This window comes from Geotrypetes seraphini, chromosome 17 (genome assembly GCF_902459505.1).
Source record: "Geotrypetes seraphini chromosome 17, aGeoSer1.1, whole genome shotgun sequence".
NCBI lineage: Eukaryota > Metazoa > Chordata > Amphibia > Gymnophiona > Dermophiidae > Geotrypetes > Geotrypetes seraphini.
The window spans coordinates 45,332,733-45,576,525 of record NC_047100.1 but is presented as its reverse complement, the minus strand read 5'-3'; the positions used below and the strand labels follow the sequence as shown (position 1 = coordinate 45,576,525).

Genomic DNA, 243,793 nt, shown 5'->3' with positions numbered 1-243,793 from the left:
TCAGGGGTGTCAAAGTCCCTCCTCAAGGGCCATAATCCAGTCGAGTTTTTAGGATTTCCCCAATGAATATGCATGAGATCTATTAGCATACAATGAAAGCAGTGCATGCAAATAGATCTCATGCATATTCATTATGGATATCCTGAAAACCTGACCTGGCTCCTGCTCTCGAGGACCAGAATTGCCTAGCCCTGCACTAGACCATATTTACTATACTATGTTTGCCATACCATTTTTGCTAAGTCATGTTTCACTTTGCTAGCCATGCTTGTAATACTATGACTGCTGTGCTATGCTCTGCTATTCTATACTCACCATGTTATGTCATTTTATGTTTTACCATGCTTTAACTATGTTTATCATCTCTATCAGACAATGGTTGCCTTGCTACTTTCTACTATGCGATGTCTGAGAGTGTGGTGCAGGGTTTATAAGTACAATCATGGCACCCTATGGTTGTGGGTTCAAGTCCCCATTGCCCCAGGTTCATTAGATAGATTGTGAGCCCACTGGGACAGATGGTTGAGTACCTGAATAAATTAACGTAAACCGTTCTGAGATCCCCCTAGGAGAACGGTATAGAAATTTTAATAAATAAATGCATTTTGTTGATGGTTGTTCTCAGTTCATATCTTAATTGTTGGAGCTGAACAGATCTGTTGCTGGCGTTGAACAGCTCTTGTTTGCTTGGGGACTAACTGTAGATGGCAGTTGAACTCTGTGAAGTAGAAGGGTTAGAGAAAAAAATCCAGCGTGGATTCCTTCTGCGGAGGCTCACGGCCTGGGGGAGAGAACCCGCTTGTCCACAATGATACATGTAAGTACTGGAAAAGATATTAGCAAGGTATAAACCTAATCTCATTTTTGTTGATGATTACCTCAACCCGACAAGTGTCGGAACTATAGGCTTTGTCATGCACAGTTCCCTTCCTCAGAATTTCAGATTCTGGTGTCTTACGCACAGTCCCATCTTTCTTATCAAAAGTGGTTTCCAGCTTCCACATCAACCAAAAAGTATGCCTACCTGCCTTCACTCCTTCTGGATCGAGAAAAAGTGATCAGGTGTTGAAATTGTTAGATGTGTGCAGACTTGGGCCATGTTAAATGTGGTAAATGCAAGACGTGTGAATCTGCCCTGGAGCGCAATGGCAGCTTTGTACATCCACAGACTAAAAAATCATATAGGCTTCGATACAAAACCTCTTGTGATACCCCCTTTGTGATGTTATACATTGGGCAAACGTCAAGACCCTTTCGGGGACGGATAAGTGAACATCAGAGCAGTTTGACCTGTAATAGGATTGAAAAACCACTGGTCGAACATTTTAACACAGCAGGCCATAGCACCAGGGAATTCCGATGTTTTATTTTGGATCATGTGCCACCGATGCCAAGAGGAGGAGACAGAAGATTGGTTTTACATAAGAAAGAGCAGAAATGGATTTTCCACTTGCATTCTGAAGAACCAGATGGGTTAAATTAAAAGATTGAGTGGCACTTTTTTTAATATATTGCCATGGGCCTGGAGTACTTCTATTTTGACAATCTATATATGTAAAATAATGACTGTGTACCACGAGTCTGTGTTCAGCATGAGAGTGAGGCTCCTGACTCGCTGCTCAGCTGTAAGTGTGAGTGATGTCAGATATCATTAAATAGGAGGCAGTTCAAACTGCTGCTATCTCTACCACGGTGAGCGTGAAAGGTTAAACGCCACAGTAAGTTGCAGTGTTATTTGGAGAATGTTTTTCTGCTGCATGAAACACTTCAACACTTTTCCTTACTTTTTCTAGATAATCGGTCCATAGCCTGACGCAGCTTGAAGGCGAAACGACAGCTAGCTTAACGTCGGCGAAGGGACTGGCAGAGATGCAGAAAAATTCAACATTTACTTTCTAACATTCAACCCTGCCCTGAAGTCAAAGCTAAGTTTTATGATTTTCTAAAGATTGCTAAGTGGTTAACATCTGATTCTGACGGGTAGGAGGGGAAGTATGAGCCAGTGAGCTTAATAATAATAAATTTATTCTTGTATACCGCACATCCGTGAGGTTCCTTTCTAGTGCGGTTGTTAATGTTGCACAACGCACGGGGATCTGAGGCTCTCCCCTTTCAACAGAGATTTAGACAATTAATGAAGTCTAAAAGCTTTGTTGCTGCAGAACAACATTCCTAGGTGATTCTGTTCAAGCATTATTGAAAGTTTTTGAGAAAGGTATTTTTGTGAGAGTAAATTGTTCTTTCTCATTCTTGTATATATTTTTGGTGTCTATAAAATCTCCCACACTCTTAGTGCAGGTTGCCCTTCTCGAGTCCATCTTGGAAAAAAGCCAAGACTACTGACACCAGGGTGTTAGCACACCAGCAGTGAAACATCCTCCAAGTCTTAGCATAGACTACGACATTCGCCAGTTTCTTAGACCTGAGGAGGGGAGTAATGATCACCTTCAAATAGCACTTCCACACTAGTGTCACGTACTCAAGAACTATGCCATAAACCCAAAGCATTCCAGATCCTCCAGGGCAACTGGACCCTGCAAGAGAAGAGTTGTATGAAGAGGTAGTCTGAGTCTCTTGTCCCTCTTCAGATGTACCAGAGCCACGTATCACAGCTGACGTGGCCAATCAGAAAACTACCAGGATTATGAATCCTGGGTGAGTTGCTATTCTTCGAATGGCCCAGCCTATTATGGGCCAAGGAGGGAACACGTACAGTAGCCCTGTCTCTGGCCACTGCTGTACCCGATTGTTTATGCCAGTATTTCTGGGCTCACATCTTCAGCTGAAAAAATTAGGCTTTCTTGTTGGCTGCTTTCGCCATCAGATTGAATGACGGATGCCACCAGTGATGCACGATGCTGTTGAATGCTGTCCGGGATAGAGACCACTCCCCAGGGTTCAGGGTCTGCCTGCTCAGATAATTAGCTTGAACGGCCACTCCCGCTACATGCTTGCAGGTGAATTTCTGCCCACCAAAACAACAAGTGAGCTTCCAGTCTCAAGGAGCACTCTTGGTGCCTCCCCTGCCTGTTGACATAGACGTCTGCATATGGCATACTCTGAAAAGACCCTGACTGCTTTGCCTTCCAGTGCATTCCCTAGTGCTGGGGTGTCAAACTCTGGCCCACAGGCCAAATTTGGCCCACAGGGTAATTGAATTTGGCCCATGATTTAGCCCGCTGTTCCTTTCCTCCCTCCATCCCGGCTTCCTGGTCTTATCTTCTAAGCAGCCTGCCGAGGATCGCCGGTCGGCTGTAGTGATCATAGCAGGCTGCCATAGCCTCAGCAGCACGTTCCCTCTGCCGCGGTCCTGCCCCTCCTCTGATGTATGGGACCGTGGCAGAGGGAATGTGCTGCTGAGGCTACAGCAGCCTGCTAGGATAGCTACAGCTGACCGGCGATCCTTGGCAGGCTGCTTAGAAGATGAGACCGGGAAGCCGGGATGGAGGGAAGGAAGGAACGTAGGGCCAAATCTTGAAGGTGAGATTGGGAAGAAGGGGGAAAACATGCAGGCCTTTGGGGTGGGGGTGAGGACGGCAGGCCCTGGTGTTTTGGACTTGGACAAATTTTTTGACAAGAATGCGGTATAAAGATAGATGACTTGGCAGTCTCGACAGTCAAACGGCTGGACGTATAATTAGATGATTCTCAAAAAAAAATATTTTGGATGTATTTTTTGAGAATGGACTTTAGATGCTGCCAACTTTGGGCGACTAGCACTCTAGGCACAAATTGGACTTAGAGAGGCATAATAAAAAAATAACACGTCTAAGTCCCCTTTTGGCCTAAGTCACTAGACGCTGAAAGTAGGCAGCAGGGAAAAGTCCATTCTCAAAAGAAATGTCCAAAATGAGGTGTTTTTTTTTTTTTTTTTTAGAATGGCCTACCTCTACGTTCAGCAATCTACTCGCCCAGACTGCCACTACGTCTATCCCTACAACACATTCCCGACCAAAAAATCGCCCAAGTCCCAAACACCTAATATCAGACCTTTTAGGCAAAGGAGGGGCCAGTCCTTTGCCTAAAAGCAGGATTCTGTAACCGGTGTCTGTTATAAACAATACCGGTTGCAGAATCCTGCAACTGTCGTCTGTGTTCCCCCCCCCCCCGCACGAAACTCCATGGGATGAGAGATGCCCAATCTCTCCTGCCGACACCCCCACCCCCCCAAAGCTGTGAATACCAGCAGAAGAGTTTCCAAGCCCTTCTGCTGAAGATGGACGCCCCCCTGAAGCTGGGGGTAGGAGGGATCCCAAGCCCTCTTGCCAGCAAACCTACACCCCCTGAACCCCCTCCTCCCCGAACGTGTCAACAGAAGGAGGGATCCCAATTTCTCCTGCCAGCAAACCTGCCCCTGACCGCCCCCCCCCCCCCTCGTCCACTAACCTCAGACATTGGTCAGCTGGCCGGGTCCTCTTTTCATCCGTCTGGCAGGCCTGCCATCCTTGGAATGGGGTGGGGGGGGGGGTGTGACAGGGTGAGGTCCCCGTCACCAGCCAGCAGAGGGAGCCTGAGTAGTGATGTGTGGCATTGATTTGCATATAGATCTTGCAAAGGCACCTGGGAGATGTCCACTCGCCCCGAGTGAGGAAAGGTGCTGAAAAGGGCAGTTCCAGAACAAGCTGCTAACAAGCTCTTTCAGGACCCAGGTGACTCTTAAGGGAAGGCATGCTGGCTTTGGCTTAACCTTTGGTAAGCCGCCTGGCCTGCCTGTTAGAGCTTGATGACCATCAGAGGACCTGGTGTAGTGGATTTGATTGGCTGTCCTTAGAAGCTCCTTATCATCATCTCTTTTTTTGTTTCCTGAGCAGAGTTTAAAGTTTTTAAACTTGTTTCTTAGTTGAACACCATTGAAGCTTGGTAGTTTAAATTCTGTTAGGCACTGCAAGCCACAAAATGGTGGTGTTTTTTTTTTTTTTTTTTTTGGGGGGGGGGGGGTTTCCCCCCCAAAAATAGATCTAAACACAAAACCTGAATTTGATGTCTTCGCACTGTGATGTATCTTTCAACTAGCCAGACTTGTTTGCTTAGCTTCCTAGCGTCAATAAAATAAAAGGGAAGAAAATATTTCCAACCGGGATTTGAGCGTCCCATAAAGTACAGAATATTCCATTCTTTATTGAACTGATGTGAAAAAAACAAAAAAGAAGAGTCCCATTTCCGACGGGTAGGAACAAAAAGCAACGCTGCGCGAGCCGGAACCCAGTTGTCGGAGCCGCGTGTTGTCCGGGGGGCGGGCGAGCTCGGTGACACACTGGCTGCGCCGGGACGGTTACGGCGACGGACCCCGGACGAGAGAGAGAGAGAGAGGGGGGGAAGGTTCTGGCGGGGGCCGGAGCGCGAGGGCGGCGTCGAGAGGGCCCAGCCGGAGAGGTGAGAGCGGGGCGAACAATGAAAGGCCCGAGGCGCCGAGACGGGGCTCCCTGGAGAATCTCCCTCGTCCCCCCCACCCCCCCTTCCAGGAGCTCTTTGTGGTGGGAGATTGAACGCGCCAAAGTTCACGGGCGCCGGGTTTTAGTCCGTCGCTCTCCTAAGATGTCTCGTTACCGCCCGGCGCTTTTCCAGGGCCCAAAGTCCCTCCTGGAGGGCCGCAATCCAGTCGGGATTTCCCCAATGAATATGCATTGAAAGCAGTGCATGCACAGAGATCTCATTAGGGAAACCCCGACTGGATTGCGGCCCCCCGAAAGGATAACACTGTTCTTTGGGGGGGTCTGAGTCGTTGACTAGCCATTTGCTAGGAAATCATAATGTGGGTAGAAGCCAAGATTAGATAGGAACCTTGAAATCCGTATCCAGTATGTCGAGGGATGTTAATTTCACATCTACAAATGTGGGGTGGGCGAGCAGATGTGATTTTCTACTGTGGAACTAAGGAACCCTTTCAGGACCAAGGGACATATTTGTCCCATAACTTTAAAATCCTATAAATTTTGATTGGGATAGTCTACAGTTCTAAATTTGATATGTACGGAGTCCATAGGATACTGCCTTTATGTAAACAAACTGGTTCCGACATTCATTCATTAGCGTCGTTGCCAGATTGACGAGAAGATTCACTTGCCACACTGTCCATAAGCCAGAAGTGTGATTTTTTTAAATAAAAATAATGATATTTCACAAAAAAAAATCAATTTTTTGGCATCTGCAAGCCCTTTTTACCATAAAAATGTCGTCAAAACCACAAAAATTGGCCTACGATCCTTATGGTCCTGAAAGGGTTAATCGAGCAGAGTTAGCCTTTAATAGTGCTATATTGCCATATTAGTCTCTTCATCACCTCGCTTTTGGCCTTGAAAAAACAAATCTGAAGGAAGAGGATGATGGCTTTGGCTAGATCCCTTCCTCTGCTACTACTCAAATAATGATTAGGATTTAGCTTGCATCTTTTCCCAGTATGTTTTGGTAAAGAAGGTAAAATGTAGGTTAGTGCAAACCACTGGAATGAAGCCTACAGTAAAGCGTTTCATAGTAAGCATCTTGCTTCCTTAAAGGTGTGTTTTTGTTTGACTTTTAGATTAATTTAGTTTGTTTTAATGAGGTAACTGTATTTTTTCTTATTAGTATCTCAGTTTATTTGTATACATGCTTTGGAGCTGGAGTTAGGTGACGAATCCCTTGAGTGCTTCTGTTCTTCATAATGGATGCAAACCAGGCTGGAGAAGGAGAGAGATTAACTGGAAGTAAGCAAGGGGCCCTAAAGATGGAGCACAGGGCAGATATACTTGCATGGAGATTGGTCTGTAGGGATACCTTTTTGGCTTTCACCAAACTGGGTTGATTTCCATGTGTCCTTCATTACATTAGGAATTTCTATTCCGCCATTACCTTGCGGTTCAAGGCGGATTACAAAAGAGTTATAGAAGGTGGATTACAAAAAGATATCTGGTCATTTTCAGGGAAGATGAAGAGTAGAGCAGGTTGTTTCGGGGAGTTAGTGGGAGGAAAGAAGGAAACTTGTGGTGTTAAGTCTTTTTTCAGGGATTTCTTGAAAAGTATAGTCTTTATTTCTTTTCTGAATGTTTTGTAGTCTGGGGTCATTATCAGTCGATTGGAGATTTGGTTGTCTAGTTTTGCTGCTTGAGTGGCTAGGAGGCCATGATATAGTTTTTTTCCATTTAACTTCTTTGATTGTAGGGTGTATGAATGGGGTGTGAGTTTTCCTATGTCTGGTTGAGGTGGTTTGGATGAGGCGGTTGTTAGGTTGGGCTTTCTCCGTTTAAAGTTTTAAATAGTAGACAATAGAATTAAAATAGTATTCTTGCTGGAATTGGAAGCCAGTGTGAGTTGAGGTATGCTCTGTAATGTGGTCGTGTTTATATTGAAAATACTTGTGCTTATTTAAAAAAAAAAAAATCACAATAAGGGCCTTGAACATATTTCACTCACAAGTTGCAAATGTTCTGAATAACTTAAAACTGTGATTTTTTAAAATTTATTTATGGAATACTAATGTGTCGATAGTCTCATGATGCTAATAAGAATAGTAGGAAAAGTGTAAAGACATATATTTTGGGATGTGATTTTCCAAACATTGTATTCCTTTATCCCCCTCTTTACGAAACCGTGAAAGTGGTTTTTAACACTGGCCGGCACACTGAATGCTGTGCACTGCTCCAACACTCATAGGCACTCTGGGGGCTCCTTTTACGAAGGTGCGCTTGTGTTTTTAGCGCACGCACCGGATTAGCGTGCGCTATAGCCTGCGCTAGCCGAAAATCTATCATCTGCTCGAGTTAAGGCCCTAGCGCACCTCGTAAAAGGAGTCCTGAGTGTTGGAGCAGCACAAGGCGTTCAGTGCGTCAGCTGGCGCTAAAAACTGCTTTATTGGTTTTGTATAAGGTTTCTGTTTTCTCAAACTTGTCAGATTCTAAATTTATTTCTATTTGTTGACCTTTAGAATTCATCAGTAACCCCGACCAAATAAATAATTAGGTCTGAGTAAGTGTTGCAATTACTAGTATTTACTTATAATTTGTCATCATGCTATCTAATGTACAGTAGTGTATACGTCTGGGAGCACTATAGAAATAATTAATAGTAGTACTGTAGTAATTTCTTTTCAGCAGTTGTGCTTTTTGACCACTTAAAGTAGTTAACGCAATGTTTTTCTTTTCTGTTATAGAATATGCATATAAAAGTGAGTACAGTATAGGTATGCTGCTTTTTTTTTTTCTTTGTTGCGGTTTAGGTTTTTTTGATGTTATCCCAGCTCCAGAGCACGTATACAAATAAAAATAATTATTTTAAAACTGAGATACTAATAAAAATACAGTTAAAAATTAAAACAATTGCTTTAGAACATAAGAATTGCCATCTCCGGATCAGACCTTGATGATCTTAAGGTGGCCAAACAGGTTGAAAAGGTGACAGCAAAGGCTGGAAGGATGCTAGGTTGAATAGGGAGAGGTACAGCCAGTAGGAAAAAGGAGGTATTGATGCCTCTGTATAAGACTATGGTGAGACCTCCTTTAGAATATTGTATACAATTCTGGAGGCCGCATCTTTAAATGATATAAAAGGATGGAGTCGGTCCAGAGAAAGGTTACTGAAGTGGTATGTGGTCTTCATCAGAAGGAATATAGGAACAGACTTAAAGATCTCAATCTGTATACTTTGGAGGAAAGGCGGGAGAGGGGAGATATGATAGAGATGTTTAAATACCTACGTAATGTAAAGGCACATGAGTGGAGTCTCTTTCATTTGAAAGGTAACTCTGTAGTGAGAGGGCATAGGATGAAGTTAAAAGGTGATAAGCTCTGGAGTAATCTAAGGAAATAGTTTTTTACAGAAAGGGTGGTAGATGCGTGGAACAGTCTCCCCGGTAGAGGTGGTGGAGACAGAGACTGTGTCTGATTTCAAGGAAGCCTGGGATAGACATATTGGGTCTCTTAGAGAGAGGAAGAGCTAATGGTTACTGCGGATGGGCAGATTGGATGGACCATTTGGCCTTTATCTGCCATCATGTTTCTATTTTTGTATTCTGGCTAACGTTCTTGATAACTTGATGGCCATATTTGCTAGATTTATGTTCGAAGGAGTTGATAAAAAGACAGTTGTCTGTCTGATAGATAGGATGAACCATGCAAATACTGTTCAGTGTTTTGCCAGTTGTACAAGCATAATATTGTGATCCACAGTGTCAAAAGGTATTGAGAATGCTTGCATTAGTAACACTGAGGCAAATCCCCTATCTCAGTTTCTGTGAAGATCATCTAGTAGGGATACAAGGACAGTGTTGCTGGAAAAACTAGAGCTAAATTTTCACTTAAAAGACAAATTTTTTTTTTTAGTAATTTGGGAACCCTACATACAATCCCTATCCTATAAAACACATAGTTTGAAACGCAATTCCTTTCACTTACATTTCTACAAAGATACCATCCTCTATTTAATACTGGGTTATAGAAATATGGGAAAAATGTCAGAAACAAGTCTCTCCATTTGGAAGGGGGCTCTGATGTAACTTAAGATTTTTCTTTTGTTGTTTTGGGATGGGTGGTACAGGAAATGCAATATTTGTTATATGGGTTATATGGGTCGATTTCATTGATATTGGTGTGTGTGTGTTCTTTGCTTTGTCTACTTGCTCTTAACTTCCTCCTCTCCTCCACTCCTTGAATCATCACATGACCAGGTGATTTAAAAACTGCATAGAGTGATCCTTTTCAGTCTGGTGTGAGCAGAAACATTTTTTATCCCTCATCTCATCCTCACTGCCTCTTTACAACACTTATACTCTACCTTTGCGCATGTCCCTCTGCTCTCCAGAAACCAAGCTTTCTAGTTTCCCTTCCTCTTCCACTGTTATGACTCCCTTACTTCCCTTCCTGCTGATTTTAACCATCCCCAATCTTTCCCTTCTCCCCAAGCCACTGAGCACCTTAACAGTTCACCCTTCACTCTTTAAACCCACTGCCTCTCCCTTCTTCTTATCCTCTACCCTCGTCTCCGCTATAAAGATCCTATACTTTCTTCCCCTCATTTTGTTATCCCCTCTCTTCCTGCATGCACCTCACCCATGTTGCAGCAGCAGGTGCTCCCTTGCCTCCCCTCCCCTCACCTGTACCTTCCTCCTCTTGCTTTCCGCCGGGGACATCAATCCCAATCCAGGTCTTCCCAACCACCGTCCACCTTATTCCTACAGACTAACCCGCAATACCACCAACCTTATTTCTATTCTTCTCCTCCCCTCTACTCCCTGCCCTTCTCTTGTACCTTATGGAATGCCTGCTCAGTTCCCAACAAGTTTGCCTACATACATGGCCTCTTCATCTCTCAATCTATCCTCTTGCTTGCACTAACAGAGACCTGGGTCTGCCCTGATGACTGTACCTCAGCTGCTGCCCTGTGTCACGGAAGCTACCTTTTCTCCCACATGCCTCGCCTGGTTGGTCAAGGAGGAGGCATTGGGCTGCTACTACTCACCCTCTTGCAGATTTCAACCCCTTTTTCCCACCACCATCTCAATGTTCTTCATCCTTTGAAGTCCATTTCATCCGTCTTTTTGCTCCCCTACCTCTGAGTAGAAGTCATCTACCGACCCCCTGGTACATCCTGCTCTTCCTTGTTTTGACTCCTGGCTCTCCTCCTTCCTCAAGCCCTCATCCCCTTCTCTCATCCTCGGTGACCTCAATATCCATGTCGATGACCCCTCCAACTCCTTCGCCTCTAAGTTCCTTTCCCTAACATCCTCCTACAATCTCCTGCTGTGCTCCACCACCCGTACACACCAGAAAGGACACTACCTAGACCTAATTCTTTCCTCCAACTGCTCAACCCCAAATTCTGCAATACCACCCTTCCCCCTCTCTGACCATCACCTGTTAACGGTCATAATTTATCACCCTAGCCCCCCAGATCTGGCCAATCACCACCAACATATTCAGGAACTTTCAGGGCTATTGATCCCAGAACTCTCATCCCTCTGCTCAACTACTATATCAAACAAGACTGTTTTGAAGCTGTCCTCTCTTATAATACCATTCTCTCCTCTGATCTTGATACCCATGCTCTTCCAATCTCACATCCTGTTAGACGTGCCAAACCCCAACCCTGACTCACTGCTCGCATCCGCTACCTGCACTCATGTGTCCGTTACGCTGAACGTCTCTAGCTTAAATCCTGTACGCTCGCTGACTTCATATACTTCATATTCATGCTGACATCATTCCAGTCTGCCCTCTCGCTGGCCAAACAAGAATATTATGTCCTCTTAACCACTTCTCTTAGCTCCAATCCTCGTCATCTCTTTACCACACTAAATTCCCTATTCAAAGCACCATCACTGCCTATCCCCCCTTCAATTTCTCCCCAGACAATGGCAGAGTTTTTCTACAATAAGATTCAGAATATGCACCTTGGAACTCTCAGCCAGACTACTCCCTCTCCCCTCCTTCCATCTGCCCCTTCTATTAACCTCCCTTCAACACCTGCCACCCTCTCCTATTTCTCTGAGATCACTGAGGAGGAAACCACACATCTTCTCTCATCCTCCAAACCCACTACTTGCTCCTCCAATCCGACTCCCGCTCATCTACTCTGTGCTATCTCTCCCTCTGTCATCTCTCCTATCTGTCACATCCTCAACCTATCGCCCTCCACTACAACTGTCCCTGATGCCTTCAAACATGCTGTTATCATACCCCCTCCTCAAAAAACCCTCACTGGACCCCATGTTTCTCTCTAACTCCCTCATCTCCCTCCTCCCCTTCTTATCCAAGTTACTTGAACATGCTGTTCACCACTGTTGCCTCAACTTCCTCTCATCCCATGCTATTCTGGATCTGCTTCAGTCGGGCTTTCACCTACTGCATTCCATGGAAACTGCCCTTACTAAAGTTTCCAATGACCTGTTCTTGGCCAGATCCAAAGGCCTTTCTACTCTATTCTCATCCTTCTCAATCTGTCTACTGCCTTTGATGCTGTCATTGCTGGAATTCCAGGGTTCTGCCCTCTCCTGGTTTTCTTCCTGTCTCTCCCATTGCACCTTCAGTGTATTCAATGGTGGTTCTTCCTCCACAGCTTTCCTGCTATTGATTGGCTCTGTCATGGAACCACTCCTTTTCTCAATTTACACTTGCTCCTTGTGACCCTGGGTAAGTCACTCAGTCCTCCATAGCCTCAGGTACGTTAGATAGAGTGTGAGCCCACTGGGACAGATAGGGAAAATGCTTGAATACCTGATTGTAAAACCACTTAGATAATCTTGATAGGCGGTATATAAAAGCCTAATAAACTTGAAACTCACGTGGAGCGCTGATCTCCTCCATGTCTTCCAGTATCGCCTCTATGCTGATGGTTCCCTGATCTATCTCTCTGCACCAAATATCTCTACTGAAACCCATACCAACCTGTCTGTACGACATTGCCACCTGGATGTCTCACAGCCATCTAAAATTGTATATGGCTGAAAAAGAGCTGCTCGTCTTCCTGCCTAAACCCACTTCTCCGCTTCCCTCGTTCTCCGTCTCTGTGGACAACACTCTCATCCTTCCTGTTTTGTCTGCTCTTAATCTTGGGGTTATCTTGGACTCCTCTCTCTCCTTCACTACCCAGATACAACAAATCGCTAAAACCTGCTGCTTTTTCCTCTATAATATTACCAAAATCTGACCCTTCCTTTCTGAGCACTCTACCAGAACACTTATCCACGCCCTCTTCACCTCGCGTTTAGATTGTTTTTTGTTTGTTTTAAAAATTGTTTTATATTGTAAACCGCTTTGACATTAAAGTGGTATATCAAACCATAATAAACTTGAAACTACTGCAACTCAGGCCTTCCAATTAGCCATCTTGCTCTTCTTCAAGCTGTCCAGAATTCAGCTGTACGAATTATATTCCAGGAGAGCCGCTATACCCATGCTACCCCTCTCCTAAAGTCACTTCATTGGCTTCCCATCTGTTTCAGACTACAGTTCAAACTCTTCTTACTGACCTACAAATTCAGTCAGCTGCCCCTCACTATCTCTCTTCACTTATCTCTCCCTATGATCCCCCCCCCCTGCTATGCTCCGCTCAGCTGGTAAGTCCCTCTTATCAGTGCCAACTCCAGACTCCGTCCCTTATGCCTTGCTGTGCCCTATGCTTGGAACAAGATGCCCGAATCCCTATGGCAGACTCTGTCTCTGACAGTGTTCAAGGCCCAGTTAAAAGTCCACCTCTTTCAGAGTGCTTTCAACTCCTAACTCCTTTCACCTTGGGTTCTGTATCCCCAACCCTATATGTCATGTCTGTTTGTCCAAGTTAGATTGCAAGCTCTTCCGAGCAGGGACTTTCTATAAATGCCAGAATGTACAGCGCTGCATACGGCTTTCAGCGTTATATAAGTGATAAGTAGTATCTGAGGAATGGAGTTCTCTGGGAGGTGTATAAGGAGAGAGAAGAGAGATATTGAGGAGCAGCAGAATGAACACACTTGTAGGTCAGCAATAGGAGCTTGAACTGTATGCGAAGGAGGCTAGGGAGTCAGTAAAGTGATTTAAGGAGAGGGGTGACATGAGTATAGCGAGATTGGTAGAGGATGAGTCATGCAGCAGAGTTTTGCACAGATTGCAGGGGGAGAGGCGGCACTGTGGAAAAATAGTTAGAAGTAGATTGCAATAATATAAGTGTGAGGTTATGAGAGTGTGGACAAGAGTCCAAGCAGTGTGCTCAGAGAGGAAGAGGTGAATTTTGGTGGTGATGTAGAGATAGAAGCGACAGCAGTTTGTTGGATGTGCGTAGAAAATGAGACGCCGGAATCGAAGATGACTCCAAGGTTGCAAGAAGAGGAGACTGGAATGATGATAGTATTTACTGAGATGGAGCATGGATGAGGAAGAGCAGATAGAGGAGCAGCTCAGTCTTGGGCCAAACAGGCAGAGACTTTTTCTTGGACTTTAGATTAAATTTTGGGTATAGAGAGAAAGATCTGGGAGTCATCAGCATATAGGTGATATTGAAAGCCATGGGAGGAGATCAAGGCACCGAGGGAAGAGGTGTAGAGAGAGAAGAGGTCCTAAGAACCCTGGAGTATGCCAACTGCTAGCAGGGTAGCAGCAGAAGGGGACCCACCAATACATACACTAAAGGTGCGATGGGAGAGACAGGAGGCAAACCAGGAGAGGACAGATTCAAGCAAGGAAAGTAAGCTGTGATTAACAGTATCAAAGGCAGCAGACAAGATGGATGAGGATTGAATAAAGGCCCTTAGATCTGGCCATGAATAAGTCACTGCAGACTTTGGTGGATTGAAAGCCAGAATTTAGAGGATCAAGAATCTGTTGAGTTGAAAGGAATACCAGGTAGCGATGGAGAACAGCATGCTTGGCTATGAACGGAAGAAAGGAGACAGGGCGTTAGTTGGACGGGCAGGTGGGGTCCAGCGAGGGTTTTTTGAAAAGCGGCTTAACCACCGCATGTTTGAAAGCAGCGGGGACAGTTGTAGTGGAAATGGATAGGTTGAGAATATGGCAGATGGGAGAAATAACAGTATGTGAGATGGGATCAAGTAGAGGGGTGGAGGAGGGGAGTCAGGAAGGAGCCTGCTCCAAGGCACACCAATCCAAAATGGTAGGCCTTCCCTTCCTTGGTGCCTCATGTGATGCACGGGGAGGGGCCTGAGACCCTGATTGACTCATATGCCTAAGGCCTTCCTATGGGGTCTGTATACTGGGCCTAAGGCCCTGATTGGCTCATATGCCTAAGGGGAGGGGCCTTAGACATCTGAGCAAATCAGGGCCTTAGACCCCCCTCCCCATGCATCACATGATGCACCAAGGAGGGGAAGGTCCGCCATTTTGGATCGGCGTGCCTTGGAGCTGACTCCCTTCTGCTGTCTTCAGACAAAGGTCCTGGGGGAGTTGAGGAGGGAGGTTCAGAGGAGCATCTAGTGGCTGTAGGGAGTGGGCATCCCTCTTGCCTATATTTTTTTTTGGGGGAAGGGTAGGGGATGGTTTGGGGGGCTTCGTCTGGCGCGAGGGAGATCTTCGTTGGCAGGAGGGAGTGGGCATCCCTCCTGCCAATTTTTTTTTTCCTCGGGGTGGGGGGTCGACATGGTCGGAGGGAGTGGGCATCCCTCTAGCAAATTTTTTCTCACGTTGGGAGGGGTGGGGATTGGCATGGACTTAGGCAGTGGGCTGGCTTGGTGGGGGTCGGTCCCTTGTGCTAGTTCATCGGGAGATGTTGGGGAGGGCCATTATTTGGGGGGGGGACTTTCTTTTTTTGTTTTTTTATGGGATAGGTATTTTGCTATGTGTAACTCACATATAGCATCTGTGCCCATTAAAAAAAAAAAAAAAGGTTTGGCATGTTATAAAGATTTTTGTATTGGTGGGACAGGTAAGCATCAGGAAGCCATGTTGAGCATCAGTCGCTCTGCTAGTTTGCATGGCATTTCAATATTAATGAGCTTATTTGCATGGCCAGATCGGAGAATGAACAATCCTGCAGAAAAACCACATGGTGAGCTGTTTTCTGCATCGGGTCAGCAAATCCGATCATCACTAAACCATTCAAAACCGTTTTAGTGACAATCATTTGCGGATCGCCGACTTTATTGCATCTAGGCCTCAGGCGGTGGTTAAGAAATCGCTGAATACCACTCGGGTAGTGACTGTCGTCTGCTAAAAACGTCATGGTTCAGCTTTTCAGAGCATGACCCCTAGGAGGGTAGTTAGGGGGAGGGTTAATGGAGTGGGCAGACTCGATGGGCTATGGCCCTTTTCTGCCGTCATTTTCTATGTTTCTATGTCCTTTTTTTGCATTAAATAAGTTTGTAAGAAAAGGTCACTAAATGGATATACGGTACACCTCATTAACCCTTTATTTGGCATTATTGCTCAGAAGCAAGATGTGTTTCTATGGCTCTTATGGGAGATCTGCATCTCCAAATACCTGTTACTTGCCCTGTTGCTCTCGTTCAACATCAAGTTATGTAAAGTAGCTCTTTTCACCATCTGCCGATTAAAGGGTAAAAAAAAAAAAAAGAAAGAATACAGACAGAGATCAAAAGCAGGCACTATAAGGCTTGCAGTCATCTGTTTTGGTATTATCACAATTATTAATCATCAGCCAGATTTCCTAGGATTTTCTTTAAGATTGTTTTTGTTGTGGAACCTTTGAAATGTCTCCACACACAGCCACCCCTCCCTCAGATCATCTCATTAGGGAGAATGTCCTATTAGATAAAAGGTTTTCTTAGATTACTTATAACTAATTTACTCTAGTCAAGGAATACGCTGTAGTTTTGTAACTGCTTTGATAGGTCAATGTGATTATGCTACAAGAACCTATTTCAGTATCTGAAAACCTGCTTACAGAAATGGAAGAGTACATGGGGCTAACTGAAAAGATATAAAACGGTGTCCAGAAATGGAGAACATGATTATTTTTAAAGCTGTTCATGAACTTTTGTGGTTTTCCTCTGTCCAGTGAGATCTCTCAGGAGACCATGAGCAGGTAATGCCCTGTGTGCACTGCCGAGGAAAGCCATGTCAGACGAGTCCATCTCAGGGAGTGATCCAGATCTTGATCCAGACTTGGGGCCAGAAGACATGGAAGAGGAAGAGGAGGAGGAGGAGGAAGATGATGAGGATGAGATGGAGGAAGATAATGATGGAGATGATGAAGATGATGGTGAGCTTTTGGAGGGGAAAAATAAATTTGAATTAGTTCAAGCTTTGAAAGTAGTAGTTCAAGGCACGTTATGTTCAGGTACAGTTGATATTTGGGCAAGAGAACATTGTATATTGCCATTCTGTTAGGACAAAACAAAGGAATCCAACTGCAGTATCACCAACCAAAGCAAAAACAAACTGCAGATTCCTATGTACCAGACGCAGGCAATGTTTATTATACCAAATATTTTATGCAGTTGAAAATATAACAAAACATAGGGACCTGACACGGTCTGTGTTTCGGAAAACACTCCTTCCTCAGAGGTCCATGGTTACTAAGGTATAAGGTAAACCGCAAGAAAAGGTATAAAACAGCCGTCTGTATGGTATCCTTCTCCACTTGTGCGACACAAAAGCTGTTTTATACCTTTTCTTGCGGTTTACCTTATACCTTAGTAACCATGGGCCTCTGAGGAAGGAGTGTTTTCCGAAACACAGACCGTGTCAGGTCCCTATGTTTTGTTATATTTTCAACTGCATAAAATATTTGGTATAATAAACATTGCCTGCGTCTGGTACATAGGAGTCTGCAGTTTGTTTTTTGGGTTTGCCATTCTGTTCCCAGTTATCTCGTATTCTCCCTTGCCATTTTTGAACTGAACAGCAAAATGTTACATTACCTAGAAATTATGAGCTGCATACAGTATGCTAAAGCCTAAATGCATTGTTGACTTTTCTCATCAGAGCAATCCCAGGAAGCTTTACTTGATGCTGAGGGTGCTCAGCACGAGGAAGGTGGAGAGTCAAAATGCTCCAGTTCAACTACCTCAAACAAAAGTGAGCGGAAGGAGCATCCCTCACAAAACCAGCGCAAGAATTCTTCACACTCTGAAGATGCCAAAAAGAAGCGAGCACAGAAACCTTCACACATGAGAAGAAATATCAGGTGAGGGATGAATCAAATGCTTTTATGTGTCGCGAGCATACACCCACTGGACCACAGTGGTGTGACATATGCCTGGAAAGGTGTGCCCTTGCACTCTTTTTTTGTTCTTCTTTCTCTCCCATCTCCCTTGCACTCTTTTTTTGTTCTTCTTTCTCTCCCATCTCCCTTGCACTCTTTTTTTGTTCTTCTTTCTCTCCCATCTCCCTTGCACTCTTTTTTTGTTCTTCTTTCTCTCCCATCTCCCTTGCACTCTTTTTTTGTTCTTCTTTCTCTCCCATCTCCCTTGCACTCTTTTTTTGTTCTTCTTTCTCTCCCATCTCCCTTGAACTCTCTGCACTTGCTCGCTCTTTCTCTCCCCGCCCTTGAACTCCTTTATCCCCCTTGTACTAGGAGAGGCCTAGTGGTAGAGCTGCTGTCTTAGCACCCTGAGGTTGTGAGATCAGTCCCAGTGCTGCTCCTTGTGACCCTGGGCAAGTCACTTAATCCTCCATTACCCCAAGTACAAAATAAATACCTCTATATATGTAAACCACTTTGAAAGACGACAGTCTTTATAATAATCTTTATAATATGTCCTACAAAAATGATCAAAAAACTACAGACCATTCAGAACACGGCTCTCAGACTAATCTATTCCCTCGGAAAATATGACCACATAACTAACGCCTACCTAGACTCACATTGGCTACCGATCAGAGCCAGAATCCAATTCAAACTATACTGTCTAATCTTCAAAGTACTCAAAGGTACAGCACCTGCCTATCTAATCGATCGCCTACACCGCAACCTTCCACCCAGAATAAGAAGAACACTGACACCATTCTCATACCCACCACTCAACGGCACTCATCGTAAAAAGCTTTACGATAACCTCATAGCAACGCATGCAGCAAAACTCGAACCCTCCATAACCAGATTGTTAACCTCAACATCTGACTTCAAAGCATTCCGCAAAGAACTCAAAACGCTACTTTTCAAAAAGCATATTCAAAACACCTAATCTCCTCTTCCACATACACCGACCAGGTTACCCACTCCCTGACACCATATCCTCAACCGACCAAAAAAATAAAAAAAATAAAAAAAATAAAAAATAAAACCTAATTCTTCCTACAGATTTATTACCTACCAACGCCTGGAAAAAGATTTGATATGTAATGTAATATAACTGCTCTCACCCAATGTTACCAAGTCTATACTCATTCTGTAACTATGTCCTACCCTAAATGTCACGTACCCTCCTGGAAATGTCCAGCTTCTTCTTATGTAATCCGCTTTGAACCGCAAGGTACAAGCGGAATAGAAATCACTAATGTAATGTAATGTAATGTAATAACATGCCAAACCTTTTTTTTTTTTTAATGGGCACAGATGCTATATGTGAGTTACACATAGCAAAATACCTATCCCATAAAAAAACAAAAAAAGAAAGAAAAAAGTAACCACAAAAACGCGGTATAAAAGTCCCATCCCCATTCCTGTTCTCCCTTGTCCCTCCCCACATTTCCTGAGCGTGCTCTCTCCCCCCCAATACTCTGGCTGATGAGAACCCTCAAGCTTTGTCAGCTGAGGACTTCCTTTGTAAGTGGCTGGGGGTCCCTTTTGCCAAGCTTGGTAGGCAGGAGCAGCGTCCCTGAGTCACAGATGCTGACAGGGCAGGATTAACCAATAGGCCAAGTAGACACGTGCCTAGGGCCCAAAATGGTAAGGGGGGCCCGATGAAGGAGGGCATCAACATTGTTTTTTCCAAACGGCGATGGGCCCTTCCAGCATCGATCAGCAAAGCGGGCCCCCCCGATCGACAATGCAGGCCCCACCCCAATCGGCAACACAGCCCTCCCCCATTGACGGAAAGTAAGACAAGCAACGTGGGTAAGAAAAGCAATGGGAACTATAATTGTGCAAGCGGTGCTGCTTGCTCAAAGCTTCCCTCTGACACAGCTTCCTGTTTCTGCCTGGGCGCATGGTAGGGTGGGGCGGGGTGGGGCAGGGGAGCCTAGGGGCCCTTGACAAATTAATCCTGCTCTGGATGCTGGTACCTCAGAGGCTTAAGGATGCTGCCTGTGACTGCTACGCTTGGTGGCGGGACGTTCTGGACGCCTTTGGAGGAGGTCCTCTATTGGCGGTGCTAAGTACTTCAACACTGGAGAAATAAAACTAGAAATGCATTTCCTTTTCTGTTGAACACACTACAAATTCACAAAACCATATATATCCCCTATTGACCTTTTATCGATCCTCAGCTGGCTTTCAAAATTTTTTTCATGTGTTCACCACAGCCATTATTGTCATCGGATCAAGATGGTATCCTTCTGTTATGTGTTTATTTTTCTTGTTTTTATACTTTTTTTTCTTATTATACTTATGAGAATGTCTTTATTTCTTTAACAAAATCACTTATCTACTTTGAAGCGTTGTAAGGATTGCCTCTCCCGACATGTCCATGTTTCAGTATACGAGGGTCATTTCATAAATAATGCACACTTATTTTTTTTTTTTTTTAATTAAATGTTTTATTTTTTTTCAAGTATTTCTTTACAGTCCAATATAGTCCCCCTGCTTTGCAATGACCGAGTCCCAACGTCCAGGAAGCGTCATTATTCCTTCCAAGACACCGTTTTTGATCAGTTGCCGAATGGTTCGGGTACCGGCTGAAGAAAGCTCTTATGTTCATGCATAAGTTGTTTCAATTTTGGAAAAAGGTCGAAGTCTGGTGGACTCATGTCTGGACTGTAGGGAGCATGAGGTAACACCTTCCAGCCATATTTGCGCAGTTTTTCAATGACGAGTAGAGAGCTCCATCTTCCCAACGACCAAAAAAATTTTGATGAGCTCAATCAAAAGTCAAACAAATGATAATTTTTGCTTATGATCATGAAGGCATCATCGACACAGACAAAGTTCCATGTGGAAGAAGTGGCACGCAGCGAGTGGTGGACACTGGGAATGCTCTCCCAGAAGAAGTAATTGCAGAATCCACCGTTCTAGGATTTAAGGGTGGCGTAGAGTGATACGGGTAAGGGTAAATTAGATGCACATCTCCCTTGAGAAGCATACAGTGATATGGGGACTAAAACTATGCCAGGGTACACCTGGCGGGGCCTTCGCATGTGCGGATCACTGGACTTGATGGACCCAGGGTCTGATCTGGAGATGGCAATTCTTATGTTCTTAACAGTGTATTATGATTTTTTGCAAAAAATGCACAAAACCCGACCACTCATTCTTCACGACAACGCTCACCCGGACATAGGGAATGTTGTCTTTGAAAAACTATGTGAATACGGCTGGGAGGTGTTACCTCATGCTCCCTACAATCCAGACATGAGACCACCAGACTTTGACCTTTTTCCAAAGTTGAAAAAACCTGTGCATGGACATCGTTTTGCATCTCTGGAAGAGCTTTCTTCCGATGTTAGCCAAGCCATTCGGCCACTGAACAAAAATGGTGTCTTGGATGGAATAATGAATCTTCCCGGACGTTGAGACTCTGTCATTGCAAAGCAGGGAGACTATATTGAAGGACTGTAAAGAAATACTTGGAAAAAAACCAAACAAACATGTAAATTTAGAAAAATAGTACATCTTCCTCCGGGTCAAGGCTTCTCCAACAGTCTTTGCTGAAAAATACAATACTTAATATTAAAAACATATCAGCTTCGCAGGTTATTTCATTTTAATTTTCATTTCTTTTTAACTCAAGAGAAACAATTATACATCTTACTTATTACTTTATCTCACGGAGTCCTCTTTCTTTCACGGGATTCTTCACCTCTCTCAACGGTACACTTTAGCATTCTTAAAAATGACCGCATCTGATGTCAGTTTCCCCTATTTAAATCCGTGAGACATGATGTACTCAATCCTGATAAGGAGGAACTGCCGTAACTTTGAAAAGCCATTCTTCATTCAACATATCCAAATCCTTACTCATACAATGGACATCCAATCAAGATCCTCATTCAAACCTTTAGGCGCTAAGGTATTGAGACAAAATAACCATTTTTGTTCTTTTAAATTAAAAGTTTTCTTATAATTTCCTCCCTCCCTACTTGCACCATATCAATTATCCTCCATCTAATGTCATGTAAAGTGTGGCCCATCTTTTTCCAATGCTCAACTATAGGAGCTATGTCACTCTGTATTCATGCTCTGTAAGCCGCACTTTAATAGATCGAAAATTGCGGCCAACAGATATTTTCTTACAAGGACATTGTACATCTGCTATATATTATGTATGTAAACTTGTAACCCATTCTGAGCTCTTCTGGGAGGATGGGATTTTAATACAAATAAATAAAATAAAATACCCCTAGCTTGTGTTCAAGGTTTTAGGTCAAAATACTTAAGAAAAAGTACAAATAAAAGTATTTCTGGAAGATGTACTAAGCCAAATCGGATGGTATACATCTCAGGGTACTAAAAGATCTTAAACATGAAATTGCTGACCTGCTGTTAGTGATCTGTAACCTGTCACTAAAATCATCTGTAGTACCTGAAGATTGGAGGGCGATCTGGGAAATTACAGACTGGTAAGCTTCACTTCAGTGCCGGGCAAAATGGTAGAAACAATTATAAAAAAATAAAATTGTGAAACGCGTACACAAACATGATTTAATGAGATGGAGTCAGTATGGGCTCAGCCAAGGGGAAGATTTTAACCGCATAAATCTTATGAATATTGACGTCTGTTTGTGTGATTAGTGTTGACATTTCTTTTTATTTTAAAATAAAACTGTTCTTCCTTTCTACTAAGACAACTCCTGAGAGAAGATCAATTGGAAGCGGGAACAAAGGCAGCACAGCAGGAAGAACTAGAGAGACGAAAGCGATTGGAGCAACAAAGAAAGGACTATCCAGCCCTTCTTCCTACTGTACCCTTTGAGTTCTTGCCAGGTAAGCTCCTATATCGGCACAAGAATAAAGATTTCAAAAGAGCCAAAACTTTAGTTATTATCTCTGCTGAAGAAATTGTTCAAAAACCTTCATTATCAAAGTAGTGGAAGAAGGATCTAATTACACGGGGGGTCCTGTATTCACAGGTAATAGGTTCCAAGACCTACCGCAGACATGTGAAACCACAGGTAATAGCAAACGCTAGGTATTGAGCACTCCCCACCATTTTTACAACCTCCCCCCTCCCAAGTATACCTCCTGAAATCTTCACCAACAACGAGCAGCTAAATCCCCCCAGAAGACGTATGAGGATAGACTGCAAGCCCTAGAAGAAAGGAGGGACAGGGGAGATATGATTCAGACGTTCAAATAGCTGAAAGGTATTAACGTAGAACAAAATCTTTTCCAGAGAAAGGAAAACGATAAAACCAGAGGACATAATTTGAGATTGAGGGGTGGTAGATTCAGGAGCAATGTAAGGAAATTCTACTTTATGGAGAGGGTGGTAGATGCCTGGAATGCGCTCCCAAGAGAGGTGGTGGAGAGGAAAACGGTGACGGAGTTCAAAGAAGCATGGGATGAACACAGAGGATCTAGAATCAGAAAATAATAGTAAATATTGAACTAAGGTCAGAACTGGGCAGACTTGCACAATCTGGGTCTGTATATGGCCTTTTGGTTGAGGATGGGCTGGGGAGGGCTTCAACGGCTGGGAAGGTGTACATGGACTGGAGTGAGCTTTGACAGAGACTTCAGCAGTTGGAACCCAAGCACAGTATCGGGTAGAGCTTTGGATTCTTGCACAGAAATAGCGAAGAAGAAAAAAATTAAAAAAAAAATTAAATTGAATTAGGTTGGGCAGACTGGACGGACCATTCGGGTCTTTATCTGCCATCATCTACTATGTTACTATGTAGATGCATAGCGGTTTGGTTACTGCCAGTAATCATGCATTCACGCTATGCAGCTTAAACCAGGATCCAACTAGAGCACCTACATTCATATACAACATACTCCCCCTAAGACTATGAAGTCTGCCCAACTCTTATGAATAGATTGAGATCCAGCAGCCCCGGGTCATACCTGTAGGTTGGGGCATTTAGCCATTGAGAAAACCATGTAAGAAACCCATCTAATAGCCAAATGTAGCAAAACAAAAAGTATAGCTTAAACAGAAAAACATCAGGTATAATAACATCAGAGATTCATGAAAAACTAGAGCTGCCAGGTATGATATAATGAGAAGTCCATAGAAATATATAATGGTGGGCAAAACCACCCACATCTCTGTAACTGGTCAGGAAAATATAGCAAGAGTTAGAAGAAACAAAAGAAATGACGGTGTTTTGATTTTCATCCATGAGATAAGGTTCCCTATGCATCCAGTTAAAGAAGGATAGGACTCATAAGCAGTCTGTGGAATGAAGTGAACAAGCAGCACTTTAAACATGGAGCAGGTGGGAGCAAGTTGTAGCGTTAAAGCTGCAGTCCAACGATCAAACTGATTCATTAGCAAATAAAGACAAAAAGAAGACGGTATCAAGTGGCTCCCTATCTTTATTTGTATCCGAAACTGGAGGAAGGTTCTTTATGAAGAGCTCTAAGTCATTCGGCGTATCCATAAAGGAGACTTTGTTATTATAGAGAACTCTAGTATGAGCCGGGTATAGCACACAGATGCGTATGTTGCACTTCAGCTCATTACAGTAGGGAGCCATAGCCGGCCGCCGAGAGGATACTTGGGGAGAAAAATATTGAAAGATGAGAATTTTGTGTCCATCGAAAGTCAGATCCTTCCCCCTGCAATTTTGGAAATAGTACCTTTTTCCTTGATAGCGAAGTTTAGAATCTGGCTATAACCAGGTGCGACCTTTACTCATCTTCCCTTGGCCCAAGCGATGTGCGCCACAGTCTCTTGTAAATCCAGAGCCTTGGAGATCCAGCCTTCTAGCCAAGAAAAGAGATCCACATCATGGATGGAATTAGGGATGTCAATAAATAAGTTGTTACATCTCCTCCTGTTTTCTTGATCATCAGTTCAGTCAGTGAGCAACTTATTCGATGATTCTAGAGTTCAAATGCATTCCTCAAAATTGCCTGTTTGCTCTTCCTGTTGAGCTATGCGATCCTCCTCTCTCTGCAGGCAATTCACCTGAGAATCAAGCCTCTCTTATTTCTTCCATGAATGTATGAATTTTCGCCAACTTGCCTTCTGTTACTAAAGTAAGAGATCAATTGAGTTCTTGAACTGCAGGCTCTTGGAGTGTGAACATAGGCACCTTGTGGCCCTCCGCCATCTTGAAATCCTGGGCTTTCTGTTTGTCCTTTATTCCTCTTTCTGATTTAGTACACATTTCGAGGAGTGGCGCCCTGGCGAAGCCACCAGAGGGTACCCGGTATGGAAGATGCCTTTTCGTTATGATTCGATATACCTAGAAGGCAGATTTAGGATTTTTGTAAGCTAAATCAGAGTGGCATGGCCTGGAGCTGCAGAGAAGCATATCTACTCAGTGATCTGGCATCATGTGACTCCAGGAAATATTTCAATGCTACTTTCTCATTTTTATTTACAGCTGGATATGCATAATAATCTGGTAATCGTGATTTTTTTTTAACATGTTCTCACAAGGGTCCTGTCTCAGAGGAATAACTACATCTGCATTGTCTTGATAAGTATTTGTTAAAATTGCTGTCCCAGTTGTTGACATCTGCTTGCAGTTTCTGGGAAAAATCTCCATGAATTTAGCAGAGGGCTGCCAACAGCAAATTATGACAGTCCCCAGTGGGTCTCGTTGGTTTGCACTCACACAACCTATCCATAGTTTTCAGTTTTACCCAAAACCAGGCGATAAGCTTCTGCTGCAGTTTGGGGAATAGACTTAGTAGATAAAGACAGGTTGTTTACCCTCTCCAAGGTAGGGAGAACGAGAGGGCACTCTCTAAAGTTGAAAGGGGATAGATTCCGTACAAACGTAAGGAAGTTCTTCTTCACCCAGAGAGTGGTAGAAACCTGGAATGCTCTTCTGGAGGCTGTTATAGGGGAAAACACCCTCCAGGGATTCAAGACAAAGTTAGACAAGTTCCTACTGAACCAGAATGTACGCAGGCAAGGCTAGTCTCAGGGCACTGGTCTTTGACCTAAGGGCCGCCGCGCGAGCAGACTGCTAGGCACGGTGGACCACTGGTCTGATCCAGCAGCAGCAATTCTTATGTTCTTATATTAAATAGTGTCGGTGCCAGTTTTAGTTTTGGCCGAAACTGAGAAAATAATTTTGGTTGTCCTCTACTCTGCCTCCATCTGCTGGTAGAGGAGCACAGCTCTTAAATCTTGACTGGTCTGGATGGACTCAAGGAAAGACAATTTACCAGAGAAGTAGCTGGCACCTTTTTACCACACACTAATGAAAGAGCCCCTAATACAGCATCTAAACTAAACTAAACCAAACCTTAGGTTTGTATACCGCATCATCTCCACATTCGTAGAGCTCTGCACGGTTTACAGGAGATGGGATAGAAAGGAACTAACAATGGAGGGTTAGAGGTCCAAGTATGAAGAGTTTTTAGAGGGCTTATAATGCCAGGAATGGGGTAGCATCTTTTTGGGATTAACAGTCTGGGTTTACTAGCACAATTGCCGTGTTTTGTTAAGCGTTGTGGTTGATTCCTACCCAAGTAATAATCTTTTTAAAATCTTTTAACAGGTGCTTATTACCTGTTGGGTCTTCCTATAATTTTTGCTCTTTCCTAGTATCTGTTGGGTTATTGTTATTTCATATGTTTGTTACTGTGTTTCTTGTTTTTCTTTCTGGTTACTGTGCAAATGTTTTTGAAAAACAATGAAATAAATAAAGTGACATCCTTGTACTTTGAGCAAGAATTCCTTGTATCAAAAATGTTTTATTCACAAATAGGATTGATTGTGGCAATGATGTTTCATTTGTCTGAATATGCTGAGATTTTAAGATGGAAAATAAGTTGAAGGTACAATTCAAATACTGAACTGAGTTACTGTTAGTCCAACCAAAATGTATCATAACTTGTTTGTTTCTTATTTCTGCATAAGTTGACTAACAGAATCGCTGCAATAGTAGCTTGAGATTTGGAGTGTAAAAAAACCAGTCATATATGTAAAGTCTTAAACGATCACAGTATAAAAGAGAGGTCCTGGAAACCGTAACAATTTTTAAATGGTTGAAGATGAGAAACTAGAAAAGAAGACAGTTACATTGACCAGTGGTATAAGAAGGAAACTATCCTACTCACTTTTTCAGTATGGAATCTTATAGCTGAGCCATGCTCTTCATGCATTTGGTAACACCAAAATACTCAAAATAAATTTTGCGCGTCTTTTACCCATGTTTTTTTTTCCTTCCTCTAGAGCAAATAGTCTTACGGACTGGGGAAGCATCCCAACTGACCTCTGGCGTCTCCAAAGAGGAGGTGATCTGTTTGGACAGCAGTAGTGGCAGCAGTGACAGTGAGGATGACACAAAGGGAAAATTGCACAGCATTAAAAATGGTATGATATTAGGCCTCTAATCTTCTCCTTTGCTTATCTTTCCATCTGCCTCTGCAGCTATATGGGTCCATTTGAAAGGACAGGTTGCCTCAGACCAGTCTAAATTTATTTCACTTTTTTTTCTCTCCGCTTGTGGTCTTGGTTTTGATTTTTTGCCATTATTTTCATTTCTTTCTGTATATTTAATTTCACCCCAGATGTCATGTTCAAATTGTCCTGTATTTGTTATAAATCAGTTTCTGGTTTGTTATCGGGTTATCTTGTGTCTCATTTTTCTTTGACAATTGGTCATCAAAACAGTGGTAAACTTGTCCACTATTTTGTCTTACAACCCTTGTTAATGCTTATTTTTAATCACTTCTTCAGGATCCTCAGCGGCACCACTTAGAACTCAATTCATCTCATTGCTCTAAGATTTATGTGTCAACTCATCTTCGGGTCCCACTTTTTAATCTTGTTTGTCTATTTAATTTTGACTTTAACTTTTATGGGTATTAAACTTATTTAAAAATACTTGAAGCATATACTTAGCTTAGATCATGTGGTCTCTGGCTAGGGATTTAAATGCCAACATGTTTCGCTTTCTCAGCTTTATCAAGGCTCAACCCCTAACTATTATACCGCCAGGAACTGTGACCACTGAGTCTTCAGAAGTCTTTGTAAGATATTCATATTTATAGTGCAGATTAATTCATTTTTCTTTGAGTCATGCCAAAAAGACCACAGGTAGAGTGCACTTGTTTTCATATCCCTCCATAAAATCCTGTCGTTATAAGAAGTTCCTTGAGAGAACCCTCTCATCTCAAGCTGCTAAATTGAATGTATGGCTTGGAAAAATGATGTTCGAGGTCTCTTCCTATCTTGATTTTAGAAAATTGTTAAAGACTGGTATCTTCATGCATTCTGCTTCATTTTTTCAATCAAGTTCCTTATATTCAACTTGATGTATTTGATCTGTTCTATGTATTACGTCTTTCCCTGCCATGGCGGTATTTTCTGCATTATATTGTAAATGCTTTCTGTCTTTATCTGTTTTTAAGTCCATTATTCTAATTTGTATTTTATCTGTATCCCATGTATTAGCTCACCTTGTTGTGAACCGCCTAGAACTTTTTCGGGATGGCGGTATATAAGAATAAAATTATTATTATTATTAATGGAAAGAGAAGGAAATTGGTGAACTAGTAACTGGTACAAAAATGTTCTCAATAAGAGTAAAAGGCAAATACTGAATCCAGTAAAGCTATCACTGATTGAGGTTGTTAAATGTAACCCGCCCTCATAGTAGTAGCCGAATGTGAACATAGGAGAGCGAGATATTATGAAGACCCAGGTAGAATGTCTAGTTGGGTTTTGGAATATGGGATGTTTAACCCTTTAATTGGCAGATGATGAAACGGCTGCTTTATGTAATTTGATGTTGAACGAGAGAATGGTGCCAAGTAACAGGCATTTGGAGATGCAGATTTCCTGTAAGAGCCATAGAAAACACGTTACTTCGGAGCAACAATGCCAAATAAAAGGTTAAGCATGATAAGGAAACAACAGATTATGTGAAGCCCTGCGTGGCTTCAGTCGTCGTATGATAGAGAATGGGCTGACTGGGTGTTAGGAAGTCACCAGTAGTGTTTCCCCTAGGGATTAACCTGAGAGCTCCGGTAGGATTTCCATAAGGTGAAGAGAGATCAGTGCTCTAAGTTCACTGACTCAGATAGGAAAAGTAATGGAGAGCTGAAGTGGTACTTTCCAAGACAGGTAAGGAAAAGCAAAAAGAGCAGAGATGTAATTTGGAAAAGAAGATAAGACTAGTCAGAGAGCACAAGCTCCTGTCAAATATATATATCTCCCTTTATCCCTCTTTCTTGGAATTCCTCAAATCCTAATACCACCAGATCCTCCCACAAATTAAAACTATCCTTCCCCTCGCTAAAAGGCATTTCCCACACAGGAAAGCTAGGGACCTCCGTCCACTTCAAAATCACTGAGCTCTGGAACAACCTTACCTCCCCTCTTCGGAACTTGAGCTCTCTCCAAGTTTTCCGCAAACATCTGAAAACCTGGCTTTTCTCAAAAATCGTAAGCCTCTCTCCAACTTAGGTACCAAAAACTCTCATATCTGGCATCCCAAGTCCTCTAAATATTCGTCACACTTCTACCTCTAACCCTTTGTTGTAGTTCCTTCCTATTTCATCAAATAAAGTGCAACAAGTGATTAAAGCCTCCATTGATCCTATTATCATTTCGGATCATGCGGGAATATGGATAGAATTACAATTAGATCAATTAGAAAATAATAGACCTCTTTGGAGATTTGATAATGCATTGCTTGTGGATGACAAATTTTTGGAAAATTTTAAAACACAAATTAATGAATTTTTTCAAATAAATTTAGTGGAAGATACATCTATAGAGAATGTATGGGATGCATTTAAAGCAACTATGAGGGGTAATATCATATCATATTCAGCTTTTATTAGGAAACAAATTAAAAAACAATATATGGAATTAGAAAAAGAAATAAAAATATTAGAAGCTAAATTGATAAGTAAATGGGAATATGAAGTTTTGCAAGCTCTTTTGAAAGTAAAAGGTAAATATAATGAATTAACTTCAAAAATGATAAGAAAAGATTTGTTTTCCAAGCAAACAGTGTATTATGGAAATTCTAATAAGGCGGGAAAATTATTAGCAAATTATCTTAAGGCAAAAAAAAGGAGAACTAATATTAATGGAATAAAAGATGATAATGGTATAATAACAAATCAAACAAATATAATATTAAAACAATTTTTAAATTTTTATAAGGATCTATATTCTTCCGAACCTTATTTGGAGAAACAAAAAGATGGAAAAAAATTTTTAGATTTAATAAATGGACCTAAGATTCCTGATCATATAAAACGAAGTTTAGAAGAACCTATATCATTAAAAGAATTAGAAACAGCATTGAGATCTCTTAGAGTTGGATCCGCTCCAGGTGGTGATGGTTACACAGTAGAATTTTATAAAACATTTCAAAATATCCTCTCCCCACATTTATTAAAATTATATCAGACACAACTTATAAAAGGTAATATAAAAGGTACTATGGCTGAATCAATAATAATTGTTTTGCCTAAGCCAAATAAAGATCCTACTTTGGTTTCAAACTACAGGCCTATATCTTTGATAAACGTTGATAATAAACTTTTGGCGAAAATTTTGGCTTTGAGATTAGCCAAAGCTCTCCCACATATTATAGATATGCATCAAACGGGTTTCGTTGCTAAAAGACATTCCTCCAATAACTCTAGACTATTATTTCACATGCTAAACTTGTCAAAAAAAATGGATGAACCGGCTTTTACAGTTTCATTAGATGCTGAGAAAGCATTTGATAGGGTAGAATGGAATTTTATGTATCAGGCTTTAGAATGGTTTGGTATAGGTTCTGGATTTATACAAATGGTAAAAACATTGTATAGCTTCCCGATTGCAAGATTAAATATTAATAATAAGATATCTGATGGTTTTCAATTGCAGAGGGGAGTTAGACAAGGATGTCCGTTATCTCCTTTGTTATTTGATGTTGTATTAGAACCCTTATTGTTAGCAATACAGCAAACGAGGGAGATACAAGGAATTCCATATTCAGATATGGAATATAAAATTTCAGCTTATGCTGATGATATTTTGCTTTATTTGAAAAATCCAGAGTCTACCTTATCTTCTTTATTGGAATTAATTGATAAGTTTGGCAAATTTTCAGGTTATAAAATTAATTGGAATAAATCTGAAATTATACCCTTGAATGTTTACTGTGTAAAAGGATTATTTGATATTTTTCCATTCATATGGAAAGAAGAAGGATTTAAATATCTAGGCATTCAAGTTAAAAAAACAATTGAAGATACTGTAAAAGAAAATGAAAAATATATATTAAAAAAAGTAATGGAGTTATGTGAACAATGGAACCCATTACATATATCTTGGTGGGGCAGAGTTCAAACTATTAAAATGATGATGTTGCCTGTGGTTTGCTACCAAATGAGTATGATACCTATTTATTTTCAGGGGTCCTTTTATAAAAAGCTTAATAGAATTTTAACAAAATTTCTTTGGCTTGGTAAAACACCTAGAATAGCTTTAGTAACCTTACAAAAATCAATTAAGGAGGGAGGGGTAAATTTTCCAAATTTCTATAGGTACCATCAAGCCTATATTCTACGTCAGGGTATGTATTGGATCCTCCCAGAACTTATAGATAATGCACCAGATTGGTTATATTTGGAATGGCGCCTTATGTTTCCCCTAAATTTAGTTCATTTACCAAGTATTAATATACCTAAAAGATACAGAGAAAATAAAATAATAATGGATACTTGGAAAACATTGAGATTTATTGATAAATTAACACCCATCCCAATATATAAATCAACTAATCAATCCATATGGATAAACTCCAAGATCAAAATTGGCGGAGCTCAAATCCTTTGGAAGAACTGGATTATTGCAGGAATTAGATCTCTAGATGATATTATTTCAGAAGGTAAACTGCTGGATTTTTCACAATTGCAACATAGATTTGGTCTTAATAAAACACAAAGTTTTAAATGGTTGCAATTGAAGCAGGCCATTCAGGTTGGGTTCCCTGAATGGAAATCATTAAACAATCAATATAGTTTAAAGTTCTTATGCTTTAAAGCAGACTTCCTAGGACATCAAGCCGCATTGTGGTATAAATTAATATCTGGATATTTGAATAAAAAACCAAAAAATGGTCTAAGAGACATTTGGAGCATTGAGATTGGACATCAAATTAATGCATCTCAATGGCCACTAATTTGGTCTTGGAGAATGAGATGTACAATGTCAGCGTCTATGAGACAAACATGGTTCTTTTTATTACATAGAGCTTTTTGGACCCCTACTCGTTTACAAAAACTAGACAGTTCTAAGTCTAATAGATGCTGGCACTGTAATCTAGAACCAGGGACATTAGATCATTTATTATATCATTGTCCTTATATTAAAATTTTTTGGAATTCAATTTGGCCACAAATTAATAAATTAATGGAAAATCATATTGCAATATCATATGATACAATTTTATTTGGAACAATGATGAGAAAAAAAAGTCAAATTTCACCAGAAAATAATAAGCTTTTATTAATTATGACAGGGGTTGCCATTCAACATATAACTAACAATTGGAAAAATTACAACAACCTAAATTACACATTTTGGTGGAATACAATATGCCATATTTTTAAAATGGAAAGAACAATAACAATACAAAAGGGGACATATAACAAATTTATAAAAATATGGGGGCCATTGATAAAATACTGTAATGATTAAATAATAGAATACTTTTTCTTCTTTTCTTCTTTTAGAGATTTTTTTTTTTTTTATGACACACATATAGGGGGGATAAGGAAAACAAATTATATATAATAATAAATTATAATATATGATACAAAATGTAACATATGATTAAAAAATAATAGAAGGATGGGGGGAGGGAAAATGAATAAAATTTATCCAGAATATATTGTATTAGATATAAATATGTTATTGAATAATTATCAATTGTATTCTAATACGTTGTATACTTTTATAAAATTTGAAAATATTATATTAAAGCAATAAAAGGGTGGGGGGAGGGTGAAGGGGAAAATCAAATCCAGACATACATTGTGTTAGATATAAAAGTGATACCATGCATTTATCAAATGTATTTTATTATTATGTACACTTTTTGTAAAATTTGAAAAATAAAAATATAATGGAAAAAAAAAAAAAAAAAATGAAAACCTGGCTTTTCTCAAAAAATGTAAGTCATAGTAACATAGTAGATGACGGCAGATAAAGACCCAATGGTCCATCCAGTCTGCCCAACCTGATTCAATTTAAATTTTTATTTTTTATTTTTTTTCTTCTTAGCTATTTCTGGGCAAGAATCCAAAGCTTTACCCGGTACTATGCTTGGGTTCCAACTGCCGAAATCTCTGTTAAGACTTACTCCAGCCCATCTACACCCTCCCAGCCATTGAAGCCCTCCCCTGCCCATCCTCCACCAAACGGCCATACACAGACACAGACCGTGCAAGTCTGCCCAGTAACTGGCCTAGTTCAATCTTTAATATTATTTTCTGATTCTAAATCTTCTGTGTTCATCCCACGCTTCTTTGAACTCAGTCACAGTTTTACTCTCCACCACCTCTCTCGGGAGCACATTCCAGGCATCCACCACCCTCTTCGTAAAATAGAATTTCCTAACATTGCCCCTGAATCTACCACCACTCAACCTCAAATTATGTCCTCTGGTTTTACCATTTTCCTTTCTCTGGAAAAGATTTTGTTCTACGTTAATACCCTTTAAGTATTTGAACGTCTGAATCATATCTCCCCTGTATACATATTCAGGGCTTCCAGTCTCTCCTCATACGTCTTCTGGCGCAAGCCTCCTATCATTTTCGTTGCCCTCCTCTGGACCGCCTCAAGTCTTCTTACGTCTTTCGCCAGATACGGTCTCCAAAACTGAACACAATACTCCAAGTGGGGCCTCACCAATGATCTGTACAGGGGCATCAACACCTTCTTCCTTCTACTGACTACGCCTCTCTTTATACAGCCCAGAATCCTTCTGGCAGCAGCCACTGCCTTGTCACACTGTTTTTTCGCCTTTAGATCTTCGGACACTATCACCCCAAGGTCCCTCTCCCCGTCCGTGCATATCAGCTTCTCTCCTCCCAGCATATACGGTTCCTTCCTATTATTAATCCCCAAATGCATTACTCTGCATTTCTTTGCATTGAATTTTAGTTGCCAGGCATTAGACCATTCCTCTAACTTTTGCAGATCCTTTTTCATATTCTCCACTCCCTCTTCGGTGTCTACTCTGTTACAAATCTTGGTATCATCTGCAAAAAGGCACACTTTTCCTTCTAACCCTTCAGCAATGTCACTTACATACATATTGAACAGGATTGGCCCCAGCACCGAACCCTGAGGGACTCCACTGGTCACCTTTCCTTCCTTCGAGCGACTTCCATTAACCACCACCCTCTGGCGTCTGTCCGACAGCCAGTTTCTGACCCAGTTCACCACTTTGGGTCCTAACTTCAGCCTTTCAAGTTTGTTCAACAGCCTCCTATGAGGAACTGTATCAAAGGCTTTGCTGAAGTCTCCCTCCAACTTAGGAATCAAGGAAACTCTTATTTCTTTAGCACTCTCCAGACCAGTAGAGGTTAACTTTACGATTGGGTATATATCTAATCATGACCAGCAGGTGGAGACTGAAAACAAAACTTTGGGACAGTATATCCTAGCCCCTCCTCTCTATTTCCCTCAGTCTTCTTTCAGTCTCCAGCAGGTGTTGAGTGTTATCCCAGGACAAGCAGGCATGATATTCTCACATGTGGGTGACGTCATCTACGGAGCCCCGGCGCGGACAGCTTTTCAAGCAAACTTGATTAAAGTTTCAAGTTTGCACACTGCACCACGCATGTGCGTGCCTTCTCGCCCACTAGAGGGCGCATCCCACCTCGTGGTCCTCAGTTCAAATTTTTCCGCGGAGCAAGAAAGCCCTGTGGATCTGAGCTCCAGTGTTTTTGCCTTATCCCAGGACAAGCAGGCATGATATTCTCACATGTGGGTGACGTCATCTACGGAGCCCCGGCGCGGACAGCTTTTCAAGCAAACTTGATTAAAGTTTCAAGTTTGCACACTGCACCACGCATGTGCGTGCCTTCTCGCCCACTAGAGGGCGCATCCCACCTCGTGGTCCTCAGTTCAAATTTTTCCGCGGAGCAAGAAAGCCCTGTGGATCTGAGCTCCAGTGTTTTTGCCTTCTAGCTGCCGCGTTTAGTTTGTTTTTCCCTTCGAATTAGTTCGCGGTACTCTTTTCCTTTCGTTTCTTTTCAAAAAAAAAAAAAGTAACTTTCGTTTTTCGTCGGGTTCCGGGGGCTCCCGGAAGCCGTGGCCGCGGGACGTCGGTACGTTCCCGGCCTTCTTCTTTTTATTCGTGGATGTCCCGTCCTGTTACGGGATTCAAAAAGTGCAGCCGGTGTGAGAGGTTGCTTTCCATCACTGACCCTCACCGGCGGTGCATTGTCTGTCTTGGGCCCGAACATCCGACAGACTCGTGTGATCGCTGTGCTACCTTCCAAAACAGGGCCCTCCGTCGCCGTAAGGCAAGAATGGCCGAATTGTTCGCCGTCGACGCGCCGCCTAAGGCCTCGACGTCGGCCTCGGCTTCGGCCCCGGCCTTGACCTCGGCCTCGGCGTCCTCGGGGGCCTCGGCCTCGCCGCGGCCCTCCTCCTCGAAGGCGTCGTCAGTGAAGCAAGCTTCGGGTAAGTCCTCTGTTCCATCCCCTTCAGCAAAGAAGCCATCCTCGAGTCAGGCCAAGACGGGTGGGTCGACCCCGGCCCCGCATCGGACCTCGACTCCGCACACCCCGAGGGAATACTCGAGACCGAGGTCGCCCTCCAGGGAGTGTGCCCCGGACTCGGAACTCCCCACCTTCGTGGGGATTCCGGCCTTCCAGGATCTCCTCCGAGCTCTGATCTCATCGGAGCTGTCGGGAGCCCTGGAAGTGTTGCAGCGTGCTGCGGTTCCGGCGGCCTCGACCTCGGCCTGGACGCCTTCGGTCTCGGAGGCCCCGCCCTCGGCTCCCTCGGGAGCCCCGGCCTCGGCGACCTCGGTCTCGGGTACTGGGACCCCGTTCACCTCGGTCTCGGCCCCGCCCCGGACCTCGACCTCGGGGGAACCCCCTGAGCGGAGTGTAAGGCCCAAAGAAAAGTTGCGCAGAGTGCGCCGTCTTTCCTCCTCTTCCTCCGGGTCTTCCAGACACACCTCGCCCTCGACGCGACCTCGGACGGGGCGTCGATCGAGGAAGTCTAAGCGGCCCCGAGGCTCGCCTCGGCGCGACCGTTCCTTGTCCTTCGGGGGCGAGGCGTTGCAGGTGTCGGAGTTGCGCCTCAACAACCCGAGGCTCCTCCGCTCACCCCATGGGAAGTCTTCCCGGGCCGCCTCGCCGAGGAAACGGGAGAGTGTCCCACGAACCCCGGGGTCCTCACCCAAGGGTTCTGCGAGGAGGACAACTTCCCCTTCCCCCTCGAGGGCCCTCGAGAGGGGATCCTGGGATTCGGGATCGGTTAGGGATCCTCATTATTCCCATGAGGCCTCCCCCCTCTCCTCGGTGGGGCGGTCGAGAACCCCCTCTCCCCAGGCTAGGCCGTCCTCATTTTCATCCTTCGTTCAGGACATGGCCCAAGCCCTGGGGATTGATCTGATGGTAGGCTCTCGGTATTCCAAAGAATTTTTGGAGGAACAGGACCTCCCCATTCTTCCTAGGGAGGTGCCTAGACTCCCTCTCAACAGTGTCCTTCTGCAAACCTGGCTGAAGAACTTGTCAAACCCTCTTACAGTCACGTCTGTGCCTTCAAAAATGGAATCGAAGTATAGGACGATTCCCCCTAAAGGGTTCGATAAGGCGCAGCTCTCACACCAGTCTCTTCTGGTGGAGTCTGCTCTTAAAAAATCACAGCCCTCACGGGTTTCTGCGGCGGTTCCACCAGGCAGGGAGGGGCGGACCCTGGACAAGTTTGGCCGCCGCCTCTATTCAAATTCCCTGATGGCCACCAGGGTTCTAAACTACGCCTTCACCTTTTCCTCCTTTTTGCGTGGTATGGTGAAGGACCTTCCTCAATATCGGAACTCGTTACCGGACTCCCAAAGAGCAGGATTCGACAAGTTTATGTCCAACCTGTCTCAATTGCGGTTGTACCTATTCCATGCAGTGTACGACGCCTTTGAGCTGGTTTCGAGGGTGTCGGCCCTCGCGGTGGCCATGCGCCGCTTGGCCTGGCTTCGCACCCTCGACATGGACCCAAACCTGCAGGAACGCCTGGCAGACTTGCCTTGTGTGGGGTCCGAGTTATTCGACGAGTCATTAGATGCGGCGACCAAGCGCTTGTCGGAACAGGAGCGCTCTCTAGCATCCCTGGTCCGCCCCAAACCTAGGCCCCCGCCGCAGAAACCCTTTCGGCCTCCGCCGCGCCGATACCCTCAGAAGTCGACCCCGGCTTTCTCGAGACCGCCTCCGAGACGTCCGTCTCAGCGAGGCAGAGGGGGACAACCCCAAGCCCCGGCGCAGGGCCCTTCTAAGCCAGCGCCTTCCTTTTGACGGGATGAGCGGACGGGGCGGGTTCCCCTCCGCACTTTCTCAGGAACCCCTTCCTATCGGGGGCCGTCTTCGGTTCTTCCGGGAGGCATGGACCGGGATTACCTCAGACGCTTGGGTGCTCCGGATCGTCTCCGAGGGCTACTCGCTCAACTTTGTGGCCTCGCCGCCGGACAGTCCCCCAAGTTTAGTCCCCTGCAAACCGTTCGCAGCTACCGACCCTTATAACCGAAGCCAAAGCCCTCTTGAAGCTTCGGGCGGTCGAGCCGGTCCCCAAGGACCAGTGGGGTACGGGGTTTTACTCCCGCTACTTTTTGGTCCCAAAAAAGACCGGGGACCTGCGCCCCATACTGGACCTCAGGAAGCTCAACAAATTCCTGGCCCGGGAGAAGTTTCGAATGCTATCTCTCCCGGTTCTGTACCCCCTCTTGGGGGAAGGGGACTGGATGTGCTCCCTCGACCTGAAGGAAGCATACACCCATGTTCCGGTGCACCCCGCCTGTCGAAGATTCTTACGATTCCAGGTGGGGGACCTCCACCTCCAGTACAGGGTACTGCCCTTCGGCCTGGCCGCGTCCCCACGAGTATTCACGAAGTGCATGGTGGTGGTTGCAGCAGCCCTCAGGTCACGTGGACTCCATGTGTTCCCTTACCTGGACGATTGGCTCATCAAAGCCCCGACCAGGGAGGGGGTTATCTCAGCGACCCGACAGTCTATTGCCTTCCTGCAAACTCTCGGGTTCGAGATAAACTTTCCAAAGTCTCAGTTGAGACCGTCGCAGTCTCTTCAATTCATAGGTGCTGTGCTGGACACGGTGCGCCTACGCTCCTACCTGCCGACCCAGCGGTTGGAAGCCTTGGTACGGATGAGCCGCCAGGTCTCCCAACCATCGAGGGTGTCGGCCAAGCGCATGATGATGCTGCTGGGCCATATGGCCTCGACGGTACATGTCACGCCGTTTGCGAGGCTACACCTGAGGATCCCTCAGTGGACCCTCGCGTCCCAGTGGCGCCAGGAGTGCGACCCGGTGTCTCGCCTCATTTCGGTAACTCCGCCCTTGCGGAAATCGCTGCGTTGGTGGACAGACTCTTCAAATCTGTCCATGGGACTATTGTTTCGCACTCCGCCTTTTCGCAAGATCCTGACCACGGACTCCTCGGAGTACGCGTGGGGAGCCCATCTCGACGGTCTTCGCACGCAGGGCCTGTGGTCGTCAGAAGACCGTCAGTGTCATATCAACGTGCTAGAGCTGCGAGCCATCTTCCTAGCACTTCGAGCCTTCGTTCACATATTGCAGGACCAGGTGGTCCTCGTCCGCACGGACAATCAAGTGGCAATGTATTACGTGAACAAGCAGGGAGGAACAGGGTCATGGCCCCTCTGCTCCGAAGCTCTTCGCCTCTGGGAGTGGGCGGCCTCCCGGAACATCTTCCTCCGGGCGGTCTACATCCAAGGAGAACGGAATTGCCTGGCGGACAAACTGAGTCGACTTCTGCAACCGCACGAGTGGACTCTACACCCAGCAGTTCTACGCGAGGTCTTCGCACGCTGGGGAACGCCACAGGTGGATCTGTTTGCCTCTCCGGAGACACACAAACTACCACTATATTGTTCTCGGATGTACTCGCAGGACCGTCTGGAAGCGGATGCCTTCCTACTCGACTGGGAAGGGAGGTTCCTGTATGCATTCCCTCCGTTCCCGCTGATCATGCGAACGTTGGTACACCTAAAATCGTCCACGGCCACGATGATTCTCATAGCACCTCGGTGGCCGCGTCAGCACTGGTTCTCCCTGCTGCTCCAGCTCAGTGCCAGAGAGCCTCTCCCCCTGCCTGTCTCTCCTTCTCTGCTGTCTCAGAGTCAAGGATCCATGTTACATCCCAATCTGCAGTCATTGCACCTGACAGCCTGGTTTCTTGTTCCCTGACTCCTCCGGACCTGTCTCAATCGGTGAAGGAGGTGTTGGAAGCCTCCCGCAAGATCTCGACGAGGCTTTGCTATGCGCAGAAATGGACCAGGTTTTCCACCTGGTGCTCGTCTCTTCACCTGGATCCGGTATCAGTTCCGGTATCCTCGGTTTTAGAATATTTGTTTCATTTGTCGCGCTCCGGCTTGAAAACCACTTCGGTGCGGGTTCATCTCAGTGCGATTTCTGCTTTCCACCAACCTCTGGAGGGACGCCCTCTGTCACTCCATCCCTTGGTGACACGCTTCATGAAAGGGTTACTCAGGGTTTGTCCCCCTCTTAAGCCTCCGTCTGTCGTGTGGAATTTGAATGTGGTTCTGGCTCAACTGATGAAACCCCCGTTTGAGCCACTCAACAAGTCCCTCTTGAAATTTCTGACTTGGAAGGCGGTGTTTCTAATTGCCCTCACCTCCGCCAGGCGGATCGGGGAGTTGCAAGCCTTGGTTGCGGACCCCCCTTTCACTGTCTTTCATCACGACAAGGTGGTTCTCCGCACCCATCCTAAGTTTTTACCTAAAGTTGTTTCTGACTTCCACCTCAATCAGTCCATTGTCCTTCCTGTGTTCTTCCCGAAGCCCCACTCCCATCCTGGCGAGACGGCGCTTCACACGCTTGACTGTAAGAGGGCGTTGGCATTCTATCTTCAACGCACCAGGCCTCATCGGAAGGTTCCTCAATTGTTTTTGTCCTTCGATCCCAATCGATTAGGGCATCCAGTTTCCAAGCGCACTCTGTCTAACTGGTTGGCCGCTTGCATTTCCTTTTGCTACACTCAGGCTGGCCTTCCTCCCCCGGGTCGAGTCACGGGGCACAAGGTCCGAGCGATGGCAGCTTCGATAGCTTTCCTCCGATCCACTCCGATGGAGGACATATGTAAGGCTGCCACTTGGTCTTCGGTTCATACATTCACCTCTCATTACTGTCTGGACACTTTATCCAGAAGTGACGGCCGGTTCGGCCAGTCAGTATTGCAAAATCTGTTTTCCTAAATTGCCATCCTCCCACCTGCCCTTTTTTGGTTAGCTTGGAGGTCACCCACATGTGAGAATATCATGCCTGCTTGTCCTGGGATAAAGCACAGTTACTTACCGTAACAGGTGTTATCCAGGGACAGCAGGCATATATTCTCACAACCCGCCCGCCTCCCCGGGGATGGCTTCCTTGCTAGTTATGGAACTGAGGACCACGAGGTGGGATGCGCCCTCTAGTGGGCGAGAAGGCACGCACATGCGTGGTGCAGTGTGCAAACTTGAAACTTTAATCAAGTTTGCTTGAAAAGCTGTCCGCGCCGGGGCTCCGTAGATGACGTCACCCACATGTGAGAATATATGCCTGCTGTCCCTGGATAACACCTGTTACGGTAAGTAACTGTGCTATCTGTACCCATCTCCCTTGGTAGGGCTGTTGGAATTTGTTTAGAGGTTTATTGTCCCTGTTTTTAGCCGGACGGAGCTTGGACGGACTCTGTTTGGGGGTTCGTCCGACCTCGGGGGTGTCAAACCCGGCGGGTCACGAGCGGGGTCCCTCCCCCCACTTCCTCCACCTCCCCATATTTTTTTAGAGGAGCCTCAGCAGTAAGCCTTGCCCCCTAAATCAAGCAAGGCATATTGCTTCGAGAGCCTGTGGAGTCTGTTCTGTAAAAAAAAAAAAAAAAAAAAATCCTGAGGTAGTGCTGGTCTGGAGGGTTGTATCCCTTTAAGAAAACTGTATTTTACTGTATTTTTTCAACTAACCGGCACTTTTTTACAGCTAGGTCGCGTATGGAGCAATGAGCACTTCTAAAGGGAAAAAGTGCTCATTGTGCTCCAGACGCGAGGCACTCGCGGCCGGCCTGTGCAAGCGGTGTTCAGGCCGGTGCGGTGGAGGAGCTCCGTCGGCAGCGGCTGCAGGCGCCCAGAGCTCCCCGCCGATGGTGCCTCGCGAGTCGGCAGGGAACGGTGGAGAAGCCCGGTCTTCTCCGTCCGCCCACGGAGGGATTCCCCGAGCCGCCGACGGTCGGGTTTTAGAGGATTCCCTCTCAGCTGATATTTTGACAGCTGATGCCGGCTTGCCTGTTTTTAGCGGCTGAGACTATTCAGGTCTCTCAGCCGCTGCAGGCTATGGAGGGAGCTGTTTTGGCGGGAAAGACGCCATCTTCTCTGTCTGGCCCCTCCATTTTGTCTTCCACCTCAGGTGACCTTCCCCCTGTTTTGGCTAAGCAGGGGCAGGTTTCTGCTGGGTCCCCTGCTGTGGCAGGGAGTCCCTTGGGACCCTCGGGGGGTTTTTCCCCTGATTTTTTCTTTTCATTATGCAAAGCCTATTTTCAGGCGGCTGGGGGTCCCGGTTGCGCCCAGGGGGTCTCGGGGGGTGGGGTTTCCTCCGCGCTCCCTGCGGCTTTGCCTCTCTCGTCTGACGTGACGTCCCCTCCGCCGCCTCTCTTGTCCAAGCGTCCGCGGGTGTCGTGGGACGAGGATTTGTGGTCGGAGGAACGTGTCGGTCTGGAGGAGGACCTGGACCCTTCTGAGGAATTCCAGGACCCTCTGGAGGGGACGGAAGCTGGCGGCGGGTTGTCGGGTTTCCCGTTCTCCAGTGACGAGGCGTCCGTGGTGCGCCTTTTTCAGAGAGATGAGCTGCCTGACCTTATTCAACAGGTTTCTTCGGCTTTGCGTTTTGAGGACGCGCCGCCGGAGACTCCGCGTGTGGGGGACCCTCTGTTACGAGGGATCCGTTCCGTTTCCCGCTCTTTTCCTATGCATCAGGATATTCGGGATATTATTCTTGAGCAGTGGAAAACGCCGGAGATGCCGTTTCGGCTGGCGCGCAGCATGGCTCGCCTGTATCCCATTCCTGAAGGGGATCGGGCTACGTTAGCTTCGCCAGTCGTGGATGCGGTGGTCTCGGCTATTTCCAAGCGGCATACCGTGCCTGTTGAGGGCGGTTCTGCCTTGCGGGACTCTGAGGAGCGCAAATTGGAGACCATCCTTAAGCAAAATTTCCAAGTCTCTGCCTTTGGGGTCCAGGCGGCTATTTGTGGGGGACTGGTCGCTCGCGCCGTGTTTCGGTGGGCGGAGCGGGTCTTGGATCGAGAGTCTGACGACTGGTCTCTGGTGGATCAGGAGGTAGCGAAGATTGAGATGGCTGCCTCATTCCTCTCGGATGCTCTGTATGACTTGGTGCGGATCTCGGCTAAGTCCATGGCTTTTGGCGTGGCCGCAAGGCGTGTGTTGTGGCTGCGCGCTTGGGCGGCGGATGCTGCGTCCAAAGCTAAGCTTACTAAATTTCCCTTTCGGGGGTCGTTTTTATTTGGAGAGGACTTGGATAATTTGATTCAGACTCTGTCGGACTCGAAAGTTCCCCGTTTGCCGGAGGACCGTGCCCGCCCGGTGTCTCGGGGTGGTGCGGCCCGGGGGCGTTTGCGGGAATTTCGCAAGTATCGCCCTGGGCGTGGGGCTGCTTCTTTCCAGTCTCCGGGGTTTTCCCGGGGTCGGTTCTTCCAGCGCATGCAGCCCTTTCGGGGGGCCCATCGGGGGGCAGGGAATCCCTCCGCCGGTTCCCCCGCTTCCCGTCCTGCACAATGACGCCTTGCCGGCGCCCCCCTTGGTTCCGGTGGGGGCCCGGCTGCGCGACTTTTTTCCCAAATGGGCCGAGATCACGTCCGATCAGTGGGTCCTGGAGGTGGTGCGGGACGGTTATGCCCTGGAGTTCGCCCGCTCTCTGCCGGATTTTTTCCTCGCTTCTCCGTGTCAGACTCCTGGGAAGACGCTGGCGTTTCGCCAGACCCTTCAGCGCTTGCTAGATCTCAGGGCAGTAGTTCCAGTGCCCCCCCCGGAGTGGGGCACGGGCAGGTACTCCATTTACTTTGTGGTGCCCAAGAAGGAGGGGACTTTTCGGCCCATCCTCGATTTGAAAGGGGTCAACAGGGCTCTCAAGGTTCCCTCTTTCCGTATGGAAACGCTGCGGTCGGTCATTCTGGCGGTTCAGCCGGGGGAGTTTCTCACTTCTCTCGATCTGACGGAGGCCTACTTGCATGTTCCTATTCGGACCTCTCATCAGCGTTTCCTGCGCTTTGCGATCTTGGGTCGGCACTATCAGTTCTGTGCGCTTCCCTTTGGGCTGGCCACGGCTCCCCGGACGTTCACCAAGGTGATGGTGGTCGTCGCGGCAGCCTTGCGGTCGGAGGGCATCCTGGTACACCCCTACCTGGACGACTGGTTAATTCGGGCCAAGTCGTTGCAGGAAAGCTCCCGGGTTACGGCTCGGGTGGTGGAGTTTCTCCGGTCGCTGGGCTGGGTGGTCAACCTTTCCAAGAGTCGGTTGGTTCCGGCTCAGCGTCTGGAGTACCTCGGGGTGCTGTTCGACACCTCCTTGGGGAAGGTCTTCCTCCCAGAGGCCCGGGTGAGCAAATTGCAGTCTCAGATTCGCCTGCTTTTGGCGTCCCGGTGTCCTCGGGCGCGAGATTTCCTCCAGGTCCTGGGGTCGATGGCGGCGTCCCTGGACGTGGTGAGGTGGGCGCGGGCCCACATGCGTCCTCTCCAGTATGCTCTGCTCCGGAGGTGGTCTCCCCAGAGGCACGGGATGGATGTTCCGGTTCCCCTGCGAGGCTTGGCGCGCTGCAGTCTGCGTTGGTGGCTCCGGACCCCTCACCTAGTTCAGGGGGTGGGTCTGGATCTTCCGCAGTGGACGGTGCTCCTTACGGATGCGAGTCTCCTGGGTTGGGGGGCCCAGTGTCTGGGTCACTCAGCTCAGGGAACCTGGTCCACGGAGGAGGCCTCCTGGTCGATCAACGTGTTGGAGACCAGGGCGGTCCGGCTAGCGCTGTTGGCTTTCCACTCCCTTTTGTTGGGCAAGTCGGTCAGAGTCCTGTCGGACAATGCCACGGCGGTGGCTTATGTCAATCGTCAGGGGGGCACCAAGAGCACTCTGGTGGCGCAGGAGGCGGCTCGGCTCATGGTTTGGGCGGAGTCGCATCTTCTGGACCTCTCGGCCTCTCACATTGCCGGGGTAGAAAACGTTCAGGCGGACTTCCTCAGTCGTCACTTCTTGGATCCGGGAGAGTGGTGTCTCGGCGCCGAGGCGTTTCAGTTGCTAGTGCGTGCTTGGGGGCAGCCCCTGATGGATCTGATGGCTACAAGTGGCAAACGCCAAAGTACCCCCGCTTCTTCAGTCGTCGCAGGGACGGTCTGGCCGAGGGTCTGGATGCTCTGGTCCAACCGTGGCCAACGGAGGGGCTGTTGTATGTGTTCCCTCCGTGGCCATTAGTAGGCAGAGTACTGCTTCGCATTGTTCGCCATCCGGGGCTGGTGGTCTTGGTGGCTCCGGATTGGCCTCGTCGTCCGTGGTATGCGGATCTGGTGAGGCATCTGGTGGCGGATCCTCTTCCTCTGCCTCTCGAGTGCGATCTTCTGACGCAGGGTCCCATTCCCATGTTCGACCCGTCTCCCTTTTGTCTTACGGCTTGGCTCTTGAAAGGGGCCGCCTGAGTAAGAAGGGATATTCCGACAAGGTGATCTCTACACTTTTGGGGTCCCGGAGGCTTTCTACCTCTCGGGCTTATGTACGGGTTTGGCGTCTTTTTGAGGAATGGTGCCGAGCGCGGGGAGTGGTCTCCTTTCGCGCTTCTCTGCCTAACATTCTAGAGTTTTTGCAGGATGGCCTGGATAGGGGCCTGGCCTGGTCTTCTCTTCGGGTTCATCTGGCGGCCCTGTCGGCTTTTCGGGGGCTGGTGACAGGTCAGCGTTTGTCAGCCATTCCTGATGTGATTCGCTTTCTTAGGGCGGCCAAGTTGATCAGGCCTCCCATAAGGCCCTCGATTCCCTCTTGGGATCTCAATCTGGTTCTCTCTGTTCTAGTGCGCCCTCCTTTCGAGCCGTTGGATGGCTGTTCGTTGAAGGACCTTACGCTGAAGTCGGTCTTTTTGGTGGCCATTACTTCCGCTAGACGGGTGTCTGAGCTACAGGCTTTCTCTTGTAGGGCTCCCTTCATGGAGTTTTCGAAGGAGCGGGTTGTTTTGCGGCCTGTTCCTTCCTTTCTGCCGAAGGTAGTTTCTCCTTTTCATGTCAATCAATCGGTGGTCCTCCTGGTCTTGGGTAGTCGGGAGGGTTCTTCTGAGCAACGACAGCTGCGCAAGTTGGATGTCGGTCGGGTCCTCCATGCTTATGTGCAGCGGACCCGGGATTTTCGGAGCTCCGATCATCTCTTTGTGCTTCTGGCGGGTCCTCGTCGGGGGGCTGGCGCTTCTAAGGCTACTATTGCGCGTTGGATCAAGGAGATGATTGCTTCCGCTTATCTTCTGAGTAAGAAGCCGGTTCCGGAGTTTCTCAAGGCTCATTCCACTAGGGGTCAGGCGGCTTCTTGGGCTGAGTCGTCGCTCGTGCCTCCGGTGGATATTTGTAAGGCTGCGGTTTGGTCCTCCTTGCATTCATTTGTTCGGCATTATCGGGTAGATGTTCAGGCGCGTCGGGACGCGGTGTTCGGTGAGCGTGTTCTGGTATCGGCCCTTCGGGGGTCCCGCCCGTGAGAGGGACTGCTTTGGTACGTCCCAATCGTAAAGTTAACCTCTACTGGTCTGGAGAGTGCTAAAGAAGGAGAAATTAGGTTCTTACCTGCTAATTTACTTTCTTTTAGCTTCTCCAGACCAGTAGAGGTCCCCACCCTGTCTGTTGTTGTTGTTGTTGGGGCTGTTGCGCGGGCAGTTTTTGGTTTTTGCTGCGGGTTCTAGTATTTTTCTAGGGCCGGGGAGAATTGAAGAACAGCGGCTGTGGCTCGGCTGGCTTAGCTGGCGAGCTGTGGGGACCTTCTTCCTTCGGGAATTTCTCCTCTGCATTTTCCAACAGCATTTTTGGGTATGTTATTTGTTACTCCTTTCGGAGTATTGTTTTTTCTCTCTGTTGTTTTCCAGTTCTTGGTTCTGCTTGGCTATTCGGCAGACTGAGGGAAATAGAGAGGAGGGGCTAGGATATACTGTCCCAAAGTTTTGTTTTCAGTCTCCACCTGCTGGTCATGATTAGATATATACCCAATCGTAAAGTTAACCTCTACTGGTCTGGAGAAGCTAAAAGAAAGTAAATTAGCAGGTAAGAACCTAATTTCTCCATCTTGGCATCCCAAGTCCTGTAAATTTTCTTCACACTTCTACCTCTAACCCTCTGTTGTAGTTCCTTCCTATTTCTCCTACTGTAAACCGCGTCGAGCTCTACGAACGTGGAGATGATGCGGTATACAAACCTAAGGATTAGATTAGATTAGATATCTTTGTAAGCTTGTCTTATACGATCTAGCTTGAATGCAGCAGTGGTGAGAAAAGACGAAAATCAATTCTGTTGTGGTAAAGAAGAGTGCAAGATTTTAACCTATTCAATGCCAATTTCATCTTGCAGAAGTGATAGAGCTCAGCTCAGGGGAGGACGAGTCTCTCCATATTGTGGACAGCAATGAGTCTACCAATGAAGTGGAAGACGAAGTCAGTGCCGAGAGCAGTGGTTCACATGTCAATGATGTCCTAAACCAGCCTGATGCCCTTGGGCGGGTACTCGTCAACATCAATCACCCACCAAACGAAGCAGACATTTTCTTAGCGCCTCAGCTTGCCCAAGCAGTGAAGCCTCACCAGGTGAGTCCATTCTCATCTTACAAAAAACGAAGAGCAAAGGCTCGTTCACTGTCTTAGACAAACTTCTGTAACTATAAGTGGAGCAAAGAGCCTCAAATATGTTTGCTGCAGCAAATTGCATAGAGTAAAATAATGCTGTTTAATTCTTATCATAAGCAAAAAACCCTTCACTCCCAGCATCACCGAAGTAGAACAAAATGCCATCAGTGCTTACTAAATTTGCTTTTAAGTCGGATGACAATACTGGCCACGGGGTGCGAAACATTTTGGGTCTACTTCTCCCGGGTCATGTCAGCTGTTAAGATAAGTGGCTGAAAATTTTTTTAAAACATTCTTGTTGAAAGAAACTAATTCATATATTTATAAAGAACAAATAAATATAATTTTTGGGAGGGTGGGGTGGGATATAATCTTTTTCTTGAGAAAAATGCAGAGCTTCAAGTGATGGTTGTATATTAAATGATGATTTTATTGTACACTTGTTGAAAGATTTAAAATGAATAAAGATTTATAAAAATAAAAAAAGAACAAATAAATATTAACTGAGATGATAGAATGAGTTAGAATATTTTTTTTATTTTTTAAAATTCTTTATTCATTTTAAAACTGACAAACAAGTGATTAATATTAAAACATTACATTACTAATAAAATATACAGCACTTGACATTCTTAAACATATAATCCATTAAAGTAGAAATTATAACCCTTTCCCCCCACCCAACAATTCTTCAACAGAAATCCAATCATTAAATAAAAATATTAATCATCCAATTTCCCCCCTCCCCCCAATAAAATACATGTATCCATCAGAAAGGAAAACGATGTTCATTCATTACAATAATTCTCTAATGGCCCCCAGATCTTTATAAAGTTGTTATAATTACCTTTCTGTACAGCAATTGCTCTTTCCATTTTAAAAATGTGACAAAGTGAATTCCACCAATTCTTTTTGTTGCATAGAGCTTTTTGGACCCCAGTTCGTTTGCAAAAGTTAGATAGATCTAAGTCTAATAGATGCTGGCATTGTAATCTGGAAGTAGGGACATTGGATCATTTACTTTTTTACTGTCCCTGTATTAAATTATTTTGGAATTCAATTTGGACGCAGGTTAACCGTTTACTTGAAAATCATGTTGCTTTGTCTTATGATAACTATTCTGTTTGGCCTGGCTATGAGGAAAAAAAGTCAAATTTCATCTTATAATAACAAACGTCTATTAATAATGACAGGGGTGGCAATTCAGCACATTACGGCTAATTGAAAAAATTATACAAATGAGTTAGAATATGAATTTATGGCTGATGATGAGAGGCCACATAATTCTTCACCCTATAAATTTATATTAGTGGTGGGGCTGATGCCGTAAAATATTTAAAGATATACATAATCTGGACTATTTGATTGATTCAACATATATATTGGTGATTGTTTCGGAGTACTAATAGTTAAAATGTTTTACCTCATTTCTTCTGCCATCAGTGCGTGTGTGGCATTCACTTACAGTCTCTGAGCGTATGTCGAAGTTGTAAATGTTTCCAAAAGACCCACTATCCATCAAAGGGCTCCTAAACGTCAATTCATTTTAACAACGCTGAAGAAGATCACACAATAGCTCTCATTTGTAAGAAATTCCTTAAACCATTTAATAATTGATCCACTCAAACCCAAATCACTTAATCTACTTATTGATGATGAATAAATCAAAAGCTGCACTAATATCAAAAGTAGTAACTCAAACTCAACCAATATTTTACTCTTGATGTCAACAATAATTCATTGCTATGTTTAGGTCAAAACCCAAATTGAGTTGGATGTAAACAAGAGAATTGTTCTATGTATTCTGATAAATGCTTATTTACCAGAGTCTCTAGTAATTTAGTCAACGGAGGAATATTGTCTTTCCATGGAGCAGAGCAATCGTGTTTCGACAAGCTTTCTCCTGCGTGTCTCTCTTTCACATTTCCTCTTTCTCTCTTTCTTTGTGGTACGAGAGACCCTTTCTTCATATTTGTTTCTTTTTCTTTGGTCCTTAAGCCTCCTTTTTAATGTACTTAGTTTTTGTTGACTTTTGAAAGTTAATGGTCTTTTTTGTGTGGCTCCTTCATCCCTCTTAATCCTGAGCACCCCCTGGTCAGGTATCCGTTATTTAAAAAAAAAAAAAAATTGAGCTGTTAGATTTTTCTTCAGCTGTTTTTCCTCTAATGTTCCTTAAAACTCCCAGCGATTGTAAGATATGTATTAGGGGCAGTAAGGTCATCTCTGTGACTGAGCTTTGCAGTTGGTGCCCACAAGACCTCTAATTGTTTTCTCTTTTCCAAAAAGCAGAAAAGAGCTCATAACATTAGAGAGACCCAGCAAAAGAAACATTTTTGTGCTTCTAAGTTCGGTTCATTCAATTTGGCATCAGAGGTTTATTGAGATGGCTTGGGGAAATCCACTGCTTATTTCTAGGATAAGCAGCATAAAATCTGTTTTACTACTTGGGATCTAGCTTAGGTACTTGGTACCTGTATTGGCCACTGTTGGAAACAGGATACTGGGCTTGATGGACCTTCGGTTTGTCCCAGTATGGCAGTTCTTATGTCCCCATGGCTGTTAAAGCCACATCGGATACTGGGGGTGTGCCACCATCAAAGAGGTCTTCCCCTGCCTTGACATTGGGCACAACTAGGGCTCCATGGGACCGACCGATCAGATTTGACACCAAGGACGCTTCAGGATTTGACATCATCCTTGTTTGGACCGAGGGAGGGAGGGAGGCTGGGTGGGTACAGAGCCTGACAGGGAAGGAGGGAGGCTGGGTGGGTACAGAGCCTGAGAGGGAGGGAGCATGGATAGGTGCAGAGCTTGATGGGAGGGAGGGAGGCTGGGTAGGTGCAGAGCCTGGCAGGGGTTCGGAGAGAAGGGGGCTGGGTGCAGAGCCTGACAGGGAGGGAGCATGGGTTGGTGAAAAGCCTGACAGGAGGGAGTGGGACTGCGTGCAGAGCCTGACAGGGGTTGGGAGAGAAGGGGGCTGGGTGCAGAGCCTGACAGGAAGGGAGAGAGGGAAGAGGGCTGGATGCAGTGCCTGACAGGAAGGGGGTCAGGCGCAGTGCCTGACAGGGAGGGAGGGAGGGAAGAGGGCTGGGTGCAGTGCCTGACAGGGGATGGGAGAGAAGGGGGCTGGGTGCAGAGCCTGACAGGGAGGGAGGGAGGGAAGAGGGCTGGGTGCAGTGCCTGACAGGGGATGGGAGAGAAGGGGGCTGGGTGCAGAGCCTGACAGGGAGGGAAGGAGGGAAGAGGGCTGGGTGCAGTGCCTGACAGGGGATGGGAGAGAAGGGGGCTGGGTGCAGAGCCTGACAGGGAGGGAGGGAGGGAAGAGGGCTGGGTGCAGTGCCTGACAGGGCAGGGCACTTGAATGTTAAGCCGCCCGACTTATATTTGAGTCAACCATTTTTCCTCCTTTTGGGGGAAGAGTGTGGCGCAGTGGTTAAAGCTACAGCCTCAGCACCCTGGGGTTGTGGGTTCAAACCCACGCTGTTCCTTGTGACCCTGGGCAAGTCACTTAATCCCCCCATTGCCCCAGGTACATTAGATAGATTGTGAGCCTGCCAGGAGAGACAGGGAAAATGTTTGTACCTGAATAAATTCATGTAAACCGTTCTGATCTCCCCTGGGAGAATGGTATAGAAAATTGAATGAATAAATAAATTAAAAAAAAAAAATATTTGAGTACATACGATAATAGTTATATCATTCACATCATTTGTGGAGAAGAGGGAGAAAGTTTTAATGAGAATATTGCACTGGATATAAATGGCTGGGTAGAATGGTGGACCAAGTGGTTCTTATGTAGCAGCAAATGCTGTGTACAACTGCTATATATTATATTTTGTGTAAAACAGCCAAATAGACTCAAATATTTGGCTTCTACGCCTCAGTTTTGCTGTTACATAACATAAAACTCAATTTCTAGACCGCATAACTGTAAAGTAAATAATAACCTACAACCAAATATGGAAATAGGAGACAGGACTAGAATGAAATATGAATTGCCCAAGAACCTAGAGAACAAACACATTTTCAATTGTCTTCTAAAATATAAGTAAGAAGTAGAAGTCAGTAATAAATGCTTAAACTCCTTATCCCAAGTTGCTGCTTGATAGAAAACAAAACTTAAATTAAATCAGAGTGGGCAGACTGGATGGACCATTTGGGTCGTTATCTGCCGTCATCTACTATGTATGTTACACATTCATGATACTTTTTGAATTTGCTACCCCTAATGGGCGGAAAAACAAAAAGGACATGAGATCATTATTGATTTTCATATTATCACGTGGTTATAATCAGTGTTCCCGCTAAGCTGCGCTGGCCTGCGTTCGCGCACAAAATATTACATCGCAGCGCACAAGTTTCTCTTCACAGCGCACACACGCGTCGCAAAGGTAAGGGGAGGTAAGGTAAGGGGACGCATTGGGGGGATTGCACTTCCCCACAATTGCCATGCTTCGGTTCCTCTTCTTCCTTCCTTCCTCCCCCCCCCCCCCCCGCGGGACCCTGCGGCACCATCAACTCTTACTCCCTCTAATGTCGGCCCTGCAGCTCCAGACTTCCTCGCACCTTCTCCCCTCCCCCTTTGGATCGCTATTATTTTAAATGTTATAGCCGCGGAGCTGTATCCATCAGTGGAGATGTCTAACCTCGGCCTGCCCCGGAACTCTTACTGCAACAGTGACTTCCTGTTCCTGCCTAGACGGGCGGCTGCTGCAGTAAGAGTTCCGGGGCAGGCCGAGGTTAGACATCTCCACTGATGGATACAGCTCCGCGGCTATAACATTTAAAATAACAGCGATCCAAAGGGGGAGGGGAGAAGGTGCGAGGAAGTCTGGAGCTGCAGGGCCGACATTAGAGGGAGTAAGAGTTGATGGTGCCGCAGGGTCCCGCGGGGGGGGGGGGGGAGGAAGGAAGGAAGAAGAGGAACCGAAGCATGGCAATTGTGGGGAAGTGCAGAGCTGCAGGGAAGAGTGTTGCGGTACCCAGCTGGAGGGAGAAGGAAGATGAGGGAGGGAATTAAAGGAGATGCCAGGGCTTGGAGCGTAGGAGGAAGGTATGCCAGTCTAAGGGAAAAGGAAGGGGGAGATGTGAGAGCATGGAGGGGGAGCGAAAGATGGAAGAAAAGGAAAGGAGAGAGATGCCAGAGAATCAGGGAAGGGGAGATACCAGACTATGAGGAGAGGTGTGGGAGAGGGAAGGCGAGGAGAGAGATGCCAGACCAATGGGGTGAAATGAGAGATGGAAGGGGGAGGCATACAGTTTCTGGAAGGGGCATAGAAGGAGAGAAGATGCCATATAGGGGAAGAGAGACGGCAGACAGTGGATGGAAGGAAGAGAGTTACAAGAAGATGAGGAAAGGAGAAACCACAGAAGACAAAGGTAGAAAAAAATTTCTATTTATTTATTGCTTTAGGAGACATGTGTCACTGTTTCTGTGAAGCATTGTATGCAGAGTCCAGCTTCTTGCTGGTTCAATTTAACCTTTGTCTATGTATTTTTATTTTATCCCCCCTTTTACAAAACTGTGAAGCGTTTTTAGCACCAGCCTTGGTGGTAGCAGCTCTGATGCTCAGAATTTTATGAGCATCAGAGCTGTTACCTCCGTAGCTAAAATCCACACTACAGTTTTGTAAAAGAGGGAGGGGTTAGTTTGTGATTACATATTCCTTACTAGGCGAAGGTGTTTTCTGTGTTCTGTGTGTTCGAAAGACATGGTTTTCTGTTAGGATTGACGGTGTAGGATTGATCTGTGCTGGTCTGGCTTGTTTAGTTTTACAATGGGTGTATTGATGTACTGTTCACTGCAATATGTAAGATGCTGCCTTTTCCTAGGTACTCATGTGTGACGTGTGGCTTGTTACTAAAAATCACGTTTTTCGTACAGATGGGGGGGGGGGTGCCAAAAAATGATGGGCCCCGGGTGTTACATATGCTAGGTACACCACTGCATTATGTAAAGATACCAGAAAGCTGGCGAAGCAAAAACTTTAAGTAAATTGTTATTCTTCTAAGTTTTGAGTATTTAACCCTCCCACAATCTCATGGGCACTCGTTTCAAGTTTCAAGTTTATTGAGATTTTGATTTAAACGCAATATCAAATATTTTCAATGTGTATAACAAAAATAAATTTTGGGAAATAAATAAAACCATTTGAACAATAAACATACAAACATATCCATAGATGATTAAAATTACATAAGGAGTACAAGGATAAACTACATTTGTTTAAAAATGCGTCCTCTGCGCCTGCTCATAAATTTGTGGAGTATGTAATTTGTCGCTCATGCATATTTTTTTTTGCACACACCTCATCAATCCTTAGAGGGAACACTGGTTATAATGTACTTTTAATCTTTTTACCTATACTTGTTTTAGTTATATTGTGTTTTCCTTATTTATTAGTTTTAATGCTTGTATTAGTTAGAATTTTATTATGTACGATGTTTTTATTATATTGTATGCTGAGTACCTATGAACTGCTGGTTAGGCGATTATATAAAAAAAAAAATTATTTTTATTATCATCTCCGGGAATGCTTTTGAGTTGAAGCAAGAAAAGAGTCAGTAAGTAAGATGGTGCTTGACCTGTAAAAACTTTAAATATTACATGGTTTTTTAAAACATATTTTTGCTTTAATCTCTGGCATCCTCTACTATTATCACTTATATATAGCGCTGAAAGGCATGCACGTACATTGTGCCCGTTATTATTATAAACACGCTCACAGGTAAGCATCATTTTTCTTTTTCATTATAGCCATGCTTTTGTACATTATTTCCATTACAGTATATAGCTACATGTGATCGTCTGTCATACAAGCCTAGCTATCTTCTGTGCATTATACAATGTTGCAGGTGTACATGCAATTAATTCTGGCCATATTTTATTACTATCGGTAATAGCAGTATATTTGCTCCTCTGTTTCTTAAGCTCTGCCTTTTATATCCCCTGCAGATTGGTGGGATCCGTTTTCTATATGATAACTTGGTAGAATCTTTGGAGAGGTTTAAGACCAGCAGTGGCTTTGGTTGCATCCTTGCTCATAGCATGGGGCTGGGCAAGACCCTGCAAGTCATCTCTTTCTTGGATGTCCTCTTCAAGCACACAGAAGCCAAGACCGTCCTGGCCATTGTTCCGGTAAGAGAATGAGAGCTGAGAGAGCCACTTTTTCATTTAGTAGAAAACACGATACTCTAAATCTTGCTTAGTAGTCCTTGTTGAATTGTATCTGGATGACAGAAAATTGATTACTTTTGATGAATTTAGGGAACAATATAAATAACTCATTGGGTATTTTTTTCCATGTGATCAAGTACAACATTGCCTGAGGTCTCGGATGGATGACGGGTAACCTAGATGAAATTGAATAGTTTGAGAGTGGTGGGTGGCCTTAGGGAAGCTGTGCCACGCTATCTATTCTGCATAGGTATTGAGGGGAGGTGTCTTTAATAAACATAAATGTAAGTCTCCCTCCAACTTAGGAATCAAGGAAACTCTTATATCTTGGCATCCCAAGTCCTCTAAATTTTCTTCACACTTCTACCTCTAACCCTCTGTTGTAGTTCTTTCCTATTTCTCCTACTGTAAACCGCATCGAGCTCTACGAACGTGGAGATGATGCGGTATACAAACCTAAGGATTAGATTAGATTAGATAAATACAGTGCTCACCTGGTCATTCGCGGTTCCAGTCATTCGCGGTATTTTCTGACCGCGAATGATCAGGCAGGAGAGGGCAGCCGGAGCGCCGGCGAGTGAAGGAAATCACTCGCGGTATGCTCCGACCGCCTCTTCCTGCACTCAAGTCGGGCCTCACCAATCAGGAGCTGCTTTGACACTCACCTCCTGATTAGTTAGGAAGACTTGAGTTCAGGAAGAGGCAGTCGGAGCATAATCGTGAGTGATTTCCTTCACTCGCCGCTGAAAACCGTATTTGCGGTTTTTCAAGATTCGCAGGGGTTCCTGGAACGGAACCCCCGTGAATATCGGGGGAGTACTGTACACGATATGTTAGGAAAGAGCTGTTCCTACTACTTATCATTTCGTTAGTGCTGATAGATGTACCCAGCACTGTACATTAAACATGTAAGAGATGATCTCTGCTCAGTAGAGCTCACAATCTAATTAAAAGAGAACAAATAGGGGTTAGGGCATTTCTCACAGAGGGAATGATAAAACAGACATGGGTACTTTACAGTGGGACCTGGGTGATGATTGAATGGGAATGAAAGGTAAGCTTGGAAGACATTTTTAGGTCAATTTTATGCATCCCAATTTGGCTAGACTACATTGTTGTTGTGGGGGGGGGAAGGAAGAATTTTTCTTCATATTTGGTGGTCCTGCTCTAAAATTTGAGTGTGCTGGATTGATTTTCGGAAGCAATTATAGGGGCATTTGCAGAGATGCTTAAATACAATAGAGAACAAACTCATATCAAGTAGATTTTATTACCAGACCTCAAATACCCAAGGCGCTACTTATTGGTTTTTCGTGCCCTTACTGGGATGATGTATTCATCATCGGTCTTGGTAAAGTTCGTAGGCAAATTGATTTTTAGATTATTTTTAATAGGCTCTATAAAGTTATAAAAGGAAAGGCACTTATCTTTATGCCTGACGGCTGCCCAGCTGTTTCACTCTTGGTTTCATCAGGGACTATGCCTCCTTAAATGCACGCACCAGTTTTCTGGTGAAAAAGTCTCCCTGACAAAATAACAAGCACAAAAATCTGCCTGTGTAACGCCATTATAGGGGCATTTGGAGAGATGTTTATACAGGAGCACCTAAACTTTGTCTCTTGTGACTGGGTAATAGACAAGGTCAACCATGGGAGCGATGCCTCAAGAGAAAGAGAATTGCAATGGCAAAATGTGTTATTGTGGCCTTCTGGAAGGGCAAGATGGCTCTTCTGTGACTGGATCCTTAAACTTAAAGTAGTGGAAGAATTGGAAAAGCGAATGGACAGATGCCGGGGCAAAATAGAAAACACGAAGAATGGGTTTGTTTGGAGAATGTGATTCTGGAGAGGTTAAGAAATTTGGGGGTGGGGTAGGAATGGGGTAATTCATGGGAATATATAATTTTTTTGGAATGCTGGGTTTTGTTTTTTGCTTTATTAGCTGCTCTTATTTGTTTAAGCTCAATAAAAATTTCTTGCCCCCCCAAAAATAAAAAAAGCATGTAATTGTTTCACTCTCCCCTATGTGCCTCCCAGAAAGCACAAACTTTTTTATTTCTAAAATGCAAGGAATTAATTTCTTCTCTTGAGTCCTTGGGCAAAAAATTCTACAAAGGTTTTATCCTTCCTAAATGTTAGTAACAACAAATGATTAAATATCCAAAGACTGTTGAGAGCAACAAAGCAGATAACCTAGACGTATACATCTTCTGACAATCCCATTTAAATGCATTTGAAGATCAGACATAACACTTTGAAACGCATCCTATATGCCTGTGGTGACCTTTTTTTTTTTTTCAAGCTTAGATTGTATAGAAAAATAGCCTAGTGGTTAATGCAGTGGCCTGTGAACCTGGAGAACTGGGTTTGATTCCCACTGCAGATCTTTGTGATTGGGCAAGTCATTTTCAAACTCTATTGTCCCAGGTATATACCAAAGAAATGATGGGTTGGTATATCAAATCTCCCCACCCTATAGATCTTTCTCAAGCCGGGGCACACTAAAGGTAGTGGCCACGGCTCGAGGCACCCAGAATTGCGCGGACATCACGCACATACATGACATCATCACGTGCAGAGACCCTCCAGATGGGCCCTGAAATTCCAGTAGTGGGTGCCAGCAGGAAAGAGGGCCGGAGAGGAGAGGCACTGGCGCCAGCCGATTGCCTAAAGCAGTGTTTCTCAACTACTTCAAGCTAAGTACCCCCTAACTCTAACAAATATCAACTGAGTACCCCAACCACAGACCTCCCTAGGCCAACCCAAGCTCTGCCCCAGATCTCATCCCTTTTACTAATTGTAATGCAATTTTTTCCATTCATTTTTCATATACACACAATATACACAACAGATATAAATTCTCAAAACTGACACATTTCAATCACTATATTGAAAGTAAAATCGCTTTACCTACCGGCGGTCCTGTGCAGACTGCTGTAATTAGCTTTAAAGGTGAGACCGGGAGGCCAAGGGGGAAGCTGGAGGACGCTAGAGAGAAGGGGGAAACATGCAGGCCTTCGGCGAATCGGGCAGCGCTGGCGCTATACCGCGTGAGGAAAGTCAGCTGGTGTAGGTGCCTCTCTTCCTCCTCAGTGTGCCATGGCACACTTGGATCGGCACACAGTTTGAGATACACTGCTATAGAGTATACACTAGAGCTGCCCGATTCCAATCGATTCACCGATTAACTTTGGGAAAAAACAAACTCACCGATTCATGATCAGCGGCACAAGGCTCCTCACCGCCGATCTATTCTGGGCAGGCCCGCTTGGACCTATCTCTCTGCCAGAGCCCTTCCTTCTAATGTAATTTGAAACTTCCTGTTTCGCAAAACGTGAATTTGCATCAGAGAGAGGGACTTGGCAGGGGGAATGATTGAGTGGGCCTGTGTGTGCAGGAGGAATGCCTGAGTGGGCCTGTGTTTGTTGTGTGCAGTATCAACGTGGGGCATAAAAGTTGAGGCACCTCCCGACCGTACCCACCCCCTTCCGACATAGGCCTCCCAAAGCAGCAGCAGTGGTGATAGGTGGGAAGAGGCAGTAACTCGGAACAGGCTACGCTTGGCTGACACGGCAGAGGGAAGCCTTGGTGGGGCAGGCCAGAAGCAGCTTGTTTCGAGTGTTGCCTCTTCCCGTCAGCTGCTGCTTTGGGGGGAGGGGGGGGTTCAGGATGTCTTAAAGGGGGATAGGAGGGATTGAAAGCTGCTGCACATAGGGGGAGAGAGGAAGAAATCCTGTATATGGTGGAGGAGAGGAAGATGCGTGGAAAAGAGAGAGGGAGAAATGTTGGACATAGAGTGGAGGGCAGGGAGAGATGGTGCATGAGGAGAGAAAGAAACGTTGCACATGATGATGGAGGGGAGAAAAAGAGAGATAGAGGGCAATAGAAAAGTTTGACCCAGGGTACAAGGCAGGGAGAGAAAAATAGATGGTAGACATGTGGGAAAGAAACAGAAATATCAGATATGGCAGTGAAAGGAAAGGTACAGAGATGGAAGATGGATAGTGAGCATGGAGAAAGAAGAAAACGTCAAATGGGCAGGAGACCCTGGTGAGCAAATTAACAGAAGCCTAAGTGAAAATGACCTCTACTCATAGTGTTGCACGCTCTTGGGGAGCGTCTAGAGCAGTCTCACCTGCAGACATTTACAGAGCAACCACTTGGTTCAATCTCTACATGTTCACTAAGTTTTACAGGGAAGATGTAGCAGCTGGGCTGGACACCACTTTTAGGTCCTCAGTACTGACATCAGGCTCATCTGTCCCACCCTAGGAACCGGGGATTGCTCTGCTGGTCAAGTCTACCAGACCTGTTTTACATGAAGGAAAGATTAAGTTCTTACCTGGTTAATCTTCTTCCTTCTAAACAGGAATGGTAGTCTTGATGCCCGCTCTGTCAGATGTATACTTGCCTGCTTTCAGTTTCAGACATGCCTGTTTCTATCACCTGCCAGATAGGGTCAGGAATGAAGAAGAATTCACTCATAAGAGCTACGGAACTATTGGTGCAGATGGCACACAGATTGACGGTTCCTTTTTATTACTACTTTGTTTCGTTAGTTGTGATTAACCCTAGCATTGTTCTTTAGTGTTTGCATTTAGAGTAGAACAGACTTAATGTAGTTTTAAGGAGTTTCCCTGCACCTCTCTTATGTTTGCACTCACTTGAAGCTTTGGACCGATTGAGGGGGTGGAGCTCATCCCAGAGTGATGGGAAGTGGAGCATGAAAAACAGTGCACTAACATCGCTTGGCGATGCACAAAAAGAAAGCCACTTGTCAAGACCAGTCACTTGCCTGTCTTACTGGCACTTTTTTTTAAATGGGGCCAAAGGACGGGGCCGTATGCTCCTCCCCATGCATCACATGTTACACCGAGGATGGGAAGGCACAGATTGGCTCAGCCAAGTCTTGGGAGGGACCTTAGGTGTCTGAGCCAATCGGAGCCTTAGGCCTGTTCATCACATGTTGCACTGTGCAGGGGAAGGCCCGCCATTTTGGATTGGCAAGCCTCAGAGCTGCAGGGACCCAGCCTCCCTTCTGCTCTCTTCACACAATGATGGTGGGGTGGGGTTCAGGGGAACATCTGTGGCAGGAGGGAGTGGGCAGCCCTCCTGCCTTTTTGGAGGGGAGGAGGGGGGAGGGGATGGTTCGGGGCGAGGCACCTGGGGGGCTTCCGTTGTCAGGAGGGAGTGGGCATCCCTCCTGCCAATTTTTTCTCATATTGGGGGGAATCAGCAAGGCAGGAAGGAGTGGGCATATCTCCTACTAATTTTGTGTGTGTGATCAGCGAGGGGGCTTTTGTCTCTCTCTCTCTCTCTTTTTTTTTTTTAATGGGGCAAATATTGTTCATGTGTAACACACAGCATCTGTGTCCGTTATAAAGAAGAAAAAAAAGTTTCCTACCTCTCAGCTGTTCAGGCCTCCCCTGCCAGCTCTGCGCAAGTGTTAGAATTGCTCTTACAGCGTTCAATCAGATGGGAGAGACAGGGATTACGACGAACCTCCATGCTAATCATTTGCATGCAAAGGTTTTAGTGCATCAATAGTTGTTTTAGAATCGGCCAAAAATCGGATCGGAGCGGACCCACGCGATCTTATCGATCCTGTTTAGGGCATCTGGCTCATAATTCTCCCTTGAAGTTGTGTCCCATGTTAAACTAGAAAAACATCTGAGATGGCTCTGAAGAAAAAGGCATCTTGAAGTAGTCAAGCTCAAAATATTTACTGAGTAACAAAGCTAGGGAAAGCTTTTCCTTTGCATACTCCATATTACATCATCCAAGGATGGCTTTTCTGCTTATTCATGAGAATTCCTGCTACTGGTAAATAAGTTTGATAAAATTTACCCTCCCCAATAAAGAGGCAGTCATATTTCCTTTATAGTTTGAGACCAACCCAAAGCTCTCAAATTTTTTCAGTAAGAATTGGAAGGAGAGGTTCTTGACTTCTCATGATAATAGCATCATCTGCATGCAGAGACATGGAGTGGTATTCTCTTCTAACATCACTAGCTCAACTATTCACCATTCTACAATCTATAAATTCCCCCAATAACATTGCTGAAAGTTTTCCCCCTTTACTTCTCAAAAATTTTTTTTCTTTTTTCGGTCCTTATTTAAGGGAAATGATTTCCAAGTCTTTTTCCGATTGCTGTGTCCCTAATGCATGGAAAACAGCTCTAATTTTCCCAAAACTTAAACAATACAACACCGATCCCTCTTTAGCCAACAACTACCATCCTATCGCCAATTTGCCTTTAATTACTAAACTCACTGAAAAAATCATTCATTCTCAACTGTCAGAATTCTTTGACCAAACACATGCCCTACATCCTTATCAAACCGGCTTTCGAACTTCACATTCCACTGAATTATCATTACTCGGGCTTATTACAACTATACATTACTTTCACGATCACCTAAAATCTGTTATACTAATTTCCCTTGATTTATCCGCAGCATTTGTTACCATAGACCATTCTTTACTTTTATCTAGATTAATAGATTGTAATATTACAGGTCATGCTCTCAACTGGTTTACATCCTACTTTCACGATCGTAACTCTAAAGTTCATGTAAAAAACCAAACTTCTTCGGTAACTCAAACTTTCGGAGTGCCTCAAGGCTCTATTTTATCTCCGCTATTATTCAATATCTTTCTTTCCCCTCTTCTTTCTCTTGCTCAATCATTAGGATTCTCAATTTTCGCTTACGCCGACGATATACAGCTGCTTTATCCGATTAACACTTCAAACCCTTCAGATATTAATGACCTAAATACCAAATTAGATATTATAAGCGATTGGCTCTTTTCAAATAAACTTTCACTCAACGTTGATAAATCCTGTGGTCTTCTTCTCCCCATTAAAAAATCTGAAACATTACTAGGAACAATTTACATTAAATCTGCACCATTACTTATGGACACTAAAATAAAATTACTAGGCGTTACTTTAGACAGAGAGCTTAGCTTTCATGACCACATAAGTTCAGTAGTAAAAACCTGTTTCTTCAAATTACGTATCATCCGTTCACTCAGTTCAATTTTAAATACTGACTCGATTACTATCCTAATTCACTCCTTAGTCATTTCCCACTTAGATTACTGTAACTCTCTTTTAAATGGACTACCCCAAAAAGAACTTAGACGTTTACAACTCATACAAAATACAGCAATTAAACTCATCTACAAAATAGGTAAATTTGAACACGTTACCCCTCTTCTTAAAGAAGCTCATTGGCTCCCTGTCACCCACCGTATAATTTATAAAATTATTCTGATTTCTTTTAAAATCAAACACTCCCACTTGCCCTTATTTCTTGATAAATTATTAATACCCCAAAGTTCTCCCCGTTCCTTAAGATCTACTGACCAAAAACTTCTTTTCATTCCATCCTTAAAAGAATCCTACTATACTAGGAAAACTAATTTCGCTATAACTGCCCCCACCTTATGGAATTCTCTCCCTCAATTTCTCCGCGATGAACTTCATTTACCAAAATTCAAGACCAATCTCAAAACCTTCCTATTTCAAGATGCTTTTGACAAATTTTAATCTCCAATTATTAATTTTTTTTTTTCTCTCTCTTTTTCTTTCTTTTATGGTCAGTTTACATGTAATTCATAAATCAAACTTTTCTTCAGCGCATATCACTTTTACCATATACCCTCATCCCTCATGTTCTACCCCTTTCCCTCTATCTCATTTCTTCTAATATTATGTAACTTCTCCTCACCTCCCCACTTATCCTCACTTTCTAGTTTGTCTGTATACGTTATATATGTTTACTCTAAATATTCAATACACCTAACTATTCTCCCTTCTACCTATTTTAAATTTTATTGTTAACTGATCAGATATTCGTTTTATGATCGGGATATTAAAAACTAATAAACTTGAACTTGAAACTTGAAACATGAAAAAGAAAGAGAGGGTAAATAGTCGCATAAAGAGTGATGGACCAACAGATAGGATGTATGAATCGGATTAATAATATTTAATATCATATAAAAATAAGTTTTTCAAAGTACAATAATCAAAGACCCAGCATGTTTCAGCACTTATCTCCATTAAAAGTAAATTCCAGATATATAAAGCTCACCATAAGGAGGACTTCTGGGTGATGTCGAGGGGGGAATGGCTAGCTGATCTCATAGCTCCAGAAGCATATTTTAAAATGGAGTGGCATCCCCTTATCTTTGTATTGTAATTGAATTATGTTGGACAAGAAAGCTGGGGATATTAAAACTTTTTTCCTGATTTCTGGCTTATGATGCTGTAGTGAGGCTACCTGGTGATAACATGACAAATCTTACTGATGCTATGGAGCTGGCAGAGGTCTCTTCGTGTCTGGGTAGGTAGAACAGGCAAGACCCGGATAACTGCAAAAATCACAATACCAGCTGCGGAAGCCTAAGAGAACATAAACTCTACAAAGTCCTATAATGATGAAACACAGTGGAGATTAGCTTAGGTGTAAATATTTATTAAACTGTTGGTTCGAGCCGTAACACAATTGTGTTTCAGCTCTATGGCCTGCATCAAGAGTTTAAAACATAATATACATAGACAAAATATTAACGTAATAAACTTCAAAAAGAAGAAATAATAATATAGCCATCTATAAAAATCCAAATAAAACGATGAAATAATATTATATAATAAAAAAATGCTACATTTGGCTATGTTATGGAATAAAGAACTTGCAACCACAGATCAGATCACAGGATCCACTGCTTTAATCTTGTCTTCTACTCCAGTTGCTTTTTCTCTAACTGCTCTACCTCTCTTCTTTCCATTTCTGATCATCATCTGATGACCTTCATAATTATTCCCCCTCCCCCTCAGCTATGCCTAGTCATCACCAACAGATTTCAAAATCTTCTGCCCACTGTTTCATCTCTCCTCGCCTCTACTATGTTATCCTAGTCTGTCCACGAGGCTGTCTCGTTGTGCAATTCTGTTCTCTCCCCCTTGCTCCCTTTGTTCCCCGCTATGTTAGGTGTACCAGACCTCAACCTTGGCTCACTTATGTTCCTGTACCTTCTATGCCAAGCGCCTTTAGCTCAAGTTTCACACAAATGCTTTCTTCAGTTTAAATTTATGCTGACCTCCTTTAATTCTGCTCTTACACTGGTCAATCAAGGCTATTACATCCAACTAACTTCCTTTCTTCCACCTGCCGCCGTCTTTTTGCCATGCTGAACTCCCTCCTCAGAGCACCTTCCCCTGACCCCTCCGTCTCTCTCACCCCAGACGATGGCTGAATACTTCCATGGCAAGGTTCACAAGGTCGTCCTTGAATTTGCTTCAAAGTCACATCCTTCTCCCCTTTCCACCATCTTCTGACCTTCAAACTCGCACCATCCCTTCTTCCTTTGTCCAAACAACTCAGGAACCACTCGCACATCTTCCCCTTGCCTCCTCTTGACCCTCCTTCAACTACCGCCGACCTTACTTCCTTCTCTGAAATTACACAACTTTTGTCCTCTGCCAAGCCTACTACATTCCTCACTGATCATATTCCCAGCCCTGTACTTGACCCCATCTCACATATTGTTATCCCTCCCATCTGCCATAGCCTCAACCTATCCTGTTCCACTGCAACTATCCCCACTTCACAAAAAAAATCCCTTGCTGGATGTCACCTGCCTGCTCAACTATCACCCTGTCTCCCTTCTCCCGGATCACCTAAGAAGTGGAGAGTATTTCAAGAAACTTGGTCCCCAGTGTGGGAAGGACTGTCTCATAGGGCTCACAGTCTTATTTTGAATTTAAGATAATGGAGGTGGGTGGGAGAGAGGTTGGTGGCGATCAGTGAAGTTTATAATGCTTTTTGTTATAACAAAATCCCCATGAAGGAGCAACATGGGAGGTTTATTGTTTGTCAGTTTGATTTGTTAGGTTTATATTATGGAATTTGTATTTATAATCTATAATGCTGTATTCTGCAAAATAATAAAAAAGTTACATAATATCTTGATGGACAATAATAAATATATAGCCTTTTTTTTCTTATCTTTTGGCTTTATTCTGTTGGTTTATTTCCTTGATTCCAAATCTAGTCTCATTGTTCTTACAGGTATGTTCATTATTGCATTGACTTCAAAGGTGTATTGTTCCAATAGAACAATTCTTGGTATGTAGCCCTTGAATTTTTTTAGACTCCAAGATCATTTTGAGGTTTTCTGTTGTCAATAAATTTGGATTAAGTCCTTATGGGTTACTATTTTTATGAGGTTGATTCTGTTTGTACTTTTGATTTTACGTAATAGACCTATTCATAATGCTGGAAAAGCTATATAGATGTCCATCAAGATTTGTTTTTAATGTAACATTTTTTATTATTGTAAGATACGCTAAACCACACTTCAGTAAATTGGAATATATGTACTAATATGCACAGAGAAAATCTGGGTGAAGGAAAAAAGCCTCAGAAGGCACTCAGAACCATCTCTAATATGCCTAAGGAAGTGAGCTGAGATCCTCTAGCTCTGCTTCATATCATCTATTATAATATTTCACTCATTTGGATTTTATAGATGGCTAAATTATTTCTTCTATTTTGATGATTCTTATTTTAATCATTTGTCTATGTATGTTATGTTTGAGACTTCTCACGCAGGCTGTAGGGCCAAAAACAATTCTGTCGGGTATTGAACCGACGGTTTAATAAATATATATATATATACACCTAAGGTCATCTCCACTGTTTTATCATTGCTGGTAGAGGTTGAGTCATAGAGTTTAGACATACAGAGACTGACAGCTTGCTTTGAGCAGGACCCCCTAACAAAGCAGATCCAGATGAAATGTTTAATTTTATTTATTTATGAATTTAACAAATTAAACAAGCCAAAAAACTTGTATAGAAAAGCTTTGTAATATTGGAAAATAAACTTTGAGAAGGAGGAAGAAAAGCCTAGGCAAAACAATCAAATATTGTCAGAGCTCAAGCCCGCAATAACAAGGAGGGAGGACCATGAGAAAATATGTTTTACATTTGTATTTGATATAATGCCTCTCAGTGAAGCCATTTGAGTGGCTAACCAGGTACTGTTAAATATTTTCCCTATCGGTCCCGGTAGGCTCACAATCTAGCTATGGTATCTGGAGCAATGGGAGGGTTAAATGACGTTGTCAGGGTCATAAGGAGAGGCACAACCTGCTGAGGCAGCAGTTTTAACCACTAGGCTACTTCTCCAGTGGTAGATGAAATTGAATGTGGACAATTGCAAAGTGATGTACATTGGGAGGAATAACCCAAATTACAATTACCAGATGCTAGGGTCCACCTTGGGGGTTAGCGCCTAAGAAAAGGATCTGGGTGTTATCGTAGACAATACAATGAAACCTTCTGCCCAATGTGGGCGGCCAAAAAAGCAAACAGGATCCAGCTCTTCACCCTGCCCCCCTCCCTGCCTTGTACTTTGTACCTCCTGTCTGCCGATATCCTGCATGCTGCCGCGTCTTCTGTATAACATAACAGTACTCTTGTATACCGCTACAACCTCGCAGCTCTGTGCGGTTTACAAATAAAGAAGACTGTGCAAAGGCAGAATATAACAATTCAGTTGCTAAAAGTTGTTTTTTTGTAAAAAAAAAAAGGATAGGTTTTTTAAAACAATTTCCTGAAGTTAAAATCGGAATAAGACCTGAAAATCAACTTACTAAAGCTCTTATCCGAAAGAGCAGCTTGGTAAGCCATAATTCTACTGAAAAATCTCTTATAAAAACAACCTTTACAGAGGGAAAAGCAAAACTCTAATTTCACAAACAAGGCGTCTTCTGTTTGCAAAGAAAAAATGCTCAGAGACTCACGAGAACTCAGGGCAGCCTAAACTCATATCTTGATTCACCCAGCTTCCTGGAAATATCTCAGATTCCAAGTGGCACATCACCATTACCAATACAGATCCTATCATTCGGCCTGGCATCTTCTCCCAGAGTCTTCACGAAGTGCCTGGTTGTGATGGCAGTGGCCTTGAGGTCTCAGGGTCTTCAAGTCTTTCCCTACCTGGACAACTGGCTCATAAAAGATCCTTCCTGTCACAATGTTGTTCTAGCGATGAATCGCACCATCTTGTTCCTTCAGAACTTGGGATTCGATATCAACTTCCCCAAGTCATAGCTTCATCCGTCTCAAAGGCTTCAGTTCATTGGGGCTTTTCTCGACACCACTCAAATGAGGGCGTTCCTTCCACAGGATCTTCAAGACACTTTACTCCAGCTCTGTCGTCAAGTAAACCAGCTCCAGCCAATCTCTGTCAGGCGAATGATGGTTCTGGGCCACATGGCCTCTACTGTTCATGCGATTCTGGCGAGGCTCCATCTCAGGGGAATTGCTAAAACTAGAGGACATAAATTGAGGTTGAAGGGTGGTAGACTTAATAGTAATATTAGGAAATTATTTTTCATAGAGAGGGTGGTGGATGCCTGGAATGCCCTCCCGAGGGAGGTGGTGATGGAATTCAACAAAGCGTGGGATGAACACAGAGAATCGCTAATTAGAATATGAATGAGCAAACTTTCACAGTCTGAATCCAGCAAAGGAGATGGTTTGGATAGGCTGGAGTGAGCTTCAACAGCAGCTCCAATAGTTGGAACTAGAGAATGACACCGGGACATATTTTTCCCCGTCCCCGCGGGAACTCATTTTCCCATCCCCGTGAGTTCTTTTCTTGTTCCTACAATTTCCGTCCTCATCTGCACAAGCCTCAAACACTTTAAAATCATAAGCATCCGATGCTTGTGCGGTTGAGGCAGAGCTTACAGGGACAGCGACAAAACTCACGGGAAAGGGATGGGGAAATTTGTCCCCATGTCATTCTCTAGTAGACCTCTAAGGTCTATGGCCCAGAAACAACAAAGAAAAAAGACATTTAAAGTTAATCATGAAATGATAATGCATGTGATTACAGGACAGACTGGATGGACCATTCAGGTCTTTATCTGCTATCCTTTACTATGTAGAATATAACAAATGCCAAGGGACGCTGCAGAAACAAAGAGGAAATCAAATCATCCTGAAAAATGACAAACCCCTTCCCCCCAACCAATCAAAAATCTCTTCATGATATACCTAGACTAGTGCCTCTGGCAAAGAGAGCAGAGTTGGAGAGGAGTATAGGACATGATCTGTGCTACAGAACTCTCTCCAAACTCATTTTTCCAAATAAAAGATGCATTCTTTTATAAAGATTCTTGTCGTTTAAAGAGTGACAGGGGAAATTTTTCAAACTTACTGGAAAACATATTCTGATTTGAATGTTCAATCTATGTATGTTGTTTTCCATCCCTATCCTAAACATACTGCTGGGAATAATTCTCAAAATACTAATCTGTCTTTTTCTACTTGCTTCAGCCTGTTCTAGTTTCCTGATGCTAAGAATCTTCCACTGTTTACCTTTGCTTTGTGCCTTATTTGTGCCTCAGGTGAACACGCTGCAGAACTGGCTAGCAGAATTTAATATATGGCTTCCACAAGTTGAAGCCCTTCCTGCTGATAATAACCAAGAAGAGATTCAGCCGCGATTCTTCAAGGTCCACATCCTGAATGATGAGCACAAGTAGGTATTCTTAACTTTATCTGCTAACATTCTTCTTGTTTGAGAGTCCCTTTCCATCTTGATTCCTCTCTCCTGTTGTGCAGTAGGAGCCTATAGCCAGACACCCAATTTTGGGCAGGCCTGAGCCCAAAGTGGATGAGTCCGACGACCCAACCCTCCACCTCCCCCCCCCTACAAATGGCATTCTCCCTCCCCACTACAGCAATCAGGGGAATCACTTTAATTTCACTTCCTCTCCCCCTTCCCCCCCACAACTGGTACTTTTAAATCATTTCGGTCTTCGCTAGTAGCAAACAGCAACTCATTCCCTTTGCTTATGCTGGCTCCAAGCCTTCCCTCTGATGCAGTGCTGCCAGCAAAAATCTAAAGGATTTAAAGATGTCGGAGGGTCAGGGGAGTGGCGTTAAATGACCCCCTCAAACTCCTGGAATGAGAGATGCCTGGAGTCTTCAGTTAGCAGGACTTGGGGATCACTGCCAGCTACATCACTGCTGTGCCACTGCTGGATGGACCTGTGCCCACCTGAGTGTGGCGCAGTGGTTAAAGCTACAGCCTCGGCACTCAGAGGTTGTGGGTTTACATCTCGTGCTGCTCTTTGTAACTTCAGGCAAGTCACTTAATCCCCCCACTGCCCCAGGTACATTATGATTATTGAGAGCTTCTATACCGCTTCTAACGACTGGGGAGTCAATTCAGAGCGGTTTACTTGAGCCTCTGCAAAAGCACTACACTACATGATCTTCTATAAAGGTGTTACGATATATTAGCTTCTGTAGAGATGTTACCATAAGGAATTGTGAGGTGTTACAATGCATGGGCTCTACACAGAAATACACAGAGCTCTGTGGTGGTGTTACAGAATTATTAATACGGGCATGGTTATGCCAATAATCCATCATCCTACTTATATGCACATGTTTATACCAAATCAGTTGTCCTATGTATGTACACATGTACTACTAGGTTTACTATTACAGATACACTATGCACTTTTTTTTTTTTACATACCTCTTAAGGAGCTTGGCCATTTCATCTAAATATAATCTATTTACATGCATCCCTGAAAGATCTAGTTTCCTTTCTCTGTCAACTTCATAGTTTCAGTTGAAGTAGTTTGAGAAAAGGATAGTCTTTATTCCTTTCTTGAATTTTCCGGTGTTCTTTTCTAACTTTAATTCCTTTGGTAGGGCATTCCACCACGTCGAGGCCATTACTGAGAACATTCTTGCCCTGGTGCTTTTTTATTTGATGTCTTTGAAGGAAGGTATTTGTAGTAAGGACTCTTGGCTCGAGCACAGAGCATATCGGGGCGTATGGTTATTTAGTCTGGCTTCTAGGTATTGCGGTTCTGAGAGGTGAACAGTTTTGTGCGAGCCTACCGGGACAGATGAGGACAGATGTTTATATTTTTTGAAAGTGTGGTTTCCAGAACTGTATAACTAGAAAAAGTAGCCCTACAGAGTACAGTGGTACCTTGAAATCTGAACGCCCCAGAACTCGAACGTTTTGAAATCCAAACCTTTTTTGTAATAAATTTTGCCCCAGAATCTGAACTCTGCTTTGGAATTCGAACACCCTGCACATTGTGGCTCTGATTCTGCAATTGTAGGCGTCCTACAGCTGTCTAATCAGCCAATCAGGAGGCAGTTTTCAAAAAAAAAAAAAAAATGCTTCCCAGGCATAGCGAACGCGGCTACAGCCACCAGTCTCCCCTCCCCAACCCCCCCTCCGACGATCGCGGCAGGAGGGTGCCCAACCCCTCTTGCTGGACCCCCCAATGGCCCCCCATAAGATGGCCAGCAGGAGGGTACCCAACCCCTTCTGCCAGACCCCCCAACGGCTTCCCCTAAGATCACTGGCAGGAAGGTGCTCAACCCTTCCTGCCGACAGAACCCACCCCCTGAATATCGCTGGCAGGAGGGTGCCTAACCCCTCCTGCCAGACCCCCCCCAACAGCCCCCTCTAAGATCGCCGGCAGGAGGGTACCCAACCCCTCCTGCCGGAACCCCCCCAATGAACGCCCCCCACCTTGGAACCCTTCCTTGGGCTTACCTCTAATTTGGCCGGACGGCAATTCACACCGTCCAGCCAACAGGCCCGCCCCTCTACTGCCCAACCCACAGGATCCTAGGGCCTGATTGGCCCAAGCACCTAAGGCCCCTCCTATAATGGGAGGGGCCTTAGGCACCTGGACCAATCAGGCCTTAGGATCCTGTGGGTTGGGCATTGGAGGGGCGGGCCCGCCTCATTTGGACGGAGGCGGACCTGTTGACTGGACGGTGCGAGTTGCCATCTGGCCAAATTGGAGGTAAGCCCAAGGAGGGGTTCCGGGGTGGGGGCTTTCATTTAGGGGGGGTCCGGCAGGAGGGGTTGAGCACCCTCCTGCTGCGATCGTCGGGGAGGGGAGACTGGCGGCCATAGCCGCGTCTGCTATGCCTGGGGAGCATTTTTTATTTTTTTAGAAAAAGTGCCTCCCGATTGGCTGATTAGACAGCTGTAGAACGCCTACAGCTGCCTACAATCGGGAGCACTTTGCAGAATCAGGGCCACAATGTGCAGGGTGTTCGGATTCCAAAGCAGAGTTCGGATTCTGGGGCAAAATTAACTGCAAAAAAAAGTTTGGATTCCAAAACGTTCGAGTTCTGGGGTGTTCGGATTCCGAGGTATCACTGTACTCTGTAGGGCTACTTTTTCTAGTTATACAGTTCTGGAGACCATACTTTCAAAAAATATAAACAGGATGGAGTTGGTCCAGAGGAAGGCAACTAAAATGGTTGATAGTCTACATCATAAGGTGTAGGGAACAAACTTAAAGATCTCAATATGTATACTTTGGAGGAAAGGCGGGAGAGGAGAGATATTATAAAGATGTTTAAATATCCATATGGCATAAATGTGCATGAGGTGAATCTCTTTCAGTTGAAAGGGAACTCCAGAATGAAGTTAAGAGGTGATAGGCTCAGGAGTAATCTAAAGAAATACTTTTAAAAAAATGTTTATTGAAGTTTTTATGATATACAACACATGTCAAAATGAAGGCAGGACAATATAGAAAACCAAACACCAAACCATCAGCTTCAGTAACATTGCGCAATGAAAACAAACAGCAAGTAATCTGTTCATGAACAATTCAAAGCCCATCGAGGACCAACTCCCACCAAACCTACCCCCCTTTACCACCCCCCTCTATCACCCACTCACATAATATAACATCGTGCTTCTTAACCGCGTAACTGTAAGTTTGACGCGGTTTACAAAAGATTATAAATAAAGAGAACACAATAGAACTATTTGGCCAGGTATTTTGAGAAGAGATAAGCTTTCAACTGGCTGTAAAAAACAACGATCGAAATTCTTTATCATAGGAAGCTGCCTGAAATGCTAGTGTATGATCAAGAAATTTCTTGCTTTTACAACCCTGAAAAGATGGAAAAATGAACAGGGCATGAGATCTTCTACTATATTTATAAGATGCTATAAGAAATCTATTGGCCATATAGATCAGAGCAGTACCATACACAACCTTATAGCAAAGACAACCCAATTTAAACAAAAGTGAGCTTCCATCAGGCGCTAATGCAACTCGCAATAAAACGACGTCACATGGTCATACTTTTTCAGGTCATAGATCAATCTAAGTCTGGCCGTGTCTTTCTTAATACTTGTCAGGTAAACAATGTTGCAATAATCAAGGAGACTCGGCAACAGTGATTGAACTAGGAGTTTGAAAGCAGAAAACTCAAAATACGGTGTTATGGTGCGTAACTTCCATAAAGTGTACCGTATTTTCACGCAAATAACACGCACCCGTATAAAACGCGCACACGAATATACGATGATTTGCACAAAAACTTTGATATACCGCGCTCACGGGTATACCGCGCATGCTGCCCGACGCTCCTTTCGCCCGCCCTGACTTTCCGTGCGCTGTCCCGACTCTCCGTTCACCCCCCCTGACTTCCGTGCACTGTCCCCCCTTGAAGGTCTGTCCCCATCCTCAAAGCCTGATGCCCCCCCCCGACGTCCGATACATCCCTCCCCCCCCCCCCGAAGGACCGCCGACTCCCCAACAATATCGGGCCAGGAGGGAGCCCAAATCCTCCTGGCCACGGCGACCCCCTAACCCCACCCCGCACTACATTACGGGCAGGAGGGATCCCAGGCCCTCCTGCCCTCGACGCAAACCCCCCTCCCCCCCAAGACCCTCCGACCGCCCCCCAGCCGACCCGCGATCCCCCTGGCGACCCCCACGACCCCCCCACCCCCCTTCCCCGTACCTTTGGTAGTTGGGCCAGAAGGGAGCCCAAACCCTCCTGGCCACGGCGACCCCCTAACCCCACCCCGCACTACATTACGGGCAGGAGGGATCCCAGGCCCTCCTGCCCTCGACGCAAACCCCCCTCCCCCCCAAGAACCTCCGACCGCCCCCCAGCCGACCCGCGATCCCCCTGGCGACCCCCACGACCCCCCCACCCCCCTTCCCCGTACCTTTAGTAGTTGGCCGGACAGACGGGAGCCAAACCCGCCTGTCCGGCAGGCAGCCAACGAAGGAATGAGGCCGGATTGGCCCATCCATCCTAAAGCTCCGCCTACTGGTGGGGCCTAAGGCGCGTGGGCCAATCAGAATAGGCCCTGGAGCCTTAGGTCCCACCTGAGGGTTTGGCTCCCGTCTGTCCGGCCAACTACTAAAGGTACGGGGAAGGGGGGTGGGGGGGTCGTGGGGGTCGCCAGGGGGATCGCGGGTCGGCTGGGGGGCGGTCGGAGGTTCTTGGGGGGGAGGGGGGTTTGCGTCGAGGGCAGGAGGGCCTGGGATCCCTCCTGCCCGTAATGTAGTGCGGGGTGGGGTTAGGGGGTCGCCGTGGCCAGGAGGGTGTGGGCTCCCTTCTGGCCCAACTACCAAAGGTACGGGGAAGGGGGGTGGGGGGGTCGTGGGGGTCGCCAGGGGGATCGCGGGTCGGCTGGGGGGCGGTCGGAGGGGCGTGGGGGGGAGGGGGGTTTGCGTCGAGGGCAGGAGGGCCTGGGATCCCTCCTGCCCGTAATGTAGTGCGGGGTGGGGTTAGGGGGTCGCCGTGGCCAGGAGGATTTGGGCTCCCTCCTGGCCCGATATTGTTGGGGAGTCGGCGGTCCTTCGGGGTGGGGGTGCGAGTGGTCCTGCCGGGGGGGGGGATGTATCGGACGTCGGGGAGTCGGCCGGGCAAGAGGGCTTGGGCTCCCTCTTGCTCCGATCGTGGATGCGGGTGTGGGTGGGAGCGCGTGCGAGCGGTCGTTCGGGGTGGGGGTGCGAGTGGTCCTGCCGGGGGGGGGGGGATGTATCGGACGTCGGGGAGTCGGCCGGGCAAGAGGGCTTGAGCTCCCTCTTGCTCCGATCGTGGATGCGGGTGCGGGTGGGAGCGCGTGCGAGCGGTCGTTCGGGGTGGGGGTGCGAGCGGTCCTGCTGGGGGGGTGAATCGGGTGTCGGGCGGGGTGGGAACTATGTTTTAAAACTTTGGTATACCGCGCTCACGCATATAACGCGCGAGGGGTATGCGCGGTAGGTAAAAACGCGTATAACGCGCGCGTTATATGCGTGAAAATACGGTAATAGCCCTTTTGTACCACAGACCTAACCACAGAGGTCTTCCTGTTGATTCTTCAGGAAACCTCCCATAACACCCATTAACCCCCCGCCCCGCCCCCCCCAGACAGATAAACTCATGAAAGAGAAGACACTTTATCCATTATCAAAGTACAGGTCCATTTTTGATGATCATCATAACCATGGTTCCTAGCAAACCGAACGCTCCAGGGAACTCAGTTTGTAATTTTAATGTCCAGTCTGCGTAAGATGGAGGTGCTACCGCACGCCAATGCTGAGCTATCAAACACTTTGCCAAGTATATTGGCTTACATTATACATTCCCAATAAAAAGCCCTGTGGGTTAAATTGTACTTGAAGTTGCACTAATTGAGACAAACAGCTTAACACTTTTTTCCCCAAAAATATGTAAAACCTGGCACTCCCACCAGATATGTAGGAAAGAGCCTGGACTCAGACCACATTTCCAACAAGTACACTTTTTTTCAGACATACCACCGAGTTAACACCTTCTGTGAAGGCCTTACTAACTTCTAAACATACCTGGGACCACTCCCTCTCTGTAAAACTAAGTCCCAAATCTGTTTCCCAAGCTTTTTTTTGTAAGGAAATTGTAATGGCTCAGAGCCCTTCAAATACTGATAAGAGAACAGAAATTGGTTTAGGCAATTTCCTCAAAGTGACCCACAGATTCTCAGATACTCCAATACTAGGAAATACTTTTTTTTTACAGAAAGGGTGGTAGATGTTTGGAATTGTCTCCCATTAGAGGTGATGGAGACAAAGACTATGTCTGAATTCAAGGAAATGTGGGATCTGTTAGGGAGAGGAGGAGATAGTGGATGCTGAAGATGAGCAGACTAGATGGACCATTTGGTCTTTATCTGCTATCATGTTACTATGTTTCTAATCCTTATTGCACGATGAATAACTTTTGGACTATTGTGTATGTTAAATAGAAAAACTAGATAGATTTTTTTTAATAAAATGCTTTTTTGAGGAAAAATCTGACTTCTTATTGCTACCTGTGTATTCACAGGACAACAGCTGCCCGAGCCAAGGTGGTGAATGACTGGGTAACTGATGGTGGTGTGTTGTTGATGGGTTACGAGATGTACCGCCTGCTCTCGCTCAAGAAGTCATTTACAACTGGAAGGAAGAAAAAGACAAAGAAACAGGCGGGTCCAGTGATTATCGACTTGGATGAAGAAGACCGGCAACAGGAACTTTTAAAAGGTACAAAATATATACTGGAGGACAGCTGTCTCATATCATGTGATACTATATACACTCACTCATCTCTTTATTCAGATATTTAAATGACAAAACAAGCAAACAAACTTGTACAGCAAAGCCATGAATATAAACAAAATGTCTCTACTAATAATCGTATCGGCAAATTATATTGACAGTTATCCACAACCTAACCTTATTTACAAACATTTTCTTTGGCATTAGTCCTCAATTAAGAGGGGTTACCAACCTTATTGAGGAGAAAAACAAATGTTACTGCTGTTAGAACCAACCTCCAAATCCATCTAATGAGTCTGACTAGGTTGCCTCTCTGTGCCCTTTCTTACCAGGGATGAGGACAGGTGGATTGGGTTCTTAAACCTGTCCTGGGAGACCCCCCCCCAGCCAGTCGGGGGTTCAAGATATCCCTAATGAATTTCCATTCGGCAGATTTGCATGCCTGTCACCTCTATTATAAACATAGACCTGCTTCTAATCATTTTCTGGCTGTGACTGACCCCCTGGAGGTGTAGAATAATGATGCATCCATTGAGAGTCCACTTAGGTCATGACCCCCCAAGGCAGGGTTTTGTGACCTTATTTGGGGTCCCAACCCACTGTTTGGGAAAATCTGGAGTAGGCCATAAAGATTGATTCTGACCATGGACAAGTGTAAGGCCATGTTGATCTATTGGGTAGAAAGATTTTGGAAGGGAGGGATCAGAAAAATTGTTTCCAAAGAAATAGTTTAGGGTATGTACTACTACTGTATTTATTATTTCTATAGTGCTACCAGCTGCACACAGCGCTGTCCATTAAACATGCAAGAGACAGTCTCTGCTCGAAATAGCTTACAATCTAATTATGACAGACACAGTGGACAAAATAGTGAGTCACTATATAGATAGGCATCTGACTATGGGCCAGATACACAAAATTGTCTGATCGTTTTAATGATCATCACTAAACCAGTTTTGCTGGTTTAGCGACAACCTAATTTTCCGACCCGATGTTCCAAATGTCTCACTGCGTGTTTTTCTGTGCGTTCCTACATTCTCTGACTCTACCGATGCCTACCAGCTGACACCCCGTAACAAAAATAAAGGTAGGAGGGATGCCCACTCCTTCCTGCCACCGCAAACACCCCCATGCTGTGAAACCCCTCCCCCGAACTTTGAAAAAATTGGCAGGCGGGATGCCCACTCCCTCCTGCCATAGGGAAGCTCCTCCCGCGGAGTCAACCACCCCATGCCAGGACCTCTTCCCCTTCCCTACTCCTCATACTTAGAAAAAAAAAATCAGCAGGAGGGATTCTCACTCTCTCCTGCCTCAACCCCCCTCACCTCCACAGCATCCCCCACACCCCCAACTCATCCCCATACCTTTTATTTAAAGAAGACAGCAGGAGGGATACCCAGTCCCTCTGGCCCGCCTCTCCAAAATGGCGAGCCTTCCCCTTCTTGGTACATCCTGGGATGCACAGGGATGGGCCTGAGGCCCTTCCTCTGGTTGGGGCTATAGGCCTCCTGCCCAGTACATTCTGGGATACACTGGGAGTAGCCTAAAACCTTCATTGGCTCAGAAACCTAAGGCCCCTCCCCTGGGAGGGGCCTTAGTAACATAGTAAATGATGGCAGATAAAGACATGAACGGTCCATCCAGTCTGCCCATTAGTTATACCCATTAAAAATTAATGATTAAATTAACTTGCCTATTCTTTGAGATTTCTGGAAAATAGACTGTAAAGTCCATATGGTATTGACCTAGGTTCCAAATGCTGATGTTGCCGTCCAAACTCTCCAGCCTATCCAACCATCCTGTTTGCAAGATATCTACTATAAGTCTGGCAAGTAACATCCTCATGTTCCAAGTTAGTGGACCTCCCATTGATGCCCTCCCCAGCTCATTCTATACCCAATCACTGTGCAAGTCTGTCCAGTACTGGCCTTAGTTCTTTAATTTACATCTTTTGTTTTCTAATTAGAGTTCCATAGCAAAGCAGCAGATGAATCCAGACTAGTGGGTATAGCTCACATCGACCAGCAGGTGGAGATAGAGAACTGATTAACAGTTGGCCTTAAAGCCTGGTGTTCTTTCTGTTGATTCAGTTTTGCTCTATCTCCCAGCAGGGTCTGAGCTAGCCCTCTAGCTCCTAGATTCTGGATACTGCCGGAGATATTGGTGTTCGGTGGACTTCCTCTGTTGAGACTCAGTCTCTTCAGTAGGACAGGGGTGCCTGGCTGAGTGGTGCCGGCTTTAGGAGGTACACCTGGGCCCTCCCAGGTCCCTGCTCCACCCTTCCCTCCGTGTGATTGAGGGGTTTGTGGTCCTGCAGGAGTCGTCTTTCTCTTTCTCCATTCCAGTACAAAAAAAAAAAAAAAGAGTCGACTTCCTGTCTTGTGCTGAGCTTTGCAGTCTTTTGCATTTGATCTCAGTATACTTACCAGCTGGCGTCTGAGGTCGCGGGAGCGAATTGGTGAGTGTTTTCCCTGCCTCGGGGCTTGAGTGTCGCGTTCCGGAGTGTAGGGGTGGTTGGGGCGGAGTCGGCAGTCGGCGGCGTTCGCCGCGTGTAAAAAAAAAAAAAAAAAATTTTTTTTTGAAAACACAAGCCGTGCTGGAACGCAAGCTGGCAATGGAGGCAGGTCGCCGGTGTTCGCGCTGTGGGGCGCGCAGAACACCGTCGGGCCTTTGCTCGGCCGAGTGTGAGGCTCCACCGGCAGAAGATGCCTTTTTGCAGGCTTGTGAGCTGGCTATTGCCCGGGTCAGAGAGGCAAGGGAAATGTCCCCGGAACACGAGGGTGAGTCTGAGCTGCAGGGCTCTTCCGTGGCAGTGGGGAGTTCGGCGGCGGCGGGGGAGTCGGGAGCACCAGCGGAAGTCGCGGCCCCGCTCCCCGTCGCGGCTCAGGGCGGGTCAGTGGCCCTTCCCTTTGGTTCATTTTCGCCGGAATTTGTTATGCTACTGCACCGGGCATTTTTGTTACAGGGTGCGCAGCCCGTCCCGCCGGTGCCGGGGGTCGAGGTATCCCTTCCGGTGCCCTCGACGTCGGCTGTGGGGCCTGGTAAGACTGGCAGGCCGGCTGAGGGCACGGTGGGCTCGCCGGGGCGGTCACTGCTAGCAAAAAAGCGCAGGATCACGACCGCGGAAGCAGAGGACATTCTGCCTAGATCCCCTTTTTCTCTTCCGGAATCCTTGGAGGAGGGGGAGGTCCTAGATTGGGATGCAGGGGATCCCCCGGGTCAAGAGGTGGATGACCCGTCCGCTCTACGTTTATTTCATAGGGAAGAACTTTCTTCCTTAATTTCGAAGGCTTTACAGGGGCTGAATATTTCTCAGGCAGATACGGCGGTATCGGGTAATCCCCTGATGGCAGGTACGCGTAGACCCCCTAAGTCTTTTCCGGTGCATGAAGCCATGCAGGAGCTAATCTCGGCGCAATGGGATACGCCAGACTCCAGTTTGAGAGTGGCAAAAGCCATGCGGCTCTTGTATCCGGTTGACCCGACTGAACTTGATAAGTTTAGATTACCCAGGGTGGATGCTTTGGTGGCAGCGGTAACAAAAAAGACTACCTTGCCGGTGGAGGGGGGAGTGACATTGAAGGATGCGCAGGATAGGAAGATTGAATCTTCCTTAAAAATGTCCTTTGAGGTAGCGGCAGTTACCTTGCAGGCCGCAATCTGCAGCTCTTATGCGGCGCGAGCATGTCTGCAGTGGTCGCAGGGCATGGCTGATACTTTAATGGAGTCTGGGGGTTCTGTCCCTTCGGAGCTGGCAGATTTGGAATCTGGCTTGGCTTATCTGGCGGACTCCTTATATGATATGATTAGAGCGTCGGCGAAGCAGATGTCTCTTTCAGTGGTATCTCGCAGATCCTTATGGCTACGGCATTGGGCGGCCGATGCAGCTTCTAAGCTTCGGCTGGTGAGACTCCCTTTTAAAGGGGGTTTATTGTTTGGAGAGGATTTAGATAAGCTGGTGAAAGATTTTGGGGATACCAAAACTCAACGTTTACCGGAGGATAGGGCTAGGCCCCCGGTGAGGCCCTCATCGTCGAGACCGCGCTTCAGGGATGTTCGAAGATCCCGGTCTGGTAAGCCTTTCTTCAGATCAGCATTGGGTTCGTCCTCTGCTTCGAGACCGAGGTTTCAGCAGAGGGGTTCCTTTCGTACGACGAGACCCTCTTCGGGACCGTCAACACGTACCCCAGCCACTCGCAATCCACAATGACGGGGGCTTGGCTCCCTCCGCCTTTCCCTTAGGGGGCCGGCTTTCGGAGTTCCGGGCGGAGTGGGCCACGATCACGTCGGATCAGTGGGTGTTGGACATTATACAAGAAGGGTACAAGTTAGAGTTCGCCTCTCCCGTCGTAGATTCTTTCTTGGTGTCCCCGTGCAATGGGGCGGCCAAGGGAGACGCGGTCAGAAGGACTCTTCAAGGGCTGCTCGAGCTAGGGGCAGTGATACCGGTGCCCCCGGAGGAGGTCGGCAGCGGTATATATTCCCTTTACTTCATTGTACCAAAGAAGGGAGGGTCCTTCAGGCCGGTGCTGGATCTCAAAAGGGTCAACAGATTTCTCAGTGTTCGCCATTTCCGGATGGAGACGGTGCGCTCGGTTATTGCGGCTGTAAGACCGGGAGAGTTCCTCACGTCCCTCGATCTCAAGGAAGCGTACCTACATATTCCAATCTGGCCTCCGCATCAGCGGTATCTGCGGTTTGCGATTCTAGGCCAGCATTATCAGTTTCGGGCAATGCCCTTTGGCTTGGCAACGGCTCCCCGCACCTTTTCCAAGGTCATGGTGGTAGTAGCCGCCTTTCTCCGCAAGGAAGGGATTCGGGTGCACCCTTACCTAGACGACTGGTTAATCCGCGCCTCGTCCAGACAGGAGAGTGTGGCGGTTACTCAGCGAGTGATCTCTCTCCTCCAGTCGTTGGGGTGGATTGTCAACTTTCCCAAGAGTTGTCTGTCCCCATCGCAGTCTTTGGTGCATCTGGGGGTGCGGTTCGACACGGCTCTGGGGAAGGTGTTTCTACCCCGAGACCGGGGGGAGAAATTGCAGGCTCAGATTCGCCTACTCCTCGGGTCGGCCAGACCTCGAGTTTGGGATTATGTTCAGGTGCTAGGCTCCATGGTGGCGACTCTGGAGGTGGTCCCCTGGGCGCGGAGCCACATGAGGCCCTTACAACAGTCTCTGCTCGCTCGCTGGTCCCCCGCTTCGCTGAACTACAATGTGCGTCTCCAATGGAGTCGTCGAGCAGCTCGCAGCATGCAGTGGTGGCTCCACGAGTTGCATCTTTGGAGGGGCATGCCGTTGGCCACACCGGACTGGGTGGTGGTCACCACGGATGCCAGTCTGCGGGGATGGGGGGCCCAGTGCCTGCAGGCGTCAGTCCAGGGGATGTGGTCCTTCCAGGAGGCCCAGTGGCCCATCAATTTGTTGGAGTTAAGAGCAGTCAGACTGGCGCTGCTGGCTTTTCAGTCACTGATTCAGGACAAGCCGACCAGGATCTTTTCGGACAGTATCACGGCAGTCGCCTATGTCAATCGGCAAGGGGGCACCCGGAGTCCGCAGTTGGCAGAAGAGGCAAGAACTTTGTTTCAATGGGCGGAGAGGCATGTGCCGCTGCTGTCGGCGGCACACATTGCAGGGCACGAAAACGTGCAAGCAGACTTTCTCAGCAGAAATCTTCTGGATCCGGGCGAGTGGGAGTTGTCTGCTCGAGCGTTCGGCCTGCTAGTCCGTCGGTGGGGGTTGCCGGAGATGGATCTCATGGCCTCGTCCCACAATGCGAAGTTGCCTCGGTTCTTCAGCAGACGCAAGGAAAGGGGATCGGAGGGGGTGGACGCATTAGCTCTCCCATGGCCTCCGAATTCCCTTCTGTATGTGTTCCCGCCTTGGCCCATGATAGGTCGAGTGTTGCAGCGCATCTCTCGTTTTCGCGGCAGAGTCATCCTGGTGGCTCCGGATTGGCCGCGTCGGCCGTGGTACGCAGATCTGATGCAGCTTTCAGTCGGCGAGCGGGTAAAGTTCCAGGTCACTCCGGACTTACTGTCTCAGGGTCCGATTTGGATGGAAGATCCGGCCCGCTTTGGTCTTACGGCCTGGCTATTGAGCGGGCACGGCTGAAAAAGAAGGGCTATTCCGAGCGGGTGATTGCCACCCTGCTTAAAGCCAAGAAACTTTCGACGTCGGCCTCCTATGCGAGAGTCTGGAGGATTTTTGAGGCATGGTGCGGTCGCCAGGGAGTGGCGCCCTTCAAGGCTTCCCTGCCGGCGATTCTGGCTTTCCTGCAGGAGGGCGTAGAGAAAGGGTTAGCCTATAACTCTTTAAAGGTTCAAGTGGCGGCCATTGCCTGTTACAGGGGCCGGGTGGATCGCTCGGCTCTCGCATCGCAGCCGGACGTGGTCCGTTTCCTCAAGGGGGTTCACCATATCCGCCCGCCGGTAAAGCGAATTTGTCCACCTTGGAATCTTAAACTCGTCCTTGGAAAGTTGCAGGGGGCACCTTTTGAGCCCCTGTCAGCGGCCACGTTGAAAGATATCACACTGAAAACGGTTTTTTTGGTGGCGATGGCTTCAGCAAGGCGAGTATCGGAACTGCAGGCGCTTTCTTGCAGAGACCCCTTTTTTGCGTTTTTCGGAAACGGGTGTGTCGGTGCGTACGGTGCCGTCCTTCCTGCCGAAGGTTATTTCTTCCTTTCATGTGAACCAGAGTTTGTTCCTTCCATCCTTCCGGAGGGAGGATTGGGGGAAACGGTTTGTATCTTTACGGCTACTAGATGTACGCCGTATGCTGCTCCATTATTTGGGAGTGACGAATGATTTTCGTCGGTCGGACCATCTCTTTGTGGCATTCGCGGGTAAAAACAAAGGGATGGCGGCGTCTAAAGCGTCCATTGCGCGTTGGGTCAAGGACACTATTGCTTCAGCGTATGTGTTGGCAGGGAAGAAGGTGCCGGAGCACCTTCATGCTCATTCCACTCGGGCTTTGGCGGCATCTTGGGCGGAGTCCGGGGGGATGGCTTTAGAGGAGATTTGCCGGGCGGCCACTTGGTCGTCGAGGAATACTTTTTCACAGCATTATCGGTTAGATGTAGCGGCCCGTTCAGAGGCGAGTTTTGGCGCGGCAGTGCTGGCAGAGGCAGGAGTTGCGTCCCACCCAGTTTGAGTTTGCTTTGCTACATCCCACTAGTCTGGATTCATCTGCTGCTTTGCTATGGAAGGTAAAATTATGGTCTTACCTGTTAATTTTCTTTCCTTTAGAAGCAGCAGATGAATCCAGAGCCCCTCCCCAATTGCACTGTAGGTGTGTACGGGGGTTAGTTGATGGGTTTAGTTGAGGCTATGGTTGGTAAGTGTATTATTTCTTTGCGAAAAAAAAAAAAAAAAAAAAAAAAAAAATGTCAACAAATAATAATATTAAGAAGAGAAAGACACATTTTCTACTGGAATGGAGTTTTGTGGTGGCTCATTCTCCTTTCGGGATGCTTGGGCAAAGTGCATAACTGAATCAACAGAAAGAACACCAGGCTTTAAGGCCAACTGTTAATCAGTTCTCTATCTCCACCTGCTGGTCGATGTGAGCTATACCCACTAGTCTGGATTCATCTGCTGCTTCTAAAGGAAAGAAAATTAACAGGTAAGACCATAATTTTACCATCCTTTGTTTATCCCATGTTTTTTTTAATTCCATCACCGTTTTCCTCTCCACCACTTACCTCGGGAGGGCATTCTAGGCATCTACCACCCTCTCCGTGCAAAAGAATTTCCTAACATTGCTCGTGAGTCTTCCTCCCTGCAATCTCAAATTATGCCCTCTAGTTTTACCATTTTCTCTTCTCTGGAAAAGATTTGGTTCTATATTAATACCTTTCAAGTATTTCAACATCTGTATCATATCTCTCCTGTCGCTCTCTCCTCCAGAGTTTACATATTTAGGTCTTCCAGTCTCTTCTCATACTTCTTTTTGTTCAAACCCCTTACCATTTTCATCGCCTTCCTCTGGACCACTTCAGGTGTTTTTATATCCTTCACCAGATACGGCCTCCAAAACTGAACACAATACTCCCAAGTGCGGCCTCACCAATGACCTATACAGGGGCATCAGCACCTCCCTTCTTCTGCTGGTTACTCCTCTTTCTATACAGCCTAGCATCCTTTTGACTACAACCACCACCTTATCACACTGTTTAGATGCCTTTAGATCCTCAGACATAATCACCCCAAGGTCCCTTTCTCCATCAGTGCTTATCGGCCTCTTAGCCTTGGATTTCTATCCCCCAAATGCATCACTCTGCACTTCTTCGCATTGAATTTTAGTTGCCATACGCTGGACCACTCTTCTAACTTTTACAGATCCTTTTTCATGTTTTCCACTTCCTTCGGGGTATCCACTCTGTTAAAAATCTTGGTATCGATCCAAGATGGCCGACGGTCCCGGACGCTGAGCAGCACGCCGGAGATTTTCTGAAAACTTTTCAGAAAGGAAAGAGTTACTTACTCAGAATGCCGAAGAGGAGAGGCCGCAGCGCCGCTGGAGCCTCGCGGCGTTCGGCGGTCCCCTCGTTCGGCAATATTGAAGAGCTCCTGCGTCGGATGCAGGATATCCCGGCAGCGTCGGCACCCCCCCCGCTGGAGACGCCTCAGAGAGGCGGAAACGAGGTGATCTCCTTGGGGCTAGAGACTACGCTCAGCCCCGACGCTAGGGCACCTCCCCCACCTCCTCAGGTTACCAGCTCCCCACGAGTGGAGGAGCTCCCGGAAGGAAGCAAGCACCTACCCTCGGAGGCCAGGAAAAACAGAGAGGGGAGCGTGGAGATGGACTCCCTGAGTTTTCAGGTGAGTCCAAGAAGTACAGAGGATTTGGAAACATCAGGGATCATTTCAGCCCAGCAGAAGGATTGCCAGAATCAACTGATAACCGGTGAGACTATTCAAATTCCCAATCTTTCATATGTTATTGAAAAACCCAGAGAAGTAACACTGGACTCAATCTGGGATTTAGTTGCTGACCTAGCCAAGTCTGTTAAGCCCCAGCTTTTGCAGCTGGAAAATAAAATTACTCTTCAAGAAAATGATATAAAAAATATAAAAGTTGAAGTTGATGAATCCAAGAACTCAATTCTGAATATACAACAGGAGTTAAAAGCATCAAAACAGCTTAATGAAGCAATGGTAAAAGATAACACAAGTTTGCGCAGAAAATTGGAAAATTTGGAGAACTTTTCTCGTAATAATAATCTTCGTTTGATTAATTTTCCTAAGATAGCCTCTGTGACACCTAGAGATATGATGAAACGTTATATGGTAGAGATTTTGGGTATTCCAGAGGATACATTACCACCACTTACTCAAGTATATTACTTACCAATGAAAACTACTAAATTACCACCTAAACAACAGGAGGATAATCAACCACTTAATGTTTCTGCAATCTTGGAACTTTCGGACAGAGAGCTAGCATCTCCGGCAACATTGCTTCTCACGGTGGCCCTTGCACCAGATAAAAACTGGTTGCTTAGAATGTACTTTAGGAATAAAATGAAAGAATTTCTTGGACATAAAATATTAATGTTCCCAGATTTGGCACGGGAAACCCAGAGAAGAAGGCGAGAGTTTCTTTTGATGAAGCCAGGTGTTATATCTCTTGGAGGGACCTTTTTCCTACGACACCCTTGCAAATGTGTAATACAGTACCATATGAAGAAATATGTATTCTTTGAGCCATTCCAGTTGACAGCTTTTCTGGCAGGAACTCGACTGGATGAAGGGAAATCAAGAGAGGTCCAATTGAATAAATGATATCCTTCCTCAGCTAAGGGACTTTGTTTTCCTAATATTTGATTTGATTTTCGTCAGCATCTGTTAATATGTCCGCCTCATCCATCTTGGATCTAATTTTGAGGACTTGAGCTGAATTTAAGCTAAACATTTATTTTATTTAGTTGATTATTATGTATTTTACCTATGAGTATTATTTTTCTGCTTTTCTTCAACTTTCTGTACAAGTGGATACTTGATTTATAAAATGTAAAATTTGATAAATATAAAATAAAAAAATTAAAAAAAAAAAAAAATCTTGGTATCATCCACAGAAAAGGCTAACCTTACCTTCTAACCCTTCAGCAATGTTGCTCACAAACATATTAAACAGAAACGGTCCCAGCACTGATCCCTGAGGCACTCCACTAGTCACCTGTCCCTCCTCTGAGCAAATTCCATTCACCACCACCCTCTGGCGTCTGTCCGTCAACCAGCTTCTAATCCAGTTCACGACTTTGGGCCCTAACTTCAGCCCCTGGAGTTTGTTTAAGAGCCTCCTAAGAGGAACCGTGTCAAAGGCTTTGTTGAAATCTACATAAATTACATCTAGCACACGTCCTCGATCCAATTCTCTGGTCACCCAGTCAAAGAACTCAGTCAGATTTGTTTGGCACGATTTACCTTTAGTAAATCCACGTTGCCTCTGATCTTGTAATCCATTAGATTCTAAGAATTTCACTATCCTTTCCTTCAGCAATGTAGCAAAACTCGAGAAATCATTCCGAATTTGACATCTAAGATGTAATGCTAAAAAATGCAGGGTCATGCATTTGAGTTGCAAAAATCTGAGGGAATGGTATAATTTAGGGAGTGAAGAACTTCTGTGCCCAAAAGAGGAGTGAGATATGGGTGTGATCATATGTGGTGATCTTAAGGTAGCCAAACAGGTAGAAAAAGCTAGAAGGATTCTTGGGTGTATAGGAAGAGGACTGGCCAGTAGGAAAAAAGTGGTGATGATGCCTTTGTATAAGAGGTCTCTATTGAAGCCTCATTTAGAATCATATTGTGTACTATTGTTTTTAACATTGTAAGCTGCCTAGGTCCTTGGATGGTACAGGCAGTCTATCAAATTCTGGGGCCCACACCTTCAAAAATATATAAACATGATGGAGTTAGTCCTGAAAGCAGCTACTAAAATGGTGTACTTGATGTAAGTTTAAAAATGAATAAAGAAATTATTAAAAAATAAATAAATGGTGTATAGTCTTTGTCATAAAGCATTTGGGGACAGCCATAAAGATCTTAATATGTATACTTTGGAAGGAAGGCAGGGGAGAAGAGATATGATAGAGATGTGGAATGAGGAGAAAATACTTCTTTGCTTAAAGGGTAGTGAATTCATGGAACAGCCTTGTAGTGGAGGTGGTAGAGACGAAAACTGTAACTGAGTTAAGAAAGCTTGGTACATAGGTTCTCTAGAAAGAAAGGAAGGAATAGTAAATGGCTTGGATGGGCAAACTGGATGGGCCATATGGTCTTTATCTTCCTTCATTTTTCTCTGTTTCTGTCTAGTCTGCCCACCACTGATATCCTTTGTTTTCCTGAATTCAAATATAATATTCATCTTCTCCATGTATCGATCACCCTTTCCATAAAGAAATATTTCCTTAGATTATTCCTGAGTCTGTCCCCTTTCACTTTCATCCTGTACCCCTTTGTTCCAGAGCATCCTTACCATTGAAAAAGGCCTGCCTCTTGTGCATTTATACTATGAAAGTAATTTGAAATAGAAAATGACAAGGGGAACAAAGTTTGTCTAGTTCCCTTCTCTGTGCTCACAAGCTCAAACTCCAACTCCATACTCACCCTGTCCCCACAATAGTACAAACTTTGTACAAAAAGAGAGCAATTATCTTTTATGAAACATGATGGAACTAGAGCAATGGAGTATGAGTTCGCGGGGCAGGGTGGGATAGAATCAAAGCTTGTAGATATAGGGACAGACATCTTTACATCTATCTCCATATGCTTTATGATGAAGACACTGATCATTTCAGTAGCTGCTCTAATATAATATCTTTGCAAAATTGAATTGTGTAGACCAGTCCACCTCAGTTCAGTCCTCGAGGCACATCAAGTCCCATTGGGTTTTCTGGATATCCACAATGAATATCCATGAGATTGGCATGCATTTCCTCTTTGATATGCAACTCTATCCCATGCATATTCATTATGAATATCCAGGAAACCTGATGGGACTGGGTTGAGAAACTCTGGTGTAGAGAGAATGACACGGGGAAAAAATTTATCGCCATTCCTGCCCCGTCCCCGTGAGCTCAGTCCTCGTACATGCCCTGCAAATTGTTAGATCCCATCCGCACAAGCCTCGAATAGTTATGATTTTATACTGAACTTATTTTGGTGGATTCAAAATAGTATGGAAGCAATGGATAATTGCAGGTATACGATCTCTAAATGATGTTATAGCAAATGGATCACTGCTTAGTTTTTCACAATTGCAACATAAATTTAGATTGGACAAGACACAATATTTTAAATGGATGCAATTGAAGCAGGCTATTCAGGAAGGGTTCCCTGAATGGAAGAATCTTAACAATCAGTATAGTTTGCAAGTCCTTTGCTTTCAGGCGGATTTTTTAGGACACCAAGCCGCTAAATGGTATAAGATTTTATATGGTTTTTTAAACAAAAAAAAGAGAACAGGACTTAGGGACATTTGGAGTATTGAGATAGGACAGATAATTTCTCCATCTCAATGGCAAAAATTTTGGTCCTGGAGAATACATACTACAAGGTCAGCATCTATGAGTCAAACATGGATGTTTTTGTTACACAGAGTTTTATGGACCCCTACGCGGTTACAAAAAGTAGATAGTAATAGTTCTAATAGATGCTGGCATTGTAAGATAGAAGTGGGGACATTAGATCATTTATTATTCTTTTGTCCTTGTATTAATACTTTTTGGAAATCAATTTGGTCCCAAATTAATAATTTATTAGAAAATCATGTTGGACTCTCATATGATACAATATTATTTGGAACAGCAATGAGAACTCAAAGTCCGATATCTGCAAACAATAATAAACTTTTGTTAATATTGACAGGGGTCGCCATTCAGCAAATTACTCAGAATTGGAAAGATTACACTCAATCAAATTACACTTTCTGGTGGAATTCAATTTGTCATATATACAAAATGGAAAAAGTGATGGCAATACAACAGGGGTATATTCATAAGTTTAATAAAATTTGGAAACCATTGACTAATTTCTCTAATGATCAGATATCATAGCACATGTATAGAGCATATAGGGGGGGTGGGGAGGGAAAACTCTTGTAAGTTTATTCTGATATAAAATTCTGATAAAGGGATTTCTTTACTTTACAATATAAGAATATTTATTAGTATTTTCAAGTGTTTGTTACAACTGTTTGTATTACATATATTTCACTTGATGTAAGAAATAAAAAAGAATAAAGATTTATAAAGTATAAAAAGAGACAATATTCTGTACAATTGTCATTTTATAAACACAAATAATACAGAGCAAGGATCAACAAAACTGCTGTCTCCCCTCCTTTTCACAAATATCCCCTCCACTATTGTGAAACCTGAACAAACCAAATTACTACAGAATGCTACATAGAAAAATCAAGCTAACAGAATACTTCAGTCACACATGACAGGAATAGTGTTAGGGGAGAGCAACTGCCCCCTGGTCAAAGAGAGAGCCCTAAGCCAGCTGGAAGCTAAATAAGCACAGCCTGGACTTTGTGGTCATAAGAACATAAGAAGTTGCCTCCACCGGGATCAGACCAGAGGTCCATCGCACCCAGCGGTCCGCACCCGTGGCGGCCCATCAGGTCCATGACCTGTCAAGTGTTCCCTGCCCTAAAAAACCTATCCTTACTTCTATCTGTATCCTTCAATCCCCTTTTCCTTCAGGAATTTATCCAAACCTTCTTTGAATCCCTGTAGTGTCTTCTGCCCCACCACAACCTCCGGGAGTGCGTTCCATGTGTCCACCACTCTCTGGGTGAAGAAGAACTTCCTGGCATTGGTTCTAAACCTATCCCCTTTCAGTTTCTCCGAGTGCCCCCTTGTACTTGTTGTTCCCCACAGTCTGAAGAATCTGTCCCTGTCTACCTTATCTATGCCTTTCAGGATCTTGAAAGTTTGTATCATGTCTCCTCTAAGTCTCCTCTTTTCCAGGGAGAACAGCCCCAGCTGTTCTAACCTGTCGGCATACGAAAGGTTTTCCATACCTCTTACCATTTTCGTCGCTCTTCTCTGGACCCCCTCAAGCAATGCTATGTCCTTCTTGAGGTACGGCGACCAATACTGGACACAGTACTCCAGATGCGGGCGCACCATTGCACGGTACAGTGGCATGATGACTTCCTTTGTCCTGGTCGTGATACCCTTCTTGATGATACCCAGCATTCTGTTTGCTTTCTTTGAGGCTGTCACGCATTGTGCTGATGCTTTCATTGTTGTATCCACCAGCACACCCAGGTCTCTTTCAAGGGTACTTACATCTAGCAATGTTCCCCCCATTGTATAGCTGAACATCGGGTTCTTTTTCCCAACATGCATGACCTTGCATTTCTCTATATTAAAACGCATCTGCCACTTTTTGGCCCACTCTTCCAGCTTCGTTAGGTCCCTTTGCAGGTTTTCACAGTCTTCCGTGGTTCTAATCCTGCTGCAGAGTTTGGTGTCATCTGCAAATTTGATAACCTCACATTTCGTCCCTGTCTCCAGATCGTCTATAAATATATTGAACAGGAGCGGTCCCAACACCAACCCCTGCGGAACTCCGCTCGTGACCCGTTGCCAGTCTGAGTATTTGCCCTTCACTCCAACCCTCTGTTTTCTGCCCGCCAACCAGTGTTTAATCCATCGGTATACATCCCCCTCCACTCCGTGGTTCCACAGCTTCCTAAGCAGCCGTTCGTGGGGTACCTTGTCGAAAGCTTTTTGGAAGTCGAGGTAAATTATGTCTATGGGTTCCCCTTTGTCTATCTGGCTGTTTATTCCCTCAAAGAAATGTAGTAAGTTTGTGAGGCAAGACCTTCACTTGCAGAAGCCATGTTGGCTCTCCCTCAGCTGCCCATTTTTTTCCATGTGCTCGCAGATGCTGTCCTTAATAAGTGCTTCCATCATCTTACCCGGAACCGAAGTCAAGCTCACCGGCCTGTAGTTTCCCGGGTCTCCTCTTGATCCTTTCTTAAAGATAGGCGTGACATTTGCTATTTTCCAGTCCTCCGGGATCTCCCCAGTTTTCAATAATAGATTACATATTTGCTGGAGTGTTTCCGCTATTTCCTTTCTCAGTTCTTTTAGTACCCTTGGGTGGATTCCATCCGGGCCCGGTGATTTGTCGCTTTTTAATCTATCTATCTGTCGTAGGACGTCCTCATGGCTTACTTCTATTCGCTCCAGCTTTTCATCTAGATCCCCACTTATAATCTCCTCAGGTTCTGGTACATTGGATGTGTCCTTGCTCGTGAAGACCGACGAGAAAAACTTGTTTAACCTGTCTGCTACCTCTATTTCCTCTCTTACCACTCCCTTTCTGGTTCCATCATCCAACGGTCCCACTTCCTCCCTTGCCGGTTGCCTCCCCTTCACGTACCTAAAGAACGGTTTGAAGTTTCTCGCCTCCCCAGCCAGCTTCTCTTCGTATTCTCTTTTTGCTTCCCTAACCACTCGGTGGCACTCTTTCTGGTGTTTTTTGTGTTCCTTCCGGTTTTCCTCAGTTTGGTCCTTTTTCCATTTTCTGAATGATGATTTCTTGTCGCTTATCGCCTTCTTCACTTCCTTTGTTATCCACACCTTGTTTTTTGTTTGATTCTGTTTGCGCCCTTTCCTAAACCTGGGGATGTACATGTTTTGTGCTTTTTGCACCGTGTTCTTGAGTAGGGACCAGGCTTTCTCTACGGTCTCCATCTTCCGTGAGCTGTTTCTGAGTTTATGTCTCACCATTTTCCTCATAGCTTCGTAGTTCCCTTTTCTGAAGTTGAGTGCCATCGCTGTGGTTCTCTTCACTTTTGATATTCCCATTTCTAGTTTGTACTGGATCATGTTGTGATCACTGTTTCCTAGTGGCCCTACTACTACCACCTCCTTTGCGGGTCCCCCTAGACCGTTGAGGATTAGGTCAAGAGTGGTATCTCCTCGTGTCGGTTCCTGGACCAGCTGCTCCAAGAAGCAATCCCTCACAGCCTCCAGGAACTTTGTTTCCCTCGCACTGCTGGAGTGTCCAATGCTCCAGTCTATCCCAGGGTGGTTGAAGTCTCCCATAACTGTCACCCTTCCGCTTTTGCATTCCTGCCTCAATTCTGCTTCTAGGTCATTGTCACTTGTTTCTGGCTGTCCAGGTGGGCGATAATAAAGTCCCAATTTTGTGTCGGCTCCCTTTCTTCCTGGTAACTTAACCCATAGCGATTCCAAACCTTCTGCCCTTGTTGCCGTATCCATCCTGGTCGAGTGAATGGAGTCCTTTATGTATAGCGCTATTCCTCCTCCCTTCTTACATGTCCTGTCTTTCCTATAGAGCTTATAACCTGGTAGTACTACGTCCTATTTGTTGTCCTCAGACCACCATGTTTCTGTGATTCCAATTATGTCTAGGTCCTCTTTGTTGGCCATGACTTCCAGCTCTCCCATTTTGGTCCATAGACTCCTTGCATTGGCGTACAAGCAATTTAAGTTTTGTTTTTTTACTTTCCCTGTTGTTCTTCCTTGTGGGTTGATTCTCTTGTCGTCCCCTTCTTGGGGTGCCAGCCCCTGAGTCCCATTTTGTTCTTCCCCTTCCCATGGTGTGATTTCTTTGTCCTCAGCTGTCTTCCTCATTTCTGCATGTCCTTTTAGTTCCTGCTGTTTTTCCTTCTTTTCGCTCTCTAATTTCACTTGTTCCTTGAACTCCTGTAGTTCGTCTTTGAGTCTTTTTTCGCAATTTTCCCGCTTGCCTTGGAGGCCTACTTTGCATTTTTCCCTTTTAGTATCTTCCTTTGATATTCCTTCCCGAAGCGTCGACACCAGATCGACTGTCAGCTTTCCCCCTCTCCTCAGTTTAAAGCCTTGTCTATTGTGCTCTTGACGTTATTTGCCAGCATTCTTGTTCCTGTCGTGCTCAGGTGCAGTCCGTCCCTCCTGTAGAGCTTGTTCTTACCCCAAAAAGTTGACCAGTTCCTTACAAAGTGGAAGCCTTCCTCTTCGCACCATCTCCTCAGCCATGCGTTTATGGCTTGCAGCTCGGTCTGCCTCCTTACATCTGCCCTCGGTACTGGCAGGATCTCTGAGAAAGCTATCTTCCGTGTCCTCAGCTTCAACTTCCTTCCCAGGGTCTGGAACTGCTCGGTTAGTGTAGTCCTGCTGTAATTTCTTCTGCTGACGTCGTTTGTTCCAACGTGGATTATCACCGCTGTCTCCTCTGTCTCCGCTCCTTCCAGGATCCTCTCGATTCTGTCGGTGATGTCCTTCGTTCTTGCCCCTGAGAGACATGTCACTAGCCGGTCTTCTCTCCCTCCTGCTACGTGACTGTCAACTTCTCTCAGGATTGAGTCACCCACTATGACTGCAGATTTCCCCTTCTTCAGTTTCCTTTTTGGTCTTAAGTCTGTATCTTTGGTGTGGTCCTCTACTTCTCCCTCAGAGTTCTGGTGGGTCTTGGCCTCCTCTCTCTGCTCTGGTATTCCACAAAGGCCTTCTCCCCCGGCGTCTGGTGGATTTTGTCCTCCATCTGGTGGATTCTGTCTTTCATCAGTTGGGTCCTGTCCGACTTGCTGGTGATCCTGTACCCCCACCATCCTGCAGGCCTCCTCGATGAATTTCTCGAGCTCCCTAACTTGCTCCTCAATGTGGCTGTCTCTGGTGGGGTCCTCAGTTGCCCAGCACGGTTCTTCTAAAGCACGGAGCCCCTCCAGCTCCTCGACCTTGACCTGCAGTCTCCCGACCTCATTCTTCAGGCTTTCCAGTTCCTGACACCGACTGCATATGTACGCCTGCCTCCCGGAGGGGAGGTAGTCGTACATATGACACTCTGTGCAGTAGACTGGGAAGCTCCGCTGGGTGCCTGCTGCCTCCATTTCTTCTTCTCCTTTCTTTAGTCTCTGTGTGTGTGAGGTGTAAAAGTGGTGCCTGGCGTGCAGCTACCTGAAAAAGAAGAGAAAGAGAATGAGTAAGAGAAGAAAATACCTACAGTTTGTGGTTTAGATGTAGCTGCTGGGCGCCTGGCTTCTTCACAAGGCTCCTTCGCAAAGGCGCTCTCGCTAAGGCGAGCGCCTTTGCTGCTCGCCTTCGCTGTGCGCCGAACGGCTGCGCACCGTTGGCTCTCCCCCTTTTAAGGGGGAGTCCGAGCGCTCCGACGCTACTGGTGACTCGTGGGGGGTGGGCGGAGCTTTCTCTCGCCGCTACCCCACTCTGCCTGCCTTCGCCTGCTGTTCCTCCCTCGTGTCCTCCTCGCTCTCTCCTAAGCCTCCTCCACGCTCTCTCCTAGTGCCTGCTTGTGCCTGCTGCCTCCCCGACTCGGCCCGAAGCAAGTGCCCTGGCGCCGCGGTTCTACTCCTTTTAAGGGGGAGTCCGGATGCTCCGACGCTACTGGTGACTCGTGGGGGGTGGGCGGAGCTTTCTCTCGCCGCTACCCCACTCTGCCTGCCTTCGCCTGCTGTTCCTCCCTCGTGTCCTCCTCGCTCTCTCCTAAGCCTCCTCCACGCTCTCTCCTGGTGCCTGCTTGTGCCTGCTGACTCCCCAACTCGGTCCACAGTTATGTTTAATACCAGCTCTAGCAGGATACATATTACATATCTGAAATATTCTAATCACAAAATATAAAATAAATTTATTTTTTTCTACCTTTTATTGTCTGGTAATTTTATTCTTCAAATCACATTGGTCTCAGGCTTTGGTTTTGGGTTCCTTCTGTCTTCATCGTGGCATGGCTGGCTCCTGAAGGTAAAATAGGCGCAAGAGGAGCTGGGGAGGAGATACTGAGTCTGATACAGGAGCAAGACTTTTCACCGCTCCAACGGGGCGGTAAAAGGTCTGGTCCCCATTCCTGCGGGGTGGTGAAAGGTTTTGTCCCCATTCCTGCAGTAAACCAGTTGCAAATGTCTCCATTACTGCGGTGACCATGGTTTACTGCGGTAAACGGTCCCCATGTCATTCTCTGGTGTAGACAATTAGATAATCTTGATAGGTGGTATATAAAAAACCTAATAACTTGAATAGTAATAATAATAAATAATAAACAATTGATAATGTGTGTGTTTCTCTTCTGTTTCAACCTTTGTCTTTCCTTGCACACGTTCTTTTTCCCCGCAGATATTGAAAAGGCCCTGGCACGCCCTGGACCAGATGTGGTGATCTGTGATGAGGGGCACAGGATAAAGAACTGTCACGCCAGTACTTCACAGGCATTAAAGAATATCCGATCCCGTCGTCGGGTAGTGCTGACTGGCTACCCGCTCCAGAACAATTTGATTGAGTATTGGTGCATGGTCGATTTTGTGCGACCTGACTTTCTGGGTACCCGACAAGAGTTCAGCAACATGTTTGAGCGCCCTATCTTGAACGGGCAGTGTATTGACAGCACCCCACAAGATGTGCGTTTGATGAGATATCGCAGCCACGTGCTGCACAGCCTGCTGGAGGGCTTTGTGCAGAGGTGAGTTTCCTATTGGAAGTACAAACAAAAAAAAAGCTGTGGAAACGGCAACGTCCTTGACTTTCCTTTTATTTCTTGCAAAAATTTTTCCACGTAAGAATTGCCTATGCTGGGTCAGACCAGTGGTCCATCCTGCCCAGCAGTCCGCTCACGCGGCGGCCCTCAGGTCAAAGACCAGTGCTCTAAATGAGTCCAGCCTCACCTGCGTACGTCCCAGTTTAGCAGGAACCTGTCCAGCTTAGTCTTGAAACCCTGGAGGGTGTTTTCCCCTACAACAGACTCCGGAAGAGCGTTCCAGCTCTTCACCACTCTCTAGGTGAAGAAGAACTTCCTTACATTTGTACGGAATCTATCCCCTTTCAACTTTAGAGAGTGCCCTCTCGTTCTCCCTACCTTGGAAAGGGTGTACAGTCTTACAAAAATCTGTCTGCTGGTCTCAGCCTGCCTGTCTGACATTGCCATCTGGATGTCTCACCACTGTCTAAAACTGAATATGGCTAAAACGGAGCTGCTCATCTTCCTACCTAAACCCACCTCTCTGTTTCCCTCGTTTTCTGTCTCTGTGGACGACACTCTCATCCTTCCTGTTTTGTCTGCTTGTAATCTCGGGGTCATCTTTGACTCCTCTCTCTCCTTTACTGCCCAGATACAACATATCGCTAAAACCTTCCACTTCTTCTTTATAATATTACTAAAATCTGACCCGTCCTCTCTGAGCACACTTATCCACTTAAACACTTATCCACGCCCTCATCACCTTGCGCTTAGACTACTGCAACTCGCTACTCTCAGGCCTTCCAGTTAACCATCTCGCTCCCCTCCAAATCAATCCAGAATTCGGCTGCACGACTTATATTCCGGGAGCTATACTCACGTTACCGCTTTCCTAAAGTCACTTCATTGGTTTCCCATCCGTTTCCGAATACAATTCAAACTCCTCTTATTGACCTACAAATGCACTCACTCAGTTGCCCCTCACTATCTCTCTTCACTTATCTCCCCCTATTTATTTATTTTAAAAATTTATGAATTGCTTAAATCTAAGCGATATACAAAACATTTACATTCACAATTTCAAGCACAAACATTATAAATGCAGTAAACAAATAAGTCAATCTTCTTTAGCACTCTCCAGAGGTTAATCTTACAAGTGGGTATATATCTCATCATGACCAGCAGGTGGAGACTGAAGCAAAACTGTGGAATAGTACATAAACAAATTCCAACAGCCCTACCAAGGGAGATGGGTACAGCTCACTCACGCCTGCTGGAGACTGAAAGAAGACTGATAGTAATAGGGGAAGGTATCTCTTATGTACTATTCCACAATTTTATTTGTCTCCACCTGCTGGTCATGATGAGATATATACCCACTTGTAAGATTAACCTCTATTGGTCTGGAGAAGCTAAAAGAAAGTAAATTAGCAGGTAAAAAACCTAATTCTTTAGCACTCTCCAGACCAGTAGAGGTTAACTTTACGAATGGGTATATATCTAATCATGACCAGCAGGTGGAGACTGAAAACAAAACTTTGGGACAGTATATACTATCCTCCCTTCTCTATTTCCCCCAGTCTTCTTTCAGTCTCCAGCAGGTGTTGAGTGATCTGTACCCATCTCTCTTGGTAGGGCTGTTGGAATTTGTTTAGGGGTTTATTGTCCCTGTTTTTGGCCGGACGGAGCTTGGTCGGGCCCTGTTTGGGGGTCCGTCCGACCTCGGGGGTGTCAAACCCGGCGGGTCACGAGCGGGGTCCCTCCCCCCACTTCCTCCACCTCCCCACATTTTTTTAGAGGAGCCTCAGCAGTAAGCCTTGCCCCCTAAGTCAAGCAAGGCATATTGCTTCGAGAGCCTGTGGAGTCTGTTCTGTAAAAAAAAAAAAAATAAAATAAAATAAAAAATCCTGAGGTAGTGCTGGTCTGAAGGGTTGTTTCCCTTTAAGAAAACTGTATTTTACTGTATTTTTTCATGTAACCAGCACTTTTTTATAGCTAGGTCGCGTCTGGAGCAATTGTGCCCTTCTCCGGGGGAGTAGGCCACAATTTTAGTCCAGCCGCGAGGCACTCGCGGCCGGCCTGAACTCGGCGGTTTGGGTCGGTGAGGTGGTGGAGCTCCGTCGGCAGCGGCTGCAGGCGCCCAGAGCTCCCCGCCGATGGTGCCTCGCGAGTCGGCTTGGAGCAGTGGGGAAGCCCGGTCTTCCACAACCGCCCACGGAGGGATTCCCCGAAGGATTCCCTCTCAGCTGATTTTTTGACAGCTGATGCCGACTTGCCTGTCTTAGCGGCTGAGACTGTTCAGTCTTCTCAGCCGCTACAGGCCATGGAGGGAGCATTTTTGGCGGGAACTTCGCCATTTTCTTTGTCTGGCCCCTCCATTTTGTCTGCAACCTCAGGTGACCTTCCCCCTGTATGGCGAACACAGGGGCAGGTTTCAGCATGGACCCCTGCTGGGGCAGGGAGTCCCTGGGGACCCCCAGGGGTTTTTTGCCCCCAATTTATTTTCTTTCTTTGTGCGGACTTTTGGGGGTCCCACGTGCGCCTGGGGGGTTTCGGGGGGGGTTTCCCTCCGCGCCCCCTATGGCTTTACCTCCCTCTTTTCGTTTGGCGTCCCCTCTTCCTCCTCCCTCATCCAAGCGCCCGCGGGGGGGCTTGGATTGCGAATTGGTGGGCGGAGGAGCGTGTTGGCCTGGTTGAGGACCTGGCTGCTTTGGCGGGCTTCCAGGATCCTCTAGAGGGGACGCCTGTTGGCAGCGGGGCGGCGGGTTTCCCGTCTTCCAGAGCAGATGCGTCCGTGGTGCGCTTTTTTATTCAGAGGGATGAGCTTTTAGACCTGTGTAGCAGGTCTCCTTGGTGCTGCATTTTTGCAGTGGCGCCGCCGGAGACCCCGCGTATGGGGGCCCCTCTGCTTCAGGGGGTCTGTCCTGGTTCCCGCTCTTTTCCTGTGCGTCAGGATTTGCGGGATTTTGTGTTGGCGCAGTGGCCTATGGGCGCAGTTTTCGTTTGGTGTGCGCCTTGGCTCTTGGGTATCCCGTCCCGGAGGGAGGTAGGGCTACCTTAATTTCGCCAATGGGGAACGCGGTGGTCTCGGCACTTCCTAAGCGGCATACCGTGCCTGTTATGGACGGTTCTGCTCTTAGGGTCTCGGAGGCGCGTGCGTTAGAGACTCTTCTTAAGTATGATTTTGATGTCTCTGCCTTTGGGGTCCAGGCGGCTGTTTGTGGGGAGCTAGTCGCTCGCGCCGTGTTTCGGTGGGCTGAGCGTGTCCTGGATCGGGAGTCTGATGACTGGTCTCTAGTGGATCAGGAGGTAGCGAAGATTGCGATGGCTGCCTCGTTCCTCTCAGATGCTCTTTATGACTTGGTGCGGATTTCGGCTAAGTCTATGGCATGGCCGCGCGGCGTATTTTGTGGCTGCGCGCTTGGGCGGCGGATTCTGCATCCAAAGCTAAGTTTACTAAAGTTCCCTTTAGGGGGTCTTTTTGTTTGGAGAGGAATTAGATGAGTTGATTCAGACTCTGACGGACTCGAAGGTGCCCCGTCTGCCTGAGGACCGTGCCCGCCCTGCGTCTAGGTGTGGGGCTGCCCGGGGGCATTTGCGGGAATTTCGCAAGTATCGCCCGGGGCGTGGGGCTGCTTCTTTCCCGGCTCAGGGTTTTTCCCGGGGTCGGTTCTTCCAGCGCATGCAGCCCTTTCGGGGGGCCCGTCGGGGGGCAGGGAATCCCTCCGCCGGTTCCCCCGCTTCCCGTCCTGCGCAATGACTCCTTGCCGGCGCCCCCTTTGGTTCCGGTGGGGGCCCGGCTGCGAAAATTTTTCCCCAAATGGGCCGAGATCGCGTCCGATCAGTGGGTCCTTGAGGTGGTGCGGGACGGTTACGCTCTGGAGTTTACCCGCTCTCTGCCGGACCTTTTCCTCGCTTCTCCATGTCAGACTCCATGGAAGACGCAGGCTTTTCGTCAGACCCTTCAGCGTTTGCTAGATCTCGAGGCAGTGGTGCCGGTGTCCCCTACGGAGTGGGGCACCGGCAGGTACTCCATTTACTTTGTGGTGGCCATAAAGGAGGGGACCTTTCGGCCCATCCTGGATTTGAAAGGGGTCAACAGAGCTCTCAAGATTCCGTCTTTCCGCATGGAAACGCTGCGGTCGGTCATTCTGGCGGTTCAGCCGGGGGAGTTTCTTACGTCTCTCGATCTGACGGAGGCCTACTTGCAGGTTCCAATTCGGGCCTCTCATCAGCACTTCCTTCGCTTTGCGATCTTGGGGCGGCACTTTCAGTTCTGTGCGCTTCCCTTTGGTCTGGCCACGGCTCCTCGGACGTTCACCACGGTAATGGTGGTCGTCGCGGCAGCCTTGCGGTCGGTGGGCATCCTGGTTCACCCCTACCTGGACGACTGGTTGATTCGGGCAAAGTCGTTGCAGGAGAGCTCCCGGGTTACGGCTCGGGTGGTGGAGTTTCTCCGGTCGCTGGGCTGGGTGGTCAACCTTTCCAAGAGTCGGTTGGTCCCGGCTCAGCGTCTGGAGTGCCTTGGGGTTATGTTCGACATCTCCTTGGGGAAGGTCTTCCTTCCAGAGGCCCGGGTGAGCAAATTGCAATCTCAGATTCGCCTGCTTTTGGCGTCCCGGGGTCCTCGGGCGCGAGATTTCCTCCAAGTCCTGGGGTCAATGGCGGCGTCCCTGGACGTGGTGAGGTGGGCGCGGGCCCACATGCGTCCTCTTCAGTATGCTCTGCTCCGGAGGTGGTCTCCCCGGAGGCAAGATTTGGATGTTCCGGTTCCCCTGCGAGGCTTGGCGCGCTGCAGTCTGCGCTGGTGGCTCCGGACCCCTCACCTGGTTCAGGGGGTGGGTCTGGATCTCCCGCAGTGGACGGTGCTCCTTACGGATGCGAGTCTCCTCGGTTGGGGGGCTCAGTTTATGGGCCACTCAGCTCGGTGCACCTGGTCCGCGGAGGAGGCCTCCTGGTCGATCAACGAGTTGGAGACCAGAGCGGTCAGGCTGGCGCTGTTAGCTTTCCACTCCCTTTTGCTGGGCAAGTCGGTCAGAGTCCTGTCGGACAATGCCACGGCGGTGGCTTATGTCAATCGTCAGGGGGGCACCAAGAGCACTCCTGTGGCGCAGGAGGCGGCTCGGCTCATGGTTTGGGCGGAGTCCCATCTTCTGGACCTCTCGGCTTCTCATATAGCCGGGGTAGAAAATGTTCAGGCAGACTTCCTCAGTCGTCACTTCCTGGATCCAGGAGAGTGGTTTCTCGGCGCCGGAGCGTTTCGGTTGATAGTGCAAGATTGGGGGCAGCCCCTGATGGACCTGATGGCCACGAGTGGCAACGCCAAAGTGCCCCGCTTCTTCAGTCGTCGCAGGGAAGGGCTGGCCGAGGGTCTGGATGCTTTGGTCCAGCCGTGGCCAACGGAGGGGCTTTTGTATGTGTTCCCTCCTTGGCCGCTGGTGGGCAGAGTGCTTCTTCGCATTGTTCACCATCCGGGTTTGGTGGTGCTGGTGGCTCCGGATTGGCCTCGACGTCCGTGGTATGCGGATCTGGTGAGGCACCTGGTGGCGGTTCCTCTTCCTCTGCCTCTCTCGGACGACCTTCTGATGCAGGGTCCCATTCCCTTGTTCGACCCGTCTCTCTTCTGTCTTACGGCGTGGCTCTTGAAAGGGGTCGCCTTAGCAAGAAGGGATATTCAGACAAGGTGATCGCTACACTGTTGGGGTCCCGGAGGCTTTCTACCTCTCGGGCTTATGTGCGGGTTTGGCGTCTCTTTGAGGAATGGTGTCGGGCGCGGGGAGTGACCTCTTTTCGCGCTTCTCTGCCTAACATTCTAGAGTTCTTGCAGGATGGCCTGGATAGAGGCCTGGCTTGGTCTTCTCTCCGGGTTCATCTTGCGGCCCTGTCGACCTTTCGAGGGTTGGTGTCAGGTCAGCGTTTATCGGCTCTTCCTGATGTGATTCGGTTTCTGCGGGCGGCCAAGTTGCTTAGGCCTCCCCTACGGCCCTCGGTTCCCTCTTGGGATCTTAATCTGGTTCTCTCTGTTTTGGTGCGCCCGCCTTTCGAGCCCTTGGACGACTGTTCTTTGAAGGACCTTACTTTGAAGGCGGTCTTTTTGGTGGCCATTACTTCTGCTAGGCGTATTTCTGAGCTGCAGGCTTTCTCTTGTAGGGCTCCCTTCTTGGAGTTGTCTAGGGAGCGGGTCGTCTTGCGGCCTGTTCCTTCCTTGCTGCCGAAGGTTGTTTCTCCTTTTCATGTCAATCAATCGGTGGTTCTCCCGGTCTTGGGTGGTCGGGAGGGCTCTTCTGAGCAACGGCAGCTGCGCAAGTTGGATGTCGGTCGGGTCCTTCGCTCTGATGTGCAGCGGACCCAGGAATTCCGGAAGTCCGATCATCTCTTTGTCCTCCTGGCTGGTCCTCGTCGGGGAGCTGGCGCTTCTAAGGCTACTATTGCGCGCTGGATCAAGGAGACGATTGCTTCCGCTTATCTTCTGAAACAGCAGCCTGTTCCGGAGTTTCTCAAGGCTCATTCCACTCGGGGTCAGGCGGCTTCTTGGGCTGAGTCGTCGCTCGTGCCTCCGGTGGATATTTGTAAGGCTGCGGTTTGGTCCTCCTTGTATTCTTTTGTTAGACATTATCGGGTAGATGTTCAGGCGCGTCGGGACGCGGTGTTCGGTGAGCGTGTTCTGGTATCGGCCCTTCGGGGGTCCCGCCCGTGAGAGGGACTGCTTTGGTACGTCCCATTCGTAAAGTTAACCTCTACTGGTCTGGAGAGTGCTAAAGAAGGAGAAATTAGGTTCTTACCTGCTAATTTACTTTCTTTTAGCTTCTCCAGACCAGTAGAGGTCCCCACCCTGTCTGTTGTTGTTGTTGTTGTTGGGGCTGTTTTCGCGGGCAGTTTTTGTTTTTTGCTGCGGGTTCTAGTATTTTTCTAGGGCCGGGGAGAATTAAAGAACAGCGGCTGTGGCTCGGCTGGCTTAGCTGGCGAGCTGTGGGGACATTTTCCTTCGGGTATTTTTCCTCTGCATTTTCCAACAGCATTTGGGTATGTTATTTGTTACTCCTGTTCGGAGTATTGTTTTCTTCCTGTTTTCCAGTTCTTGGTTCTGCTTGGCTATTCGGCAGACTGAGGGAAATAGAGAAGGGAGGATAGTATATACTGTCCCAAAGTTTTGTTTTCAGTCTCCACCTGCTGGTCATGATTAGATATATACCCATTCGTAAAGTTAACCTCTACTGGTCTGGAGAAGCTAAAAGAAAGTAAATTAGCAGGTAAGAACCTAATTTCTCCTTTCTCCTTCCCTACAAAATTTCTTTAATACAGAATTCTTTAAATCTAAAACAAATAACCACAAAGAGAAAGGCGTCCACAAACAATTGTGTTTTTAACAATTTCTTGAAAGACTTACGATCTTTGTCATTATACCCTATGACCCCTCTCCCCCATGAGATATGCAGAGCTGGTAAGTCCCTCCTATCTGTGCCCTTTTCTTTAATTGACAACTCCAGACTCCGTCCCTTCTGCATTGCTGCACCATATGCTTGGAACAAGCTGCCTGAATCGCTGCCGTGGGCTCCGTCTCAGGCAGTGTTCAAGGTCATTAAAAGCCCACCACTTTGAAAGTGCTTTTAACTCCTAGCTCCTCTCACCTTGGGTTCTACATCCCCAACCCTATATGTCATGTCTATCTGTTCAAAATAGATTGTAAGTTCTTCCAAACAGGGACTGTCAATAAATGTCAAAATGTACAGCCCTGCATATGCCTTTCAGTGCTATATAAGTGATTAGTAGTAGGAGTGAAATCATCAAGGGCAAAGACCCAAGCCCTAACTTCCTCAATAAGCAAGCTTAATTATATCATTTGAGACTGGGAATTCCAAGCCCTCCCTATCCCCATAAAGATACCTCATCTGCAGTTTAGATTTCTTACCTCCTAATAAAAGTTGTGGTATAATTTCTGCAAGGTCAAATCTTTGCAGAACAGAAAAAGTGGCAAGACATGTAGTACATACAACCAACGAGGAAAAATATACATTTGAAAGAGATCAATTCTGTCCATAAGAGACAGTGACAACAACCGCCATTAGTCCAATTGGCAGGTATCATTGAATAATCTGTCCACAAACTGATCTATCTGCTCAGATATTTAAAAGAGTTTGTTGCCCATTTAAAAAAAAAAAAAAAAATCATATTTATTAAATAGTTTCAAAAAAGATACAAACAAATACAGCAATATGATATTTAAACAAAAACAGCAAATAATTAAATTAGCTAATAAAGAAAATTTCAATATAAAATCCTAATCATATCTCCATGTCCCACTTTCCCCATCCCTCCCTCCCAAGGCTGCGTAAAACAAGAACATAATAAATAAAATCAAGACCTATTAATTAAAACACGACTACGTGCAGTAGGGGTTAGAGTATCTAAAAATGTTTGCCAAAGGGTAAGTAACACTTGTCCCTGTCGAGTATCCCAATCAGATAACTTCATGCTTTCCATAATTAAAAGATGAAGCATACGTGAACGCCAATGGCTATAAGTAGGACGTAAAGATCCTATCCAAAGAGAGAGAATAACTTTCAAGCCAGAAAGTATCACTCTTCTCAAAAAATTCTTAAGACCACTGGGGGATTGGATGTTGAATATCAAATAGCCAAAATAAGCTATAATTATTACAGTGCCATGTAATATTCCACATACAACCAACTTTAGAAAAAATAACAGACCAAAATGAACGTACTAGTGGACATGTCCAAACATATGAGACAATGTAGCCACATTTAGGACAAGATCCTTCAGAAACGAGTGTTGCTCGATAAGCGTGCCAAGGTTCTATATACAATCTTCATATACATTGTATCCCATTTCAAAATAAGAAATGTCTGGAAGTAAACCATGTAAGTTTCAAAAAAATGATGTATATGAGTTCCCTGTAACGTAATCTTCAGCTCCACACTCCAAGCCTGGGCTACTTGTGCATATCTAAAGAAGGGGAAAATTTTAAGAGTATGTCGGAAGTATCTTAAAGGTACTATCAATTATTGAGCATCCAGCCCATATACTTCCGCCAAGAGCTCATAAACAGTAAGCATTAATGCAGAGGTAGACCAAGAGGTGATATGTTTGAGTTTTAAATAAGAAAAAAACATCTAAATGTAGCCAACCAGAAGTAGCACATAATTGAGAGAGACTCAGAAGAGTACCTGAGTCAGTGAAAATCTGATGAAGATAAGAAATGTTACTCCTTCTAGCCATCTGAAAGGTTGTCGCCCATCTTAGAGGAAAGGAATTTCCCCATTCTTGTTGGTGTTCTTTCCTGGACACTAGCACCTCGGATTTATCTAGATTTAATTTAAATGCTGAGAGAAATCACCATATTCATGAAAACTCTCCAACACTGTGGGCACAGAAATATGAGAGTTTGCTACATGTACAAGCAAATCATCTGCAAAGGCTGCTATTTTAAAAGTGTGAGATCCTACAGTAAGATTTCCCAGATGACCGGATCAAGCATCAGAACAAAAAGCAGAAGAGACAGTGGACACCCCTGCCTTGTTCTCAGTTTCAAATGAGGCAGATAACACGCCACTGATCTTAACTCTAGCCTTCGGACAACATTATAAGGTCTTTATAGCTTCCTGAAAAAACCTTTGAGTCCATAGGTATCTAAAAGATGTATACTGCTATACTCTTCAATCCATTGTACGTAAAGTTTCCCTTTACTGTATTGAGATATACACTGCTATACTCTTTAATTCATTGTACGTAAAGTTTCTCTTTATTGTATTTACATCTTCTTTCATTGTATTTACATCTTCTTTCACAGTTTCTTTTATTGTAAACCGCCTAGAAGTCGCAAGATAGCTGGCGGTATATAAAAATAAAGTTATTATTATTATTATTAAAACACCATACAAAAAAAGACCATACCACTCTGTCGAAAGTCTTTTTGGCATCAAAACTGATCAGCTTAGAAGTCTTAGTTGATTCATCACGGAGCCTTATTTTTTCCAAAGACAAAATCTCCCAACTTCTGCATCTGTTAGGTGTGGTCATGAAAGCAAATTTTCAAAGAAAAAAAAATCCCAGTTGAGTTTTGCTTTTTGCATGTTTGGGAACCAGCAACTGTGTTGTTTTTGGTGGAAAATACTTACAGGAATCTCAAAATGAAACCCATGTGCATACTGACTCTCCCTACTGTAGCTCTATGGGGATCAGACACTTTTCAAAAGCAGTTTTTCCATGAATAAATACACGTTTACAAATGTAAAAACTTTATAAGTTTGCTCCCAATGTACTTATCCCCATTCAACCCACTCTAAAACTTCTGGGAATGATGATAGACAGATGCTGTACCATGCAACCACAAATCAACAAAACAATATTATATTACATTACATTAGTGATTTTTATTCTGCCATTACCTTGCTGTTCAAGGCGGATTACAGAAGAGGATTTCAGAATTACAGAAGAGGATTTCTGGACATGTCCAGAGGTGTTACAGAGTAGAGAAATCATTCATGGTCATGAGAAACCTAAGACAAGTTAGGAAATTATTCGACAGAAAACAATTCCAACTCATTGTCCAGTCCCTAGTCCTAGGTTTTCTAGACCACTGTAACATCCTCTATCTCCCCTGCCCCGCAACCATGATAAAGCAACTACAAACAGTACAAAGCACAACACTGAGAATTATCTATTCACTAAGGAAACACGACCACATCACCGCAGCATATCTCGACTCACACTGGCTCCCAATACAAGCAAGAATACTATTCAAATTCTGCTGTCTACTATTTAAAACCATAAATGGAGACAGCCCAGCTTACTTGAACAACCGCCTAATCCAAACTACCAGAACCAGACACAGGAGAACCCAGACACCATTCACCAACTGTACAATAGCCTACTGGTCTCACAGGCGGCAAAACTAGACCACCAACTCTCCAATTTACTGATCACAACCCCAGACTACAAAACTTTCAGAAAAGAAATCAAAACCTGCTATTCAAGAAATCCTTGAAGACAAACTAATCACCACAGGAATCTTCTCAGTACCCGGAAGCAACCTGCTCTACTCTACACTTCCTCTGGAAAAGTCCAGATAACTTCCTATGTAATCCGCCTTGAACCGCAAGGTAATGGCGGAATAGAAATCACTAATTTCATGTAATCTATGTTTGATTTTCTTAATATGTTCTCCCTCCTCTTTGTGCTCACAGGCGAGGCCACACTGTGCTGAAGATCCAACTGCCAGAAAAAGAAGAACATGTCCTTCTGGTGCGGTTGTCCAAGATCCAACGTGCTCTATACACAGAGTTTATGAATCGCTTCCGGGATGCGGGCAACAGCGGTTGGCTGGGGCTGAACCCCCTCAAGGCCTTCTGTGTCTGCTGTAAGGTGGGGATCATGGCAGAGTACCTTAAGAAAGATGGGTGGTGGTTGGGTTATTTGGTATCTCTACAGTAATGCGACTGGATGGTATCACTGTTGTCCCTTTTAATTTTCAGGGTTATTTGCCATTTTATATATCACTAAATGGAAAAACCAACAACTGTATTTGTACACATATAGGCCTGAATTAATGTAAATGGGGCCCAAATTTGAACGCCAAAAAAAAATGAGCACTGAGCACTATTCTATAATAGCACTGAGTTGGGTGCCGTTTATCAAATAGCGCCAGGATCCATGCCCAACTTTGGATGCAAGTTTTTACACCAAATGAAACCGGATGTAAATTCTCAAGCGTAAATTAGGTGTGGATCCCCGACTTCTATAATAGTGCACGAATCTTTAGTGAACAACTCTGACTCTCCCATGACAGCACCCCCTTCTGTATTGCTTGATAGACCGGTATAGTTCCTTACGGATGGGTTATATACCTCACTGCTACCAGCAGGTGGAGATCAAACCTGTATATCAGTACAGCATCCCCTATACCAGGGGTAGGCAATTCCGGTCCTTCAGAGCCAGAGCCAGGTCAGGTTTTCAGGATATCCACAATAAATATGCATGAAATAGATTTGCATCTCAAGGAGGCAGTGCATGCAAATCCATCTCAATCATATTCATTGTGGATATCTTGAAAACCTGACCTGGCTCTGGCTTTCGAGGACCGGAATTGCCTACCCCTGCCTTATAGTAATCCAGTCTTCCTCAATTTCTGGTAGCAGAGTGGTAGGCTAATTTCGGCTCTCCTCTTAGCACTGTTGGATTTTTGTTTTTGTACTCCTGGTTCCCCTTTTTGTGCTGGATAGAGCTTGGACGAGTCCTGTTTGGGGATCCATCCGACCTTGAGGGTGTTAAACCTGGCTGGTCTCATGCTGAGTCCCTCTCCCCCCCACTTCTTCCACCTCCCTATATTTTTCTAGGGGCCTCAGCAGGCGGCCTGGCCCTTTGGTTGGTCAGCCCTCCAGCTTGAGAACCGTGGAGTCTGTTCTGATTGGAAAAAAAAAATCCTGAGGTGTGCCTGTCTACACTTTTTCTTTCAGCTAGGGTGTTTTCCGGCACAATGAGCACTTTTAAAGGGCAAAAGTGCTCATTGTGATCCATACATGAGGTACTCGGGGCCGGCCTCTTCAAGCTTTGTGCAGGCTGGAGCAGTGGGGCAGCCGCGTCGGCAGCGGTTGCCGGCGGCCAGGGCACCCCGCTGATGGTGCCTCATGAGTCAACTTCGGATCGTGGGGAAGCCCGGGCTTCCCCCGATGCCCACACGGAGGGTTCCCCAGCCGCCGACGGTCTGGGAGACAGGATTCCCTTAACACCGGTCTAGCTAGGGATTCCCTTTTCGCGTCGGTCGGTTCTCCGGCCTCAGCGTTGGGAAAGTCCCAGGCTTTTCAGAAGCGATAGGGCAAAGGAACTCCAATTTTGGCGGTTTTGGTCCATTTTCAGCAGGGACCTCATCCTTCTTCTAAAGTTACCTCTGCACCCTGTCCCCCCTCCCTGCCAGGCTCTGTACCCTGTCTCCCCTCTGGCAGTAGTCTAGTGGCAGGCCAGGACAGAGCACAGGGCAGGCAGGCCTAGTAGCCTAGTGACAGGCAGGCCTAGTGAAGGCAGGTCCCATACCCCCCATGTACCCCCCCAGTACCCCTATATCCCCGTACCTTTTAAACATCCCCCATATCTTTTAAATCATACCCCATACCTTTTTAAACACCCCCTGTACCTTTTAAATCATACCCCATACCCTTTTAAACACCCCCTGTACCTTTTTTTTAAACCCCGTACTTTTTAAATCGTACACCCACCCCACCCCGTACCTTTTTAAATCCCTCCCTTCCTCGCTTAGATGGCTCTCGTAGTCAGGTCAGGAGCGCAGATGTCAGGAGCAAGTGTTATGCGCTCCCGCTTGGGACCACCTTTGCATTCTGAATGGCTGGCATCAGTTCTCGCGAGTCCTGCAAGAACTGATGCCACCATTCAGAAAGCAGCGGCCGAATAGAGAGAAGACGCCTGGACTAGCGGCAGTGTAGTGAATAGCATTTGCTACCGCCACTTTTGCTGGAATTAAAAGGTAGATCGGCGGCAAGAGGACGGATGTGATTGGTTGAGTACATTTAAAAAAAAGATTCGATTCAAATTGATTCACGCAATGTGAATCGGTGAATCGATTTGAATTGGCAATTGGGCAGCACTAGTATGGGGTAGATTTTCAGAGGCAAGATCTCCACATGGGTTTGTTTTTCACATTCCATGATAGTAATGAACCTCACGTCTAAGCCAGGATGATCTCAGTCTCTCAAATTTACTGCTAACACTTGCTGAATCATGTGGCTCCCAATACTATGGGAAATATTTCTGGTTTTAGTCTGTATTGCTTAGTATTTGAGAGTCTTCTCTCTCTCCACACATTTCAGAGAGTAATCACTTGGAAATGAAACCTCTATCAACGCCTTTCTGGCATTTCTTTCCTTTAACAAGATGTCCCGATTTTTGCATCAAGATTTTTGATTAGAACGGGAATATTCCAGGTGTTCATAACATCTTCATTTTCTATAAGTCTCTAGGGTTGGGATCCCTGGTACAGTGTTCCCCCGGTCATTCGCGGTCGACGGTTCACAGTCCCAGTCATTCGCGGTATTTCCCGACTGCGACCAGAAGAGGGCAGGAGAGAGCAGACTCTTTCACAGTACCGTATTTTCTCGCATATAACGCGCGCGTTATACGTGGTTTTTACGTACCGCGCATACCCTCGCACGTTATACGCGTGAGCGCGTTGTACAAATTTTTTTTACATAGTTCCCCCCCCGACGTCCGATTCACCCCCCGCAGGACCGCTGGCACCCCCACCCTGAAGGACCGCTCACACGCACCCCCACCCCAAAGGACCGCTCGCACGCACTCCCACCCGCACCCCCACAGCCTCCCGACCCCCCCCCCCCCAATCATGTAGAAGCTCCTACCGGTGTCCTGCTGCTTCCTCTTGGCGGTCCCGACACCCGACACGATCGGGGCAAGAGGGAGCTCAAGCCCTCTTGCCCCAGCCAACCGCGGCACCCCCGACACGATCGGGGCAAGAGGGAGCTCAAACCCTCTTGCCCCCCCCGACTCCCCGACACGATCGGGGCAAAAGGGAGCCCAAGCCCTCTTGCCCCGCCGACTCCCCAACTCACCGACAATATCGGGCCAGGAGGGAGCCCAAGTCCTCCTGGCCCTGGCGACCCCCCCACCCCCCCGCTAGTTGTTCGGGCCAGGAGGGAGCCCAAACCCTCCTGGCCACGGCGACCCCCTACCCCCATCCCGCACTACATTATGGGCAGGAGGGATCCCAGGCCCTCCTGCCCTCGACGCAAACCCCCCTCCCCCCAACGACCGCCCCCCCAAGAACCTCCGACCGCCCCCCCCAGCAGACCCGCGACCCCCCTGGCCGACCCCCACGATACCCCCACCCCCCTTCCCCGTACCTTTGTGTAGTTGGCCGGACAGACGGGAGTCAAACTTGCCTATCCGGCAGGCAGCCAACAACGGAATGAGGCCGGATGGCCCATCCGTCCCAAAGCTCCGCCTACTGGTGGGGCCTAAGGCGCCTGGACCAATCAGAATAGGCCCGGGAGCCTTAGGTCCCACCTGGGGGCGGGGCCTGAGGCACATGGGCCCAACCTGACCATGTGCCCAAGGCCCCGCCCCCAGGAGGGACCTAAGGCTCCCGGGCCTATTCTGATTGGCCCAGGTGCCTTAGGCCCCACCAGTAGGCGGAGCTTTTGGACGGATGGGCCAATCCAGCCTCATTCCGTCGTTGGCTGCCTGCCGGACAGGCGGGTTTGGCTCCCGTTTGTCCGGCCAACTACACAAAGGTACGGGGAAGGGGGTGGGGGTGTCGTGGGGGTCGGCCAGGGGGGTCGCGGGTCGGCTGGAGGGGCGGTCGGAGGTTCTTGGGGGGGCGGTCGTTGGGAGGGGGGTTTGCGTCAAGGGCAGGAGGGCCTGGGATCCCTCCTGCCCGTAATGTAGTGCGGGGTGGGGGTAGGGGGTCGCGTGGCCAGGAGGGTTTGGGCTCCCTCCTGGCCCGAACAACTAGCGGGGGGGGGGGGTCGCCAGGGCCAGGAGGACTTGGGCTCCTTCCTTGCCCGATATTGTCGGGGAGTTGGGGAGTCGGTGGGGCAAGAGGGCTTGGGCTCCTTTTTGCCCCGATCGTGTCGGGGAGTCGGGGGGGCAAGAGGGCTTGAGCTCCCTCTTGCCCCGATCGTGTCGGGGGTGCCGCGGTTGGCTGGGGCAAGAGGGCTTGAGCTCCCTCTTGCCCCGATCGTGTCTGGGAGTCGGGACCGCCAAGAGGAAGCAGCAGGACACCGGTAGGAGCTTCTACATGATGGGGGGGTCGAGAGCCTGTGGGGGTGCGAGCGGTCCTTCAGGGTGGGGGTGCGGGTGGGAGTGCGTGCGAGCGGTCCTTCGGGGTGCGGGTGCGTGCGAGCGGTCCTTCGGGGGGGGGGTGAATCGGACGTCGGGGAGGGGGCATCAGGCTTTCAGGGTGGGGACAGGACTTCAAGGGGGAGAGGAGAGTCGGGGCGGGCGAAAGGAGAGTCGGGGTGGCCAGAGGAGAGTCGGGGCGGGCGAAAGGCGAGTCGGGCAGCATGCGCGGTATACAGGTGTGCGCGGTATATAAAAATTTCTGTACATAGATTTGTGTTTTTCGCGCGCTATACCCGTGTGCGCGTTTTACACGGGTGCGCGTTATCTACGTGAAAATACGGTAATTCCTCTAACCCCTATAACAGGCCTTATGTGGCCACAAAGCCCTTATTCCCCCTCCTAGACACTGTAGTTTGGCATCCCTGGAATAGCTTTTATTTTTCTTTTTATATAATGAGAAAAATAATAAGGTGCGTCAGGCATACCAAACATCATTCTGGGATAGGTGAACTGATATTATTTTGAGCATTTGGATACTGCGCAGCAAGCTTTGAAATTGATAAAAAGACAAATAATGATGGTTGGTCATAGGAATATAAATATTTATTGATTTCCAGAATTTTACAACATTTCTGTCTTGTGAAGGAATATGTTGCAACGGGAAGATTCAAAGAGGAAAGATAATTGTAGGCTCTTAATAGCTTCATCTTGAGCAATTTTCCCGCTAACATCTGAGTTGATCTTTAGCCATTGATCAGTCAAAGTACCTGTATATAATGTATAAAGTGCTTTGATTGTAACTACAGAAAGGCAGTATATCAAATGAGTTTGGGTGTTGGTTCAATCTCTGATCTTAAGCATCTTAGATTACTGTAATATTATGTACTTGGGATCCTTTAAGAAAACCATCAAATGATTGAGAGTCATTTAGAATGCTGCCGTCCGTCTCAAAATATCAGATCATGCAAGCCCATATTACAAGAAACTACACTGGCTGGTAGAAGCAAGGCTCTTTTTCAAGTTTGCCTTCCTCGGCTTCAAAACCATAACAGGTTCATCCCCAATCTACCTGTCGCACCATTTTGAATTTCCAGGCACCACTTGAACACGTAATGCCTACCTGTTTGCTTTTCCATCCTTGTAGGGCTGTATCTACAAGAGATTCCTTGATAGATCATTATCATTCCAAGCAGTCAAATGGAATAAATATTTAACCAACTTCATTTCAAATGCACCCACCTTCCAAACCTTCAGGAAGTCAATTAAAACCAATCTCTTTGATAAATTTCTCTGACTCCTTTCCTGTCTTGTTGTATCTATGAAATGCTTCCGGATAAATCTTGACTAATCTTGACATGCTAATGTAATTGGAAAGTCATTTTGTAACATCGCTGTCTGTGTACAGTCTCTTCCTTGTGGTATTGCGGTATACAAAAATAAAATTATTATTATTATTATTAAGGAATAAAGCTCTTCTTTGTTAATTTATACTGAATGAAATGTTTTCCCTGACTCCTTTTTTCCTCAGATCTGGAATCACCCTGATGTTCTCTATGAAGCACTCCAGAAAGAAAACCTGGCCAATGAGCAGGACCTAGATGTGGATGACTTGGGTACAACAAGTACTAATGCCCGCTGCCAGCCCCAGGGTCCAAAAGTGAAACTGGAGAATAACACAATGTCACTTTCAGTTGGGGACGCTACTAACAGCAAGTTATTGCAGGGCTTGACCTTGAATACTTTCCAGGAGAAGGCCAATCAGGTTGTCACTTATGAATGGGTAAGTATTTTATAGAGACCATGTTGACATCCTTTTGCAATGACAGTAAACCGATGGATAGGAGTCACAATAGGAATCATCTAGGTGTAACCGATTGTTCGCCTACATTCTCACACCAGTCTGTAGACTATTGGTAATTTGCTCCTGCTTATAATACCATTCCTGATTGGTCTTGTTAGCTGTGAGATCGCATGTGTTTCTTCACACTCATTTTCTTCAGCTGTACTGATTGGACTTCACTGAGAGAACAAAGCTAAAATAAATGTTTAGCAACATTTCTTGAAGCAAAGATAGGACAACTATATTTCAGCATGGGAGCCTTCATTTAAAACAGTGGAACTCTGTGAAGCGATTGGGTCTACAATCAGAACCTGGTAAATTGTTCTCCATTAAAAACCAAACAAAAAAAAAGACGGTGTTCTTGAGGATTTGTAGCACATGTACCGTATTTTCACGCAAATAACACGCACCCGTATAAAACGCGCACACGAATATAGCGCGCAGAAATCACGATGATTTGCACAAAACTTTGATATACCGCGCTCACGGGTATACCGCGCATGCTGCCCGACGCTCCTTTCGCCCGCCCTGACTTTCCGTGCGCTGTCCCGACTCTCCGTTCACCCCCCCTGACTTCCGTGCACTGTCCCCCCTTGAAGGTCTGTCCCCATCCTGAAAGCCTGATGCCCCCCCCCCGACGTCCGATACATCCCTCCCCCCCCCCCCCGAAGGACCGCCGACTCCCCAACAATATCGGGCCAGGAGGGAGCCCAAATCCTCCTGGCCACGGCGACCCCCTAACCCCACCCCGCACTACATTACGGGCAGGAGGGATCCCAGGCCCTCCTGCCCTCGACGCAAACCCCCCTCCCCCCCAAGAACCTCCGACCGCCCCCCAGCCGACCCGCGATCCCCCTGGCGACCCCCACGACCCCCCCACCCCCCTTACACCGCCGACTTCCCGACTTCCCGACAACACCGCCGACTTCCCGACAATATCGGGCCAGAAGGGAGCCCAAACCCTCCTGGCCACGGCGACCCCCTAACCCCACACCGCACTACATTACGGGCAGGAGGGATCCCAGGCCCTCCTGCCCTCGACGCAAACCCCCCTCCCCCCCAAGAACCTCCGACCGCCTCCCAGCCGACCCGCGATCCCCCTGGCGACCCCCACGACCCCCCCACCCCCCTTCCCCGTACCTTTGGTAGTTGGGCCAGAAGGGAGCCCAAACCCTCCTGGCCACGGCGACCCCCTAACCCCACCCCGCACTACATTACGGGCAGGAGGGATCCCAGGCCCTCCTGCCCTCGACGCAAACCCCCCTCCCCCCCAAGAACCTCCGACCGCCCCCCAGCAGACCCGCGATCCCCCTGGCGACCCCCACGACCCCCCCACCCCCCTTCCCCGTACCTTTAGTAGTTGGCCGGACAGACGGGAGCCAAACCCGCCTGTCCGGCAGGCAGCCAACGAAGGAATGAGGCCGGATTGGCCCATCCATCCTAAAGCTCCGCCTACTGGTGGGGCCTAAGGCGCGTGGGCCAATCAGAATAGGCCCTGGAGCCTTAGGTCCCACCTGGGGGCGCGGCCTGAGGCACATGGTCGGGTTGGGCCCATGTGCCTCAGGCCGCGCCCCCAGGTGGGACCTAAGGCTCCAGGGCCTATTCTGATTGGCCCACGCGCCTTAGGCCCCACCAGTAGGCGGAGCTTTAGGATGGATGGGCCAATCCGGCCTCATTCCTTCGTTGGCTGCCTGCCGGACAGGCGGGTTTGGCTCCCGTCTGTCCGGCCAACTACTAAAGGTACGGGGAAGGGGGGTGGGGGGGTCGTGGGGGTCGCCAGGGGGATCGCGGGTCGGCTGGGGGGCGGTCGGAGGTTCTTGGGGGGACGGGGGGTTTGCGTCGAGGGCAGGAGGGCCTGGGATCCCTCCTGCCCGTAATGTAGTGCGGGGTGGGGTTAGGGGGTCGCCGTGGCCAGGAGGGTTTGGGCTCCCTTCTGGCCCAACTACCAAAGGTACGGGGAAGGGGGGTGGGGGGGTCGTGGGGGTCGCCAGGGGGATCGCGGGTCGGCTGGGAGGCGGTCGGAGGTTCTTGGGGGGGGGGGGGGTTTGCGTCGAGGGCAGGAGGGCCTGGGATCCCTCCTGCCCGTAATGTAGTGCGGTGTGGGGTTAGGGGGTCGCCGTGGCCAGGAGGGTTTGGGCTCCCTTCTGGCCCGATATTGTCGGGAAGTCGGCGGTCGTTCGGGGTGGGGGTGCGAGTGGTCCTGCGGGGGGGGGGGGGGATGTATCGGACGTCGGGGAGTCGGCCGGGCAAGAGGGCTTGGGCTCCCTCTTGCTCCGATCGTGGATGCGGGTGTGGGTGGGAGCGCGTGCGAGCGGTCGTTCGGGGTGGGGGTGCGAGTGGTCCTGCCGGGGGGGGGGGATGTATCGGACGTCGGGGAGTCGGCCGGGCAAGAGGGCTTGGGCTCCCTCTTGCTCCGATCGTGGATGCGGGTGCGGATGGGAGCGCGTGCGAGCGGTCGTTCGGGGTGGGGGTGCGAGCGGTCCTGCTGGGGGGGTGAATCGGGCGTCGGGCGGGGTGGGAACTATGTTTTAAAACTTTGGTATACCGCGCTCACGCATATAACGCGCGAGGGGTATGCGCGGTAGGTAAAAACGCGTATAACGCGCGCGTTATATGCGTGAAAATACGGTAACTCTCAAGTCCTCAGTTCTACTCTCCCATTTACCGCTTGCCACAGTCAGATTTCTCAGGTTTTCTTTTCACACAGGAAAAATATGAGAGGGACATGATGATGTGAGGGCTGTGAGCATGGCCATCTTATAATTCTGTGGTCAGTAGAACCTAGTACATTAATACCCTGGCTGCTAAGACCCAATAGTATTTCAAGATTACCACTTAATATTTCTCAGCTTATGAGTGGTAGTCTTGAGAGTTAGTTTATAAAGTATGAGAAGAAACAAAGTTGTAGAGGATGCCTATGTTCCAGAGCAGAGCCTCTGTTTTCCAAGGCAATGTCTTTTTGTCTTCAGGTAATCTTCAGAAATGTGCTTCTTGACAAGGTAACACCAATGATTCTAATTCTGTATACAGTAAAACCTTGGTTTGTGGGCATAATTCATTCCAGAAGCATGCTTGTAATCGAAAGCACTTGTATATCAAAGCAAATTTCCCCACAGGAAATAATGGAAACTCAGACGATTCGTTCCACAACCCATAAACTTTAATACAAAATAGTATACGTACTTGTTATGCAAGACCTCGCTCGTATAGAACAGTCACTACACTCCCGCAGCGTCAGAGAGAGAAGAACCATCGGCTCAGTTGTGATGTGTGTATACTGTAAGTACTTGTATTGCAAGACATTGCTTGTATATCAAGTTAAAATTTAATCAAATGTTTTGCTTGTCTGTCAAAACACTTGCAAACCAAGTTACTTGCAATCCAAGGTTTTACTGTACTTATTTATATTCCACTAACTCCCTTACTAATCTGAAGTAGATCACAGAAGAGCTCAAACCAGATAAAACCTAGTATATTCTATCCATTCATATATAAAAATCTAAATAAGATTTACAATTCAGTTTCAACATCTTACCATATTTAAAAATTGTGCAAAAAAGGTAAGTCCTTAAGTTACAACAAAACATGTAATAATCCCACTATGGCTAGATCCAGAAACACAAGTGTGAAAGGACAATAAAATATTAAATACAACTCCCTTCTCAAAAAGCACACACTCCAAAAGGAGAAGAGGATAGAGTGGAAATAAATGCCGAATTCCCCGTCAGTCTTAGCCCAACCGATGTGAAAGAATCTAAAGGAAAAAGCCTCAGAGCCCCCCTCCCACACACAACACCTTCTTAAGTGAAACAGGTGTGAGAAAATTCTCCGGGGGTAAATCTCATCATAGGCATAAAAAACCTTTCACAGGGAAAACACAAATTGAATCCTCAAAGCACTCTCAGCTGCTTATAATCCGCATTCAAATAATCACGAAGAAAAAAAATATATGTATACTTATCCCACACGATGATAGGTACATAGAGCAAGTGTCACATTGGTTGGGCTAAGATGTTTTTGAAGCTCTTGCACTGACAGGGAATTCGGCATTTATTTCCACTCTATCTTCTTCTTTGGAGTGTGTGTTTTTTGAGTAGAAGGGAGTTATATTTAGTAATCACACTGTGGGCCAGATTCTCAAAACTTACCATGCCCTTAATGATGGTCACTAAATCAGTTCCATCCGGTGTAGTGTACCGATTATCAAAATGGCTCATTGTGGTCTTTTCCGAGCTTCCTAGCAGACTCCAACTCTGCTATGCAAATGCAGTACAATGAGGTCATTAATATTAAAATGGCAGTAATGAGCACTCCAGGCAACGACAAGTGACTCTGTAACCTCGTTGTGCTACATTTGTGGGCAAAAGTTTCCAGTAGGTTCTGAGCTGTCATAGCCTTACTTTCCAGTCAGTGCCTGAGTACTGATGGGCTCAAGCACTGACAGGAAAGTAAGGCTTGACACCTCAGAACCCCCCCCAGCAACTTTTTTTTTTTAAAGACCCCTGATTCTTCCCTCCCTCCCACTGATCCCCCCCACCCCAAGGACCGTTCAGTGCCACCGACAACTGCCAGAACCCCCCCCCCCCGCACCCTTAAATTGAATGAGGGCAGGATGGGTACCCACTCCCTCCTGCTACCATGGTCCCCCTCCAATAACCCTCTCGACAGCTCACATCTTTAAAATGAAGGCCAGCAGGAGGGATACCTACTTTCTCCTGCTTCCGGGGACCCCTCTGATATCTGCCCCCGACAGCGTCCTGCCTCTCTATACCTTTAATACAAATGCCAACAGGAGGGATGTCTACTCTCTCCGGCAGGCAGGCTTGCTTGTTCAAAATGGTGGGCCTTCCCCTTCCTATGGGAGAGGCCTTAGGCGCCTGGACCAATCAGAACCTTAGGCCCCACCCCAGTGCATCCCAGGATGCACTGGGGGAGGGGCCTAAGATTTCCATGGTAACTATAAATAGTCCCTCAGCTTATTGTGCACAGCACATGAGGCTGAACTTTGGAAGGGGAGATGGAGTCTTTCAGAACAGTCTTTTAGTTATGTGGGGTAACTTGGTCATACTGTCTGTCCTGCTGTCTGAACATTAACAATCAGGATATGCAGAATGCTTCCGGTTCAGTTACATTTCAAATTAAATGAAAGAGAAAGTAACTTCTTTTGGAATGAGTACCATACAATCTGAAAGTCACGAGTTTAACACTGACTTGTTACATGGATGACCCTTTGTCATGGGATTTTGTTGTCTCTTTCTACAGGCCAAGGATATTTTTTGTGATTACCAGACAGGGGTTTTAGAGAACTCACCTAAAATGGTGTTGCTCTTCCATCTGATTGAAGAAAGTGTGAAAGTTGGGGACAAGATTCTAGTTTTCAGGTAAGAGACCATACAGTATCCTTCATGAACAACAAAGATGGCATTTTTCATCCTTTCTAAAGACGTCTCTTCCCATTTTCCTCTCTAGATAATCTTACTTTATGCCTTGACCCTTGAGACAGAATTTGCAAATATTTGCATAGGCTAGAAACAAATAATTAGAGAATGCTGAGTTTCATATTAAAAATCACCACCCAAGAAAAGAGTGTGTCGCCCCATTTCCAGAAATATATACCAGAACTATGAAAGGTAAAAAGCAGAGCAAGCAAAATAGGTTCAAGGTCTTTAGGTCTATAAAAATCATGACTAGGATGAAACAGGTAAATGCTACTACTACTACTACTAGGAATCATTTCTATAGGGCTACTAAATGTACGCAGCACTACATGTGCAGGCATTTTCCCTTTCCCTAGCGGGCTCACAAGCTAGGTTTTTATACCTGGGGCAAAAGAGAGCTAAGTGGCTTGCCCAGAGTCAAAGGAACAGCAATGATAATTGAACCCAGTTCCCCAGGGTCTCAGTCCATTAGGCTACTACTCCACAGTGGGAATGGTTGGTTGGTTTATTTTTCCAAATAGTTCTAGACCAGGGGTGGGCAACTCCGGTCCTCGAGGGCCGGAGTCCAGTCGGGTTTTCAGGATTTCCCCACTGAATATGCATTGAAAGCACTGCCTGCAAATAGATCTCCTGCATATTCAGTGGGGAAATCCTGAAAACCCGACTGGATTCCGGCCCTCGAGGACCGGAGTTGCCCACCCCTGATCTAGACTATAGGTCACACTATGAAAGTACTACTTTAGATAGCATATTTAAACTAAATTGGAGAAGGTATTTTTCACTTGGGCCCTCTTTTACTAAGTTGTGCTAACCGATTGTTAGTCTATGGACGTGTTAGCGTTTAGCCCGCACTAATCAATTCGCGCACCTTAGTAAAAGAGGGAGGGGTTAGTGTACAACTAAGTTGTGGAGCTACTGCAAAGCATTTAGCACAAACAAATACATGAAGGAAAAGTCCATAAACTATTTAGTCATGTAGCCATCACTTATTTCTGGTTGTTGCTGTGAACAATAAGGAATGGATCTACTCCTTGGATCCTGCCAAATACATTTGACCTTGAGCGGCCACTATCTTAAACAGGATGATTGACTTTTTGATCTAACTTTTTTTTTTTCAAATTCTTTATTCATTTTTCCATCTTACATCAAGTGTACAATAATACATCAATTGAATCGTACAGATCACTCAAAATTATTTTCTATTATCTTCCTAAATACATAAATTAAGCCCCTCCCCCACCCTCCCTTTCCTCAAATATTGTAAATCAAGCATATCATACATGTGTTATATTCAAAAATGTTGATTAAAACCAATAATATAACTATATATCCTCCCTTTCCCAATATTATAATTATACTTTTAGTGTAAAAAGGTGTCTAATCATTACAATATGTTATCAATGGCCCCCAAATCTTTTTAAAATTATTATAATTCCCTTTTTTGTATAGCAATTGTTTTTTCCATTTTGTATATATGGTACAATGAATTCCACCAGAAAGTAAAATGAAGTCTGGTGTAATTTTTCCAGTTTCTGGTGATATGTTGAATGGCAACTCCTGTCATTATTCATAAAAGTTTGTTATTGTTTGATGAAATTTGACTTTTTATTCTCATGGACGTTCCAAATAGAATTTGATCTAACTTAAAATGATACATTTAAAGTTCTTATATTTTTTAAGTGGTTCATGGTTTTCTCTTTTGCAGCCAGAGCCTTTCCACATTGTCTGTCATTGAAGAATTTCTGGCAAAGAGACCAATGCCATCTCCTCCTTGTACAGAGAAACAGGATGGCCAGACATGGGTTCGAAATGTGAGCTATTACAGTAAGTTCAGTATTAGCTCTAATCCTCGAGCATTGTGCCAAAGGACCATCAGCCCATAACACTTAACTTTTATCCCTCAATTAATTCTTCTGTATAAATCAGAATGTCGTCAACTTGTTGTGTAGCTGAGTTCTTCAGCAAACTGAGAGTTACTCAAGCTTTGCTAATATGTTTCGTCGAAGCTTTATCGAGGATCCCCCCCTAGAATCAAATAAAACAGTGTGTCGGTGTTAAATTCCTCACCGCTATTTTTCAAAATCACCCCATTAACTGCTTAAGATCAAAAACCTCACGCTGCACTTACACAGAGACATCGCCTTCATCCCCGTCATCCGACTCCCAAACCTTCACCAGAGTAAGATGGTGGCGGTGTACTGCCGGCTCATTAATATTGAAACAGTAAATCGTATTTGAATATTAATGAGCCGGCAGTACACTGCCACCATCTTACTCTGGTGAAGGTTTGGGAGTTGGATGACGGCGATGTCTCTGTGTAAGTGCAGCGTGAGTTTTTGATCTTAAGCAGTTAATGGGGTGATTTTGAAAAATAGCGGTGAGGAATTTAATACTGACACACTTTTTTATTTGATTCTAGGGGGGATCCTCGATAAAGCTTCGACGAAACATATTGGATCCAGCCCTCCCCGGTCACATCCATTAAGCTAAGTTTAAAGCATTGCGCTAATTTAAACTTAAGGGTAGAAATGAAGAATTGATTAAATTGATGTAATAAGATTGAAGATATTGGATTTAAGTTAAAAAGAAATAATGAGTGATTACCTGGCCGGTGAGGAAAAGAGTTTTGTTTCTGAGGCCATATAAAACTAACTCTAATTTAGGTATGAAGTATTAAACTGTTGATATTGTTCCACCATTAGTGTGGTAATAACAGTTCACTTGGTGATATTGCTGAAGTTTTGAAATTTAAGATTTATCTCCAAGTTATAATACTTTATGAGACGTTACCATCTTGAGCTAGAACAGACATATTCATTGTGCATATCCTAAAACAGTGTTTTTCAACCTTTTTACACCTATGGACCGGCAGAAATAAAAGAATTGTTCTGTGGACTGGCAGTTGAAGAACACTGGGCTAAGTTGTGGGCCAGACCCCGCCCATCTCTACCCAATCTTCACCCCAGACCCCGCCCCCATAATAGTACTAATTGCACCTTGCACATCCCGTGCCTCATCTGGAAGCCTTCCCTCTGACGTTGCAACATCAGAGAGAAGGCTTCCGGTTCAGGCGCAGGATGCCCATAGGAGCCAATGCCTGTGGCTTTGTGCATGAATCAGTGAGGAAGAGGAAGCTGGCTCAAAGATAACACTGCATCGATTGCACCGTGGACCGGCAGTTGAAGAACACTGTTTTGGGCCTGATGCACGTGCTGGCCTTGTGGACCGGCAGGAAATTTCTGTGGACCGGCACTGGTCCATGGACTGGTGGTTGACTGGCTAGCTATATCCCAGGGACTGGGCTGAAGACGCCTGATATAGAGACACGACAGTTTCTAGATTCCTGGCTAAAGATAAGAAGATAGCAGCAACTCGTATAGGTTCCTTCCTTTTGCAGGTACCAACATAATTCTAAGTTTGATTGATTGAAGGTATTCTGTGGTTTCAGGAATAGAGATTCTTGCTTTTATTTCTTTCATAGGGCTTGATGGCAGCACCTCAGCTTCTGAAAGAGAACGGTTAATTAACCAATTTAATGACCCCAGCAACAACCTTGTCTGGCTCTTTGTGCTCTCCACTCGGTGAGTGTCCAAACACCATGACCATGTGACACAGGAGGTGGCTAGAAAGTGAAAAGTAAAGCATATTTGTCAATGCATACGAGTTGTGGGGTACTGAAGAGACTATAAGAAGCTCTTTACAGGAAGGAAAATACGTTCTGGCAATTTTAGGCATGAACTTTATAATTCTTTCAAGAACAATTGGATGACACTTCATATCAACCTGTTCAGATGACATGGAGTCAGTCTTTGATCCTTAACTCAAGACCTCTGATTGAAGTATCATTTGCTTTGAGGTTACTCTTCATATATCATTTTGGATGATTAGGTTTACCTCCTTGCTTTGCTAGGAGGAAATTAAAAGTACCACAGGTAAGGGAGACTTCAAAGATTTTCTCTACGTTCTCTAAAATGGTGCGTGGTCTTCATCTTAAAGCGTATGGGGACAGACTTAAAGATACTTTAGAGCAGTGGTCTCAAACTCAGCCTGTCAGGTACTATTTTGAGGCCCTTGGTATGTTTATCATAACAAAAGTAAAAGAAAACAGTTTCTTGATCATGATGTATAAACTATAAAGAATTTTACCTCATGCAAAATTGTCGTTTTTTTAATAAGACATTAACTATTTTTTCTGAGGCCCTCCAAGTACCTACAAATCCCAAAATGTGACCCTGCAAAGGGTTTGAGTTTGAGACCACTGCATTCGAGGGATTTGGCCCACTGAAGTCTGTTTGGTTTCTACCCATAGTTACACTTAGCATATGCCCTTGATCAAATTCTCCAGTCACCCAATCAAAAAATTCAATCAGATTCTTCTGGCACGATTTATCTTTTGTAAAACCATGTTGCCTCGGATCCTGTAACCCATTTGATTCTAGGAATTTCACTATCCTTTCTTTCAGCAACGCTTCCATTATTTTTCCAATAACCGAAGTAAGGATTACTGGCCTGTAGTTTCCCGCTTCTTCTCTGCAACCACTTTTGTTAATAGGGACCACATTCGCTATTCTCTAATCCCCAGGAACCACTCCTGTCTCCAAAGATTTGTTGAACAAGTCTTTAATAGGACCCGCCAGAACCTCTCTGAGTTCCCTCAGTATCCTGGGATGGATCCCGTCCGGTCCCATCGCTTTGTCCTCCTTCAATTTTTCAAGTTATTTATGAAACTTTCTTCCGTGAATGACACAGTATCTACTCCATTCTCCCCCGTGTCTTTCTCAGTAACAGATTATGGACTTTTCCTCCAGGAACTTGTCCAAACCTTTCTTAAAACCAGCTGTGCTATCTGCTCTTACCACATCCTCTGGCAATGCATTTGAGATCTTAACTATTCTCTGAGTGAAAATTTTTTTCCTCCAATAGGTTTTAAAAGTATTTCCCTGTGACTTTGAGGGTCCCCTAGTCTTTGTAATTTTTGATGTAGTGAAAAATCGTTCCACTTGTACCCGTTCTACTCTACTCAGGATTTTGTAGACTTCAATCATATTTCCCCTCAGCCATCAGTGTGTCTCAAACTTTTTTTTTTTTTTAGCTGTCACACTAAACGGAGCAAATGTTTTTCATGGCACATTATAATTGAAATTATAAAATTGCAAGACCAACAAAAAAATTAAATTTGAGAGTTATTTATTTAAAGTTCTTTAAGCTCTGTATGGGTAATTGTAACAGCGGTGAAACTAAAATAGAGAGAATAGAATTGCTAATCTATGCAATGGATGTGCTTGTTTTTGAGTGTAAATTAACTCAAAATGCGGCTCGATAGTCGACAAGCAAACATGCATTTCATGATCTACCATCTGCAGTTCTCTTTTTTTTTCAATCTAATTTGTCAGAGCTGGAAATCCAAGTTTGCAAAGATAAGAAGATCGAAACAGTAACAAAACCTTGACTGCTTTGCTGCTCAAGTTAGAATTACTACTGCATAAAAAATAAAACTAAAATTACTTGCTGTTAGTTTTCAAGGACCAACCACATCAAAGAATGATGCTTGTTTGCACAATTGTATCCTTACCCACACATGCTCATAACATTGACAGACTCTTGTGTACACAACATACATGTCATTTATTCTAGTATATGCTTATGAAGGGAATTTATAAAAATAAAGTAAAATTTTGGAATCTCTCATAGCACACCCACAATCTCTTAGGGCAGAGATCTCAAAGTCCCTCCTCCAGGGCCGCAATCCAGTCGGGTTTTCAGGATTTCCCCAATGAATATGCATTGAAAGCAGTGCATGCAAATAGATCTCATGCAGATTCATTGGGGAAATCCTGAAAACCCGACTGGATTGCGGCCCTCGAGGAGGGGCTTGCGACCCCTGTCTTAGGGGCACACAGTTTGAAAGAAACGGTATTACATGATCACCACCCCTTTAATTCATTCTCCTATTTAATTAAATCATATGAACTGCTTGCTTGATTAGTTTCTATTTTTACAAATTCAAAGGGTAGAGAAAACCTTTGAAAGTAAATATTCAGAATAAAGTTATCTGGATATTCAACAAACAAATGGATAAGTCTTGCTGCTGAATATACTTGGATAAAGTTAGTATGTGTCTCATACCTAGCTAAGTTTGATAAGAAAGCATTGACTATCAGTGCTGGCCTGTTCATCTGTAACCATGCCTCAAACTCTGCCTCTGCATAATTGGATACATTTTGGGCTCCTTTTAGCAAGCTGCGCGTGACGTTTCATCACGCGCTGGCCAAAAAACTACCGCCTGCTCAAGGGAGGCGGTTAGCAGCTAGTGTGGCTTGATAAAAGGAGCCCTTTGTCTGGCTAGCAAACTGTAAATAGTCAGTGGGGAAGAGAACATTGAAAAGGAAAGATTTGTCCAAATAACTCCTGGACAAATCTACCTAACATCATTCTGGTGATTAATTTTATTTTTTGTTTAAACTAAGAGCCGGGTGCCTAGGCGTTAATCTGATTGGAGCGAATCGTGTGGTGGTATTTGACGCTTCCTGGAACCCATGCCACGATGCGCAAGCTGTTTGCCGCGTGTATCGCTATGGACAAAAGAAGCAGTGCCACATCTATAGGCTGGTGTCTGACTATACTCTCGAGAAGAAAATTTATGACCGTCAGATCTCCAAACAAGGGATGTCAGGTAAGAAGGTGACTCTGTTATAAGCCAAAATACCGCGGTAAGGTTGACTTTTGCAATGAAACGAACAGACCATGTTTCGCAGTGTTATTATAAATTGCATTGATTGACAGTTGAGGAAAGAATGATTTTCAAACTAGGCTGTTTGTTTTAAGGCCTAGCTATCTCTTTGATTCTTTCAAATTCGTCAATAGGAAACATTTACGTATAGTACACCTCATAAGAACATAAGCAGTGCCTCCGCCGGGTCAGACCACAGGTCCATCCCGCCCAGCAGTCCGCTCCCGCGGCGGCCCAAACAGGTCACGACCTGTCTGTATCATCAGAAGGGGCTCCCTTGCCACCTTGGTTTCTCATTTAAGTCCTGTCTTCCTATCGAAGTCCTAACCCTCCGGTCTTGTACCTGCACGACCTGGTTTGGTTTCTATACTCATTACCTGGTTAGCTTTCTATACTTGTGTTACATCCCAGCTCTTCCCTCAGTAACCCACGATCCCTTTATCCCTCAGGAATCCGTCCAAACCCTGTTTGAATCCCTGTACCGTACTCTGCCTGATCACTTCCTCCGGTAGCGCATTCCAAGTGTCCACGGCCCTTTGGGTGAAAAAAAACTTCCTTGCATTTGTTTTGAACCTATCTCCCTTCAGTTTCTCCGAATGCCCCCTCGTACTTGTTGTCCCCTTCAGTCTGAAGAATCTGTCCCTATCCACCCTCTCTATGCCCCTCATGATCTTGAAGGTCTCTATCATATCTCCCCTGAGCCTCCTTTTTTCCAGAGAGAAGAGCCCCAGCCTATCCAACCTCCTTGGTAAAATGTTGGCATTTCAGGCAGCTTTATGGGGAAAAGAAATTGTGGTTTTTTGTTTTTTTAAAAAATCTTTATTCATTTTCAAAAATTACAACAAGCGTACAACAATCATTCATAAATATCTTAATTAATCACTTGACATTCTTATTTATAATATTCCAAATAGATAATTATATAAGAAGTCCACCCCTCCCACCCATTTACTAATAAATAACAATTATCAATTATTATCCTTCATAATCCCCCCCTTATCTTGTCCAACATTTAGGTGTTTAAGATGTCTGATCATCAGAATAAATCGTCAATGGCCCCCAAATCTTTTTAAACTTATTATAATTGCCTTGTTGTAGAGCAAATACCCTTTCCATTTTATAAATATGACACACTGAATTCCACCAAAAAGTATAATTCAATTTAGTATAAGAAATTGGTATTCATATATCATTTCTCACATCTTATTCACCTTTAGAAGAATGTTGAAAACATATCTTTTTGGTAAACATCATGATTAATTCACTGTATTTATTACATTTCATCTTTTAGATAATTGTTGGAAATATAATCTCTGGTAAACTTTGATTGTGATCTAATACATTGTTAGTAATTCTTGACTTGTAAACCGCATTGAACCGTGAGGTCGTTGCTGTATATAAGAATCTATGTAATGTAATGTCTTAAGGCAGGGGTAGGGAACTCCGGTCCTCGAGAGCCGTATTCCAGTTGGGTTTTCAGGATTTCTGCACTGCTTTCAATGCATATTCATTGGGGAAATCCTGAAAACCAACTGGAATACGGCTCTCGGGGACCGGAGTTCCCTACCCTTGTCTTAAGATATTCTTACTGTAGAGCCAAATATGGGTATTCTCATTTTAGATTATTCAGTGATTACACTTAGGCTGGGTTTAGAAGGGGTTGCAGAAAAGAATAGTTCTATGAGTTGGAGAATGAAAGCTTCTATACCACTGCTAATGACTGGAGTCAATTCAGAGCGGTTTGCATGAGCATCTGTAATAATAATAATAACTTTATTCTTCTATACCGCCAATAATCGTGTGACTTCTAGGCGGTTTACATTTGAAGAGAGCTGGACAATCAGCGAGTTACAATAGGGTAATTCCATGTCAACTGGTCTAGTTTCAAGGAGGGTCTCCACTTGACATCTTCTGCAGATACAAAAAAGGGGCCCAAATAAAGGGGCCCCTAACTCTGGACCTAATTGAGACCATGCCCCAAAACTTTGGATATCTTCATTAGACGTCCCAGCATATTCCCTGAAAAAATTTCATCAATTTCTGAAATGGTCAAATGGGGAGCTCTGGGCCACTTGACATGGAATGACCCAATATGCAGATAGTCAGTGAAATTATAGTATGTAGAATCTTGAAATACAGCGAAATACAATATACAGTTTGTTTAGTATTTTCAGAGGAGACATTTTAGAAATAGGAGCTAATTACAAACTACAGTTTGTTAAGAAGTTCAGAGGGGCTTTGGATAGAAATAGAAAAGAAAAGGATTAGCAGAGTTACTGTTTAGGTGATATATCTGTCGAATAAGGCAGTTTTTATGGCTTTTCTAAAAACGTTGTAGGTCAGTCTAGCTCCATTAATGTAGTTGTCAAGCCAGTGTCGTCGTTTGTTTGCTTGGTGCATAAAGGCTCTTTCCAGAAAGGTTTTGTATTTAATGCCGGTAATGCTTGGATATGCAAATAGATTGCAGTTTCTGGTTTGTCTTATGGGCATCATGGTATAGTACATTTACATATCCTTTACTTTTAGTCTTTCTTTTGACCGAGTATACAGTCTGGGTATGCTGTATCGAATCTGTTTGCCCTAAATATACAATTCATCTTACATATTTGTGCCATATGTATATAGGCATAGTATAACGACCTAGGTTGATGCATGGTAACACCAGTACAACAGCTCATGTAAAAATAGTTCTGCATTGTTACACCACTACAGAAGTCAGGCTTTGTGATACCATTGTATAAGCTCAGATTTGACTGTTCAGTCAGTAGTAGCAGTATATAAGCTTTGAATAAACAATAATACAGCTGGGAGAACTCCTGTGGCGTCCCACAGGGCTCCCCCCTGTCTCCCACCCTGTTCAATGTCTACCTCGCCTCCCTAGGAAATCTTCTGCAAAACCTCAAGCTCAAATTTTTTATCTACGCTGATGACATCACTATAGTCATCCCGCTAACCAGTTTCACATCAGAGCTCCTTACCTCCCTTTCAAGCATACTCAATCAGATAGAACACTGGATGTTAACATACAGACTAAAACTAAACCCGGATAAAACAAAATTCTTCCTAGCAACCCCCAAAGATAAAATCAAATACACCACAATTCAAGTAAAAGGATCCGTTTTCCCCCTTGAACAAAACCTAAAAATACTGGGCGTCACACTAGACATACATCTATCCCTTGACAAACACACGGACAATACTGTCAGAAAAAGTATCTCGGTGCTCTGGAAACTCCGCACCATAAAAAAATACTTTGACGACACTTCATTCCGCCTGCTAGTACAATCCTCCATCCTTAGCATATTGGACTACTGCAATATCATTTACTTGAGCTCCACAAAAAAAAACCATCAGGAGACTCAAAATGATCCAGAACACTGCTGTCCGCCTCATATTCGGCCTGAAAAAATGGGAACACATCACCCCTTTCTACCACAAACTCCCATTGGCTGCCATTAGAATCCAGAGTCCTATTCAAATTCGCCTGCTTCTGCTATAAAACAGTATTTGGTTTATCCCCAAGCTACATCATCCCTCACTTCGCCCTGAATCACAACACCAAGGACTCCCGCAGAATCCAACTCTTCGCCTACCCCTCCCTAAAACTTTGCCACTCTAAAAAATTCCTCGACAAAACCCTCGCCTTCCAAGCCACTAAGCTAAACCCATGGTTATCCCAAATGGCCCTCAAGGCCCCCAACTACCTCGGCTTTAGAAAACTACTCAAAACCCGCCTCTTCCAAGACCAGGATCCTAACGCCCCTTCCTAACTAAACATCCCTCTCCCCTCTACATCCTTCCCTCACCCCCCCTGGCAACTTTGATCATTTTGATATTGAACCACTTGTAACCCCGCTCAATTGATGTAAACCACTTGTAACCTTGTTTAATTGATGTGAACCGCCTAGAACTCTTCCGGGTATGGCGGTATACAAAAATAAAGTTGTTATTATTATTATTATTATTATACATTCATTCTATGTATATTATTTGTTTTGTTTATTTATCCCTCACCCTTATCCAGGGCGAGTAACACCTTTACATACAAAATAATGCATACAAATCACATCAACACAGACATTACTATAAAACAAATTACACACTTACATACAGCATATAAAATTACAAAGTAACATATAAGTCGCTTCAACGAGAAACATTATAACCAATAAAACAGACCAGATCATGGAATACATCCGTGACCAGCACTCTGCACTCAACAGTCACCACTCTTCCTCCCTCAGCTCAGACCTTATATTTCATCTGACAGAACAAGTGTCGTTTCAGTACTTTCTTAAAGTTCTGTGAATTCTGCTGCTGCCAAATATATTCTGGAAGGTTCTTCCATTCCCTGGGGCCGATGCAATGGAAAACACTATTCCTGGATGAAGAGAGCCTCAAGTCCTACACAGATGGAACAGACAGATCAAAATGATCAGTTGACCAAAGCAGTCAAGTCGACTCAAGTGGCAAGATACTCTGGACCAGGTGTTTAGGAGCCAACTTCTCTAGGCATATGAAGACATTCACCAGAAGCTTATAACGTATCCTGTCCCTTACCTTCAGCCAATACAACCTTATGAAGTATTCCATCACATGCTCACGTCTTCCTAATTTAAACAGGGTTCGTACTATCGAATTCTGGGCCACCTGTATCGCATACAAAACTGACTGGTACTCCCAAGAACACCAGACTACAATAATCGAAAACAGATAATACCATCGACTGCAACACTATCTTAATGATGAAGCCGCCAGATAAAGCCTGAGTCCATTCACTAACCGAAGATTGAAATATACCTTCTGAACCACTGCTAGCACCTGCCCTCTCAGGGTAAGCCCTGAGTCCACAAGCACACCGAGATACTTCACCTCCCGTCTCACCAACACTTTCTCCCCTAGTAACTCAACTGCCTTCAGGACAATAGTGGCCAGAGTGCTCGCAACATACAACACCTGCATCTTCTGAATACTAAGTTTCAACCTATTGTGGTCCATCCAGTGTTTTATCTGTACATTTACTCTACATCACCGCGTCAACCGAGTGAGGACCAACAGAAACTGCCTTTGTGGGTCTCCAGCCAGGTCGGGCCCTGGAAAAACCCAGGGCTGCCCCAAAGGCTACTCCCCACTTGGAACATGACAGGATGAACTCAGGAATAATAAAAAGAAAGTTGAGTATATGATATGTATATGTAGAGCAGGGTTGCCATCCGAGGGTCATCAAGGAACTGAAAGGGACTATAGCTGAACTGCTTCAACTAATAGTCAATCTGTCGATCAAATCGAGAAAGATTCCGGAAGACTGGAAGGTGGCGAATGTTACGCCGATCTTCAAAAAGGTTTGAGGGGAGATCCGGAAAACTACAGACTGGTGAGGCTGACTTCGGTACCGGGAAAGATGGTAGAGGCGCTGATAAAGGACCGCATCATTGATCACCTTGATGGACACGATCTGATGAAGACCAGCCAGCATGGTTTCAGCAAAGGCAGATCTTGTTTGATGAACTTGCTGCACTTCTTCGAGGGAATAAACAGGCAGATAGACCAGGGCGACCCAGTCAATATTGTATATCTGGATTGTTAGAAGGCGTTCGACAAGGTTCCACATGAACGATTACTTTGGAAAATTGCGAGCCATGGAATCGAGGGTGAAATACTCACGTGGATTAAAAACTGGCTGGAGCATAGGAAACAGAGAGTGGGGGTAAATGGACAATACTCGGACTGGAAGAGCGTCACCAGTAGGGTCCGCAGGGCTCGGTGCTTGGACCCGCGCTCTTCAACATCTTTATAAACGATCTGGACATTGGTACAACGAGTGAGGTGATTAAATTTGCGGATGATACAAAGTAATTCAGAGTAGTGAAGACACAGGGGGATTGCGAAGATCTGCAAAGTGACATAATCAAGCTCAAGGAATGGGCATTGACATGGCAAATGAGGTTCAACGTGGATAAGTGTAAAGTGATATATGTCGGTAACAAAAATCTCATGCACGAATATAGGATGCCCGGGGCAGTACTTGGAGAGACCTCCCAGGAAAGGGACTTGGGAGTTCTGATCGACAAGCCGATGAAGCCGTCCGCACAATATGCGGCGGTGATGAAAAGGGCAAACAGAATGCTAGGAATGATAAAGAAAGGGATCACAAACAGATTGGAGAAGGTTATCATGCCGCTGTACCGGGCCATGGTGCTCCCTCACCTGGAGTACTGCGTCTAGCACTGGTCACCATACATGAAGAAGGACACAGTACTACTCGAAAGGGTCCAGTGAAGAGCGACTAAAATGATTAAAGGGCTGGAGAAGTTGCCGTACAGTGAGAGATTGGAGAAACTGGGCCTCTTCTCCCTTGAAAAGAGGAGACTGAGAGGGGACATGATCGAAACATTCAAAATACTGAAGGGAATAGACTTAGCAGATAAAGACAGACTGTTCACCCTCTCCAAGGTAGAGAGAATGAGAGGGGATAGATTCCGTACAAACGTAAGGAAGTTCTTCTTCACCCAGAGAGGGTAGAAAACTGGAACGCTCTTTCGGAGTCTGTTATAGGGGAAAACACCCTCCAGGGATTCAAGACAAAGTTGGGACAAGTTCCTGCTAAACTGGAACGTACGCAGGTGAGGCTGGACTCATTTAGATCACTTGTCTTTGACCTGGGGGCCGCCGCGTGAGCGGACTGCTGGGCACGATGGACCACTGGTCTGACCCAGGAACGGCAATTCTTATGTTCTTATGACACCACGTGGAATAAATGATTAGATAGGAAAATGCCAGGATCTAGCACAGTACCCAAACTATGAACTTGAACTTTGGCTACCAGAGTAGTACCTTCCCAATTAAGGTATGGACAGGTAAGTCCATACCTTAAAGTATCTCTGTGCACCCATAATAATTGTTTTAGAAGAATTAACTGCAATTTATTGAGTCATCCAATCTTTTATTTCTATCAGACACATCCTTAGTTTTTCCAATTGCCTGTGACAACCCAGACCCAGTAGAACATACAACTGGGTGTCGTTTGCAAAGCAACTTCAATTGATCTAACATCTAGATTAAAGAGCAGTGGTGACAACAACGCCTCTTGAGGAACCCTATATTTCAACTTTTTTAGGTTTTGACAATTTGAAATATGTCTCTAATTCAAAAAACAATTTAAACCACAGCAATGCAATACCACTAATACCAATCCCACTCAGTCTAGATAGCAAAATGGTAAGATCGAGGGTGTCAAAAGTGGCACTCAAATCTAACAATACAAGTATTGATAACAAATATAGATAAGTTAATGTAAATACACATTCTCCCATCTTCTGTCTTTGTATGTGTGTCCACATAAATCACTCTTTTACTCCATTTTCCTCTTGTTTTGCTGTTTTTCTTTCTTGCTATACCATTCAGATCGTGTAGTAGATGACTTAAACCCTGTACTGAACTTTACAAGGCGAGAGGTGGAGAATCTCCTGCATTTTGTGGAAGAGGAGCCAAATGCAGCCCTACAGGTGCCAAATATAAAGAAATCTATGGAGCCTGTCATTCAGGTGGCCTGCTTAAAATACTCTCATCTTATCACCAAGGTAAGAGGCAGGTAGTTGATTGTCCCAGATCTTGACATATTTTCTTTGACTCTAGGAGCCAGGCCAAAGCTTAGCTGAAAACTTTTGACTATCATAGGGGTCCTTAACTCAGTCCTCAGGACTCACCCAGCCAGTCAAATTTTCAGGACACTTACAATTAATAATGCATGAGATACATTTGCATGCTCTGCCTTCATTGTATACAAATCTATCTCATGCATCATAGGCATTTTGAAAAACCAGACTGGCATGATGCATCCCAAGGACTGGAGTGAGAAACCCTGCTCTATGGCTCCTAATGAAACTGAAGTGTGGAGGACAGGAAGTTGAAGTAATCCATACCAAGGTCGGTCATAGCTAGTGTGACCATATGGCTCCAGAAAAAAGGGGACGGATTGAGACATCCGGGTTTTACTTCCATTGAAAGCAACCAAGATGTCTCAATCTGTTCTTCTTACTTCCATTGCTTTCAATGGAAGTAAAACCCGGATGTCTCAATCCGTCCCCTTTTTTCTGGAGCCATATGGTCACACTAGTCATAGCTCCTTTAGGGCCTAACTTATTAATATTATTTTTCTATTCTGAGTTTGTAGAAAATAAAGGTTAGTATATTAGGTCTTTAATATGGCATTGCAAAGTCCTGGCAGAAGCCAGCAGATCCCCTCCTACAATCATGCTGTTAGTGGCATGTCTCAGCCTCCATCCTCCCTTCCCCCCTTTCCACTCTACCCTATAGCTGCATCTAAAAGAATTGCTTCTTTATTTCACCCATCACTGTGGCCAACAATCCCACCAGAATCTTCCACTTTCATTCTCCAGCACTGTCCTCAAGTTTCTCACGCTCATCCCTTCACCCTATCCCCAACCAATCTTTTTCTAACCCTTCCCCCAGTATTACTAGATAGTAGACTACTGTCTTCCACTGTGTGTTTTTATCCACAGGAGCCTTTCCAGCATGAGTCACTTTTGATTGACCGCAAAGAACATAAACTGACCAAGGCAGAAAAGAAAGCAGCCAAGAGGAGCTATGAAGAGGAGAAGCGTGCCTCGGTCCCATATACACGGCCCTCCTATGCACAGTACTACCCTGCAACTGAGCAGGGACTGAATAGCATCCCTGCCTTCAGCCACAGAAACTGGTGAGTGGCCCTGCCTTGCATCAGGAGGTATGAAAAGGACTGACACCAACTGAATAAAATGCACACTTGCATGGCAGAGCTGGCCTTCAGTCCATGTCATTAGAAAGGCAGAAATGGCTAAAACTGTATTTGAACTGGAGATGGGACATTGCAAAAATGAAACTTTCCACTCAAGCAGATGCAAATATGAAGCGGGCAAGAAGGCCATATATTTTTTTGGCTCAGCAGTTTCTTCTTTTTAGGGCTTCCGTTTCATTTTAAGCAGGCTTCTACACATATTAAGCTATAGTTCCACATGTCTTTGTGTCTAGTGATCCTGAATGCTGGAGTTTTGTATCTCAACTTGCAAGTTGCTTGCAGAAAACTGTCAGTCATGTTTTCAACTCCACTTCCTCCTAGGGAGCTACTCCTGCCCCCTCTAGTTTGTTTTCGCAAGCAAGTTGCTTAGAAGTGCTTCTGATATGCTCTGGTTTTATTGTTTTCAGTTTTCATTTGGATACTTGGTGCTCAGAGGTTCCCGCTTGTTGGGACCTCTGCTTGGGAAAAGAGACAGACCCACACGGCAGGGATCTGTTGCTAGCAGGATCAGCCCTTGGGTACACCAAGCTGGCCAGCCTGCTTTTGTATTTTTTGAGCTCAGGGGCCTTCCCTGTGTAGCTGTTCGTATCCCTGATTTACTCAGGAGCTCAGCCAGGACTAACAGTGGGCTGGATGCGTGGTTCCCCCCCCCCCCCTGTTGCTGCGCAGTTTTCCAGGGGTTGAAGCTCTGTCCAACCTCTGGTCTTCTGGTTGGAGCCAGAAGATCAGGTTTATCCAGCGAATCTGTGAAGCAGATATCTTCTCTTTTTATTCCAGCTGAAATCTTATGCTGAAGCAGGCAGGTACCATATGGTACTGAGTAAGGCTATGTAGCCTAAGGAGGAAATTGTGTGTATGTGTGTGGGGTACTCAAAAGTTGAATTTAAAGGTTTTGACCATATAGCCTAGGTCCCCCACCTCTAAAACCCCTTTCCCTGTGATTTTATTTCCTTCTGGGAGGTCACCATGGACTACTTTAGGCACAATTTTTCTGCCAGTGGCCATCTTGGATTTTAAATAATCTTTTTTTTCTGTAGCCTCCGTCTGTCTCAGAACACATTGTTTTTGCTTAAAATCGACAGAGTGGATTCCTCAGGCCTTTTTACCCCTATTTCATGCCACTTTGAACTGGATGGCTGGCCAAGGAGCATCCATGTCCCACATGCGAAAGAGCTTGTGGGGAAGGACGTGAGCCTCAGGCTCAGCCTCCTCTGAGTCCTCCAGAGCTGGGGATCTGTAGTAGGTACATTTCCAGGGGAAGAGACCTTTTCCAGGATTCTCCAACAATGTATTGGTCAAGTGCCAGTCGCATGGATGCCGTGGAGCCCAGGAGTACATAAGAATAGCCTTCCTGGGTCAGATCAGTGGTCCATCTAGCCCAGTAGCTGACCTCACGGTAACCAGTCCAGGCAAAAACTCATAAAGAAGCAACATTCCATGCTACCAATCCAGGGCAAGCAGTGGCGCCCCTCATGTCTATCTCAATAACAGACTATGGACTTTTCCTCCAGGAAATTGTCCAAACATTTCTTAATTTCAAATCATTTTTATTGTAAGTGAAACACAGCAATTAGTAATCACAGCACTCCAAACCTTTCTTAAAGCCAACTACATTAATAATAATAATAATAACTTTATTCACAATCTTGCGACTTCTAGGCGGTTTACAATCAAGAGTGCTGGACATTCAGCGAAATACAATAAGTAGATATTCAGAGGAAATACAGAGATCAGAGACCTCAGGAGGCAATAGTATAGAAATACAATTTGCTGAGCGAAAATGTAATATGTACATTTTAGTAGGTAATGTCCGACAGGACCTGTTGGGGATAAATAGCAACGTAAAGTTACGATAAGATGAAGATAACAGATTATATTTATAACAGTGCTGTAAGTTCAGGTGGAATAGGGAGGGGGGAGGGAGAGGTAGAGCGGGTCAATTGTTTAGATATTTCTGGAACAGGTATGTTTTTAAGCGTTTTCTGAATTCCCCATATGTAGTGGGCGAAAGCAGTTGGTCTAGGTCTTTGCCCCATAGGACTGCTTGGTGAGAGAGAAGGTGTTCGTGGTGTTTTTTCATTTTGTAGCCTCTAACTGGAGGGGAAATGAGTTTTGGGTGTGTGTTTCTCTTGAGTTTGCTATTAGAAAATGCGAAAAGGTCCATTATGTTCTTGGGGGTCAGGCCGTATAGTACTTTGAAGCAGAGGCAGGCAAATTTAAACCTTACTCGGGCTTCCGTTAGTAGCCAGTGCAGCTGCCGATAGTAGGGTGTCACGTGGTCGAATTTCTTCAGCCCGAAGATAAGTCTGACCGCAGCATATTGCATTATTTGGAGACGTCTCATATTCTTTTGTGAGATTGCTAGATAGGCGATGTTGCAGTAGTCAAGCTGACTCAGTATGAGGGATTGCACTAGGATTCTGAATGTTGACGTATCGAAGTATGATTCAATGATTCTGAGTTTCCAGAGAGTAAGGAAACTTTTTCTGAATAGGGAATCCACTTGTTCCTTCATTGTTAGGCATTGGTCTAGAATAACACCTAGTATTTTCATGGTGGGCTGAATAGGGTAGTTGAGTTTATTGATGCATAGTGAGGTTTTATTGTCAAGCGGGTGAGGTGAGGCAACGAAGAATTTCGTTTTTTCTGGGTTGAGCTTGAGCTTGAAATCTGTCATTCATTGTTCCATCTCATTTATTGCATCGGATGCCTTGGGAATGGTTTCCGAGATGGAGTTGGTGAATGGGATGATGATCGTAAAGTCATCTGCGTAGCTGAATAGTTTTATTCCTAGTTGGGTTAGTTTCACACCTAATGAGGACATGTAGATATTGAAAAGCAGTGGGGAAAGCGGTGATCCTTGTGGCACTCCGGATGAGTTGCTCCAGGTGTCGGAGTGTTCGTTGTTAAAGCATACCTGGTAAGAACGGGATGTGAGGAAGCCATGAAACCAGTTTAGTACCTCAGCTCTGATACCAATGGCGTCTAAGCATTGCATCATTTTCTCATGGTCTACCAAGTCGAATGCAGAGCTCATGTCGAATTGCATGATCAGGGCGTTGAGGCCCTTACTAAATAATAGGCGCAGATAGTCTAGGATGGCAGCGATTACTGTCTCCATACTGAATAGGGTTCTAAAGCCGGATTGAGTTTCATGCAGGAGAGAGAATTGATTAAGGTAGTCCATTAGTTGGGTGTGTACTAGTCCTTCCATGATTTTTACAATGAATGGGATAGATGCTATTGGTCTGTAGTTTGTTATTAGCGCTGAGGATTCTTTTCTATTTTTTGGGATGGGGTTATTATTATGTGGCCGTTGTTAGTGAGGAAAGTCCCATTCTTTAGCACTCTCCAGACCAGTAGAGGTTAACTTTACGAATGGGTATATATCTAATCATGACCAGCAGGTGGAGACTGAAAACAAAACTTTGGGACAGTATATACTATCCTCCCTTCTCTATTTCCCTCAGTCTTCTTTCAGTCTCCAGCAGGTGTTGAGTGATCTGTACCCATCTCTCTTGGTAGGGCTGTTGGAATTTGTTTAGGGGTTTATTGTCCCTGTTTTTGGCCGGACGGAGCTTGGTCGGGCCCTGTTTGGGGGTTCGTCCGACCTCGGGGGTGTCAAACCCGGCGGGTCACGAGCGGGGTCCCTCCCCCCACTTCCTCCACCTCCCCACATTTTTTTAGAGGAGCCTCAGCAGTAAGCCTTGCCCCCTAAATCAAGCAAGGCATATTGCTTCGAGAGCCTGTGGAGTCTGTTCTGTAAAAAAAAAAAAAAAAAAAAAATCCTGAGGTAGTGCTGGTCTGGAGGGTTGTTTCCCTTTAAGAAAACTGTATTTTACTGTATTTTTTCATGTAACCAGCACTTTTTTATAGCTAGGTCGCGTATGGAGCAATTGTGCCCTTCTCCGGGGGAGTAGGCCACAATTTTAGTCCAGCCGCGAGGCACTCGCGGCCGGCCTGAACTCGGCGGTTTGGGTCGGTGAGGTGGTGGAGCTCCGTCGGCAGCGGCTGCAGGCGCCCAGAGCTCCCCGCCGATGGTGCCTCGCGAGTCGGCTTGGAGCAGTGGGGAAGCCCGGTCTTCCACAACCGCCCACGGAGGGATTCCCCGAAGGATTCCCTCTCAGCTGATTTTTTGACAGCTGATGCCGACTTGCCTGTCTTAGCGGCTGAGACTGTTCAGTCTTCTCATCCGCTAAAGGCCATGGAGGGAGCATTTTTGGCGGGAACTTCGCCATTTTCTTTGTCTGGCCCCTCCATTTTGTCTGCAACCTCAGGTGACCTTCCCCCTGTATGGCGAACACAGGGGCAGGTTTCAGCATGGACCCCTGCTGGGGCAGGGAGTCCCTGGGGACCCCCAGGGGTTTTTTGCCCCCAATTTAATTTCTTTCTTTGTGCGGACTTTTGGGGGTCCCACGTGCACCTGGGGGGTTTCGGGGGGGGGTTTCCCTCCGCGCCCCCTATGGCTTTGCCTCCCTCTTTTCGTTTGGCGTCCCCTCTTCCTCCTCCCTCATCCAAGCGCCCGCGGGGGGGCTTGGATTGCGAATTGGTGGGCGGAGGAGCGTGTTGGCCTGGTTGAGGACCTGGCTGCTTTGGCGGGCTTCCAGGATCCTCTAGAGGGGACGCCTGTTGGCAGCGGGGCGGCGGGTTTCCCGTCTTCCAGAGCAGATGCGTCCGTGGTGCGCTTTTTTATTCAGAGGGATGAGCTTTTAGACCTGTGTAGCAGGTCTCCTTGGTGCTGCATTTTTGCAGTGGCGCCGCCGGAGACCCCGCGTATGGGGGCCCCTCTGCTTCAGGGGGTCTGTCCTGGTTCCCGCTCTTTTCCTGTGCGTCAGGATTTGCGGGATTTTGTGTTGGCGCAGTGGCCTATGGGCGCAGCTTCGTTTGGTGTGCGCCTTGGCTCTTGGGTATCCCGTCCCGGAGGGAGGTAGGGCTACCTTAATTTCGCCAATGGGGAACGCGGTGGTCTCGGCACTTCCTAAGCGGCATACCGTGCCTGTTATGGACGGTTCTGCTCTTAGGGTCTCGGAGGCGCGTGCGTTAGAGACACTTCTTAAGTATGATTTTGATGTCTCTGCCTTTGGGGTCCAGGCGGCTGTTTGTGGGGAGCTAGTCGCTCGCGCCGTGTTTCGGTGGGCTGAGCGTGTCCTGGATCGGGAGTCTGATGACTGGTCTCTAGTGGATCAGGAGGTAGCGAAGATTGCGATGGCTGCCTCGTTCCTCTCAGATGCTCTTTATGACTTGGTGCGGATTTCGGCTAAGTCTATGGCATGGCCGCGCGGCGTATTTTGTGGCTGCGCGCTTGGGCGGCGGATTCTGCATCCAAAGCTAAGTTTACTAAAGTTCCCTTTAGGGGGTCTTTTTGTTTGGAGAGGAATTAGATGAGTTGATTCAGACTCTGACGGACTCGGAGGTGCCCCGTCTGCCTGAGGACCGTGCCCGCCCTGCGTCTAGGTGTGGGGCTGCCCGGGGGCGTTTGCGGGAATTTCGCAAGTATCGCCCGGGGCGTGGGGCTGCTTCTTTCCCGGCTCAGGGTTTTTCCCGGGGTCGGTTCTTCCAGCGCATGCAGCCCTTTCGGGGGGCCCGTCGGGGGGCAGGGAATCCCTCCGCCGGTTCCCCCGCTTCCCGTCCTGCGCAATGACTCCTTGCCGGCGCCCCCTTTGGTTCCGGTGGGGGCCCGGCTGCGCAAATTTTTCCCCAAATGGGCCGAGATCGCGTCCGATCAGTGGGTCCTTGAGGTGGTGCGGGACGGTTACGCTCTGGAGTTTACCCGCTCTCTGCCGGACCTTTTCCTCGCTTCTCCATGTCAGACTCCATGGAAGACGCAGGCTTTTCGTCAGACCCTTCAGCGTTTGCTAGATCTCGAGGCAGTGGTGCCGGTGTCCCCTACGGAGTGGGGCACCGGCAGGTACTCCATTTACTTTGTGGTGGCCATAAAGGAGGGGACCTTTCGGCCCATCCTGGATTTGAAAGGGGTCAACAGAGCTCTCCAGATTCCGTCTTTCCGCATGGAAACGCTGCGGTCGGTCATTCTGGCGGTTCAGCCGGGGGAGTTTCTTACGTCTCTCGATCTGACGGAGGCCTACTTGCAGGTTCCAATTCGGGCCTCTCATCAGCACTTCCTTCGCTTTGCGATCTTGGGGCGGCACTTTCAGTTCTGTGCGCTTCCCTTTGGTCTGGCCACGGCTCCTCGGACGTTCACCACGGTAATGGTGGTCGTCGCGGCAGCCTTGCGGTCGGTGGGCATCCTGGTTCACCCCTACCTGGACGACTGGTTGATTCGGGCAAAGTCGTTGCAGGAGAGCTCCCGGGTTACGGCTCGGGTGGTGGAATTTCTCCGGTCGCTGGGCTGGGTGGTCAACCTTTCCAAGAGTCGGTTGGTCCCGGCTCAGCGTCTGGAGTGCCTTGGGGTTATGTTCGACACCTCCTTGGGGAAGGTCTTCCTTCCAGAGGCCCGGGTGAGCAAATTGCAATCTCAGATTCGCCTGCTTTTGGCGTCCCGGGGTCCTCGGGCGCGAGATTTCCTCCAAGTCCTGGGGTCAATGGCTGCGTCCCTGGACGTGGTGAGGTGGACGCGGGCCCACATGCGTCCTCTTCAGTATGCTCTGCTCCGGAGGTGGTCTCCCCGGAGGCAAGATTTGGATGTTCCGGTTCCCCTACGAGGCTTGGCGCGCTGCAGTCTGCGCTGGTGGCTCCGGACCCCTCACCTGGTTCAGGGGGTGGGTCTGGATCTCCCGCAGTGGACGGTGCTCCTTACGGATGCGAGTCTCCTCGGTTGGGGGGCTCAGTTTATGGGCCACTCAGCTCGGGGCACCTGGTCCGCGGAGGAGGCCTCCTGGTCGATCAACGTGTTGGAGACCAGAGCGGTCAGGCTGGCGCTGTTAGCTTTCCACTTCCTTTTCCTGGGCAAGTCGGTCAGAGTCCTGTCGGACAATGCCACGGCGGTGGCTTATGTCAATCGTCAGGGGGGCACCAAGAGCACTCCTGTGGCGCAGGAGGCGGCTCGGCTCATGGTTTGGGCGGAGTCCCATCTTCTGGACCTCTCGGCTTCTCATATAGCCGGGGTAGAAAATGTTCAGGCAGACTTCCTCAGTCGTCACTTCCTGGATCCAGGAGAGTGGTTTCTCGGCGCCGGAGCGTTTCGGTTGATAGTGCAAGATTGGGGGCAGCCCCTGATGGACCTGATGGCCACGAGTGGCAACGCCAAAGTGCCCCGCTTCTTCAGTCGTCGCAGGGAAGGGCTGGCCGAGGGTCTGGATGCTCTGGTCCAGCCGTGGCCAACGGAGGGGCTGTTGTATGTGTTCCCTCCTTGGCCGCTGGTGGGCAGAGTGCTTCTTCGCATTGTTCACCATCCGGGTTTGGTGGTGCTGGTGGCACCGGATTGGCCTCGACGTCCGTGGTATGCGGATCTGGTGAGGCACCTGGTGGCGGTTCCTCTTCCTCTGCCTCTCTCGGACGACCTTCTGATGCAGGGTCCCATTCCCATGTTCGACCCGTCTCCCTTCTGTCTTACAGCGTGGCTCTTGAAAGGGGTCGCCTTAGCAAGAAGGGATATTCAGACAAGGTGATCGCTACACTGTTGGGGTCCCGGAGGCTTTCTACCTCTCGGGCTTATGTGCGTCTCTTTGAGGAATGGTGTCGGGCGCGGGGAGTGACCTCTTTTCGCGCTTCTCTGCCTAGAGTTCTTGCAGGATGGCCTGGATAGAGGCCTGGCTTGGTCTTCTCTCCGGGTTCATCTTGCGGCCCTGTCGGCCTTTCGAGGGTTGGTGTCAGGTCAGCGTTTATCGGCTCTTCCTGATGGGATTCGGTTTCTGCGGGCGGCCAAGTTGCTTAGGCCTCCCCTACGGCCCTCGGTTCCCTCTTGGGATCTTAATCTGGTTCTCTCTGTTTTGGTGCGCCCGCCTTTCGAGCCCTTGGACGACTGTTCTTTGAAGGACCTTACTTTGAAGGCGGTCTTTTTGGTGGCCATTACTTCTGCTAGGCGTGTTTCTGAGCTGCAGGCTTTCTCTTGTAGGGCTCCCTTCTTGGAGTTTTCTAGGGAGCGGGTCGTCTTGCGGCCTGTTCCTTCCTTTCTGCCGAAGGTTGTTTCTCCTTTTCATGTCAATCAATCGGTGGTTCTCCCGGTCTTGGGTGGTCGGGAGGGCTCTTCTGAGCAACGGCAGCTGCGCAAGTTGGATGTCGGTCGGGTCCTTCGCTCTTATGTGCAGCGGACCCAGGAATTCCGGAAGTCCGATCATCTCTTTGTCCTCCTGGCTGGTCCTCGTCGGGGAGCTGGCGCTTCTAAGGCTACTATTGCGCGCTGGATCAAGGAGACGATTGCTTCCGCTTATCTTCTGAAACAGCAGCCTGTTCCGGAGTTTCTCAAGGCTCATTCCACTCGGGGTCAGGCGGCTTCTTGGGCTGAGTCGTCGCTCGTGCCTCCGGTGGATATTTGTAAGGCTGCGGTTTGGTCCTCCTTGCATTCATTTGTTAGACATTATCGGGTAGATGTTCAGGCGCGTCGGGACGCGGTGTTCGGTGAGCGTGTTCTGGTATCGGCCCTTCGGGGGTCCCGCCCGTGAGAGGGACTGCTTTGGTACGTCCCATTCGTAAAGTTAACCTCTACTGGTCTGGAGAGTGCTAAAGAAGGAGAAATTAGGTTCTTACCTGCTAATTTACTTTCTTTTAGCTTCTCCAGACCAGTAGAGGTCCCCACCCTGTCTGTTGTTGTTGTTGTTGTTGGGGCTGTTTTCGCGGGCAGTTTTTGTTTTTTGCTGCGGGTTCTAGTATTTTTCTAGGGCCGGGGAGAATTAAAGAACAGCGGCTGTGGCTCGGCTGGCTTAGCTGGCGAGCTGTGGGGACATTTTCCTTCGGGTATTTCTCCTCTGCATTTTCCAACAGCATTTGGGTATGTTATTTGTTACTCCTGTTCGGAGTATTGTTTTCTTCCTGTTTTCCAGTTCTTGGTTCTGCTTGGCTATTCGGCAGACTGAGGGAAATAGAGAAGGGAGGATAGTATATACTGTCCCAAAGTTTTGTTTTCAGTCTCCACCTGCTGGTCATGATTAGATATATACCCATTCGTAAAGTTAACCTCTACTGGTCTGGAGAAGCTAAAAGAAAGTAAATTAGCAGGTAAGAACCTAATTTCTCCTTTTTTTAGGTTGTGGGTTAGGTAGTATAATAAGAGATATTTTGAATTCTGGTGGTGCCGCTTTCATAATCTCCGGAGGGCACGTATCTAGGATGCAGTGAGATTTAGAGTATTTGTTGTAGAGTTTGGTGTAGGTATTCCATTCTGGATCTAGAAAGGAACTCCAGATCATGTCTGTAGGTATTTCATTGTCATGTGAGTTAGCTATTTGGTAATTGCTGGGGATGATTGTTACATCGTTATTGCTTATACAGTTATTTTTTAGGTTTTTAATTTTGGAATCAAAATATAGAGCTAGGTCCTACGCGGTGGGTAACTTCATGTTGTGCTCAGGTGTGGTGTAGCGGGTGGTGTCAAATAGGTTTGTGACTATGTTGAATAACTCTTTTGTATTGATTCCTTGTGAACCTTTGCATGATAAGTTAATTTTGGTGGAGTAGGAAGCTTTGCATTTGTCTTTTATCAGTTGTTTGTAGGTTTTTATGTAGGCTCTCTTCTTTAGCACCTCTCCAGACCTGCACAGTTCACTGATGGTAATAGCTCACCATGGCCAGCAGGTGGTGACTGAGACAAAACTTTTGACTGTAATACAAGCAGCTGTGCTTCCCCATAATATAACCAATGTGTTCTCAGTCTCCAGCAGGTGTGGTAAGCTGTTGCCAGTCTTACCTTGGTTAGTGTAGGGCTGTTGGAAGTTGTTTAGTGGTCTTCTGGTGCTGGACTGAGCTTTGGGGGTGTCACACTCGATGGGTCACAAGTTGAGTCTCCATTTCCTCCACCTTCCCAAAAGCCTTGCTACTGATACCGGCAAAGCATATAGCTTAGAGAGCCAGTGGAGTCTATTCTGATAAAAAAAAAAAATCCTGAGGCAGTGCTGATTCGAAGGGAATCCTCTATTCATTGTACTTGTATTTTTATTCTTAACCGGCACCTTTCTTTTAGCTATGGAAAAAGTGTTCATTGTGCTCCAGACGCTTGGTCGATGACCATTCCCCCAGGTCGAGAGTCTGCCGACTGAGAAAGTCGGACTACACATTTTCAACTCCTGCCATGTGCACAGCTGCGAGAGCCTGCAAGTGAGCTTCCGCCCAACGGAAGAGCTGAGCTTCTAGGCACAATGGGAAGCTTCTGGTGCCTCTTTGCCTGTTAACATATGCTACTGCTGTCATATTGTCTGGGAAAACTCTGACTGCCTTGCCTTCCAGAGACTTCTTAGTTCGGTGGTGGGGGGCCTCCACAAATGGATCTGATGGTCTTGGCGGTGAACGCCAAGATGCCTTGCTTTTACTTCCACATATACGAACTCAGAAGTGAAGGATTGGATGCATTGGACCAACCATGGCCGAAGAACGAGCTCTTGTACATGTTTCCCCTGTAGCTCATGCTCGGTCAGGTCATTCACAGGATCACAATCCATCCTACTAGTGGCACCCAATTGGTCTCGCAGTCCATGGTATGCAGACCTAGAATGTCTCTGGAGGGACAAAGGCCTCAGACTGTAGGTCCAAATAGATCTTCTCACTCAGGAACTGGTTCCTATCAAGAATCCGGAATACTTTGGGCTTACAACATGGCTGTTAAGTGGGCAGCCCTGACAAGCAAGTGTTATTTGGATGTGGTCATCATCAAGTTGATCAAAACTAAGAAGCTGTCCACAGTGGCAGCCTATGCTAAGGCCTGGAAGTCCTTTCAATGCTGGTGTGCACTGAACAACATAGAGCCCTTGTGAGTTTCAATTTCGATAGCCCTGGATTTTTTACAGGAAGGTCTTCAAAAAAGGCTATTGGTAAGATCTCTGAAAGTGCAGTTAGCAGGCCTTTCTTGTTTCCAAACTTTTTTTTTTGGGGGGGGGGGGTGGGGGGGTGGAATGAAGCTCTTTGTCCTCTTGCCCAGATGTCATCCAGTTCATTAAAGGGGCTCTGCGGTTGTACCCTCCAGTGTATTCTCCTTTCCCTTTTGGGAACCTTAACATCGTGTTGCAGGGTCTCAGTTCAACCCTGTGTGAACCCTTATGGGAGGCTTTCCTTTAGGATCTTACAGTTAAGACAGTGTTCCTGGTGGCGATATGTCAGCAAGGCGAGTTTCTGAGATAAGCTCTTTCCTGCAGGGAGCCATTCCTTAGGACAGTGGTAGGCAAACTCATTAGTCAAAAGAGCCAAAGATCAGCAGTACAATGATTAAGATTTCTTTTGAGAGCCATACCTCGCACTCACTTGTGCTACGACGGCTATGTCAACCTGACTGAGACCCCGTTCGCCCGCACGTACTCGAAAACGATTCGTGGCAGAGCCTAGAGAATGACACGGGGAAAAAATTTGTCTCTGTCCCCTCCCCACGAGCTTGGTCCCCGTCCCCGCAAACCATCTGATTCCATCCACACAAGCCTCAAATAGTTTTATACTGAATTTATTATATTAAAGTATAAAAAGAAACAATATTCTGTACAATTGTCAATTTATAAATCAGTGTCTTCTCCCCACTCTCTCTTCCCCATTTCCCTTCAGCGTCCTCAGCTCACTCTCTCTCCACTTCCCTTCAGCGCACGCACATAAAAACAAGCAAGCAATTTTATATCATTTTCATTCTATTCATTCATAGAAATTAAAGTCTAAATAACGCCAGTCACATAACAAAACATGATTTTACAAAAATAATTCCCTGCACAGTCAAGCCTGCAAGGATTACTATATGTCTTTCAGCAGCTCCCCTCCCTCCCCCTTACCTTAGTGGTCAAGTCAAAATGATCTACCAACAATAAAATTTTAAAAACACAAAGCACACTACGCAGAAAAAATGTTAATTATCATTTATATTCCGCGGGTTTTCAAAGAGGTCAAAGCAGATGATTTTATGCAATTTCACCTCAGTAATAACTATACAAAAATAGACAAATATACCCCCTCCCTTTTTACTAAACCACAATAGCAGTTTTTAGTGCAGGAAGCTGCGCTGAATGCCCTGCGTTGCTCTCGATGCTCATAGGCTCCCTGCGCTAAAAACCACTATTGCGGTTTAGTGAAAGGGGATCATAGTGCAAAATATAGACAGCAGATAAAAATTCTCAAAACGGACACTGCCTTAGTATCACAGAAACGGACTCTCCTTACATACGGTTTTGTCCTTCTTACCTAAAGTAGTCTCAGCCTTCCACACCAATCAGGAAGTCTGTTTGCTCGCTTTTCGCCCTAAGGCAGGGGTGTCCAATGTCGGTCCTCGAGGGCCGCAATCTAGTCGGGTTTTCAGGATTTCCCCAATGAATATGCATTGAAAGCAGTGCATGCACATAGATCTCATGCATATTCATGGGGGAAATCCTGAAAACCCGACTGGATTGCGGCCCTCGAGGACCGACATTGGACACCCCTGCCCTAAGGGGTCTAAGAAAAGGATAAAGTGTTGCATTTGCTTGGTGTCAAGCGAGTGCTTCTTCAGTATCTTGAAGTAACCAGTGAGTTTTTCCTTTTGGTTCACCATTTTGTTCTGACCAGTCATCCCAAGAAAGGGAGGCCGGCATCTAAAGCCTTGATTTCTAGATGGTTATTCCCCATCTGTTTAACAGATGCTCCCATTGTTTCTGCAACGTAAACATATCCTTTTGCATAAAGCCTTACTACCTTATTTATGGGGGGGGGGTGCCTGTGCATCCCGATTCGTACCTTGCAGTTGCCTAAAGATTACAGGGGTTTTGGCTTACTTTGCATAGAGAGATTTAACTTGGCGTGTCAACTGCGACACTTAAGACTGGTTTTGCTTTACCACCTACTTTTCCACAACAATAGCTGAATGCTTAGCTTATACACCCTATCATTTTAGTTACCTTATTCATGTTCCTAGACTACCTGCTTGCTCTTATGGGAAATTATTCTTACTACCTGTCAGGATTGCGTGGAAAAGACTCTGAAAATTGTTACAATTACCTTTTCATACAACCCCTTGTTTGCCTCGGTAGGCAATGGGGCTTTCCTTCCTGGCTTGAGCCAGGCTGTGTTTCAGACTTGGGCTTTGAAGGGCTTGTAATATCTCTCACAGGTGGTGCAGGCTGATGGCTCAATGAAACCTTTTGAATCACTGCGCAGGAGTTTTCGCTTACCTTCCAGAGATTGGTACCGTTTTTTGCAAGTGCAGTATTATGTTGCTGCTCTTGGTAAAGCACCACTGACAGAGGAGATACAAGAACATATATCGGAAGCTCTCTGCTTGACTACTCAAGTATCTATACCATTAAGATTTCATCACAGATTTCTTCAAGAACTTGCTGGGGATTTGGACTATGCAAGGTTGGCTGATGCCTGGACTTATGGCATGCCTGGATTTTTGGCATAAAAGAAATGGGACCACATAACCCCCCAATTACCAAAAACTTCATTGGCTGCCCCTGGAGGCAAGAGTCCTGTTCAAATTTGCCTGTCTTTGTTTCAAATCCATTCTTGGTTCGGCCCCTACGTACTTGGTCTCTCATTTCAACTTGGATTGTTCTATTAGGCCTACACGCAGAGTCCAATGTTCACCCATCCAACAATAAAGGCCTGCTGATACAAAAGATACCTGGACAGAACACTTGCTTTCCAAGCAGGCCAAATGAACAATTGGCTGGATAACATAATTATGCACTCCTCATCCTATCTAAGTTTTAGAAACCTAGTAAAAACAAACTTGTACAACTGATTTGTAACCTAAGAACTCTTAAAGCCCTATCTCTTTATACTCTAACCGATTTGTAACCAAGATCTCTCAAACCCTCTCTTTATTCTGCTTACATGTATTGATGACTTTACAGTGTACCTATTCTCGCTGATTGTTCACTGATTGTTCCAGCTCCTCTTATCTCTGTATCCTGCTTATATGTATTCTATCACTTTACATTTTTCCTGTCATCTTAAGAACATAAGCAATGCCTCCACTGGGTGAGACCCGAGGTCCATCGTTCCCAGCAGTCCGCTCATGCGGCGGCCCAACAGGTCCAGTACCTGTGTAGTAATCCTCTATCTATACCCCTCTATCCTCTTTTCCAACAGAAAATTGTCCAATCCCTTCTTGAACCCAATACCGTACTCTGTCCTATCACGTCCTCTGGAAGCGCATTCCAGGTGTCCACCTCATGGGTGAAGAAAATCTTCCTAGCATTTGTTTTGAATTTTTCCCCTTTCAACTTTTCTGAATGCCCTCTCGTTCTTGTAGTTTTCAAAAGTTTGAAGAATCTGTCCCTTTCCACTTTCTCTATGCCCTTCATGATCTTGTAAGTCTCTATCATATCCCCTCTAAGTCTCCTTTTCTCCAGGGAAAAGAACCCCAGTTTCTCTAATCTCTCAGCGTATGAAATGTTTTCCATACCTTTTATCAAACGTGTCGCTCTCCTCTGAACCCTCTCGAGTATCACCATATCCTTCTTAAGGTATGGCGACCAATATTGGATGCAGTACTCCAGATACGGGCGCACCATCGCCCGATACAATGGCAGGATAACTTCTTTCGTTCTGGTTGTAATACCTTTCTTGATTATACCTAGCATTCTATTTGCTTTCTTAGCAGCCGCTGTGCACTGTGCCTTCGGCTTCATTGTCATGTCCACCATTACCCCCAAGTCCCTTTCTTGGGTACTCTCATTCAATAACATCCCTCCCATCGTATAGCTCTACCTCGGGTTTCTGCTTCCCACATGTAATACTTTACATTTCTCTACGTTGATCTTCATCTGCCAACTCGTTGCCTACTCCTCTAGTTTGTTTAAGTCCCTTTGCAATTCTTAACAGTCCTCTTTAGTCCAAGCACCACTAAATAGTTTGGTGTCGTCTGCGAATTTTATTATTTCACACTTCATCCTTGTTTCTAGATCATTTATAAATATATTAAATAACAGCGGTTCGAGCACTGACATCGCTGATTGTCCAGCTCCTCTTATTGTAAACTGCCTCAAACTACTGTGGTTTTGGCGGTATATAAGAATAAAATTATTATTATTATTTTTATTATTATGATCTGCACACACAGATTTCTGCAGTTACTTCAAAGATGCATTAAACTAGGTGATAAATATCTGGTTCAGGCAATGGAGAAGGAAAGACACTACAAATTTCTTACTCGTGCCTACTTTTCCCCAAATAGGGCATTCAAAACATGGTTTACGGCCACAGATTTTTGCCCAAAGTGTACTTTTCCTCACACAACTTTGGGCTACTTTTGGTACCGTCCTCATATTGCTTCATTTTGGCGTCAGCTTTTCAATCATATTTGGTCCTGTTCCTGGTGGCTACAACCTACATTTCTCTTCATACTGAGATTTCCTATGTTCCCGAAGCGCTCTGGGTATGCTGCTTTTGTTCGTAAAGCTATTGTAATGGATAAGTCTGCTATTTTGCAAATGTGGTTGTCTACACAAGTGCCCACGCTGGCTTATTGGAGGACATTGATGATACAGTTTGCAGAATTGGAACGCCAAGCACTTATGAACCTGGACTCTAGACATACCTACTTGAACAACTGGCTAATTAGTGCTCCTTCCAAAACTGACAGTCTCAAGGCAGTGGTACAAGTTGTCCAACTCCTGCAGGACTTGGAATTTTTGGAAGAGCCATTTAGAACTGAACCAATACCCTGTAGTACTTGGAGATCCTCTTCCACACGACAGAAGCCTTGTTTTCCTTCCTGAGTCCCGCAAACTTGAAACTAAGATGCTAGATTTTGGAGATCTTGGTACTACCTGCAGGTACTAAGGTTGATGGTAGCGACCATAGAGGTGGTACCTTGGGGAGAAGCTTATCTACTCCCTATTCAGAATTCATTGCTGTCCCGCTGTTCTCTGCAAACGAACCTCTCCTTGCTATTTCACTTTCTTTAGGGGTTATCCATTGCTTTGTTATGAATTGAAGAGCTGAGTCACTGCCTAGTGACACATGAAGATGAGGTTGAAAAATGTAGATGATGCCTTCTGCAATCCTCACGGGTTGGGAAAGAGACCCACTTGTCAAGACTACTGTACCTTTCAACTAGAAAGAAGATTTGTCAATGTAAGAACCTAATCTTCCCTTTCTGAACACCCTATCTTAAAGAGTAGACTTTTTATTGATGTTTGACAAGATATGGCCAATCACTTGTGTTAAATACCTGCTTTAAACCCCCCGAACAGATCTCTTGAGTCTGAGTAATAAACTCAGGCTCTAGATGGACAGACTGTATTACCAGTAATATTGCTTTTCTATCTTTCCCTGTCATAGGCGCTCTTTCTTGAAGCATGATGATAGGCCAGTGGCAAGTGTCCGCCCTGTTCAATCTACTCCTGTTCCCATGATGCCTAGACATGTTCCAGGAGGTCATATGGGTTTACCCTCTGGATCGGGTCCTGTAAACTTTCCTGTTAACTATCTGCAACGTGCTGGAGTTCTTGTTCAGAAAATTGTTACCACAACAGGTGAGTGCTATTTATTTAGCAAGGAGCAACCGTTTCAATAGCAATAATATACATTTTGTAATTATGTTCAAATCTTTTCATTGCCAAGCAAATCTGAAAACAAACAGCTGGTCCATAATTGTTTCTTTTACATACCAACCAAAACAGTTGACAGCATTTCTTATAATCCCCCAATACCTCCCCAGTGGCAATCATCCCACAAAGCCAAAACCCAGCATACTACTGTCAACTTCACTTGCGCTGGTGCATTCCACTCCACTTATTACCTGTTCAATATAGAACTCCATACACATTGTGGCAGAGATTTTCGAAAGAGTTCCCATATACCATGAAACTTTTTCCATCTTCTAGCTTCATTTCAGCTGCAGCTGAGCGTATCATTGCACACTAGCGCTTCCCAAGATCTTCCAGTTTAGCAAATCATATTTGCAAGGAGAAATGCCTTTTTAAGAAAGTGCCCTTTTCTCAAAGAAAGAAACTGTTGAACTGGCAGTGATACCCTGCAGTGCAAAGTCCCATCAGGCTGTTGTAAATTCCCCCAACTGAATCTGAATCTAAGGGCAGTACCGAAAAAACATTGAGCCAGTATAGCTTGAGCTACCCCATATTTAGGGCAGTTATCAACATCCAGTATTAAAGGTTCAATGTAGGGATTACCCTGATCAAGAATTTATGCTATGGGTAGTCCCCAGGTTAAGAACAAGTTACAGAACTTGTAGATTTTAAGATTCTTTCTGGTTACCTCTGCTCCCCTCTCGTTTCTTGGAGAGGGTGAACAACCTGTCCTTATCTACTAAGTCTATCCCCTTCAGTACCTTGAATGTTTCGATCATGTCCCCTCTCAATCTCCTCTGTTCAAGGGAGAAGAGGCCCAGTTTCTCTAATCTTTCGCTGTACGGCAGCTCCTCCAACCCCTTAACCATCTTAGTCGCTCTTCTCTGGACCCCAAAAGAAGATTAGGTTTTTACCTTTGATAATCTTCTTTAGTGCTTGTTAACGTTAATTATTGGTATTTATCTCCAATTAAGTGACAATTTAGTGCATTACAAAAAAATAGATGAAAGGATAAGCATTGAATTTTCCCAAGTCTACCTGGCTTGTAATTTTTTATGGACATTTTCTGCAGAAACTTGTCCTAGTCATAAGATGCTATTATAAGACCAAGGGACTATGTATACTAATTCAGTTATACTGTCCAACAAATCTAAATTGGGAACTGATCTTGAATTTCTTATGTTAATACTGTGGAATACCATTAACTTGTTTGCCCTGCAGAAGGCTGCTCCTAAGACGCGTCCTTTACAAGAAGTGCCATATTACAAGAACTTTTGAGTCAACATCTTTTTTTTTTTTTTTTTAGTTCAAAACTGTTTATTAAGTTTTCACATTACAGAAATGAAAATAGAGAATGTAATACAATACAATACAATACAATTCAGGATGCAGAACACCGCTATACATAGGTGATATACTGAGAAATATAAGAATGTACTGGATGTATTCCAATAGAATGGAATGAGCACAATCAGAGTACTCATGGCCTGGATGCATAACTGAGAGATATAAGTATTAAGGAATGTAAGCAAGCCGATTTACAGAAGCATGCAAATGCAAAGGTTTAAACATTGCAGTAAAGAAGGAGAGGCTGCCAGATATCTAGGAATCTATGCATATTGTTAGTTCTATCAGCATATACTTTTTCATATTTCCCCGTAAGGCAAAGAGCGTTCCACCATATATGATAGTCAATTCTGGTAGAGTCAACATCTAATCTTTTCCCTTCAGAGAAAAAAAAAAATAGGACCAGGATCTACAAAAAGAGTGGAGTAAAGACCTCAGTGTTGCTCATAAAGTTTCAAGTTTATTAAAAATTTGATATCCCACCTTATTTATTTCAAGGTGGTTATACATTTTAAAATAGGGTAAAAACAGATAATACAATTTAACATCACTTTAACAAAAAATAAACACACACGATTAGACAAAACAGTAACATACACGACAGGACAAACGGGTACGAGTGGAAAAAAGGGGAGAACTACAGTGATTAAAGAAAAGTAAGATATAAAGGTATAAACAAAAGGGTGGGGTTAAAAACAAGTAAGTCCAATACAAGCGGACTCATAAAAGATAAAAATTTTTAAAATTCTTAAAAGGACATTTACACTTGAAAGGCACTTGAGAGGATCCACGAGGCCTCCATTATTCGATAGCATCCCTCTTATAAACTTACAGTTAAAGAGAGAAACACATCAAGGGTCAGAAAACTCCTCTTATACACTGTCCCTATACATCATTTTCTCAAAATCAAAAAAACTTGCACGTCCTTCAGTCTTAATGTCAAAAACCAGAGATGTGGAAGAAACTAATCTCTTCAAGGTTGATGTATGGTTGCTATGTCCAATTTGGAGGAGGAGCAGCAGTGGGAGTGAAAATGCAAGTTTTTTTGACACTTACAAGTACTTATGTATTAGGAAATAAGGTTGGATGAAAGTAGATTTTGAGAGAATGATAGTAACATAGTAAATGACGGCAAATAAAGACCCGAATGGTCCATCCAGTCTGCCCAACCATACATGCTCCATAAATTAATTATTTAGCTTAAATGGTCCTTTTTCGTGGATATTTTTGGGCCAGAAACACAGAGCCCTGTCCGGTAATGTGCTTAGGTTCCATCTACTGGAATCTCCATCGAAGCTCACTCCTTCCCATCTTAACCATCCCAGCCATCAAAGTCCTCCCAAGCTCGTCCTCAACTGAATGTGACACAGGCCATGCAAGCCTGCCAAGTACTGGCCTTAGTTCCTTCAATGTATACCCATTATTTTCTGATTAGAGATCATCCGAGTTCATCCCACGCTTGTTTGAACTCTGTCACCATTTTCTTCTTTACCACCACCATCGGGAGCGCATTCAGCAGCCCAGGGCTTAGAAATATGCACTCATACTAAGCCACTATTTGGGTTGCCTACCTGATACTGCTGCAGTGGCCTAGTAACTTAGTAGATGATGGCAGATAAAGACCCGAATGGTCCATCCAGTCTGCCCAACCTAATTCAATTAAATTTTTTTTTAAATTTTTTCTTCTTAGCTATTTCTGGACAAGAATCCAAAGCTCTACCCAGTACTGTGCTTGGGTTCCAACTGCAGAAGTCTCTGTCGAAGCTCACTCCAGCCCATCTACAACCTCCCACCCATTGAAGCCCTTCCCAGCCTATCCTCAACCAAAAGGCTATATAAAGACACATACTGTGCAAGTCTGCCCAGTAGTGGCCTTAGTTCTTTAATATTTACTATTATTTTCTGATTCTAGGTCCTTTGTGTTCATCCCATGCTTCTTTGAATTCCATTACTGTTTTCCTCTCCACCACCTCTCTCAGCAGCGCATTCCAGGCATCCACCACCCTCTCCATAAAGTAGAATTTCCTAACATTGCTCTTGAATCTACCACTCCTCAACCTCAAATTATGTCCTCTGATGTATATGGACAGTATAAGTGGAAATTTTCTAACCCTTGATGCGTTAACTTTTTAACTGTAAATTTATAAGAGGGTTGCTATTGAGTAGTGGAGGTCTCATGGATCCTCACTGTGTTCATGAGCAATACAGAGGTCTCTTCTCCCCCTTTTTTTTTTTTTAAGATCTTGGTCCTATTTTCTTCTTTTTGTTCTCTGAAGGGAATGGAATAATAGATGGGTTTTGATTCTGCTATTTTTGTATTTGTTGAAGTATACAACTCTCTTCCCTTCACCATTTTGTGCATTTTACTTGAGATCAGAATGGAGTCCTTGCAAAGAAGGGCAAAATGCTCTTGAGTGAAACCATTTTGAAAGCCTTTGTTTTCCCTTTACTTCCATTTTTTTTTTTTTTTAATTTGCATGTGCCATAATTCCTAATATTTCCCTACCAGATATTGTGATTCCTGGAACAAACACTTCAATGGATGTACAGGCAAGAATCAGTGCAGGAGAAAGCATCCATATCATTCGAGGAACTAAGGGTAAGTGAGATGCACCGATATCAAGCTTCAAGTTTTATTGTTATTTGTTGTTCCACATTTCATAAATAATAAAGGCTTTCTGTGGGGTACCAAAAGGCCCCCCATCCTGTTTAACCTTTTCATGAGTTCCCTTCGATGATGAAAGCATAATGTCCTACGCAGATGATATTTTGCTCCTCTTCCCCACAACCAACAACCAGTCAGATGTCACCAACAAAGTCTCATCCAATATTGAAAGAATCCAAAATTGGGCAACAATCAACAAGCTAAAACTAAACCAAAACCAAAATCTTATACTTCCACGCAGCCCAACAGACAGCACCGACAAGCATCACTCTCCGATCGGGTCACACCCTCGCTTTCAATAAAACATCTAAAATCCTAGGCTGCATTCTTGATTCCACACTAACCATGGAAGCTCAAATCTCTAACATCCGGAAAAGGTCCCTCTTCACCATGAGGTAGCTAAGACTCATCAGACCATACTTTCATCAGCATAGAGCCTGTTCTGGGCGCAGACTCGGGCTTAAAATACTTTAATGTGTCCATGAAAGATACAGACGATTGGAGGCCAATCCTGGATCTAAAGGCCATCAATGCAGCTTTGAAGGTGCCCAGATTCTGGATGGAACAAGTAAGGTCAGTGATCACCTTAGTCATGCCAGGTAAGTTTTTAGCCTCGCTGGATCTGACAGAAATCTACTTGCATATTCCCAGAACACAGAAAATTTATCGGGTTCCATGTGCTGGAGAATAATTTTCAGTTCTCAGTGCTGCCCTTCAGTTAGCAGTTGTGCCTTGCACTTTCACCAAGGTCATGATGGTGGTAGCAGCAGCACATCTGCGCAAGGCAGAAATCCAGGTTCATCCTTACTTGGATGATTGACTGATCAGAGCGTTATCCGGGCTGGACGGTAGCCAGGCTTTTGCAGGATTTGGGATGGATTACCAATTTCAAAAAGAGCAACCTGGATCCAACCCAGTGTATGGAGTATTTGAACATTCTATTCAACATAGCAGAGAACCATGTCTTTCTCACAGAGCCATGCAAACTGAAGCTCAGACACCAGATCATGGAGATTTTTATGAGGCTGGCTCCTACAGCCTGCCATTACCTGCAGGTCCTAGGGTCCATTATGGTGACCATAGAGGTAATTCTGTGTGCAAGAGCTCTCTTGCATCCCCTGCAGAGCACACTGCTGGCAAGTTTGGCACTCCCCCCCCCCCCCCAGTTGAACTCTCTCCAGGAGGAATTAGCCTGGACAGCGGAGGTGCCCCAGAGTTTAAAATGATGGATCTGGCTGGAGTCACTATCCAGAGAACTTCCTTTCCATATAGAGACCTGGGTGATCCAACGACCGATGCCAGTCTTTTACATTTGGGGGGTGGGGGAAGGGGTCATTGTGAGGGTCCTCTAGCACAAGGCCGATGGTTACCATCACAGAGTACAAGGTCCATCAGCATGGAGTTCAGAGCCATTCGGTTAGCCTTATGATTCTTTCAGACATGGCTGAAGGGAAAAGCGGTCTGAGTTTTCTCAGACAATGCAACAGCCATGGTGTACTTCAACAGGCAAGAGGGGAAACCAAGAGTACTCCATTGAAGCTTGAGGCCCATTTGTTGTTCCACTGGGCAGAAGCCCACTTACAGGCCATAACAGTGGCTCATGTGGTAGGAGTGAATAATGGCCAGGCTGACTATCTCAGCAGACATATTCTGTATCCAGGAAAATGGCTGTTTCCCAGAAAGCATTCAACTGCATTGTGAGACCCTGGGGGGCGACCAACCTTTGCATTAGCAGCCAACAGGAAAGTCCCTCATTTTTTTTCAGTTGACGATTCGAACCAGGAAGTATTGGAATGGACGCTCTATTGCAGTACCATAACTAAAGCGTGCTGGACATTGGAGCGCCGACAAACCCGCTGCGACATTTGCGCACAGGACTAATGCACTTCTGCCAGTTTCAGGCCTTCAGGTTTGTGCTCTGAAGGGAGGTGTTGGGGGGAAACCCCCCCCCAGTACATGTAGAAGTCCTGGCCACCCCCACTACAGTGAAAACTCCCAAATAAAGAGAATGTAAGTTTTCAGTGTAGTGGGGTGCCCCAACGGGAGCGCCAAGTCTTCTAAGTGTAGTGTGGGGGGGGGGATTCTCCCCCCACATTCCCCATCAGAGTGCAAACCTGAAGGCCTGAAACCGGCAGAAGCGGTGACATGCAAATGTCGCCGCAGGATTATCGGTGCGCCAATGTTCAGCACACGTTTGACGTTTGACCTCTAGGGCATCCTTGGCCGAGAAAAAGAACTCTTGTATGTGTTCCCTCCGTGGCCTATAGGCCGGGTCATTCACAAGATATCAGCCCATTAGGAATTCATGAAACTTGTGGCCCCAGACTGGCTGCGTTGTCCATGGAATGTGGATCTAATCCAGTTGCAGCAGGACAGCTATCTCAGACTGCTGCTACATCACGACCTTCAGTCACACGGACCCATAACCTTAGACAATCTGGAATGCTTACAGCATGGCTGTTGAGCGTGCCACTTTAGCACGACTAATCATGACTTTCCTAAGATCTAAGAAGCCAGCGACAGTGGCAGCCTCTGCTAAGGTATGGAAACTTTTCCAACACTGGTGTAAGGAGAGGCAGTTAGACTTTTCCTGGCTTCCATTTCCCATGCAGAAAGGCTTGGAGAATGGCTTAGTGGTTGGGTCTCTTAAGGTTCAAGTGGCCAGCCTTTTATGCTAGAGCAGACAAAGCATCCTTGGCCTCTCATCAAGATGTCTCCATATTCTTGAAGGGAGTGTTAAGGCTCCGCCCTCCCGTACTCAGCCGTTTCCTACATGGAATCTTAACATTGTGTTAAGGCAGGTGTCCTCCAGCTGCATTGCTACCACTAGGGGGTGGAATATTTTCAGTCGCTAAGGACAGGTATGTTCCCTGGAGTCCTGCAGAACTTGCCTGTCCCTCACAATTGAAAAATGTGACAGTAAAACAGCACCCTCTATTGGTGAGACTGTGGGTGGAGGACTCCTGCTCAGCTTAGAGGGAACAGTGGCTCTCACTGAGGCTCCTTATGAGCCTTTATCAAAAGTATCTCTCTTGGATCTTACCATGAAGACAATCTTCTTAGCAATCACCTCAGCGAGGAGGGTGTTGGAGCTACAGGCTCTATCATTTAGAGAGCCTTTTCGCAAAGTCATGGAAGCAGGGGTGTCTTTGCAAACTGTGCCTTCTTTTCTGCCAAAGGCATTTTTGGCATTCCAAGTCAATCAGGAAGTCCTGCATTTCAGCCCATGGGCAAGAAGAGGACAAAGTTTTGCGGTTGCTGTATGTTTAAAGAGTCCTTCTCCACTACCTTGAGGTGACAAATGACTTTCGTCTTTCAGATCATCTGTTTGTCTTATCCAGCTGTAATTGTAAGGTTAGACCAGTCTTTAAGGCTTCTATATCCCGATGGATGCACATGGCTCCTCAGCTTATATTGGCTGTAGTAAACCGCCAGCAGCCATGAAAGCTCACTCAAAAAGAAGTGTGGTTTCGTCAGGATCATCTGTTGCATATACTGAGCACAGTCAAGTAAATTATTATTCCACTTGTCTTTAAGCCCGTTACATTAACGGGTGCTAGAATAGATGTGTGTGTTTGTCTTTCTTTCTGTCTCTTTCCTCGGCTGTCCACCACCACCACCCCTTGCCTGCTCCCCCTACCCAGCAGTAGCCCTTCTCCCTTCCTTTTACCTCCCCCCTATTCAGCAGCACCCCTTCCCTGCTCCCCTGTCCAGCAGTAGCTCTTCTCCCTTCATTTTACCTCCCCTCTGTTCAGCAGCACCCCTTCCCTGCTTCCCCTGTCCAGCAGTAGCCCTTCTCCCTTCCTTTTACCTCCCTCCTCTCCAGCAGCACCCCTTCCCTGCTCTCCCTGTCCAGCAGTAGCCCTTCTCCCTTCCTTTTACCTCCCTCCTCTCCAGCAGCACCCCTTCCCTGCTCTCCCTGTCCAGCAGTAGCCCTTCTCCCTTTATTTTACCTTTTACCCGGTTTTCGTGGTGGTCTGCAATGGTTTTGGGGTTGCAGCGTCGTGGAAGAAATGCTTAAACTGCTGCAGGCTCCTACTGATGGGGAAACTGTCGCATGCTCTACAGCGCTTGCGGAAACCGCTGAACGAAACAGTCACACTCTTCTTCTTCTGCCCCACGCACCGCAAGCCGCCCCATGCGCCTCAAATCGAATTTGGCACGGAGGCACACATCACGGCGGCAGGGATCACGCCGTTTCAACAGCGCTTGCGCGGGTAAGGATTTTATTAGATTAGATGCAATGTCAATGAGGAAAAAGAGCCAGATATCAAATAACAATAAACTTTTATTGATAATGACAGGAGTCGCCATTCAACATATCACAAGTAATTGGAAAAATTACAGTAGACTCAATTATAATTTCTGGTGGAACTCATTATGTCACATCTATAAAATGGAAAGAACAAGAGCTGTACAACAAGGAAGCTATAAGAAATTTAATAAAATTTGGGAGCCACCAACTTCTTATTGTAAAGAGTAAATACCATTTTCTATTGAACTTTACACCGTCTAATGTTAGGAAGGGGGAGGCTTTATATATTAATATTCATATTGGGAAAATAATAGAGGGAATGATGGGAGGGGAGGGTGGTAATTTTATGTATTATAAGATAAAATAGAAAGATTGTCAAGTGATATGTTTAATTGTATTGTTTTAATGTTTGTACACTTGATGTAAGATTGAAAATGAATAAAGAATTTAAAAAAAAAAAAAAAAAGATTAGATGCAGAGGCAGCATTTTTTTAAAAATGGTAAACCTATTATAACTATCTAACAGTCTATAACTAGAAAGAATTGTATAAGATTTAGCGACCTTATTGCTAATCAGCAAACAAAATACCAATACAGTAAATCAAAGTGACTTATATCCACTCACACTTGCCATCCTGAACGTTACAATCAAGTTGCCAAAAACCTCACAAATATATTTTCCCGACGTGTAGGTTGCTAGGTGCTGGCTCATCTCTGTTCTGAAACATTACAGCAAAATTTTAATTTTTCTTTTGCTCTTTCCAGGTACCTACATCCGAACCAGTGATGGAAGGATATTTGCTATTCGAACATCTGGGAAGCCAAAGGCTGAAGATGGACGTCGAGTGGCAACTTCAGGTGCATGTCTTCAAGTGTTAATTTAGTGCATGACAGCATGCCTAAACTCTTAATCAGAATGCAATGTTGCTCATGCATAGTGTTCATGCCTGTTTTTCATGTTTCCTGTTTATTAGTTGTTCTAAGTTGCAGAACAGATAGTGTTTTGTGCAAAGCAGTTCCTGGTGTTCCCTTCTGTTCCAGTGATGTTAGAATGCTTTTAGGCTCAACTGCAAGTGGCTCTGTGGTCCTCTGCTAAGTAAGAGGAGCAGAAAACAATGTGTGTGACTTTCTGCAAGACCCGGTTCACGGGGACAGATTGAACACCTACTGTATAGACTCCTCTGTGGATTAACAGAAAGATTACCAAAGATAAGAATCTAATCTTTGATAATTGCAATATCTCCAATAATATGTCTTTGGTTAACCTACCCATTTTACAGTAGCCACCACCACAACATTTACAAAGTAAAGCAGAAGGCCTTCCACCATAACTACCCAGTCCCCCTATCTCACCCCTCCCTTCCCCCCCCTCTCCCCCTTACCTAATCCCCCCAAAAACTCAGTAAAACTCCCAACCATTAAGGACATGAGCCCAGCTTTACTGTTGGATATACACTCCACAGTGAATTTGTTTAAAATTAAACTCCTTGCTCTGGAAGATAGAGTGTATAAAGAGAGACCAAACGTTCAGAAAATGTTTCTAACACCTAACAGTAAAATGGGTTTCTTTAGCTTTCCACTTGTGTAACTGATTCCGCCACTGCCAAAATGAAAGATGTTCAGGTTGCAGCCACCGCTGGAAGATATATTTTTCCCCACCATGGTCGCCTTACCAACAAAATAGTTTTCACATCCAAATCCCCTCCACAGTCCTACACCACTGTCCTGAAAGTGACCTGAACATGAGACTCCCAACAATGAATCCAGATAATCAAAAAGCGCTCTGTCCACATTTCCCACATAAAGGGGAATTGAATAAATCATTCATACATTCCAGCTTTTTCAAAACAGTGCAGAGTTAGATTTGATTTTTTAGACCGAACGCTGGAAAAAACCGGACGTATAAACAGGCTGTAAACTTCACTCTTTAGTCATCGCACAGGTTTTTAGTTTTTAAATTGCAAGGGAAAAATCCAAAAGAAACCACTTATCGGAACTTTATACTGTGGTTGAATCACTTTGAAAGAATTCTGGGCTTGACGCATTTTGCCGTAGCTGCTTCATAAAGCCTGTAATGCAAGCTGTCAAAAATGCTCAAAAAAAGGGGAGAGGTCTGTAACACAAAAATTACAAACTGGTTGCTGATGAGTTCACAAAACATAAAAAGCAGATTAAAATACAAAATATCATGGCATCTCAGAAGTACCTGTCTATCTCACCACACCCATACTTTCAACTGCAGACAGCGAACTCAGAGTTAACTTCCTGCACTATTTTGAAAAAGTTGGAATGTATGAATGATTTATGTGAAGTTTTACTAGCCACTTCTTTTGCATATTTTCTAACATTTTAACCAAGACATTTCAAGGCAAAGATCAACACAACAGTTCTGAATGGTTAAGGCACAGTATTCTACAGGCAAGGTGAACCTGAAGGCCCTTCGTCCTCCCACCATTTTTAATTTTCACCTATCTACATTCATACAAGGACATAAGCTCCCTTTAATTACTCTACATCAGTGTTCTCAAACTGACACCCTTTGCAGGACCACATTTTGGATTTGTAGGTACTTGAAGGGTCTTAGAAAAAAATAGTTAATGTCTTATTAAAGAAATGACAATTTTGCATGAGGTAAAACTCTTTATAGTTTATAAATCTTTCCTTTTGGCTAAGTCTTAATAATAACATTGTCATTTATAGCTAAAGAGACATATGATCAAGAAACTGTTTTATTTTACTTTTGTGATTATGATAAAAATACCGAGGGTCTTAAAATAGTACCTGGCAGGCCGCAAGTTTGAGACCACTGCTCTATATCATCTATCACATACTTACACACCTCTCTCTCTCACTTCCTCTTCCCCCCCTGATCCCACGCCAGGCTACCTAAAGTGTCTGTGACTCATCACCCTGAAGTTATGTGTAGTTCCAACAATTTTTCCCACAATGCCACATAATATTTCTTATCAGGATGTGCTGAATTGCGATATGTCTCTGTTTCAAACTAAGCCAATTCTCTCAACCTCACCAGCCTCTATTGTGTGGGTGGGGGATCTTCCGAGATGCAGTAGGACAATATCATAGTCATTGTGCATTGATTACTCCTAATAGCTAGAGTGAGAGCCCTATTACATGGCCCCTAGCCAAGGACTAAGCTAACCCAATAGAGGAATGAGGGCTCATAATGCCATATAGCTGGAAGCAGAAGAAACTATTCCCCCCCCCAAAAAAAAAAAAAAAAAGAGAGAAATTAATTGCATAGGTTTGGCTAATTGCTCTAATATATTGGAATTTGTCTGAACAATCTACTGACTCAGTCATATAGTATTAACATCCAGTTTTTCTCAAGGTTGTGTTCTTGTTGGTGGAGAAGTCGCCTAATGGAATGGTTTGTGAAGTGAATTGTGATCCTGGAAAACTGGGTTCAGTTCTCACAGCTGCTTGTGACCGTGGGCAAGTCACTTAACCCTTCATTTCCCCGGGTACAACAAAACTTAGATTGTAAGCCCACCAGGGACAGAGAAAATACCTGTATATAATATGTACTGCGCTGCGTAAGTCTGTTTGCGCTATAGAAATGATTAGTAGTAGTAAGTTGCTTGTTGACTTTTCAAGCTTTTTAACCTCTTCAGTTCTAGATCCCTTAATAGCAAGAGTTTGTCCATTTTGACCCTTGCCTATCTGGTTGTTTAATACGGGATAAATTTGGTCCCTTTTGTTGTCCATATGCTGCTCTAGGTATGTGTTGTGTTCCCTGAGTGGAAGCAAAATGCCTTGTTTATCCTAACTATTCTTTTCTTATCACTTCCTGCTAGTTATACCTACTAGAACAGATGTCAACAGCCATTCCATTTGGTATAAGAGCAATACTTGATTGTAGTTATGTTCATTCAGTTCCCTGTGTATGGTGATCATCCTCTGTTACCCTGAATTGCCAATCTCAGCAGAAAGGCATGAACTAAGCTCTTGCTATCAGAAGATATGGTGAATAGAGCGTGGTCTTTGTCCATACTTTACCTGTTTGTCAGCTCAAGTTTCCAAGTTTATTAAAACGTTCTATCCCGTACATTATGGTTAGACCACCTAGAACAGTGAGAACAAACAACAGAAATACAATATTTAAGGACAAAAATGGGGCAAGGGAAAAAAAACCATAAGGTGATGTACTAGTTTACCAGTTTCTAAGAGGAGTAGAGTGTCTAAAATGTGTAAATAACATTTCATTTGCACTTCTAGGGTCCCAGGGTTCATCTATGGAATCAACAAGCAATGGCAGACATAGAGCCTCATCGGCTACGGTCCCCAATGCAGAGGAGCTTGCGCGACCACTCTCACCCGACAGCCCCGAGATCCTTAGTGAACTGCAACAATATGCGGAAGCAGCTGCAGCGAGAGAGTCTCGGCACAGTTCCCCATGCACCAATGCTGCCCAGGCCCAGCCTGCCCGAATGGGCAACAACAGTAACAGCAACATTATGACAGCCCGAGCTTCAGAGCAGCGATCGTCAATCCACTGCTCAGCTCAGAGTGTCTCTTCCTCTTTGCCGGCTTCTAGCCAAAACATTGGTGGCCAATCTGTGCTTGATTTGCGGGGAAAGAAGCGCAAGTCATTGTCGCCATCGATGGTCGAGCAAACCAGAAGGCAACTGAGCAAGCGGCAGCCGTATGAACATGGTTATTCTGTGCCCAGTGGATTTATCATGCCGCCTGTCTCACTGAACCACAGCCTGAGTCACCCATTTATGCCTCAGACAGGTAATCCCCTATATATGGGTGCTGGCAGCTCCTCTTTCTATCAGCTACCTAATTTGCTGAGCGAACCACGTCTGGTATTCCCTGTAACTACTGACCCTCTGCTAACAGCGGGAACCACCAGCTCCTCTGCTGCTACCTCAGCTACTGCCAGTGTCCCGCCGTTCTTGCTGAATCCTAGTATGGCAGGCATGCTGCCCAGCTACTCGCTTCCCTTCACACAATCTCTCCTTCCTGAGACCAGGATGTTTGCTCCTTTCCCGAGCTCCATCCTGCCCAGCAGCCTTCCGAGGAGCATGGCATCTGCCTTCCCCAGCTACCTGTCATCTCACACGGGGTTCCCAGCTGCAGGGCTTCACCGATCCCAGGTGCCTCCATCATTTGAAACTAATGAAGTTTCTGAAGTCGGCTGCAGCTCCAGCGATGATGAGGACAAAGATGATGATGTAATAGAGATTACTGGGAAATGAAGGGCATGGTTCTTCAGATTGTTAAGCAGGAGACGACATTCTAGGAGTTTTCTAGAGCTGAGATTTCATCTCCAGCTTCAAGAGGGGAATGGGAGGGCTGGTTCCTAGTTAAGTAGATCCCCTTTGTTTTGGGGGTTGGAAAAAGGAATGAACCTTTAAAGACAAGAAAAATCAACATGTCTTCAGTAGGTGAGCCTCCCCTTCCTTATTATCCCTCTCTATCTCTTTGTGTCAGTTATCTAGAGGGAAGTCCAATGGCAAGAGTCCACGCAGCTTCACCACCTTCTTGGATATGTTGTGTAATGGTGAAATTTTCTCATGTCTGGGGGAGAGAAGGGTTGATGCCAAGATGCAAGACAGTGGAGAGCTTTGCATCTCACAGAGAACATAAAACGGCATTGTAAAGAGGAAGGAAGGGTTTGGCAGAGTAAAGAAAAGGGAGATGTAAATCAATGTTATGTTTCTTTTCCGTGAATGGGACAGTGAACAAGGTCTGACAGAGCAGGTTAAATACAAAGGTGAAAAGAGAAAAGTAAGCCACCTTATCTTAGACCAGGTTTCCCTTCTGCCCATTTCTGTAATAAATAATACAGAGCACATTTAATTGTGAGTTAGGAAAATGGTGAGCTCGGTATCTTGTATACTAATTGTGTTAGAAGAAGGGCAGACTTGCCTCCTGGTTATATAGTCATTGCACTATAATTCTCTAGGCTGAAGACCTTCAATCATAGCATGAGGTGATCTCTAGCCACCAGAGATTTTTATATTTCATTAATAAAGGGACATTGTAAAAGAGTAAATTATGTGAAAAATAGAAAGAAGCGAGAAATCTGGGAATCACCAAGAAGGTTGGGGGAGACAGGGCTAAGCTTTGGTTCATAAATTCAGTGATAAAGAATCTGCTTTCCAGTCCCTGCCTGACCTGAAAAGAGTCAGAGAGATGAGCACCTGAGTGGAGACAGAAAATGTAGAATTCTGACAGCATGCAGCTCATTTGCCGATATCAGCTAGTTTTGAATTCAGTTTTATATGGAAACTCCTGGACTGCTTGAAGCCTCATCTCCAGCTTCATTCTTCCCTGTAATGGTTTCGTAGACCACATTCAACACTTTTGCATTTGTAAATTCTTGATGTGGGTTACCTTTAGAAATTAACGCCCTGAAATTAGTTTTCTCAGCTTGAGTTAGCATGATGGCCTGCATCTCTGGATCCACAATAACATAGGCCTGATTGACGGAAGAGTGCATTTGGGTTCATAGACAACGGCACAAAAGACAAAGGCGCGGCCAGACAATTGAGCGCAGCGCGGAGGCGCGCGCCGCTCAAAAGTACTGTTTTTAGGGGCTCCGACAGGGGGTTTTGTTGGGGAACCCCCCCACTTTACTTAATAGACATCGCACCGGCGTTATGGGGGGTTGAAGTTTTCAGTAAAATGTGGGGGGTTACAACCCCCCACACCCCCCACAACGCGGCGCGATGTCTATTAAGTAAAGTGGGGGGGGGGGTCCCCCCCACACCCCCCGTCAGAGCCCTAAAAACATTAATTTTGAGCGACGCGCACCTCTGCGCTGCGCTCAATTGTCTGGGCGCACCTTTGTCCCGGCGCGCTTTTGACCTGACACCGTGCATTTGATGTGTTCATTTATCTAGAGCAGATTTTTCACCGTCAGGTTTGATTGGACCAGTAATATGGCTCATGTGGGCGGTAAAGAAACAATAAGGTATCAGGGGCTTAGGGTATTAATACCACTATTATCCCGATGTGCCAAAAGTTTTACATGGTATGAAGGTCACTCTTCCAGGTCAGGTGCTTCTCTTTAAAGTAATAGGAATGGCACATACCATCCACATTTGCTTTAGCAGACTGTCAGAAATTTCAGATATTGGGGCTCATAAAAGTGTTGTCCATTCTGCTGCCATCAACTAGCAGTGAAAGGAGCGAGAGTATAATCCTGCAGTTTTAACGCCTTGTAACAAGAAGGTGCAATGAGTGCATCCCTGCTCAAGGAGGTTTTTTTTTCTCTCTCACACTATCATGGGATCATTTCTTTTTTATGAATGTATTTTTTGGTCTTGTATAAATGTGGTCCCCCCTATTGGCTTATAGTGTGTGTACTAGCTACAGGTGTCCTCTAGGATTAAGCCAGGCCATATTGGTAGAATACACCTAGAACACTGTCATTACATCCTGTTGTGTTTATGCTTAGACATAAATCAATTTACTTGTTAAAGATCTATTTTCAAAGTCAAAAGTACTTAAAAATCAGTTGCCAGTTTTTTTTTTAATTATTATTAAATATTGTTATATAAATACAGTTCTTGGAAATTTACTTTCTCCTCCTTCCAGTTTTGAAGTTTTTTTGCACTTTTAAAATGTGATTCGTTAAATTTGTTTATGTAAGATTTTCCAACCATTCTTCAATTTTCCCTAGTGAAATTTGCAGTGATTGGAGGACAGTATGCTTTGTTCTGATCTTCAATGATGTCTGGAGCAGGCCCAGCTGGTTTTAACCACCTGCCAAGTTCTTGCTCTCTCTCACCTTTATTTTCCGTAAGTGTAGCACAATGGCTCTGAACCCAGGTCTTGGGACACACGTAGATAGTCAGAATACCCACAATAAATATGCGTGAAATACATTTGCATATTTATTGTAGATATTCTAACTGGCTGGAAGTGTCCCAAGACACTCTTTCTTTTTACAATTTAAAAAAATGAACCTTGAAATCCCCAAATTTATTTTTTGTGTGGTGCATATCATTATCTAATTCTGTATCGCTTGATAGACCAGTATAGTTCCTTGACAGATGGGTAATATGCCTCACTGCTACCAGCAGGTGGAGACTGGGATCAAAACTTGTATATCAGTAGAGCATCCCCTCTTGCTTCCCCAGTTTTCCTCAGTCTCCGGTAGCAGGTGGTAAGGCTTTTCTGCTCCTCTCTTAGCACTGTTGGAACTTTGCTTGTGGACTCCTGGTTCCCCTTTTTGTGCCGGATAGAGCTTGGGCAGATTCTGTTTGGGGATCTGTCCGACCTCGGGGGTCTTAAACCCGATGGGTCTCGTGCTGGGTCCCTCCCCCTATCTTCCTCCATCTCCCCATATTTTTGTAGTGAGTCTCAGCAGGCCGCCTGGCCCCCTGTTTGGTCAGCCCTCCAGCTTTGAGAGCTGTGGAGTCTGTTCTGACTAAGTAAAAAGAAACAACAAAAAAAATCCTGAGGTGTGCCGGTCTAAAGGGCTCATTTTCCTTTAAAACTGCCTTTTTTCTGTGTTTTTCTCTACTAACTGGCACTTTCTTTTCAGCTAGAGCGGTTTTCAGCACAATGAGCTCTTTTAAAGGGAAAAAGTGCTCCAGGCACGAGGTACTTGTGGCCAGCCTGTGCAAGTGTTGTGCAGGCCAGAACGGTGGGGAAGCCTCATCGGCAGCGGATGCCGGCGGCCAGGGCACCCCGCCGCATGTGCCTAGCGGTTTGGCTTCGGATCGTGGGGAAGCCCGGGCTTCCCCTGATGCCCACCTCCCCTGCCGCTGACGGTCAGGAAGAAAAGGATTCCCTTCCCGCCGGTTTGGCTGGGGATTCCCTATTTGTGTCAATCGGTTCCTCGGCTTCTGCTTCAGGAAAGTCCCAGGCTTTACAGACGCAACAGGCCGTAGGAGCTCCCATTTTGGCGGTCTCGGGGCCAATTTCGGCGGGGACCTCCTTCATTTCAGTTACTTCAGGTGACCTTCCCCCTATTCTGGAAATAAGGTATGTCAGGGTCCTCTGCTGGGGCAGGGAGTCCCTTGGGGCCGCCAGGGGTCTTTCCCCCTGAATTTATGTTAGCATTTGCAAAGCTTATGTGCTGGCGGCAGGAGGTTCTGTGTCCACTCTGGGGGTCTCGGGGGAGGGGGTATTACCCTCAACATCTTCCCCGGTGCGGCCCCACACAGCGGCGGTTTTGCTCCCCTCTACTCCTCTTTCATCCTAACGCCCGAGGGTCTCTTGAGATGAAGATTTTTTTCTCAGAGGAGCACGAGGTGATTGATAAGGACCTGGACCCTTGGGGAGAATTCCAGGATCCTCTTGGGGGGCCGGATTGTGCCGGTGAGGGATTCGAGCACCCCCCAGCTGGCAAAGATGTGTCTGTGGTGCGCATTTTTCAGCGGGAAGAGCTCCATGAGTTAATCCTTCAGACCTCGGTTTTGCACTTTGAGGACCCCGTGTCGGAGCCTCTGCATACAGTGGACCCCTTGCTTAAGGGGATTCACTCTGCTTCCTACTCTTTTCCTATGCATCAAGTTCGCACAGTGGCAGATGCTGGATACCCATTTTCGCTTTGGGCGCTCCATGGCCTGCCTGTATCCCATTCCGGAAGGAGATAGGGATACTCTGAAGTCCCCTGTAGTGGATGCAGTGGTCTCGGCCATCTCTAAGCAGCATACCGTGCCTGTTGAGAGTGGTGCGCCTTGAAGGATCCAGAGGAGTGTAAGTTAGAGTCCCTCCTTAAACAGAATTTTGATGTGACAGCTGTCGGTCCAGGCGGCTATGTGTGGCGGGCTGGTGGCTCGGGTGTGTTTTCATTGGGCCCAGCATGTATTTGATGATAAATCTGAGAATTGGGACTTGCTAAGGCAAGAAGTTACCAAAATTGAATTGGGTGCTTCTTATCTCTTGTATGCCATGTATGACCTTTTGCGAGCTTCTGCCAAGTCTCTGGCCTTAGGAGTGGCAGCACACCGTACCTTGTGGCTTCATGCTTGGTTGATGGATTTGGCGTCCAAAGCTAAGTTAACGAAGTTTCCTTTTAAAGGATCTTTCTTGTTTGGTGAGGACCTGGACAAGTTGATTCAGACTCTCACTGATTCTAAAGTGCCTCGTTTGCCTAAGGTTAGGCTGCTGGCTCAAGGCGGTGCTGCGTGTGGACATGATTTCTGCCATTTCTGCTCTGGTCGAGGGGCTTCTTCTTTTCAGTCTCCTGAGCTCTCAAGAGGCAGGTTCTTCCAGCGCATACAGTCCTTTCATGGGGCCCGCTGGGGTGCAGGTAGCGCCCCTGACGGGTTCCCTGCCGCCCATCCTGCACAATGACTTCTTGCAGGCGCTCGTCTTGAGTTTGCCCACTCCTTGCCATACCGTTTTCTCGCTTCTCCCTCGCAGGTGGCTTGGAAGCAGCAGGCCTTTCGTCAGACCCTTCAAAGATTGTTGGATCTTCACATGGTGGTTCCAGTTCCCCCGCTGGAGTGGGGCACAGGTTGGTACTCGATTTACTTTGTGGTGCCAAAGAAAGAAGTGGGTCAACAGGGCTCTTCACGTGCCTTCCTTCCGCATGGAAACTCTGCGGGGTGTGATTCTGGTGGTTCAGCCGGGGGAGTTTCTGACCTCTGTAGCTCTTACCGAGGCCTACTTACACATTCCTATTTGGTCCTCCCACCATTGCTTCCTGCACTTTGCGAACTTGGGGCAACATTATCAGTTTTGTGCACTTCCCTTTGGTCTGGCCACGGCTCCGCGGACGTTCACCCAGGTGATAGAAACATAGAATATGACGGCAGAAAAGGACCTTCGGCCCAACAAGTCTGCCCACTCAAATAACCTTCCCCTCTAAGTTCTTCTTTGAAGTGAGCCCACGTGTTGATCCCATTTGTTCTTAAAGTCAGTCACGTTACTGGTCTCAACTACCTGAAGTGGAAGATCGTTCCAACGGTCAACCACCCTTTCGGTGAAGAAGTACTTCCTAGTGTCACTATGGAATTTCCCACCCCTGATTTTTAGCGGATGCCCTCTTGTCGCCGTAGGGCCTGTAAGGAAGAAGATGTCTTCTTCCACTTCGGTGTGGTCATTGCAGTGGTGGATTTTGCGCAAAGAGGGCATAATTGTTCATCCTTATCTGGACGACTGGTTGATTCGAGCCAAGTCGTTCCAGGAGAGCATTCGGGTCACAGCTTGGGTGGTGGATTTTCTGCAGTCGCTGGGATGGATAGTCAACCTTGCAAAGAGCCGGTTATCTCCATCTCAGCGCCTGGAATATCTTGCGGTCCTGTTCGACACCTCCTTGGGGGAAGATCTTCCTTCTGGAGGCTTGGGTAAGCAAATTGCAATCTCAAATTTACCTGCTTATGGCTTACGTCCTCGGGCGCAGGATTTTCTCCAAGTCTTAGGGTCGATGTCGACCTCCCTCGATGTTGTGAGGTGATTGCGGGCCCACATGCGTCCTCTTCAGTATTCTCTTCTTCGGAGGTGGCCGCCTCAGAAGCACAGTCTGGATCTCCCTGTTCCGCTTCCGGGCTTAGCTCGGGGCAGTCTTAGCTGGTGGCTTCAGCCCCCCATCTTTTACAAGGGGTGAGTCTGGATCAGCCACAGTGGATGGTGCTCATGGATGCCAGTCTTCTCAGTTGGGAGGCTCAGTGTCTATGTCACTCAGCTCAGGGCACATGGTCCACAGAGGAGGCTTCTTGGTCAAGCAGTGTTTTGGAGACAAGAGCCATCCATCTGGCGTTGCTAGCCTTCCAGTTGTTTCTGACGGGTAAGTCAGTCAGGGTTCTGTTGGACAATGCCACGGCGATGGCCTATGTCAATCATCCTGGGGGAACCAGGAGCACTTTGATGGTGCAGGAAGTGACTCTGCTCATGGTCTGGGCGGAGTCGCATCTTCAAGAGATCTCAGCATCCCACATAGCTGGAGTGGAAAATGTTCAGATGGACTTCCTGAGTCGTCATGTGCTAGATCCTGGAGAGTGGTGTGTAAGCCCTATGGCCTTTCAGTTAATAGTGCAGTCTAGGGGTCAGCCCCTCATGGACCTGATGGCCACAAGTGTCAACACCAAAATGCCCCGCTTCTTCAGTCGTCGCAGAGACGGTCAGACCGAGGGCCTGGATACTTTGGTTCAACCATGGCCAACGGAGGGGTGATTAGTGAGTAGAGTTCTTCTCCGCATAATTCGCCATCCGGGCCTCGTGGTTCTGGTGGCGCCAGATTGGCCTCGACGACTGTGGTACGTGGATCCTCTTCCTCTCTGGGACGACCTTCTAACTCAGGGACCCATTCCAATGTTCGATCCAGGTCCCTTTTGTCTTACGGCTTAGTTCTTGAAAGGGGTCACCTAGGTAAGAAGGGGTATTCAGATAAAGTGATCTCAACACTCTTGGGTCCCGGAGGCTTTTGACCTCTCGAGCTTATGTGAGGGTTTGGCGTCTATTTGAGGAGTGGTGTGATGCACGTGGGGTGGTCTCTTTTCGCGCTTCCCCGCCTAATATCTTAGAGTTCTTGCAGGATGGCCTGGATAGGGGACTGGCTTGGTCTTTTCTCCGGGTTCAGCTTGCAGCCTTGTTAGCCTTTTGGGGGTTCTTGAAAGGTCAGGTTTGACTGCCATTCCGGATATGATTCGTTTTTTTTGCGGGCGGCCAAGTTGCTCAGGCCTCCCATACGACCCTCTGTTCCATCTTGGGATCTGAATCTGGTTCTGTCCGTTCTGGTGCGCCCTCCTTTTGAACCATTGGGCAACTGCTCTTTGAAGGACCTTACTCTAAGGCGGTCTTCTTGATGGCCATTACTTCAGTTAGACGTGTTTATGAGCTTCAGGCTTTCTCATGTAGGGCTCCCTTCTTGGAGTTTTCTAGGGAGCGGCCTGTTCCTGCTTTTCTGCCAAAAGTAGTTTCTCCTTTTCATATTAATCAATCTGTAGTGCTCTCAGTGTTTGGTTGTCAGGAGGGCTCTTCTGAGCAGAGACAGCTGCGCAGGTTGGATGTCAGTAGGGTCCTTCACTCTTATGTGCAGAGGACCCAGGAGATCAGAAAATCAGATCATCTCTTTGTCCTAGCGGGTCCTCATAAGGGTGATGGCACTTCTAAGGCTACTTTTGCATGCTGGTTCAAGTAGACTGTTGCTTCCGCTTATCTTCTGAAGAAGAAGCCTGTTCCAGACTTTCTCAAGGCTCATTCCACTAGGGGTCAGGCAGCTTCTTGGGCTGAGTCTTCTCTAGTGCCTCCAGTGGATATTTGCAAGGCAGCAGTTTGGTCTTTTCTGCATTCTTTTGTCAGACACTACCGTGTGGATGCTCATGTGTGTTGGGACGCGGTATTCGGTGAACGTGTTCTGGTGTCGGTCCTTCAGGTGTCCCACCCTTGTTGGGTACTGCTTTGGTACGTCCCATCTGTAAAGGAACTATACCGATCTATCAAGCGATACAGAAGGAGAAATTAAGTTCTTACCTGCTAATTTTCTTTCTGTTAGCTTTTTGACCGGTATAGTTCCCCACCATATCTGTCTGTGAGAAGTGTTTGCGGGGTTTTTTTTGCTTGCATGCAGAATTTGAATTTTTCTGCGGGTTCTAGTATTTTTCTAGGGCCGGGAAGAATTAAGAACAGCAGCGATGGCTCAGCTAGCTTAGCTGGTGAGCTGTGGGGATGTTTTCTTTCCAGGATCAAGTTCTATACATGTTCCAAAAGTTGTTTAAAGATATTTGTTGTTTTCTTACACTCCTGTTTGGAGTGTTGTTTATTGTTTTTCAGTTAAGAAATTTCCTTGGCTATTCAGCAAACTGGAGTAGCAAGAGGGGATGCTCTACTGATATACAAATTTTGATCTCAGTCTCCACCTGCTGGTAGCAGTGAGGCATATTACGCATCTGTAAAGGAACTATACCGGTCTACAAGCTAACAGAAAGAAAATTAGCAGGTAAGAACCTAATTTCTCCTTTTCAGCTTTCATTTTATTAAACTATATTGGGATTTAACCGAAATCTTAACTTAGGAATGCAACTTAAGAGGATTAGCATTGGCTATAGTAAGCAACGCCTGTTGGCCCAATCCATTATAGCTTCCATTGGCCATATGTGACTGTCTCTGGGAAAAGGTGACTAAACTAGCAGATCCAAAATATTGAGAATGGCAGTCATGGGTCCATAAGAAGTGTGGAAAAGTTAAATGTTTGAACTTCTGTAACGTTTTTTCATTTTTTCTCATAAAAGGATCGGGGTCTGGACTATTGGGTTACAAATTGTTTGCTCTGACAGAATTCATTAAAACCTTATTTTTTTGTTTCTGGTGACTTTAGTCCCTTTTTCCCAGAGATGATCACACATTTGTTTCTGGAGTCCTACTATGTAGGACCAAAGATTTAACCACTCTTTCTTCCTCTCTCTCTCTCATTATGAGTACTACTACTAATATATGAGGGTCATTTCATAAATAATGCACACAATTTTTTAAAATTTACATGTTTTGTATTTCTTTACAGTCCTTCAATATAGTCTCCCTGCTTTGCAATGACTGAGTCCCAACGTCCAGGAAGCTTCATTATTCCATCCAAGACACCATTTTTGTTCAGTTACCGAAAGGCTCGGGTACCGGCAGAAAAAGCTCTTCCAGAGATGCAAAACGATGTCCACGCATAGATTGTTTCAACTCTGGAAAAAGGTCGAAGTCTGATGGACTCATGTCTGGACTGTAGGGAGCATGAGGTAACACCTTCCAGCCGTATTCATGTAGTTTTTAATGACAACATTCCTTATGTGCGGGGAGCATTGTTGTGAAGAATGAATGGCCCAGCCAAGAGCAACTGAGGTCGGGTTTTGTGCATTTTTCAGTGCATTTTTTGATAATACTCTGCTGTGACACTTGTTCCACTTGGAACTTTGTCTGTGATGATGCCTTCATGATCATAAGCAAAAATCATCATTTGTTTGACTTTTGATTGAGCTCGTCAAAATTTTTTTGGTCATGGGGAAGATGGAGCTCTCCACTCGTCATTGAAAAGCTACACGAATATGGCTGGGAAGTGTTACCTCATGCTCCCTACATTCCAGACATGAGCTACCAGACTACGACCTTTTTCCAAATTTGAAACAACCTATGCGTGGACATCGTTTTGCATCTCTGGCAGAGCTTTCTTTCACTGGCATCCATCTGAGGGTCATCAAGGAACTGAAAGGGACCATAGCTGAACTGCTTCAACTAATAGCCAATCTGTCACTCAAAACAGGAAATATTCCGGAGGACTGGAAGGTGGCGAATGTTAACACCGATCTTCAAAAAAGGTTCGAAGGGAGACCTGGGAAACTACAGACCGGTGAGTCTGACCTCGGTACCGGGAAAGATGGTAGAGGTGCTGATAAAGGACCGTATCATTGATCACCTTAACGGACATAGTCTGATGACCAGCCAGCACGGTTTCAGCAAAGGCAGATCTTGTTTGACAAACTTGCTGCACTTCTTCGAGGGAGTAAACAGGCAGATAGACAAGAGCAACCCGATCGACATTTCAGAAGGCGCTCGACAAGGTTCCGCATGAACGACTACTTCAGAAAATTGTGAGCCATGGAATCGAGGGAGAAATACTCACGTGGATTAAAAACTGGCAGGAGCATAGGAAACAGAGTAGGGGTAAATGGGCAATATTCGGACTGGAAGAGCGTCACCAGTGGGGTGCCGCAGGGCTCAGTGCTTGGACCCGTATTCTTCAACATCTTTATAAACGATCTGGACATAGGTACAATGAGCGAGGTGATTAAATTTGCAGACTACATGAAGTTATTCAGAGTAGTGAAGACGCAGAGGAATTGCGAAGATCTGCAATGTGACATAATCAGGCTTGAGGAATGGGCATTGACATGGCAGATGAGGTTCAACGTGGATAAGTGTAAAGTGATGCATGTCGGTAACAAAAATCTCAAGCATGAGTACAGGATGTCCAGGGCGGTACTTGGAGAGACCTCCCAGGAAAGGGACTTGGGAGTTCTAATTGACAAGTCGATGAAGCAGTCCGTACAATGTGCGGCAACGGCGAAAGGGCAAACTGAATTCTAGGAATGATAAAGAAGGGGATCACGAAAAGATCGGAGAAGGTTATCATGCCGCTGTACTGGTCCATGGTGCACCCTCACCTAGAGTACTGAGTACAGCACTGGTCGCCGTACATAAAGAAGTACACGGTACTACTTGAGAGGGTCCAGAGAAGAGTGACTAAAATGGTTAAGGGATTGGAGGAGCTGCCGTACAGCTAAAGATTAGAGAAACTGGGCCTCTTCTCCCTCGAACAGAGGAGATTGAGAGGGGACATGATCAAAACATTCAAGGTACTGAAGGGGATAGACTTAGTAGATAAGGACAGGTTGTTCACCCTCTCCAAGGTAGGGAGAACGAGAGGGCACTCTTTAAAGTTGAAAGGGGATAGATTCCGTACAAACGTAAGGAAGTTATTCTTCACCCAGAGAGTAGTGGGAAACTGGAACACTCTCCTGGAGCCTGTCATAGGGGAAAGCACCCTCCAGGGATTTATGACAAAGTTAGACAAGTTCCTACTGAACAAGGACATACACTGGTAAGGCTAGTCTCAGGGCACTGGTCTTTGACCTAAGGGCCTCCGCGTGATCGACTGCTGGGCACGATGGACCACTGGTCTGACCCAGCAGCGGCACTTCTTATGTTCTTATGATACCCGAGCCATTTGGCAACTGAACGAAAATGGTGTCTTGGATGGAATAATGAAGCTTCCTGGATGTTCGGACTCGGTCATTGCAAAGGAGGGAAACTATATTGAAGGATTGTAAAGAAATACTTGAAAAAAATAAAACATGCAAAAAAAAAAAAATATTGTGTATTATTTATGCAATGAACCTCGTATTTTGTTTCAGTATTAAATGAGTAAAATATCTGCAACATTTGTGGTATCAATTTTAATTCATAATCTCCGAGGAGAAGAATATTTGAAAAAGTAAATATACATAGGGGGCAATTTTCAGATTCTCAGTGATCTTGAAGGTTTGTGAGTACAAAAGCTGATTTTTATGCATATATGTGTGCTTCAGCAGCTGCTCAACAAATTTGAACGTATATACTGTAATTGTTTTTAAATTTCCAAATGGCCCCACACACTCTGTCTATCCACAGCTTTTTTTTCCTCACAAGTGTAAATGTCTGCCTCATTATGTTTCTGTAACAGTTTTTTATATATATTTTATTTAGAACTGGCAGGCTAGCTTTTTAGGGTGTTGTCTGTTATCATCTCAAAGCCTGAAAATGAAAAATGCAGAATTTGGATGTTCTGTTTCCATCAGATTTAGCAAATTTAGTGGACCAGAGATACTTGTTTTTCAGTAAAACACAGATTCTTCAAGCTGAGTCTCAGCCACATTCAGATATTAAGATTTTAATCTTAAAGATTAATAATACGTTTTTTAAAATATCACAAAATTGAAAATGTAGAGAGAAAATGATCTTGAATAACAGGCTGATTTACTGAAACTGTACACTAAGATGAGAACTTCATTATTTATGTAAAAAATTTATATATACTGCAAATTACAAATCTAAGCGGTTTACAACATACATACATACATAGAATAGATATAATATTAAAACACTTCAAGACATACAGTATTCAAAAACCTGAACAATGTCTAAAATTTCTGTTTTAATTCATAAAAATGCTCGAGAAAACAAATGTGCTTTTAAAAGTTTTCTAAAAGAACTCAAGGACTCAATCTTTCTCAAACCCTTTGGAAAGGAATTCCATAACTCTAGAACAGGTTTGTCCAACCTTTTTTCTATCAGGGGCCACATTTTATATTTTGTAACATTCTGTATTTGCCATATGCTTCATCAAATAGTGGCAAAATACTGTATAACAGTGTGTCATCCCTTCCCAGTCAGTCTCTTCTTCCCACATCCTTCATCCTGTCTACTTGCTTTCTCTCTCATGTACCCCCTTCCCAGGCTTTACTCAGTCTTTACTACCCCCCGAATGACCCTTCTCTCTGCAAGGGTGAACCACATGGTGCCAGAAGTTCAGGATGATCTCAACTTGGCTCCCTGAGCTAGATGAATATTCCTTGGCCACTGGAGCAGTATCAGGTAGGCAACCCAAATGGTGGCTTAGTATGAGTGCATACTTCTAAGCCCTGGGCTGCTGAATGCGCTCCCGAGGGTGGTGGTAGAGAAGAAAATGGTGACAGAGTTCAAACAAGCGTGGGATGATCTCTAATCAGAAAATAATGGGTATACATTGAAGGAACTAAGGCCAGTACTGGGCAGGCTTGCATGGCCTGTGTCCCTTATATGGACATTTAGTTGAGGACGAGCTTGGGAGGACTTTGATGGCTGGGATACCAAGATTTGTAACAGAGTAGACACCGAAGAGGGAGTGGAAAATATGAAAAAGGATCTGCAAAAGTTAGAGGAATGGTCTAATGCCTGGCAACTAAAATTCAATGCAAAGAAATGCAGAGTAATGCATTTGGGGATTAATAATAGGAAGGAACCGTATATGCTGGGAGGAGAGAAGTTGATATGCACGGACGGGGAGAGGGACCTTGGGGTGATAGTGTCCGAAGATCTAAAGGCGAAAAAACAGTGTGACAAGGCAGTGGCTGCTGCCAGAAGGATTCTGGGCTGTATAAAGAGAGGCGTAGTTAGTAGAAGGAAGAAGGTGTTGATGCCCCTGTACAGGTCATTGGTGAGGCCCCACTTGGAGTATTGTGTTCAGTTTTGGAGACCGTATCTGGCGAAAGACGTAAGAAGACTTGAGGCGGTCCAGAGGAGGGCGACGAAAATGATAGGAGGCTTGCGCCAGAAGACGTATGAGGAGAGACTGGAAGCCCTGAATATGTATACCCTAGAGGAAAGGAGAGAGGGGAGATATGATTCAGACGTTCAAATACTTAAAGAGTATTAACGTAGAACAAAATCTTTTCCAGAGAAAGGAAAATGGTAAAACCAGAGGACATAATTTGAGGTTGAGGGGTGGTAGATTCAGGGGCAATGTTAGGAAATTCTACTTTACGGAGAGGGTAGTGGATGCCTGGAATGCGCTCCCGAGAGAGGTGATGGAGAGTAAAACTGTGACTGAGTTCAAAGAAGCATGGGATGAACACAGAAGATTTAGAATCAGAAAATAATATTAAAGATTGAACTAGGCCAGTTACTGGGCAGACTTGTACGGTCTGCGTCTGTGTATGGCCGTTTGGAGGAGGATGGGCAGGGGAGGGCTTCAATGGCTGGGAGGGTGTAGATGGGCTGGAGTAAATCTTAACAGAGATTTCGGCAGTTGGAACCCAAGCACAGTACCGGGTAAAGCTTTGGATTCTCGCCCAGAAATAGCTAAGAAGAAAAAAAAAAAAATTTAAATTGAATCAGGTTGGGCAGACTGGATGGACCATTCGGGTCTTTATCTGCCGTCATCTACTATGTTACTATATTAGTTTGATCAGTGGCATTTTATGGGACTCTTTGCTATTCATCAGGTACATTCCCACAATTTAAGACTTAAGCCTCCTTTTATGAAACTGCGTTAGCAATTTCTAGCGCAGGGAGCAGAATTCCTATGAACGTCGGGAGCAGCACGGGCCATTCAGCACAACTCTGCACTAGAATCTGCGATCGCAGTTTTGTAAAAGAGGGGGTTAGTTGTGCAAATTAAGCTATGCAAATGATTTTACTGTTTCAGGTTAGAGCAAGGGTGTCCAACCTTTTGGCTTCCCTGGGCCGCATTGGCCGAAAAAAATGTTTCTGGGGCTGCCCAAACGCTGCAGCAAGACAGAGGAGGGAGCCGGCAAGATGGTAAACACCCGGGGGCAGCAGAAGAAAACACTGCATCGCTCTCGACTGGGGCTGCACAAAATACTTCATGGGGCCGCAGGTTGGACACCCATGGGTTAGAGCTTCAATGTATCACTTGGATGGGAAAACTCAGCTGATCTAGTGAATTGTACAACTAGGTAACATGAAAGTTTTAAAAGAGAAAAGTAAAAGGAACTTTAACAGATTGGCTTAGAATTTTTAAATTTTTCTTCAGTGATCTGAAAACATTTTTCTCTGTAGATCTTAGTGTTTGTGTTCATTGTATCTGATGTGAAGACTGCAGAGCTGATAATAGAAATTCATGAATACAATTCTTTGGCTCTGCTGAAAAGTCAGATAGCTTTGCTGTAGGTTAGAAGTCAGCACTAAACTAAACTAAACCTTAGGTTTGTATACCGCACCATCTCCATAGTCGTGGAGCTCGGCACAGTTTACAGGAATTGTAATGAGAAAGGAACTCCAAGGAAAGGGCTAGATGAAGATCGGAGGAAAGAAGGATGTTAGAGGGCTAGGATGTCAGATGAGGAGGGAGTGTTAGATTTTTGAGAAAAGCCAGATTTTCAGATGTTTACGAAAGGGTTGGAGAGCACTCAGGTTCCGAAGAGGGGAGGTAAGGTTGTTCCAGAGCTCGGTGAATCTGAAGGGGATGGAGATGAAAAAAAGGAAAGATGCCAGACCTCCGGGGGAGGGAAGGGAAAAGGAAGGGGAGGACAGAGATGGAAGATGGGGAAAGCTGGCCCTAACCATTTAGTGACGGAATTTTCACACATGGCCATCCCTTTTCAGTTCCTACTGACTTGTGCAAATGAGGCCCCCACGAAGTTCCTCCGCAAATGGCCACTCATCACCCACAGACCACCCCTTCTAGGAGTCAATTTTTAAAGGGTTTAACGAAATTAAAATGTTTCTCCCATGAATTCACTAAAAACCTTTCTCAATTTACTGAGTGGCCAGATGTAGCCATGTGAAAAAGAAGCTGCCCCAGAGGCGTTCCCATGGTAGACTTGAAAAATGAAGACCATATGGCCTATCCAGTCTGTCCATCCATGCCATCTACTATTCCTTCCTCTTCCTTAGAGATGCAATGTACTTGTCCCAAGCTTTCTTGAATATCAAGAGGCTTAAGACTTGTTAAGATGTGTAGATTTTAAGCAAATTTTAGAACTAAATATTTCATCACTCATTTTATTGAATATGATTTTCTCTTTGATTCCACCCACTTCACACTATCCTCCCTAGATGCCATTCTCAAGTATTTTTGTTGACCCTTACTGGTCTGAGGGTTTATAGAGTTCCAGGAACAACTGATTACCAGCTTTCATATTCCACACACAGCACCTGTATCTCTTATCCCTTTAATGCACCACCTCCAGAGTGTACTCAACCTCACTAATCTTTGGACGAGGAATCTCGACCACAATTCCCTGCGGTGCAATTCTATTTCCTGAACTACAGGGCTAGCCCCAAGTAATGCTGCCCGATTCATGAAAAAAAATTTTGATTTGATTCAATTCAGCCTATTGAATTGATTTTTCAATTCGATTGGGTGTTTTTGGGTTGTTTGGTTGTTTTTTTTCAAGCATCCTGGTGGGTTTATTTTATAGCCTCTTCACTCCTTTTGCCCTCTGCTACCCACACTGGTGTAAACAAAATAAACAAGAAAGACTTTACCTCTCTCTGTTAAATCCTAGCTCACATTCGCAGTCTAATACCAGCTCTGGCAGGATACACATTTCAAATCTGACATATTGTAATCACAAAACAGAAAATAAAATTATTTTTGTACCTTTTGTTGTCTGGTCATTATTCGAATCATGTTGGTCCCAGGCTCTGGTTGTCTTCTGATAACTCGCTTGCCAGGGTCTCTTCTTTCTCGGTGCTAACCATCCATCTTCCATCTCTGTCCTTCCCTTCCCTTCCCCGGAGGTCTGGCATCTTTCCTTTTTTTCATCTCCATCCCCGCAGCTGCAGGGATGGACCCCACCATCCTCAGATCTACCATCTCTCCTTTTCTTAAGTACCTTTACATCTAGCTTCTCTCCCTCCTTCCCCACCACCCCAGGGTCCACGAGCTCTCCCTCTCCTTTGGTTTTAGGCCCATTATTTCTTCACACCCCCTTCCCTCCCCCCCCAGTCCGGTATATGCATGTCTCTTTGAAACCTCTTTCTCTCCCTCCATGTATGTCTACACCAGGGACCCCTTACCCTGAAGGCCAGCATGTTCCTCCCCCCCAAAAAAGCCTGCATGTTCCCCCCCCAAAGGCCTGCATGTTCCCTCCCCCCAAAGGCCTGCATTTTCCCCCCGTTTCCCCCTGGCCTCCTGAAGTTTCAGCTAATTACTGCAGCCTGCAGAGAGTATCGTTGGTGCTGTAGCAATCCTTGCAGGTTGCCATCGTCCTCAGCAGCACGTTCCCTCTGCCGCGGTCCTGCCCCTCCTCTGATGTCAGGGAACGTGCTACTGAGGACGACAGCAAACTGCAAGGATCACTACAGCACTGGCGATCCTCTCTGCAGGCTGCGGTAATTTAGGTAAGAGCGGGAGGCCGAAGGGAGGGGGGGGGAAGCCGGAGGACATTACAGCACTTCCCAACTGACTCTCGCCCCCTAAAGTGGTAGTGGATGGCCAGCAAGAGGCAACGCTGCCTCTCCTGCTTTAGAAGACCTGAAGGCACGGGGAGGAGGATTAGTCATTGAATCTGGAGGCTGATTTAAAAAAAAAAAAAAGAATCGATTCGAATTGATTCACCCGAAGTGAATTGGTGAATCGATTTAAATTGGAAATCGGGAAGCACTAGCCCCAAGTATTACTTTAAAAATAATAAATTTTTAATTCAATTTTCTATACTGCTCTCCCAGGGGAGCTCAGAATTTATGCAGGTACTCAAATCATTTTTCCCTGTCTGTCCCAGTGGGCTCACAATCTATCTAATCTGGGGCAATAGGGGGATTAAGCAAGTTGCCTAGGGTCACAAGGATCAGCGTGGGTTTGAACCCACAACCTCGGGGTGCTGAGGCTGTAGCTTTAATCCATTTAAATGTTATATATACATTTGTAACACATTTGACTGAGAATTTATAAATTAGATTTAACACAAAGTTCATAGATGTTACTTTCTAAAAAAAACAAATAAATAAATAAAAATGGTTACCGTACTTGAGAGGAAAGGATGGCATTGAATTTGCAGGCCTGATTATGTAGGATTTAGTAAATTCATGGTCAGAGCCCTTGGCAAGGAACTTAAGTCTAAGGCAACTGCCCCTATTTCTGTTAGACTTCGTATATTTTCATTTAATAAAAGGTTGCATTCCAAAGAATGGTCAGTACCCATGAGGAAGAAGAGGATGGGGGCACTGTTGGTTCAAGTTGGCGATGTCCACATTTTAAAAAATGTAAACTAAACTAAACCTTAAGCTTATATACCGCATCTTCTCTGTGGAGACAGAGCTCAGCACGGTTTACAAGAGTTTGAAAGAAAGGAAAATATAGTAAGAATTAGTGATTATATAAAGAGCAGCGGAATTTACATTTTTGAAAATAGCCACGTTTTCAGATGTCCTTTAAATCCTTTTTTCTGAGAAATCTAGCTGGATTCAGTGATCCAAGCAATGATCAGTTTTGGTTAGCACCTTATAAACTTCTGTTTAAATGTTAATCAGGTGCTTCATAAGAACATAAGCCGTGCCTCTGCTGGGTCAGACCAGGGGTCCATCGTGCCCAGCAGTCCACTCACGCGGCGGCCCATCAGATCCAGGACCTGTATAGTAACCCTCTATCTATACCCTTCTATCCCCTTTTTCTTCGGGGAAATTGTCCAATCCCTTCTTGAACTCCAATACCATACCCTGTCCTATCACGCCCTCTGGAAGCGCGTTCCAGGTGTCCACCACCCGTTGGATGAAGAAGAACTTCCTAGCATTGGTTCTGAATCTGTCCCCTTTTAATTTTTCCAAATGCCCTCTCGTTCTTGTAGTTGTCGAAAGTTTGAAGAATCTGTCCCTCTCCACTTTCTCGATGCCCTTTGTGATCTCGTAAGTCTCTATCATATCCCCTCTAAGTCTCCGCTTCTCCAGCGAAAAAAGCCCCAGTCTCTCTAATCTTTCGCTCTCTTCTGAACCCTCTCGAGTATCAGGAAACTAATGGAGTATTCCAAGATGAGAAAATAACCACAAGTTGTGTGTTGTGCTTACAATATTTTTTGTCCTGCTTAAGATACTCAGAAAAATTAATATAAAATTACTAGAAAACAAATAAACCTTCTGTGGTGATTCTGTCATACTAGAAGCAAAGGAGACTTTAGGTCCAGAGGAAGTTTCTCATACGTTTATTCCTATTTGCTTTCTTACTACAATCAGTTATTTTATGAAAGGATGTATGTTGTGGAATATGAACTTCCATTGTAGGCGTTCCATGTAATACTTTAGGATCCTGAAAAATGCAGAAGGATTTTCTCTACAAAAAAAAATAAATCTATTGGTTAAAAAGCAAGGCATTTTCCAAGCTTCTTGTTGAATTGGCTTAGGTTCTACTGTGTACCCCTACAATTCAGGAAAGAAAAGTTAAGATTGGGTAATATAGTTCAAAGTACCCTAGAGCACAGTTCTTCAACCGCCGGTCCGCGGACCGGTGCCAGTCCGCAGAAAATTTCTGCCGGTCCGCATAGGGCCGGCGAGATCAAATCGGCAGTTAAATTTCCTGCTGACTGCGGTTCCTCCCGACTAATGTTCTCCCAGCCTCAGGCGATCAAGACAGGCTGCCAACGTCGGGGCCTTCCCTCTCTGAGTCTCGCCTGTTCGGAAACAGGAAGTTGAAACAAAATAGGCGGGACTCAGAGAGTGAAGGTCCCGACGTCGGCAGCGTGTCTTGATCGCCACCCTTGCCGAGTTGCTGAAGAGGGCCGCTGGGAAGTTGCGATTAGACCGGAGAGAGATGCAGATTCAGGTGCAGGTGGAGGGAGATGGTCAGCGTGTGCGAACAAGATCCTGGGGAGCCTTCACAGTGGCTGTCTCCCCTCCCACCAGCTCTCCAATTTGCCAGGGAAGTGATTTACCGGCAACTTCCTGCAGGCAAGTACCGAGAGCTGCTGGAAGGGGAGGAAGCCACTGTAGGAGGCTGGGAAGGTCTGGAAAAGGGAGAGCTGTTACTGGACTTGAAGAGAGTTAGGAGAGATGCTGCTGGGAGGGGAGGAGGGAAAGGTATGGGAAGAGAGTTAATGTTGGATAGAGGGAGGAGGGAAGGGAGAAGAAGGAGAGATGCTGCTGAGAGGGGAGGAGGGAAAGGGATGGGAAGAGAGTTACTGTTGGATAGAGGGAGGAGGGAAGGGAGAAGAAGGAGAGATGCTGCTGGGAGGGGAGGAGGGAAAGGGATGGGAAGAGAGTTAATGTTGGATAGAGGGAGGAGGGAAGGGAGAAGAAGGAGAGATGCTGCTGAGAGGGGAGGAGGGAAAGGGATGGGAAGAGAGTTACTGTTGGATAGAGGGAGGAGGGAAGGGAGAAGAAGGGGAGATGCTGCTGGGAGGGGAGGAGGGAAAGGGATGGGAAGAGAGTTAATGTTGGATAGAGGGAGGAGGGAAGGGAGAAGAAGGAGAGATGCTGCTGGGAGGGGAGGAGGGAAAGGGATGGGAAGAGAGTTAATGTTGGATGGAGGGAAGGGAGAAGAAGGAGAGATGCTGGGAGGGAGGAAGGAAAGGGATGGGAAGAGTTAATGTTGGATAGAGGGAGGAGGGAAGGGAGAAGGAAAAAAAGGAAGGAGGGTAGGGAGAAAGAAAAAAGGAAGGAAACAGCTGGCAGGGAGATTACAGGAGGGGAAGGGGGTCAGGGTGGAATGGAGAGATCAGATGAGAGAAAGGGGAGAGAGAGGAATGAGAAAGTAGAGAGACATTGATGCTGGAAAGGGGGTCAGCAGAGAAATGAGAGAGGGATAAAGATGCTAGATCTGGTGTAGGAGAGATAAAAATGAAGACAGCAGTGAAGCTGGAATGAATGATGTAAAAAGGAGAGAGGAGGATGGACAAAGAAGAGGGGCATAGAAAGGAGTCAGATACATATGGAATGGGGAGAGGGCAGACATTGGATGGAGTGGGCAGATGCTGGAAGGAAAAGAGTGAAAAGAAGATGAAAGCAGAAACCAGAGACAACAAAAGGTAGAAAAAAATAATTTTATTTCTATTTTGTCATTAGAATATATCAGATTTGAATTATATATCCTGCTAGAGACATAACTGGGGACTGCAGTATTCTGTTAGCATGATATTTCTATGTAGCATTCTATAATAACTTGGCTTGTTCAGTTTTCTTGATAGTAGAGGGGATATATGTGAAGGGGAGGGGAGACAGGGGTTTTGTTGGTCCGTGCTCTGTATATTTGTATTTATAAAATCACAATTGTTCAGAATATTGTTTCTTTTTATACTTTAATAAAATACGTTCAATATAAAATCATAATTGTGGCTTGTGCAGATGGGATCAGATGGTTTGCGGGGACCGAGCTCGCGGAGATGGGGCGTAAACGGGATTTTTAAATTTTGGTCCTAGTAGTTTGCCGGTCCACAAAATAATTCTTTTATTTCTGCCGGTCCACGGGTGTAAAAAGGTTGAAGAACACTGCCCTAGAGGACATATGTAGACAATCCTTTTTCTGTAGTGATTACAAACCACGACTCTACTTGTAGTTTGATTAGTGTTAAAACAGCCAGGCAAAACTGGACAAGAGGAACTGAACAGTAAGGTCAAGATAATATTGAGTGCAAAGTTTGTGCACTTGGTCAAATTGAGAAGCAAAGGACTATTTGCTTATAGGAAAAGGTAGTGTTGGCACTCTTACCTCTTTACTACCCTGCCAGAAATATTACCACTACCATCTTCCTGGAGTGTGCTGCTGCTTATTGCCAGGAAGGCTGCCTGATTCAGGCCTGGGCAATGTGAAAAATTTTATTTTCTGCATCTTAAATCCAACTTTGCCCTGTTTGTTGACTAGATGATTGATAAGGGGCATAATCAAAACTTTAAAACATCCAATAAAGCGCCTACGTTGGCACTTGGACGTCCTGATTGCTGGGACGTCCAAGTGCCTATTTTCAAAACCATTTAAGCCGCTGTGCATTTAGAGTTTAAAGGGGTGTGTTAGGCGTGCTATGGGTGGGCTTTTAAGGGCTGCTTAAACTTGGACGTTTTGCGGCAATAATCGAAGCATTCTCAGGATATCCTAAATCTGTCTAAGTTCCACAAAGGTGGCCAAACTGACCAAGTGACCACAGGAGGTAAGCCTGCCCCACCATCATTCCCCGGTACTCACTAACCGCCTTATGTCACCAAAACTTCTGGAAAACCCGCCCAGTACATCTATGGAAAAGCCTAGTAGAGCACTGGCCTAGTGAACCATAGAGAGGAGGACCCAGGCCCATAAGCCCCCCTAAATACAATATTTATGGTCGAAAGCGTGAAGTCACCAAAACCCTACTCTACTGCCATATTGCCATACTCTTCCCCTCCTTCTTTTCCCCTTTCTCTTTGATCTGTCGCCTTGAGGAAGATTAGATTAGATATTGGTGCCACCTGCAGCCATAAAGGCTATTGGTGTGGGAGACAGGTAGGTATAGAAGGTTTTGGAGGAGTTTTAGGGGTCTCGCCATAACTTATAAGGGAGTTATGGTGAGATGTGTGTCTGGCATCCTTTATGTGAAGTTCATAGTAGTGCCCTCTAAGATGCCCCACTGCTCTGTTGGCATGTCTGTGGCCAGTCCATTACAATGCGGCCCTCCTACATCTAAATGGTGTCCATTTTGACATTTATAATATGGACAATTTTTTTGTCAAAAAAGGGGTATAAAATTAGATGTTTTGGCATCCAAGTAGGCAATTTTTTGGGAAAAAATATACATTTGTATTTTCCAGCAGTTCAGATTTTGAAAATGGCCATTTTTTTTTTACTCCGATCTTGGATGTTTTGTGGGAAACGTCCATCTCGGACCTAGACTTTTGATTGTGCCTCTCCACGTCTAGTATAGCAGGGTCAGTTAGCCTTTTTTGCATGTCACAGACCTTTCCTCTTCCTTCTGTTTAACATGGGGTTGGGGACTATGCTTGATGGACTTCCCAGAGCAAAGACATCAAACAGCTCATTGTTTATATGATGTATTTATTTTTACTTCATTGTGTTTCATGTCATTTTTTTAAAAATATATATATTGTAAGTCTGTATAACTACCTATTGGTTCTCTTTCTTTTTATTTGTAAATAAACTTAAAACAAAAACAGTGATTTCTGCCTGGAATATATGAATGAATCTATTTTATTGAAATGCTATAAGAACAAATCATAGAATGTCATTTCAAGATCTAGGTTAAAAGAATACCAAACTTATTTTATTTTGGAATCTTAGGGAGATTTAATGTAAGATTCTTACAAATCTTGTTCCCTTTAAGCTCCGTCTAGGTGTAGACTCCAGAATTTCAAATCGAAGGGCTTATTTTCAAAACCCTCTAAATCAAATGGAACTAATAAAGACTTAGTGGGTTTGGGAAATAAGCCCTTCAGTTAGTTACCTCTTTCCCAGTTCATTCTGCAACCTAGTCATAGATGGTTAAAATATACCCTGTGAGGGCTTTCAAGTAGGCATGCCATGCACTGAGTACCAATTGTCTAACAGCATCTATGTGCCAAGATACCATTATAGAATAGCATGAACCCAAATTAGCAGATGTAAATAGGCACACCTAATTGCACCATGCAAGCCTGTAACTTATAGTTAAAGCTCAGCTTTATTCGATTTGCTGCTAAATAAAGAATACAGTGACATTGAAGCAGTTTTTACATCAAAATAAATAGTTTCTATAGGCTATGTGCTTATGTTGAGGACTCCCACATCCCTGCCTTGCACTGCCCACATGAGCACTCCTTGCAGTTATGCAGTATGGCACCTAAATGCTGACTTATAGAATAGCACTTAGTGCTCATATGTACATATATGTTGCGGTTTTCTATGCACTCGTGTGCACCATTGTATGCTTTTTATGTCTATGCTGAATTGTAATTTATATCTGGCAAGGAGAAACAAAAACAAAAACCAAAATGGAGAAATGATGTTCCTTAGATGGACTTTATTAATATTAAAATAATATTAAAACTTGGCAAATCACATAAAAACCTCTAGGACGCAGTCCGCTGAAAAGCTTTGGACCCTGGACCCAACATGGTCTGTGTTTCAACAGAATGTCTTCTTCAGGGGTCCACATGAAGTCCTATGGTAAAGATATGTGGATAAAATGCCAGTCGGAAATAAACTGTTCCGTAGAATCTGTGTGTGGGGGGGGAAAAAGGATAGTGATAGGGAGTGTACTACTATCCGCCTGAGCAGGATAAGTGGACAGATGCTGAAATATCAGAAATTACGGAGGCTAACAAACTGGGTAATGCAGTAATGGGTGATTTCAACTACCCTGATATTGACTGGGTAAATGTATCATCAAGACCTGGTAGGGAGATAAAATTCTTTGATGAAATCAAGGACTGCTTTATGGAGCAGCTGGTTCAGGAACTGAGAAGAAGTGAAGCAATTCTAGATCTAGTTCTTAGTGGAGCACATGAATTGGTGAAGGAGGTAATGGTATTGGGGTCACTTGATAACGGTGATCATAACATGATATAATCCCTGGGAAATCCAATACAAAAGCACTTTAAAAAAAGGAGACTTAAAGGTGCAGCTGCAAAGGTCAAAAATATACATCAGGCATGGATGTTATTTAAAAATTCCATCCTGGAAGCCCAGACTAGATATTTTCCATGTATTAAAAAAGGAGGAAGACCAAACGGCAGCCGGAGAGAGGTGAAGGAAGCCATTAGAAATAAGAGAATCCTTCAGAAAGTGGAAGAAGGATCTGACTGAAAAGTCAAATACAAGGCACTAATAAGGAAGATTGCGCTGGAAACAAAAACACACAGCAAAAACTTTTTTAGGTATATTAAAAGCAAGAATCCAGGAAGAATCGGTTGGACCACTAGACGACCAAGGGATGAAAGGGTCTCTCGGGGAAGACAAGGACATAGCAGAGAGATTAAATTAATTCTTTGCCTTAGTCTTTACTGAGGAAGATGAAGGGGAAGATACTAGTGCTTCTGGCTTGTATTCAATTCTGATGAATCAGAGAAACTTGTACAAATCTCTGTAACGCTGGATGATGTAATGGGTCAATTTGTTAAACTGAACAGTAGCAAATCAGCTGGACTGGATGGTATACATCTCTGAGTACTGATATAATTGAAAAATGAACTTGCAGAGCTATTAGTAATTAGTAATTTTTCTTTAAAAACCAGCATAGAACCAGAAGACTGGAGGGTAGCTAACATGACACCGATTTTTTAAAAAGGGTTCCAGAGGTGATCAGGGAACTTATATAGATGTCAGTGCCGGGCAAAATGGTAGAGAACATTTTATAAAGAACAAAATGACAGAACATATATACATAAGCATAAATTAATGAGAGAAAGCCAACATGATTTTAGTCAAGAGAAATCTTGCTTTACCAATCTACCGCATTTCTTGAAGGGTTGAATGAATATGTGGATAAAGGTGAATCGGTTGCTATTGTGTATTTGGATTTTCAAAACACATTTGACAAAGTACCTCATGAAAGACTTCTGAAGAAATTAGAAAGTCATGGGATCGGAGGTAATGTCATTTTATGGATTGAGGACTGGTTGAAAGACAGAAAACTGAGAGTGGGTTTAAATGGTCAATATTCTCAATGGAGAAGGGTAAATAGTGGGGTTCCCCAAGGGACTTTGTTGGGACCACTGCTTTTTAACATATTTATCAATGATCTAGAGATGGGAATAACTAGTGAGATAATTAAATTTGCTGATGACACAAAGTTGTTCAAAGTTGTTAAATCACAAGAGGATTGTGAAAAATTGCAAGAGGACCTTGTGAGATTGGAAGACTGGGCATCAAAATGGCAGATGACATTTATAGTGAGCAAGTGCAGATGCATGTGGAAAACGGGAACCAGAACTATAACTATGTGATTCTGGGTTCTGTGTTAAGAGTCACTGCTCAGGAAAAGGATTTAGGTGTCATTGTTGAGGATACGTTTAAATCCTCAGCTCAACGTGTGGCGGCTGCTAAGAAATCAAATAGAAGTTAGGAATGGAAATCAAAGATGAAAATGTTATAATGCTCTTGTATCACTCTATTGTAAGGCTGCACCTCAAATACTATGTGCAACTCTGGTCACCATATCTCAAAAAAGATATAGTGGAATTAGAAAAGGTACAGAGAAGGGTGACAAAAATGATAAAAGGGATGGGACGACTTCCCTATGAGGAAAGGCTAAAGCAGCTAGGGCTCTTCTGCTTGGAGAAGAGATGGTTCAGGGGTGATATGATAGAGGTCCATAAAATAATGAGTGGCATGGAAAGGGTAGATGAATCACTTGTTCACGCTAAACTTAAACATGACTGCTTAAACATGACGACCAAGAGAGGTGTCCAAGTGCCGATAATCAAACCTAGTTTTGGACGTATCCAGGGACTTTTTAGGTCTCTGAATGCCACTGTGCACCCAGAGCTAAAAAGGGCGTATCTGGAGGAGTGGCTAGGGTGGGATATGAGCGGAATGGGGGCCGACCTAGACTTAGTTATCCTGCAGAGATAATCAAAGGTTTTACGAGACTTCCTGGATGGAACTTCTATGTTGCGTCTTAGATGATGTAAAAACAGGTATAAGTGCCCAATAGGTATCCAAAGTGATCAGATAACCACTGAAGAGAAAGTAAAGACTCACACATACTCCCCCAGTGTTCACTGACCTTGTTGCACCCCCACAAAGTTCAGAATAAAAACGTACATACCTACCTCCGAAACATCAGCACCTGGCATAGGAAAGCATAGTAGAACTACACAGAGGTGGCTTAAGTAGTCGGTGGGGGGGGGGGGAGGGGGCTAGTGAACCATAGAGAGGAGGACCCAGGCCCATAAGCCACTCTAACCACAACATTCATGGTGGAAAAATGTGAGCCCCCAAACCCTACTGTACTGCCATATAGGTGCCACCTGCAGTCATAAGGGCTATTGGGGTTGTAGACAGGTATAGTGGATTTTGATGGTGTTTAGGGGGGCTCACCTTAACCTATAAGGGAGTTCTGGTGAGATGTTTATGTGGCACCTTTTTTGTGAAGTTCACAGCAGTGCCCTGTAAGGTGCCTCACTGCTCTGTTGCCATGTCAGTTGCCAGTCCATCAGTATGTTGGCCCCTCCCACGTCCAAAAGGCCTTATTCTGGGCGTTTGAGACTTGGATGAATTTTTGGTTGAGAATGTGATATAAAGATAGATGTAGTAGTGGTTTGGACGATCAAACACCTGGATCTACAGAGAGACGATTTTTGAAAAAAAAAGCAAACAATTTTAGATGTACTTCTCGAGAGTGGACATTTTGCCGCTGCCAACTTTGGGCGACCAAATTGGACTTAGTCGTCTGTTTTGATTATGCCCCTCCATGTAATTAAACTCTGGAATCATTGCCAGAGAATGTGGTTAAATCAGTTAGCTTAGCGGGGTTTAAAAAAGTTTGGATAATTTCCTAAAAGAGCAGTCCATAGGCAATTATTGAGATGGCTTGGGGAAATCCACTGCTTATTCCTAGGATAAGCAGCATAAAATCTGTTTTACTACTTGGGATCTAGCTTAGGTACTTGGTACCTGTATTGGCCACTGTTGGAAACAGGATACTGGGCTTGATGGACCTTCAGTCTGTCCCAGTATAGCAATACTTATGTTCTTATGATAGATGCTGGGCTCACTAAACTTTTGTTCGACTTAGCATGGTACATCTTATGTTCTTATTGTCTCTTAGATGCATTGGTTACTTTTGTTTCCTCAGATTCCTCTTTCTGTTGTATGGTACTTGTAACGTTTTCTACTGGATAGGTGTTAGTTTATAATTGTGTGACTAATTGAATTTCTTATATGTGTGTATCCAATTGGATAAATGATCATATATTACAAAAAAAAAACCCACAAAAACCACAACCCATCCCAAAACAGCCTCTATTGGGATATTGTTACTTCAAATATTTCTGTGTGTGTTTTTATTTTGTAAGAGCAGTGCCTGTTTGAGTATGTCCAGTTATGCAGTGTCAGGGCTTGGAGTGGGAAAAATAGGCCAGTTTGTAATGCTTTAAAAAGGATCTTTTTGTTCCTAGCAGCAGTACAAAGACCAGTTCTTTACCTCTTCTATATTCCCAAACCAGGCCAGCTATGAAGCCTGTCCTGTTTGAAAGGTGCAAGCTGTATCAAATTGTCTGCTGTTCAAGGTTATTGAGCACCTTAGCTGAACCTGAAGTGTAATACAGACATACAATCCCTTCCTCTCTCCCTCCATGAAATCCAGTTCCTTACACCACATTGATCTATATAGGAGCGATGGAGGTTTATGTTTTTTTATAACTTCATAGCTTCATCACTTAAAAGGTCCCAGTTATGCACGTTCACCTATGACCTCACAGTGGTTCTCCTCCATGGTAACCCAGGGCCTGAGACTGAAGCATTGTATGAAACATCCAACAAGAGGCCTGAAGGAGATTTCCACTCTTTATAATGACAGCGCACACAAAACAATGGTAAATGTCCACCAAGAACAAGGTAAGAGTAATGCCATTGTTTATAACAATTCTAAGGCTGCAACACCATGACGAAGGAAGGCTATAGAAATCTTTACCATTTCGATCAATTTCAGTGTAGACTTGAGTTGAAGGAAGAGATTTGATCACTGAACTGTTTATCAGAAGACAGTGTGGGATGTCCATTAATACTGTGTTTTCTCCTCTGACTTGGAAAATTTCCTTTATGCCAAAGTTCTCCAACTATAAGGTGATAAATTGGAGCATTGATTGTCCTCCCAGCTTATGCTGTTCCGATACTGAAGTCTGAAAATATATTTAGAACATCGTCATACAGATTTCTTTATGAGATCATAGTCCCTCAAGAAGTTATAAAGACCTCCACATGTATATGTGGTGGTCTCAGTTAATTTAATACCAAAATTGCTCAGCATTCATTGGCTAATCAAACTTCAAACTGATATGTAAAAAAAAAAAAAATCAAATCATTGCTACATAAAGGTTACCAAGTACATGACCAATGTATCTGCATTTTGCTCTATAACTTCACAAGGATGGATTAAGAAATAAAAAGTCACCCTAGAATTGGGCAAAGAACACATATCTCCAAAAAGAATCTTAGTGTATACTGAGACAATTGTCAGTGCTTTATGCAAGTCAAAAGCATTTTACCTTTTTGCAATGTGACTACATGATCACTCTTTATCCACATTGAGGAGGCATTCCTAGGTGCACCTTTATGTTGATGGGCAGAGAAGTACTGAACTTTGGCTATCCACCAGGTGACCAGGATAAGTCTTGGGTTCCAGATATCATCTGTACCAGTTGTTCCAACGGATTTTGTGACTGGCTCAATCGACGAAAGGCAGTGATGTCATTTGCAATCCCAATTATATGGAGGGAACCACTAGACCATATTAAGATTGCTACTTTTGGGAAATGGGAAACTCAAAAAGGGTGGGTAAGTATGGAACAAGCCATATTGCATAGAGCACCGCTCTGGGTTATCCCTTGGTTGCCTGCTGAGACTATACGTGACCTGGTGTCCACTGCTAATCCTATCTTACGTCATGTTCTGCTCCTGTGGGTTAACCTCTGCACTTGTTTGATGGGTTTCCGGGTATATTTTAATGGAACAGCTATAGCTTATGCTCCCAATTTTGTCCTTGATAAGGTATTTTGCCTTTGGGCGAGACAGGGGTTACAAACTTTGGGTCAGTTGATGCTGGAGGGTGACTTGGTTTCATTCTCTCATTTGGAATTGGAATATAGTCTGGTTGCCAAGGATCTCTTTCATTATAGGCAATTAAGAGCTTATTTTCATAAGAGAGTGATGCTGGAATTGAGTCAGTCCCCCACCTTGCTGGAGCAGACCTTTCTGCAGGTGGCAGGAAGGAGGACAATTACCCGTTTTTATAATGCTGTATTACAATCTGTCCCAATTCCACCTAAATACCAAACAGCTTGGGAGAGTGTTCTTGGCAAAACCTATGACTGTAAAGTCTGGGACCGTCATTTTTTTTTGCTTTGTGTATCTTTCTAGCAATATGGTGGAAAATGGATACAAGATGCTATATCAATGATATTATACTCATGTACGCTTGAAAGCAATGTTTGGCAGGGATAGAGACCTTTGTTGGAGAGCCTGTGGGGCGCAGGGCTCCTTTATACATATTTGGTGGCTTTGTCCTAAGGCTCAAAGCTACTGGACTCGGGTTGTGGGCTTAATTTCAAAGGTCTTGGATTTCCCAGTGCAGAAGTCTATTGAAAGTTGTTTGTTAAATGTTGCGGCCACGGACTTGCGCTTGCGAAATCGCCTTGGTGATGACAGCAGCACACCTGTTGTTAGCTGTAGCTTGGAAGAAGGCGGATCTTCCTACCCTGGTGGTGGTGCAACAAAAAGTGAACTATGTTTATAATATGGCCAAGTTAACTGCCTTGCGCAGAAATCGTATGGTGTCTTTTCAAAAAATGTGGGCTAAATCCATTTCATGGGCCAACACCGTAGCGTTTGATGAAGTCTGAGGATGTTCTTTTGGGAATTTTCATATCTTTTCTTACCTGTTTGAGATTTACTATGGCTACTCTCTCTTAGTTTTAGCTGTGTGTGTGTGGGGGAGAGGGATGGGGTTGTTATGAATCTTTTAGTCATATGCTGAAGAGTGATGGCATATGTTTTGCAAAATGGAGACCCTTTGGCTGTATATTTGCAGAGCACTGTTTTGTTATGGAATTGCTGTTTATCCCTTTTTATTGGAATGTACTTTGCTATGCTTCTAATAAAAATGTATTTAAAAAATAAAGACTGCTACTTTTGCATTGTGAACACAAGTGGATTCTCAGCTAAAACTAAGCACAAAATTATATATCCTACTCTGGATTCAGCTATTAGGCAGGGACAGGCAGTAAGTCAGCTATTCCTCATGATGACTTACTGCCTGTCCCTGTACCTCCACAAAATGGACTTGCTTCTGGGAACATGATGAGGAATGTGATGATAATGCAGCAGCTGGTCATAATTCAGAATTATCTGATCTTGATTATGTGAATAATGAAGATTCAGAACCAGAGACCTTTACACAAGCTGAACTCAATGATCTTATTGGTGATCTAAATCTTTCAAAATAAAAAGCAGAATTTCTTGCTTCAAGGCCTAAGCAAAAGCACTTGCTTGCAAAAGATGCTAATATAACTCACTACAGAAAAAGGAATCATAACTTAACATTCTTCACTGTAAATGGCTCATTGTGCTTTTGTCATGACATCAACGGGCTCTTCAACAGTTTGTCACAAGTGCATTGTCCACAGAGAAGCTTGAAGGCAGTGTTACTGCACAACAGAAATCCAAACCAAGTATACCAATTGCCCATTCTGCTCATCTAAAGGAGTCTTATGGGAATATGAAGAATTTACTAAAAGCAATGAGTTATAAAACACACCAGTGGAACATCTGTGCAAGGGTGCTTGTGATATAGCAGATCTACAGCTGAACCAACGGACGGCTCGGGGGCCCGTTCCAGCGGGGCACCCGACATTGTCTTCGCTCCTCCTCCATTCCAGCAGGGGAGAGCCGACGGAGGAGGGCTGCAGTCCGGCCATCAGTCCAACGGTCGGCTCAGGGGCCCGTTCCAGCGGGGCACCCGACACTGTCTTCGCTCCTCCCCCATTCCAGCAGGGGAGAGCCGACGGAGGAGGGCTGCAGTCCGGCCATCGGACCAACGGTCGGCACGGGGGCCCGTTCCAGCGGGGCACCCGACATTGTCTTCGCTCCTCCTCCATTCCAGCAGGGGAGAGCCGACGGAGGAGGCCTGCAGTCCGGCCATCAGACCAACGGTCGGCTTGGGGGCCCGTTCCAGCGGGGCACCCGACACTGTCTTCGCTCCTCCCCCATTCAGCAGGGGAGAGCCGACGGAGGAGGGCTGCAGTCCGGCCATCGGATCAACGGTTGGCTCGGGGGCCCATTCAAGCTGGACTTCAGTTTTGACTGTTTTGATTTTATTTTCAATTCTTTTTAGTTTATGATATATTTTTTAATCTCACTTATTGTTATACCACTTATTTTGTTTTATTTTATCATTCAAATTTCACTTAAATTTCCCCAGAATTCTATTGCTTCAACGGTTCTCCCTCTGCATCTATTCTTATCTCCCCTCTTTTTTCAACCTTTCAAAGTCCTTTAGATCATTGTAGTCTTATTAGAATGTTTATTTTCTTATTTTTCTCATCTATTCTCTCTTTTCTTTCTTCATTACTCTACTAATTGTCATTTTTCCAGGTACTTTAGTTAGATTGTGAGCCTTCGGGACAGTAAGGGAATTTCTAAGTACCTATTTTACTTATAATTTTAACGCACCCTATTGTCTATTTTTCTGTAAACCGCTTAGAATCCTAACGGAGTTTAGCGGTATATAAGAAATAAATTACATTACATTACATTACATTATGTCAAGCATGTCTGGCAGCTGAGGGATACCTATAACCCAGGGACAAGCAGTGTGAAATTTATGCCATTGGTAGATTCTCATAAAATATTTCTTCCACCTCTTCATAGAAAGCTGGGATTGATGAAGAATCTGGTAAAGGCCATAGGCAAAGCAAACGTGCCAGGTTTTCAATATCTTGTTAAGAAATTTCCAAAAATCAGCACTGCAAAACTGAAGGAAGGGATATGTATAGACTCACAGATCCAAGTCCGTTATGCAGGATGAAGATTTTAAGCAATCACTCTCAGTATCTGAACTTGAAGCTTGGGAGGCATTCAAGTGGTTAGTAGAAAACGTTCTGGGCAACCATAAGTGTCCTTCATACAAGGAAGGAGTTCAGAATCTTCTAGACTCATATCAGAAACTTGGCTGTTGCATGCAATTAAAAATACACTTTTTGTACTTGCATCGTGACGTTTTCCTGGAAAATCTTGGTAGGATGAGTGACGAGCAAGGAGAATGTTTTCACCAGGACATTCAGTTAATGGAGCGTCGCTACCAAGGTTTCTGGAATGAGAGTATGATGGCCGACTACTGCTGGATGTTGTGCCATGGCAATCCAGACACAACTCACAAAAAGAAATCATACTCTAAGCATTTTTGAAGAAATATTGGTTGCTAAGTGAGAGTCCAGTATAATTATGCAATGCTGTGTGCTTATTTGACTTTGGACTTTGGACTGCAACATTTCTTTAGTTGATACTGCAATTCTTAAAACCCTATATGCTAAAACACTATAAACTAACTTTAGTCATAACTTTAAAAATTTATGTGACTGAAAAAAACCAAACTAATAACAGATTTGAAATCAGTGTGAAAAACTGATTTAGAAAAATGTGCAGTGTTGTCAGATGATTTAGAAAATTTTTTTTTGTTACCTTGTGTTATAGCTGAGTATGCAATTTTTATGTTATGTACTTTTGGGAATATGAAAAAATAGGGGGGTGCTGAAAGTTCTCAGCCCATTCAGCAAAGGGCAGTCTCCATTGTGGGTTTTACATAGTCCAGTGAGTTTCCACTTTTTTCATTCTGATGCATGATTCATCTTCTACCAACCTCACTACACTCATGTCACTTCACTGGCTCTCTTATCTGCCATTGCATACAGTTCAAGATCTTATTGGTGACCTACAAGTGTGTTCATTCTGCTGTCCCTCAATATCTCTCCTCGCTTCTCTCTCCTTAAACACTTGCCAGAGAACTCCGTTCCACAGATAGGTCACTCTTAGCGTTACCCTTCTCCTCTACTGCCAATTCTAGACTTCTTTCCTTTCATCTAGCTGCCCCCTATGCCTGGAATAAATTACCCGAGTTTGTCCGTCAAGCCCCTTTCCCTTGTTTAAAAGCAAACTGAAAACCCACCTTTTTGATATAGTTTTCAATCCTTAACCCTACTCCTTGGCCCTCCAACCCAGCCTGCTGATTAACTGTTCTTAACTGTATCCATGACATCATGTTAGCCCTTTTGACCAGGGACTCTTTTCTTCTTTGTGACTATCCCGGAATTCTTCAGGGACCTGACACTACCTGATCCGCCCACATACTCAAACTATCTTTCCCCTCGTTAAAAGGCGTCATGTATGCAGGTAAATTAGGGAAATCCTTTTTCTTCAAATTCACTGAGCTTTGGAACAACCTCCCTGCCCCGCTGCAGAACCTAAGCTCATTCCAATTATTCCGAAAGCATCTGAAAACCTGGCTTTTCTCCAAAACGTAAAGCTAGCTATTGAAAATGTAAAGCTAGCTATCCTCTTCATAACCTCTAATTTCTTATTATGTCCTTCCCTTATTTATTAAATTACCTGTAAACTGTGTTGAGCGCTATCTTTATGGAGATGATGCAGTATACAAACTTAAGGTTTAGTTTAGTTTAGTGACTGCAGCATTGGGTAGTGCTATAGAAATAACTAATAGTAGTAGTAGTGTTGGAAAAGTGCTGAACGAAAAAAGTGTATATTTCTTGATGGAGATTGTCCCAACAGCTTAGTTGGGTTGAGACCTTGCCAGCCCCCTCCCCCCCCCCCCTTTTCCTATATTAGTCTGTTTTGAGGGCTGCTTTTTCAAGGTAATTGGGTGGGATTATAAAAAAAAAAAAAGAAGCATCTGGCAACGCTACAACCGTTTTAACCATTTTTAGCGCAGCTCTACCTGACTGGGAATTGATCACAGTCTGCTGCACTAAAAGTCATGAGCCAGGTCAGTGTTCCCGCTAAGCTGCGCTGGGGTGCGCTGACGCACAAAATATTACCTCGCAGCGCACAAGTTTCTCGTCACAGCGCACACAGTGTAGAGCACAGTTCTTCAACCGCCGGTCCGCAAACAAAATCTTGCCGGTCCGCGAAGGATTCGGTCCCCGCCGCAACGAAAGGCCGGCGTCAGCTGACTTGCAACTTCCTGTTGCAGTCGCTGTGCCGGGACTCCTGCCTTCGCCGGGACTCCTGCCTTCCACCGCGTTTGCCTCCTGCCTTGTCTCCGCACCTCCAGACCAGCAGCGGCAGCTGTGTATGCTTTTAACTTCGGCACAGAGCTGCCCCTAATCAATAGTTTAGCGCGGTTTCATAAGGCAGCCTCGGGGCCTTTGCTAGGCCGGCCCACATCGCATCATCGAAGCGGGCCGGCTATCAAAGGCCCCGAGGCTGCCTCATGAAACCGCGCTAAACTATTGATTAGGGGCAGCTCTGTGCCGAAGTTAAAAGCATACACAGCTGCCGCTGCTGGTCTGAACTCTTGGGCCGCTGAAGGAGGGCAAAAAGCAGCTGTCCTGGAGGTTTCCCTTCCTCTCGCCTTTACAGGTTCCTTTTTTCCACCTTTTTTTTTTTTCCTTCAAACGGCAACGGGCCCCAGCATCGACATCAATCAAGTAAGTTCCACTGTCAATCAAGCGGTTCTGCTCGGCCAAAGCTTCCCCTGTGACATGAGCCACCCTCAGGGGAAAGAAAGTGACCCACAAAGGTGAGGGGAAGGGGGGCAGATGATGGAAGTTGGGGGGGGGGAGAGAGAGAGAGAGAGAGAAGGGGCAGATGATGGAATGGAGGAGATGAGAGAGAGAGAGAGAAGGGGACAGATGATGGAAGTGAGAAGAAGGGAGAGAGAGCAGAAGGCAGATGGATGTCAGTTGAGAAGGGAGAGCAGATGCTGAATGGAAGTGGGGAAAGAACACATACTGGATGGAAGGAGGAGATAAATAAAGGGGGAAGAAAATAGTAAGATAATGGAGGGGTGAGGGAAAGGGGTGACAAGCTGTGTGTAGACACAGTGAAAAGAGGGAAACGGGACTAAATAGTAAGAAAGAATTTAATTTAGATGGAGGCAGAAAATAGAGAAGGAAGACCAGAGAAGAAAAGGGAAGAGAGAGCAGAGAATGATCAGATCTGAGTGGAGGAAATGAGAAGAGAGATATGCTAAAAACCACAGGGGGGAGGGATGGATAGAGATGCCAGACCATGAGGGGAACAGAAGGAAGATGATGGATGCTAGACCAAATTGGGGGGTGGGGGGGGGGCAGGAGGAGAGATGGCAGGGAAAGACAGACAGTGAATGGAAGGGGCAGATGCTGGACTGAAGAGACAGAGAAGGTTATCATGCTGCTGTACCGGGCCATGGTACGCCCTCACCTGGAGTACTGCGTCCAGCACTGGTACTTTAAGAAGGACACGGTACTACTCGAAAGGATCCAGAGAAGAGCAACTAAAATGGTTAAGGGGCTGGAGGAGTTGCCGTACAGCGAAAGATTAGAGAAACTGGGCCTCTTCTCCCTTGAGCAGAGGAGATTGAGAGGGGACATGATAGAAACATTCAAGGTACTGAAGGGAATAGACTTAGTAGCTAAGGCAGGGAGAACGAGAGGGCACTCTCTAAAGTTGAAAGGGGATAGATTCCATACAAACGTAAGTAAGTTCTGTGGTAGAAAGCAACATATTTATTTGGCTCATAACTTGCTGGCGCCCGATATTTTTAGCTCACAGTGAAAAAAGTTTGCTCACAACACCCGCCCGCTTAGAGGGAACACTGCGGATACGATTTTCCATTAACCCTCATTCACGTTGTACTATTACAACGCAAAAAAAGCAGATCCTGACTTCTTAGGACCTCATTGGCCAGACCCATGCTTTTCAATTTGCTCCTATAAGTTTTGAAATCCACCAGCGTTGCTAAAACGACGCGACGGCAATCGCCCCCCATCCTGACGTTGCAGCCTGCGCTGGCTCCATCGAACTCCATTTCCCGGCAGCCTCTTGGCCGGCGCGCTTTCCTCGGCCGCGCTGACGCCGGTTCGCCGCGCGTGACGCGTAAAGTGTGTGCCCGCCATAGCAATAGAAGTGTGTGAGAGCGAGGAACTCGGGAGCGGAGAGGCGGCGAGCGCGCGAGAACGGAGCCGGCCGGCGGCGGGAGACGGGTAGGTAGCCGCCGCGGAAGGAAGGGCCGACGAAAGGGGGGCGGCCGAGGGGGGGCGCCGTAGCGAGGCCTCGGGGGGCGGCGGGGCCTCCCGCCCGCAGGCCGCGTGGGGCAAGCGGGAAGCGTTGGAGCCGGGTAACAGACGCTCTTCTGACAGGCGGAGGGCGGCCCCCGAGACCCGCCACCGTCTTCTGCTCCGGGCCGCGCTGGGGTTTCTCTTCGGCCGGCCGCTGCTGCCCTAACCCGCGCGCCTGCCACCCGAGATGGGACATTGGCCGCAAACTGTTGTTCCTGGGAACTAAGTGGCCTCTCGACCGCAGGAGTCCTTAGGTGCTGGGAGGGGGCGGCGATACCGCCGTCTGCCAGCAGATGTCGCCAGCACTACAGTGTTTGACGGATGGGCCAGGTAGTCTGCTGGGCTGCAGGTGAATCTCAGTAGCTGGGGGAGGGAAAGAGGAGTCAAATTGTAGGTTGAGCTTCTGAAACTTTTTTTTTTTTTCCATATTGATCAAAAGGTTTTAAAAAGGAACCACAACTGAACTGAGCCGGAAATCGATTTAGTTTCTTTAGAATGAAGGACCTTGGTTTATGTGTTATGTGATATTTCAAAGAGTGGGGGTGGGGGGGGAATTCTGATTTTTTAGTAATGGTTAGATTAATAGAGAAGACATTTTTATATGATATATTGCAGTGGTCTCAAACACGCGGCCCGCCAGGTACTATTTTGAGGCCCTCGGTAAGTTTATCATAATCACAAAAGTAAAATAAAACAGTTTCTTGATCATATGTCTCTTTAGCTATAAATGACAATATTATTATTAAGACTTAGCCAAAAAGAAAGATTTATAAACTATAAAGAGTTTAACCTCATGCAAAATTGTCATTTCTTTAATAAGACATTAACTATTTTTTCTGAGGCCCTCAAAGTACCTACAAAACCAAATGTGGCCCTGCAAAGGGTTTGAGTTTGAGACCACTGATATATTGTGATTGGATAGAGTATGGGGGGGGGGGAGTAAATTTGATTACTTTATGTGCATTTTGATAGAAAATCAAGTGATGTTTTCAAGTTCAAATGTTACTTTGTGCTACACTTGTTGTAAGTTGTAAAATGAATAAAGATTGAATTCTACTTACCCAGATGAAATCATCAGGAAGGACTGAGGCAGAGCCCCTCAAATGTAAGGATGGAGGAGTTAGGTTGAAGCGCCCTTACAAACGCCAGGTCCAATGCCTTCACAGAAGTTTCATTAAGACAGGGGTCTCCAAAGTCCCTCCTCGAGGGCCAAATCCAGTCGGGTTTTCGGGATTTCCCCAATGAATATGCAAGGGTCCAGCGGCAACAAGGGGGCATCCGTGGAAAATCAGGGGTGGGAAACTGCACGGGGACACCAGGAAATTCTTTTTCACTGAAAGGGTGGTTGATCGCTGGAATAGTCTTCCACTTCAGGTTATTGAGGCCAGCAGCGTGCCTGATTTTAAGGCCAAATGGGATAGACACGTGGGATCTATTCACAGAGAAAGGTAGGGGAGGGTCATTGGGGTGGGCAGACTAGATGGGCCGTGGCCCTTAGCTGCCGTCTATTTCTATGTTACATGCACATAGATCTCATGCATATTCATTGGGGAAAACCCGACTGGATTTGGCCTTCGATGGGGGACTTTGGAGACCCCTGGTGTAGAGCATGGACTATTGAATAGTAATCTAAAAAGGACTCTAATTATACAAAATGTCCTGTTTATTACTGTTACATACATGCAAAAAATATCTCTAAATAAACAATCTAAAGCAAAACTTTACTTCAGATAAATTAACAAACTCGTCGTGTAAGAGCAGAGGTGCCCACAACTCCAGTCCTCAAGGGCCAAATCCAGTTGGGTTTTCAGGATTTCCCCAGTGAATCTACATGCAATCTATTTGCCTGCACTGCTTCCATTGTATACATATTGATCTCATGCATATTCATTTGGGAAAGCCTGAAAACCTGGCCTGGCGAGGGCTGAAGTTGTGCAACCCTGTGTAAGAGTAACATACACTCTGAAGTGTGTAATCTAACCAAGGACCGGAGTCCCTATCTGGACCCACCATCCCACTGTGTATGCACTTTTTTTAAAACTTATTTCAAATCAAGTGGCTCTAGCTATAGAGACTCCGGTCCTTGGTTAGATTACACACTTCTGAGTGTGTTTTACTCTTAAACAACAAGTTTGTTAATTTGTTGTTATCTGAAGTAAAGTTTTGCTTTAGATTGTTTATTTAGAGATCTTATCTTTTTGCATTTAAGTTTCTTTGATCTCTTCATTCATTACTCTAAGTGTTTTGGTAATCTCCCTCACATATTTTTTTACTATTACTGTTAATTATGCAGTACTTTTTGTCATAACTCTCTTAGAGAGGTGCTCTATAAATGTATGAGAGAAAAATTTAGGGTTATCTTATGCATGGCCTTGAAATTTTATTTGACTTTAGGCACGTGTTTTTGAGATCTGTTATAATGCCTTTGCTGTACATTCCCCCCACCCCCGCCTCCAATAGTGTACCATAGTTTCTTTAAGGGCTGATTTATTAAGATGGTTTTCCCATTCTTTGCCTGTAGGAAAATAAAGCTTAATAAATCAGGCCCCTAACATACCATCGCACAATACCACAGTATAATCTCGTTATAACGGACTCGCTTATAACGGAATATCATCTATAGCGGACAAGGTTCGCTAGTCCCAGCTGTGCGCCTTTACAAACATGCAGAAAAGCACCGCATATAACAGAATTTCGCATATAGCGGACAAACAATTTGGTCCCCAGTGCCGCTTTTAGCTGTAGTTTTGTTTGGCTGTAATGAACATGCAGGCTCTGCCTACAAGGCGCGTGGCGTGCTGGTGATACAGTATCAAAATGTGTACATCACTAAAACATATGAAAGAAATGCAGCCCAGAAGAAAATGACAGATTATTTTTCTTCCCAGTACAGTGCGACATAATACTTTAGAACATCTTTTAGTGTTCTGGTTTTGTAATCATTTCATGCCATACCAATGTTTTGCTTAGTTTTGTTATTGATGTTGCTGATATGCTTGTGCAGTGACTGTTGTTCATTGATGTTTCAAGTTGATGTAAATAAAGTTTTTAAAAAATGCAACTCTGGATATAACAGATTGTTTTACCAGGTCCCTTGAAGTCCTTTATAACGAGATTATACTGTAGTAGAAGGTAGTGGCCTCTTCCACCACCTCAACAAGATTTTAGCAACTTTGCCTTAGGTGACTACCTTTTATGTGTTACCATGTTCTGTGTCCCAGTCAATATCTCTCATTTCATCTGCACCTTCCCTCACCTACTGTCTCTTTCCCCCAGCAGTCCAAACCCTTATATACCCCATTACAAGCCAATCACTCCTCATCCCTTTTACATCTCTTCAGCCAGGGAGCAGGTTTATCTCACTTTTCCCTCCCACTGCTGCTTCTTATTGCTACCACTGAAGAAAATGAATGCTACTCTGCTTCTGAACACATGGCTATCATTAGGTTTAAGCTATAAGATGCACAAACTCAGATGCTAGGTCTTGTACCCTTAAGTCTCATAAGACCTGCATCAGAGTTTTATCCTACACTTCTTGTAGAATCCCACTCTATTCTTGAACAAGTGGGGTAGTTAATCCCATCTCGCGAGATCTCTTGTAGGAAGCTTAATTTACATGTTTTTGATCCTTTCCTCTTACTTCAAGATTGCCGTTTGACTTCCAGTTGTCTTTCTACAAGCAATGAGACAGTAGGAGCTCGTCTTTGCTGCTTGTGTTTCTTTTTCTTTTTTTTGTAACTTCAGTATTTTTGTAGATTTGTGTTTTCGTGCTGTAGAGGTTTCCTGCGGGGACATCTCTGGCTGCGGGAGATTGCAGACTTTACTGGCAAAGTCTTTTTCCAGGGGGTTAGCTGCTTTGCAGTTATCCACCTGGACAGCCTGCAATTATAGATCGGGGCTCAGGGACCATTCCCTTGGGAGTGTTCCTCAACCCAGGTTTGTCTGCTAGTGGGTTGGAGCACAGGCTGCGTGGCTCTGTGGTGTTGTGTCCAGGATCAGGGCCGACTGTGTTCTTCCACCTATTTGTGTGTGCAGCATTTCCAAGTGAGGTGGAGGTCTCTGGCCGAGGCATTGAGCCTGAGAGGCAGTCAGAAGACTGGCAGTCTGGGTTCCAAGGCTTCCTAAGGCAGCTTGTTTCAGCTTCCATCTTGCAGCTCCCAGCACATAGCATTGCACAGTGAGTAACAGGCAGACAGCCTGTGAGATTGATTTTGAGTGTCTCCAGATTTGGGTTTTAAGAGGGTTTGGAGTTAGCCCTAAGTATCCCTCCATCCCAGAAATCCTAAAATCGCTGTGTTTTATTAATCGATTTAAATTTCCCGGGCTGTTTTATTATCAAAATTACTCACGTGGTGACCAGCTTGGATAACTGGTCAGATGGACTACTTGGAGCAAGATACCTCAGACTTGTGTTCCACATGCCGCGCAGTGCGTGAGGAGGAGAGGTGGCATCAGCAGCCCCCACCCCTTTTGGGGGTTCTAATTCTCAGTCCATTCGAAGACCTTCCACACTCTATCCCTGAAACCTACCCTGGGAGTTGCTGATTCACTGATTGTATGCCTGAATAAGTACTGGTAAGTTGGACTTCTGATTCTTTGACCAGCCTTCCCAAGATTAACATCCGCCAGTATCTAGCGCTTTGCCCTGAGGGGTCTTTTGCTAATGTGCCTCACACTGTTAGTGCAGGCTGTGCTCCTTGTTCTGATTTTATGGTTTATAATCAAGTTTCAAGTTTAATATTCATTTGATGAATCGCTTATAACAATATCTAAGCGATGTACAATTTAAAAACCATCAGAATGTGGTAATACATTTAATTTACGAAAGTTAAATAAAAGACAGACAAAATTGGACAAACGGGAAGGAGTGGGGAGGAGGGGGAAAGTTACAAAATCTGTTTTGATTGTTCATGGTGGTTATGCAGTTTCAAAATATGAGCAGATTAGACTTGTTTCCTAGGGAGTACCCCATACTCCTCCTTTTTTCTATGTCCAGTCTGCTTTTGTACTAACTGGAAGTCAGAGGGCAGTCCTGAGGTAAGAGGGGAGGATCAAAAAATGTAAATGAAGCTTCGTACAAAAGATCTCGCGAGATGAGACTGACTATCCACTTCTTCAGGAATAGAGTAAGAACCTAATCTTTCCTTCATGGCTTAAGTCCAGTGAGAACCATGTGTGTAGAAGTAGAGCAGTTCTTGTGTTTTTTTTCCATGATGTCCAATACAGGGGGGATACAATATTGGAATGTGAGGTTCAATTTTTGAGTGTCATGATAACCTGATGCCTAGGATTTCTTGTCCTTTTCTAAGTACTACTAGTGTAACGAGTGGCGAAAGCATGCAGATCATGACTGTAGAATTCTTTCCAACTTTCTGTGTGGCTTTTCTATGTATTTCTGAGCCAGAGTGGAGGGGCGGTTTGAATGGCATTGTATCCAAACATTCTGTCAGTTTAGAAAGAAGAAGAAGATGTCATTGTTAAGACCTTAGAATAACATATTATAACAATTCACAGACCTCAGTGGTCACAGACCTCGGTTTTAATACACACAGTATAGTGTACACCAAGAATCGTCATCGGTCCAAAATTTTTTTAGCAAAGTGCTTAAAGTGCAGTGTATATAAATATATTGAATAGATATAAGTACTCATCTTAATATGCAAGAAAATGCGACTTGGGGGTATATACTGAGTACTTATAGCTATTCAATGTATTTATATAGACTGCACTTTGCTAAAAAATTTTGGACCGATGACGATTCTTGGTGTACACTATACTGTGTGTATTGAAACTTGATTTTCACACAGTTATACACCACTGAGGTCTATGAATTGTTATAATATGTTATTCTAAGGTCTTTGAAAAAATATGGTTACTTATTGACCTTAGTAAAGATTTCACTAAGCCTACCTATTGTTAAGAACAGCCATCCTGAGTCAAATCAGTGGTCCACCAAGCTCGGTTTCCTGTTTCCAACAGTGGCCAATCCAGGTTATAGTACCTGGCAGAAACCCAAATACTATCAATATTCTGTGCTACCAATCCAGGGCAAGCAGTGGCTTCTCCCTGTGTGTCTTAATAGCAGACTATGGACTTTTCCTCCAGGAACCTGTCCAAACCTTTCTTGAAGCTCAAAAATGTTGATGCCAGTTTTTAAATTCCAAAATAATTCCGGAACTAATTTGACTTGTATACTATTATCAAAAACATCCTGGATATATATTTATAATTTATGATTATCTCATGACCTCAGACCCACTACTCCACCGCTAGTTACAGTTTTATTGCGGGAAGAATTACGTGGCGTCTCATCACTGGCCTACAAATAATCTTCTTAGAGAATATGAAAAAAGCAAAAAATATTCTCTAAGAAGATTATTTGTAGGCCATTGATGAGACGCCACGTAATTCTTCCCGCAGACCTTTCTTAAACCAGTTATTAGGTTTGGAAGAATGAGTGCTGCTTTCCCATGCCAATAGGTATTGCTATTCTCTGCCATTAGTTGTCACCGCACATAATAATCAGTAGCAAACTTTGCAGTTCATTCACTGGATGTTGCTGTACATAACAACTGTTAAGAAAGCTATACAATTAAGTTCCCAAGCTCCTCATAGTGTTTATATAGTAGTAGAGGCATAAGAATTGCCGCTGCTGGGTCAGACCTGTGGTCCAACCTGCCCGGCAGTCTGTTTACGTGGCGGCCCCCAGGTCAAAGACCAGTGCTCTAAAATGAGTCCAGCCTCACCTGTGTATGTCCCAGTTTAGCAGGAACTTGTCCAGCTTAGTCTTGAAACCCTGGAGAGTGTTTTCCCTACGACATACTCTGGAAGAGCGTTCCAGCTCTCCACCGCTTTCTGAGTGAAGAAGAACTTCCTTACGTTCGTACAGAATCTATCCCCTTTCAATTTTAGAGAGTGGCCTCTCGTTCTCCCTATCTTGGAGAGGGTGAACAACCTGTCCTTTCAGTACCTTGAATGTTTCGATCATGTCCCCTCTCAATCTCCTCTGTTCGAGGGAGAAGAGGCCCAGTCTCTAATCTTTCGCTGTACGGCAGCTCCTCCAACCCCTTAACTATCTTAAGTCACTCTTCTCTGGATCCTCTTGAGGCAATGGAAATACAGTACTACCCCGATATTCATGGGGATTCTATTCCAGAAATCCCCCTCGAATATTGAAAAACCGCAAATATGGTTTTTCACCTGGAGAGGACAGCTGGAGCGCTGGCGAGTGAAGGAAATCACTCGCGATATGCTCCGACCACCTCTTCCTATACTAAAGTTGGGCTTCACCAATCAGGAGCTGCTTTGACAGGAGCTCCTGATTGATGAAGCCCAACTTTAGTACAGGAAGAGGCAGTCGGATAATACCACAAATGACCGGGGGAACACTGTACATATCTGAATCACTGCTGTAAATGGAACATATGTTACCTTATAATGGGCTTCTTAAACCTGTTCTGGGGACCCAGAGCTGGTCAGGTTTTCAGGATAGCTGCAGTGAATATTCTAGAGATGTTGGTGCTCAAATGAATGCAGATTTATGCAAACTTTTCATTGTATTTGTCATGAAAACCCAATTTGGTGAAAGTCTGAGTTTAGGTTTCTGAGATTTCAGAAGTATGTGTATAAATGTATTTCTTTTTATTTCTCTTTTTTTTATTCATTGTGCATGAACATTGAGTGAAAAGATTGTGTGCTGACTTACATAGAGGTATATTTAGCAATACCATCTTATTTTTCACATTGGTTTATTGTATTGTCAGAAGTGTGAAGGCCTGAAAAGCACCCAGGAAAACCAAAGTATTTTTTTCATAATTGCTTTTCTCCTGAAGCTAGACGGGATAAGCAGCATAAAATCTGTTTTACTCTTTGAGATCTTGCCAAGTACTTGTGACCTGGGTTGGCCACTGTTGGCAACTCTTATGTTCTTATAAGGGGAATGTGATGAGACTGGCCAGGATTTCTAAGTGAGGTCAGCACATAACTACAGCCAGGACACACTTGCATATGAATAAAGAAGTTTGCTTGTCACCATTTGCCTCGTACAATATCATTGGCTTACCTCAGCCATGCAAAGAATGTTCCGGTCGCTTAACAGTCTCTCATTCTCACACTTCACTCCTTCACAAGGTGTAGGCCCATGTCTAGGGAAAACTGGGAGTCTCTCTTTCATTCACTTTCTTTCTCTGAGACCTCTCCATAATTTAGTCTAAGCTATTCATATATTCTTCTTCCTGCCTGAGATCTGCCCCTCTGACTTAGCATGGTTGAATTACTTCCTTAATGAGTCTCAGCACCAGACTGTAAAGCTCGGTGCATTCTGGGACAGGTAGTTCCTCTCACACCTGTCTATCGCCCCCTTCTGCCCACCAGGACAACTGCAGCCTTAGTGAGGTAAAAATCCATAATCTGATTAAAAACACTAAAAAGAAAAGAAATTAGGAAATAATGAGTTTCTTTCTTTAAAAAACCAATCCAGATAATAGTAACTGTTGTTTTTTTTTTTGTGAAGTGTAAGCACTTTGTGAATTAGTATACACTATTCATGTACTGGCTTTGCATTTACATAATTTTATGTGTTGGCAACATTGCAGTAGTACAGAAAACCTGAACAAGCTACTATTTCTCCAGAGCAAAGCAGGGGATATGCAGGCACAGTTTTTGGTGAAGTCCTCTGACTGAGCCTGAGTGCCGGTGCTCTCTCCTAACTAGCTAGCTTTTGAGCTTACTGGGCATGTGCAAGAGTCCCTACACCTACAGCCCTTCCCCTCAGCTTGTCAGTTTTTTCTTCAGCTGCTCCTGACAGGTTGCAGCTTTCCTCTCTTTCTCACAGGAAAAAAAAAATGTAAACAATATAGCTTAAATTTAACTTAATTTCCTCTTGGTATTAAAACAAATGACATAGAAGGAGAAAAGGTTTTTTTTTCTTAAAAAAAAAAAAAAGACAGAGTAGCCTGGAAGAAAGGAATTGAATTCCCCTGCAGCATTAAACAGCAGTGACCACTACCTCTGAAAAGGCGCTGGTTCTTAAGGTAGGTGCTAGGACCGGGAGGGCACTTTTTGCTGCTGACAGGAAAACCGCAATGGAAGGCCGTTCTCACTCAGGGGCTCTTCGCGCTGGACCTTCAAAGAAATCAGCAAAGCCGCAAACTTCGCCGCTTGTTCCCTCCCCCCAGGGCCCTGTCTCGGTACCACAAGGGGAGGGAAGCCCTGTCACTGATGCCGCTAGAAAATTTTAAAAAACGGCAGATTCGGCAGGCCAACATAAGAGAGCCCCAGCACTTGAACAGTGCACTACTCCTCCACCGGAAGCAGCAGTTCTAGCACAGGGCTCAACTGTGGAAACTGAAGCACCCTTCTCAAATAATGAAGATATAGTGCAAGGTCCCATAGGTTCGGTCTCGACCTCGCAGTCCTCTCCTGGCCAGAAGCAGCAAACTTAATTAACCGTATAGTTTGGTCAAACAGAACTTGTTTGCTCTATGACTCTTTTTACCACCACCCATCTACTTCAAGCTTGGGACTCACCAACAAGTGTGCCTGCATAGCCTCTGCATGTCTCCGGAGAAAGCAAAGTTGCTTCTGTATAATGGGTGTTCTCAGTAGACAGTAGGGGAATGCAGCCACACTTGCCCGCCCTCCATCCCCTCGTCTCAAATTCTGCTCATTGCTAAAGACAAAACTGGCAGGCTGAGGGGAGGGGGCTGTAGGTATAGGGATTCCTGCACATGCCCAGTAAGCTCAACAGTAGGGGAGAGCACCGGCACTCGGGCTCAGTCAGAGGACTTCACCACCAAGTGTGGCTGCATTCCCCTACTGTCTATGAAGAACACCTGTTATAAGCAACTTGCCTAGTGGTGAGCAAAAAGCAAACTGCAGACTAATATGTACAAGATGCAGGCAGCGTTTGTTTATACCTTTTTATTGCGATTTATTTCAAACCTTATCAACCATGGACCCCTGAAGAAGGCGTGTTTTCTGAAACACGGATTGTGTCGGGTCACTTGGTTTGTAATAAGGTAGTATTAATAACTACATTAATTATGTGGTATAATAAACACTGCCTGCATCTTGTACTTATTAGTCTGCAGTTTGGTTTTTGCTCGTCGCTTGTTATTTTGCAGACCTTGTTGGACTCCTTTTTTGTTGTCTGTCCACATGCTTAGTGGTGAAATAAGTTCCTTAATAGTTTTAATGAGAGGATTTCTGTGATATATTGGCTGATCTAGTAAAAGCAAGGAAGGGCATAATGGTCTGGAATTGGTGAAACTTCTGATGGAGCTTCCAAGGGCTTTAAGCCCAGTCTGGAAAGGGTGATTTCTTATGTGCTTTCCCCTGGATTCTATATAGGTCACCCAAAGTTGGGTGCTGGAATTTGCATATGGGTCATGGGCATACCCAAAGTTAGACACCAAGTTATAGAATAGTGCTGATCCACGCTTAACTTTGGGCACTGAACTTACACGTGTTTCTATTAGGCGCAAGCCAAGCACCCAAAGTTAGGTGCGACCTGTGCGCTATCAGGTGTCCTTTATAGAACAAGAGCTCAGCGCTAATCTTTTTAGCATCTAACTTTTGGCGTTATATTTAGAATTCTATAGTACAGTAGGACTAAGTAACAAAAGTAGTAGCATCCTCTGATATGCCCACATTCTGGGGAGAGTATCTTGAACTGTAGTAGAATTTATGACAAGGTGCTGATATAGACCTAGGGGAGGATATAAAATAACAGTTGGGATAATTTTCTTTCCTTTGTTTTCTCAGGCTAAGACATGACTTCAGTTACCTCTTATGTGGACTCCAAGGCAGAGCTCACTACCCTGTTAGAAACGTGGGAGAGTGAACATGGCAGTGGGCATGACATGGTTTCTATTCTGACTCGGTGAGAGAAATTAACTGTAGACCCAAGAAGGATTTTAGCTGAGAATGGTGTTTAACCTGAATCTCCCTTCTCTGCCACAGGATGTCTGAATTGATTGAGAAGGAGACGGAAGAATATCGTAAGGGTGATCCAGATCCCTTTGATGACAGACATCCTGGTAAGCTGTGGTGTCTTTGCATGGGAAAGGACGAGCAATTATATTTTTGAAGCAGTTATTGGAGATGTCAGACTCTAATGAAAATAATGAAAAATATATTTACAGTTGAGAGATATGGCTTCCATATTATGAGTTGTATTTCTGAAATTTTACCTATTTAAAATTCATTCCTCATCCTTTTTGTTCAAATCCATTGTAGCAATTGAATTCTAATTCATTTCTTGTCTTAAGCTGTGGGCCAGGGAAGAAGGCTGGTAGGCAGAGGGTCAAGGCTTGGAGAGGATTCCCATACTTTGTGGTTATGACCCCATTTTAATGGGGGGGGGAAGCACATGACCTCCAGCTATACCTTGCTGTCCTTTATCACTGACTAAGGCCCTCATATAGCATTAGCTGTATTGTCCAAGAGAGCTAGTTTTCATGGTATGGGGTGGTTAATAAGACCTTGTTAGGTATCCTACTGTAGACTGAGGAACAGGTTTTATACTGAACATGTGATGGATCCTTGCAACCAGCAAAGCATCGGATCTATACCTTTTCCTTGTTGCTCTGCCATTGACTAGGCCACCCTATGATCAGTTGAACATATTCCATAATAGAGAATGACACATGGATAAAATTTGTCCCCATCTCTGCCTCGTCCTCGGCGAGCTCGGGCCCTGTCCCCATGAGCTCAGTCCCCGTCCCTGCCCCGTCCCCGCAAACCATCTGATTCCATCTGCACAAGCCTTGAATAGTTTTATACTGAACTTATTTTATAAAAAGAAACAACATTCCGTACAATTGTCATTTTATAAATCAGAGCTCTGGCTGCTAAACTAGAGGAAGAGATCTTCAGCTGGCAGGGCTTTGTTTATAAAAATATTTATCAACACAGCTACAATACTACTTTATCCTAGAGCAAAAAACAATAGAAATAGAAATTTTTTTTCTACCTTTGTAGTCTGGTTTCTGCTTTCCTCATCTTCTCATCATTCTCTTCCTTCCATCCATTGTCTGCCTTCTCTCGGCCTCTTCCATATTGCAAGTGCTCTATTTCTAGGCCTCTACCAGAAACTGTCTGCCTCTCCCTTCCATCCCTCCCTCCTCCCCTCCCCCTATTAATCTGGCACCCATCTTCTTCCCTCTGCTCCCCCCATGGTCTGACATCTCTGTCTTCTTCCCTTCCATCTCTCACTCCCTCCCCAGGTGGTTTTTAGCATCTCTCTCTGCCTTTCCTCCCTTCAGATCTGGTATCTGCTCCCCCTCCCCCAATTCTCTGGTATCTATATCTCCTTTCTCTTTCTTTTCTGCTCTTCTCAATTTGTTTTCTACCTCTTGTCTACTTATTTTCCAGTCCTCAATTTCCCTTTCATTGTGTCTACCTACAGTTTCCACCTCTTTCCCTCACCCCTTCCAGTATCTCACTAAATCTATCCTCTTCCCCTAATCCAGCATGTACTCTCTTTCTTTATCCCCTCCTTCCATCCAGTATATGTTCTTTTCTTTCCATTTCCTTTCAGAGTCTGCTCCCCTCTATCCTCTCCTATCCAGTGTCTGTTCTCCTCTCTCTCTCCCCTCACATCCATCCTTTCTCTCCTCCCCACTTTTAGCATCTGCTCCCCTCTCTCATTCTCCCCTTCCAACCAGCATCTGCTCACCTCTCCTTCCCCTCTCCACTTCCCTTTAGCATCTGCTCCTCTATCTCTCTCCCCTCCTCACTTCCCTTCAGCGCCACTCAACCTCTTCCACTTGTTGGGCCACCCCCGCACCTTCGCAGGTGTTCTTCACTTTCTGAGGTGTCCTGACGTTCTTACAAGCCTTGTGCGACTGCCCCAAAGTTTCTCCTCTGATGCACTTCCCGTTTCCAGGGCGGCTTGCGTCGGAGGAGAAGCTTTGGGGCAGTCGCGCGAGACTTGTGAGAATGGTTACCACGTCCGGACACCTCGGAAAGTGAAGAGCGCCTGCGAAGGGGAAGGGTCTGACGAGGGGGAAAGATACCTAGATGGGGTTGTTGGGAGTTTTTTTTGCCTCCAGCATGAGGGAGCAAGTGTTGCAATTTTGAAGAGGGCTGATGACTAGGAGGAGTGGGAAGGGAAGCAACACGGTAGATACTTTACTCCATGGGGCGGTGAATGGCCTTGAACCTGTATCCGCGGCACTATTTTTTTCCTCTCCATAACAAACCTTCCTGTGACTTCATTCTTCGATTCTAATATCAGTTTTCCCTCTAAGTGTATCAAAACAAGCTAACCTAAAAGTTGCCTTAGCAGCCATACTCCACAGATCTGCTGTTCAAATTTTGGCATAACATCCATTACATGCTCCAGAACATCATTGTTAACAGTCTGCCTGGTGTCAGGCATTTTATCCTTTACCCATCAACCCTTAGAGCATCCACTTAAACCAAAATTCTCCCTTTGGGTTACTCTAATCTATATCTTTGGTTAACCCCCCCCCAAAAAAAAAAAAAATAAATAAATAAATAAAAACAAAAAACACCCAGCTGAGACCAGCAATGGCATACACCCTGCTCCTCCCTTTTTTTATGTTTAAACAATTTTTATTGATGACTGCTCACAAATATACAATAAACATTACACAGCATACTATTGCCATTAAATTTTTGATAGTGTTCAAAACAAACAGCAAGTTGAACGCCCACCCCTGACCCTCACATCCAGCTAAACTCAACTAGACCAGACATGAAAGGACCCCGGCACACAATAGCAAACAATGCCATAGAAACAGAAAACAGAGGGGGGGAGGGCTAAAAAGGAAATAGCCCTCCATTGAGCTGAATCATAGCATCTCCTTCCCCCCCCCCCCCCCCGAACAAAACCTAACCAGCCTCCTCAACCCGAACCTGCTATGCTATCCCTCCTCCTCTCCCAATCCCACTCTACAGCTGGGCCCCCTTTTTTTTTAATTAACAACTAACAAGGTACAGTGGCATCTCAATAATATCTTATGAGATTATACACAGAATATTTCAAAGAAGGCCCAATAATCAAACTGCAAACATTTCACACCTATGGAACTTAACATTAATTTCCATAGTACAGCTTTATACTAGTCCAGGCTTGGGGTAGAGATATAAGGAACAGCTTAGCTCTTTGTTTTCTAAGCCCTGTGTGGCTCCATGGCTCTTAAGTATTTTCCATCTCCCAACAGGTGGATAGCCATATCTTGCACAAGTTTAGTGAGGGGTTGCTCTTGTTCCAGGGGGTCATCTGACTCCCAGTTGAGCCCTGCAGATGCCTCATTTATTAAGAGCTCATTTCTGGAGGGGGTGGGACATAGAAGTCTGAGAACCGCCCCGTCCCTGCGGACTCTGTCCCTTTCCTCACCCCGTCCCCGCGGACTCAGTCTGATACCATCCGCACAAGAATAGCTATTTTATATTGAAATCATTTTATTATTAAAGTATAAAAAGGACCAATGTGCTGTACGGCTGTCATTTTATAAATCATAAATACAGAAAAAGAATCAACAAACCCCATCTCCTCTCACAATATCCACTCCACTATCAGGAATACTGAATGCTACATAGAAAACTCATCCTAACAGAATATCTTGGTCACACATAGAACACAAATGCAAAATACATAATAACTGACCAAAAATGATAAACCTAAATTAACCCAAAATCCCAAGAAGCCACACCTTCCATATAATACAACACCAAAGAAGTAAAAAGATTAATTTCCTCCTATACTATGGGGGGAAAAAATCACACATGCCAGGGATGTTTTAGGCCAAGGAGTGCAATTAAGGCTAGAGAAAGCCCTAAGCCTGCTGGAAGCTCAAGATGACACGGGCTAGTAGTGGGCTTTTGGGTCACCTCCCAAATGTCTGCCCTGGGCCTTAGCCATGTCTAACACCAGTGCCGGCAGGATAAAAATTTCAGTTCTCATATATTCTAATCACAAAATAGAAAATAAAATTATTTTTCTACCTTTTGTTGTCTGGTCATTTTATTTTTCAGAAAATGTTGGTCCCAGGCTCTGGTTTCTGTTTCCCTCTGTCATCTCTTAACTCATTCGCCAGGGTCTCCTGCTCATTTGATATTTCTTCTATCTGCTCACCATCCATCTTCCATCTTTGTGTACCTATCTTTCCCTTTTCTGGGTCAGGGAGATGCACTTGGGTGAGATGCTGGACAAGGACTTATCCCCTATAACTTCCCGTCCATCTCCCTGCATTTATTCATCACTAGTCTAAGTCCTGCATTACTCCTCTCCCTATTATTTCCCACATCTAGCACTTTCCCTCTGTGACCATATGCCCCCCCCCCATGTCTGGCATTGCCTCTCTCTGTCTATGTACCATTTCTTTGCAGCATCTCCCTTTGTGTCCTTGTCCCTATTCTCCTCTTGACGCCCATTATTTCCCCTCTTGTTTCTGATACCTTCCTGTGGCTCTCCCTCTCTCTGCTGTGTTCAGTATTTCATTCCCTATTCCTTCATTCATTTAGTTTGACATCTCCTTTCCCTTCTCTTCCCTCCACCTCCCTCTCCTGCAGGTCCTGTAGCTCTCTCCCTTCCCTTCAGTTCCAGCCCTCCCTTCCATAGGTTAAGCACCTCTCACTCCCTTACCTTCAGCTCCAGCCCGCCTCCCCCCTCCTGTGTCCTTTTGTCCAGCCCCCAACCTCCCTCCTGGGCCAATTCCTCTATCTACTTTGCAATACATTGCTTCCTATCTCCATTAGGGCCAACAGCTCCAGCTCCCCCACTCGTTTGCGGGTCCAGACGGCTTCCCTCCCTCCCTGCATCTTAACACACACCTTACAGAGTGAGCCAATCTCTACACAGGTTTGCTCAATGGTGTTCACGGCCTCCCCTGTGCCGGGCTCCTTCTTATGATGCAGTTTTCTGTCTTTGCATAAAAAGGAAGTTGTGTCATAAGGAGGAGCCTGGCAGAGGGATTCTGCAAGCACCATCGAACAAGCCTGTGTAGAGATAAGACCGCTCTTCAAGGTGTGTGCCAGCGGCAGGGAGGGAGGGAAGCCATCTGGAGCCATTGGAGCTGCCGGACCCATGAGCGGGGTGGGGTCTTAGGACCTCGAGCTACCAGACTCATGATGGGGGGGGGGGAAAATAGGGGGATATTGGCTTTCTCAGCTTAGAACAGAGTTTGGGACTGTGATCTGTGTTTAATTGTTTTACTATTAGAATTATTTTATGGAAAAAACCAAAAAACTTTTTAACTTTTGTTCTTAATCTTTCCTTTCCTATTTTTAATGGAGTTCTTTTCTTGATGAATATGAATTGTGTATTGTAAACCGCTTAGATCATTTTAGGATGTTATGTGGTATATAAAGTTATTAATAAACAAACATCTCAGGGCGCTGTGGTGGGTGGGGTTCTCCATGGAGCGGCAAAAAATATTGTTTCCGCACTGGCGGTAAGCAGATATAAATTTTACCCATTCTTGTGGTTTTATTGCGGTTAGCCGCGGTAACGGGTCACTGTGTCATTCTCTAGTTCCGTGCTGTTCTCTGAGGTTTTCCCTCCTATTTATTACACGTTTATTAATGCATATAAAATGTAACATCCAGTCTGCCCAATAATTACACGTAAATTCATAATTACATATAGGAATAGAGGTAGGTTATAGGGATAGGAGTGAGAGGCAAGTTATAGGAATAGTCAAGGACCACTGATCAGGCAATAGGCCTGATGAGCCGCCGCGGGAGCGGACCGCTGGGCGAGATGGACCTCTGGTCTGCCTCAGCGGAGGCAACTTCTTATGTTCTTACATTGAATTGTCTTTTTTCTTAGTTCTTTTTGAGCCATTAACTGTAAAGTCTGCCCAATACTGTCCTTTGGTTCCAGCTACTGGAGTTGCTATCGAAGCTCACCATAGCCTATACAAGCCATCTCTTTGTTTGTGGGATACAGACCGTAGAGTCTGCCCATCACATCCTCATAGTCCAAATTGCTGTAGTTCCTGTCAAAGCCCTCCCCAGCCCATTCTAAACTGAGTTGCTATAAATATGACACAGATTGTGCAAATCTGCCCAGGACCAGCCTTATTTTATCAACTTATACAGTTCATTTTCTAATTATAGATCCTCTGTGTTCATCCCATGCTTTTTTGAATTTCATTAATGTTTTCCTTTCCACCACCTCCCTCAGGAGGACATTCCAGACATCCACCACCTTCTTCACGCAAAACAATTTCCTAAGTCTATCACGCCTCATCCTCGGTTTAGATCCCTTTCTGGAAAAGATTTAGTTCTATTTTAATACCTTTCAAATATTTAAATTTCTGTATTATATTTCTCCTGTCCCTCGAGAGTATACACATTCAGGTTTTCTAGTCTCTTCCTGTATGTCTTTTGGCACAAACCCCCTACCATTTTTGTCACCTTCCTCTGGACCTCTTCAAGTCGTCTTTTAGATCTTTTGTCAGATAGGGCCTTCAAAACAGAACACAGTACTCCAAGTGTGGCCTCACCAATGACCTGTACAGGGGCATCAACACCTCTTTCTGCTAGTTACGCCTCTCTCTATATATAGCCCAGCATTCTTCTGGCTGCAGCCACCACCTGGTCACACTGTTTCATTGCCTTCATGTTTTCAGACACTATCATTACATTAGTGATTTTTATTCCGCCATTACCTTGCGGTTCAAGGCGGATTACATTAGAGGATTTCTGGACATGTCCAGAGGTGTTACAGAGTAGAGTGGGTTGCTTCAGAGGATTGAAATGTTTCATACGGTGTTAGTCTTCATGGTTTTCTTGAATAGCAGGGTTTTATTTCTTTTCTGAAAGTTTTGTAGTTTGGGGTTGCGATTAGTAGATTGGAGAGTTGGTGGTGTAGTTTTGCTATCTGTGTGGCTAGAAGGCCATCGTACAGTTTTTTCTTTTGATATCTCCGATTGGAGGTTATGTGAATGGTGTCTGGGTTCTCCTATGTCTGGTTGTGGTAGTTTGGATTAGGCGGTTGTTCAAGTAGGCTGGGCTGTCACTGTTTATGGATTTGAATAATAAGACAGTAGAATTTAAATAGTATTGTTGCTTGAATTGGGAGCCAGTGTGAGTCGAGATATGCCTCGGTGATGTAGTCGTGTTTTCTTAGTGAATAGATTAGTCTCAGGGCTGTGTTTTGTACTGTTTGTAGTTGTTTTATCATTGTTGCTGGGAAGGGGAGATATAGGATGGGAGAGAGAACAACAGTAGGGGGAATGCTTTTATTTTTATATTTAGTGATTGATTTACATCTGCTTGTCTGTTCAGGAAGAAATGCATTTGTTTCTTTTCCTCTGGGGTTGTACTGCACCTTAGGGTTTGTTTGTATATATTAGTACTTTTAGTTTTTGGTCCTGCATTTGCATGGGTTTATCTGTTTTGTGGTAGGAATGAATGTTGAAATGCATACAGTGTGCTTTGTGTAGTTTAATTTTGTGGTTGACCGTTATGTGTTGTTAATACAATTATATTGTGTTTGTGTGTATATAGTACTATTATGGGGATGGGGTCTGGGGCGGAGATGGGCCCATGACTTAGCCCAATGTTCTTCAACTGCCGGTCCGCGGACTGATGCCTGTCCACAAAATAATTATTTTATTTCCGCCGGTCCGTAGGTGTCAAAAGGTTGAAGAACACTGCTCTAGCTCAACCTACAGTTTTTGTCTTCTGCACGCATGCCTCCACAATTATTTTGTCCCTTTCTTGGGAATTCTGGTGCTTGGAGTGTTTATTCAGCTCTGCCTACTTTGAGAGCACATAGACTTAGGTCTATAGCTGACCAGACCAATCCCATTACCTGTTAGCCAGCCTGCATAGTTTTCTTTGGAGCTTGGGGCCGTCCCTGAAGTAATCTCATCTACTGTTAAGCAGGGGTCGAGTGCAGGCTATTGGCCGCCCTTAGGAGACTCGGCATCTTCTCACCTCCGCCCGACCGTCGGCCCACAGGGGTGGAGGTACAGTGGTAGGCAAACTCATTGGTCAAAAGAACCAAAATCAGCAGTACAACAATTAAGATTTTTTTTTGGAGAGCCGCTTGCGCTACGACGGCTACGTTAACCCGATTGACATGCCGCTCACCCGCACGTAGTTGAAATCGATTTGTGGCAGAGCCTAGAGAATGACACGGGGAAAAAATTTGTCCCCATCCCCGCAAACCATCTGATCCCATCCACACAAGCCTCAAATAGTTTTATACTGACTTATTATATTAAAGTATAAAAATAATATTCTGTACAATTGTCAATTTATAAATCAGCGTCTTCTTCCCACTCTCTCTTCCCCATTTCCCTTCAGCATCCTCAGTCCACTCTCTCTCCACTTCCCTTCAGCGCACACACATAAAAACAAGCAAGCAATTTTATATCATTTTCATTCCATTCATTCATAGAAATTAAAGTCTAAATAATGCCAGTCACATAACAAAACATGATTTTACAAAAATAATTCCCTGCATAGTCAAGTCTGTAAGGATTACTAGATGTCTTTCAGCAGCTCCCCTCCCTCCCCCCCCCCTTACCTTCATGGCCAAGTCAAAATGATTTGCCAACAATAAAATTTTAAAAAACACAAAGCACACTGTACGCAGAGAAAATGTTAATTATCATTTATATTCCGCGGGTTTTTAAAGAGGTCAAGGCAGATGACTTTTTGCAATGTCACCTCAGTAACAACTATACAAAAATAGACAAATATTCCCCCTCCCTTTTTACTAAACCGCGATAACGGTTTTTAGTGCAGGGGGAGCTGTGCTGAATGCCCTGCGCTGCTTTCGATGCTCAAAGGCTCCCTGCACTAAAAACCGCTATTGCGGTTTAGTAAATGTGGGCCACAGTGCAAAATATAGACAGCAGATATAAATTCTCAAAACAGATACATTTTGATCACTAAATTGAAAATAAAATCATTTTTCCTAACTTTGTTGTCTGGTAATTTCATCAGTCTCTGGTTGCACTTATTCTTCTGAATGTGCATTCATATTTCTTCCCTACTTTCAGCCCCTGTATGTTTCCTCTCCTCCAGACCTCATTCCCTTCCCCAACTTTTCTTTCTTTCATCCTGCCCCTCTTCTTTCTTTCTTTCTCTCTCCATGCCCCCTTTCTTTCTGTCTGTCTGTCTGTCTCTCTCTCTCTCTCAGTGCTTTCTTCCTTTCCTTCCTTCCTTTCCTTTCTTTCTTTCTTTCATTTCTTTCCTTCCTTCCTTTCCGACCAACGCTCGCCACCCGATGTCAATTCTAACATCAGAGAGGAAGTTCTGGCCAGCCAGCAGCGATTGGCTGGCTCAGAACTTCCTCATTGACGTCGGGTGGCAAGAGTTGGTCGGTCCTGCAGGGAAGGGAAGTGGGGAAAGCTCAGATTGGGCACCCCTGCTCTAGGCGAGCTGCACTCAAGTGACTAAAGAGCCGTAGTTTGCTGACCACTGACCTATGCGGATGATATCTTTATCCCAGGACAAGCAGGCATGATATTCTCACATGTGGGTGACGTCATCTACGGAGCCCCAGCGCGGACAGCTTTTCAAGCAAACTTGCTAGAAGTTTCAAGTTTGCACACTGCACCACGCATGTGCATGCCTTCTCGCCCACTAGAGGGCGCATCCCACCTCGTGGTCCTCAGTTCAATTTTTTCCGCGGAGCCAGAAAGCCCTGTGGATCTGAGCTCCAGTTGTATTGCCTTCTAGCTGCCGCGTTTCGTTGTTCTTTTCTTTGAATAAGTTCGCGGTGCTGCTTTCTTGTCTTTTCGTTTCTTTTCTTTTTCAAAAAAAAAAAAAAAAAAATTATTTTTCGTTGGGCTCCGGGGGCTCCCGGAAGCCGTGGCCGCGGGACGTCGGTCGTTCCCGGCCTTCTTCTTCGTTGATGTCCCGTCCTGTTACGGGATTTAAAAAGTGCAGCCGGTGTGAGAGGTTACTTTCCATCACTGACCCTCACCGGTGGTGCATTGTCTGTCTTGGGCCGGATCATCCGACAGCGTCGTGTGATCGCTGTGCTACTTTCCAAAACAGAGCCCTCCGTCGCCGTAAGGCCAGAATGGCGGAATTGTTCGCCGTCGACACGCCGCCTAAGGCCTCGACGTCGGCCTCGGCCTCGGCCCCGGCCTTGACCTCGTCCTCGGCCCCGGCCTTGACCTCGTCCTCGGGGGCCTCAGCTTCGCCTCGGCCCTCGTCTTCTAAGGCGTCTACAGGGAAGCCGGCTTCGGGTAAGTCCTCTGTTCCATCCCCTTCAGCAAAGAAGCCATCTTCGACTCAGGCTAAGGCGGGTGGGTCGACCCCGGCCCCGCCTCGGACCTCGACTTCGCACACCCCGAGGAAATACTCGAGACCGAGGTCGCCCTCCAGGGAGTGTGCTCCGGACTCGGAACTCCCCACCTTCGTGGGAATTCCGGCCTTCCAGGAACTCCTTCGAGCCCTGATTTCATCGGAGCTGACGGGGGCCCTGGAAGTGTTGCAGCGGGCTGCGGTTCCGGCGGCCTCGACCTCGGCCGGGGCGCCTTCGGTCTCGGAGGCTCCGGCCTCGGCTCCCTCGACCTCGGGAGCCTCGGTCTCGGGTACTGTGGCCCCCCTTAACCTCGGTCTCGGCCCCGCCCCTGACCTCGACCTCGGGGGGGCCGCCTGAGCGGAGTGTGAGGCCCAAGGAAAAGTTGCGCAGAGTGCGCCGTCTTTCCTCCTCTTCCTCGGGGTCATCCCGGGACGCCTCGCCCTCGACGCGACCTCGGACGAGGCGCCGATCGAGGAAGTCTAAGCGGCCGCGAGGCTCGCCTCGGCACGATCGTTCCTCGCCGCTCGGGGGCGAGGCGCTGCAGGTGTCGGAGTTGCGCCTCGACAACCCGAGGCTCCTCCGATCACCTCATGGGAAGTCTTCCCGTGCCGCCTCGCCGAGGAAGTGGGAGAGTGTCCCCCAGACCCCGGGGTCCTCACCCAAGGGTTCTGCGAGGCGGAGAATTTCTCCTTCCCCCTCGAGGGCCTTGGAGAGGGGGTCCTGGGACTCGGGGTCAGTTAGGGATCCTCATTATTCCCATGAGGCTTCTCCCCTCTCCTCGGTGGGGCGGTCGAGAACCCCGTCTCCCCCGGCCAGGCCGTCCTCATTTTCCTCCTTTGTTCAGGACATGGCCCGAGCCCTGGGGTTAGACCTGATGGTCGGTTCTCAATATTCCAAAGAATTTTTGGAGGAACAGGACCTTCCCACTCCTCCTAGAGAGGTGCCTAGGCTCCCCCTCAACAGAGTCCTTCTGCAGACCTGGTTGAAGAACTTGTCAAACCCTCTTACAGTCACGTCTGTGCCTTCAAAAATGGAAGCGAAATATAGGACGGTGCCCCCTAAAGGGTTCGAAAAGGCGCAGCTCTCCCACCAGTCTCTTCTGGTGGAGTCTGCCCTTAAGAAATCACAGCCCTCACGGGTTTCTGCGGCGGTTCCACCCGGCAGGGAGGGGCGGACCCTGGACAAGTTTGGCCGTCGCCTCTATTCAAATTCCCTGATGGCCACCAGGGTTCTAAATTATGCCTTCACCTTTTCCTCCTATTTGCGTGGCATGGTGAAGGACCTTCCTCAATATCGAGACTCGTTACCGGACTCCCAAAGAGCAGGATTTGATAAGTTTATGTCCAACCTGTCTCAATTGCGGTTGTACCTATTTCATGCGGTGTATGACGCATTTGAGCTGGTTTCGAGGGTGTCGGCCTTCGCAGTGGCCATGCGCCGCTTGGCCTGGCTTCGCACCCTCGACATGGACCCAAACCTGCAGGAACGTCTTGCAGATTTGCCTTGTGTGGGGTCCGAGTTATTTGACGAGTCCTTAGATGCGGCGACCAAGCGGTTGTTGGAGCAGGAGCGCTCGTTAGCATCCCTGGTCTGCCCCAAACCTAGGCCCCCGCCGCAGAAACCTTTCCGGCCTCCGCCGCGCCGATATCCTCAGAAGTCGACCCCGGCTTTCTCAAGGCCACCTCCGAGACGTCCGTCTCAGCGAGGCAGAGGGGGACAAACCCAAGCCCCGGCGCAGGGTCCTTCTAAGCCCGCGCCTTCCTTTTGACGGGCTGAGCGGACGGGGCGGGTTCCCCTCCGCGATATCACAGGAACCCCTTCCTATCGGGGGGCGTCTTCGGTTCTTCCGGGTGGCATGGACCGAGATAACCTCAGACGCTTGGGTGCTCCGGACCGTCTCCGAGGGCTACTCGCTCAACTTTGTATCCTCGCCACCGGACCATCCTCCAAATCTGGCCTCTTGCAACCGATCGCAGCTGCCGACCCTTCTGGCCGAGGCCAGGGCCCTATTGGTGCTTCGGGCGGTCGAACCGGTCCCCCAGGACCAGCGGGGTACGGGGTTTTACTCCCGTTACTTTTTGGTTCCAAAAAAGACCGGGGACCTGCGCCCCATACTGGACCTCAGGAAGCTCAACAAATTCCTGGTCCGGGAGAAGTTTCGAATGCTGTCTCTCCCGGTCTTATATCCTCTTTTGGAGGAGGGGGACTGGATGTGCTCCCTCGACTTGAAGGAAGCATACACCCATGTTCCGGTGCATCCCGCCTTCCGAAGATTTTTACGATTCCAGGTGGGGGATTTGCACCTACAGTACAGGGTCCTGCCCTTCGGCCTGGCTTCATCTCCACGAGTCTTCACGAAGTGCATGGTGGTGGTTGCGGCAGCCCTGAGGTCTCGTGGGCTTCATGTGTTCCCTTACCTGGACGATTGGCTTATCAAAGCCCCGACCAGGGAGGGGGTTATCTCAGCGACCCGACGGTCTATTGCCTTCCTGCAGAGCCTCGGGTTCGAGATAAACTTTCCAAAATCTCAGTTGTGCCCGGCTCAGTCTCTTCAATTTATAGGCGCGGTGCTGGACACGGTGCGCCTGCGCTCCTATCTCCCGCCCCAGCGGTTGGAAGCCTTGGTCCGGATGGGCCGTCAGGTTTCTCAACTATCGGTGGTGTCGGCCCACCGCATGATGATACTGCTCGGGCATATGGCGTCGACGGTCCACGTCGCTCCGTTTGCCAGGCTGCATCTGAGGATCCCACAATGGACCCTCGCTTCCCAGTGGCGTCAGGAGTGCGATCCAGTGTCTCGCCTCATTGCGGTGACTCCGCTTTTGCGGAAATCGCTGCGTTGGTGGACAAACTCTTCACATCTGTCCAAGGGTTTACTGTTTCTCACCCCTCCGTTTCGCAAGGTTCTGACCACAGACTCCTCGGAGTACGCGTGGGGAGCCCACATCGACGGTCTTCGCACGCAGGGCCTGTGGTCTGCCGAGGACCGTCGGTGTCACATCAACGTGCTAGAGCTTCGGGCCATCTTTCTAGCACTCCGAGCATTCGTTCACATAGTGCGGAATCAGGTTGTCCTCGTCCGCACGGACAATCAAGTGGCAATGTACTATGTGAACAAGCAGGGTGGAACGGGCTCTTGGCCCCTCTGCTCGGAGGCTCTTCGCCTTTGGGAGTGGGCAGTCTCCCGGAACATCTTCCTTCGGGCGGTCTACATCCAAGGAGAACTGAATTGTCTGGCAGACAAACTCAGTCGACTTCTGCAACCGCACGAGTGGACTCTACACTCAGCAGTTCTGCGCGAGGTTTTCGCTCGCTGGGGAACGCCGCAGGTGGATCTGTTTGCCTCGCCGGAGACCCACAAACTGCCCCTGTATTGTTCTCGGATGTACTCGCGGGACCGTCTGGAGGCCGATGCCTTTCTTCTCGATTGGGAGGGGAGGTTCCTGTATGCGTTCCCTCCTTTTCCTCTGATCATGCGAACGTTAGTACATCTGAAATCGTCCACGGCCACGATGATTCTCATTGCACCTCGGTGGCCGCGTCAGCACTGGTTCTCCCTACTGCTTCAGCTCAGTGCCAGGGAGCCTCTTCTTCTGCCTGTGTTTCCTTCTCTGCTGTCACAGAGTCAAGGATCCATGTTACATCCCAATCTGCAGTCATTACACCTGACAGCCTGGTTTCTTGCTCCCTAACTGCGCCTGATCTGTCTCAATCGGTGAGGGAGGTATTGGAAGCCTCACGCAAGATTTCGACGAGGCTTTGTTATTCGCAGAAATGGACCAGGTTCTTTACCTGGTGTTCGTCTTTTCACCTGGATCCGGTGTCGGTTCCGGTGTCCTCGGTTTTGGACTATTTATTCCACCTGTCGCACTCTGGCCTGAAAACCACTTCGGTGCGTGTTCATCTTAGTGCTATTTCTGCCTTCCATCAACATCTGGATGGCCGCCCTCTGTCGCTCCATCCTTTGGTGACACGCTTCATGAAAGGGTTACTCAGGGTTTGTCCCCCTCTTAAGCCTCCTTCAGTCGTGTGGAATTTGAATGTGGTGTTGGCTCAACTGATGAAACCCCCTTTTGAGCCACTCAACAAGTCTCTCTTGAAATTTCTGACTTGGAAGGTGGTGTTTCTGATTGCCCTCACCTCCGCTAGGCGGATTGGCGAGTTGCAAGCCTTGGTTGCGGACCCTCCTTTCACTGTCTTTCATCATGACAAGGTGGTTCTCCGTACCCATCCTAAGTTTTTACCTAAAGTGGTTTCTGATTTCCACCTCAATCAGTCCATTGTCCTTCCGGTATTCTTCCCTAAGCCCCACTCCCATCCTGGCTAGACGGCGCTTCACACGCTTGACTGTAAGAGGGCGTTGGCTTATTACCTTCAACGCACCAGGTCTCATCGGAAGGTTCCTCAATTGTTTTTGTCCTTCGATCCTAATCGATTAGGGCATCCGGTTTCCAAGCGCACTCTGTCTAACTGGTTGGCTGCTTGCATTTCCTTTTGCTATGCTCAGGCTGGACTTCCGCCCCCGGGTCGAGTCACGGGGCATAAGGTCCGAGCGATGGCAGCTTCAGTGGCTTTCCTCCGATCCACTCCTATGGAGGACATATGTAAAGCTGCCACTTGGTCTTCGGTTCATACGTTCACCTCTCATTACTGTCTGGACACTTTATCCAGGAGTGACGGCCGGTTTGGCCAGTCAGTTTTGCAAAATCTGTTTTCCTAAATTGCCATCCTCCCACCTGCCCTTTTTTGGTTGGCTTGGAGGTCACCCACATGTGAGAATATCATGCCTGCTTGTCCTGGGATAAAGCACAGTTACTTACCGTAACAGGTGTTATCCAGGGACAGCAGGCATATATTCTCACAACCCGCCCGCCTCCCCGGGGATGGCTTCTATGCTAGTTATGGAACTGAGGACCACGAGGTGGGATGCACCCTCTAGTGGGCGAGAAGGCATGCACATGCGTGGTGCAGTGTGCAAACTTGAAACTTCTAGCAAGTTTGCTTGAAAAGCTGTCCGCGCTGGGGCTCCGTAGATGACGTCACCCACATGTGAGAATATATGCCTGCTGTCCCTGGATAACACCTGTTACGGTAAGTAACTGTGCTTTATATTGATTGAGATTGATTCGGATACTACCAATTTAGTTTTCAAAGTAAATTATTGCATTTCCAAACTTCATGCCTGGGCTATATCTGTCCAGATGAAGTTTAATACAACTAAAACTAAACTTCTGTGGTTAGGCCCAAAATTGGACTGTCTTCTTTCTACTGTAGTTTTGGAATCTGGGGCCTCTTTGCAGATTGAGTTCTCTTCTAAGATATTGGGAGTCCTTTTTGATTCTTCTCATACCTTCAAGGATCAAAAAATTCCTTGGTCAAGAAATTCTTTTTTAGTTTACGAATGTTGAGGAAGGTTGGATATCTTTTTGATCATCGACATTTCTCTGTTTTGGTCCAGTCAATCATGTTATCCCGACTAGAGTATTGCAATGCTATTTACTTTGCCATTACAAAAATATGTATCCAAAGATTACAATTAATCTAGAATACCGCTGCGAAGTTGCTAAACATTTTGAAAATTAACCTCTTTTGAAACCTCTGCTATTACTTTTTTCAGTTCTTATTTAATTGTTGTAAACCGAGTTGAGCTTCCTTAGGTTGATGACCCAGTATATAAAGTTAAGCTTTAGTTTAGTTTAGCAAGGCTCGCCCCAGTTCTGTCCACAGGGGACTTGAGTGCAGGCTGTGTGGCTCCTTGGCATTTTTTCCCCAGGATCAGGGCTGACTGTGTTTCTTCCCCTCTACTGCACGCGTGAGTTCTGGTGAGGGTTGAGGTCTCCGGCCTGCCAGTAGGTTGGAGAGGCAGTCAGAGTCAAGCAGTCTGAGTTCCAGGCTTGTTGAGGTGGAAGCTCTCCCATTTCTCTGGCTGCAGTTTCAATCCACAGCATGGCACAGTCAGTACAAGGATGACAGCCTATCGGAGAAAATCAGGGGGGGAGGTTCTTTAAAACTGATTTTTTTTTTTTTTTTTTTGGTGCTAGGGATAGCGATAGGATCCCCTTCCCCTAAAATCCTAAAAACATTATTTTTTTGACCCCTAGTGTAGTTCCCACAGTCTGTTTTGGCATCAGAATTGCTGTTGTGGCTGCCATTTTCAAGTTTCAAGTTTAGATATCCCAATTTGAAAATAAAAGCCTCTATACCTCAAAATATCTCTATAGGTTACAATCATGAGGCATGGACACCTTAGGCCAGGATACCTCAGATTCATGCCAGATTTGCCCTCAATAGTGGGCCAAGGACCGCCCGTGTTCTACATGTCGCATAGCGCGTGGGTGGCTCAGGAGCCTCCTCTAGTTCTTCTGGGGATGTGGGATCCCAGATGGCTCATGTTCCAGACCAAAAGTCCTAGTTAGAGCCAGGAAAGAGTAAAAGTGCGACACCAGTGAAGCACAGCCGCACACTTGCCATAAAACACCAGAAAGGGACACGGGAGTGACGGCAAGTGACCTCAGGTGTCCTGGGTATAGTTTTGCTCTAGAATTCATCAATATGCAGTATGAAGCATTTGTTTAACAAGGGCCACATGGAACCCTCAGACTTCACAGTGATGCTGGCACCAGGGGTCTCTCCTTCCAAGGGTTCAAGTCCTCCTCAGTGGAGCCCTGAGCAAGAGATGGGAGTTCAGTTGGAGGAGGACTGGGATGATATGAATTCAGTGTCCATGCCTTTACTTTCTCAATATGGGTCTTCAATAGGTGGGAATTCTGCTTCACGTCTGGGATAGCTGGATCCTGAACAGAGGAGGCTCTGGACCTTGGAGAGGATCTAACTGTGTGCAGGCTATTTAAGCCAGATGTGGATTTCATGATAGTGCAAGTAACCAAGTGTACCTCTCCCCCCAGCTAAGGCGGATAAAGATAAGCCGGTTGATATTGTGTATTTGGATTTTCAAAAGGCATTTGACAAAGTACCTCACGAAAGACTTCTGAGAAAATTAGAAAGTCACGGGATAGAACTGGTTGAAAGATAGAAAACAGAGTAGGTTTAAATGGTCAATATTCTCAAGAGAGAAGGGTAAATAGTGGGGTTCACCAAGCAATTATTATATACAGGCTATGTGAGAGAAAATATCAGTTCAAAAAACAAAAATACTCTCTCAACTTTCAAATTCTTTTTACTTCTTTAAATCCTTTTTTCAATTTGCAGCACGGTCGCAGTGTTTTTCACTGCTTTACGACTTAAGCCAGCCATATTTAGAGGGTGCGTGCATCTTTCTATTTCATACGGTTTCTTCAACACACCCATCAAAGGCTCATAAGACTCCTGAGGCGGACCGGTTAGGCATGTCGGGTCATAGAGTCATTGGATGAATAAAGGCATTTGAATCTATCAGATGAGTTGAAGGACACATTTTTGGTGCGCACCATTCTGATTGGGACAATTCCACTTTGGTATTGTGCTGTTGTGTGTTTGGTTTTGTTTCCCCTGTTTCTTTTTGTTATATTAGAGCCCTACCACTTTAGAGCTCTAATGTATAGGAGGAGAAACCTCAGATCCCAGTTTGCTGCCGACTATTTAACTCAGCTTGCAAACTTCTATGGGACAGTCCTCGCTGGTTTAACCTCCACCTTCAATTAAATATTTAAGTATTTGAACTTGTATGATTTCAAGACAGTTCTATTTCTTTAAATGTTATTTTTAAGAGTACTTAGCTCATGATTCACTGTTATGTTGTCCATTGCCGATGAAGGCAATAGATTGTAATGACCAGAGAGAAGCAACTGCTGTTCGAAATGCGTTGATACCTTTGTCCAAAGCCCTGATGCAGCCAAAGTGAAACGCGGGCAGCCTTCGTCGGCAATGGACAACGGAACAGTGGAAAATACTCTTAAAAATAACATTTAAAGAAATAGAACTGTCTTGAAATCATACAAGTTCAAATATTTAATTGGAGGTGGAGGTTAAATCAGTGATTGTAGGATTGGATACAAATTTTATATACGAACACAATGGGGGCTATTAAGGTGAACGGTAGCTACTGAGAGAGACATTCTACTTGTAGCGTGGGACTAGGCAGCGGTGCCCCCCTGTCGCTCATTCTATTCGCTTTGGTGGTTTCATTTGCACAGAGGGTGTGGTGTGTAAGAACGTTTGGATTAGGGGCAATCAAACATAGAATGGGGATTATAAACTGAGCCTCTTTGCTGCTGATTTTTTACCTTGCAGGAACCAGAAGGTTCACTAACAGTGGTTCTTATGGCTCTGTATTGGAGTTTTGTGTCAATTTAAATAAATCGGAAGTATTGAATATAAATTTAGAGGAGAACCTGGTTTGGCAATTAGAGCAGCTTTTCCCTTTTAGGTGTGTTTGACTATGAGATACATTTGGGAATTTATTTTAGGCATCTCGGTGCCGACTTGTATGATCTTGATTATAAACCATTATTTCAGAACATCTGAAGGGATCTAGATAAATGGGAAGGGATGAGCTTCTCCTGGCTTGGATGCATTGAAATAGTAAAAATGATTATTTTATCTCAGATTCTGTTTTTGTTCCAGACACTCCCAATATGGGTGGGACGATACTGGACAGTCTCCAATGGAGGATCTCTTGTTTTATTTGGGCTAATAGGTGGCCTAAGGTGGGGAGGATGATGCTTTATTTAAGTAAGAGAGAGATGGGACTGGCAGTTCTAACCTTGTTAAATATTATCAAGCAACTCAGTTGAGGACAATTCTTGAATAGAAAACTCAAGAATATAAGTGGTGGGTAGAAACCAAACAGACTTCAGTGGGCCAAATCCCTCGAATGCAGTGGTCTCCAGCTCCAACCCTTTGCAGGGCCACATTTTGGGATTTGTAGGTACTTGGAGGGCCTCAGAAAAAAAATAGTTAATGTCTTATTAAAGAAACTCTTTATAATTTATAAATCTTTCCTTTTGGCTAAGTGTTAATAATAATATTGTAATTTATAGCTAAAGAGACATATGATCAAGAAACGGTTTTATTTTACTTTTGTGATGATGATAAACATATCGAGGGCCTCAAAATAGTACCTGGCAGGCAACATGTGGCCCCCCAGGCCACGAGTTTGATACCACTGCCTTAACTGTATCCATCCCCATAATTCATACTCATAATTCATTGAAACGATTTGAAAGTATTCCATACCGGTTTCTATATGATTACAGCACACTTAGAGATTTGATCCCGGTAAACTAATATAAGAAGATAGCCATTTTTTCAGAGGTTAACTGTATCCATGACATCCTGTTTGCCTATTTACATTGTAAGCTCTTTTGAGCAGGGACTGTTTTCTTACTCTTTGTGACTCTGTACAGCGCTGCGTGCATCTGGTAGTGCTATAGAAATAATTCATAATAGTAGTAGTAGTAGTATGTTGAGTTTAGAGGTGAGATTGTGATGTCATAATGCCTCATTCCACCAATAAGAGCCAGCCTCATCAGTGATGTCACAATGGCTTGATTGTCCTGTACTCCCCTCTGCCCTCCAGCCCAGCCAGCAGGTTAACTGTTCCCCTTAACTCAGTGGTCTCAAACCCTTTGCAGGGCCACATTGTGGATTTGGAGGGTCTCAAGAAAAAATAGTTAATGTCTTATTAAAGAAACGACAATTTTGCATGCGGTAAAACTCTTTATAGTTTATAAATCTTTCCTTTTAGCTAAGTCTTAATAATAATATTGTCATTTATAGCTAAAGAGACATGATCAAGAAACGGTTTTATTTTACTTTTGTGATGATGATAAACATATAGAGGGCCTCAAAATAGTACCTGGCGGACCGCGAGTTTGAGACCACTGGGTTAATGCATAGGTCATGGATCCCCCAACTTTTGCGTACATGGAGTACACAATCTGTAGAAACCACACTGTGGGTTTGGAAGGGGTCAAAGAGTTTCTTTTAGAAGGACAGTGGCATTCATGGTACGCCCCTTAAGATACAATCTGGAGTTTGCTCCTGGTGGGGTGTTCATAACTTGTGAAGCAAAGGGCTTATTGTACGCGGATCAGTTCTGTGATGTTGGTTTGGAGGAGAGAATGACACGGGAACAAATTTTTCCCTGTCCCCGCAGGAACTTGATGTCCCCATCCTGTTCCCACAAGTTTTGTCGTTGTCCTTGACCCTGACCCATTCCTGTAAGCTCTGCCTTAACCGCAGAAGCCTCAAACACTTACGATTTTAAAGTGTTTGAGGTTTGTGCAGATGAGGACAGAGTTTGCAGGAATGGGGCAAGGACAGGAAAAGAACTCGTGGGGACGGGAAAATGAGTTCCTGCGGGGATGGGGCCAAATTTGTCCCCGTGTTATTCTCTACTTTGGAACAGATTCACCCTTTTCCAGAGCTTCGGGTTAGATGTGGCTTAACTCCACAGGATATATTTACTTATTTGCAAGTTAAACACTATCTTCTGTCTTGTGGGCTCTTTTGAGAATTATCTAGAGGGAAAAGTGCCTTTGAAACATTACTAGGTCCCTGGCTAAAGAAGGGGGCAATTTTGACAATTTATAAATGTTTAAATACTAGATGTATTATAACAAGGTCATTAATACTTAAACGAGTACTCCGGGTGATTCTCTGTTATCGCTGGCTGATTCCCTAACCTCGCTGTCCTAGATTTGCGGGCAAAATTTTCCAGGAGGTCTGAGCTGTTTTGGCCTTTCTGGTCAGCGCCTGAGCACTGATTAGCTCAGGCATTGACAGGAAAGTAAGGTTTAAAAGCTCACACCTGCTGGAAAATTTTGCCCCCGTCCCCCCGGCAACTCTCACACTGCCAGCAGGACAGAGGCCCACTCCCTCCTGCTGCCGGTGATTCCCATCCCTGACAACTCCCTGGCAGGAAGGATGACCACTCCCTTCTGCTGCCAGTGATTCCCACCTCATGACAACCCCACCCGCCCTAGAGGAAGGATGACCACACTCCTTCCTACTCCCAGTGGTGCCCCTCTTCCCCCCCCCACCCCGACACCTCTGTACCTCTCAGTCCAAGGCCGGCCGGAAGGATGCCATTCCCTCTGGCCAGCAGGCCTGCTTCTTCAAAATGACGGGCCTTCCCCTCCCCAGCACATCCAGGGAGGGGCCAAAGACTCTGATTGGCCCAGATACTTAAGGCATCCGTCAGCGGCAGGAGGGAGTGGGCATCCCTCCTGCTGAGGGTTTCGGAGGGATGGGGACCCTGGCAGCAAGAGGGAGTGGGCATCCCTCTTGCCGTCCTTTAATTTGGGGGGGAGGGGAGTATTTTTTTTTTTTTTTTAATGTGCGGGTATATTCTGCATGTATGCCGATCGCTAACACCAGCGACTCATCATATGCAAATATAGCGAACCTCATTTGCATGCATGGGTTTTTTGAGAGTAACTTGTCTTTTGCAAAACATTATATTTACGCCTGTGACAGCAGCACGTCAGATTTTACCTCAAAGTTTTGAGAAACTTTCCCTCAATGCCTTGATGTAAGCATCTTTTCCTGTTATGTGTAACAGCTCATGTTGAGTAAATAAATCATCTTTAGCAGTCCACGATTCAGTAATGCACAAGAAATCAGGATCAAGATCCCCAAGGAGGTTATTTAGTATTTGAACCTTGTTGCATACTGATATATGGGCTAAAAAAATGGGAACACTTATCCCCTTACTACCAAAAACTCCACTGGCTACCCTTGGAAGCAAGAGTACAGTTCAAGTTTTCCTGTCTGTTTCAAATCCATCCTTGGTTCGGCCCCCTCATACTTGGTTCCCCATTTTATCCTAGACCGCCCTTCCAGACCCACACGTAAAACCCACCTGTTCAGCCACCCTTCTCTAAAGGGCTGCCATTACAAAAGATTCCTGAATAGAACTCTTGCCTTCCAAGCAGGTCAACTCAACGATTGGCTGAGCAATATTATCTCGCACTCCTCATCCTACCTAAACTTCAGGAAATTATTAAAAACTAACCTATTTAACTGATTTATAGCCTAACTCCCCTATCCCCTATGACTGTACCAATATCCGCTGACTGTCTAGTCCTTCTTATATTATATTATATGCGCTGAATGTCCATCCCTCTCAATTGTATCTTCTTTCGCTGATTGTACCAATTTTCGCTGTTTGTCCAGCCTTCTTTATTGTAAACCGCCTCGAACTTCTACGGCTTTGGCGGTATATAAGAAATAAATTATTATCATTATTATTATTATTATTATTGTCTGGCATTGCAATATATTATCGGGACAGGAGTAAGAGAGTCAGAGGCTAGACTAGGTAAGTTAGTAATTAGTACAGGCTTTAGAGAGGCATAATTGACATCCTGGAAAGGTTTTTTTAGAAGAAAGAGGGGACATATAGAGAGAAAGAAAGGGGGACAGGGAGGCAGAGAGAGAGAAAGAAAGGGGGCAAGGAGAGAGGAAGAAAAAGTTGGTCAGTCAGAAGAAGAAAGTGCAACCAGACAACAAAGGTAGGAAAGTTATTTTATTTTCAATTTAGTGATCAAAATGTGTTTGTTTTGAGAATTTATATCTGCTGTCTATATTTTGCACTATGGCCCCCTTTTTCTAAACTGCAGTAGCAGATTTTAGCGCAGGGAGCCAATAAGCGTCGAGAACAGCGTGGGGCATTCAGCGCTGCTCCCTGCGCTAAAAACCGCTATCACGGTTTAGTAAAAAGGGAGGGGTTATATTTGTCTATTTTCGTATAGTTGTTACTGAGGTGACGTTGCATATTTTAAAGTCATCTGTCTTGATCTCTTTGGGAAAAAAAAATGAATATAAATGATGATAAACATTTTCTCTGCATACAATGTGCTTTGTGTTTTTAAAAATTTTATTGTTGGTAGATCATTTTGACTTGATCATTTTAAAAGTAGCTCGCAAGCCGAAAAAGTGCGGGCACTCTGATGTATGAGATAAATTTGTTAGCATCTGATGTAGTTGACACCATCTTTTTCGAAAAGAAAAGTAGTAGAATGATAGGGTGCTCATTGTGAAAGTTTGGTGAAGATTAAACAACAAACTGTAAATTTACAGGGTTTTTTTTTCCATCTTTAAGGGCAAAGCTTTAATGAATCTATGGGCTAAATTTAATAACCTCCCTGAGGAAGCTGACACTTGTGTGAAACGGTGGCGGTTCCTGTTTGGAGTCCAAGTGCTTGATATTTTTTGCTCTTCGTATGATGTTTGCATATCAACAATGTTTTGCAGTTTTGTTTATTGAATGAAAAATTACAAAATATAAAGCTACAGAGTTTTTCAGTGAGACAGATGAATTATATTGGGACCTGGTATTTCAAGACAAATACAATTTAAATTAAGGTTGCTGAGGTCTCCTTTTTTTTTCTCCTTTTTAGTGTAGTGGTTGTATCTTTTGTTTGGTGACATGATTTCTGTTTACAGTGGTTCCCCCGTCGTTTGCGGTCCCAATCATTCGTGGATTTTCCAACTGCGAATGACCGGGCAGGAGAGGGCAGCTGGAGAGAGCAGCCGGAGCACCGGCGAGTGAAGGAAATCACTCGCGGTATGCTCAAGACTGCCTCTTCCTGCACTAAAGTCGGGCCTCACCAATCAGGACCTGTGTGTCAAAGCAGCTCCTAATTGGTGAAGCCCGACTTTAGTGCAGGAAGAGGCGATCGGAGCATACTGCGAGTGATTTCCTTCACTCGCTGGTGCTCCGGCTGCCCTCTCCTATCTCCCCCACTAAAAACCGTATTCGCGGTTTTTCAGCATTCACGGGGGTTCCTGGAATGGAACCCCTGCGAATATCGGAGGAGTACTGTACAGTACTTTTTATTTCACAGTACTGACATATTCATCCTATTTTGGGAGGTGTATGTTTTTAACAGTTTCAGAGGTCTCCTCGCGATACCAGAAGTCTCTGGGTGTTCTACTGAGTCCAGGGCTTCAGGTTTATACAGTTTGATTTATGGTAGTGGTGGTGATATTTTGTTAATTTGAACCATTGTTTGGAAGTCGGCATTGAGAGCTTCAATATAATGTACTAATTAGCAGGGCTGCCTAAGTCCGGTCCTCGAGATCTACTGGCAGGCCAGGTTTTCAGGATATCCTCAATGACTATGCATGAGAGAGATTTGCATACCAAGAAGGCAGTGCAGGCAAATCTTTCTCATGCATAGTCATTATGGATATCCTGAAAACCTGGCCCGCCAGTAGATCTCGAGGACCGGATTTGGGCAGCCCTGAATTAGAGTTTCAACTGCAGTTGCCTTACAAGGGAATAGAATCAGCTTGGAAGGTTTTCTGTTTCTATCTGTTGGCAGGGGGTCATAATCCATATAACTCAAGTGAAGGAAATGAGTGGATACGTTTTTTTTTGTGGGTGGGTTATGTTTGTTTGTTTGTTTTTTTAATTTCATCTTATAATTTGACAGCAAATTTCATCTTATACTCTTTGCAGGATAGTGGATTATGATGGCTAGGGGATGGGATTTGATATCATCTTTATGTGGTTACAATCAAAGTGTTTTACATATTCACATAAAGGTACTTATTTTGCATGTGGAGCAGTGGAGGGGTAAGTGGCTCACCCACAGTCACAAGAAACTGCAGTGGGAATCAAATCCAGCTCCCCAGGTTCTCAGGCCACTGCACTAACCATTAGACTAGAGAGTTGTGCGGGGACAGAAATCAAACCCTTTCCCAATGAAATCGAATTTGTCCCTGCAAGTAATCTCTTCCATCCCCACTTGTCCCCATAAACTTCAGAAGTAAATATTAGAGAATGATGTAGGGAAAAATTTTGTCCCCCTCCCTACCCCATCCCCGCGAGCTTGGTCTCTGTTCCCGCGAGCTCTGTCCCCACCCCGTCCCTCAAACCATCTGATCTCATCCGCACAAGCCTCGAATAGTTATGATTTTATATTGAACTTATTTTATTAAAGTATAAAAAGAAACCATATTCTGTACAATTGTCATTTTATAAACACAAATAATACAGAGCAAGGATCAACAAAACCCCTGTCTCCCCTTCACAAATATCCCCTCCACTATTGAGAAAACTGAATAAGCCAGATTAGTACAGAATGCTACACAGAAAAATCATGCTAACAAAATACCACAGTTACACATGACAGGAAGAGTGTTAGGGGAATGCAGCTAAGCCACTACCCTGAGCTTAGAGAGAGCACTAAGCCAGCTGGAAGCTAAAGAAATATGGCCTGGGCATTGCGGTGAAACTAGAAGTTACATCAGAAGGAGGGACTTAGCCGGAAGAAGATCCTGGAGTTGGCCTGTGATGTTCCTTCTTCATCAGTGAAGCTTCTAAGAGGCTGGTAGGCCCTTGGCAGGAGGCACAAAGTGGCAGTCGCAGTTTGTTTGGGTTAGTTTTTTTGCTGGTTTTGACCCCTGATTGGAAGCGAGGGAGGGAGGATGCGAGGGAATGGAGGCTGTTGGATCTGTGATAGGGAGGGAGGGGGGGCTGCTGGACCCGCGATTGTGGGCTGCTAGACCCGCGATTGCGAGGGAGTTGCTGGTGGGGAGGAAGGCAAGATCCTTTACTGCGGAGACTAGGCATTTACCACTCTGCGGGGCGGTGAAAAGCTTTTTTCCCATACCCGTGGCAAATTGCCAATTCCCCCCCCCCCCCCTGTTCCTGCGGGCTTGCCGTATCATTTTCTAGTCTCTGTGTCATTCTCTAGTAGTTATTTCATTTAATTATGCTACTGAATTAGAGGCTTTGATAGAGACCCATTTACAAATAAGCAAAAACACTTTATTTGGAAATCTTAATTGGGAAGCATGCATACTCAGTGGCTCAAGGATGCTGCAAGTGACTGCTACATTTGGTAGAAGGAAGTTATGGCCACCTTTTGGAGGAAGTCCTCAGCTGTTGGTGCTTGAGGATACTCATTGGCTACATACAGCAAGGGTCAGCAAGTATTTCAACACTTTTCTGTTGAACACAATACAAAGATATCTGCTATATACATTTCTCAAAGTTCTGACTTATTTCAGTTAATAAATTCCTCTTTTTACCTGTGTTTGGAGATTTATTTCTCCATCAAGTTGGTTCCAGTTTCTCTCTTTTCTGCAAATTCTTGTTCAAGTGGTTGCTGTCCATCGGTCTTTTCTTCTTTCTCCTGTCTTGTTCCATTCTTTCATTGCAGCTGCCTCTGACACATTTAACCTTTCAATACAGCTCTTTTCTCCATTTTTTTATTTCTACTCAAGTCCACTCAAATTTCACCATGTTTCTTCCTTCTCTTCACTTTTCAGCTGCCTATCAAATTTCCAACTTCTTTTCTAACCCATTCTTCTGTTCCCTTCCATCTACTCCCCATTACCATATTTCCACCCACTATAATCACTATCTTCTGCTCATTCATTTCCCTGTCAACCCCCTCGCCTCGCCCACATGGTGCCACCATTCCCACCACGCATCTCTTCCTCCCTTCCCTACATCACCATGGCCAACATTCATTCCTCTTTGTATCCTTTTCCACTGTCCCACCCTTCTCCATAACATCCAGTATTTCTCCTTCCCTTCTCTCCACCACCGTCCAACAGTTTTCCTTTCTTCCTTGCCCCATGTGCACCATCTTTCTTTCCCTCCTGCTCCTCGCACCCATGTCCCTCCCCCACTGGCAGCATCTCTTTCCGTCGCTTCCCATCATCCAGCCTGTGCAGCATACCCCCTCCCGAGAGGCCTTTAAAGAGAAAAAGGTCTGTCCACACTGCCAAGATGGACAGCCCTCCGCCTCCTGCATATACACATGCACCGTTTCAGAGGGAAGCCTTCCAGGTCAGCTACCAGCAGGGTATAGGAGGAACCGCTGCCAGTGGCACGTGGGCAGGCCAGGTACACTCCCACGGGAGCCCTCAAGAACTATTCTCTATCCCTGCGGGATCCATTTGATTCTGGGTGGGATTCCTACGGACTTCATGGGATTCACTCCGACCCCATTCCCGTGCAGCTCTCTACATTAGACAACTCCTCCACTCATGGACAGTATCCCCATTTTAGCTTCTGTGTTGTGTATTTAGTGTGATAAGATTTTGGTTCCTTGTCTTTTCTACAGATTTGATCATCTATGTGGTTTGTTTCAGTATGACAGAATAGTACCTTTGGTTATATGTCTTCTCTCTTTTAATAGGTCGAGCTGATCCCGAGTGTATGCTAGGGCACTTACTCCGAATCCTCTTTAAGAATGACGACTTTATGAATGCGGTATGTATTGGGCTATTTTTCTCTCCCTCCTGTTGATTTCCCCCTTCTCTGGTTCCAGTCCATGCCAAAGGACCTTTTGCTAGATTTCTTGTGGCTGCCGCTAAAGACTTCTCACAAGATAGCTACTGAAGTTTGATGCTGGAGAGAAGCAGAAAGGAATGAATTGAAAGTTCAGCTCAAGAGTAATATAATGTTTCAGAGTATCCATATGCATGCTCAGTTGCACATGTTTATAGGCGTGTAGAAATTAGGCTTATAAGGAATGCTTTTTTGTTTGTTCACATTAGAACTTCTCATTACTCAGACTGTGAACCTTTAAGGTGAAATTGAGAATTCTGCATTCTGATTTGATGAAAACGGTTGCTTTCATGGGGTGTTAGGGCCCTGTGAATTTTCAGTATTTGGATACTACAAGTGGTTTAGAATTAGGAATATAAATTTCTAGTGCACAGATTTTACATGGTCACTCACAAAAATATTTGCAAATCTGGAAAATTGTTGGTTTTTAGAACTTGTTGCTTACATGAAAAAAATGTTTAGAAGTTGTGGCTCGCACGAGAGAAAATTTGCATGCACCGGGCCAATCCTTAGAGGGAATATTGATACAGGACACAGACCGTGCAAGTTCTTCACAAACGCAGTCGCCATCTAAGCATTACTCAACACATCACACACATACAACCATATAAGTTTTGGTTTTTTATACCATCCATTTTCTAATTAGCAATCCTCTGTGTTCGTTCCACACACTTCTGTTCCAGGCTGCACCCTCAAAACAGGTCTGTATATCATTTCAAGTTAATAGGTTCTGATTGACCCTACCATTGCAAGCCCCTGTTCTTTTAATTGTTTTCGATGAGCTTGGTAACTAGAGGTTCCCATGTGTAAGAAACATGTTCTGTTTGTCCTCTGAGTAAGCAAATTTACTCATCTGTAACAGGTTTTCTCCGAGGATAGCAGGACATGCCTGTCCTGCTTCCCCTAGGAGTTGCATTCTTTTGCTTTAATATTATACAGCTGGTACTACATGATCACTCTGGGTGGGAAATGTAGAGAATGACAAAGAGGACAGAATTTGTCCCCGTCCCTGCAGTTAACCATGGGAAACCATTCCCGTGTCATTCTTCAAGGAGAGAGGGGAGAATCAGAGTATGGATGAGACCCAGCCACTGACCCTCAAAAGCCTTGCATTGATGAATGCTGGGGTAGAAGGACTGAGGTTGAGATAGACACTAAAGAATAACACGGGAGGGTTCCCTGTGGGGACGGGGGCAAATTCTGTTCCCGTGTCATTAGGCACTCGTGTATGCGTGATGGAATGCTGCTTCTTAAATCTGTAGATTGCTGAGTAGCATCTGCATTTCTAGTGCAACAGACAACTCCGTTCCTGAACGTATGGGTAGTCAATCCTTTCTTGCGAGAATTCTTGAAGGGAGCTTCATTAGCATTCTTTTGCTCCACCTCCAGTCCTTCTAGACTGTCCTCCAGTTCCTCAATTGTATCTCTACAAGCAAAATGGTGGGAGCTTGTCTTTTCTGCTTATGTTTATTTTTCAATTATATTTATGGGGGGTGGAGTTTAATCATTTGCAAGATTTTTCAGTGCTGCAGAGGATCTCACTCCTGGGAAAACTCTGGCTGCAGGAGAGTGCAGACTCCGATGTTGAGGGTCTGCTTCCAAGGGGAAGACTGCTTTGCAGTGCACCCACTTGGACAGCCTGCACTACCAGTTCAGGGGCTCAGAGATTGTTCCCTTGGGAGCAAGACTCGCCCCAGGTTTGTCCACAGTGAGCTTGAGCACAGGCTGAGTGGCTCCGTGGCAGTTTTTCCAGGATTGGGGCCAACTGCTTTCCTTCCCTAGTTCATGTGTGCGTGATCCGGTGGGGGTTGAAGTCTGGCAGGTTTTCTAGGCTCGAGGGGCAGTTAGAAGACAAGCAGTCCAGATTCCAGGCTTGTTGAGGCAGAGGTTCTTCCTGTAAGTTGTGTGCATCTTCCATACTTGCAGCTCCCAGCACAACGCAGCATGGCAGGCTGACAGCCTAGCAAACAATCGGGAGGGGTGGGGTGTGTCTTTAAAATCAATTTTTGGTTTTGGATTCTGAGGTTAGAATTATGTTCCTCTATTTCTAAAATCACTAATTTTTATTCCCCAGTGTAGCTTCCCCGGGCCATTTTTGGTGCTAAATTTGCTGACACGATGGCCATCTTGGATTTCCTGGTTTGAAAATAAAAGCCTTGATCTGCCTCAAAACACATTGATTTTGTGGTGGATGGCCATCTGAGGATTGTTCGTGTTCCATAAGAACATAAGTATTGCCACTGCTGGGTCAGACCAGTGGCCCATCGTGCCCAGCAGTCCGCTCACGCGGCAGCCCCCAAGGTCAAAGACCAGTGCTCTAAATGAGTCCAGCCTCACTTGCGCGTTCCAATTTAGCAGGAACTTGTCCAACTTTGTCTTGAATCCCTGGAGGGTGTTTTCCCCTATAACAGGTTCCAGAAGAGCATTCCAGTTTTCTACCACTCTTTGGGTGAAGAAGAGCTTCCTTACGTTTGTATGGAATCTAACCCCTGTCAACTTTAAAGAGTGCCATCTCGTTCTCCCTACCGTGGAAAGGGTGAGCAACCTGTCTTTACTAAGTCTATTCCCTTCAGTAATCACCTTTTCAAGGGATAAGAGGCCCAGTTTCTCCAATCTCTCACTGTACGTCAACTCCTCCAGTCCCTTAACCATTTTAGTCGCACTTCTCTGGACCCTCACTAAAAGTTATCAACACAAGGCGTAACACTATCTTTTCCATAACAGCCCCTCAATCTTGGAACAATCTTCCATTGTACCTAAGACAGGAAAAAAACTTAACAAAATTTAAGTCAGAACTTAAAAGTTTTCTATATATTGACGCCTTTAATAACTAATTCTTCTTTTTTTCTTTCCGCATCCATAACTTAAAAGGTCAATTGTCTTTGTGCCCCTTCCTATTGTTTTTCCCCTGAATTTAATTAAATATTTTAAAAAATTTGAATTAATGATTTTATTATCAAATGTAACCATTAAATAACTTTCCTTATGTTTCATTATAATCTAGTCAAATACCCTTTAAATGTAATGTTATATGTGTATTTGTATTTTAGATAATCGTTTGTTTAATTTAATAATTGTAAATGTGTTACCAACTATTTTATTTGTACATCGCCTTGAATTTTGAATAGGCGATAAATCAAAAATACTTAATAAACTTGGAAACTTGGATAGTACCGTGTCCGTCTTCATGTATGGCGACCAGTGCTGGACGCAGTACTCCAGGTGAGGGCGCACCATGGACCGGTACAGCGGCATGATAACCTTCTCCGATCTATTTGTGATCCCCTTCTTTATCATTCCTAGCCCTTTTTGCCGCTGCTGCGCATTGCGTGGACAGCTTCATCAACTTGTCAATCAGAACTCCCAAGTCTCTTTCCTGGGAGGTCTCTCCAAGTACCGCCCCAGACATCCTGTATTCGTGCATGAGATTTTTGTTACCAATGTACATCACTTTACACTTATCCACGTTGAACCTCATTTGCCATGTCGATGCCCATTTCTCGAGCTTGATTAAGTCACGTTGGAGATCTTCACAATCCCCCTGTGTCTTCACTACTCTGAATAATTTCGTATCGTCCGCAAATTTAATCACCTCACTTGTCGTACCAATTTCCAGATCATTTATAAAGATGTTGAAGAGCACAGGTCCAAGCACCGAGCCCTGCGGCACCCCACTGGTGACGCTCTTCCAGTCCGAGTATTGTCCATTTACCCCCACTCTCTGTTTCCTATGCTTCAGCCAGTTTTTAATCCACGTGAGTATTTCACCCTCGATTCCATGGCTTGCAATTTTCCGAAGTAGTCGTTCATGTGGAACCTTGTCAAACGCCTTCTGAAAATCCAGATATACAAGGTCGACCAGGTCGCCCTTGTCTATCTGCCTGTTTACTCCCTCGAAGAAGTGCAGCAAGTTCGTCAAACAAGATCTGCCTTTGCTGAAACCGTGCTGGCTGATCCTCATCAGACCGTGTCCATCAAGGTGATCAATGAGGCGGTCCTTGATCAGCACCTCTACCATCTTTCCAAGTACTGAGGTCAGACTCACCGGTCTGTAGTTTCCTGGATCTCCCTTCGAACCTTTTTTGAAGATCGGCGTAACATTCACCACCTTCCAGTCTTCCGGAATCTTTCCCGCATTGCACGTGAGGGGAGGGCAGGAGCCTCTGGCTTAGCCTCATGTGGTCCCTCAGGGGTTGTTAGTGCCCAGTTGGTCTGAGGGCCCGGCAAACAGTTCAGATTTGAATTGGAGAGCAGCTGTGATGCAGCTGCAGAATCCTAGAAAGAAGCTTGTGAGTGTCCGTAGGGGCCTTCTGGATGTCCTATTCAGTGGTTTCCACCTGAATTCATCAATATGATGTTTGATGCTTACATGATTAACAAGGGATGCATAGACCCCCTTGGGGATCATGGCCCTGCTGGCACAGGGGGTTCCCCCCCAGCACAATTCCCCAGCATTGGTGCTATTTACTATTAGTATTAAGTGGGAGTTAAGAGTTGAAAGCAGTTTCAAAAAAGTGGGCATTTAGCTTGTATTTGAACACTTCCAGGGATGGAGCATGACTTACTGATTCAGGCCGCCTGTTCCAGGCATACGGTGCCGCAAGAAAGAAGGGACGGAGTCTGGAGTTGGCGGTGGAAGAAAAGGATACAGATAAAATGGGCTTGCCCAATGAGTGGAGATCATGGGGTTGGGGGGGAGCATAGAGGGAGATAAGTGAGGAGAGATATTGGGGGGCTTCAGAGTGAGGGCACTTATAAGTCAGCAAACTGTATTTGGAAATGGATGGGGAGCCAATGAAGTGACTTGAGGAGAGGGGTCATGTGAGAATAGCGGCTCTCACGGAATATGAGTTGTGGAGCAGAATTGTGAACGGATTGAAGAGGTGAGAGATGGGTGCGCGGGAGGCCCAAGAGAAGTATGTTGCAGTAGTCTAAGCGCGAGGTGATGAGAGCGTGGACAATCACAAGATTGGGAGGTTCAGTCTGAGGAAAACTGTGATGAAATGGACTCTATTTCATTGCCTTTAATCTCCCGGTTAGGTTCCTCTGTAGCAGGAAATGCTGCTATATCTCTAGGGGAGCTGAATCCAGGACTGGTGGAAGCCTCTGATCTCAGAGAGGACCCAGCTGTGCGCAGGCTGCTTAAGCCTTCAGCGTTTTTGGAGGTGATCACGGAATCCCTCCAGGAATTAAACAAAGATTCCAAAGTCCTCTGCTACACTGTGCTCGCTTATGATTAGCACAAGGGCACAGACCTCCTGTTTTCCCTCTCATCGAGACATTACCAAAATGCTCATGGACTATTGGAAAGTCCCGGAGGGGTCCCTTGTAGTGGCCAAAGCCATGGCAAATCTCTATCTGATGGATGTGGAATTTAATCAGCTCTTTGTTCTTCCTAAAGTGGATTCGCTTGTGGCGCAGGTTACTTAGTAACATAGTAAATAGTGGCAGATAAAGACTTGAATGGCCAGTCTGCCTAACCGTGCACACTCTCTAAATTAATGATTTATATTGTTGGGCCAGAAACCCAGAGGTTCTGCCCAGTACTATGCTAAGGTTCCATCTACTGGAGTTTGTTTGTTTGTTTATTTATTTATCCCCCACCCTTATCCAGAGCGAGTTATACACTTCCAATCAAACTAATACATTACATTTAACATACAAATCACATCAATATAAACATCACCATAAAGATCTATTTTTATGACAGATTAACTAATCCCTTTTCTCTTCTTTATTTTCATGCGTATTCTGGTCTTTGACCACTTGTAAACCGAGTCGAGCTCCAATGAGAGATGACCCGGTATATAAACTGAAGACTAGATTAGATTAGAAAACAAATTACACACTTGCATACAGAATATAAAATTACATATAACATACAAGTCGCCTCAACGACAAACATCGTTATAACCAATAAAACAGACCAGACCATTGAATATGTCAACACTGTCAAAGCTCACTTCAGCCCATCTAAACTATCCCAGCCATCGAAGCCTTCCCCAGCCCATTGTGGGCATCTCTCCTGCTGCCAACACCCCCCTGACAATCCCCTGGGCAGCAGGAGGAAGAAGGCATATAAGACACACCTATAATTCATATGCTCAAGAAGCGTGTTTTTGTCTTTCCCCCCCCCCCCAAAAAAAAAAATTTAAAAAAAACAAACCCAACAACAAACCCTACTATAATTTTTGTGAATCTTGTGATTTTTGGTCTCCAAAAGCCGATGCCACGCTTGGCGTGCT

General features: G+C 45.5%; 2 protein-coding genes across 3 annotated transcripts in view; both read left to right on the top strand.

Moving 5' to 3' along the window:
• Window positions 1-4,643: 4,643 nt before the first annotated feature.
• On the top strand, window positions 4,644-163,777 carry RAD54L2 (RAD54 like 2). Of its 2 annotated transcripts, none has more exons than XM_033926393.1 (22): window positions 4,644-4,692; window positions 16,414-16,617; window positions 17,343-17,544; window positions 22,301-22,440; window positions 26,819-26,959; window positions 46,451-46,683; window positions 53,678-53,860; window positions 67,335-67,468; window positions 74,083-74,279; window positions 93,390-93,732; window positions 104,931-105,108; window positions 111,080-111,331; window positions 116,654-116,772; window positions 118,535-118,653; window positions 120,311-120,410; window positions 123,297-123,502; window positions 130,964-131,139; window positions 132,082-132,278; window positions 148,701-148,894; window positions 152,805-152,894; window positions 157,981-158,073; window positions 161,452-163,777. In XM_033926393.1, exons 2-22 carry the CDS (start codon window positions 16,473-16,475, stop codon window positions 162,435-162,437), a joined length of 4,428 nt encoding a protein of 1,475 aa, XP_033782284.1. In that variant the 5' UTR covers window positions 4,644-4,692; window positions 16,414-16,472; the 3' UTR covers window positions 162,438-163,777. The 2 variants fall into 2 exon arrangements, with proteins under 2 accessions (XP_033782284.1, XP_033782283.1); XM_033926392.1 differs by lacking the exon at window positions 4,644-4,692 and adding an exon at window positions 5,027-5,373.
• A 35,015-nt stretch (window positions 163,778-198,792) lies between these two features.
• Window positions 198,793-243,793, top strand: part of DCAF1 (DDB1 and CUL4 associated factor 1) — a 237,396-nt gene continuing 192,395 nt past the window's right edge. Inside the window, exons 1-4 of the mRNA XM_033926631.1 lie at window positions 198,793-198,972; window positions 209,812-209,929; window positions 210,010-210,086; window positions 237,397-237,470. Coding sequence (XP_033782522.1) covers window positions 209,820-209,929; window positions 210,010-210,086; window positions 237,397-237,470 — 261 coding nt within the window. The 5' untranslated portion in view covers window positions 198,793-198,972; window positions 209,812-209,819. The remainder of the gene's footprint in view (window positions 198,973-209,811; window positions 209,930-210,009; window positions 210,087-237,396; window positions 237,471-243,793) is intronic.

What these genes read in the sequence shown, in the direction of transcription:
- RAD54L2 (XM_033926393.1), top strand. Translation starts at nt 16,473, where the DNA reads ATGTCAGACGAGTCCATCTCAGGGAGTGATCCAGATCTTGATCCAGAC. An exon ending in AAGCAGTGAAGCCTCACCAG is followed by an intron (nt 46,684 to 53,677) that starts GTGAGTCCATTC and finishes TATCCCCTGCAG; the next exon opens with ATTGGTGGGATCCGTTTTCT. An exon ending in AGGTTGTCACTTATGAATGG is followed by an intron (nt 111,332 to 116,653) that starts GTAAGTATTTTA and finishes CTCTTTCTACAG; the next exon opens with GCCAAGGATATTTTTTGTGA.